Genomic DNA, 253852 nt, shown 5'->3' on the forward strand with positions numbered 1-253852 from the left:
GCTATCTTATGGCGTATATACTTTTTCAATTTACTCTGGAAAGTGGTAAGCTTTTGGTAATCCCTGATGGAAAAATCCACCTTCAAGGGATAGTTCACCCAAATGTTTTAATTTTGTCATCATTTACTCACCCTCAAGTTGTTTCAAACCTATGTGAGTTTCTTTCTTCTGCTGAACACACACAAAAAAATGATATTTAAAAATGTTTTGGTATTCAGTTGATGTACTCCATTGACTTCCATATTAGGAAATAAAATACTATGAAAGCCAAACTCACACAGGTTTGGAACAACTGGAGGGTGAGATGAATGATGACAAAATGTTGAACTATCCCTTTACACTGCAGTGTTGTGGAACATGGTAGCTAGTCATTAGCTGGTTTACCATGTTGATGGCCCAAGACGATCTATCAGCTTGGACCTGCTAGAAACCACCTACCATGTTCCAAAATTAAGATAAAATTTCCAGCCAGGGATAGTGTTTACTCTTTCTGTGTGTTATGGTTTAAATATTGTTTGCTTTATGAAAGAATGATCATTGATCAATCAATATTCAGTGAATTTATTGTACAAATAGGAGTACTGCAAGCATTCAGTCTGGCAAGTGTCTCCATGGGTATGAGTAAAATACTATCATATAGAACCAAATCAAAATCAGAGAAACATACATACATGTTGTATACATAACGCTGATGAACAGGACTCATAACTGTTCCACTTTCCAGGAAAATCCTTTTTTAGTCCATGTGCAGGTTTATTTTAGCACTTAAAAGAACACTTGGTATTAAGACATAAAGAATGAGTCTACAAGGTATCAGATGAAAAGCATTCTGTTAAAGGCATTAAACACTTTTGTAATACTCTGTGATTTTTTTTTAAAAGCAGGGATGCTTGATTGTTGCCTCTTGACGACAAAGTCGTTATGGCAACGAATTACCAGACAAACCTTTGGTGGAAGATGGATGAAAGCAACAAAATTATATTTACACAGAAACGAGAGAGACAAAAATGGCAAATTCAGTGAAATGAGGCACTTCTCCAACAAAGGCGAGGATAAGTGACACCAAATTATCAGCCATTCTCTATGTTGATCTTAGTAGGTGTAGTGCTTTACCAAAACATCCACTGCATGTAGAACTACAGCTTACTGGTCAAATAGCTGTTGTACACTAGGGAAGAGGAAATATGTATGAGTAGTTCAGAGATTAATTCAAGATTGGGGCTGAATGTTACCTATTCTACAACTGAAGGTTTCACATTGGTGGGATACTGGATAATGCATCAGCACCTTCATCTCTGCTCAAATGTTTTGTACAAACAAAAATCAAGGCTTAAGGTTCTCATGAAGCACAACTGACAAATATCAGCATACCAAACACACCTTTGCTGCAGGCAATGTCAAACAAATTTCAGAGGGCATCTCAAAAGCTTAACTTGAGTAAACATTCTTCTGCTTACAACAACAGAGCCAGAATAACCTTAGAAGAAGCTGCTTCAAACCTTTTCATCCAAAATAACGATTGCACAGAGAAATAAATAATATTAAAATCTTGATCTTTGTCTTTGTCTCAGGTAAGTGAGGCTACTATAACAGGGGTTTTACGTGCCCATAATGTGCCTTTTAAAAGTGTTATTTACAAAGTGAAATGAGACACAAACTGGCCTGCCCTTTGAAAGGACAATCAATAAAGTGCAATAAAAAAGATCCAGTACAATAAAAGGGGCTTCAGTTGGAAGGTTGGATAAGGCAAAAAAAGAAAAAGAGAAAGTCACTAAGCTTTGGTTGTTAACAAAACAAATCAATTTCCATAAAGCGCGTGTAAAGCACAAAGGTAAGCTGTGTACAGAAAAACTTGCTTCTGGGTCCGTTTGTGGTCCGGAGCTGGTTTCTGGAGACAATCTACTAATGCACAGAATCAAGAAGCAGATGGAGAGAGGGCAATGGGAGTTGTTGGAGAGGGAATGGTATTGGTCAGATTATAGGGAATTGTTGGAGAGGGAATGGTATTGGCCAGATTATAGGTTGAATTCGGGAAGGTACCCTGAGAGGGCTGTACATTGAGGAAAGGGGGCCTAGTGGTGGGTGTTTGGGGGGATGTATCCGCTGTGGCTGGGGAGTCCAAGCTGACTTCATCCCCTTCCTCCGAGTCCCATACTTCACTCTGCAGGTAGTCTGCGAAGAGGGCTTTAGCTCGCTGCAGAATACGCCCGAGGTTGTGGCGACGGACCAGGCGGTCAAAGTGCATGGCCAGCTCATTGTAATCTAGACTGTTTTTGACAATGTGGTCACGGTGCTCTAGCAGGATAGAAAGGCAAAGGAAAAGCATGAAGGGATTCCCTTTCCCAAACTCTTGCGGAGGGGGAAGCGAGCAGGGTTTAATTCCGCCTCCTTCTGGTTTGTTTGTGTTTGGAGAGGATAAGCCAGACCCAGTGGGTCTGCATGGCGAGGGGAGATTGCTGGAGAATGCTTTGGGCAAAGACGGGGACTTGCTGAAAGATAAAATTGGCGAAGAGAGAAGTGAACGATTGTAACCCTGCGATGGAGACGCCAGTAAAGATTTCCCTGCGACCACTGATGGGGACTGAGACCCAGTTCCGTTTATTACAGCTTGTGAGGATGTGAACCCTCCAGAAGGTTTATCAGGAGACTCGGCTTTGTCCCCACTAGAGGAAGAGGATGTGCATTTTGACAGGGCATCAGGAGATGCTGTTCTCCAACTGGTCGCAGAATTAGATGCTTCCAGTGACTGATTGGAGCTACTTTTCCAGTTTGGTGGACAGGAAGGTAGAGATGATGCTGGGGAAGCTGCCTGACCATTGGGAGAGTCTCTCTGTCCTGGAGATGACGGCGTATGATTACCGATAAGAGGTTCCTTTTCTCCGGGGTCGTCCTCACTTTCCTCTGTGGACTGGCGGACTGAGAATTGCAACGTAGAGTGTGCAGACTGAAACTGTACGGGAGATAACGTGGGATCGGAGCATTCGTTCTCATTCATTTCAAAGCTGTCCTCGTTGCGGCCACTATAATACTTGAATTCCCCAAAACTCGCCTGTTTTTCAAATGAACGAGTCGGAGCTGTGACATCATTATTGACCATCTCATCTACACCGTACTCTCCTTCGCCTTCCTTCCGAGGCCCCTTCTCTTCTTCTACGACAAGGGAACGTCCTCCATCTGCCTCCTCTCGAGACGGTCTTAGCATGTGACGTCTCCTCTGCCTTTCTGTCAGCTTTTCTTCCATCTCCTCCATGTCCACATTCTGATGAACATTCTGTGAGCCGTTGGGCTGATCTGCCTCAAGCGCTGGCCCCAGAAGCTCCACCTCTGTCTCAGGTGGATCAGGTGGCAAGGAGCTCCAGGTGACCTCCAGCATTCGCAGGGCATCATCAAAAGCAAATTCACGTTTTAGCTCCAAAAGCAGCCAGCGGTAACAAAAAAACAGATCGTCAGCACCTGTCGAGACTAGGTAGGCATAAAACTCCGGGTCTGAATACTGCAGAAGCAATTTGAGATGCTGGAACTTAATGGACATGAGTTGTCCATCAGGGCGGAAGTTGCCTTCAAGACGTTTCATAATGCCACAGAAGCAGATAAAGGCGTGAGCTTCGTTGTCCATGACGGCGAGGATTGGCGACGCAATGTCGCTCATGCCTTGGCAATAAGACACCTGTGAAAACAAATGAGGAAAGTTCATATTCCAGAGAAGTAAAGGTACATCCTAGTGTCATCCAGTGTTAATTTCCTTGACGAATAATTTTCGTCATTATTTTCGTCAACAATTTTTTTTTTAAATGACGACAATGTTTCGAATAAAAACTAGACGAAAATGTTACAGAGGGACGATTGGGGAAGAGATCCATTCAGAACTAATTTGCATTTGTGGTAGATGCGCACAATTGAACTGTAAAGTGCTGATCTACCCGACGGGACAGGAGTTGGCATGCGCTTGATGCCGGTCTCATAAATATAAAATAAATGTAAACATCTGAAAGAGAGCTTATTTCGGTATGTTTTTCTGTGCGCACACACAAACACACACCCGACCCGAAGCGTGCAGCCCTGCACATAGACAGCTATACAGTGCGCGAGAACTGAATTGAGCACTCTTTCGCGTCTGAATGGACAAATACACACAACATTATGTCTAAATGTCCGTTTTGGAGAGTATTCACGTAAACACAGTCGGTTATATCTTTACAGAACGTACAGTGGTGAGAATCTGCACAACTAAAAATTATTCATATTAACAGGTTAATAGAGGTTTTCTATGGGAATATATAATGGGTTTGGAAATTTTAGAGAAATTCTAAATTAATGCATTACAATTTAACTAAAGCCATTCGATTGTAGTTGACTAAATCGACTGTAGATTTAGTCGACTAAAATCTTATTGTATTTCGTCGACTAAAACTAGACTTAAACTAAAACAATTCAGATGATTAAAACTAAATGGAATTTTAGTCAAAAGACTATGACTAAAATTTGCTGTCAAAATTAACACTGATGTCATCAAAGGGTTGACATATGTTTACCTGTGGGTGTGTAATAGCAAAGGTGGTAAGGAGGTCGGTCAAGGCGGTGAGATGTGGGCTGTCCTCTGAGCCCGCATAGTAAGGATGTGCTCGGTCCGTTCGAAGAACATCTTTCAGAACGTTTCCGCGAATGAACTCCAGATCCTCTGAGCTGGCCCGTGCCGTCCATTCACTCTTCAGCTGGTCGTACTCTCTCGTCTTTCTCTTCATGTAATCCATTCTCTCCTGCCCTGTCAGACCATCTGGGTACACATTAAGGAGGTATCGCCAAACAACCTGTCACAAAAATACAGAGATGGACGAGAAAAAGTCAGCTAAAATGCAAATTAGACTGCTATGGAACTTAATAGACATGAGTTGTCTGTCAGGGAAGAAGTTGCCCCTCAAGATGTTTATACTGTTAAGTCCGAAGACGTATTGCTGTTTTTTTTTCTTTCCCTGTGTGTGGGGATGTTTGCGTGATACGCCATATGCCGACGTGGAAGAGATTATGTTGTTGGCGTGTTGTCTGAGAGTGTTGCAGTGGTGTAGTTTGCTTGTGATTCATGATTTGTAAATTGTGTATATTATTTCGCTTGCTACTTTTGTAAAGTGTCCTTATTTTGACTTTTGTCCCTAGTGTTTCCATCCGTCGTAGTATTAATTTCGTTTAGTTATTGTGGTAGTTGTGTTGCCCTTTTTCTGTAAATATTGTACATACCGGTACATAATTTTTCCTTAAATACTGAAGAGGTAGGGTGCCATTTTTATTTTCGTATATATCTTTTCTCCTGTGTTTGGGATTGCCAGGGAGTTGGGTAAGACCACTGTATTTGATTGTATTTATTTTACAGGGTTTATTTAGTTGTAATTAGGTTTAGTCAGTGCCCGTTTTGTTTATTGTTTTGGACTTGCCCAACCCTGAAGAAACGGTTGAAACAGGTTTTCAGAACATTTTATTTAAGTTTACCTCCCTGGTCGTAAGAATACTCACAACACACATGCATATATTATATATAATATATCAAATGTATTTTTTTCTAGCTCTGAATACACATTATGGAGCTTTTAAATAAATAAATTACAAAAACTAATACAAATGGCTACATTAACTCAGTTTGTATTCAAAGCTGGAAAACGTTTTTGCCAATGTTTGTCAAGGTATTTAAGTTAAGATCACTGTATCTCACAATGATCCCATTCTCACTCTCTCATGGTGGATTAGTTAAATAATGGTAAAGCAGTTTGGTTACCTTGCGTAAGGATGGCTCAACCCCACCATGATATATACGAAGTCTGAGTTCTTCTGGCCGGGTCAGTTGACCTTGGCTGTTCAGGTAACAGTGGAATTCAACGTCATTTAAGGGAGGCTTGAATGGTTTCACCTCCTCCCCATAGGACCAACTCAAGGCCTGCTGCACACGCGATAGAGTGCGACCCACCTGAATATAGTGGAATAGGTAAATGTTCAGAATTTATATATATTTCTAGTTTCATCTATGATATTAGTTGAAAGATAGATAGATAGATAGATAGAAATAAACATTTCGAAAACATTAAATATCTGGAATAAGATTAATTAGTTATCAGTGGCCATGTACACACAACAGCTAAATTGTCAATTCAACTTTTGTTGTTTAGTCCTGTTCTGTATACAGTCAATAATTTATGGGAAAAACAACCGAATTGTACAAATGAATTATCTACTGAAAAATTCAGGTAGTGACAACCGCATTTACAAAATTCTAAGCAGAACAGAACCAGAGATCAGTATCAGAGATGTGTCTCTTCTGTATGTGCAAGAAAATCACAGGGAAAAAGGAAGGAGCCTTGACTCATTAATGTTGCCAGATCTTGATAGAAAAATCCGCTAAACAAAAACAAGCACAAAATAAACCTGAATAAATCCAAATGTTTTATACTATATTGAGACACGCTCCTGCCCCCTTTATTAACTCCATAAACTGGATGGCTTTATGAGCCAAGCCCAAACAAGCAGCCTATCGACGGTGGTTTGGTTAAAACATAAGTGAGTCTTTGTTCACTGAAATATTACTTTAGTCAAAAATTGTGAATACCAAATGCGCGAGATGCCAGACCGTTGCTATGGTTACCAATGTGTCAATCATCGCTATTTTCAGAAATGAGTTATGTTCCATACACGCACACAAAACTATAATTTTTAGGGGATTCACTACCGTATTTAAATGCGGTTGTCACTCCTGAAACTTTACAGTGTGTACAAGGCCAGTGAAATGCAGAAAATGTTCCCTCTATTTTTTATTTATTAAATAAACCAACACAAAGCTGTTTCTTACAAGAGCAAAGGAGCTTTTGCCTTCAAGAACTCCTGAAATATCTAATGCCTTCCATTGTTTGGAACAAATTGCCATGAATTACAGTATAAATGCAGCAGACTGTGAACCTGACTGAACGCATTGGACACTGGCTGGTAAAACAGCTGGCTGACAGGGGTAAGCACATCATGAGTAACCTGGGACAGCAGCGACTGTGTGAAGGGAAGTGCAGCAGACGTCAATGACCTCTTCTCTCCCTGCAACTGATCTGAGCCAATCACATCCTTAGGGCTTATTATGTCCCAATCCTCCAAAACAGGACCTTGGGAAGAATATAAGAAAACAAAACATTAAAAAAAAACACCATTTAAAACTGGATTAGTCTTATTTAAAGGTCAATGCAGAATGTTTGTCAAATAATTCCAGTGTCCAATAAAGACACAATGTAGACTCTATAAAATAATGTACTGAAAATATAAAAAAAATTTTAAGAAAATACACTCAATTACAAAACAATCACTTGAATTCTCCCCCTTAAAAAATATTTTGATATCTTTTTGTTTCAGGAAATGCACTCAGTCAACAATACATATATAGAAACAGTATAATCATTTGAATGGAAGAGAAATCATCCAAAAAATGATTTATTAATAGTTATTTTTTTATTGATTGATTTATGGATAATGATTTGTTAATTCAGAGATCTCATAAAGGAAGATAGAGCAGTCACAGATTTTCAGGATCTACTGAGATTGACAGACATTCAATACCCTCCACACAGGAGAGTTCACTCACTGTCCTCTGATGGTTTGATGTCCATCTTTAGCTGGAGGAAAGGCTTTGCTGCACTGACAAACGCGGCATCTAAATCCCAGTCAGACAACAGAGACACGTAGACCTCCACACCCCCGCGATCACGGGACAGGTAGCTAATCCCAAAGTTGCGTTTCCTGCAGGAAACCGAAGAAAATAAGACTCCATCTATGTTTGCTGCAATTAATGTATCATTGCTATTAAATAACCATACAAAATTGGCTTATAAATTGTTTAAATAGATCTAAATCAGAATTATCACAAAAATAAATATATTTTGTAATTTCACACGCACCCATTCAGCTCAAAGGCTCGTATCAGGATATGTTGCAACACCTCTAATGAGGTTATTTGAGGATCTACAGCAAAGGACCGGAACTCCACCGGTAACACCCCTTCATACTTCTGCAAACAGACAGAAAACAGAAAGCGTGGAGTAGAAGAATGATTTTAGAACGACAAAGAAAATGGGTTACATTCCCTATTTATTCTACATAAAAACATTTTGTCATCTTAATCACTCTATCCTCTGAAATGCAAATCATCTAATCAGGTGACATTGTTTACTCAGGTGGAGTCTCTGTCGATGTTGCAACCAACTGTGGGAAACTGACTCTGGCTGTACAGATTACTTTGAACTTTACACACATGTGCTAAAACACCTCGAGCGCAGCACTACAAGGTCATCTGTCCCAAGCAAAACACACTGCAGCACATCTGTCAAGGTTCACACAAAACCTAAATTAATTTACTATTCAAAACTTTGTAACTTAGGCTAGGTTGTCGTCTGATACCACTGACTCTTGAGTACTGGGACAAAATGGTATACGAAACTTATCTCATAGAATAAATTAAATTGTATCAAATATTTCATAAATATTCGCTGGTGCATCTTCAGCTTCTTCTATTTTCTCCCAAAATGTGTTTAACATTGTTATAGTATTATTTATATACTTTTACAATATTTAGTAATATTTGTAATCATTTTATTTTTATAACTGTTTCCCTGATAGTTTTAGTTAGCCTATTTGCTGTGCTTTTGTCATTTGTATTAGTTTTTTTATATTTAGCTTTAATTGACTTAATGACTTTAACGGCGTAAACATTTATTTCATTAAAGGGATAGTTTAAGACAGTTGACCAGACAGTTGATGGACCCCATTGACTTCCATAGTAGGAAAAAAAGATACTATGGAAGTCAATGGGGTCCATCAACTCTCTGGTCACCAACATTCTTCAAAATATCTTCTTTTGTGTTCAACAGAAGAAAGAAACTCATACAGGTTTGAAACAACTTGAGGGTGAGTAAATGATGACAGAATTTTCATTTTTGGGTGAACTATCCCTTTAAGTTTTTTCAGCAACATTTCGATTTCAATTACCTTAAACAAATAACTTTAATAAACAATAGCAACACTGACTCATTAAAGATCAACACTGTCAAAAACAAAAGTAATGTGTCATAAATCAAAAATCTAGCATTCACTTCCATGGCATGAACAAATGAATTGAGGCTACATGGTTGTTTCAGACTGATAACTGATTTGACACTCCATATATTACTGACACAGAACATCTTGAAAGTACTGACATAATTACCATAATTAGCATTTCATACTCATACATACATTAAATACAATTGCATTTTCTTTTCTTTTCTGGCGTTGACAACTACTAAAAGAACCATCTCAAGTGTGTGTGTGTGTGTGTGTGTGTGTGTGTGTGTGTGTGTGTGTGTGTGTGTGTGTGTGTGTTTACAAATTGTGTGACAGAGTTGATCGACTTTTTAAAAAAGTGGAAGATAAAAAAAATGGTAGATCATGTTTATTTTTAATATTGTGTCTGAAGAATCGGTGACATGGCAGTGTAGCTCTTTGATTAACTGCAAGTTCACTGTGATTAAAATTAAATTCACTGACCTAAATTCTTATGTCCAAAGAGACTTCTTAAAGAAACAGGCCTGCAAAACCCCTCTGTTAAGTTCCATTAAATCATTTATGGAGGTTCTCTAAGGCCTGCATCTGCATACATTTCTTTTCGTATTCATTAAAACAGACTGTACCAGAGAAATTACTGAAAAACAAGCGAGAGAATTACATGGCAGGTTGATCATGTGACACTCATTATGACTGTAACATAGTATGACAACGACTAAATTGTATGATTTATATGCATTTGTTGAACAATTATGTGACACGAACAACAAAAGATGACTAGGCTATAACATTAAATTGTATGATAAATATATTTCTAAAAAAATATTGATATATAGATTAAAACAACATGTTTATTACACATCTTCTGCAAACGAATGATTATGATGAGGTCATGATGTGTAAACAACAAAGATGACAGCGAAGTAAAAGCGATGAACGTGAAGATAGGGCTGAATAAAAGCTCTACGACAGACGCAGACAATTGTCTGACTGCTGGCCTGGCTGGACTACGTGGAATGCTGTGTGTTGTTGTGTTTCCATCCCGCTGTGTTGCGGTGTGTGTGTGTGTGTGTGATTGGGGTTTCTACCTGCCGCTCGGTCCCCAAAATTTCTCACCTTGACTTTGACACGAACTACCCCCCTCTCCTCCTCAGCCGACATGGTGGGTAGTCCGTTTTGGGGTGTCCCGTTCAAAGATGCGTAATCGTCATCCAGATTAAAAACTGAAAGTAAAATAACAATGGATGGAGGTAGCCGTTTCTCTTACAGCTTCAAGTACATTGAAAATTCCGTTAACAAGAGACGTAAAACAACCAGTCTCTTGGTGACATGTTTCAAAATAAAAGCCCCGCTACACGACGAAAAAAGCTTTCGTGTATTAAAAAATAACGTGTACATGTATTTTAATATATAATTACAAAGGGGAATCAGTGCTTCGTCCACTTCGTCAACAATCATTACATAAGAGGACATTATTTTCGCTACTTATATATAGCGAAGACTGTCTCCGTGACATGGGACTAGTTTCAAACAACAGGATATGACGCCTCATAGCATTACATCATTGGATTCATGAGGGAAGGAATGATCCATGTGCGACAACAACAAAAAAACCCAGAGCCATAGAGAGAAATGGCTCTGAAAAAAACTAAAGATTTATGTTTGGACAGATGTAGTCATTTTGCCGATAAAAAAAGACAATGTTCAAAGCTATCGTTTTCAAATAATTCCTAAATTCAACGATGCCAGATATTTTAAAGCTACCGGTATATGCTAATTAACATAGCAGTCAAATACATATATAATAAAGGAAAATGTAAATAATAAACTTGTTTGAGTATACATTATTGTATCATCTTAGAAATTTCATCATCCATAGCACACATGCAAAAGATATGCCTCATATTTATGCCGTGACCCGGATTCGAACCGGGGTTGCTGCGGCCACAACGCAGAGTACTAACCACTATACGATCACGGCGAGCTACTGGGCAGCTGTGCTGCGACGACAGATTTAGACAATACAATCACACACCTCTGTATGTTTATAATGTTTGTTTTTATACATCTTGTACTATTCTATCACGGAGAAGCTACTTAGCAGCTCGTCGATGATCTCGAATTCAGATCATATAATTTTACACTATACCGGTCAAACGTTTGAAATCATTAAGAAGTTTTACTGGTTTTGAAATAAGTATTTTATAAGCTCACCAAGCATTTCAATTTATACATTGATACTTTTTTCCAGGATTCCGAATATAAAATTCAAAAGAACAACATTTATTTGATAAAAAATCTTAAATATAACATTACAAATGTCTATAGGCTACTGTCACTTTTGGTCTTTTTAAATTTCCTGTTTTCAACTTTTTGATAATAACAAGAAATGCTTTTTAATCACCAAATAATCATGATGATCATGATAACATTTCTAAAGAGGTCGTTGGACAGACGTTGTATTGTGGTTGAAAATGAAAATCGGGTTGACGTCAGAAGGGTGATTCTCTGCCCTTCAAGTCCCCCAAACTTACTTCAAAGATTTTCAATTGAAGGAAATCACAAAATGCATTTTAACGCTGTCAATTGATAGAACCAGGTGCCTACATTACCCATCATTACATTGAATATCAAACAAATAAAAAGTGCTATTAATACCAAAATGTTGCTGCTAATATAATCATATGTTGGTCTACTTTAACTAAAAAAAAAAAAAAAAAAATATATATATATATATATATATATATATATATATATATATATATATATATATATATATATATATATATATGAAAGTGCAATATTTATACACGTCCTCCAGTTTGTTTTCAACCCCGTCACGCCATACTATTTACCCCCCTATAAAAATAATGGATCAATCCCTGTGGCATCACATCCAGGAAGTGACATCACACAAGTCTCTTAAAGAACATGCTGTAAAGAAAGGCAAGTGTTAGTATCTTTTCTTACCTATATTTCATGTTTTTCACTGTCAGATTAAGATTGTCAGGCTCAACATTTCAACTCTGTTGTATGACCAAATGATAGTAAACAACGGTTTAAGAAGAATTTAATAATAGTTTTGCAAAACATTACAATTTTACGATGTCCTAAATGCCATGTGATGCTACTGTCTTAGCTAAGTATGGAGTTACAGATACTGTTAGCCTTCTAACAGTTTTTCTTTAAAAATTTAAGCTGCAAATGATTGGAACACTTTACAATATTCAATTGAATTCAACTGAAACTATTTGCACATTACCATTTAGTCTTGTGGATTATACTATTATTTTACTGCTATTCCTCTTGCACTGCCACTTTATGTTTTTAAACAATCTACCTTTTAACTTCTAATTAATTTTAAATGTCTTCTATATGTATGATTGTGTATTTGAACGTTTGTATGCTGTGTGTAACTTTGTCGCCTTGCACCTTCCGCCTTATCTTGGCCAGGTCTTGGTTGCAAATGAGAACTTGTTCTCAACTGACTAACCTGGTTAAATAAAGGTGAAAAAAAAAGAGCCAAAAACTTCAACCCCGTCACATTATTATTATTATGACAGGGTTGAATGTTTGACACTTCTTTCTTAGTAGATTACTCAATTGTAGACTTGTTGTATTGTGATGTGAACTGTCAGAAATAATCATGATATTTTATGTTCAATATTTTTAGACATCCCAATGGCAAAAACAGAAGCAGAAAGGCAAAGACTGTACAGAGAAAGAAGAGATGCAGACGCAGACAGACGGGAAGCATATCTCAAGAGTGAGCGTGAAAGGTGGAAAAGGGACACAGAGTCAGGGAAAAAGAAAAAAATAGCCAATCTGGATGACGGAGCTAAACGACAAAGGCGAAAGATGTGGAGGGATGCTAAAAAAAAACAGAGGAAGATGAAAGCTTTGATGAATAGCAACCACCCAAAACACCAGAGGTCACCACGAACGCCAACTTTAATGAAATACAATTTTATTGAATCTGCTATTAATTTTACAGGTAAGAAATCCATACTATATTGAAATAATGATCATCACTTCAACCCTGTTATCATTTTCAACCCCATAATGCTGAGTTCAACCCTGTTATTTGATAGTTTTTATTAATATTTCCGTGATAAGACAAATTAAGTCAATGTTTGTTTTGCTGTGTGCAGAATTTACAGGACAGTCGGACAAAAATATGAAAGCCTGATTAAATCCTAATATTAATGCATATTTTGTGATAAGATAAGACCAATGTTAGATACAGTTTTCATGACCTGATTTGGTATTCAAATGGTGAGTATTTAAAAATAAAATTCTACATGCAATAAATGATATCAATCAAGGGACATCTCATTGAAAAGCTTCTATAAGAATTTACTTGAAAATCTTTTTAAATCATATTTAAACAGGGTTCAAGTGGTTTGTGATGGGGTTGAACTCCAAAAAACACTTAATATCGGTTAGAATTTCATGCCTGAGGTGGGAAAATGTATTTTCTTAAACTATTTAAGGTATATATATATATATATATATATATATATAAAAGGTATGACCCAAAAGACACCCATCTCAGAGAATCACTCAGAAACCAAAATCAGCCTGGTTCTGATGTCAACCCAATTTTCATTTCCAACCAAAATGCAACCCCTGCAATTAATCCCCTGACTCAGACAGAAATATAGTGGAGTAAAAGTACGATATTTGTCTTTCAAATGTAGTGGAGTTAAAGTAAAAAAGTTTCCAGAAAAATGTATACTCAAAAAGTGTACTTACATGTACTTTGTCACTGTCCACCTCTGCAGTTAAGCCACATAAAGAGACCAATGTGCTAAAAATAAAAGTTGAAGTTTCAATCAGTTGACAAGAGTTTGAAACAGACATTGCCTGCAACAGAAATAACAAAATAGATGCACTGGTTTTAAAAACTGACCCAATTCATTATATAATACAAGAATAAAGATTGTAAATATACCCCCTTCAAAAATAAATAAAAATTAATATAAAAAAAAAAAGTTTGACTATTACTGTTTTTGATCAAATAAGCACTGCCTCAGTTGGCATTATGAGACTTAAAAGATTTGTAATTTTGGGGTTACATGTTTCATCCCTGAAAGATAAGAATGAGTGCCATCAAAACATTAATACAAAGCCTTTTATTTGATTTGATAACTTGTAGAGCAAGTACATACAAAAAGATGCCATATTTCTTGTTCCTGGAAAACTGAATTTAGCAGCATAGCTATTCAGATTTAAATGCAAGCAAACAATGTTCTGATTGTACAGAAGCTTAGTCCAAAGCCATAAACAGCAAAGGCCTACAAGGTCAAAAATAACAACAGCATTTGGTTTAACCCTCCAGGAGCTTCCATATATGTAAATACAGCTGTCAATTAAAAAACAAAAATGATTTATCTAGCAATAAAAAGCTGTGGAGGCTGTTATTATTTGTGCATGTTTAAACTTTGAGTCTAGGCTATATTATTACCTTCCCCACACTACAGTAAGTAACATTACAACACCAAATATGAGGCTATTTGACCTAATCATACATGTAATCAGACCTATTGTATTTGTAACTCATTGTGCATTTTCGGCCAGCGGCTCAATACTTTGGCCTACCAGAAAAAAAAAGTCTGGGTACCACAGGTGTAGCATATTTCATCCTTCCTGTTATCATGATTCATGTCAATACAAACATCGCTCGGTTGCAACTACAAAACTTATGACACACAGGATTAATCTACAAAACCAAACAGAACTGAGAACTGTAAACCACTTAATATTTAACTATGTTTAGTAATATGTAAATGCAATTGCATCAAATGCAAAAAAAGTTAGAGGTAAAAACATAAGGAGAAATTAATCGACAAGCCTTTGTCTTTTACTGTCCAAGGCTTGAGAACATGGAGATGAATTGTAACCTAACATCCAGCAGATGGCCCTGTTGCATGTGAAGTTTGCGTAAAAAGTGCCACGTCTCCAATGCCATAGAGACAAACACACCCCTCATTCCACTCAGTTCATATTTGCACACCTTTGGTGGTTTTAACGAATATGGGCCATCTCCTCCAAGAAGGGCGTCTTCATGCAGCCGGTGCAGAGTTGGTCCATCCAGAGGGGGGCTTCGTGCTGCAGGGGTGTTCGGCGTGGGTAAAAGGTGTAAGAGAGGTCGTAGTTCAGTAGGCAGCTGATCGAGGCCATGTAGAGGTCTGAGAAACGGCACAGGCGGCGGGAAAAGTAAGTGGGGTTGTGGCAGGTACGGAATATGCTGCCAAAGTGAGGGTTGAAGAGGTTCTTGGTGACTGCCCTATAATAAATAAAAAATGAAGACAAGTTATAAAGGCTATAGTTAATAAGTTAATGAATGTATTGTCTGCTAAATGCATAAGTCTTTTTGTCTTGCTTCACTCACCGTAGCTCCTCTCTCTCTTTCAGCCACTCCTGCAGAACCTTCTTTGACTCAGGATCCCGATACATCTAAAAAAAAAAAAAAGAAAAAAAAAAAAAAAAAAGAGGAAAAATAAAATAAGTTGTCCAAAAATGTATTTCTCTCCAAATGAATTGAGACTTTAAGGTGATACAAAAGAGAGCATAGACTTTCATTGTATAGTTATGCAAGTAAATAAATAAATAATATACACTAACCATTCAAAAGTTTAGTGGTCAGTAAGATTTTCTTAAGAAATTTATATTTTGATTTAGCAAGGATGTATTAAACCATTCAAAAATGACAGAAGACTTTAGTAATGTTACAAAAATATATACATTTCAAATAAATGCTGTTCTTTTGAACTTTCTATTCATCAAATAATCCTGAAACAATGCATCTCAGTTTCCACAATATATGTAATAAAAAATTAAAAGCAGTAATGTTTTCAACAATATTAATACATTTTTCTTGAGCACCAAATTAGAATATTTCTGAAACATTCAGTTTTGCCATTACAGGAATAAATTACATTTAAAATATATTCAAATAGAAAACTTATTTAAAACTGCAATATTTCACAACATATTTTGATCAAATAAATGCATTGAGCATAAAAGACTATACTAAATATTACCAATCCAAACAAATACACACACTAATATATATATATATATATATATATATATATTAATAATATTGGTTTAATATTTAAAATATATATATTTTTAACTGTAAAAAAAACATTTCAAACAGATGCTGATTTTTTGACACTTATGAAGTTCGTAAAACAGAATCCTAACATTAATCTCAAACTGAATTTTATTATACACAAAGGTGGAAGATTCTTTACTAACAGAATCTTCTTCTGCCTTTTTCACATGCGAGACTCTTCTCATTGTATTATATTAAATATTGCATCATTAACTCTTATGACCTCTGCTGCACAAGCACAGGAAAAGCTCTTCATTAATGTACTGATAATGTGAATGTTGCTTCAGGACATAGATGCTAAAGTAGCAGTGTCTGTTTAAATGTTACATTCCCTTTCATTCACAACTGAAACATTTTATGCAAACATTTCAGTGGCTCGAATTTGAGTAGCACAATTTAAAACAATCATCATCCAAACCTTGACAGAATATGCGGTCAAATGCATTGTGGATTATGTAAATGGAGCAACCGATCACACCAAGCTTTTCTTACATAGACAATCTGACTGTGGCTATGAACACTCGGAACAATCAATCCAGACCAATATTAAGCTAATGGACCTCTGCCAAACCTACCAGGTCAGTCATATTCCATCATATGAGGAATACAAGCACATGTAATGCAGACCTGTTTATTTTGCTCTCATTAAATTGTTCTTTAGAAACTTGCTTGCATACAGAATACATTTTTTTAAGTTTGAAAAAAAGTTTGTATACATTTATTAGCAATGAATATTTGTCTATGCTAAAGTTCAGAGGCATAGTGCTAACCTGCATGCGCTCCAGCAGTCCGGTGAGTGCCTGCAACCACGTGAGACTTTGAGCGTACTGCTCTGTGTTCACCACCTTCGTCTCCACCTCAAGTTCAGGCACGATCGCTCCCGTCCTCCACCCATGACGCAGCATCAGGTCCTAAAATGCCAGGACAGGATGCTTATTTTGAGTCCATTTCAAGAACCTTTTTACAAATCAGTCACTGTTTGATCCTGGAATCTAATGACTATAAAAACTGCAGAGCATGACTTACTGCCACTTTTGTTGGAAACACCAAGCACTTTCAAGCAGTAAAAACAAAAGGAAGACATTTGCGCAACAAACGTGCACAATGTATTCAAACAAACTCACCGCCAAGTCACTGTACAGATGATCTCCAAAATAAAAAACCTTGGATCCCCGCCATCCTGTTAGCTTCAGAAAGTCTACAAGGTTTCCCTAAAACAAAGCAAAACAAAGGCAGTTTTGTTAGCCAGCTGCTAACATTGTGATTGATGTACAGGTTCTCTTCCCAATACTCATTCGAGTTTCTGGAAGCTACGCGTCAACAGACATTTCATTGGTTTTGTATTGCAGGAACGGTTTGCTCTTAGGTTTCTGCCAGAGAACTTTCCCAATTTAAGATGGTTTTTATATGCTTCTTCTACTTTATCTTGCATGAGGGTGTATCTATATAGTCAGACTAAGCCTCAGTGTTCTGGTCAGCAAAGTCTGTTTGTACATGCCTCTCACCACTAAACTGTGTTAAAGTGATTTTCCATTGAGACTGAATTTGACCTCGTCACCTTCTTTTCCACTTTTTCCAAATGAAAGAGCCAAATGAAGTGGATAAATCATTCTACAATTAACAGAGAGTCAATGCAGAGCTGGTAGGATTTGGGTTATTCTCACAGGGACAGGAAAAACGTGAAAAGTTTAGAGAAAAGTTAACCATGTACAATTTAAAATAACATGCTCTTGCAAGTCGAGGACATACAAGTAGGCCAAATGTCTCAGTAATTCTGAACAATTTCCCCAGATGAATTCATAATCCCTGATTTAATCCAGATTTACAGAAGAGTCAGCATAAATGTAGCAATGAAAGCTTCTCAGAAAAGAGTTCTTTCTGTATTGCTCATAATCATCTTACCAGAATAAACAGACTGAATGCAGTACAAAACAAATCTGCGTTACCTGCTTATAGATCTGTCCCTTATTCAAACTCTTGATCCTATCCCACTGCAAGTCTCCATTGCAGTCCAAACGTCTAAATGGTCTGGAAAATTGAGAGAGATGGAGATATTTTCAAATCAATGTGGTGGGTAATTCAGGACAAAACGAAAACACTCATGTTGCAGAAAACAAAAGTGAATGGGAATCAATATACTGCCATTAAAAAAAGTTTGAGGTCAGTAATATTTTTATTCAGCAAGGACACAATAAATTGATCAAAAGTAACAGTAAAGACATTAATAATGTTACAAAATATTTCTATTTGAAATAAATTACTATTCATCAAAACTTTCTATTCATCAAAGAATCCTGAAAAAAGTATCATGTCATGAAACGCCTCTCCCAAAGGGCACATTGAAACATTTTAGGGTAGAAATCTGCTTTGTGAATGGAAATTATCTAATTTACAGTCAGACTTACTTATTGCAGTCATTAAAAAAATGAGGCTTGTCAGCTTGAACAATGACAACGTCAAAGAATTCCCTCCAGTCCTTTCCAACCATGTACCTCATGCCTTTATCACTGATTAAAAAAAAAACACACAAAAAACACAATTACTTAACATTTCAAAAATGATAAATATATAAGCTGATGTTCAAATTCATGACTTTGTTCAAATGATTTGGGACACAAAAAAATAAGTGGTGATTTTTTTTTTACAAATGGTAAGGAGCTTCACTTTGAGGTCTCTTGTTAATGTATCTGTTGAATATGATGCATCAATATGAAACTCACACAAAGCTGAAGGGACTGTTGGTAATAAGGAAAAGTTTCTTCCCCTGACTGGCCAGCCGGTGCAACACAGCATATGTCTCGTCTCCTCTGAGAATGTATTTCTCTGGGGACCGAATAAGCAAGGAAAAGGGGTCACAACAGGCAGAAAGTGAGGAATAAAAAAAGGGTCTTTTAAAACCCAGCCTTTTCTATACTAACTAAAACCAAATCAGTAATGTCTACAGACTATGATAAATGTCATCCAGAATCTTATCAGATCTGTTTTTCCTGTTTGCCTAAAAAGTGTTTATACTGCAATGGAACATCTGTGATAAGGATAAAACAAGCATTAAAAAATAAAGATTATATTGGGCTAGCCCAGTAGAACTGCTCGCTTCAAATCCCATTCTCCAGAGAGGCCCGATTATGCAACAGTTTGCTCTGAAAACAAAAGACTGCTCTCCACCTACACACACACACACGCACTACACAGACTGGGTCTGAGAGGGTCAACTTCAAGTCTGGTTTTCATTTGCTCCAGCTTACAATAACATGATCTCTTCTTGGCTAAAGAAATTTAAAGCAAGTCTTTAACTGAGATTTTAAGACACTTTTGAGCCAAGTTATATTCAAACATCCGGGTAATGCACATAGTCAATATTTGTATACTCACCAAGATCTTGCATGATCCATTTGTACATGTAACCCTTGATATGCACCATTCCAATTGCATCCTGCAAATACAGATTTTGTATTTAACAAACATTTTTGTGGTCAAGTGCTTGAAGCAAAACACTTTCTATTCTCTTTTCTCCCCTTTGTTGGAAAAATATATTTTAAAATGGCTCTTTCAAAAGCTTTACTTCAATCCACTGCCAGGTTTCCGGTTCCCCCTGACATCTTACGCACACGCCTTTGCGAGAACAGAACAATCTGTTCTACCAGCGTGGACAGAAGTCAACTCAAAAAGCTGCGCTTGAAAGATAAACAAGTGAGGCGTGCTGATGCTTTACTTCCTGACAAGCAATGCGTTAATGAGGCTAAAACACTAATTGCAAAATAACTTATTTGATTCATGTTGACACCATGGTGGGTATGAAAGAAACAAGGTTTTAGCCATTTACTGCTTGGCCAAGATTTTTTATTTTCTGCTAGTCAGTGAGAGCTCAAGTATAAAGGGGTGGAGAGTGCGGCTGAAAAGCAGAAGTGAAACACAAGACTACATTCTGCAAGTAAACTGACCCATTACAGCAGAAAAAAACAAAGCCGCTCTGTAACCCAATTCAGGACCACCGTGATCAAGTCTGAATGAAAACAAATCAGTCAGCGGCACCCTAACCACAGGCAGAAGAAAGAATCCGCTCAGCTTGAGGACAGAGTTTACAAAACAACAGACAAGAAACAGCTCTCTCGGTTTTAAATCACAAAAGCAGTTTGTAAACTATTCCCACAGTCTGTAAAAACAGGTTGGCTTTTTTGTGCAAATTCCCTAACGCGCTTACAGACGTCAGGAAGACAAAAGTAGTTGGATCAGAATTCACGGAGGGCATATTGACTTCACACTTACGGAGACATCTTTGTAGAGGTGCACAGGGTCGTACTCGATGTCGTTTGAGATGAAGTAATCGTTCGCAGCCGCCAAAAGAGTCATCTCAGGGATGGAGAAAACATCCATAAACTGTTTCATTTTGGGACCCTGGAACAAATAACAATGAGTCAGATGCATTTTAAAACAGTGATGAATAAGCAATGTTTTTTTTCATATTTATACTTAAATGATATGCCTACTGAGAGGAGCTGGAAATAGTGATATTCTACTTCGAGGAAATTGTAGCACATATATTTTAAATATTACATACATTACAAAAACTTCCTGAGCCAAGAATTTGCATGATCATATCAGTCTGGGGTTTTTTTTAACAAACATCATAGCTTGTACAATTCATAATATTATTAAACATAATATTATAATATGCATAATGTTATAATAATTTTATTTAATAATAAATAAAAATAATACGTTTTATTATTTGTGTCTTCCCTACAGTCCTTGACCTCATCAGAACCACTGCTCTAACGAGTTACTCATACAGATTTGTGAACCACTTTGAACGAGTTACAACAGACTCCAAATAATAATTTGTCTATAATTATTTATATATAATATGTCTGACTTGTGAACAAGTTTTACAGAATCCAAGAGCAATATTTAGTCAATTAAGCTTTTCACAACAGAGAATAACAAGGAAATGTTAATTCATCATTGACTTTTCCCAGTCTGGAAAACACCATTTTATAAATCCCTGATATATTTTTGTTTCCCATGACCATGGAAACCCTGCAGACAAGAACATGCCTGATAACTATCTGATTCAGAAAATGACTGATGTTTTTGTTGTAGATATACAGCGTACTGCTGCCACGTACTCATGGTAGCTGGACACACAAAATCAGATCTGGGCTCCTAACAGGGTGGCATAACTTTACCCCCACTAACCTCTTAGTAATGAGGCACAAAAATGTAAGCATGCAAATATTGCTATGTCAACATCTGCCCTCTCGAGTGTAAAACTGACCGATTAGGGTTGTAACGGTACACAAAACTGACGGTTCAGTACATACCTCGGTTGTGAAGTCATGGTTCGGTATGGTACAACATAAATTAATTATAATTTTTTTTTAAACCGTGGTTTACATCCTGGTTTTCTCAGGAGGTCTCCCATCCAGGTACTGACCAGTGACCAGGCTCAACCCTGCTTGGCTTCAGTGGGCAACCAGATATGGCTGCTGCTGATGTGCTCTAGCAAACTAACAAGCTGTGGACACTTAATGACTTGCCTTAGGTAAATGACGTAATGCTACGTGGGATATTGTGTACAGGCTGTTTACTGATGTCTTTCCACCGTGGAAACACTGATTGAGCGATTACATGAAAATACGTTTCAGTAAGTTGCACTGTATCTTTTAACATTCCTTCAGATGTTCATTCATGTTTATTAGGAAGAGATGATTGCGTTCACTCACGCTGCTGCTTAAACTGAGGCGCCTATACAGTGATCTGTCACTACCGCCACATTAAGAAGCATCAAAATGGCATTTATTGTATGATTACGTGATGAAATGGACATAATTAGAAAAATTACACTGTTTCTTATCGAAAGTAACAAAACGCAGAGCTTATTGCGATTATTGGTGGTTAGGCTACAACGCTCTTGTACACACAAGACACAAAAAATTTGCGGGACAAATATGTGTACCGTTACACATTACTAAATGTCAAGGAAGAAAAATTTTTTTGTGACTAGGTAAAGTGAGGTCAACCTCAACAATCGGTTAGGGCTGGGCCGGGGCAGCAGGAGGCGTTCGGTACGCCATGAGAGTATCGCGATACGTACCGTGGGTAGCGTTTCGTAGTTTTTCAATTTAGTTTGAATATCGTTACACCCCTATGACTGATGAAATGAGAACGCATATTAAATGTAGTGGGACTATCACCTTGCCATAGAATCCACTGACTTGGTTGAGGGGAATATGATTTGAACCTCCATAAAGTTTCATGACCTCTTCATCAGGGACAGGCTTCAGACCCCTGCGTATAGAATAAATACAAAACCGTGAATTACATAACACAATTCTCTACACAAACTCACAGACTGAATTGATCAAATGAGGGTCAGTTTACCTATAAACGGTGCCTAACTGGATGTAATGGAAGGCATCAATTTTCATGAGAAGTCCCTGTGGCATTGAAATAAAAATAAAAGATGAATTCATATAATAGTAAGATAATGAAAAAATGCTGCAAAAACGCAAACCATGAATGTTTAACGCACCTTTTGGATGTCGTAGTGAAGCCCCCGCGTTGCAAAGTTGGGAATATAGTCGTACTTACTGATTCCCTCAGGGTACTAGTGAAAGAAAGGCACAAAAACAAAAATCTCAAACATGCCAACCTTTAACCTCCCACCCCCGTGACTCCACATGATCCCTCAGACAGATCACCATCATTAGAACAATTAAACAAAACAGAACCTCACAGGAATCCGAGGAGCCGAGCCAAAATCCCAGGATACATGCGTTTAGGACTGTTCACACAGAACGCATTTTTGCATTCAACTGCACTGCTTTTCGATTGTGGTCTATGCAAATGTGCACTAGACAGACGTGTTTTGACTGTTGCACACACATCTTTTGATCATCCGTCAGCCAACGTTGAGAATCTCTCAGCTTAGTTTTTGCGGTGTTACGCATCGTCGGCACTAGTCAGACTGTTGTCTCAAGTCGTGATTACAAGCTTGTTGCATTCAAGTGCTTTGTTGTCAGAAAGAACAAGAATCATGGAGTACACCAGGTTTATTCTTGCCTATTTATTGAGAAAGTCTTAAGCCAAAATGATATTTAGCATCCCATTAACTGACAATTATATAAACATTCACCACACTATAGTCAGCTTGCTAACGGATTCTGGAATTTCGGTCAAATACAATCTATTTTCGCTGTGTATAAAACATACAAAACGCTTCAAATATTTATTTATATTGTAAATATGCACTACTTCAATGACAAGTATAGCTGTTGTTGAAAAAACGAATTAAGAATAGCTCTCCATTCTCCCCTCCACCATGTTTAAAGTTTATGGCACACCCATCCCAGGAAATTGGGTATCAAAATTATCCATGAACTTCCCAGTGGTAAATACGAATTAAAAGATCGTTCATGTCCAATTTTTAAATAGGATACTAGTATTTACGATAGCATTATTTATGACCCTGCGTCTCACGTTTTAAACACAAAATCGTATAAAATTTCACAGAAAACACGTTTCTACAATCCAATGAACTGATTTTCTATGTAAACGTGGTAGAATAACTTTGGTGCTCAAGTCTTTTGCAACAATTTACTGCACTTAAGTTAAAAATTAAACTTTTTAAAAAAACGAGTCTTGCATTTTTTTTTATTAAAATAACGTTACGTTACCCTGCATCTCGAGTTTTTCGTTCATTGTCTTTCTATGTAAACATGCACTATGCTAGACGTGTTTGACAATTGTGCTCGCCTCGTTTTGCAGCGCTCAAGTTAAAAGAAATTACCGGTAACATTACGCGTTTTTTTAAATGTCCATGCGTCCCGCGTTTTTAAACGCAAAAGCGCGTTCTGTTTGAATGCCTAAATTGTTTGTTTTGTATGTATGCGTTTTACCTCATAATAACTCTAACGTTAGGTATTTACACTTATTTTGTTCAATAACATGAAACATGCAAAACAACAGGTTTATGGCTATGAAGTTGTGTCTTTCTCGGACCTTGCAGTGCTGAACGAGAAACTCTCGCGCCTTGTTGTAGATCATCTCGTCCAGCGCGCTGGAATAGAGAGCTAGCGTGTAATCGTAGTCAAAGCCGTAGATGTCCACCTCTTCCAGATCCACCTCATTGTTGGCATAGATAGTGGAAGGGTTCAGAAGATTGCACACTCCGGGAGGAATCAAATCTGTGAAGAGGAAAGGAAACTTGAAGTTTATTATCATGCTTTTAAATAAGTATATTTTTAAAATATTGTTTCTTCTGTCAATAAACAAGGCGCAAAAATAAAAAAAACTCTAGTAGGTCTCGACTAACACCTGAAATAGTTGTGAATAGAAAACGTCGAGCACGCATTGGACATGCGAATGGCAGTTGGCAGTTGTTTACTAAATGTAAGTTACAGAGGCCAGCGCCTCTTCGGGACGGGGGAAAGTGGACAAATACGTGTTTGGCATGAGCAGAGATTACAGAACATCACATATGAGAACTCAAATTAAACCAACATACCGTGCACAAGCCGTTTCATCTCATTGTATCTCGCCCATAAGTACGTTTTATTGTTGATCTGCGGGGCCGTGGACGAGAAAGCCCTGCCAGCTTTGGTTAAAGATTCTTCGCCTCTATTTTTGCCCACGATTTGGTGTCTGTGCGATGTGACTGCAGCTGCAACGGGGTTATGATTAACATCAGCTGCCACATGTTTCGTCGGTCCACAGTTGTGCCCGTCTTTGCAGCACTTCTGTCCGTTCATTGTTGAACCAGCCGAGGCGAAGCTTCTACATGCAAAAGCTGGAATATTCAATCCTGTGCAGAGCGCAACTCCAGAACTAGAGCTTTTTTGCCACATTGTATGGCTTAAAGTGCCTATTTTTTTGCAAGCCATGTCTAAACAATGCTAACGAAGTTGTTTACTTCTTTCATTCGTACTTGCTTCTGCGGGGAACTGATACAGGCTTGCTGATGGCATCGCTGGTCGGGCGCAAGCTGTTTTATTAACCAATCAAATGCTAGACTTGTAATGATTGACAGTTCATCGAACCAATAAGACCTGGATTTTTCTACGTCACTCTTCTATGGGTTGGTTCAGGAGGAGAACGTGTTTACATGCCAGTCCAACCAATTCGTTTTCTTCATGAAAATTTAGCAATATTTCATGCCTTATGATTGGTCAAACGACCTGGCAACTGCCTACATGTGCTACGTGACTGAATATGCTTAACAACAGTATTTGTTCCTACACTCTGGCATGCAAGTACATGATGTGACCAAAGCAGACTGGTTCTGCCTCAAAACCACAAGATATTTTTTTTTTAGCATTTGTGGTCTTGTTCTACGCTTAACGTGTATCGTTGCAGACTTCAGATGTGCGCTGCATCCTAAACACTAAAACAGGACGCATTTAACTAGGGTTTTGTGCAGTAACAAAAAATGCTGATGTAATTATCTCCTTTGACCATATGTCCGACTTATCCTACTTTCTTATCCTAGCAGATAGGCAAAATTGATTTTTATTTAGGAGCCCATCCGGAATGCACACATTTGTTTTCAAATTAGTCAATTTTAGGTGTTAGGAGCAAAGGCACGTTTTACACATTCGTTTGATCGATAAGTTGTCATAACTTATTTACTCGGCTAATCAGCAAAGACACATAAAATAAGGAGTGTAGAATGGCCAAAATATTGTATATTAGATATTAAATACTTTATGGCAGTTCTTGTCGGAAATAACTGTTGCATGTACTCAGATTCATACAGAATTAATTAGAGTATGTTTGGAATAGGGTGTGGCAGAGGCAACAGTTTCGCGAGAGCGAGTTTTGTCACTGTCCCAGAAAAAAATACTAACCAAACTTTCTCGAAACCTTCAAGTACTGTCAGTATCGTATTTCACTCCAAAATCTAAATGCAATACATTTATTTTTCCTTAAAGACTGAAATTTGTTTTTAGGACTGTTTAGTTTCCAGTTTTTTTCTCCCATCCAGTTAATCTGACCATATAAGCGGGAAAATTATATAAAACATAAAAAAAAAAAAAAAAAAAAACTACTGTTTTTTTTTTGTTTTGTTACTTTTTAAAACTATTGTAAGGTTTCATTAAAGCAACATATAGCCTATAAAGTAGATATATTTTCTTCAAATTGGAGGGGAATGTGACTGGGACGGTTTTGTCAGATTCAATCAGCCGACATTTTCCTCAGGACAATAACAACTGGTGGCAAAATGGTGAAATATCAGAACATCATGTTCAGAGATTGAGCAGATGTATTCAAGTCATGATCATGGCCATTACAAAACATTATTTTCTAAATAAATTCACAATTACTAAATCGTGCAGCCCTACTCATAATGTCTAAGTATAACAGTAAATGTCTATCTTTGCCCTAATGAAAACTCAAAAGGTCAAATAAATAATTTCAAGAGTCAAAACTTCATTCTCAAAACTATTTTGGCAAAAAAAAAAAAGAAAAAGGGAATTTAAAGACAATAACAACCAGTGGCAAAATGGTGAAATATCAGAACATCATGTTCAGAGACTGAGCAGATGTATACAAGTAATGGTAAATTACAAAACATTCTTTTCCATATAATCTCTAAAAATCAAACATTCCAAAGATGGCATAAACTTTGAAACCAGTTTGATTGGGACAATCATCAGTGTTAGTCAATCAGACACTTAATTGTGTTTACACAGCTTTCCTACAGTCAGCCCGACAAGAGTACTTTTCTATCACAAAGGTTCAAAGACATAACTTCCAATGACAAGCATTTTAACAGTTCTATGGATCCACCAGAGCCAAACAAACAGATACGATATCAAATTTATGCTTTAATACAAAACAGGCAAGCTGTTTGAGTGTTTTAAGTTATCAACCCACTATTCTCCAAGTTCAATCAAATCACCTGAATCTTGTAATGTTCATGAGCAGCTCAACCCATATGATGAACAACAATCAGAGGTCACTGTTAACGGACATTTTCATGTACATAATATGGTTATCACCGTATAACAAAGATGTTGTCTCATCCAGCCAAAGCAGCGGTACTAGTCCTTCTCAAATTATTGCAGTCCAAGCTTTTGTTAAAAAAACAGAATCTCATCACAATGATCAGAATTAGTTTTAACTAACATTTCTTCAAATTTGTGTCATTTTGATGCAAAAAACTCTTGTGTTCAAACCCTCAGTAAAAGCTGAAAGTTGCTGATGTGATGAGGATTAATTCTGATGGAGGGCTGACGCAGATGAGAGCCAAACACGTCTCTCACAGCAGCGTTCATTTCAGCAGGCTGGGTTATCTCTCTGCAGTACCATCAAACATGGACGGAGAAACAGCTCAACCTTCCCGGATCTTCGCAGCAAGGGCAGAGTTTTCCTGACGAATGGCCTTGTAGTCTTCAAGAATCTTCTCTAGATTGCTAACTGTCCTTTTTCCATTCTCAGTCTCGATCTACAAAATCAAGAAGCGCATTAAACTGATGACACATTTGAAAAGTGACAATGAAATGATGTTTGCTTAGTTTTCACAAATGAAAATGCATCTAAATATTGGATGGTTTCACACCTGCTCCTCAAGATCTCGGATTTCTCTCAAGATGGTTCCTGTGTCCTCAATGGTCTGAATTAGCTGAGTGCAGTTCTGAGAGCACAAAAAAAAAAAAATCATAGAGTGATTAAAATGATAATTCTTTTGCAGGACAAGTAGCCAGAATCCTGTAAAAAAAAACAAAAAAAAAACAGATATGACATTAACTTCAGTTAAGTTGTGTAGTTCTGAGATTGAGACACTGATGGCCTGAGCTTGAGGAGCACACATCACCGCATTATGTGCCATTGTTATCTAAAATGTTTTTTGAAGGTACACAAGCTGCTTGTCTTTTGCAGGCCTTGTCACATGAGACAAGAATGTGGTTCAAACACAGTACCTGCATTTCAGTACTAAAGTTCATGGACAAATATCAAGACCAGTGACAACACACAATATATTTGATCACATTTTATCTTTGAAATGCAGACACGTACCTCATGTAAGGCAGCCAAGTACTTGTAAGATTTGCGGACAGATTCATCTTTCTTGGCATCCTGCAGTTTGAAAAGATTTCAGTGTTTTAAAAACAAAACAACGAAAAAAAACACTACAATATAAAATGAATAAGAATTTATTTTGAAATAAATACATTATTTTATTCTGATCATAAAGCGACAGTAAAGACATTTCTGAAGCTGATATTACACAATATTATTATTATTATTTTTATTTTTTTAAATACTGTTCTTTTAAACTTTCTATTCAAAGAATCCTGAAAGAAATACCACGGTTTCAAAAAAAAAGTATTAAGCAGCACAACTGTTTTCAATACTGATAATAATAAGACATTTTCTTTAGAAACATCTCAGAAATAAACACCTTTTTAAATATATTCAAATAGAAATAATAGAACAATTTATAAATTATTATATTTTCTACTGTATTTTGATCAAATAAAGGCAGCCATGGTGAGCATAAAAGACTTCTTTCAAAAACATGAAACATTTTTACAGACCCCAAACTTTTGAACGGTAGTGTATAAATGTTACATGTTAGGACTTTTGGACCCCACAACATATAGTACTGACCTTAAACACCAGTTCATCTGTGACAGCAAATGTTCGGTCCAGTTTTCCCGTCAGGCCGTTAATCTCTTTCTGCAAGTCCTTTGTGTCTGACAAAATCTGCAGGGGGTTGAATAAGGTCAGAGTTCAAAAGGCTTCTAAAGGCCTGCCAACTTCAAACACATGTCATGAACTCAGATGAAGTATTTTATTGAGGGCTAGATAAAGGATAAACAAAGACCTTAGTGATTTCCTCCTTCTGTTTCTTTATGTTGCCTACAATCTCCAAGATCCTCATGGTATAGGCTGAGCGAGACACATCTTTAGACAGTGTTTCATACTCGGTTAGCTGTGGAAAAACATTAGGATGGGGAGTATGCAAACATGCTGCATGTTAAACCAACAGACAGAAGATCATAAGACAAAACTAACACTTAAATGCTTTCTTTGACCGTATCCTAACCATGCGTACATTTGTCTGTCCAATCGGAACATAATAAAGCGTAATGTAATGCAGCTTTTTATATACACATTTTAAATACAGTTCAATATACAAAGTTTCCAATGGGGTGAGGTTACACAGCTGATATAGAGATGCTGATATGCAGTTGATATAGAGATGCTGATATGAAGTTGATATAGAAACCAAGTGGTGGTTGATGTGGACAAAACCTCATGTACATGGGACAGATGGCATACGACACTTGTTTTTGTTCTTTGACTGGTTAGGACATGGTGTAGTGCTAAATGTATTTCCTGGATAATTGAAAAGCAAGGAGAGGGGTGATAAAATGAAAACGTACCAGCTGCTTGTACAGACTTTCCTTCTTTTTGGCCTCCTCAGCAGACTGTCTGATTTTGTCATGCAGGTCTTTGATCTCTGACAGCTTCCTGGAGGACTCAGACTAAGCGAAAGTTTAAGCAAAAAATGCAGTCAAAATCTAATATAGGGTTGCATGATTAATCGCGATATGGGTTAGTGCGATTATCAAAAAAAGCTGTGGTTTAATTACATAAATATATGTGCTGTGTGTTTCAGAGTGAAACGTGCCACTGTGTTCTTTTACATCTGAGCAGCGGATGACCCAGTTTTCAGAGTCTCAAAACAGCTCATGTTCACAGTTTGTGTGGAATTTATGCTCCCCATCATAAATATCTTCATGTGTTCTGATCTTGGCTCACTTATAACGTATTTTGAAAATGAAACATGCACCACCCAGCATCACAAACTTGTAAGAGTTTATAAACCGGCTGTTGTTAACAAAATAAAAATAAAAATTTGGGGGTGGGCAGAAGACTCCCTGTTGTCTTCTGCCAAAATAAAATCTTAAAGGGTCAGTTTACCCAAAAATAAAAATTATCTCATAATTTACTCACCCTCAAGCCACCCTAGGTGTAAATTACTTTCTTCTTTTAGCCAAACACAATCGGATTTATGTAAAAAAATATCCTGGCTCTTCCAAGCTTTATAAAGGGAGTGAATAGTAACCGAGATTTTGAAGCCCAAAAAAGCCCATCCTTCCATCATAAAAGTAATCCATATGGTTCCAGGGGGTTAATAAAGGCCTTCTGAAGCAAAGCGCTTTGTAAGAAAAACATCCATATTAATGACTTTATAAACCTTAATCACTGGCTTCCTGTAACAGCCGTATGCGCGTCTAGTTCCAGAGTGAACTCTGACCTGACGCATGACGAATTGATGAATGGCGAAGCGCAGAGAATAGAGTAAAACAAAACACCGGTCACAAATTAGAAGTCTAAAACGAGACTTTTTAAAGAGAAATGTCGGAGGAATTCGATAAAAGAGAAAAGGAGCTTGGGTTTGTTGCCCAGCCCTATTTGATTAAACCACAGGAGAAGTTCAAGCTTATGCTACTCCTACGTCATGGATCGGGTCAGAGGTCACTCTTCCACCAGAAAATGACTTGCGCACAGCCGTTACCGGAAGTCAGTAATTATAGCTATAAAGTTATGAATATGGATATTTTTCTTCGAAAAATGCATTGCTTCCCTTCAGAAGGCCTTTATTATAACCCCCCTGGAACCGTATGATGGATTACTTTTATGATGGATGGATGCGCTTTTTTGGGCTTCAAAATCTCAGTTATGATTCACTCCCATTATAAAGCTGGGATATTTTTAAAAAATATTACTCTGTGTTTGGCTGAACGAAGAAAGAGCCAGAAAATACACCTAGGATGGCTTGAAGGTGAGTAAATTATTGGATAATTTTAATTTTTGGGTGAACTAAGACTTTAAATGTTTAATATTTGAAAATGAAGAAATTAAGAACAGCCATAAATATTAAAATTGTAATGTTAAAGATGTACTGCAAAAACTTGTATTATTAATTCTTAATATTTTTAACTTTATATTTTGACACTTAAATATTACACTAAAACACTTAAATATTACAATAGCAATATTTCATATTTTTAATCTTTCTATTTTCTAAATAATAATAATCATATAAAAATAATTATAATTACTATTGTTATATTTATATATAATTACAACATTTTGGGCCAAACTGTGCAGCCCTACAAACAAAATAAAGATAAAATCACATTGTATATCCTAATTGCAGTTTTCATCAGAAAAATAGCTTTTCCCCCATAATGTGCAGCCCTACTCATAATTTCTCATTATTACACTTATGCAGAATTAATTAATTAGCCTGTTATTAATCAGGGATAATGAACTGAAATGGTTAATATCTACATATTTGGCTGTTTAGACAGGAGTGCATGTGGAGGGCTGTAGAACACATCAGGGTAACACAAGGTACCTCTCTGTTGCTGCACAGCTCTTTTAGTCTGCGCTGCTCGTCAATCAACGGGACTCTGTGTTTCTCCCACTGAGAGGCCAAATGAACCACTCGCTTAGAGCTGGCCTCTACCACAGTCTACCAAACACAACACACAGGACAGACGAAAAGAAACATGTCATTACATGTCATCACAGGCTAGCTACATACGATTTCATTCTGTTTGCACTGTACTGCTATTCTTTTTATTTTTGGTCATGAAGTCAGAGGGGGAGGTACAGGTTTGTAAGTGGTGTAACTTGTCTACCTGTAACTTGAGCAGGTTGTCTTCAGCGTCAGGCAGTAGGTCAATGGTCTGTCTCTTCATTTTGACTGAATTCTCCTTCTCGGCATTACTCACTTCTTTCTGTTGCAGCTCATCTGACACCTGCAGACATTAATGCAAAGGAAAAAGTGACATATCAATTATAAAAAAAAAAGTTTTTTTGAAATCTGAGAATTTAAATATTTCCCCGTTTAAGTATTATTACCGTTACATCACTATTTATGTGATACAATATATGTAATATGATATAATGTCAGCATCACATTTCATATTATCTGATTGGTCATTACCTGCTGGATGGACACAGTGAGCTGCTTAATGTCTCCGCCCACTTCTTCCATTTGGACTGACAATTGCTGCAACTGTTGCTGCAGAGCCGAAAGTTCTGCTTCCTGCTGGACCTTTAGGTCCTCCTCTGATTGGTGAGAGCTGGGAAGTGCACTTGCTGCTGCTGCCATCTGCTGGGCTGCTTTCTCAGGTTCCTAAAAAAGAATTGGTCTTTTACTTTAATTTGCCTTTTTAGTTAAGAGCCTTTTTGGCTTTTTAGTTATCTCCAAGTAAACACAATTGACTGGATAAAAGATCTAAACTTAACTTTTGGTAATAATTTTAATAATGACAAAAATAACTTGAAGTTATTCAAGTAAAGATTGAGGAATACTGATCTTTTGTACTTTTTGTACAAAAGGGTCCAACAACAAGAATGCATATTTAATAAACAATCATTAGACTGCAGCAATTAAATAGTAAACATTATGAATTACTATATAATTGATACATATTATAAGAATTTGTGGTTTATGAATTGTTAAAATAAACCTGTATTATAGCCCATCAGTCAGCATAATACACATTATGAATATATTATGACTATATAACTATGTTTATAATAATCATTATGTGTTTTTAAAGGTTTATTTATTATTTATAAAGCTGTATTATAGTCCATTAGTTCATTAGAATAATAATAAAACCTAAGAAAGGTGAAAAACAGTAATAACCAATCACAGATTCCTACCGAGAAAGCATATTATCAGAACTATTAATAACCTCTATGTTTGTCTCAGCCTAAATTACATAACATTTTACAAATTTTCATATTGTAGTGTGGACAGAGTATTTGAAAACTATATTTTGTATATATACAATATGAACATTTTAAAAAAGTTATGTAATTTTTAGTCATGTGACGCATATTGAACCAATAGATTTATACCGCTATTATGCCTGTTATGTGCTATCACTTTCAGTGTTGCTAAATATATGTGATGCGATCTGGGAAAACCCACCACATGGTAAAATTTGACATATTACAGGTTTTGATACCATATTAACGCTGTTTTCAAGCCCTTTCCAAATCTGTTTTTTATTTCTTTTATCGTTTGTCTGTAACAAAAGTTATGGTCATCTGAAGTCGGCTGATCGCTATGATTTTCAGAAACTGAATTTTGAGTCCGTCCTTCTAACTGGACGACAGGCGCTCTTTTTTTTTATTGCCTTTTTTTCATATTACATATTTTAGTAATGAACATAGATTAGGTATCATTCGAAAACGTATGAACTCAAAATTCATCCTGTGAAAACCGTTTTGATATTGGACGATTTAGAGGCGAGCAAGATCTTTTAAGCAAGCAGCTACTTCAGACTCCGTTGTTCTCTTGTGCTCTGCATGACACAATAACGTTGGATAAAAATAAATAAATAAAAACTTGCGTGCCCTTGTAGTTTACACAGGACTGGCGGGACCTTTCTGGTAGGCCTATGTGGTTTATTTTGATAGGTAAACTGTCTTTGTAGTGTTAAGAGAAGGAGAGCTGTGTGCGATTAAGTTTCTTTGCACCTCCGCTCCGCCGTGCGTGTTCTTAAAGAGAAAGACACAGTCTTTTCAGCTTGCCACAATAAATCACCATTTTTCTGCACTAAACTAGCGAATTTTCCTAAGATATTTTCAGAGATGATAGACAAGATGTTATAGAATAATAATTTAATGAAAACCCAATTTTGACAAAAAATTTTTTTGTCGAATTTAGACATTCGATGTATTTTTAGACCTTACTGAAAACGTGCCAGCGCAACATCCGACGGGTTTTCCCAGATCGCATCACATATGGTACTTTGTACATTCATCATATTGCAGTCCTGCAAAGATGACAGAAACCTTACTCGCAATTGTTGTCCTGCGGCAAAAAACAAGAGCAGCTGCGTTTTAGACCAAACATATAGTAAAATGGTGACTGAGAGCGACCTGTGAATGTGAGATATTTTGCTAAATAAAATGACCCTACCTGAAGAATAGCATGAGAACTTTATTATGTCTCTTCCGTCTGTATCATCTCAGTGAGCTTTTATGAGGTTTAACGCATGTGCAGTAAGGTGAATTTAGCATTTTCCGATGTTTCTGTGTGGATGAGAAACCTTCGGAAAACGCTAGTGTGGACGGAGGGCGTTTTGAAATGAAAACGCTGTTGTCAAATGTATCTGGATTAATGTAGACGTAGCCTGACAGGCTGCTATTTTTAGCGTGTTTTTACTGCAACCTATCTAAAGTCAGTCAGTACACAAAATGGCATCATGCCTCAGCACTCTACTTCTCACTTAACACAAAATATTTTAGATATATTTCTTTTGGCACATATTTCTGGTACATTTCCGTCTCTGGCACGCTGCATCCCCAAAATTTCAACACTTTAAGATAATCTTGTTAGTAACACAGTCATGTCACTATTTTCCATGACATGTACAAAATTTTCCTTGACTGAAAAACAGTATTCGAAATGTCAAGATTTTCCAGTGTGTGGGAACCCTGGCACATCACAGTTTGAGTAAACAATCTCTGACAGTTACCTGTGTAAAGGTGAATTTCTCTGTATGGGTGAAGCGTGTGCCTTTGGTCAGCACATCTCCCCCAGTGGAGACACCACCGAATGACAGCAGCAGCTCAGCAAGGTCAGAAGTCGAGCGTGTGGCTCCGTGTGCATCAGGTCGAGGCTGAGCTGCTGCTCTTAGCTGCTCCTCGATACGCTTCTGCAGTCGAGCTTTTTTCCTGGATCTGTACTCCTGAAGAGACAAGATAACAGGAGTGAGTTAAACAAACCGAGAACAAGGAATCAAAATGATTAAATAAATCTATATCTCCAGTATAACACTTTAAATCACCAAATGAAATCATTAACAATCATATCTCTTTGGTTGAATATTACAGTTTATATATAAAATCATGACCATTTAAATAAACTCTAAATATTAAATATGCTGTGGTTATTTTCAGACCCAAAACTATTCTCAAAGCACTGCCGATAAAAGAGTAAACAGAAATAAGTTACAAACGCTGACAAAGCCTTGTGATTTAGAAATAAAACACGTGCAGGACACTTAGAGATTTTCCTGGGGTCAGACAATAGGCCAGTGTGTATGTTGGAGGGCAGGTGAGGTGAGAATGTGGAACTAAGATGTGAGAGGGCAGCAGTACAGTCATAAGACACATACATGCTAAATGTCACACTTGTGTGAAAGACATCTCTGTGTTCCATCCTCATGTTGATACATGCCTTTAGCACAGAGACTCCATCAAGGAAAGCCGGGGCGGCAGCAAAAATATTTACATGCTAATGTTATTGTTGTTATCAAGACAGGGAACCTAGACATCGTGCTAGAGAGATGTCATGCTGGAGCTGTCTGTATGAGTACACTGAGCTGAATTTAACTGAAATGCTTGACGATTTTACCCGTATTTTGTTCCGAACCTTCTATTTTTTAAAGAATATCTGGTCATTTTTCAATATAAGGAAAGTGAATGAAGAGTGGAGCTCTCAAGATTTAAAATTACAAAAAAACATCATACAAAAGCTTTCTGTGAGGAACTAACAGCCGTGAATGAATCATTCAAACCGATTCAAACCATTATTTTATGATTAAACTTAAACAAATCATTCATTCACAAATCAACATTGTCAAAGAATACTAAAACTAATTAAAAGTTTGGTAATTGAAAAAGTGTAAATTTTAAACCTAAAAAATATTGAAATTTACAAATGTTGTCCTAGCAAGTAACTGAAATAAAAATTAAAGACATTTAAAAATATAAATATGATAAAGACAACAGCTCATAATAAAATGTATATAAAATAATATTTTTTTAAATGAACACGAAAAAATAAACAAATTAAAACTATTCATAAAATACAATAATAGTATATAAATAAAACAAAAAACACTGATGAACACGAATGACATGGATACCTAGATCACATGTCAAAATTATCACTGAACAACAACTTATATAATAATGACAGAATCTAAATTTTTGGCCGAACTCTCCCTTTACACATGAAGGGAAATAGAATAACCTCAGGTGTAAGTCTCGACAGGAGGCCTTGGCTGTTCCATTCACTCTCCCACTCCTGAGCGGCACTAAGTTCAGAGATGTGGTTCTCCAGGAGGGACGCTGGCATTGAGGCATGCCGGGAAGGCTGGGAGGTCACAGGCAGCAAATAATTCCTCCAGTATTCTTGCACCTCTGAGCGAATTCACAAAGAAACATCAAAGACAATATTAGCTGAATGAGTCATAAGAGGTAAAATCATTTTGTCAAATTCCTTAAAGGTGTAGTCACACTTCTGGGGCAAGTGGCAACAAGGGCAATACCACAATGTAGGAGACATATCACAGCAAACCCCAGGGTTAAGTATGAGAAACTGAGCATGCCTTTAGTCTGTTTCCTGGAAGAGAGCTTCACTGAATATGGGAGGCTCAGCGGCTGGGCGTGGAAACTGTGACATGGGCCGGAACTCTGAAATTACATTCACACACATTTGTCAGGTAGTTAGGCAGCATGAAAGCAGTTTCACCTCTGTCACTGTACATAATGTATCATGGCAATATTTCAAATTTAACCATTACTATAAGCATCAGTTTTGTGCCAATTCATTTACACTACATACATTATTATTCTAAAGTGTGGCCTTTTTTAATGAAAGAAATGAATGCTTTTATTCAGCAAGGATGCATTAAATTGACCAAAAGTTACATTTATAATGTTAGAAAAGATTTCTACTTCAAACATTTTATATTCATTAAAGAATTCTGAAAAAAAATATCTCTTTCCTAAAAATGATTAAGCAGCACGACTGTTTTTAACATTGATATAATAAGAAATTATTCTTGAGCAGAAAATCAGCAAATTAGAATGATTTCTGAAGGATCATGTGAAACTGTAAACTTTAGTAACGATGCTGAAAATTCAGCTGACCCCAAACTTTTGTAAATTCTTTAAACCATATCAACATGATATGAATATTTGTAGAGTTACTAGAGTAAAGGCCCATTCATACCAAGAACAATAACTATGATTATATCGAACTATATTATCGTCCACAACAAGGAACGATATAGTTCTGTTTATTATAAGCGTGCGCTGCAGTTATGTTCTCTGACTCTGCCCCTTTAAATCCAGGTGCTCTTTAAAGAAGGATGGATTATGAATGGCTGTCAATGTTTTTATCATTTATCATCTCTGGAAAAATTTGATGTGAAACTTGATTCCAACGATATTGTTTCTCTGTATCGTTATAATTGTGGTGTGGACTCTGCTATTCTTTTACATTTAGAACTACATCTTAATCGCTATAGTTATCGTCCTTAGTGTGAACAGGCCTTTAATGTATTTCAAATCTAGAGTGCTGCATAAGCATGGGATTTCAAGGTGTAGGCATGTTGTGGTACCTGTGTTTTACGATGAATGGGGAGTCTACAGGACGGAGGGAGCCAAGGCACTGACAACTGCGCTCTAATTTGGGCAGCGATTGCTCTTTGCAACAGCGCAGACTTCCCTAAGAGAGGAGATATAAATGTAGACGACAATCAGACTATTCGGAGAAACTAGCCTCATCAATAATTTTCATTTAATCCAGTAATCAGGAACAACATGTGATGTTTTTTTTGCCAGAATGGCAAAAAAAAAAAAAAAAAAAAAAAAACATGTTTGCGATAGTGAGTCTGAACCAGTCAGCATGCATTCCCACTGAGTTTATGATTGAGTTAATAAGCTATTACCTAAAGTTGACTGCATGCTTTCCAAGATAATAAAACATTTTAATGCAATTCGTATGCAATCAAGAGTGTTAAATGAATGAATGTAGGAGAACTGAGGGAGAAAATAAATAATTTCTAGTTTATTGAAGGAAGTTGGGTATAATCAGCACTTTAAGCTGTTAGATTAACACCCTAGCCTAGTTAATCACATTACCCTTTGATCCCAGCATGAAGAACACAGCCCAACCACACCACTTCATTATTATTATTACACAGCCAGAAACTCATCTCTGGTGTTGAAAAATCTACAAAGAAAACTTTGAGTCAAACCAGATTTAATATTAGGTGAATCATTTCAAATCAAAATCACTATTACGTCAGTCATTATTGTGAGGGAATGATAAGGAATGCAGATGGAAAGAGACTCAGGCAAGTCTTGCTCCTTCTGGTTGGCATTTACAAGCACAACATTAACTTGGAATTGAGAGAAATAAAGTCAGAATTATGAGATAAAGGTAGATAAAGGATAAATTGTGGCGAAAACGGGCTACCATAACCATACTGTCAGAGAAATAACTAGTCACAAGATTTCAGTTTTACCATCTGTATTGCAAGCAACAGGTAAATTGTCGTTAAAGTCGCAATGAAACGCAAGTAGTAACTGATCATTTATTCAGCATTGTGATGTACATCTAAGTGAAACTTGGATCAAATGCAACTATCGAAAAACATTTAAGATGGGGACTTGGTTCTATTCGTCGGATGTTGGTTGGATGGAGGCAGATCTGAATGCAAGCTTAAAGGCAGGGTAGGCGATTTGTTCCAGAAACATTTTTTGTTATGCTGGTTGAAAGTCACATTCTGATAGAAATCACTAAGATAAGTGGTCTAAATGTATTTATGTATATATATTGTCTGTGGAAGGTGTAGGACCATAAAATGCTCATTCAGTCGATAAAAGCACAATGTCCTACCTGCCTGTCAACGCATGTATTTCCATACCTTCACGCACCGTGCTCACGCAGACATCACACGTCATCAACATGTTTCATGCTATGCATAGTTAGACAAATGTCCGTCACCGAGCACCACAACCAAAACAGCAGCCACCTTTTACAGTTCCTCCTGAACCAAAACAACGAGATTATGCTGTGTTCACGCCATAACTACTGTAATTTGGAAGAGATGGAAACCTGTGACATTATACTCTGAGCAGCTCATGACTCGAATTTATGCATTATAATGGCAACACTATCAACGCCGAAATTAATCTGCAGCAGTCAGGTGAAAAAGGTCAGTGCTCAAAGTTGTTTATGTTCATTATTGTAATGTTTTGTGCTTTGAGGCATGAAGTAGTTTGAAGCCGCCTCTTGTCTCGTGACGCTTTGCCAACTCTGCTGTGTGCGTTCTAGGGGTGTAAATCGGACAGTTCATCACGATACGATATGATATCGATTCTCTCAGCCAGTGATAAGGTATTTGGCGATACCTCAAAAAATTCTGCGATACGACTATGATATTTAGATATTATGTGCCAAGTTGACAAACTTACGAATCAAACTGCAGCTGGGTTGTTTTGAAAAAATACAGGTAACTTACAAAAATTTAAGTTCATTGAAAGTATGTTTTTTATATAGCCTATTAAAAGTTGTTTTTTTAGCAAAAGCAGATAACTCCAACAATCGTTTTTTTGGCAAAAGCAGATAACTCCACATTTCATGTTTCAGTTAAACAAAACCAAATAATTGCTATGATACATATTAAAACACTCGGTTAATCTTGGTAACGTTAATCTCCTCAGCTGACATAGACGCCTGACAAACTTTGTTGTTGTGATTACACACAATACAGGGAGCTTTACCCTCACCACTAACGTGCTGCTTTAGCAAGGTTCTGTGGACTTATTGGGTTGTGTTCACAAACAACAAGGGGGCTTGTCGGTTTCTGCAGTAAAACATGAACTCGCGATGCCTTGACAGTGGACAATCAGGGCTCCAGACTAACTTTTTTTCACCTCCGTCCTGGAACCGTCCTGAAAAACTATTTGAACCGTCCTAAAGTGAATGTCAACCGTCCCAAAATAAACATGTTGTTTCTGTACTTTGTTATTATCATAGTTGTAAGTCACATAATAAAAACACCATTAAAATGTTTAATATATATTTATATATATATATTTAGCTCCATTCTGTAAACTGGTAAAAAAACAGATTTAATAAAAAATAACAGGAGTTAAATGCTTTTTGTATTCATTCAGAACAAATCCTTTTTTTTTCTTTTTTTTTTACATATATGAAAATTAAGAGAAAAATACATACAGCTCAAAATGTTTTTGCTACTAATGTTGAGTTGGTTGGATTAAACAATAACAAATAAATACTGGTGACATATCTCAAAGTGGTAATGTGTCATAGCTGAACATCTGGAAACGTGTTATTAAGAGAAAGGGCTTTAAAAAGTATAATATGACTTCTCTAGAACACAGAATTTGGGGGAATTTCTGTGTCTCAGTCTTTGTACTGAGGACTTCATGCCCTGAAGCCACTACTCCACCACATGGTCACTGCTTTCACAGAGTCATAGGTTGTGCAGGACCGCATTAGGTTTATTACCCACTGTCACTTTAAGACATCGGATCATGTCCAATGACATGCGGATCCAAATGCACGGATGCACGGATGCACATCCGATACAACCAACATAGTTTACGTGAATACTCTCCAAAACAGACATTTCGACATAATGTTGTGTGTATTTGTCCTTTCAGACATGAAAGAGAGCTCAATTCAGTAGCCTACTCGCGCGCTGTATAACGTTAGGTGTCTATGTGCATGGCTGCACGCTTCGGGTCGGGTGTGTCCGCACAGAAAACCGTACCGAATAGAGCTCTTTTTTTGCGTCGTCACTCTTATTCAGATCTATGTTTGCTCTACTCATTCTCCCAGACGTTTAAATTTTTTTCACGTTTTATGAGACATGCAGCGCGAAAGATGTACTGCAAAACAAGTCTCCGGGTGAGTAGCCGGCCAGTGAGAGTAACTATAGTAACAGCATGAGAAGACGCGCTCCGTTGTAGTCAGCGCTTGGTCAGTTAATTTTGGCATTTTCTAAGTAAGTTACCCTAATAGGCTAGTAATAAATGAACACACACACATACAAAAATGTCTTTCATCCTGTAGGCGGAGAATATTTCTGTTCGTCCTAAACACATTTTCTATCGTCCCCAGGACGATAGGACGCCGTTAGTCTCGAGCCCTGGGACAATACCGGCTTTTTGTGACAAAACTTGTTTAGGGTTCAGTCAATCTTGTCAGGCGTCTATTTCAGCTGAGAAAATTAACGTCTTATAAAGACAAACCGGCAGAAAGTATGGTGAGTAAACTAAAATGAGTGCTTTGGTGGAAATGCGTAGATGGACATTACGGGAGGATGTGGAGTTAGACGTTTGATCGATGCATCGATCCATATCGATGTATTGTTACACCCCTAGTGCGTTCATGTGTTTTAAAGGCGCTGTGGCATTGGAGACGCTCTGAAGGGAGGGTGGGATCTCATGTATTCAGTAGCCGCTCAAAAAAATTGCCTACCCTACCTTTAAGGCTGAATTTAAGAAAAGGGCCAGGTTTAAGTGGACTAAATAATTGGAGAAGTCCAGCATATGTCACCAGATAAAAGTTTGTTTCACCGGAAGATAAAGTTCAAAATAAAGAGGGTGAATATTCATGTCATGCAGAGTTAAATATCAATAACAAGCATATACCAAATACATAAATGGAAAAAATCAGTAGTCAAAAGTACCTGAAGGCTGGTCAGAGGCCTCTGCACTCTCTCTGGGCAGCTTTTCAACCAGAAACATGAACAGAGAGCGAATCTCTGGTTCATTGCTGTAGAGAAATGTCTGGTAGCCAATTTCCCCTTTAAAGCCCACATCCTAAACATATATAACAACATGTATAATAACTGTGAAAAAAGGTTAATTCATTACTGATGATATTACAGTAATAAAAAAATATTTTCTTGTGTAACATTTAAAGGTTTTCTAAATTACATTACAACAGATTAATTCAATAGTGGAAGATCAACTGCAGATAAACGTCTGCGGTATCTAATGTCTGCAGTAAAAGCACCCATTTATTCTTAATAAAAAAAACTTTATTCATTATTTATATACAAGGTATAATTGTCCACATTCCAACACATTTATTCAAACTTAAAAAAAAACAAAAGTGCTTATTCATCACCAGTAATGCATTTTCACTGGTCATCATCAGCTGACTCTGTCAGTTGAGAGGGGTCAAGTTAAGTTTACTGCTAGCAGACAGAAACACGTCCAGGCACCGTGTCTCTCACCTGACAGGCCTGTGCCAGGCTCATGCCCAGTCTGAAGCGGGCAGACATGCCAGGGGGGAGCGAGTGGGACAATCCATTGCCCAGCGCAGGGTCGATCACACGAAGGCATCTCACCACCGCCTCCACGATCAGCTCACTGGTGAACTGCTTCACACTCTGTACATCCTCATCAATGTCGCTGGAAGATGATAAGGTGAAAACAACAACCACACAGACATGGACATAAGATAAGTTTGGCTTGAACCAAGATGCAAATCACTCCAAAGAGGGAGGAAATGACTTGTCACAACTGAAGAGACCTGTAAGATTTCGGATACTTACGTGCCTGCTTGTCTCAGAGAGTGAATTAAAATCCTATCGACTTCTTCCATCACGGAACGAGATCAGATATAGCTTTTCGACTGTCTTCCGTAACAATATTAAAGGCAAATGAATATCAGAAGGCTTCAGCTAACCCTCAGAATCGCCTTTACTACAGCCTGTGCAGGGCTGCTAACCAGGACGACAGTTCGGTTGCCATGGTTACATTTCAAAACGCAGCTTCAAATGAACTGTAAAGAGCTATTTACCACATCCTCCAACAAAACCGGTGTATCAAAATAACAGCTTTTTTCACCCAGTTCAAAATCAGCTTTTTCTGGAGAGGAAGTCATTACCTAGGAGTGTCCGACGCAGTGTATCATGGGACATGAAGTTTTAGAAATTTGACACATCCATACTGAACTACTCATATAAAACTCAAGTTCCCGACATTCACAGCGCCTTCAGGTCTCGTGACAAGACAGACGCGTAAGCACGTGCGCTGAAATGTTTGAGATGTTTTTGTAGGCTTGAGAGAAAATCCGATGATTATTACTTTATTATTATTATTAGCTGATGATATTGATCTGAATGCATCTGTCGTCAATATTATTACGACGGAATTTCAAAAGTAGACTATATATTCCTTAAACTCGACACGAATAAATTAGTATCTTGATTTATAGCCTACAGTTAGGCTAATCCTCATAGATCTAAGCATGTTTTATCCCTCCTTAAATATTTATCAATATACAACGGGTTATTAAAATATATGATATATTAGGCAACATCATAATAATTGACAGTAGGCTATTTTATCCATTTAATTTTACTGAAAGACAATGAGGAAAGTTTGACATTATTCCTGATGAAAAAGCTTTAAATCTGAAGCCCAATGATAGTGGTGTGTGCCCATTATCAAAATTTGAGTATTTGTATTCACTTTAAATCTTGCCTCTAGGCCACAGTCCTCAAATTTCAGTTGCATGCATATTGAAACATAATGTAGCCTGTGGTGATTAGTCATGTGACATAAGAACCCGTGCATATTTGAAACAATGCATTCACAGCATATTTGAAAATGTGCATATGCAAATGCAATTTGAGAGTTTCTGTTTCAGCTAATAAAATCTTACATTTTGCTGCATTGCCATTAAAAGTCAGATTGACTTTTATGATGTTTTTTTGGTGCTTTTTTGTCTTCTCCAGAGATTCTGCTAAACTTTTCCTTTTGTGTTCCCAGGAAGAAAAAAAGTCATACAAACTAGCCTACATACATGACATAAATAATGACATATTTTTCATTTTGGGGTGAAATGTATAGGCAACATTTATAAGACAAGGGAGAGAAGAAATTATATAAGAGTATGAAAAGAGAATAGGATATAGACAGATGAAATAAAGAGAAGACAATTGTTCACTTACAATTTTATTAAACCTAACTTTATTTACCTGTCTTATTTTATGCTGCCAATTCACATGCTATGGAAATTTCCTACTTCCAGCTTCTGAAGTCGTATTACAAGCTCATCACATTCAAATTTTGACTTGATGTGTTCATGTCCCATTTTTTAACTAGGAAACTAGTATTTACGATAATTCCAATAGCATGAAGGCATCATTAAGTTGTGTCTTTTCCAGCTCAAAATATGGAGCTTCTTGTGGAGAGGACATTCCATCAATGTGCTGAGACAAACAGATGTCAAAGAGTGAAAGAGCCATTGAATGGAATGCTGTTGCCTGCATTAACAGAGTTCAACAGTGACTTTAGTTGTTCATGACATCACAAGTAACTTGAGACGGCATTGAGAAGCTCCCTCCTCCTTTTCAGGGTTTTTTCCTCCATGTGCTTCCCACCCTTGCCTCCTGCCTTACTCCCTTCAGTGGAACCACACAGTCCCCTCTCTCTCTTTCTCTCTCTCTTTCTCTATTGGGCTTAAACCTTTTAACAACTGGGATAAAAAGCAACACCTCAACCAAGAAAAGCTCTCAGAGAATGCTTCACCAGCACTGCCTTTGAGAAAACATCAACTGCCTTTAAAAGGGTGAGAGTCTTTTTCTTCTTCTCAGTATCTGTTGTATTGCCTGAGCACATGGGCTATAAAAGCAGACTGCAGTTGACAGGAAAGGCTTAATGGCTTAGGAGAGTTTTGTTAACAAAATTATAGCTTTCATTGTGTTTTATAGCTGTTTTACCATCATACAATTTGCTCTTTGATTGCAATTAATTGGACTTTTAAAGTTTTTTTTATAACAATTAATAAAAATTGTCTGGTTAGACATTTTTAAGATTTGTTGTTACCCTCAATCACCCTACAGTGTGGTAAAGAATATGGCTAAACATGACTGAAGATAATAGCGTGTGTGAGTTGCAAAGGAAAATCTTTTCTGTGCAACACTGTACATGACGTTATGCAGGTATCATATATCCGATCGCAAGACTAATAACTCAAGCCAGATATAAAAGGCTGCTAGTTGGTTTGGACTTGCACGGACTATAAATTATTAGAAATATAGGGCATATGAACATATTCAAAAGTCTTTCAAATGTTTTCTGTTGACTGAGAGCAGTGTGCACCCACTCATATCTGCAAAAAACAAACAAGTCACTCTTTCTTTGTAAGGTTGTTTAGAATAGATTGCATTCATGGGATGTTTCTTTTAAGCTGAACCATGACATTGTAAGAAAATAATCTTGATGAACATATAGGCTAGGTTAAATATATCATGCATTGTTCACATTCTCTTAGTTCTTCAATATGTTCCACAAATTCTTCTAGATATTGCCAGGTAAAAGTGATTATATGCTATTCAGTGATACACATCTCAGACTAAATTGGGACTATGAAGACCTCAAAATATCCAAACATCCAAAAATTGTTGCGCAACGTGTAAGGGTACACCCTAATGCACCCTAATGGATTGATTTAGTAAAGGCATTTAAAGAGTAACTAGGTCATGTATTTGGGAAAAGATTCAAATGTCATTGAACTTTTGTAATGTCAGTTTAGTTATTCACTAGCCTCTGGGATATTTGCAAACTTTTCAAAGAAAGATTTTTGAAAACTCTGCTACAAAGTAATTTTTTGCCATTAGCATCATTCATCAGAATACGCTTTGCTTTCCTACTGTATAGTATGCGAAAAGCAGTATGTCAAATGACTAGGTTTTACAAGTAGTATTCATGAAACAGTATAGTTATACAATACCTGGATGTTCACCTGCTGGGACTCTGAATTTTGTATCCCTAGATTGCAATCCCAAATGAGGCCATGGGAACTGCTACTGTAAGCCACTCTTTTTAAGTGCAATTGCTACAGATACCAAGAACGTTGTTCTTAATGGTTAAATTACACTTGATAACTCCCACGTGCACTATTTTTGTGGTTATTATTGTTAGTATGTAGCAGTCAGAGGACAATGGCGCCATTTTAGATGCATGGTAATGTTTTTATACTAGACAACTGCCAGTACCTATACCTAAAGAAGTACTTTTCCAATGATTGAGAAGTGCATTCCTCAGCAAATTCAGCACATACTCCAAAAGTAAATGATTTTAGATGCAGCAACTTTTTAAAAACAAGTTTCAATGTGCTTTCCTTTTCCGCCATTGGCCAGCCAAGCAGATAGTCCCGCGCTAAACTCATGCCATTGGTTGTGCTAAAGTTGATATGTCGGGTTGGTCAGGATGCTCAAACAGAGCAATGCACTTCTCACTCTTCAAATTGGCTTTTTTATATCTGCATATAAAATAATTTAATATGTTCAATTTAGCTTAAATGTTTTTTATTGCTAAAATTTAATTTAATTGATTATTTTTTTGTGTGAAAGAGATTTACCAGAAAGAACAACAGTTTAATTTTGTGAAGTTTGTGCTGGTAAGAGTGTGACCTAACAACGCAATTTTTAAAAGGCAATTTAAGCTATTGACTTCATGTGAAACACTTCCTGTTGTATTTGAATCTTTGAAGCATGTTAAGTTATTTGGCTAGAGTGTGAAAAAAAACATCACAGATGAATAATCCCACAATATATGTCGACATACCACTGTTATCTGAAAGGAAAAGTAGAGGAAATCATTATCAGGTGGAAAATGAAAAGGAATGCGTCTAATTTTTTTAGAGGAGTTTTAAAAGCACAATGTACACACTGATGTTCTGACCCACACAATTGATAAACCTCAAGTGGTTTCCGTAGCTCTTTTAAACGGATGTCCTGGACATATTGAATATACATGGTCACAGGCGTGGAAACGAGCATGCGGAGAGATCAGCGAGTGCATTGTGTGGTCTGCAACAATGACCAGGCCTGGTCTGTTACTTAAACTTCCACTGTTTGAGTCTTTAGGGTTTAAAAGTAAATTCATACTGATGTGGAAAACACGTTCTGTTAGTGGTATTACATTAGTAAAATTTACTACGAGTTCATTCGAGCCTGAATTTTGGCACACATTGGTCTCGGAGCTGAATGGATCATATTATCTCATGGGTAATACTCTGGAAATTCAAGTATGGGCAAGTAGACTACACTGATGTGTCTGCCATAAAAAGCATTTGAGCACTGTAATACACCTCTAGCCAAGGCCTTAAAATGGATAGCAATAGTGTGAGATGTTGACATACAGGCAGAGGGTCTATAGAGAATGAGAGTGGAACGACAGGAAATGGATGAAGGAATGCGAGTGGAATGGGTGGAGAGATGGTTGTTAAGATCTGATGGTAAGTGGCTGAAGATATAGACGTTGGGATATGCTAACCTGTCAAATCTTGTCCACAAACTATTTTTGCAACATAATAAATGTGATTTATAGGTATTTGATCACAGTTTTTAATTAAGTGCTTCTCAGTTGGTTTTGGTTAAGATCCGGATTAGAGTAGTTACAATGTAGTACCAACGTCATACTAAAGTAAAAAAGAAAGTTGTAAATGTATAAAGCAAATTATAATAAAATGAATGAAAATAAAATAAAACTATTTCATATTAAATATAATATAATAAAATATTTAGATTTATAATATAATATTTACATTATTTTAAAATAAAATACACTAGGGGTAAATTCAGGGTGATTGGGACACTTTTTGCCATTGAGATGACTTGGGAAAAGATTCACAATCAACCTGAATTCACCACTACCGTTCAAAAGTTTGGGGTCAGAAAGATTGATTTAAAAAAACAAAAAGTCTCTTTTACACTCACCAAGGCTGCATTTATTTATTTATTCTAAAAATATGTTATTGCAAATTAACCAAACAGTAGCTTATAAGGTAAGACATCAATGGCACATACAGAAGAGTGAAAAGCAAAACAAAGAGAAAGAAATCAGCTAAATATAGATATCAATATAGTGGTGTATGCAGGTACATTGGTAAGTAATAAGATATTTTAGTGATATAGATATAGATATAGAGGCAATTTAAGACAATCATAGTAATAGAGTTGTAGTGGAAGTAGTATAATAATAACAATAATAGTAGTATAGTAACAATAATAATATTCATGATAATAATAGGATAAGCATTAGTAATTTATAATAATAGTATTAGTGATTATAATAATACATTTAAATAAGTCAATCAAATTATTGTAGATATACACTATTCTCTGTCTGGGAGCCGCTCGACAACTGCCAGTGAGTTCAACCAACACCCTCCCGATAGACACCTCCCTCAGATTCACCCATCCACCTGCACCCCCACCCCCGCTGGGGCACCATACCAGACAGGCACCTCCAAACTAAGCACACTACAAACTAGTTTGGTTGTGACCTGACAGAACAAAATGTCATGTTTGGTGTGCCTTTTTTCCCCCTCTCTGTGGCTTGGACCGTGGTGCACTGGTTAGCTCTCCAGCCAGAGACACCACATCCAACACAGATATCAATCCAACACGGTTATTTTACATGAGAGAAGGGATTAGGGTAAAGGTGGTAAAAGGAAGGGGCCACTCGTACTAAAAATAAATTTGAGTATGTTGAAAGTTATGTTAAAGTGACTCGGGCTGGTGTGAGACAGTTGTTGCACATTGCAGTATGTAGATCAATATTAGAATATCATATTAATAATTCAAGCTGAATGACTTGTGTTGCTAAATGGCATGCAATTCATTTTAAAACATTTTATGGTGGAGAAAACACTATTAATGTTACTACAAATAAAGCTCTTTCTGATTATGCTACAGCCACAAAATAATGTCTGATTTATTTTTTGGATACAAACCTTGTGGTAAATCAAGAAAAGAGATTCAAACAATAAGACCATAATCGTGCTGAGCATATAACAACGATTACTTTTCTGTTGTTGAAGGTATCAGTCGCACATCTGTCTAATAAAACAGAATTATATTAAAACATCTTTGGTGTTTCCATGGTTTCTACAGAAGTAAAACAAAAAAATAGAGGGTAGCGCAGATATGACGTCAATAATAGCTAATTTCTCTGGATTTCAACATTGTTGGAAACATTTGGGATACACAAGTCATCAAAATATAACATTGTTCTAGTAGTTTTTGGATATTTTAATCCAAAAATCGTACAGTATGCATAGTATGTTCTGACCTATTTGTGCACGATTTTATGGTTAAATGCTGTTTTTTGTTTCCCCCTCCAATCTGAAAGCTAAGAACAGTGTTTTATTTGACTATTCGTTGGAGTAAAGGGTTAAAAGTTATTCGATGTCACAGCGCTCTTTGCTACCTTCCCCCACCTCTTTCTATTTTTCTCCCAGCCCCTCAATGTCACTACTACCCACCCTGCATGTTTTAACTGAGCGCTAAGAAGTTTAAACAAATAACTCAGTGACTCCCTGACGGTTAAGTGGAAAGGTTGTCTGGGCCAAGTAAAATTTAGCATTTAAAATCAGATCCAGAGAAGGATTACAAACAGTCATCTAGTGCTGCATTGAGGAAAGCTGCCTCAGGTAACAGTCAATCTGGTCACACTAGTATTTCACACTTGATCAGGCAGTTATTGGGAGTGGTGCTGGGCACATATACGAGGTGGTCTTGTCGCAGAGAAGTTCTTTTTCTCCTCTTGTCTGCAGGCAATCTGCCTTCAGGGTGAAATTCTTGGCAAATACACGAGTGTGACGTTTTGCAGCTGACAAATGTAATTTATAGGGGATTTTTCCATGAAAAGGTTTTTGGTGTTCATTATAAAGACTTTGCTATGTAGAAATATTCATGTTAGAATCAGTTCCATGAAGTTGCTGGTTGATTAAACCATTGAGAGGTGATACTGTTTTAAAGGAGAACTCCGGTCAATTTTAACATTGAGCTCAATTTTTAGTAAATTTGGAGTGCTGTCAATACAGAGAACAACGACAAAAATCGGTGTTGCCTACACTGTGTTATCCTATTTTTAAAATTGGCACCCTATTGACTTCAATGGGGCAAGTTTTAAACCTGCTTTTATCCTCTTAACATCCTTGATGTGTCATTACAAGTGCCCAGCCATGTTGAGTGATTCCTTCAGAGTGAACACGGTGAATCTGACTGCATTAGATGTGAAAGATATTCATAAAAATGATGTTAATTCAACAAGCGCAAATACCTGTATTTAGTTCCTGTTTTCGGTCGAAGTCCAAAGTAGTCGATTGTCGAGATCACGCGCGTGATCTAAGTAACTAAACCTATGCGCGTCAACTCGACAATCGACTACTTTGAACTTCGACCGAAAACAGGAACTAAATACAGGTATGTGCGCTGGCTGATATAACATCATTTTTATTAATATCTTTCACATCTCCTGCAGTCAGATTCACTCGTGTTCACTCTGAAGGAATCACTCAACATGGCTGGGCACTTGTAATGACACATCAAGGATGTTAAGAGGATAAAAGCAGGTTTAAAACTTGCCCCATTGAAGTCAATAGGGTGCAAATTTTAAAAATAGGATAACACGGTGTAGGCAACACCGATTTTTGTCGTTGTTCTCTGTATTGACAGCACTCCAAATTTACTAAAAATTGAGCTCAATGTTAAAATTGACCGGAGTTCTCCTTTAAGAGTAAAGCTGTTAACAAACGCTTCCCTTCTGGAATGTTGTCCAGTTGGTTTCGACCTATAGTTTACACATGACTCCAATGACTCGTGCCACCAGCATTGTGACATGACATATTGCTTTTAAAGCTCATGCAATACTCTTTGGTTAAATTGGTTTGTGCTAATGGTAACACTTTACTATATATTTTTACTCTAATTCGTTGTTGAAATATAATCATTTACACAGTTTCTGTCAATTTATAGCCTATATTTATATATATTATATATATTATTATATTTGTATTCATATATTTATTGTAAGAGTTTCATTTTAGCGAGATAAGATACATTTCAGTAAGTACTGGGTCTTTTAACATACCTTCAGATGTTCATTCATGTTTATTCTGTAACTGGTATTAAAGAGGAAGAGATAATCGCGCTCCGTGCTGCCGCTTGAACTGAGGTAGCCTATGCACCTAAATCTCCCACGTTCTTCTGGCCCACATGACGGCAATGACTCCACATGAGTGTGGCTGGCAATAGAATACATATCCGGGCCTCAACTGGGCCAACTATGGCACAAATGGCTCTGTTCAAAGGTCATGTGGGCCACACACAGCAAGTCACAACTCACACTAAAACCGGCTTGATGTGTGTGGGCCAGATATGGCCCTTATGACCTTTGCCGTTCCCAGAACGGAGATTCCCAGATGAGGCCTGCATATGTATGATATCTGGGCAGTGATCTGTCACGCCACATTAAAGACACGCCACAAATGGCATTTATTGTTTGAATTTCATGATAAAATGGACAGAATTTGAAAGATTACACTTTGTTTCTTATCGAAAGCAAAACGCGGAGCTTATTGCGATTATTGGTGGTGGTTGTGGTTTGGCTACAACGCTGTATTCATCGTGTTACACGTAAGACGCATGAAATTTCACGGGACGCATACGTGTACCGTTACACCCCTAATTGGGCTGGGATAGGGCTGGGCTGGGATAGGGCTAGGGCTGGGCTGGGCTGGGCTGGACGGGGCAGCAGGGGGCGGAGGGCGTTAGGTACGCCATGAAAATATCGCGAAACCTAACTTAGGTGGTGTATTGCATTTTTTCGGTTCGGTTTGAATATTGATACACCCCTACTTTCATTCATTTTTAGTTCATAATGTATTAATAATGTGAACTAATTGAACCTTAAATTATTGTTTTATATAGAATCAGAAGATCAAGCTAAGTCACCAATGCTGTATTTGAAAACTGCGTATTTTGTTATTTAAGTATTATTTGACAAAATTTATGAATATTTTGAAATAGCTCTTATTTTTGCATTTTAAGTTTTCAGTTTATTTTTTGTTAAAGATTTTAATTTTAGCTTTAATTTATTTTATATATTAAAACTTAATGCAGCAGTAAGTAATTTTGATTTAGATTATTCATCTAATATTTTATTTATAGCTTTATTTTAATGAATGAAAACAGTTTTGAATTGTTTTACTAACAATAACAACACTGATTGATGATGTAGGCTACTTTAATTGTGCATTATCATAGCCTAAAATGTCAAATTATCAGGATTTGGATTACAGATAAATTGTTGATGCCTTTAAATATAAGTGCTCAGGCTTTTAAACTTATGTTAAAGTTATTCAGTACTGTTCAATTTACTCTTTATTTAATTAATGACTAGTATTAAAAAATATAGGCTAAGTCTTTTTGTAGTGAGTTTAAGCAAGAAATAATGATTATGAGCTTATGAGGAAATGCTTTACAAGACGTTTCCACAAGGCTTTATTATTGTTTAATTGTGTGCCTACAGGCATATATCAATAAAGAGTGTGCAATTCTGCACTCCAGCCTTCAGACACTTATAACAGAATTACCATTCAGCCTGATGGGTGAGACACTTTAATGACTTTTACCGTACAGTGTGGAATTCTGCCAGGCCACAGAACGAAAGGTCAACATCTCAGGCTGGCAACTGAATGCTAAATCTTGGAAACAATATATATTGTCAATTCATAGTCAGATGAGGCTAATAAGTTTTTTATATTCTCTCAGTTGTGTATGCTATTATATTTTTAGAGCTATAATTTATTCTTATTTAAAGTTATATTTAGTTTTTGTATATTCATAATATTCTAATTTCATAACATTTCCTAAAATCTCAGTTACTCCAGAGTTTCACATAGTAGCATATTTTATTTTTTAAACATCGGCCCTTTCCATTTTATAATTTCTTTGCTGTTTGTGAGGAAAGACCAAGGCGTGAATCACCATGTGCTGCCTGGCATTATGTAATTATTACAGCAAATCTTATCAAGTTTTTGAGTGTACAAGGTTGTGTTCGGAAAGCAGTTCAAGAACCACAGCTGGCAGGGGCTGCTGGAAAACTTCCAAACCTCCGAAGCTTGAGCCACGTATTCAAACTTGTGGGTTGAATGTGACTGTGAATTTCATATCCAACAGCAATTCACCTTCTTGCTTCTTCCCACAGCATTTCACAGGGTCTCATAAACACACTGATCTCATATTTGTTTACATATTTCTGATAGATTCACCCTGGCATTGGAGAGAGATTTTTCCATTTACACTTTCTTACGTGTTTGAGACACTGTGCGATAATTCGCATACACACGGCAAGAAACATTCTCAGTAGAGAGCTGTTTGAGTCACATGCTGTTATGTTTGTGAGTATATTGTGACCATTATTCCTGCCATATGGAATAGATCCCACTGATTTCAACATCTGAACCATCAGTAGTTTGCTAGCCTCTGAGTTAATGTATAACATAGTGATGGCCGGACTGACGTCAGTCATAATAATGGAGTGCAGATGTACTTTTCAATCAATACTGTGCACACTAGAACCACTACACATCCCCATACCTCCATTTGGGTTATTATAGTTAACTAAAACTAAAGCCATAGAAAAAAAAACTAATTTCAGCTTGTTGCCAAAGCAACATTTATTATTTTCATTTAGTTTAACTTGATATACTAAAATAACAAAAACTGAAATATAAATTTTTTAAAGGGAAATACCAAAAAAGAAAAGAAAAAATGATACTAAAATAACACTCATTCCCACCCCTTCTAACAGTTGCTAAAAGACAGAATGCCAAAGTCTTTCCAGAGGCAGTTCTGGCCACTCTTGTCAGTCAGTAAAGATTGGAATTTGGAATGAGTGTCATAAACAAAAAGTGTACTAATCTTCCCACTTTTCGATGTCTTAATTCCAGAGCTCTTCCTTCATCAATGAATTTACACACACAGAGAACAGCATGTTGTACCAGAACAATAGTTTGCCTAGAAGTGTGGTTTTTGACACGTTTCTTTATATATTATCATTTACACAAGCAGTTGAAAAGGCAAGAATCCAAAATAAACCTAGAATTACAGAATTCCTGGCACTCTTGTGCTCTCTTGGGCTCTTTTTTTCTTCTTGAAACATGAGTCCCTCTAGAACCAGTCACAATAGAGGTGGTGAGAAATGGACACATGGACCTCATGTTTCCTGGACACTCAGCTACATCTTGACAGTTCTCACAGTTTCTCATAGGATAACTTTCATGAAAATGATGGATTAAACAGAATACAGGATTTGAAGACGGAGTCAAAGAGGGCATTTAACAGTCTTCAGGTGGCTGCTCTAAAGTACCTCTGTGGTCGCTTCAAAGTCTTTGTAAATATTGTGCAATATCACCTAGAAGAATAGACATCTAGAATAGTACAACCAGCTAAGAGACTGTTTTGATTGTGTGCTTTGGTTCTGTGTAAATGATGCAGCATTCTTTGTTGTTATCATAACAGAGTACTACTGTTCAATAGTTTGAGAAAGACTATATGCTGCTTCAGATGCCTCACAATATGAGATATTATTTTAGTTAAACTGCTTTTATTATCTGCTTTTATTAACTGCTTTGCATTATTTTTTCTTGCAGATCTACTTTAGAGAAAACCCTTCACTCCACACTTCACAACTTTCACTGCTCAAAAAAAGAGAAAAAGAAAGAAACTATACATCATGGAACTGCAGAAACTAAAAAACGGTCACCACCATGACTTTCAACATCTTGAGGAAGGGTACGTGTCATTTATTAGTAGTGATTTTGCTTTTAAAACAGAATTATACGCTCGTCTCTAAATCTGTCACTGTGTATCTATTTTCTGTTGCCTCGCAGATGCATGCTAAAAGCATAGAAAAGCATCTCTAGAAAAACACCGCAGTCATAAGCAAAGTTACATTTATTTTTAAGTGAATATTTGGGTGAACTCGAAATGAACCTAAATGGAAAATGTGAGCATTGCAACATCACTGAAATATTTTTTTCCAGGGAGTGAGACATTTAGCAGCACACCACAGCGTAGCCTTCACCTCATTAGCACACAGAAATAACCTTAGATTTATGGTCACATTAATGCATTCCAAACAGGTTGAACAAATCAGTTGTGTTAACTGTTAAACAACAATATAATCAATAAAATCATCCTTGACGTATTTGATTATTACATGTAAACACCATGATACACTGGGCCTGGGTTGTTTATCAGGTGCATCTCTTTGTATCCATGCGGTTTTGCTATACATTTACTTACACAGTTCATTTGACTTGTTAGTTTTGAAGCGTCACAATTGAGTACCTGGTAATTGTTGCATTCCTAAAGTGTTACATTTGTCTATTTGTTTTAGAGAGTCACCTGAACGAGAGGAGTTTTTACCACACAAGAGTGATGGAGGAAAAACCCCTCAGTTTACAGATGTGAGTGCAGAAATAAAAATCCCACTTCATCCAGCTCATATTAATAAAGCATCCCAACCATTCAACTAGTTTTCATCAGTTATTTCCATGGTCTCTTTTCCCACTTGCTTTCCCTCTTATTGTCTCTGTGTCTTTTTTTTCTGCTAGTTTGAAGGAAAGACATCATTTGGAATGTCTGTCTTCAACCTTAGCAATGCCATCATGGGTAGTGGGATTCTGGGACTGTCCTATGCCATGTCCAACACTGGTATCATCCTATTTCTGTGAGTATCCCAAATTACACATCAGGTTCACAACTAACCACAACGTAAATGCCCTGGAGGACAGCAGAGTAGGTAGTTGTATGACATTTCTAACAATTTAAATGATCACTAGTTATCTAATGAACATAATACTTCGATTGCTTACTTTCTATATTTTAAATGCACATCTTCAATGTAGAGAAATTACATGAGACTTTTTTTGCATGTTCTTGTGTCATGTATTGATGTGACAGACATTATTTTGTTAATTTACTTGTTTATGTTTCATGTTTTATGCTTTTTTTTTAACAGGGTCTTGTTGACCTGCATTGCTGTCTTATCAACATACTCTGTCCATCTTCTGCTGAGATGCGCAGGGGTTGTGGGTACGACCAATTCAGAAGTTTTTGTGTTCATGTTAAAGGATTAGTTCACTTCAGAATTAAAATTTCCTGATCATTTTTCTCACCCCCATGTCATCCAAGATGTTTATGTCTTTCTTTCTTCAATCGAATAGAAATTAAGGTTTTTGAGGAAAACATTCCAGGATTTTTCTCCATATAGTGGACTACAATGGGAACCAACATGTCGAAGGTCCAAACTGCAGTTTTAATGCAGCTTTCAAAGGGCTCTACACGATCCCAGCTGAGGAATAAGGGTCTTATCCAGTGAAACGATCGGCCATTTTCTAAGAAAAGAAAAATATAGGTAACGCTTTAGATTACAGCCCGGAAAGTACTGCGTAATTACAATGAAATTACAGTGTAACTTTCGGTAATTACAGTGTACCTATAAAGTACTTATGTGTAAGTATAGGGGAACAATATGTAAAGTCTTGGGAATAAAGGGGTAACAACCAGGAAAATACTGCGTAATTAAAACTAAATTACAGTGTAACTTTCGGTAATTACAGTGTACCTATAAAGTACGTACGTGTAAGTATATAGGGGAACAATGTAAAGTTTTGGAATAAAGGGGTAACAACCAGGGAAAAAAAATATATATTTAGGCAAATTATTTATACTGTAAGTATTTTAGAACTACGGGGTACTTATACTATAATACAATCTTACTTTTGGGAGCAATTTAGCGAGTAGGATACATACACTGCACCTTTTTGTAATAATAGTGTATACAGATACATAACTTTTTTCAAATTACGGGGTAGCCTATATATCAGTGCATTTATAAAGTAGGCTAATTTGTTTTTATTGCAAAGGTGCACTGATTAAGTTGTTTCAAGGCAAGTAAAACTATTGCAACTTTTTTTTTTTTTTTTATGCTGGGGAAATATACTCTTTTCATGTAGTTACAGGGTAAGTATGACATTGCGGGCCGTAAATTAAAGTGGTGCTTCTTACCCTCTTGTTTCATGTAGTTACAGGGTAAGTATGACATTGCGGGCCGTAAATTAAAGTGGTGCTTCTTACCCTCTTGTTTCATGTAGTTACAGGGTAAGTATGACATTGCGGGCCGTAAATTAAAGTGGTGCTTCTTACCCTCTTGTTTCATGTAGTTACAGGGTAAGTACAATAAAAAAACATGTAAACACACAATCTGATATCACTTGGAAAACTTTATTTGACAAACAACTTATTTTAAAACGGATTTACAACACTTTCTCTTGCTTGGTTTCCTCCTCCTCTTGTTCCTCTTCTTCTTTTTCTTTCTTTCCACTGATAAATCTTAAGAAGGAATCCCATGTCTCTAGCTTCTGTATTATGTGTTAAAAGAAAATACAGTACAGAAATGTCCTCACCATTTAACTTACTCATCTTTTACCCTCATGTCATCCGAGATGTATGTATTTCCTTCTTCAGATTAACACAACATTTTTTTTTAGAAAAATATATAATCTCTGTGAATGCATAATGCAAGCCCATGTGTTCCTAAAAGTTGACATCAAACAGCACATACAGCAATAACTAAAGTAATCCATACGACCCCAATGGATGAATCAATGTCTTCTGAAGTGAGACGATAAGTGTTTGTAAGAAAAATATCAAATATTTAAACATTTTAAAGACTATCGCTTCCGTTCCGACCAACTGTCACTTGCGCGTGCATGAGAGGGTTGAGTTCACGCTTGACACGCGTGACGTAAGCGCGCCGAGAAACCGAATGTCGATTTTTTTTTATTTTTATTTTTTATTAATGCTCACAACAAAATACAAACAATAACACATAATAATAATGAAAAACAAACAATACAGAAGAACAGAGATGGCAGTTCTCGCGCGAGTTTCACATCTAACTCCCGTGAGAACGTAATGAACGCGTGAAGCTTCACCAAACACGAAGCCAAGCCGACTCTCATGCACTCGCTGGACGCTGGTGACAGTTGGTCGGTAGCGAAAAGATGAGTAAATTACGAGAACATTTCTGGGTGTACTGTATTTTCTTTTAATACATAATACAGAATAGCAAAAGACTCCTTCTTAAGATTAGGCTAATCAGTGGAATGATAGAAAAAGAAGAAGAGGAACAAGAGGAGGAGGAGGAAGTAGGAAGCCATGCAAAAACGTATACTTTCTGTCAGGACTTTAGTATTTGAAATGAAAATTTGATTTTAAAAAAGGAATAAAGAATAATAAGTGTAATATGTTGTAAATCTTTTTTGAAATAAGTTGTTTTTCAAATAAAGTTTTCCAAGTGATATCAGATTGTGTGTTTACATGTGTTTTTATTGTACTTACCCTGTAACTACATGAAACAAGAGGGTAAGAAGCACCACTTTAATTTACGGCCCGCAATGTCATACTTACCCTGTAACTACATGAAACAAGAGGGTAAGAAGCACCACTTTAATTTACGGCCCGCAATGTCATACTTACCCTGTAACTACATGAAACAAGAGGGTAAGAAGCACCACTTTAATTTACGGCCCGCAATGTCATACTTACCCTGTAACTACATGAAACAAGAGTATATTTCCCCAGCATAAAAAAAAAAAAAAAAGTTGCAATAGTTTTACTTGCCTTGAAACAACTTAATCAGTGCACCTTTGCAATAAAAACAAATTAGCCTACTTTATAAATGCACTGATATATAGGCTACCCCATAATTTGAAAAAAGCCTTTATGTATTTGTATACACTATTATTACAAAAAGGTGCAGTGTATGTATCCTACTCGCTAAATTGCTCACAAAAGTAAGATTGTATTATAGTATAAGTACCCCGTAGTTCTAAAATACTTACAGTATAAATAATTTGCCTATATAATTTTTTTTTTTCCTGGTTGTTACCCCTTTATTCCAAAACTTTACATTGTTCCCCTATATACTTACACGTACGTAGGCTACTTTATAGGTACACTGTAATTACCGAAAGTTACACTGTAATTTAGTTTTAATTACGCAGTATTTTCCTGGTTGTTACCCCTTTATTCCCAAGACTTTACATATTGTTCCCCTATACTTACACATAAGTACTTTATAGGTACACTGTAATTACCGAAAGTTACACTGTAATTTCATTGTAATTACGCAGTACTTTCCGGGCTGTAATCTAAAGCGTTACCAAAATGGATACTTTTTAACCACAAATGCTTATCTTGCACTAGCTCTGCAATGCGCCACACATTACGTAATCATGTTGGAAAGGTCACGCTTGTTTCCGGTTCAAAACGGTAGGGTAGGGTGAAAAACTCCATCTCGTTTTTTCCTCCAACTTCAAAATTGTCCGACATCGAAACTGAAATTTGGACCTTCAACCCGTTGGTGGAAAAATCCTGGAATATCTTACTCAAAAACCTTCATTTCTTTTCGACTAAAGAAATAAAGACATAAACATCTTGGATGGTGAGTAAAAATAGACTTTTACAATCGCGCATGACACCAATTTAAATACTTCTATTTTGCATTCATTTCTAATTTGAAAACAGTATTTTTCCAATATAAGTCATATTAACTGTACTCTGCACAGTATATTGAGTGAACATTTGAATAAAAAAAATCAATGAAATAAAATTTTTAATTTAAATTTCAGAATGTCTCAGTATTTATCAAGTGACGCTTTTAATTTAATGACAATGATGAATTATTGATTGATGAAAGCTTTCAATCTAAAGCTTTTTGATTATTTCCAGGTTGTAATAAGATTTTAAATGCAGTATTTTCAATGTGTTGTCAGACTTTTGGACGCCACTACATATGTGAACCCTGGAACACAAAACCAGTCACATGGGTCAATTTTTTAAAATTTAGATTTATACATCATCTGAAAGCTGAATAAATAGGAGTTCCATTGATGTGTTCCATAGTTTGTTAGGATATGACAATATTTGGCAGAGGTATGACCATTTGAAAATCTGGAATCTGAGGGTGCAAAAAAATCGAAACATTGAGAAAATCGCCTTTAAAGTTGTCCATTTATGTTCGCGATTGTGCTGCATTCACAAAAATAAATATTTTATATATTTACGGTAGAAAATTTACAAACTATCTTCATGGAAATATCTTCAAAGATTTTTGGCATAAAAAAGAAAAATCTATAATTTGACCCGTAACGTATTGTTGGCTATTGCCACAAATATACCCGTGCGACTTGTGACTGGTTTTGTGATCCAGGGTCACATACAGTATGAGATTTGCGTTAGTTCATCATGCTAAATAATTGATCACTAACCTGAAATAGTGTCTTTACAGGTATTCGTGCTTATGAACAACTGGGTAAACGAGCGTTTGGACACCCGGGGAAAATACTGGCAGCTCTTGTCATAACATTACACAACATTGGTGGTAAGTTGGAGTTTTGGCTTGGTTCTGATCTCATTTCCAAACTACTTTTTTTATCTCTGTATCTTTTCTCTCACTTTTTCCTTAAGCGGTCCAGTTATACTGATTATAAGTTATTATTATCCATTAGATTGAAATAGTATCTCTCTATTATTTGTTCTGTTAATAAAAACCATAAAATGTATATTCATAGAGGCTTTTAAAGTATTATAAAGCCTTTAAAAAAGTACAGTAATGTGATTTAGGAGCAGTCCCTGAGTCTCATGAGGAATTAGATGTTGCGCATAGAATGTTAGCAGGACTATGCTATAACCTTCCCTCTCAGACTAACAAATGTTTTGTCCTGCCAGCAGTATTGTAATACATGTGTGATGCTTTTGGCTCTCTAAACTTGGAAAGAGTCACATCTTCTACAGTATAAAATGTTGCAGTGCAAAACTCCATAATTTTTCGTAACTCATATTAAATATTGCTATGTGTTAAAGGAACACTCCGACTTTTTGGGACTTTAGCCCATTCACCTTATCCCCCAGAGTTAGATAAGTCCATACATACCTTTTTCATCTCCGTGCGTGCTATAAGTCTGTTTGACGCACCCACCGCTAGCCTAGCTTAGCACAAAGACTGGATGTGAATGGTTGCAGCTAGCATACTAATCCAAATAAGTGACAAAATAACGCAAACATTTTCCTATTTACATGTTGTGATTTGTATAGTCACAGAGTGTACAAAAAACAAAGTCACATGAGACACAGACATACTTTAACCGTATAAATACTGGGAACTATATTCTCTGAAGGCGAAGCACTGCTACTTGGGCGGAGTGATAACCGCAGCACATGAGACGCGCCGCCGTGGTGAGGAGCAGAGAGTTCGTTCAGAGTTTGGGTAACAGAGTCAGCAATTTATAAATAGTAAAAGCGTAGTTTACAATCATGGATTTTCGCTGTATTGTAAAGAGCTGTGACAATAAACAGGGGAGACCAGGTAATACCATGTTTCATAGAATTCCAACTAAAAACGCTGACCGGATGAAGAAATGGCTACTTGCTCTGGATATTGATCAAACACACCTAATGAGATTATCAAGGGACATTATGTTTGCTCGGTACATTTCACTGAGGACGACTATTTTCAAAAAATTGAATTTGCCACAAGGACCATGAAACGTGTGCTGAAGGATACAGCCATCCCATCGATATCACATAACGTTACAGGACAAAGTGGAGCGGCTGCGGTAAGTGTTCCGTTATATTTTTTAAATGTTTAGCCTAACGTTACTGTAACAGTGCCATTAGCTAACTTAGATCTAATGTAACGTTAGTGACACTATTATATGAATAGGGTGGTAACTACTATTGCAGTTGTTTACGGGCTCCATGTATCCCCTGTAATGTTAGTATTGTTGCCTCGAACGCGCTCTGTCGTCGCAGTCACTCACGTTGGTTTTGTTGACAAAAGAAACAACGGCGCGTCTCAGGTGCTGCGGTTATCACTCCGCCCAAGTAGCAGTGCTTCGCCTTCAGAGAATATAGTTCCCAGTATTTATACGGTTAAAATATGTCTGTGTCTAATGTGACTTTGTTTTTTGTACACTCTGTGACTATACAAATCACAACATGTAAATAGGAAAATGTTTGCTTTATTTTGGTCACTTATTTGGATTAGTATGCTAGCTGCAACCATTTACATCCAGTCTTTGTGCTAAGCTAGGCTAGCGGTGGGTGCGTCAAACAGACTTATAGCACGCACAGAGATGAAAAAGGTATGTATGGACTTATCTAACTCTGGGGGATAAGGTGAATAGGCTAAAGTCCCAAAAAGTCGGAGTGTTCCTTTAACAATGATAAAATATGTACATCTGCCATTTAGATGGGTGTCTGATGTATCTGTCTGTCTTTCTTTCAGCAATGTCTAGCTACCTCTTCATTGTGAAGTATGAATTACCTCTGGTTATTCAGGCTTTCCTTGGCCTTCACAACAGCAGTGGGTGAGAAACACAATAATCTGTTTCTCCCCGTGTTCTCCTAATGAGTCTAATTTAATCTAGCCAAGAATTAGATCAAATGTTTGGGTCATCCAAGGTAACTTTGCATTCCAACCTCAGAGAAATCCAAATCCTCCAACTGTTGTTGAAATACATAAACACTTGCAGCGTTCCTTGCAGTAGGTGAGTAGGCTGCCTTATTCTCTCTCTCTCTCTTTTTTTTTTTGCTTATAGTGAGTGGTTCCTGAATGGCAACTATCTGATCGTCATTGTGTCCATTTGCGTCATCTTGCCACTTGCCCTGATGAAACAGCTTGGTGAGCCATTTTGCTTTGTGCTGGTTGTGAATTCATCCTCTTCTCATCCTTTCTATTTGCTTGTCACATTGCCAGTTTTCATTGTCCTCCTCTCACTTGTAAAACACAATCTGCTTTACTCACACACACATTTTTAAGGGTAAGGCCATGGACTGTAGAGTCCATGGCTAATCCTTTTGGTTAGAGGTGTATTTGTTTTGGTGATTTCAAATATCAACAGCATTTCTCATAAATCGGTTACTGCACCTTTAAATTGTATTGCGCTTTTCAAAATACACATTAATTCAAAATCATGATGTTAATGTTTAAATATATCTTCGTATCTTCAAGCCTTATAGTCATATTTAGCAGGTTAGAGCTGGGCGATAATATAGTTTACATTTTGTGCAATAATGTCTGTTGTTTGTTGCAGGGTACCTGGGCTACACCAGTGGCTTCTCTCTGACATGTATGGTTTTCTTCCTGATCTCAGTAAGTGTTAATGATGTGGTCTGTGTGTGGTCTTTGGAGAACAGATCAAAAGATAACTCAAAACCTCTCTGGTTTAACTCTACACTGTAAAAAAAAAAAGTTGGTTTAACTTAAAAAAGCAAGTTACCTTGTTGCCTTAAAATTCTGATTTCGTTTTAATAAAAAAACTTGACTTAATACAATGAAGAAGAATGGTTTAATAAACAGAAACTCAAAATAGTATGTTATCTTCCCACATTAGTTATCGAAGTTGATTTGACAAAAGATAAAAAGTTGTGATAACAAATCATGAAAATATTTTGTTTAAGTGTATCCTTTCAACTATTTATAACTTTTTTATGTTTGTGCTTCCTAGGTCATCTACAAGAAGTTCAATATCCCGTGTCCTTACGATGGTTTTACCAACCACACTGCTGCAAACGTATCTATTGATGGTGAATGTGAAGCTAAATACTTCACCATCAACCAGCAGGTTAGGAAGGGTCTTCATCATTGCAAGAATCTATTCAGGAAGTATCATTTATAACCCTTTATGACCTGCACCCCAGGTAGACAAGATATTGTCATTATAGCTCCGAACAGACAGGAAATGCTCAAAACATAGATGGAAATACTGTTACCAAGCAACAAGTTCTTTCAGTACGATGTCATATGTGTGAGGCTGCATCACTGCATGAGATCAGACACAGCTTTATGTAATTTTTTACTCGATTTGTCTTGCAGACAGCCTACACGGTTCCCATCTTGGCCTTCGCTTTTGTATGCCACCCTGAGGTGCTGCCGATCTACACTGAGCTGCGCAAGTACGAACGCACATGCTCTCTGAAAGATAATGTGACACTGAATAGCCTACTGGAGTAATGATGCTGAAAATTCAGCTTTGCCAACACAGGAATACATTACATTTTAAAATATATTACAACAGAAAACAGTTAAATTGTAAAAAATTTAAATTGTAGTTATATATAGCACAATATTGCTGTGTTTTTGATTAAATAAATGTCTTGGTGAGCGTAAGAGACTTCCTTTAAAATCATTAAAAATCTTTCTGAACCCAAACTTTTAAAAGGTAGTGTGTGTACTATATACATACATAAATGCATATATATGAATTATGATATGTCTGTATTTCTTTGTTCCAAGAAGGAAACCATGAGTCAAACTTAAATATCCTTTATTATTGTTGTTTTGACACTTTTAGTCCCACAAAGAGACGCATGCAGGCCATTGCCAACGTGTCCATCCTGGGGATGTTTGTCATGTATCTGCTCACTGCCATCTTTGGCTACCTCACCTTTTATTGTAAGCGCTTTGGATTTTAAAATAAAAATTATGTTCAATGCTGCATGCCAGCCATAAAATGTACCCTAATGTACCCTTTCAGTTGCCATCCATACGATACTACCACAAAGACAATAATTTCTTCTATTAAAAGAAAAGGAAATGTAATCGTTGGAAATGATTGTGTTTTAACAACATGACTTTAGAGGTGAGGCATCAGTGATGCTATCTGATTACAGGGCATACTTAATAATAAATTTGTGGTTTAGCTTCTATAATAGAACCTACATCTGTTCAAGTGTGTGTGTGTGTGTGTAATTTAAGCACAGTCTGGAAATAGTAGTTAATCTCAAAATATCTCTCTCTCTCAGTAAACACAGAGGCAGAACTTCTACACACCTACAGCAAGGTGGATCCTCTGGACACGCTCATCCTGTGTGTGCGTGTGGCCGTCCTGGTGGCCGTGACTCTGACTGTTCCCGTCGTGCTCTTCCCGGTAATGAGACCCTTTATTGAATGTGGTTATATGGTGATGTCTGACTAGCTTTCCTGCTTTTATATTTCTAAGATAAAACTATGTTGTAGCATATTGTCGACAGTTGATACTCCATCCAAAAATGAAAATTCTCTCATCATTTATTCACCATCATGCTGTCCCAGATGTATAGGCTATGACTTTCTTGCTTCAGATGATTAGAAACAGATTTTGACAGGACTCTCTGAGTCCACAATGGAAGTGTACGGGATCTTTAAAAAACACACAAAGTGAACCATGACAACCCCAGCTGATGTTCCCTACTTTTTACTTCAGAAGACACTGATTCATCAACTGGGGTCTTATGGATTACCGTCATCTTCACATCGTGTGGTTTTTGAAGTGTCAACTTTGAGGTTCTTGCACACTTGCATTATATGGTCTCTCAGAGATGTATTATTTTTCTAAAAATGTTTCTGTCTGTTCATCAGAAGAAAGAAAGCCATATACATCTGGGACATTTTCACTTTTGCACTTTTGGGTCGAGTATCCCTTTGTTTAATTTTTTTATGCAGGGCAGGTGTGTTAATTATTTTGATTTATTTGGCGTATTCTTTTTTTTTAGATTCGCAGAGCCCTTCTTCAGCTTCTGTTCCCTGATAAGCCCTTCCATTGGGTGCGTCACATCTCTATTGCATTGTGTCTCCTTTTTGTTGTCAATCTGCTCGTCATTTTTGTGCCCAACATCCGTGACATTTTCGGCATCATCGGTGAGTAAATAAAGAATTGAATGTGTTCCTAAAGAAAATACTAGTGCAGTGCAGCAAAAGAACATTATTGTAGCTTTAGTTTAGTTGCATGATAATCTAATAAGCATAAACATACATATCACTCACAGATATTGGGTAGAATAATCCATTTGTAATAAAAACAAATATATTGAATAAATGAATGTTAATTTATTATATTTCTGCATTTTGAATGCTGGGGATTATATCATTGTACGTCAATGGTCAAATTGTCTTAAAGGTGCGGTCACATTTACTGTTGTTCGATGAATTTTCATGGGTGAAATCCAGTCATTTCAATAAGAATCCACACGATTGTGAATTTTGTGTGAAGAAGAAAGATTTTTCTGTGAAGATTTCGCCACGGGTTTAGGCTGGTCATGCGGATTCGCCGCCTTGACCAACAGAAGGTTTATGAAGGTGCATGGTTTAAAAGTGACTTCTGTGTAAGACAATAGACAATGGAACTTTTTGGGCCGAAGTTTCGCTAATGTGACCGCACCTTAAGCTTAAACTTCCTGTAGAAGTTTCATTTATTTTTTGTTCATTTCATAGGTGCAACCTCTGCTCCAAGCTTGATCTTCATCCTCCCGGGTCTTTTTTACATCCGAATCGTTTCCACCGAGCAAGAGCCAATGAACTCAAGACCAAAAATTCAGGCAAGTCTCAAACTTTCCCTATTTTGAATCAATGTGGTGTACACATAAATCACAAGAGAATTTGATTAATGTACACATTTCGGACGACTGAGAGTCAGATGTTCTTAGTCATCTTCTCCTGCTCTTGTGTTTCAGGCTGCCTGCTTCACTGCTCTAGGCTTCATCTTTATGAGCATGAGCTTGACGTTCATCGTACTGGATTGGGTCTACGGAGAGAATCGAAGTGGAGGAGGTCACTGATCTTCAACCACAAAACTGTAAGGGTCCAAAATGCCTTTGAGGAACATCACCGCCCCTTCTCTCTCCTAAATGTGAGAGATTCCAAAACATCACTTAGGCTGGACCCAACTCACCTCAGATCTGTTATTCCGCTGAGTAAGGAAAAGGACTGATGTCCTGCCATCTTTAAAATTAAAATGGATAAATCCTATGATGTTTCATAGTGGAGGATTTCTGGGGGACACAGAAATGTCATGCCATTTTGAGGCCGTTTCTACAATCAGGCTTCATAACGATAAATGATGTTTGCGTTGTAGATGGAAGCCTGCTAAATAGCTTTAATATAACGCTAAAAGATACCGCACATGCCAAAATAAATGACTGGAGGGGTTTGTTTTATTGTCTGATGGAGACAATATCATCTGACCTACCATCAGACCTATCATCTGGTCTTTTGTCCCATCAAATGCAAGCCATAGATCCCAGAGTGCAATATTTAGGAAATTGAAACACATTTTCCTTCTTTAGTTCATCCAAAAATGTTGCTTATGATAGGAAAATTCAACATCATCTCAGAATGGATGTAGACCTGAACTGAAGCGTCGTATTCTTTTTTTTTTCTTATCCGAGAATCAAATTTCTGAAATTCAAGTTCAGAAAAAAAACATTAATTTGAGATAAAAATTAGTCATGAAATATTGTGTGATAAAAACTGCACTACAGTTAAAAAGACAATCAGCTTTTTACTATTTCAGGTTTTTTTCTTGCTGGATATCATTTACTTTGTCAAACAAATGTAAGGTACGTACAGTTGCAATATTTTGTGGGGGCGCCATCTGTTGTATCAGTTGAGGAACCGGTGGATAACTACAATTGATTGCTAACATCACTGTGAAGCATCTAATGCAAACAAAACCTAACCTGTGAATTCATTTATTCATGCCATATTCTCATCGATCAGTCACAATCTAACAACATGTATCATACATTGTCCAACCCATCTATAAACCTTTCTTTCAGTTTTTATTCAGAGAAATGTCCCCCCTAATTTCACAAATTGGAGAAAAGATTTACAATGTATCTTTTTTTTTTCTTTTTTTTCTTAAGTTGTGCAGTGGGACCCAAAAGTTCACCCTGAAAAAGACCACATGGAAAATCTGGGATTTAAAATCCTGTATTCTGTAAATAAAGTTTTAGAATTACTATTTTTAAAAGTTTTTACACATCAACAATTGCCAAAAGCCTTCAAAATTTTAACCAACGAATGTCATTAAATTACATATTTTCCTCCTGGTCCTCTGTAGACAATGCAATACTTTGTGATTTCATGGCAGAACAGTGTGCACTCCAGACCATTGCTAAGACCATTAAAAGGATAGCAGTCCCCCTCCTCTTCAAGTTCCCACTGTCCTGCAATGCCTATTTATTCTGTTTTAGGAGAAATAAATACATCGTTTCCATGACCGTGTTTGTTAGTTAATTAGAAAACAGGTGCAAAAAATCATATAAGGGTTAAAGATTGACAGTTCCAATGTGAAACACAAACACACCAAAGAGAGTTAGCAGTTGAACAAGTGCCTTTTTCTACTGCTTTTACATTTGTTTGTTGTTTTACTGAACTCGCCTTTGACTTTGTCATAACATTTTCAATAAAAAACGTGTGGTCAGTATTAAAAAGTGCAATATGTATTTCTTTCTTTCTTTGTGTACCCCTGATTTCTTGGTTTGAGTACATCATTTATGCAGTGTAAAAAATATTGTTGGTTTAACTTTAAAACTATAAGTAGGTTACCTTAAAAATTTGAGTTGATTGAAATTAAAAATTTGAGTTAATACAATGGAGATTGGTTTAATCAACAGAAAATCAAAATAGTATGATATCTGAACCACATGAATTATCTAGGTTGATTTCACAAAAGAAAAAAAGTTGTGATAACAAATCATGAAAATAATATTTTACAGTGTAATCTCTATCTAATGAATCCCTTATTACATATATGAAATAATTTTTAACTGTATTCACTTCTTATGGTCAATTTCTCTTTAACATATTAAAATGTTTTAAAATAATCATTAAGTTGAATATAATATAATAAATGGTAATAATTTTACAAAATCTGTACATACAATAAATCCTAAATTTGAAGTTATAATTATAGTTATAAGATTCCCTTTTATGTTTTCAGATTTAACTATAGGCCTATATTCAGATTCACATTTAGACTTATAACTTTATATTCAGGATTTATAAAAAAAATATTCAGATTTCATATAATTATTTCATGGTTAGCCATTCAAAAATATAATAAATATAATATAATGCATTATAAATATTCAACATTTGTTACATTTTACTTTAGAGTATTGTTTATTTACAATCATGTTTTTACTTTATTGTTTTTTTTAATTATATACAGTGCTGGTCAGATTTACTAGCAAATTGTAGTCTGTTACTTTACAGTCTGTTACTGTTATTTTAGGTATTGTATTCTGACTACTTTTTGAGTATAGGATTATTGTGATTTGATTATTGTACAAGCAGCACAACTGTTTTCAACATTTATAATAATAAGAAATGTTTCTTAAGCACCAAATCAGCATATTAGAATGATTTCTGAAAGATGTGATTCTGAAGATGCTGAAAATTCAACTTCGCCATCACAGGAATAAATAACATTTTAAAATATATTCAAATAGAAAACAGTTATTTTAATTTGTAAAACTATTTTGCAATATTACTGTGTATTTTTGATCAAATAAATGCAGCCTTGGTGAACATACAAGACTTCTTTCAAAAACATTAAAAAAGTGTAATGTTTCCAAACTTTTCACAGGTACTTTATGTGTGTGTATATAGTTATTGTTGCTCCTCCTCCTTTATATGAGGAACACGTGCCTGTCCTCGGCTTTCTGAGAGCAGATCTGCGCAGTGGTTTTGTTCTTCCTGTTCTCTTTTGCTGTGCTGCATTTACATCAGATTAGAACACGGAAGCAACGGTTCCTCCGAATCATTTGCCTGTCCCAAAAAGGATTCAGACAGGTACTGTGGGCCGAGTAGGGGCCCCAGGCGTGGAGTCCCAGGATCTGAGTGTCCATTTGATCAAGGAGAGATGAGTAAAGGAAAATCCAAAGGGCATCAGGAGAACATGCCCAGTTCTCTCCTCAGCAGCCAGGAGAATGAGCGCCTGCTGGAGCTGCTGGGAAGGAGATGTGTGGTGAGTGAAGTAACTTTGATTTGAGGGCCAATCATCGATGTGCATTCTGTCCCACAAAGGATTTTGGGGATGGAAATCAATCAGTAATAAAAGAGAAAGTCCTCAAAGGAGAGATATGGAGCAGAGGTCACAGATGAGATTAGAGCTGTTACTGTTGATGTCAGTTAAAGGTCAAAGTGAAACTCAGCCTTTTACGTTCTTTTGTTGTGTTCCTGTGTGCCAAATGAAAAAGATGAAGAGACTGCACAGAAAACATGTCTAGGACAACCTGTGACAGAATTAGCTGTAACAGCTAAACTATTTAATCCACTGTGTTTTGATTTTGCAATTATATTCAACCAGGAAAACTTATAATATCATAAAATCATAATTGGTTTTCTTCCAAATGTACACGTCACAATATTGTTAACCTGTTAGTATTGAAGATTAATGTTTGCGACTACAAATTTTAACTGGAGAGTGACAGGAAATGCTGTATGAGGCCACTTCCTGTTGTTGTAGAGGATGCTGATGTCTTTTCTCGAGCTTTCATTGTAATACTTCACTGATTAATCTTTTAATAATGTACATTTATGTTTATTGTGTGTGTGTGTGTGTGTGTGTGTGTGTGTGTGTGTGTGTGTGTGTGTGTGTGTGTGTGTGTGTGTGAACGCAGAGCACAGCCACAGCGGTTGTTCAGTTGTACATGGCTCTTCCTCACAGTCCGACCCAATGGAGTCTCCAACATACAGGAGTCGTGTGTTTCATTAAGGACAATCCGAAACGCTCATATTACATCCGGCTCTATGACATAAAGGTTAGAAATTCAGATTTTAATCTGTAGTGTAAAAAAAACCTTAACAAACATGCTCAGAATTTATATACGTAACGTTTAAGCATCTTGCATCTATGCAGATAGAGATGCTCTCGATGCTTTTCTGAGATTATATGATGGTCCATTAACTTATACTGACTTCTGTTAGCATGACCAAAGATGACCGGTGAGCAAACAGGCTGAAATTAAATAAAGATACACTTCTGCTTTAAGTTCTGAGTCATACCAGCTCAACTCATTCACGAAGACACATTGTGGTAGCTCCATTTAGACTTTGATAAGTATTTATGCGTGTTTTCATTTCATTTCTTTATTTTTGTCAGGAAGGTAAAATGGTCTGGGAGCAGGAGCTGTATAATCAGATGACATATTCCTATCCATTGAGGTTCTTCCACTGTTTTTCAGCTGATGTGGGTACAGACTCCTTTAAAATTCTTGAATTCAAGCCAAAACTCAAAATTTTTAGTCACTATCTAAATAACTGCTCGAATTAAGCCACACTGACATCATCATAAATGTATTCTTTAAGTTTTTAATTGATTTTAAAACTGTCCAGGTTTTTTTCTCTGCAAAATCTCACAATCTGAGAAATCTAATACAAATTTAAATGCACTTTAATTGTGTCTCAGGACTGTCAAGTAGGTTTGAACTTTGCCAGCGAGACAGAAGCTGAAGTGTTCAGAAACGTCACTGAGGAGAAGATTAATCAGAAATCCAACCGCCAGGGTCAGTTACTCTCAGTCTCATTCATATTTTATAAGAATTTTGCTCATTACCCATAAAAACAGAGTATTTTATCAGTATATCCTTGTTCCTTTTTAAACATGCATATTTAGAAAAACGTCAGCATGCTCCATCTGAAGGTATGTGTCATCAATTTCAAATCATACTTGCTATTAATTCATAAATTAGCATTTTAAGACACTTTTTTTACTAACAGAAAAACGGGCACTACAACAAATCCCTCCAACAAATGGTGAGTCACTTTTAAAAGATTTTAAGACTTCATTATTGTGGGGATGTTCACTTTCTTCTGTGGAACACAACATTTATTTATTTTTTAATAAATGTTTATAATGAAATTCAGTGGGGTTCAATGTTGTTTAATACCCCAGCATTTTTTTTTTTACCCAAAATATTTTCAGCAGAAGAAAGTAAGTAATGTTCCAGATTTGGAACAACAAGAGGGTCACGATGAAAGAATTTAAATTTTTGGATGAACTATCCCTTTAATTCATCCTGCAGTGTTCACATGATCTGAATGCATTGATAAATATAAGTTTTTAACCGTTAATCAGGTCCAGTTTCACAGCCAACTGTAATGACCACGGTGGACATCCAGAACCCAGATATTGTTGCATCAAGGTACCGCTCTCCCCCAGTGCCGACCCCCGCACCAGCTTCAGTCTCCATATTAAGCAAAAAAGACAAAAAGGGAAAGAAGAAAGGCCCAAGGCTCACTAAGGCAGATATTGGAGCACCTAGTGGATTTAAGTAAGAAGGTTTTATCATAAGTTGGACACTCACCTGTTTTTTGTTCCATCTGTTTGAAGTGATCATCAATCTGTGCCTCTCCTGCCTTTTTAGACACGTCACTCATATTGGGTGGGATCCAAACTCTGGTTTTGATGTAAGAATTGTCCTTTTTCCTTAATGCATAAAGCAAATTTAGTCACATAAACAGTTCTTATTCTGATATAGCAAATAGCATTTCTAAAGTTATAAAAGCAGCATTTAAATGAACACTGACTTTGGCCCCTCCAGACCAACAATCTCGACCCTGACCTGAAGAAACTGTTCAACAGTGCTGGCATCAGTGATGCCCAGCTGGCAGATAAAGAAACATCTAAGCTTATCTATGACTTCATCGAGCAATCTGGAGGGTTGGATGCAGTAAAAGAGGAAATGAGGAAACAGGGTAAGCACATTTGTAAAAAATAAAATAAAATACATTTTGTTTACCATTTTAACTCTCTGTGTGGAATATTTGGAAGTTTGATTTGGAAATTTCACTTCAGTCAGCATGAAAAAAAAATATATTTTATAAATGCACCTGATTTATATTATTGTGAGCGATTCATCCGTGCATGAATGTTTCATTTATTTTATTTTGAGCTTGTCATTTTTTATTATCAAAATGTTAAAACTTGATCTTCCAGTCAAATGACTTCTCTTTGGTGATGTTTGCTGGACTTCTCCAATCATTTGGTCTGCTTAAACCCCGCCCCTTTTTTACAATCGACCGCAAACTCGCATTCAGATCACAGAACCAAGACCCCGTTCTACTTTTTTCCCCCATTTTTGATCATCCGTTTCACTTGAATGTACACCGCAAAAAATCTGTCACTACTTTCGTTACATCGCAACTTTAATGATCTTTGTTGCCCTCGCTGATGATTCTCGGGGCCATTCTGGCTCTCTCCCTCCAGACCCAGGAGGTCCTCGTTCTGCCCCTGCACCTCCTCCACCCCGTGGTGGGCTCCCCCCAGTGCCAGGCCCACCCGGACGCCCTCCACCACCTACGCGCAGTCCTGGACCTCCGCATCGTGGTCCACCGCCATCTGGAGGCCGTTCTGGGCCTCCACCCCCACTGCCATCCTCTCTTCCGCCACCACCACCCAGCCACAGTCACAAGCCATCTCCTCCACCTATGGGTGGGGGTGCACCACCTCCACCTCCGCCACCACCTCCTCCACCCCCACCTTCTTCATCCGCTAACTTCCCCAGTAGCCCTGCCAGCTCAGCTCCACCTCCTCCTCCTCCCTCTGATGGTGGTGGAGGACGAGGAACTTTACTGGAGGAAATTCGTCGTGGGCGTATACTAAAGAATGTACGTGAGACATTTTCACACAAACGCAATGCATTTTGTTCAATATAAGCATTATACTCTGCTTTGTTGTGAATAACCACGTTTTAAACGGTTATATGGTGTTTATTTCAGGTGCCTGACTCCCCGGACTCTAATCCAGCTCAAGATGAGTCCTCAGAGGGAATTGTGGGAGCTCTGATGATGGTGATGCAGAAAAGGAGTAAAGTTATCCATTCCTCAGGTAACTCGTTTAATAAATCTAATGTTTTTTTTTTTACACTTTTACAAATTCAACCTATAAAAGATAACATATGGAATGACTCGTGGCAGTAGCAAGTCCCATACTTGCTCTGCAATAACAGCAGCGTAGCAGATCTATTCCACCAAAACCAGGCATACAACATTGTCATACCCATAACCATTATTTTATTTAGTATGGTTGAATTGGATCATCGTAGGTCAGCAGCAAAGACATTGGCTAATAAAGTGAGATTAAATATATAACGTATATTTGTAGCTATTGTAATTATTGCATTTTGCGTAATATTCTAAGTTTGCATTTCACTGTTTTTATTCTTTTTGAGAAATACTGAATCTGTATGTGAGTTCACATCATAGCCAGCAGCCATATCCCCCTTTATCCCAAGACTGGTTGCCCACTGAAGCTAAGCAGGGCTGAGCCTGGTGGTCAGTCCCTGGATGGGAGACTCCTGGGAAAACTAGGTTGCTGCTGGAAGAGGTGTTAGTGAGGCCAGCAGGGGGTGCTCACCCTGTGGTCTGCGTGGGTCCTAACGCCTATATTGCACAAAGCACAGTCCTTTGGAAGATATTTAAACTGAGGTCCTGACTCTCGGTGGTATTAAATATCCCAGGATGTCCTTCGAAAAAAGAGTAGGGGTTGAACCCTGGCATCCTGACAAAATTTGAAAATGGGCCTCTGTTCATCACCATGCCCTCCTAATCATCCCCATATACTGAATGGCTTCATCGCTCTGTCTCTCCATCAATAAGATGGTGTGTGGTGGGCGTTCTGGCACAATATGGCTGCCGTCGCATCATCCAGGAGGATGCGGCACATTGGGGGTGGTAGAGGAGATTCCTCATTCTAAATGTGGTTGAGGAGATTCCTCATTCTAAATGTGGTTGAGGAGATTCCTCATTCTAAATGTAAAGCGCATTGTGTGCAGAGAAAAGCGCTATATAAATGAAACAAATTATTATTTTTATTACATTTAGTCTACAATAACCATCATGTTTACACAGCACATAGGCCTACAACGCTTCTGCACTTAGGCTACTCAGGATTTTTCTTGAAGTAACTTACTCATTTGTATTAGTACAGCCTATCTCAGATATTTAGTTGTAAATATAAGTAGTGTGTTACTTTTCTAGTTACTCGAAAAAAGTATAATTTCACGTGCTAGTGATTCACTGATTCTTGTAGTAATTTTGATGTATGTTATATTTCTTTGATTTTTTCAGATGACGAAGAAGAAGATGGTGGTGATGAAGAGGAAGAGGATGAATGGGACGAATAAATAAGCACATAGAGCTGGCAAAAATGCTGACGCTAAGTGGAAGTCATTTTATCAATAGACATCAAATCTTTTATTCCAGATTAAAGTCGCACTGAATGATCTGAGGATCTACTGGAAATCAAATAAAGCAATATAAACTAAACTCTGATAATGACTAGATTTCAAGCCCGTTTTGCAGTTTGTCTCACCCGTTTCAAAGACTGGTCTGTTTTGTGCAGCAGTAGTTCAATGCGAGTTCATTCAGGAAGAAGGAACTTCAGTTGAGCCAAACCGAGCCAGGAGTGGTGTTAGATTTCATCCAAACAGTCGGACCGCCAAGCTTAACCACAGCTTTATGTTGGATATTTCCTTCTGTTTGTGCATACTTTTAACTCAACAACTGTCTTTTTCCAAATCTCTCTCCCTTAACCACAAACCGAGTAATGTTATTCTTGTCAAGGTAAGATATATCAAGTTTTGTAAGGCTGCATGCATCACCTCCATATATAGGCCTATATATATTTCATCTCCCCCTACAGGAATAATGTGGAAGTACAAGTAACAAGTTTAAAAAGTAATCTTGTAATCTTTGTAATGTTTTAAAAACATTTTTGAAATATAATTAAAATAAGTATAATGTACAGTATTGTATATGATATACTGTACATATAATATAATTAGGGCATTTATGTAGATTTTTTAAACGTGCCTTAAAACACTGATATGCATCTTGAGACAAAACAAACGGACATATTTTAAAATAAGTCAGTGCAAATTGCTTTCAGTTAAAACATGCATTTTAGTCCAGGACTATAGGCTTAAGCCTTGTTTGTGAAACTGGGGTTTAATGCATTATATTAATATTAAATAATAACGTGTAAGGTTTTCAGACAGAAAAAAACTGGATAAAAACAAAAAACAGCAGTTTATTGTTATTGCTTTAAAAAACACCTAGTAGGACTCCCAAGCCCCAGAATACCATGATAATAAAATAATATTTATCACAAAAAAAAATCACATTAACATGAACCTACACAAACATCTGTAAATACAAAGAGGAAATATTCAGGAAGCAACCATATTTAGGAAGTTTCTTTTTAGTTCATCAGCCAACACCAAAAGAAAGACACAACAGGACAAAGAAAGTCTATGTGGCATTTAGGTTCCTCAGAGACAGACTCGGTTGTCATTCTGCACAATAACATCTCTGTGGAGAGGAAAGAAATGTGGTTTGGACTTTAAAGTTTGTTCTCCACCCGTCAAGACTAGGTAACATGTCTGGGGTTAAAACCACTGAGCGCTTCATTGAGCGCTTTCATTATAAATATGCCACCAACACCCAATGAAAAGAAAGAGTCTCTTATCCTTTAAAACATAATGACATTAGTGGGCCAGACAAAGTAGATGTTCACAGAAGAAAATTACACAACACATTTTCTTTGCCTTTGTTCTTTAGTTTGGTGCAAAGTGATTTTCCATAGAAAGTGCTAAAAGAGGTAGAAATTTCTGGCTTGAAACACTGCAAGTTTGCATTGTGTGCCCCCCAAAACTTAGTTAATTTCCACAGCTCATTTCATGCCAACTGATAAAATGAACTGATTTTTTTTACCCATTTTTTTCTTGAGAACCTCAAAGTTAATTTAAACGCGTTTCAATGTTAAAACACTAATTAATTAATTACAATTGCTCCAAAAACATCTACCTCTTTCTCCTCAGCATCTCTCCATGTGTCCATGGTCCTGTTAATAAACAATACATAAAATGACAATTTCCATCAAAACCAGCCCTGTCCCACCACCAAAGAGCACAACTCACATGAATATGTACACTCTCACAATAAATATGTTGTATGGTGTGGTTGAGAGAAAGAGAGAGAAAGAGGGTCACGGGAGAGATGAGGAAAAAGAGGAGGTTAGTTTTTAATCCTGACCAGTGACTAGTCAAATACATACATTTTCTATGTACATGTGTCATTGTCACACAACACAAAGCACAGATACTGTGTTTATACACGAGCAAAAAACATGACCACATATCACCATTGACAAACCGTGGAATACAACATGATTTGATGATGGATTGAGAATGAGAATGTTTTTAGTGGTCCGACTACATTTCATCAGAGTCTAGAGTCAAAGATAGAAGAGACCAGACTGAAAAACTGTATCTATATACAGCAGTTCAAATCAGGGAAGCTCCGTTTGTTGGGGGACGAACAATATAAGACAAAACAAGAGGATAACGGACTTGTATTTTGGTTGCTTTCACATTCAAAGTTGAGAAATTTCAACTGCAATGTGAAGTACGTATCGAGGTTTTTATCTGATTTCATTCATTACAAGGGAGAGATTCTGATGCACAATTTTTATAAACATTTAGATTTTTGCAAATCCCATGACTTTCATTTTGGTCCACAGTATTGTCCTAATAAAACAAAAATTTCCAGGGCAATGATCCAATCATGTTACAAATTCTGAAATCAGAGCTGTTTGTTCCACTACAAAAAGAAGACAACATTTTATATTATTTTTAACAATATTATAATATTTGTAGTATTAGATAATTATTTTGCTAATCCACATATTTGAAATGTAAAAAAAAAAAAAAAATTGTAAATGCATTTTTAATCTAATGACCAACGTTGTTATTTTCAATCATTTTTAATTCACAATCAATCTAAAGTTTCATCTGAAACAAGGTGTTTAACCATGCAAGTGATACAGAAATATCACTTTTGGTGGAAGTTGCTTATCAATTCTAGGCTTTCAATTTCTGTCATGAATCAAGACTAAAATCAAAGCTCAAATGCGTGTAGAACTATAAATGACACTTAAAGATACATTTATAATAAGTTAACAAGTTATTAATTCAAACAAAAATGGAATAAATCACTTTCCATTTTTATGTTTGTAATATTATATCATTTTATTTTTAATTGTCACTCCTAGCCCTCCATTCAAATGGATCTGTTCTTCAACGGACTTTCCAATGGAAAACTCCATAAAAAAAACGTTAAATGCTAAGAAAAGTAAAAACGTCAGTGGTCAAAATGATGGGAAGATATATTGTGCTATAATAATAGTCTTGCAGATACGTACTTCCAAGGATCTTAAAATGTACAAGAACATTTATTGCAATGCTGCATTTAATATTCCGGGTGTTTAGAGATGACTGACTAAATTTTGATGCCTCTATAATGCTAAGCAAAAACATATTTTCGAATGTTTCTGATAGTATTTACACTGCAGTCATCTGTGTACTGAATCTTAAAAGGGAATAGCTTATACTTTACATAATACGGCAGTAGTTTTGCTGGTGTGGCTGAATGTTTTAAGGAATTTATTTCGAAAACAGAGAAGTTTAACCCTAACTATGGAAGTGAGCACACCAAAGCAAGATTTATATTAGTTAGGGGAGCTAAGTGCATCAAACTGTACCTCAAAATGAAAATCTATTTAGTTCAGACACAGTCTGATACATCTAATGAATCAATTGAATCAATCTAAGCTAACGAATCATTTTATTAAAGGGACTGAATAGGAGTTTGCCTGGAGGGAGTACATAATGGACTGGACAAGGTCAACAAGGTCCCAGATGCGTTTCCATTCACTGCTCCAGCAGCTCCTCCTCTTCCGGTTCTCCTGTGTGCCTGCGGTTGTTGCGTTTGGCTTTGTGGGGTTGGCTTTGTATCTGCTGCCTGTAGGACTGGCAGTACTGGTTGATGAGACGCACTTCAGGCTGCGGGTGGAGCTGGAGTTGAGGTGGGTGGGACTGAGGGGGCGGGGGAGGGGGTGGAGGTTGGTGATGGGAATGGTGGCGGCGGTGCTCTGGTTCTACAGAGACGTCCGACTCGGTCAGCGCCTCCACAATCTCCCGGTCCAGGATCCGTAGGGAGATGCGCGCCATGGTGTGTTTGAAGTTGTTCTCAGTTGCTAGGCAGTGGTAAAGGCCGGCATCCGATTGGGCGAGAGATTTCAGCAGGATGCCATGCCCGGTCTTCAAGACCTCTTTGTCTCGATTGAGCTGAAAAAGAAAAGGGAGTCTTTTATGTTCTCTAAATTAATGAGGCGAAACACAAAGGAGATATTTTAAAGAATTTGTCAATGAAAGTCAATGGGGTCCAAAACAAAACAACATTGGAGCCCATTGACTTTCATTGTAATACAAAAAACTGAGAAAATGTTTCAAAACATCTTTTGTTCCACAAAAGAAATAAAGTCATGCAGGTTTGTAACGACATGAGTGTCGCGAGAGCACCTTCTGGAAAAGCTCCTTATGATGAGCATTACTTCTACACATGGGAACCCGTGTAGTTGATTGTTGTTGTCATTGTATTATAAAGGTACAAAACTGATTTTAGTACTTCATTAGGTTTGGATATTAACATTACATCAGTTAATCAAATGTTGTTGTTGTTGTTTTTGTACTGTAAATTCAAGTTATATTCATAACCTTTCTATTGTAAAGTTCTGGCAACTACAGGTGCCAGTTTTATTTAATTTTTTACCATAAATTATACAGAATTTTTGTATAGTGTAAGTAAATGGTGTCAGAAATAGCGTTTTCAGGTGAACCCTCTCTTTACAAAGAGATAATGGTAACATGAGTGTCTTACTGCTTTTCGCTTGCCGTCCTTCTGGTAGAGCCATTTGACGGTGGCCTGTGGGGACCGCGGCTGGCACTCCAGGAACGTGCTGCTCCCCTCAACCCCAAACTGCACCGTCTCCCTCAGACGCTTTTCTACTGAGAGCGTCAGAGAAGGGTCACATTCAAGTTTATAAAGATCTCTAGCGTTGTTACTCAGGATAATATAAAAGGCTGTTTACAAACCTTTAGCGTTGAATCCTCTGCACTGCCTTAAGGGATCTCCGTGTTTGATATCTTGCCTTCTGCTTCTCCTAAGGATTTATTCACAGATGGTTAGTCAAGCTTATTGACTATTTTCACTATGACATAAACATTTCTCTTTATTTTGTAATGGTTCAGTAGTTCTGTTGAAGAAGAATATCCAAATGTTGCCATACATTAATTGACAGTGTGATCAGTATAAAAATGGGCTGTTAATGAAGTCTATATCACACACACAGTTAGGATCATGGACCAGGGTAAATGAATGCGCTCTGACCTCTTGGTAGCCTGGGTGAAAGCAGAGCAGTGTTCTCCATCCCAGGCACAGTAAGGGTCTCGGGCCAGACAGCAGTCCGAACAGGCCTTGCCATAAACGGCACACCTGTGCAGGGACACCTGGGTAAGACCTCTTTCTGAGGACACGTACAACTGTTGCTGTAAACCGCAAGTGAGAAAGAGACAATGATTTTGAGGTGTCACAGCTCAAATATGAAAAAACTTCAGCTAGTTGCAACATTTCTCTTTTTCATTTAGATCAAGTTAAAGTACTAAAATAATAACTAAACCAAAATAAAATAAAAACTCAAACAATAAAAAGACATCAAATAAAAACTACAAAAAGACATAAAAAAATCTAATCTAATAAAATGGACAAATATACAACTAAATTACAAAAACTTTTACAAATAAAAATGAAAACAGATATTCTAAATATTAACATAAATATAACATACAAAAATAGTATATCGATAATACTAAAACAACACTGGTTTTATGCATGTAGGATTATTAAAACTAGGTATTTTTTACCCTTTTAGTAGAAATCTTCAGGGTTTTGACAGCTGCTGGAGTCTGAAAAAATTAGAAGATTTTTTTTAACATAATTTTAAATCATGCATAATGGTATTTTAAGGGTATTTTATTTTCCACCCACGAGTTTATGTAACAGCAAAAAGTCATGGAAAAATCTGTATTTGTGTACCTTAAAAACCTCAACTTCTTCCAAAACGAGCTCTTCTGTTGTGCTGATGTCTTTTGGTAAGACAATCACCTTCTGTACTGTTCCACGATCTAAAGTTCAAAGAGAATCAGAAGTAGGCTAAAGCTATGAGATTGGCCATCTTTTTATAAATTTAGCAAATTAATTCACCTTCACATGATCGTCCAACATTTAACTAAATAGGAAGAATCAGACATGGTCAAAAATGTCTCACCTGTGCCCAGGAAGAGCACCTCGTATCTTCCATCCACAGCATCCACCAGGTCCACAGCAATGGTGGTAAAACGGTAATCAACTCCAGTCCTGACCACCAGGGGGCGCTTGTGTATCGGATATATAGGTTGATACATCAGCGGATGGGCGCGTACAAAGTTTACAGCCTCGTCAGAGAAGGCCTTAGTGGTGTGGAGATCAGGGGTGAACGTTCCTCCAGGACACTAAACAATAAAGCAAAAGCAGAAAGAGCAAAAAAAAGAATTAGATAACAACAAAGAATCAACAATAAGATATCAAACTGGTTTTCATAAGCAATACTCACAGTCCCTGGGCGAGGGTAAGGGATTTTGCCAGTGTAGGGCGTCCACTGATAGTTGTGACCATGTTTGTGAGAGAAGGGTCCATTGAAGACATTTCTGATGTCAGCCATTGAGTACACACACACAGCAGAGCCTTTAAACACAGAGCTGGAGAGGAACAGAGAGAATTGGCATCATAACTTTTTACCATAACTTAACAAAAGATAATCAATATAAAAACTAAGTGGAAGGTAAAGAACTTTTTTTTTCTTCAAATAATATTTTAACTTTTAATTTATATATAAGAGCATGCATGCCTCACCTATTTACTTGGTTAATTCCATTTATTTGACTTGTGATTTTTATCATATTTATTGCTTCACATTCAAATAGCATTGTCAAAATGCACAACACTTTTCCACGCAACAAAAGAAACTGGTGACTGTCAACCTCTAAAAACATAGAAAATTACAAGAAAAGTAATTTTATTTGATTTGTGCCTATAAGTTTTCAATATGATAGCTTTTGTCCAAGGGAGAAAATATTTATTGTAAAAAAAAAAAAAAGTTATGTGTTCCTTGTAAGAAAGGAAGTCATAAGAGTTTGGAATGATAGTGTGAGTAAATGACATATTTTTTTATTTTATTTTGGGGTCAACTATCAATTTAAATCTATAATTACAAGATGTTTAGACTACAAAAATGCTCCTGTGTACTTACACCACCGTTCAAAAGTTTGAGATGGAGAAGATTTTTTATTTGGTTTTGGGGAAGAAAAAGTCTCTTATGCTCACCAAGGCTACATCTATTTGATCAAAAACAGTAATATTGTGAAATATTACAATTTAAAATAACTACTTTCTATTTTGATATGTTTTCAGCAGCCATTACTCCAGTCTTCAGTGTCACATGATCCTTCAGAAATCATTCTAATATGCTGATTATTATCAATAATAAGAACAGTCGTGATACATTATTTAATGAGTCTTTGATGAATAGTTCAAAAGAACAAGCATTTATGGGAAACAGAATTTTTTGTAACACTGTAATAATTTTTAATGTCACTTTTTGATACATTTAATGCATCCTTGCTGAGAAAAAGTATTGCTTTCTTTCAACAAAAAAATAAAAGCATAACATAATGACCCCAAACCTTTGAACAGTACTGCAAGTATTTCATATGTTTGCATGAGAGATTATCTCACCCAGCTGTGGAGAACACGGCATACACGATGGGGTTCCGTTCATCATGGGTCCTCTGGATGAAAACGTCCCCTTTAAAACAAACAGATATCAGGCATCAGAGACAGACAGACAGAGAGCGGATCACGGACATGTTGTGACCACGGAGGAGAGAAAAACATATGCCATACTCAGTTCATCAAAGTAAGTCTCAACACCGTCTGCACCAATCACAGAACAGACCAGTCGTGCTTTGAGGAATGTCGTCCACTTATTCACAAGTGACCTTTGACCTCCATCATCATTCTGAAGGGAAAGCACACAAACAGAAAGAAGATTAAACTTTAAACAAACCTTGGGTTCATCGGATTTACACACCGATTTGCATGACAAAAAAAATCATCATGATTAAAAGTTGATTATGAAGTCAGAATGTGGCTGAAGTAGACAAGTCTTGCGTCTAGCATCTGGATTTACTCACCAGACAGACTCGGCCTACTCTCGCGATGACGCTCGGAGCGCTGCCCCCCGAAGCATCTAAACTCTTCTCCCGAAAGAAGAAGTAAAGCTTATCATCGTTCTTCTCCGCACTGTCTGGAATCTTCTGGATTTTTATAAACACTGGCTCTGATGGAGAGATAAAAAGATTTGTAAAGAGATGAAGGGATTATTTTTGTCAACTGTCTGTCTTTTCAATTGAATCACTTCACTCCTTAGCTCGTATCGTACCGTTCAGCCATCGGGAGTCGTACTGCTCGGTTCTGACAGCGGGACGGTCTCCCAAGGTTCTGAAGATGGCTGGATCTGTACCCATAAAGTCCACATGTACCCCAGCATACAGGTTCCCATCTGAAGACAGTAGAATGAGAGTAATGTGGCAAGAGAGAGAGATTATGATGGATGAAGACTGGCTAAATTTATGCTGCTATAGGATTCTCATACAAGTTGAAGTGCGGAAGTAACAGAATAGTTCCCACACTTTTTGACAAATTAATTTCCATGACTGCAGTACTTTTAACTCTTTCCCATTGACGGAATTTTCTGATTTTCCGTGTTTTCACTGTTATGCGGCTTTACACATCTCCTGAAAGAGAACTGATTATCCGGATCAAAACACAGGTGAAAAAGAAGCAGAGACAAGAGATAGCATTTGTAAGCAGATGCATATTATGTAAAATAACGCAATCATCAACATTAAACAAACAAATAAAAACTGTCTAATGTTATTGAATGAAATGTCAACTCAGGACTGTACAAGCTTTGACGGACTTGATCTACCCCATCTATGATTTTAATCATTGAATCCGATCAAGAAGTAGCCTTTGACAAAAACTGATTTTTTTCAGGGTTTTGCTAAAAATGTTGCTTTTTTATGAAGCCCACATTCAAGTGTTAATAAAAAAAGAATGCATTAAGCTATAATAAAAAAAATTGTTTAAAAGCAGAGGCTCTGTTCTTTCTTTTGATACATTCAGTGCTGGCTGATGTTGATAAAATATATATATATTTTTTTTTTTAAATAAATACATTTTAAAATTGTATTCAGCAAGGATGCATTACATCGATCACAATTACTGGTACAGTCAAATACATTTATAATGTTACAAAATATTTATATTTTAAAAAATGCTTTTTCAACATTGATAAGAAGAAATGCTACTTGAGCACCAAATCAGCATATTAGAATGATTTCTGAAGGATCATGTGACACTGAAGACTAGAGTAATGATGCTGAAAATTCAGAGAGTCAGATTATTATTATTATTAGAGAGAAAATCAAATCTCACTGATTAGAGCTGCTGCGTTCTCCTGTCGGGGATCATAAGGAGACTTTCCTTTTCCAGAGTCCACATAACCAGGAACAAGCCGGAAGAGGTATTCCTACACACAACCAATCATATTTATGATCAACAGTGCCATTGCTGATGAAATACAAAAAACGTGTGCCAACATTTGATTCATTATTTAATTCACAAAATGCTCATTGCTGCACTGTAACCATTGGTATGTGTGTGTGTGTGTGTGTGTACCTCAGCTCTCCAGCCTCTGTTGATGAAGGTGCAGACGGGTTTATAAGCTCCTGTGCCGCAGGTGTACAGGTGAGTCCTGTTCCACGGCTCAATCAGACGCACAAAGTTAGCGCACTCTCCCTGAGAACACACAAACAAGGCGTTTTAGCAAAGAATGCATTTCTTTAACAAATATATTCAATAACAAATCAAAACAGCCTGTACCTGTCCACCTTTGCCAGTTAATCTACATTCCCCTTTTCTCTGTGCTGTTGCTGGCCAGTGAATCTGAAAACACACAAACCTTTTGAAATACTTCACAAAAAAAAAAGTAGCAAAAGTACCATGAAACTACCATACAATTGGAAGGGATAAGGTTTAATTACAGTAAAGAACTCAACTCAGTATTCATTTCTTCCAATAAGAAAAAATAATTCCACACTACAATAATTCTATAGTGTCTTACAATAAGCGGTTCTTTATTGACATTTTGCATGTCTAGAGAGACCAGATATTCACGGCTGCCCAGGTAGAGCCGTCCTTGGTCTTGGTCCATGTGCAGAATTCGGTAGTCGCTGGTGTTGAACGAGAAACTGAACGGCCGTATGGTTTTTGTCTCCAGTAACTCTAAAGGACAGAGAAAAGTCAAAACGGTTAACATCAACAATTTCTTCTCTACAAGTACCAGTGGTAGTTCATGTATGGATGCTTTAATTAACTCTTTAATTATTCTTGTGAAATCATCCATCCTTCAGATTGTTAGATTCTTTTGGGGTTTCAATTCCTTAACCTGCAAATCTTTTAGTTCTAACCCTTCTTGTGGTCAGAGACTAGGACAAAATCTAAAATTTTTAGCAATTAGATATTACTTTATCAAATAATTACTTTATAAATTAAATGTAAAAATAATTATAAAAAAATATATATATATATAAAAAAATAAAAAATAAAATAAAATATATATATATATAGTTTCAATAATATTTGATTTAATAATATTTGAATAATGTTTTATTTTATTTATCAACTCAGGCTTCTTGTCATATTCTTCACACAGCAGGTGCTGGTAGTTTCCATCTCTCTCTCTCTCTCTCTCTCTCTCTCTCTGAGGGAGGACACAAGGGAGAACAGAGCAGGTGCAGAGATGAGAGACGGCTTCAGCTGTCTGAGCACGCCGTGCTCCAGTGTACCAAGTGTCTGTTCCCTGTCTCTATCACATTCAGCCACTAATTTCCCCAAAGGCACACCACCAATTAAAGCCATGCGTTTACACCAAATATTTAGTGTTTTCATCCACGTTCAGAAAGCTTTAAATGACAAAAACATAATCACACAATAACAGAGTGAAGGTTGGGCCAGGATATGAGAAGAAGCGAGTTGACTTTAAACATAAATCTGAGGTTATGAGGACGTGTTGACATCGTTGCCCTCTGAGAGTATGAGAGTAAGTGCGTGAGTTTAGCTGAGTGGAACGACGCAACTGACACAGACCGAATCTATAAATTACTCCATGTTAGCGTCATACCACACACCACTTTGATCTCAGAGGTATTACTGTGCTCTCGTCCAAACGCCTGTCCAGCGTTACACGTTGGATAAACAGAAATAGAACGGCGCCGGTGACAGGAAGGTCGCAGCAAAGTACGTGGAAAGAGTTTTAGATAATGTATTAAATAAAGACACTTGTTAACCTCTTGTATACATGTTTGAAAGGAAACAATGGTCTGACTGAAGGTCCGCCCTAAACAACATTTAGTCATTCAGGCAGTAAATGTGAACACGCATGAGAACGGGTGAGATGCCACATATGCTCTCAATGTGTGTGTCTGCACATGTGTGTGTTAGGTGTTCTCTTCAGGGTTCTAACTAGGTGGTGAAGTGTGCTGGTGTGTGTGTGTGTGTGTGTGTGTGTGTGTGTGTGTGTGTGTGTGTGTGTGTGTGTGTGGTTCTGGCAGCTGTGTGGGTGATCCTCCAGTCATGTACAGAATCTCCCTGGCCCGATCCACAGGGGCAGGCTGGGATTCCAGACCGCTCGCTGCGCACTGGGGCCACGGATCTATTCTCAGCACGCTCTCTCATCCCCGTCCAACAGGCTTCATCCACAAAATCCACTATCTTTTGGCAAGGGAGAGCGGCTTGCTTTATTCAGTAAGGAGGCACCTGACAGCCTGCGAACGTCAGGTCAGACCTTGACCTTTACCACTGTACAAACGTTCTTAAGCACTCACACCTGAAAGATGGGAAGTGACATCCCTTCAGTGAGGAAGCGAGGAAGTGATGTCATTCAAAATGATCAATGTTTGATTTTTCCTTAAAAAAACAACAACTTAGAAATAATAAAGTTTTATAATAAAAGTTAATTTATATCTTTATTATATATTTTTAAAACCTCTCTATAATACATTATGCATTAAATGTGTATCTCTGTATCAAATATGACAGCACAAGTATCTTTGTATGTGTAAGTTTGAAGAGTTCTGCCTCTATGTTGTCCAACTGGCTGGTACAGTTGTGACTCATTGTGAGAGTGTGTAGGCCTATGTGTGTTTGCCAGCTTGTGCCACGAGTCAAAATCAAGTTTAATAACATTTACAATGGCATCGTTTAAGAAGGACAAAAAAAGTCTGATTTTCCACTCACGATGTCCCAATTGCAAACATTTTATGTTTGCCAAACCTAACTACAGTGATGGTGCCAACGACAGACAGAACAGGTCGGAAACAAGAAGAAAAAACAGTTTCAGCTTAGTTTTTACAATGTGTTTAATGAGAAAATATAGCATATTTTCTCAATTAATTACATGAATTGCTAATCTTTCACACATGGGCATAATACGTCAGAACAACTATAATATTACCACTGGAGAGAAACAACAGTGTCTCATCTGTTTTGTAGGTTAGAGAGTCATAGAAACAGTCATGAAGATGTTTATTTCAAAGAGGTTAAAATGTAAAATATGACCCTGGATCACAAAACCAGTCACAAGTCGCATGGGTATATTTGTGGCAATAGCCAACAATACATTGTATGGGTCAAAATGATAGATTTTTCTTTTATGCCAAAAATCATTAGGATAATAAGTAAAGATAATGTTCCATTAAGTTATTTTTTTAATTTCCAACCGTAAATCTAGAAAACATTTATTTGTGTGAGTGAATGCAGCACAATCGCGAACATAAATGGACAATTTTAAAGGCGATTATCTCAATGTTTAGAATTTGTAGATTTTTTCAGATTCCAGATTTTCTCGGGAAAGTTTTGTCCTATCCTAACAAACCATACATCAATGGAAAGCTTAATTATTCAGCTTTCAGCTGATTTATAAACCTCAATTTCAGAAAATGTACCTATGTGACTGGTTTTGTGGTCCAGGGTCACAAATATCTCCAAAAAGGTACAAAAACAACACAGATGGCATCACGGAGTATTTTCACGAATCTGATTATCTCAATACATGTTTGAGTGGTTGTGTTTAATTTAGTGGGTTATTATGGCTCATTAGGGTCTTAGAGATCTAAAGAAGAGCACTTGAAAGTTCTCAAGACAGATTCACTGGGAGACTCTGTGTAGGCCTGAGATTGTCACAACCACAGACAAGCCGATAACTGTGGAACATGCTGAACAATGAGTGAGGAAAAATGCCCGATTATTAACTCTGTTGCCTGTAAAAAAAAAAAGAAAGAAAAAAACAACAACAATGCTGTGGGGAGGAATAAGACGTCAGACCCTTCAATTAATGTGCAGTGGAAAACTGGATTTATCCCTTAAGAGACACACAATTCAAAACGTCTTGTGTATGTTGTAGCAAAACTAAGATTACAATGTCTAAAAGGATTGTCATGATTTCACTGGAGACACTAAAACAGTAATCGCAGCTCAATCGCTGGAGGCAGGTGGACCTCATTTACTGCCTCTGTGAAAAAGGACATCTCATTAAAAAAAGTCTGGAAGAGACTGAAATGTTAGGAGCTGCGTCAGCAGTTCAGTTCAGTCTGCTCAGAAAATAGACACAGACTGTATAAAAAGTGTAGCGAACTATCCACGTCTGTATATTTCTTTTGGACGTCTCTAGTTTGAGCCTCGTCTAAACTCCTGCTGCGAGTCGGCCCTGACAGCTTCTTTCCAAAAGCTGCCGCTGCTCAACTCACTGATTTTATCACCATATGGCCAAAGACTTTTTAGGAAATCAAAATATTGAGGTCATGACCTAAATGCACACGGTCTCCATAAGGAAATGTGTTTTCATTGCATTTCTAGTCATTTATGAAGCTCTTTTAGTCAAAAATGTGTTACTGGTTAAAGGTATATGTTCTAGGTTCAAAACAAAGTAAAGGGATAGTTCACTCAAAAATGAACATTCTGTCATCATTTTCACACCCTCATGTCATTCCAAACTTGTATGAATTTTCTGTCTTCTGTGGAATACAAAAAAGAAGATATTTTGAAAAATACCAATTCCTTTTTTGTGACACATTGTTCAAAATATCTCCTCTCGACTAGAGGGTGAGTAAAAGATGACAGAACTTAAATTTTTGAATAAACTATTTGTTTTAGTTCTATGCTCAATGGTGCAGAATCTCACTAGTTTTATATCAAGCTGAACCGTTGTCCTTTATTTAAAACAGTCTGAAATCTTACCCATTATGCTGCACTGAACATATTTATCTGCATAGCTCTATTTTAAATCTGACATATAACAAGGGAGAGGGATCAGATCACATTAGTGTTCACAGGCATCCATATATCTTGGGTCAGCATGTAGTCGGTCACAACCATATGCTATTTTTACAGACTAGTCCCAAGACTTTTTGTCCAATGTGAAGAACTATGATGTGCTTGGGCCCACTATGTGCCACTTTTACATGATTCTATCAAATGCAGTTTAAAAACCGAAGCATCTGATCACTGTACTATACAAAACTGCCACACTGAGCGAATGATTTCTAAAACAGTTTTTTATATGAGTGGACAGTGTCACCTTAATGCTAGCCCATCTTCTAACACAAGTATTCAAGCATTATTTTGCTTTTAATTTGTGGCTGCAAGCCAAAAGCTCTGCAGGCCGAATGCCAAACATCTGGGGGAAAAAAGGGTAAAGAGTATCATGAGAATCCTCACAGATCCAGCTTTTAATACTGTTGTTAAATCGTTTTCCTCTGTGCCACTCTGCCCTGGGATTTTTTAAAAGGCCAAGATCATTACTTGGACATGGGAGGCAAGCTTAAGGCCAGCATAGAAGACAAAAACCCAGAGCATTTTTCACAGGAAAGGACGTCAAGCTAAAGTGTCTCATTGGTCAGGAATTCCTCTGTTTCTCCAGGGAAGGAAATGTTGATTGTAGATGAAATGCAAAACTACATGACCTCATTATACATGTATCTGCCAACAAACACTTTGCACAAGAAACTTGGATGGTCATATATGATAGAAAAATCTGTTTGTCTTCATTTGCAAGGCTTTGATCCAACAAACAAAGATAAGCTTGAACATTACAGTTGTATCACTGCAAATTAGACAGATGTGTTCAAGAAATACCCTCCTTTATTGCACGAGGCGCCCATGCTGTAAATCCGCCAACAGGACATACTTTTTTGACATGAACAATAATGCCTTCAATCAACAACACAAAGTCTGACTAAAAGAACTTGTACATAGGAGCTACGTAACATTAGTTTCTTTTTTTAAAGAACTTGTTACTACATGTTTAATTTGTAGGGGTGGGTGATAATCCGGTAAACACGATTAACCGGTAGAGATTTTGGACCATCTTCTCTATCGCGGTTACACTCGCATGACATTGCTGGTCTGCACGGTCACAAAATTGTATCATTTGCATGCATTTTTAAGCTTTGTGGTTTAAAAAACAAGTGATTTTAAGCCATTTAAGAGCAATAAGCAAGCTAATGAGAACTCATTTCGGTATATACGCGCATTGGAATCGTTCATTCACTCTTAAAGTGACAGCAGCCTAATAAACCTGCTGCAGTCTGTCGTTAATGTTAATCAAACAACAAAAGATAATCTCTCGCTGTTCTTGACTGAAACAATTTTGTAACTTTAATAAGAATTAATGTATATTTAATTTACACACTGAATTGCAGTGTTTTTTTTATACATTACTTTTATTCTATTTATGCAGTATTTCTTATTAGTGCTTGAAGTTTTTCCAGGCAAGTCAATTTCATTTGTGTCTTTGTTCTATTGTAGCTTTTCCCTATATACTTATAATTACGCTGTTATTTTAGTAAGCTTCAGTTAGCTCGAGAGTTTTTTTACATATAGTATTAGTTTTTTGTGATATTGGAATTGGTGACAAGAATTATGAAATTTCGATGGAATCATAAAACATTTAAAGCAAAAAAAACAACAACAACTATATTGTGATGTCTATTGTTATTGTCAAGTAAAATCAATTAGCCAAAATATTGAATAAACAAACACTCAAAGAGTCATTGGATGTGTGGAATTTCTTGAATGATGGGTGATTTAGGGCTGTGAAATTTCTGTGAAATTCTGAAAGTGGATCTTAGTCTCTTAGTCTCATGTGGCTTTTCTCCTGAATGTCTATGGGAATAAGAGAAATCATCTCCATAGCTCTGTTTCTGACCTTCTAACTCTTAATTCAGGTTCTATAGAATTTATTTATCCACATACCCTTTCAAAAACATTTCCCACATTAATAAGCAGGCATCGCTGTCAGTTTTTAAGTGGCACTCTGGGAAGTGCCTTGGTTCCAGAGAGAACTCCCGAGAATTTTTGAGTGTTACTCTTAATGCACTCAAGTCACTCATCTCGGTCTTGAGAAGAAATGGGAGTAGCGGTGAGTGGACAAACAAAAAATGAGTTCAAGAGCGTAGCAGAATTATTTTGATTCGGATGCCCTGAATGGGAGTCCCAAATCTTTAAACCCAACCCTGACCATAACTCAAAGTTCATACCTGACTCTGATAAAGCCAGTGGCCCTGCTGTGGGGTTAAGATGGATTCAGGCTGCATGACACCGGCTAAAGCCCCAAACATTCCTGTTGTCTCTGTGGCATTTTGGAGCAGGTTGCTGGCAGTGAGCCCTGCCATGCTTTGGGGGGCTTCCCTATGCTTTGGCCGAGATAAACACAGCAACCACACAAGCTAATAATAAACCTCAAACGCCACAAGCCAATCCTGTTTCTCAGAACAGGGATCTATCCCACTGTCACCTACGCACATAATAACCCCAGTCAACCCGGGGTCATAATCACCTTCGCAAACACTCGGGTGCACAGACATTCACACTTACACACACTCAGACACACACACATACTATATTTCAAAGACTAACATCATAGCTGGGTTTTTATACAAAATCTTTAAAACACTGAAAAATAGTAGAAGTTTTCCAACCACATCGGCACAACAATCAAATAGCCTATAATAATTTGTTTCCCTTAATTGTGAATAATATTTTTATTTTTTATTATTTACAACCTAACAAACCTCTTTGTGAAATATTTTGGTTAAAAAGAGAACTATATTTTAGTACATTTAATGTAATAAACAACAATCATAATGCGTAAACAGTACCTAAAATGAGAAATCTAGATTACTAACTAAATTTTTGTCATGTAATTTGGAATCAGTAACTGACTACAATTTGTAAGTAATCTACTCAGAACTGTGTATTTATATAATATATACATACCGGTACACAGTTCTGAGTAGATTACTTACAAATTTTAGTCAGTTACTGATTCCAAATTACATGACAAAACTTGTAGTTATTAATGTAATCTAGATTTTAGGTACTCATTTTAAAGGGGTGGTAAAATGCCATTTTCACAAGATGTAAAATAAATCTCTGATGTCCCCAGAGTGTGTTTGAAGTTTTAGCACAAAATACCCCACAGATATTTTTATATAGCATGTTAAAGTTGTCACTTTTTGAGGGTTTGCAAAAACGCACCGTTTTGTGCCTTGCCCTTTAAATGCAAATGAGCTGCTGCAGAGGGCGGGGTTTCAAGAGCTCATGTGTGTTAGCAGCTGCGAACTAAAATGACAGAAAGTGTTCTGTCTTTAATGTTAAAACGGAGTCAGACAAAGATGGAGAGACTCAAGAAGAAGTGACAACATGTAGAATGCAACAGGACGTCTCTGAAAGGTTAGTTGATGAATTTATGTTGCTGATGTGGAGTTAACTATCTTCAATTAGGATATTCTGTCATGGTAATCTATAAATCGCTCATATAGGAACTGTTGTGAGATGCACACAGAGTGACTTTTTATTGCATGTGAAAAGATGGATGCTAAAATTTGAGCTGACTCACAAATGTACTCTTATACAACAACTTTTCCTCTTCTCCAACAACTTTTCCTCTTCTCAACATGGACTGCGTGTTCCCGGGGGCGGGGTTTATGTACATTTTAGGGTTGCTGATGTCACTAACCCCGGAGGAATGTCGTGTAGTCCCTACCAGTCGTTTGTTGTAGTCCTTTTCTTTAAAAGCAAATATCTTCCTTTGCTTTGAACTTTAAGTGTTGTAACTTTGCAGATGTTGTTTATGCTCAAACAGCAACATTACACACTAACTAAAGTTAGAAAAGTGAAATCATACTTTACCACCCCTTTAAAATGTTCATTTTAGGTAATGTATTCTGACTACTTTTTAGATTCCTTTTGACCTAACTTATCACATAGATTTAAATTTGATAATTTTGTACCATATTGATATAAAAATACAAAGAAAATATATATATTTTTATATCAATAATATTAAATGCATTAAATATTACATTACGTTAGGGTTTCCCAGACTGGGTATCATGATAGAATTGCAGGGGTTTGTGAGTTTAATGAAAATAAAACAAATAATTTAAAAATAAGAACAATCAAAATAAAAAAAATTACAAAAAAAATAAAATAATTGTTTATATATAATAATCGCTATTTTGAAGTAATTAAACCGCTTCATTGTTCATAGAGAGAGAGACGCTGAAAAGAATCAGGTACGAATCGCTTCTCACTTATCTCTCTTCTCTTCTCTCTCTCTCGAATAAATGATATACCGGTAATTCATTCATTCAAATAAATGTAATCTTACGCACTACTTTATCTAATTCAAAGCGGACAGAGTACTAGATCTTACAAGCCGTAACTGACAAAAGTAACCATCAATTTTACATAAAAGACTATGTTAAATTCTTTTTTTTTCTTTTTTTCTTACATAATGCCTGATTGTTACATAATACACATACATTTTTAAGAGTCCAAATAGTTTTTGGTCATACCATTTGTATATTAAACATCAAAAACTGAGAGACTGACTTTGGAAGTTCAGAAACATTGGAAATCCCTCAATTTCCCCAAGGAAAGCCATGAAAGGTATGCCGATTTGCTGTTTGTTGTGTTGCGCAGCATTTTTAATTTCAGTGTGTGGCCTGAAAAATTGTTGCCTCGCGCCTGGTCGTGGTCGGTCACTTTTAGGAAAGCCCAGCATCCTGACAGTAGGGTGTCATGAAGAACCATGTCTCAGCTAGCTGAACTGGCACAGGTTGGCACACGCCACCAGGTTGTGTACTAAATATACCTTGCGGAGGAGACTGTAAGTGTGTGTGAGTTTATGTGTTTCTATTTGTGTGTGAATACTTTCTGATGGATTATACAAAGTAATGGGGCTCCACTGCAGAGACACCTGCTAGGTTTTGTGTGTGACAGTTTCTGAGAACAGAGCGAATTCATGTCAGACTTTGACCTGTTGTGCCACTGTGCTTCTGTCAGACGGGTGGGCAAAATAGTATTATAAATGTGTCTGCATGCAGCTGTGCCAAGTGACTTTCATTATATAAAACAATATCTCTTCAACAATGCCACTGTATCTTTTCAAGCCCGGTATTTGACCGCCATTTGTGAGCTGAATGGGGGAAAAATGCTAATGCTTTTGTGTTTGTGAGATTTGACTTTTAAACTTCAAACATCTGCCTCGCTCTGCTTGCATCTCTTTGTGCCCCGCCGTGACATCCCCCTGCAGAGGGGATGATGGGTAGTCCCCTCTCTGGGGCATTAATTGGGAGATGAGGCATGCTGGTGCCAGATTCAAAACATACACAGGAAGACAGGAAGTGAGAAAGTGTGAGAGCGAGTGTGACATGAGGAACAGTAAGAAAAGAGGAATTAAAAAGCCACTGAGAATCTCCACAAAGCATGAAAACTACATTCCACAGACTTTCTAGAAAACTCAAACAAGCCTTTCAAGTTAAACGAAAAATAAACACCACAAAATATTCGATTATAAGATTCCACATTGTTTGGCAATGCATTTAAGTTTCAAATGTGAATGTTTTATTGTTTTAGACAATTTGATCATAAAAGTAATCATCTAAGATCAGGGTTTTGAACACGGGGTCCATAGAAAGAACTCAAGGGGGTCCTTTGAGAAGATATTGTATTTTCTAGAGATACAGTAGTTCACCAAAAAAAAAAAAAAAAATTATGTCATTATTTAATAACCCTTACGTCATTCCAAACTTGTATTACCTACTTTCTTCACAAAAGAAGATATTATGAAAAATGTAGGTTTTTTTTTTTACCATACAATGAAAAGTCAATGGGGTCCAATGTTGTTTTAGACACCATTGACTTCTATTCGAAGAACAAAAACATTTGAATCATTCTTTAAAATATTTTCTTTTGTGTTCCACAGTAGAACGAAAGTCATAGAAGTAAAAAAATTACACTTAAAATTACCCTCACATATCAAGGGTAAAAAACCTCTGATCTCTGAAGACATTCGCTAAACGTTTCACGTTTCACGTTTCTCACCTTTATATGACAGGTGCACTCGTGGTGTTGTGCGGGCGTTGCCATTACAACCCCAGACAGACAAGCTCAGGATGAGAAGCAGGGTTTGCATCATGTTCATGATAATGGCAGAAGTTTTCCCACCGAGATCTGCAAGTGTGAGAAACAAAAACAGTTCATGCGTTACATATTGTGAAACACTAGAAAGTTTATTCATTGTTTGCTGTCAGCAATTATATATATTTAAGGATAAGTTTCAATTTGTTTCCATAAATGTGGCCCATAAAACAAAAGTGATTTCAACAATGCTCTTGTCTGGCTCCCACACTGAAAAGCCCTGCCTCAAATTTAGGCCTGTTTACAGGTCACTGAAAAACAAGAAAAGTCCCATCCGTCAGTAAAGAAGCTCTGAAGAGAAAAGAAAACAAAGCACTAAAGGTGTCTGGCTTTTCATATTTGACTGAATGTTTCCACACAGTAGCACAGGGTTATAAGTTTCTCCGTCTTTTCTCTGAGCATTTACAACCATCCACTGTGAGGACTATAAACAGGCCAGTTAAATCACAATGCTGAGGCATGTAAACACAGCAGCTCAAATTATCCAAAGGTACACAGTCTTGTGTTGTTTTTACCTTTATATCTGGGGGGAAAAAGGACAAAAATCTGAACTCAATTGGCCTTTTCCATGAAAATAGTGTTAGATTGTGTGAGCGAGGGCAGCAGCAAGTCTTTCTGCAGTGGGGACATGCGCCCAAAAGAGATTAGAAAACTATGCAGTCAGAGAGCAATGGTTTCTTAAGTATGTCTGCCAAATCCTTCCAGCAACAGCAAATCCATGTCACACTGCCTTGCTTTAAATCTTAAACTCTCACTCTGGGCGGCAGGGAACTGCAAACCTACTGTGAGCCTCCGTATCTGCAGAAAATCTCCCCGTTCTGAGGTGCTAAACATGGCGGGCACGTATCTATGCAAGCTGTGTACACAGATTTACATGCTTAATGAGGGATAACCGTAACAGGAATGCAAACACTTGCAAGCATGTTTTATAATGAAAATGCTCAAAGACGCCGAGCTCAGAACAATGCTGAATTATGTATACACAATATGTCAATGTCTGAAGTTTACAGTGAGGCAACACATATTTGGTTAAATAACCAATGTTTTTTGGGGGGATTTTTGATGCTCAACACTGAAGAGGTATTTCCAGAGCACCAAATCAGCATATTAGAATGATTTATGAAGGCTGGAGTAATGACTGCTGAAAACTAAGTTACAATTTAAAAATATATTAACAGATAATAATATGTCAAAACTGTTTTTATTGTATTTTTGAATAAAATACAGCACTAATGAGCATATTTAAAAAAATTAATGGTAATGTGCATTCATTTTCTTGTTTAAACTTATGTATTATTTGAGCTATAATGTCATTTTAGGCGGGTTTCTGCTTTACATTATCATGTGAATGAAGTTGAAGTTGAAGTCAACTTTACACAGAAAAGGTTAGTAATGGATTATTTCAAACTAAAATCGTGTTAACCCCTATATTGGTTACATCTTGATTAAAACTGTGTATTTTAGCACTTACGAGTTGGCCCAGTTCACTTACATTGTAAATGTCTCACTGTATCCTTGGAATAAACCCGGAATAATCCTTTAAAATAATTAGTGTCATCACAAAAGTACACGATGTATCCTATGCTGTTATTTAACAGGTTTGTGGTGGTTCTACCACTAACTGCCTCTTTTCTGAAGTAGTTTTGTGACACGCTATGAAATGCTGTGCTTTGGCCCTCTTCCAGGGAAAATGACATTTTTCCAGTGATGAAAAATGATAGAGGAACAATAGCCAACAGACAGCGCTCTTTGTCTGTGACGAATGTACTGAAGTATCATGAATTTGATATGGAGAAGGGAAATGCATCAACAGAAATACATTTTAGTATCTGAAGTAGACCAATTGGCCCATTTAAAAGAAAAAAAGAAGAAAAATATATATATTTTCGTAAGCGTTGGGGTTCGGCACAAATGATGTGTGAGATTCATAAAACAATAGCACTGCTGAATTCTCCACTGTCTGCTACCCTTGAAAGGCACCAGAGGGAATGACCAGTCTGTGAAGATTAAAACCTGGCACAAACACATTTTTGTCATCATGTCAAAATTATCTCAACAATCCAGACAGACAGAAAAAGCAGAGCGCTCCCACAGTATGTCTGATTTGCTTCCTTTTGGCTGACTTGTTTTGTATACATATAAATATAGGCCTATCTAAAACATTACAAAAAAAGAGCATTGATGAATACTGAAATATAATAACATCATTAGCTGCTATGTTAGGGAAGCAACTCTGAAACTAGCTTGTCAAGTAATTAAAAGAATCAGATAATATATACATAAATCTATATACGGATGAAGGCACTGAATAGCATTTGAACAATTCAATTTATACTATACCACCAATAAAATAAATGTCAAAAACATATGAAAAGCATAATTTTGTAAAATGATTGGAAGAAATATTAAAATATTTTCAAACGAGTCATTTGGTTTTAAAGTCACCACGAAATCTAAATGGACAATTCTTATTTTTTTATGGACTATCACAGTATTTATTGTAAATTATGTACCTGTGAACATCATTCTTTTTTAAATGTATATGTCCTCGTAATATTTAATCAAAAGAACTTCCCCTCTCCTCTTGCAATCACTTCTCTCCTCTGATTTATTTACTGGCGCGAGGGCAGGACAACCTGTCACTCACATGACATCACAGCAATATCAAACCACAACCATATAAATCAAATAATGTCCCGCCCTACATTTTTACTTGGAGAAGTGGTTTCACTCAGATATTTGTTACATTTGTAAAGAAAAGACTATTGTAAATTCCCTTTCATGCAGACTTTAATTGGTTATGTTAAATTAACCAAGTGAATCGACTCACTAATTGAATCAGACTCCCCAAATCCTTCAAGAGAGTCAACATTTAGTTCACTTAAGAATTAATACATTTACGTACAGTAGTACAATACCATACAAAAATACAGCTTGCTACTTTGAGAAAATATTTGGTTACTTGAACAGCGACACTATTTTGAAACCAGCTACTGTAAATTGTAGTTAAATTAGTAGCGTCGCTACTTTTAGCAACCCAACACTGATTATCTGTAATGATACACCGCTTTAACTACTCCGTTCATTTTAGTACGTTTGGCAGGACAATTCCAAACAATCTGCATCATGCTTTTATTTCTGAACTTGAAGGAGAGCATCTTTTATTTTGAGACGCACTGTAAATGTGAGGGTGCAGTCATGGGTGAGCCTGTAGCCTAGAGAATACCTATCGTTAAAGCAGCACCAGGTAACTTTTCAACCTTAATAATATATTTCCAAGTCTCTTGTGATGGTACATCGACTTACACTAGGTTGAATGACACGTCTGCCATAGCCTGACGGGGTCTGTAGCGTTTTTAATCGTACTTTTAAACTTCGGGTTTCGGGTAGTAACCGGCGAACAAAGAGAACTACAAAATTCGACTGCTTTACGGCATATACGTCACTTCCACCACCACCCCCACTTCCTTAAAATCGGACGTGCGAGCCAAACTAGCGTTTGTTTGCCAAATGTTATAGTCATAGCCGAAGCAGCACAGAAAAGCAAGAAAGCAAAGGTTTTGTCGGAGGAAAGCAAAAAGAGGAAACGAGAAAGTGATCGTATTAAAGGCAGAACGAGGATCAACATTGGGCCAGCGTTTCCTCGCTGGCGTGAGCTGACGGAGGAGGAGGGGTGCCCGATGTTATCCAGGGATTATTCTCTTTTTTGAGCGACAGTCCCAGAAAATTCATATTCTTTCCCGGGACACGAATTGTCCCGTTTTTTTTGTGAAAATGTACTTCTAAAGTAGAATTTCCTGGTTTCAAATTAAACCGTTTCCGTCTACTGTTACTGTGTTTTCTTCATAGTTGTGTACAGTACATCCAATCCTGTGTCCGTAAACGGGTAAAAACCATGGTAAAAACGGGTAAAACAGTGGATTGGCAAATGCCAGGCGTTTACTTTTATTTGATTGGAAGCTCAACTTATCGCCTAGCAACTGCCTGTGCTGTCGGTCGCGCGCGCGCGCGCATCAACACACATCCAAGATGATACAGTGTGAGTTTAGTTGCTAGATAGCTTTTTAAAATATGTCTATTTACATCTATTGTGTGAAATGGGGAGAGAGACGGACGAGGAGGATAACCACTGTCTATGAGGATAACACAACAAAGTCGGATGAGCCACCAGTGTCAAAGAAAATACTATTTACAACCTACAACTCAGACTCAGACCACAAAAAATAATAATAATCTGTGTCCCGGTTTTTCACACTTCAAAGGTGGCAACCCTATGCTCGACCGATGCGGACTTTCAAATATCAAATGAAAGCCTATGTCTAAAGGGCGTGTACAAGTTTGGTAGGGGCTACATTCTTAGTTTCAAGTAAATATATAAGATGCACAAAATAATATTTTAGGATACCTAACATGTCTGTGATATTTGTTTATTTGTCTTGCCTCAAGCTATAATAAATCGATTTGTAAAATTTGCAGATTCATCTATGGTAGCTTGATATTATAATATTGACGATATATGGTTATCTACCACTCAAACATTGCATTGAAGTATCATATAGATTCAGTAAAACGGTAACCAATAGACTAGGCTACTATAATGACGCTGGCTTGTAAACGTGAGCATCGCGATCATTTGTCGTTTGAAAAAAAAATAAAACCCATGAAATTATATTCATATGACATGCTGAACTATATGCCACTGTACCTGGATGAAGACATTTCACACGCGACGCAAGCAGAACACCTGCATGTGAACTCCTCCTACAGTGTTCTGGGCTATCATGGTTGTCAACAAATGCACGTGCATGTATGACAGAGTTTACGACAGTAGTAGAGGACAATACTGTTTCCCAACTGTAGGGGGACCCCGAGAGCAAAAAAAAGAAAAGTAACCTAGTGCTGCTTTAAGAGTCAGCACATGTCTGCTCTCTAATTATATGCCTCAAGTGGCTACAGGGGTGTCATTATCACGGTGTGTGTGTTTGTGCGCGTGTGTGTGTGTGTGTGCAAGTGTGCCACACCTGCACACGGAGCAACAGAATGATGAGGTTCTTATAAAACGGACCCGAAGCGGAGTAAATCTGAGAGTAAGCAGAGGTCAAGGACAAGGGTGAGACAATAAAATGAGCAGCAAAGGGTGAGACAGACTGCAGGGAGGATGAATTACAGATAAAAAGCAAAGGATGATGTCTGAAGAAGGGGAAAGAAAATGTAATCACATTTTAGAGATTAGATTGACATTGATTTAAAGTAGATTTAAAGGTATTAAGCATGCTTGTTCAAAATATTACTGAACAAAAAAGGAATCTTACAAGTGATAATTAGCTAAACAAATTAAATTAAATGTCATTGTTCACACAGCCTGATGTCGGTTTTGAGTGAAACTAAAATTAAAACAAAAGCACTATAAAGAAGAAAAACCCATAAATAAATACAATCAAAAGAAATAGTTGTATGGTTTTACAAGACTTAGAAAATGGTAATTCGTTGGGGTTTTTCTGTAGTGTGTCATGCTTTTATTTTGGAATGGTATAAAGAAAAGTGAAGGATTCTTTAAAATTTTGCATTTGTGATCCACTGAAAAAATAACAGCACAGGTCTGGATCAGCAGTAAATTATAAGAAATGATGGCATAGTCTATTATTATTGCCATCTATTTAATTTGATCTAAATAATTATATTTTCAAAATGAATCTATTCAGATCAGCATAAATCTGTTCAACAATTCCAATTACATTTAATCAGTATGAATACGGTTTAAACATCCAATTGTGAAACAAGCTAGATTCAATTTGTTCAGATGTATGAGATTGAAACAAATTTGATTTATTGATGATAAATATATAAGCCTGGCTACTGTGCATTTAAAACACATTCAGAGTATTAGTATACTTTACAAAAATGTCATTCTTACTTGTATCATTTATGCATGGCTGAGGCTGACAAATATGCATCACATTAAATGTATTAGTTTATGTTAAAAATGTGTAATCCAAATGGGCATTTTTATATGCAATTAATTCAAAGTTTAAACCTAAATATCTTTGAGTGTAAATAACTATGTTTTTGGTGAACTACTCCTTTAATGAAAATAGTGTAGAACAGCAAAAAGAGAACAAAACTATAATTTGGCAGAGACTCTCTCTCACTCTCTCTCTCTGCACTCGTTTCTGTCCCACTCTCTAACACTCTATATTTTTCTCTCTCCAGCTGAGCTCCTCTTCAAGTGGAAATTAGTTTCCATGCAGCAGGCATGAATACAGAAAACCAATAGCGCAGCGCATTTACCATTAAGGAGCCTGGGTATGTGGAAACAGTAGGTCATGGGGCGACCTGACACAAAGGATTCTGGGAGACTTTCCCTCAATGATTCAACTGCAGTGGCTCCCTCCTGCTGAACCGATGTCTGCATTTTCACTCACAGGACCCTTTAGAGCAGCTCTAATTGAAAAATAAGAAAGCATGATTCACAGAATCTCATGCTTTAGTGGGGAGACAATATTTAGAGGTCATTTTTGAATGTAATACTTAAGAGGAAGGAGAGTTTGTAAGTCAATAAATTAATTTGAAAAATACACAGACTTCTTCAATGGGCCTCCAACAAAGAAAGACTTTTAGCAGGGGGAGCCCCAATGAATAAAGACAAGGCAAGATTGATCACGTGACCAACACCCTGCGTGTACCCCATTATTAAAAAGAATGTTAAATCTCTGTGAATTGGTTGTTTTTTTTAATCAACAGCTTGGAATTTCAAGGGTGCATTTCTAACAGCTCATCTAGTCAGTAAAAAGGATCTGAGAAAATTAAAAAAAAAATAGAAGGCCATTTCTGAGCTCTGAGGGATTGTCTAGAGCCGATAACCCTCTGCCACACATTCCTCTATTGAAGACGGGCCATTTCTCAATTCTAAGACCTGTTGGTCCTCATCAGTCTTCACAGTGACAGAAGACTCGTCCTTACATGTCTGTCCAGTTTCCTCTTTGACATATTTGTCCTTTGATGTCATCTTTTTAGTGCTCTCAAGACTAGTGTCCCAAAAAATTTCCGGATTAGGTTAATTACGTACGTTCATTGCTTTCTTTTTCTCTTGGTTTTCAAAGTCTCAAATACATAATAAGGAAGCCTGACAATCTTCATTTGTTTCTCTCGTGTTTATTTACTTGATTTGTATACCTTGTTGATACCTGAAAATGATTGAAGGATTCTAATGTCTAACTCCATCTTAAATTTCTAGATTGATGAAACCAGGAAACCTATCTCTACTTCTGTGGGTTGGATTACTGTGGGCTTCTCATGTGCTGAAGAGGCCTAAAAAGCCAATAACTCACTACAAAAACACAACTAAGAACTTCAACTGAGACTCTCACACTGAGCTTTTAAACCACAAAGACACAAAACACAATGACAGCATCGCTAAAGATGGATGATCAGGCGAAATCATGCATGCCAAGAAAACCAGAAACATGAGCTGCTCAAAAATCAAGGGATGAGCTTTCATTTGATTTCACTACATTTGCTCTATTTTTTCAAGGACGTGGCTCATTTTCCATTAGTCATTCTTTTTCATCCATAAAACTTGTTTTCTACTTGATATTAGATGCTTTATTTGCAACAAAATTGGTGGAAAACATGAAGGTGGCTGTTTGGTCTATTAGTTGTGGGCAGGGACAGATTGCATATGTTTATCTGGGCCACCTGATCTCCGGAGGCACATTGAGAACGACCCATGGGGAGAATTCAGAGGGGTACAATCAGAGACTATTGTCAAATTTTAGCCTGGAGCTGTTAGTGTCTGCAAAGAATAATAATTTTTTAACTATTCGCTCTAGTCATTAAATAAATAGGCCAATATGACAAAACAAGACAAGAGTGTATAAACCAATCCGTATGAAAACTAAATACAACTACTGTATAAATTAACCCAGTTATTTTAACTCAACCCAGGCTCATTGAGAAAAAAAAAAAAAAATCCAGGAAAATTTTCTCCGGAGGAGATAAACGTGAATCTGGCTGTTGTATGCATGACAGAAGTTTGGAAATCGCACGTGCACCTCACACTTTTAATAAAATGTATATTTTTCATTGGGCAAGTGTGTTCAAATAGGTTTTCATGGGACAATGTGCATGTATAAATTCTGATTTAAAGTTTAAAGAGACAAGATGGTCTAACGTGACCTGATGTTCCCATGACAATCGGTAACTCGCATGTCACGCCCAGAGAGGTCAAGATGAGTTCAAAGCGGCAAAAAAAACTTTAGCCCTTTTTAACAATTTATGTCAAGCAGCGCAAGTTGCCAGGGCATGTGGTATCCAAATTTTATATATATATATATATATAAAATGTTTAACTGCATTTCTCGATGAAAAATTGGACTGCTTTGCAAAAAAAAAAAATTACCCACAAAAACGTGCAATTATTTTCAGTGTATTTGCATAACTCTTTTGTACCGTGATTGTTGATGTTGAATTCAGAGTTACATGCACTAATAGCCTGGATAAGGTAGGGATGCAACCTGCATGCTTTAACTATGGGTCATTTTTACAATGTTATAAATACTAATAGAAGTGCTGCTGACCATTTTCATTTTTATAAATAAAATGACTTACTCATAGCAGTCTGCTTTAATAACTTATGAAGCAGTTTAGATTAGTAGAGAAATCAGGTTTAACCCTGCTTTCCCCCCCATTTTATTTTGTTTTTTATTTGGTAATAAAAATGGTTAAAGAAAACAGACTACTATAGAGTAAAACAACGTAACAGATTTAAAGTAATGCATGCATGTAGAAAAACCACTCTACAAGATATACGACTCTACAAGATACACAAGATATACGGCTAGACGACAAGCTGAACTAGAAACTTAAAATCTCTGAAATCCCCTCCAAACCCTCAGGCTACATTTCACTCTCCTGTGAAGAAAGTGAGAATCAAAAAAGTGAGAAAAAAAAGCATATTCTACAACCCAAACCTTGTATTACCTCAAGGCCTCTGAAGGTTTTGCAACCACATTACAGTTGGTACATCTGAGCAAACAACAGATAGATGGAAAAGAAGGAGAGAAAAGTAACAAGAGCTTTAGCCTGAGCAATTAAAGCACTGAGGTGGAGAAGCAAAGGTGAAGCAGTCAACCCTATCACCTCTCAGAACGCCGGCTGGGTGGGGCTAATGCGGTTTGCTGTCAACGTTAGCGCTCATTAGCTTGACGCATTAGCTCAGCAATAGAGCTGCCACTGACTCGGAAAACTGCCCCCAGGGGCTAACAAGTGTACAAAGGGGTCAAGAGGGTCATGTTTCAACATCCACCACAGAAGAAATACAATAATCATTTACCAGGAACTCAGACTTAAGTTTAGCTTTCGACTAGAAAGTAAAATTCTACCTTCCCTGCTGAAAAATAAACAGCTTGCCTTGAACTGGCTTGCTGGTTTTTACTGGTTTAGCTGATCAGACAACTGGTCTCACAGTCGGACAAGAGCCAAACCCAATGCCTTACTTCCTGTTTATTTGTAATTAGTTGTGCTCAAATACACATTTAAAATTTGAATGGAAATAATATTCACTTTGTGTTCTGTCATCTAATCAACTGATGCAAAGAATACATGGCAAATGCAAGTTATCTTGCTTTTTATTATATTACTGAACTCTCTTTGTATGGATGTTCAGACATACCATTTAAAAACGCATCAAACACTACAAACACAGCTCTTTTCACTGTAAGAAAATCAAATGTACTGGTAATTTTATGCCAGGACATTATCCGTTAATTTTACGGGCATTTCCTTTAACCCTAAAATACAACTTAATGGAATGTGTAATTTAAAATACAAGCAAGCAAGACACCTGCTAAATAAATACAAACATTCATATCAACCGTACATTGGGCCCTATTTTTACAGATTTTTCATAGATAAACATTTAATGCTGTATTTCTGCTTTTTCACACTAACCCACCCGCCGTAGTCTTTGATGCATGTTTTTTTGGACCCGTCATGCAAAAATGGCTGAAAGCCAGCCCTAAAGTATACTGGCAAGTGGCATAACAGATTGGCTTTCTCAGGGCCAGGTCTAAAGTAAGTTCATGTTGTGCGCTTAGCAAGCAAGGGAAGGTTTTCACGAACACACATATGCTCTCTAGTGTCAAGGAGCTAAGTGCATGCCACTGTTGAGGGAATTGTGGCCCTTCTCCAGCTCTAATGTTGGCTGCTCCCTACACGAAAGTTCGGCACTGTGCATTTAAACCGGGTGGAGCAGACAGCTTTGGAGTCATTGGCTAAGCTTCACAACCCTTAAGAACCGGATTCGGCTCCTGTCTTCAAAGGCCGCTAAGCTCTGAACATCTTATCTGTGTGTCTTTGAAGTGACCGCTACACCCAAACCACGGCGACATTTTCACCTTCACACATCAGCAGTGTTGTGCAGTCACCAAGCAACAACCGCTTCCTCACACAATGAGAAAGAGCAGCAGGGCACATATTATAGGTTATCTCCAATTGGAAAATAATGAGCCACTAATTCAGAAATAACAAAAAAGGCGCTTTTACATCATGCAATATTAATGCACTCCATCATTCCCAAGCCATGCGCACACACATAAATACGCACATATGAACTCTGCCCGTCTCTCTGTTTAATCCCCACCACAATGCTCCCCTCCCCTTTGGCAAAACCAGATCCCTGAAAGTGGTGCTTGTGTGTTGTAATGTTACAAATTGAGAGCAGGAGCATTAGAGAGACTTTACGCAGAGCGGGGCGAACAGCACATGGCCCTCCCAGTGCATACCAACACCTGTTTTGATGGGCTCTCTTCTTTTATTTACATGATAAACACTGAATTCCACTACAATTACCCCACCAGCACGGCTCCTGCTATTCATAGCTGACAGCTGTTTTCCAGCGGACCTCATGATAGGATGCAATGTTGTTATGCACTGCATCAAAAGAATAAAGGAGGACTAATCCATTAGTGGTTGGTTTCAATGGTATTTTGATTTGTTTAGAATTGACTTTGCTTAAGGACCCATATTTTACATTGGAGATCAAATGACAACCCAAAGCATCGTAGAAAAGTAAACAAAAATTTAATAATAGTAACATTTTTCAGCATATTCTTTTTTCTATCTATCTATCTATCTATACAAAGCCAATTAAAGCAATACAAAAGGCTGAAAACAGCAGATCTTATACAAAACAAAATTACAAACAATTATTTAAAGGTGAATTAATGCATCACAACTTCATAATGTACAGTATAAAAATGTATATTCACTTTAATGTTTGCTTAAGATTCCATTTAACAGCATTATTAAAATGATTAGTCTTAGATTTATTTTAATTGCATGTAAGATGACGACAAAGGTAATCTATGCAAAAATAGAATAAATGAGCGTGCACAATTAAATATCCAATATCAATCAATAAAACAATTATCTAATATCAACCAATAGCTGATATGAAACCAATATATTATGCAATAACTTTGCGACCCCATTCAGTTCTACAACGACCTTAGATTATCTTACTGTGACCAATAGTCAAAGAAAAGAAAGGGTTAAATTCTCTAGGTAACACGTTTCCGTTTGCTATTTTTGGCATCTCTCATTCAACACTTGACTCAACATTTATTTTTATTCTTTTGTCATGCCATTACATTTTCCAGCTAGTCTGAGAACAACCAGACACTACAGTGTGACATTTGAGTAGCATCACTGAACCAGATGAACGGCTGACGAACACCCCACATCTTTCCCCCCCAAGCCTTTTCATGCCCTTCTGATGGGATGACTTCATTTTCTTTGTATCCACTGTCCTCTCCAGCCAGAGAATAGATAGTTTGGTTATCAGCGGACTCTCGCAGCAACTACCGTTGGTCTTGATTGGCAAAGACCCAAGAATCTTCAGAATGGAGGCTTAATTCTCCCAGGGCTGACAGCTGCAGGGATTAGGCACTCCTGCTCACTGTTATTGACGCCCCTGCATTGTGCCTTTCTCCACAAATGTGGCACCAGGACTGGGATGGGGTTGCTGACGGGGGCTGTATAGGGGGGGGTCAGCATTCTGAAGTCCTGTCAGGTGCTTCTGCTTTGAAGCTTGAACGGATATATTAAAGAACATTGAGAATATAGGATATGATAAATATATGAAGACCAAAAAATTGGGGAATTGGTAAATAGGCGTCAAATCATGCATATGAGTCAACGATTATCTCAAAGCAATAGAGATATAATTTATAATCTGCATTAAGAATACTCTCATTCATAAGGTGGATGCCTCCCATTTCCACCATGACATCACTAAATTATCACTTGTGCCCCGTATTCCCCCTTCCACCAAACCCTGGAGTCCAGTCTGACCCCACTCTGACCCCCCAGCACCGCTGACGCTGTCATGACAACCGTCTCAAGAGGCTTGTTGTATTTGTAGAGTGAGAAGTGTATACATGAGTGCATCTCTCTGTGTGTGTGTGTGTGTGTGTGTGTGTGTGTGTGTGTGTGTGTGTGTGTGTGTGTGTGAGAGAGAGAGAGAGAGAGACACTTGTGACAAATGGGATTTTAAGTGTGTCATTTACGGAGTGAACAAAAAAAGCTAAATGAATGTCGAAATGCGCAAAAAAAACAACATGTGGTAAAGATAATTTCCCTGAATTGAGACAAAACAGGGAGAGGGATAAAAGCCTCAATATTTATAAGTTAATGGAAGCAATGAGAATACTTATTATAATACCTTCACTAAAAAAAATTTGGTGGAAATTTAAACTAGTAAAAAATTCTGAAAACTTGAGTGGATGGTCTGAAAGTGAAAAGTTTGAATTGGGAAATTAATTAAAAATATATATATATAGGATATTAAAAAAATTAAAGAAAGGCAGTCATCCAAACATTGACGAGCACTGATGTCCAATAAATTGTTTGCAAATTATAGCTGATGAAAGGACTATTTCTGTTCTCATAACAAATGTTCCCCATCACACTCAAAACATTATGTCAACAGGTTTGTACAGGTATTAATTATCCATATCTGGGCTCTTTGAAATATGCCTCGAAAAGTATCTGTGTGAATATTTATGTGCCTTTAAGGGGCTGTTTATATATAAAAAAGATTCCCTTCTTAATGTTCAATGTGTGTTAATAACAAAGACATCAGCTCTGAGTTCTCTCATACTCTCTTCCCAAACATGATATCATAATGTCTTAAAGGAATGCTCAAAATAGAACAAAGTGACCAATTTAGAATGCTTACTTCAGTCTTTTAACATTATTATCATCTTCTTCATCCTCATGACAAGGAAAAGGAAAAAACGATTAAGAAAGGATAAACTTGGATGCGAAACATCTTGAAAACTTGTCAGTAAGAGAAATATTGCAGCCATTGCATTACATAACAAAGCATAAAACTAAGTGGAATTTATTTTAGAGAACATTTTGAAAGGTTTTAATTTATAAAACAATACACATACTGTTTAAAATTAAGACGAAAACTGCATCTGTGGTTAAAAAGCTATAGGCTGGCCCACACAATTTTTTTTTATTTTAATCTTTTAAAATGTGAGAGACCACATTGCGATTAAAAAAAAAATCTGATTTGACCTATGAGACCAAGACAGCAAACCACACACTAACAGATTTCATTCAAAAGAGTCCTGTCTGTGAACACAGGAAATCATAAAAATATGTCACAGTCAAACGTGACTTTAGAGTAAACAAACATGGCAAAACGAAGAGCATGAAGAAATGGCGATACTAGTGTTTGGACTGCTTTTTACAGAAAATTTGCAGGAAAAAAAAGAAAAAGGTTTGGATGAAGTTGTGTAATGCTTCCATCTTTCGTCAGCTGTTTTTTCTGATTGGGTATCGTTTCGTTTCATGTGACAATCTATAGAGTGCATGCGCGTTTGTCCTCAGGGTTCTCCCCACACAACAGGATTTTTGAACATAAAATTCAACATGTTACATATTTACGATTTTAGATCGGTGTGGTCCGATATTCTTCCGAACAGATTAAATCACTCTTAACACACATCACACCACAGGAAAATCTGTAAAACCATCAAGATAATCGGGACTTTACTTGCAAAGGATTGTCGGAAGGGGAGAATTGGGCCCGATTATCTTGTAGTGTGCGAGTGCCTTAAGGCAGGGCTCAGACTACAGGAGTTTTTAAATCTAAATCCGATTTTGGATCTCCCTGGTTGCATTACACACATAAGGAGAATCTTCACAGATTTTCTTCTTTCAAATCGCTAACTTGCACACACTATCGCGCCGCATCACACACTGCAAAATATTCTCAGGATTATCAGGCCAGATTTAACACCTCACGCGATTTCACGGGGCAGTGGATCTAAACAAAATGGATACTGTGTCGCAGCAACTTGCTGTATCAATACTTATTCTTTGTAGCGAGAAAAAACAGTTGTGTTGTTGTCACATTTTGACCAGCCGTTACTGCATCTCCGTTGTCCACTGGACTCATACAGCTGCTTGTTGTTTCGAGGTCGCCATTTCAAAAAAGTCCCGTCACTTCCGTCTCCTTGTAGACTTGTTTCTCATTGGCTATTGTGGAAGTACTGAGGTAATCATAGTCGTAATCATCCCGATATAAAATCCTAAATATCAAACATGTTTGATATTGTCGGGGCGGCCCCGGTGCGTCTGCAAGCAGATCGGGAGGTTTAAGATTTGATCTGTAAACGCCTCACATTTACAGATAATCTAAGTTGAACAACGGACCCGACCAATGCCCTGGATGCGATTTTTCCTCCGAATGTCGGGAGGGATAAATCAGGCATAAATCGGCATTAAACTCCTGTAGTCTGAGCCCGGCATAAGACACCTGTGTAAACTTGAGGAGAACTGACTTCATACATTTAAAAAAATCACTTTGAGACCACTTGGCTTAGTAATCGCAAATATGGCTAAGCATTACTTTTTGCAATGCCATGTGGTTTAATATTTTATCTCTAATAAGTGTCCAAATAAGTTTTGGGGTCACTGTATTTCTCTATAGTGAACATAAATGTACTTATGTAAAACCTCACAATTATCAATAACTAAAACCCTTGAACTAACATGGTTTAACTGTAAAAAAAAATGTAAACGCCAGTATAAAAAAATGGTGCAAGCAAGGGATTTTAGTATGGACTGCACAGCTTCTAGGTAAGTCAGTGTACAGTGTATACTACGATTGGCAAGAAGATTAATATTTCATTAAGGCCTGTCAACAATACCAAAATAAAGGCAGATCCAGTGAACCCCTTAGGGCAAGATGCTTCTCAATCGATTTCAGACCTTCTTTCCTCATCTCCCTCAATAACTGTTCAATAATTGATGAGACACAATCCACATGGATCCCAGAATTCCACTGTCAAGTCGTTCAAGCGGCAGGTTGGTTTTGAATGACTTCAACGGGTTGGTCAAAATTCTACACCACTAAAACAAACCATCTTTATATCAGGGTCATCTGCTTTCAGAGCAAGAAAAAAATAAAATAACAAAAACATCTTAATGCAAATATGGCAGAGAAACAACATAGAAGAGACATTAAGTACAAGGGCCAAGGTAACAGACAAGATAATTGCATAAATGTCTTCATGTGGTGCATTTAATGGTTCTAACTAAATTGCACATGAGCACATAAACTGAGTTACTAATCAATTCCTTATTCATCATCTCTGTCTTAGCATAAAAAAAATCATTCTTACGTTTCCAAAACAAGGATGCAAAAGAAATACTGTTTTTAATATTTCAATTGCTGCAAGCAAAAAACATGAAGTTCAAAACAGCTTAAAAATCATATCCACTAAGAGCGTTTTCATGTTTTGCGCAGGATCTCAAGCATTGACGTTTGAAACCAACGTTTCAGAAACCCCCAAATGTCGTACAGCCAGGGCACTATTTCAGATAAAGTTCACAGACACTTTGCAAATCAATCAAAGAACTGATTAAAGGTCCAAATAAACCACACATTAAATAATTTTAGCCTTTTTTATAATGCCTGACCTGTCTTGAACTGTGTACCAACTACAAAAAAAGCTAAAAAATAAGCAACTCTTTGAAGTAGTAGCCTAAATAAAAAATATATCCATATGCTATAAGCAAAGCTTAGTATTAGAAATCTGCAAATAGGCTATAGGGACTAAGATAACTTTATCTGATATTATTTTAGATCTGTTATGCTTTTACCTTATGATCCATAATGCATTGCTTTTTCAGTTAGTGCTCCGAATGAATAATACATTGAGCCAGTGAACATATATTGTGAATTTAGAAATGTCACCTCGTGGTCCTCAAAAGTTGCCTACTGACTGAGTTTGTTTTAACAGAAAACTGACAATTCCTGAGCAACTTTGGCGTGTGGGTGTAAAGTGGACAATGAAGGCTGATGTGGGAATCTCATGGCATCTTGAAGACTAAGGACCCTGTGGACCCCTGAGCCTGAGACAATGGCAGTAGCCTAAGCTGTTCACCAAGACACTGTAAGACTTGGTGAAAATGAAATACAAAAACGAAAGATATAAGGCACTTGAAAACTTATTAGTCCGATTTTGTAAGTTCCTCAGGGAAGTGATCCTTTTTTTAAGGGGTTCCTATAGGTGCTCTCAGTATTGATCAGTGAAACCTCACATATCTTTTCATTTTATGCATATGCGTTCTCTGTGTCAGATGCATTTTTGGTGGATCATTGCGTGATGATGCCCTAAAAGACAAGTGATGTACTTAGGCACCTCACTGTTTGAGACAAATATGTGACATAACGTAAACAAAGAAATATAATATGAGAAAATTAACAAACCGTAGCAACAGTCAAACAAACATACTGGTCAATGTTTCATTCTTTAAGGAGCCACTTACTTCTTGTCCAGGTAACTTAAGATGGAAGATGTTACATTCCGTGGCACACAGCTGTCCGATACGGGGGGAAGACAGTCACAAAACACACATAAACGCGTCAATGTCCATTTGTTTGTAGTCTTTTAAGTTCTTTCTTCGTTGTTTCTCAGTTGCCAAAGTTTCTAATCACCGCAGTTAAAGTACTAGCTAGCGCTTAGAAACCGGTTACCCTTTGAGAATTACGCGGAGCTCAAAAAAACAAACTTTCCCATTTCCATTCGCACTGTCATTTTCACAATATCATAAGGGGCAAATCCGTTAGTATTCCAGAGTCAGACGTGCTCCCTCTCTGTACGAGTCCAGTCAAGTGTTTGCAGGTGTCGGCTGTGCTGTGTGCTGTACCTCGCCCTCTCTCCACTACCTCCCTATTAAAACCAGCCAGCCGTGTCAGTGTTAACCAGCTCCCTGCCAGCACTCAACTGCACGGAGCCCCCGCTGCCTGATTGAGGCGCTGAATGAGGGATTGTCATCTAGCTAATAAACCAGGCCTCTTAGTTAATCTTACAAAGAGGGAATCATTAATTATAAGCTAGTACATGGAGTTCCCAATACCGAGTCTTATTAACTTAGAATTATTGGCCTTGGTGTCAGGTTGCACGGGTTATAAAATAAACCTCCTAGTCTGGTGAGGCCTCATATTTAATTCTCTCTGATGTGAAACAGAGCGGGTTTCTGTCAGCGGATCTGACATACTGGTGATAATAGTCTTATCTTCTAACGCCAGATATGCTGAAATGAATATAACTCAGAAAAGATTAACATTTACCCAGTCATTTGGGTCTAAAATGATGTCAAGATAAATTCTGTTGTTTCTAGCGCACTAGAGTATTTTGAAAACATAACCTGACAGAATAAGCTGCATTATTGGTGGTTTTACCTCTGACTGTGGAAGTAATGTTGGTGTTTAATGTAGCTTACATGAGCGTTATGGGCTGATTCGAGCAATTCCTCTGTCAACAATGAACGTGAAATTGCTGTGTGATGTAGGCTACAATCTCAGCCGATCCAGATATTTTGTATACATGCTTAGCTGATTTTAGACCAAAGATTGTACAGTGGCAGCAGGAATAACAAGCGGAACTGCAGGAATACAAAACCAACAAAATGTGTTGGTCAGATAAAGGTACAATATGTAAGAATTTTGTAATAAAATATCAAAAAATCACTTGCACAGTGTGATATATTTCCTGCAGTTGTGTACTTACAATTTCGCAAAGATTTTTAATTTTAGAGAAATACTTATTTTAAATAATTGGACGGAATCCCTGTTCACTTATGAGGTAATATCCGCGTTATCCCTGGTTTCCGCCTTTTTTTTACTGTCTATGGTTTCCGCTTGTTGCCATAGTAACCATGGCGACAGATGTGAACAACTGCATAACGTCTAGCTGCAAGCTGTTGTTGTTTCGTTCAAACATTATGGACCATGGCAAGCAGACTTTGGGAAAAAAGGAGAACTAAAACAAGGATCAAAATCAGCGTGGCGTTTTCGAGATGCCGAGAGCTCCACGTCCTTGACAAACTTCGACTTGACAGAGCTCTTACATGTACTTTATTTGACAGGTGAGCAAATGTACATAAAACTAATGAATGTTATATAGCTCAACATGATGAAATGTTAGATTATGATCAGTATGTTATTCTAATGTTGATCTAGCTTACTGCTAGTCTCATATAGCCAACAAACTAACACATATTCATATGCCAATAAAAGTTGAATCTGAATCTGACATAGAATAACATCATAACTTTCAACACACTCAAATGCAGTTTAGTGTGATAGTGTAGACCAAGTCAAACAGCGCTGCGTTACCTCACAAGTTTAATTAGTCTAATAAACTGACCTGTGAGTAGTAATTCAGCACTTGGGTATTTCGGTAGAATTAAATGTCCTTATTCCTTTATATCCGCGGGACTCGTATGATTTGTTTGTTTTTTGTTTTTTGAATGTTCAAAATTTTACTTGAGATTTACAGCATGGAATTCATGTTGATATGCATCTTCAAAAACCTTCAATTCAATTGAATTTATCCGAAACATTCACAGAGAATCACAGAAATCTTCAGATAAAAGATACTTCTCCAGCTATGGAGCGTCCAGTAACAAATATATACAGCAATTAAAAGTATCTAAACAGAAACAGATTCATTTTTAATAGCCCTTAATACGCTACAGAAGGATGATCAGGAAGAACTCAAAAGTGGAGCAGAACACATGCTAAATCCAGGATAGTAAACGGAGTCTCCAGCATACGAGGTGAAGTTGGGATGAGAATTTGACTGGCAGTAAACCGGGTAGCTCACAGGGCTCAGTACTGGAAGTCCATAAGTCGTGGGACAGAAATGGGGTGTTGGGATGTTGGTTCACAGTGCAAGCTGGTTTTCATGGAGGCTGTCGGGACAGACTGCAGGTTGGAGCTGGGCATTGTTGGGAATGGCATGCTCAGGGAGGGCAGGTGTGTTGAAATCTCTGGAGGCTGGGTAGGAAACAAAGTGTGTGCGTGAGTAAGATGCTGAGTAAGATGGGAAGGAGAAGGTGCTTTGGTGGTTGGATAGGACACTGGTACTATGGTTGAAAGCTGTGTTGTGGCGTCACTCGAAGGAGGTACAGGTGATTTGCAAGAAGAGATGACTGTCTTGACCTCCACCTTTTTTTTTCTTCCCTTCAACTTTCACAGCTTCCCCATCCGAATGTTTCATTGCTGATGGTGACGTCGCCTTCTGACACTTGAAGCGCTTTTGGCGATGCATGTAGCAGCCGTTTTCGAACATGTTACCGTTTTCGGGGTGCAGGGCCCAGTACGAGCCTTTCCCTGGCGAGTCTGGCGATCTCGGGACGCGCACGAAGCAGTCGTTGAACAACAGGGAATGGCGGATGGAGTTTTGCCATCGCTGTTGATTCTGTCTGTAATACGGGAAGAGTTGTCGGATCCAGTCGTAGATCTCGTTCAGAGTCAGTCTCTTGGCTGGCGACAGCTGGATTGTCATGCTGATTAGAGAAATGTAGGAATACGGCGGTTTGGCATGGCTTAAGGTCCGTCTGTAAACTGATTTCAGTGCTGGAAACTCAGGTTCATTGGAGTTGCTTTGAGCGTACCCTTTGGGGTTTTGTGGAGGCAGTATCCCCACTGGGCTTTCAAGCCTCCCGGTGTTTCTCGCAGCCACTGAATCACACGATGGGCCGTAATTCTGGAAGTGATGCTCTCGGGGGGAATATCCTCTGGGGCCCAACAGCAGACTGTCTGCTCCATAATACACCGTCCGCCTTTTTCTATCTCATGACAGAGGGGCATTTGGGGGCGCGACTGCTGTTCTCAGTTGTTCTTTTTCCCCAAATGGACACCGTTCGTAATAATTCGGCCCTTTCAAGTTGGAACTCCGCTTTCGTGTTTCGGATTCCAAAACGCCCCTCTGGTTATGAGCCCGTGCTGGCCGATTGTAAGTCACACACGAGTGTCAAAGCACGAGACATTCAATACAATCACAGAGTCAATCAATTAACTGCAGCGAGACCACACACACACACACACACACACACACACACACTGGCGCAGACACGATGAAAGCACACTATTAACCCCTCATCCATAAACATTATTAGATCCATCGGCTTGACGACTGCGTCATCAACCTACGCCTTGTTATTGTAAGAGGTTAGTTGCCCCTAGCACCGAAAAAAAATACAAATTGTATCTTTAAGGACTAAAATGTAAGAGATTATTACTTCATAATGTCACTTCTGTAAATTGTAACAGATACAATCAGGTGGGGTTTTGCACTTGAAATGCCTAACTTCTAATTTGATTAGTTCCCACGATATCAAAATTGACAATTCTTCCCTTCCCTCTTCAAACATCTCTTTATGGCGTGTTTTTACTGGCACGAGGGCAAGACAAAATGTCACTCACATGATCACAGCAATAGCAAACCACAACAGTCCAATCAACTCCCGATGGACAAAATCAAGTCCCGCCCTACATTTGTTTCCTTGCTCGAGGAGCCTTTTTTAAACATAGGGAAGAAAAGACGATTGCAACTTTCGTTTCATGCAGACTCAAAAAAGGTAGCACTTGTTGAAAATTTTTGTCAATCTAAAATTCGTATGCAGTGTTATTTTAGTATTATTTATTTAGGATACTAGTAGCTATTTATCAATATCTTGAATTAGCTTTTATTTTTTTGATTAGGTTTAATTTTAATTTTAGTTTAAGATTTAGGCTAGTCATTTTGTTGTGTTTGTTATTTTTAGGGTAGGCTATTTACACAGCAACGATGTACTAAAAACGTAAGTTTTTTTTTTCTTCCACGTGGGCCTACAGATGACAATGCTGTCAAAATGACCCTGTATTATGTATGCCAGGCCAGTAGTTGGCGAAGTCACTTTGTAAAGAAAAACTATGCGCCTATTGACTGAACATGAAAAACGAATGCGCATGACATCACCATTTTCAAAAAAAAATTAGTTTACACAGAGATGATAATGATATCGTTTTCAAAACTTGCACTTTGATACCCAAAAAGCTGTTGTCAAATAAACGCCCAAAATGCATTACTATTTTTCCGTTTTTAGGTGAAAGTGGTGTCGTGTAAAACTAAAGCTCCCTTAGTTTCAGTTAATGATAACATCACTGCTTGTATTTTACTTTACTATAAATATTTAGTCAATCTAGCACTTGTTTTTTGTATTAAGAGATGTCAAGGGCCCTAACAATAGCCCAACTGTCACCAGGAAAATACCTGTATATGTTGAGAGGGACACATCCCCCTCAGTATTCCAATTAGTGGTCGATTCATGTTTTTTTTTTTCTTTGGTCCATCATTTTAGAATATTTGGTTACATTCTTACCTGCACTTCTAAATGTAAGCGCTGTCCCTCCAGTGGTTGTGCTACTCCGTGTATGTTGTTACAATATCCAACCACAATAGCTAACAGGTTTTTGGCACATCACAGTTGAGGGGTAAGAGAGCGGAAAGAGGTGGCAGAGAGAGAGAGAAAGACACTGAGGGGGATCTGACCCTTTACACAGACGGGGCAGTGTTGTCATTGTGCCCGGTGTCTTCATGCAGGAATAGGGTAAAAAGCGCTCTGGGAATTCCTGAGATTCCTGAGAATCCAGCTTTGCTGGCCCACAACGAAAGGAGCAGGGTGACCAGGAAAAGGATTAAAGACAGCATTCACATCATGGCATTCTCAAATTCCTCTCCTACGTGCATATGTGTGTGTCCATGTGTGTGTGTCTGCCTTGTATGCTCCCAAAACAAATCCAATGTCTCTGTTTGGTCCTTTGAGCGGGGGTCACCCTGTTCTCCAATGTAGCCCAAGACCCTTCACCTCCCCAAGTCAGTCATAAGCCTACACGTCTCACACAGCCTATTCAATCCCTCACGCCTGTAGATGCTCACGATTTTACTGACAGGCCTGCTGCAGGGCTCCTCCACCTGCTGGGAGGATGAATCGATCGCTCTGGTTTGTTTTCACAAGGAGAAAATGATTTTGGACGGCCTATGCAGGGGTTCAGAGAATGCAGGCAGTTGTGTGGAATTGAACTGGGAGGTCATTTCGACAATGACAAACCGCTAGTTGTTTTGAAGTCTTTTTGACAGGAAAGTAAGGTTGTAAACGTGCAGCAAATCTCAAAATAGTTTTTTTTTTTGTTTTGTTTGTTTTTTACAATTGGCCATTTGTTTTAAGTTTGTTTCAAGTCTTCAGACCAATTTGCTTTTGCATTATTTGTTGCACTTTAAAAAAGGATTTCCTCTAATTTTGGAACTGTGAAAGTTCTTTCCTGTGAGAGTGAGATGTGTCTTGGATTTATGACCACTAACCATTGTATTACCTTACCTAGCCTTATATTAGCTTATTAGCATATATTATATGTATTAGCATATGCAACTTTTGACAGAGGATTGGCTCCCACTGATGAGTTCTGAGCCTCTCAAGGTTTTTCTCCAATACCTCATCACTGATTATTTTTTTCTTGAAACAGTCACCTCTGGCTTCTTGAATGATATATTTGACCATATAGGCTATTGACCATTTTCTGTAAAGCTGCATTAAAAAAAAATGTGTGAAAAGCGCTATACAATAGCCTAAAAAATAGCCTATAGCCTAAATGTGAATCAAGTTGGGTTTATGCCAAAAGTCATATTTGGTCCAGGTAATTGGAGTAACAAGCTCAGGTGAGCGAATTAAATAAATGTTGGGCCTCATTCACTTGTTTTGTACATGTGTGGGCAGATAAAGTTTTCATGCATCACTTTCATATTTGCATTTTTTGTGTGTCCTTGTAGTTTCAGTTGATAGTTTTTTTTTTTTTAATTTAGATGCATTTTCATGAACATATTGATGAATCATGCATGATGTTTGCCTTAAAATGTTTGCACACAGATTGTGACTGAGAACACTTTGAGTCATGACGCAGGTCTCAGAACAGATGAAACTGCACTCTATAGTGCTATGTTTGCTTTGGTGTTGAACAGGATGAGAAAGTATCAGTAAAGAGTGAAGGGTAATTTCCCACTCAGGGCACTGTCACTATAGGATATCCTCTGACCACCCAATCTGATGTAGCTGGAACACCATGCACATTGGACAGCATGCACACAGGATCTTTTGGTCACCTGTTTTTAATTTTTTGTTAATGTTTTTAGCCCATATTTTGGTTGTCTTTATATCTAAAAGTCCCCAAAAGACTTAGGGATTGGTTTTATACATGTGCCATTCATCTTTTGCGTCCAAAGAGAGTTTGCGACTTGCTGGAGACTTACTCTAATCTAGTTCCAGGTTTGCTCATGAGACTTACGTATTCGTTCTGAACTTTTCCAGTGGTGTTTCCAGGATCCTTGCTTTGCTTTGGCAGCTACCATGGAAATATATCCCGATCCAAAACCTGCAAGGAAGAGCATGGCAGGACCCAATGTTTACAAGAATATTTTGTCCTGCCATCCCTATTGTGCACTACAGTCACAGATGAATATAATATTTTACAGAATGTGTTAGCTTGACATCACTTGGCTTTGCAAAAGCATTCTAAATGTTCCCAAGGCACAATCATACAAACAATACCAATGAGAATGTGTGAGCTTCAGTATAAATTAAATTTAGTTTTGCTCTCTAAAACAGAATGATGAAGTGAATTTAAAGCAATATGAAGTGAATTAAATTCATATTCTGTGTCTTTGGATATGTATTACGCATGACCCACAGAGTTTTGCAAGGGTCGTTTTTTTCCAACGGATATGAACAATTTCCCATATCAGACAACAGGAGAACAGAGAACGGGAAAAAGGTCAGAGAGAGTCAACAAGACCCACCTGTAACTGTCAGCTTTTCCCAGGAGAAGCCTCTTTCCATTCTCTCTGGCCAATGAGAGCCTCTGATTATATCAGTGAGATCCGTAGTGAGAAATTCTGGTTCTGCTGGGATCACCAAGAGTCAAAGCATAAAGATCACAACCCCTCAGAGAGGGGAACATGTGAAATCCAATTATCAGTTCAAAGATTCAGACAGTTACCCAAGGAATCAACTATTTAACTGAAGGGGGAAAAATGTAACACCTGAAGTTAGTTAGTATCCTTGGTGAGAAAAAGCACAAAACAAATCCCATCTCTTTCCAACAATATCACGGAACCCCTTTTTATTTTATTAAAAGACAAATACAAAAAAGTGGATGAACTCTCAAGAATTTGACCTCCGGTCAAAGAGATATGAGTTTCTGTTTCTAATAAAACCCCAAGCTCTGATAATCCATAACGGAGGCCTTAGTCTAAACTAATACCTTATATCTAATCTAACATAATTTTAGAGAAGTGATGTGGCAGACACTCTCTATACTGTTGAACGTTATCCGCATGCGTCATACTGATTTCTTAATATCTCCTATACACCAGAGCACTGTGTAAAGATACTCAAGACATGGGAAATCATACTATTTATTTTGCTAAGAAAGACATGAAAGAAAAAAAGAAAGAAAACCCAAAAAATTCAAAATGGGTTTGAATGAGAACATTCATTTTGTCTGCCAGATAAAATTGTGTTAAAGTTATTATTTCAATAATGTTGTGTTGATGTAATTGTTTTTGCCATGTTGTTTGTCAGACATTTGCTATTGATAGCAAGCTCTGAGCTAGTAGTCTCGGAAAAAGAGGACATCAAAAATGCTTGTTAAAACAAGATTTTTTAACAAGTGTGCAGAGTCCATAACATCCAACAAACAAACACCAATTACAGCCACATATTTAAGGAAAGAAATACCCAATACATTACTCAGACAAACACATCACAAGGGGAAATAATGCAGTAAATTATAAAACAGTATTTTCAAGATTTATTATTATATTATTGTAGTATAGCAGTATAGTAGTACTTGTAGTAGTATAGTCCCAGATTAAATTAATCTTCCAATTTACACATTCCATTTCGCACGATTGCATTTGCATGCAATAAGTGATACAAATGGTCTACATCGGGCGTGTCCGTGCAGTGAATGCTGTCTTTTACACGTCAAAGCAAAGATTACCTCAATAATAAATCTTTCCTCAGTCAAAAGTAGCTCAAGTACATCAGAAATTAAATGTACTTGAGGCCCGAAGCATCATTAGAGCGTCATTTGTTATAATGGAATGGATTCTTTCACAAACCCAACACTCCGCTCGCGTCCGCTGTAGACAGGCCGTTAGCTTCTTTCAATAAATAAGGTTATCAAGTAGCAATAAAGATAGAAATAGTGTTTTAAGGATTAGTATTTAGCATCTGAATGGGTAAGAAATCCTTTAACCGTAATTGTGTACATCTAGCATAGCCTAAAATGGTAAACTTGTCACAAGAGCGTCAGTGTGGAACCCCACATAAAATGATAGCGATGCTCTCAGTATCTGGACGAACATCTTCCCACCTGTTTTTAGCCCTGATGGAGGACTGAAGTTATTTATGAATGTATGTTTTAAAGCTGCTTTACACAAAGTCAGACTGGCGCCGAACCAGACAGATACTACCAAAGGATACACACAACTGCACAGATTTTTTTTTTGTCTGGGAAAGAAAGGGATTGTGTCTTGTTGTAGAAAAACATCTAAAAGGATTTTCTCTGCCTCTGTTATCTTTCCATGATGTTAATCTCTTCTGTATGAAAGGCATCTTTATATGAAAAGCTCAAAGCAACAGGATCAATTTCTGTTCTTAACAGGAACGAGATCTAAATAAATCTAGACAATTTATTTTAATTAACAATTTAATGAACAATGTTGGAACTAATTCGATTTTTTTTTAATGTTCCAATATAAATACTTAAAAGGGAAGCTATATAATTTACAGTAGTATAGTCAGAATACTCTGCCAGGGCTCTATGAATTTCACTGGAGTTTCTGTGCCTTTCTTTGTCGTCTAGGTTTAAAACCCTGTGTTTTTCTCTTTCACACTCTCCTCGCTGACTTCTCAGAGAGGATTTCTGGGGAACGAGGGGCTTTTGACAACCGACCCAATAGGGATGCTCTAACTCTTTCTCTCTCGCTCTGCATCTCTCCGTAGTCCCGTTTGAATGGTGGGACGGGAAGAGGATTGGGGGGGATGGGTGAATGGGGGGCAGGGGGTGGACTATAGGCTCTATTTTTCCATGGACTCCATCCATCTCAACCGCATACTTCTGTCAGGTCCAGGGAGATGAGGCTAATTATCCTGCTATTCATCTTCTCTCTCTTCATCCTAATCTCTCCATCCCTCCCTCCCACTCTCCTTGTATTTCGCTGTATATGCATACATGTATGTGTGTGTGTTCCCACATTTCGCCATGAGTGCCTGAGCATGAATGTGTGTTTTCATGCATGTAAGATTGTTTATACGGAAGCTGTTCGTATCATGATCTCTGCTTTACAAGACTTGTCTCATTTAAAGTCCCATCAACAGAAACACCAGTCTGCCGGAGTCAAGGCCATTGGAAATCCCTGGACCAGAATTAAGCATGACATGTCTGCGCCTGTGTTCACATCACCAATCTAACAGGCTTAAAATCCCCTCTTCATTCGGCTTTCTCTGTGTTTGTGCGTGCGTACGCATTCGATTAACAGCAGCAGATTGTATTGTTCTGTATAATCCAGGTCTATACTGTTATAAAGTCAAAACAAACAGGTGAGAATTGGTCCGTACAGATTTCCAAGAGCATATTTGTCGTCTTTCTAGAATCTTCTCACATCTCCAGACATTTCTTCCCAGGTAATTAGATCACAGCACTTAAGCTAAAAAGAAAAAAAAATGGAGATAAGATTCCCTCTCTCGCTCCCCTCTCCCATTATAGGTTCTTCTTTCTCCCCCAGAGCTATTTGACTACTGTATCAAGACTTGAAAGTTGTGGAAAGTCCTGAGCTGTCAGGAGGCATCAGAGAGCTGCGGTGCCCTGCGGTGAGATCGTCTCTCCGCGCTGCTAAGATGGAGGCCAGCGCCCTTTCATCCTCTCCTGCAGAAAGACGCCCTTTCATTCTCTCAAAGGTAACACGTCTAACAACATCAAGGTGAGAGAGATTGCAGATGCGGCGCAGGAAATTCTGCTGTGCAACTGGGATGCTGGAAGGAACAAAGAGTTAGTGAGAAAATATCAAACACGTGGGGGATTGGTGTAATGAATTTAGATGGTCTATTTAGATACCGACGTCTGTGTTTGGGGAGAAAAGCCCAGTTTGAAGTTTCACAAACCTGAATGAATGACCAGGGCCTTTCCTGATGAGAAATTAATGAGGTCTAGCAGAGCCTATTAAAATGTGCCTCTCTGCTAAATATGATTTTCCTCTTTCAAGGTCATACAAGTAGCAGCAATTTAGATAACTGTGTACTCATGTAATTAAGCTTCGTACTGTGTAGATACAGATCAAACCCCACAGACAGCAAATCAGTGACTAACTGTAGCCTAACTGTATTAAACATGGGCCAGAACATTTTCTATATTCAGCATATTGAAAACCATAGGGATTTGGGTTACAGTAAATTGAATTGAACTTAATGGAGCTGGGCATATTGAGAAAACATTGAGTAACACGTTCACTTTGTCAATTAGTCTGAAAATGGGGTGGGGGTTCTTACAATTTGATCAGATTTATTTGTAGGACTCCTTAGGTATTAAAATATCTCTGAAAAATTAAATGATAGAGAAAGTATTTGTGTATTGTTGGCATCCCAGTGCAGAAGTGCTCAGAGTCATGGGCTTTATCCGAAATCGCATTTAGTAGGTGAAAAACAGTATGTGACAAAAGAAGTATGTCTGAATTCACAGTATTCATAAAAGAGTAGGCAAAAAGTAATTGGATGACCTACTTCCGGCGAGATTCTGAAGAGTGCATACAATGGACACTTTACTATCCCATGAGGCCATGGGAGAGGATTTGTGGATGGCAACTAATTGACGCTGATAATGACAACGTGGCGAGTGTAGTACGTCATTGCGCCTGCTGGTACGGCAGCACAGTTCCTTGATTACTACGCACGAAATAGAGTATAGTTCCTAGTCATATTGGCCTAGAAAATTTCAACTTTTCATTTTCTTTCAGTCTTAGTACACGATGTAACTACAGAAGAGTCAAGGTTTAAATAGGAAAGATATCGAAACTCTTTGGTCATTTTTTGAGAGAGATGCTAACAGACTAATCAGATTCAATGATCTATGCTAAGCTATGCTAAAAGTGCTACAGTCAGACCCGGAGATCGGCTGAATGGATTCGAAAGCGGTAAAACTCAACTGTCTAACTATAGGGGAGTTGGAAAATGAGCCTATTTCCAAAAAAAAAGTTGAGTGTTCCTTTAAGAAAAAGAAAAAAGTAGGCCTGAGTATAAAAATTACTGGAAATATTTTTTTTCCAACAAGCTGTAATTTTTTTCAAATTATACAGAAAATACTCAATTGTGCATTATATAAAATGCATGCTAACAGTTAAATTAGCCTTAGCAAGACAAAAGTGTCTGCAGTTACATTACATTTCCTTGCTATTGAAACCATAATGACAGAATTCTCGTTCTTAGTGATCAAATTTACAAAATGGTGGACAAGTGTGAGTGTGTTTACGACATTTCTTTTCTGAAAGTCCACAAGATTTCAATGCTAATATGTGTAGGTGTGGGTGTGTTGTTAGCATCAAGCATTTTTAGGAAGATGAATAGACAGACAGGCCGAGAGTGAAGCGTGGCCTTTAGCCTAATAATCCTGCTTACAATGCAAAGAGAGCCCTGAACTTACCAGAAAAACACTGCCTGCGTGTCTGCCTCCTGCTGAGACCAGAGAATATGGACGCTTGATGGTTGGTACGTCAGCACATGGGGCCCACACCAGTACAAACTCCCTCACACTTGAGTACAAAGACACAGTAAAGGGGAAAATAACAAATGTCTTTAGGATACATCTACAGGATTCTCAAGAGCACAATTGGTGGGAATATTTACCATTACTTGAAAATACGTTTAAAGTCCCCCCTGTAGTCAATAATTGTTTTCCTTAAAACTAATTTTTGATCACCAAAATGACATATTTAAAAAAAAAATTCTTTATGCCTTAAAACAGCTTGAATGTAACTCTACACCCTTGCCTCATTTAGTATATGTGGTTCTATGAATATGCAAATTAGCCCCGCCTCCACTCACTCACACCAGCTCAGAGATCCACTCATTGATGATCACACATTGACGTGATTGGTAGCAAGGTTTGTGACGTCAGAAACACCAGCGATTTCGCGCTTTTGAGGCTGTCTTTGGTTCACTGCAGTTTAATTATTAATTTGCACATGGTTCATTTAAAAGCATTAAAAACACCACATAGATATATAAACAACATTCAAAACTTGAATATCACCACAGGGGGAATTAACACCTTTTAGATGCTTTTAAATGCAATTTTCAGCCAACAATCCAGAATAATGAAGTTTTATAGTGCAGCTGCTTGCATCAGGTTGTACAGGTGCTGAGTGATTTATGGCTCTTCTCTGTGATGTGGTTTGGTTGAAGGGTTGTCATTTATGCTATTCCTTATCTCTGTCCCAGCCTGTCAAACATACCAGCCTGCTGGCTCCGTGTCGAGCATTTGCATGTCTCAGAGATGGGAAGTTGTCAGGGAGTGACGAGACAGAGTTGAAACTAAATCTACAACCCCAATTCCTTGTTGAATCTGTATGTGTTGTCAAAGAGCGATGGCTAATGAAGTGTGAGATATTCACCTTTGTTCTTTATGACTAGATGAAATAGTTTCTCTTGTGCAGTGCTTTCTGTTCACTACAATTACATGACAACACACATCACAAAACATCCTTTTTCATCAGCTCATTTTATCTTCATTCATGTATGCATACAAATTATATTAGGTGTCTGCGCTCCAATGCAATACTTCAACACCAAAATTACACAGCATATTCATATCATAACATTTGAATCTGGATTATTATTTTTTTTAGATGACACACTTTCAACCAAAATACACCTATTTTATAGTGTACAGGAAAGAGCTATAATTATTACGTTCTACTATCTCGCCTGGAAAAACGCTATAAAAGGACACTGTCCATTAATGCTGAATGTTTTCTCTGCCTGTAAAACTCTATACAGAAAGTCCCCAAAGGACATACCATCCTTTGTTTCCGCTGCAGATCTACAGCAGGTTCAGGTAATGAAAACAGCAGCGGTGTAACTGGGACTGAGACACCTGTTTGGTGCTGGAAGAGCAGGTAATAAGCACCTGACACAGAGAGAGGCAGCTGTCAGAAACAGTGAAGCTGTCCAGAGGCCACTATAATGAGGTGTGTTCTGAAGGAAATGCTCCAAGTGTAATTATGGTCCAGCTAACTCTGTAGCCTGTGGCTGTCAACTGCCTATTTTTCATCATGATACATCTGCAGGACTCAAGGCCATGGAAACAAGGGGGGAAAAAGTGTTTGAAATATGTTGTCAGATCAGAGCTGAACCAATAAAATTATCAGCGGGCATGAGGAGTCCCACTGAGACAGCTGGAAAATGTGAGCACTAAAACAAGTGTAAGATTCTTGTCTTTAGCTTACAGCGCAAACACAACAACAGTGCATTTTAGAATCAAAATGTTTTTTTATAATCAAGAAGTTATTTTTTTAAGTTGATTACATGGTTCTCAATTATTTATAGAAGTTGAAACATACATGATTCTGACCACCAATCGCACCATACAGGCGAAAATGTTAAATCTAATTTTTAGTAAATTTGGAGAGCTGTCAATACAGAGAACAACGACAAAAATCGGTGTTGCCTACACCGTGTTATCCTATTTTTTAAATTTGCACCCTATTGACTTGAATGGACACTTGAATTTTAAACCTGCTTTTATCTTATCATCCTTGATGTGTCATTACAAGTGCCCAGCCATGTTGAGTGATTCCTTCAGAGTGAACACGGGTGAATCTGACTGCAGTAGCCTAGATGTGAAAGATATAAAAATGATGTTATTTCAGCTTTTAAATTTAAAAAATAGGATTACACCGATTTTTGTCGTTCTCTGTATTGACAGCACTCCAAATTTACTAAAAATTGAGCTCAATGTCCCGAGCTTCTCACTGGTGTTGTTTACGACTTTGTGGCGGCATTCATCGTAAATATACGATCTTATACTACATGCATTGAAGGTGCACCCTTAGTTCATTTTTTAAAAAACGCGTCGAGAGACCTTGCGTTTTCCCCCATTCCACTGCCCTTGTCTCGCGTTTTTCAAAGCAAAAAAAAAAAAAAAAATGCATTCTGTGTAAACCAGGTACGTCCGTCTATAGCGCGTGTTTTCATAGAAAAATAATGAAAAGTACCGCAATGTAAATGTAAAACACGTTCTGTGTGAACGGCCCCTTACTTGGACGCATTCCGTTTAAGAAGCACCCATTTTGTGCTTGCAACCCAGTGTTTCATCCAAACGTAGGCCTAACTGGCGGCTGGTGCCACCTTGCGTTCCAGTCACCAATAACCTCAAAGAACTTACGATTTTATTTTACTGTAATATTTTTGCAAGGTCGCTTATGTACACTTATGTCCACGTATTTATTAAGGCTAGTAAGTAGCCATATAATGGCAGATTGATTGAATTTACATTATACATAATCTAGTAAACAAATATTTTTTTCCCTTAGAATGTCCCAACCACCATCATCAGCATTGTAGGAATTCACATAGTGGCACTTATATGAGGGTAAACAAAAGCCTGTTGTGGCAGAGGAGCACAAAAGCACAGGCTGAAGCATCATAAGGGATGGATACGTTTCCCATCAAGCTGGAAGATAAAACAGAGAACCACACGGGAACAGATGCAGCAGATTTATTTACTCTCCACCTTTAGACTGCATCATGTCACACATGTGCAAAATAGGGTGAAAAAGCAGCCATTTGCACATCTGAGGAAGAAGAAGGATGGAATTCTACAGTAGCCTAATTCAAATCAGCATGGTGAGGAATTTATCAGGACATGTTTTAATCAACATACAATTTGCCCTTAATCAAGCCTGCTTCAGTGACTCAGTTTTGAATTAGCCTGTTATACAGTATAAATATAATCAGAATACGATTAAGAAGCATAGGAAATTTCTTTGTCTTTCATTCCAGCAGCTTTTATGATGCTTTTTGTCTTTGCCTGCACTGTTACAGAATTACCACACCCAAAAACATGTGAGCACACACAGATGCCCTCTTCTGGTCAGGTTGGAGTCTGGTCTCTTAAAGTGAAATTTTTAATAATTTTGAATAGCCTTCATAATGTTATTTTATTCTATTTCATTTTAATCAGATATAGTACATAACATAAAAAGCTTAATGCAAAATAATAATAATGCATGCATTCATTTATAACCACTATCTATCTACAAATTAAAAACAAAACTTACAGTCTGCATAGGCTATTTGTCATATTTTTCTACTTGGACTTAGCAAGACAGTAACATTTTGTTTTTAAATTTTTTTTAAAGAAGACTAGTTTACATTTTTCAGATAGATATAGGTCTACATCAGGATCATGACTAAAACTCTGCTTTAAAATCATAAAGCTTGAGCCTCATTTTTGTTCATACTACTCTAAACATTTGTAAAACGTTTCACTGAAACTCTGTGGCTTTTATTGATACGTCTGAGGCTTCATGGGATCGACAATTGGAGAAGGGTGTCAGCCAATTCAAAGTGTAGTCCCTGGAAAACAACATATGAGACGTTGCTTTGTCACATTGTCAGCCTTTCCAAAAAAAGAGGATATTTTGTGAATTTAATCTATAGTCTTGTTTTGATAATCCTGAACGTATCATTGTGCATGTAATTTGTCTAAGGATGAGGGAAGAACTTGAGAGGACCTGTTGATTTTTTGCCCTTTCCTCTTCTGAAACTCTTCCTCATCCACTGTCCACACGGCCCCCGTCCTCCCGTCCACACGCACAAAGCATTTGTGGAGACTAAGATTGTGTCGCACAGAATTCTGAGAAAAAAAGGTTGAATCAGTTAGTGAAAGTCTGGTGGTGTTAAGTGAGATTATTCAACATGATTTTTGTCAACAGCGGCACCATGTGGACAAAAATATAATGTCCTGAAGTGCTTGAGACTAATAATCTCAGGATATCAGAGATCAACCTGCTGAAGGTTGGAGCTTATTTTGCTTTAATTTAGCCAATTCATATGGTATTAAATCAGACACACAAGTAAACCTTTCAGTCTCTCACAGTATTAAAAAATATTCTATAAAAAAATCCTTAAATTAAGTTTTTGAACTAAACAGAAACAGGACAGTTTCTATGTCCAAACTGATGGTTAGTTGGGTGCGTCAGGCATGTTTAGTACCTTCCATGTTGGAGAATTATGACGGAAATGGTAAAACATTCTTGTGAACCAATTGTAGATTTCGTTTAACGTCCGCTGTTTCTCTGGGGCTTCCAGGATTGACTGCAGGAATCAATGATAAATCCTAATTATACATGTTTATATTTTAAAATGAGCATTAAAATGTATTTTCTATATGTGTATACTGTATATATTTGTACTTACCCATCTGATTAGAAAAGCATATGTATATGGAGGTCGTATATTGGCATATTTGTAGTATTCAACACTGCTAACGAAATCTGTAATTGGCAGAAAACCAAATGACTAAAAAACAAAACATCACACAATAATTCTTGGAAATTGACCGCAAACACTCATGTGTGCATTGTGCTTTATGTGTCGCTACGTGTTTTGCTGCCGGTTAATGCAAATGAGTTAGTCATTTTCGATAACATACTTGCACAATGCACCTATAGCAAATGCAAAATCAAGGTTTTATAATGGCTGGTTTATGAGCAATAACTCCAGCTGTGGTCGTGTGAACTACTTTTGGTCCAGATCTAAGGCAGCCTTTGTGGTCTGCAGGCATGCCAACTGTGACAACAGGAAACAAGTTAAATCACAACTTCAACAGTCATAGTGGTAGACCACCAACTTTCTACTGTCTGGCCAATAACATAAATGGAAAGGAAGCAGAAGATGGGTGTGTCCTTCTCATTGTAAACAGTGTTGGATGGTAACCTTTATCCATCTGTATATTTTTCACCTTTCAGTTCCACTTGATTCGATTATTCTTGTTTAAAGAAACTCTCTATTTAGAATGTGTGTGTTTAGGGGCACAGTAAGATGTGTATTTTGGATTTAAGCAGGTTTTTACCTGGCAGCATGTGTGGTGGGGGTATGTGCCAGGGGTCCTGTTGAACCGGTGCTTCACTAGCTCTTTCTGTCCTGCCATCTGGCTCCCCCGACGGGGGCAAATTTAGTGCCAGCGGCCTCCACCGACCTGTAGCAACTCCCTGATGGAGAACACACTAGTCAGTGCTTAATATGAATGCAACCTTAAACACAGCTATAGATTGTCGTTAAAATCTTACAATGAGTCAAACTGCACTTAGATTTACTGACGTTTTATGAAATCACAAAAAGGAAATGTCATGTTGAGAATCACTATTTCTGTATGCTCTCATGAAACTTGTGGCTGCATGGCTCATAGAGTATTCGGGAGAGACTTACAGTACATGTCGAGATGCAGTCAAAGAGCTGAAGGTGGATCTGCATGGCGTGAAGTTTCTGCTTCTCCTGAATGAGCTGAAGTCATCACATATGGCACATTAGAGTGAGTGGGTTCTCAAACCACTTTTACCAAGATCTTTTCGTGTGATTCTTTTGGGTTCACACTCTGAGACTCAAAACCAATGAAACCATGATTCACTTTCAACGCCTCATTCATAATGACTGATGATAATCAATGATGCACGGAGCAAGACTTGTGTGTGTGCTGCTTGTAAGAGATTGTATCACTGATGTACCTGATTCTCCATGTGGCGTACCAGGTCTTGTTGAACCCGCCACTGAGCAATAGTTTTCTCATCTGTGGTGTGGTCTCGGTTCAGATGTCTAGACAGGTTGAGAATCAAGAAAGGAATCTTTCAGTTTGAAAATGATAAGTTTCCAACAAGGGAAGCTCGGTTACGCAATTTCAGATATGTAAATAAAATATAGACTTGCCTCAAAAAATGTGTGTATCCCTCAAAGACTTTATCACAGCCTGGCCAGCGACATTGTCCATTTATATACAGAGAGCTGGATCTCTGCATCTCTGTCTGGACAGGGCTAAGGAGGACACGTGAAGTACTTGAAGGATGTAAATATACTTATTGATGAACATTTATTACCTTCATGGTTTTTTTTTCAGTGATACTTACCTGAGATGGTGTAAGCTGGGAGATTGTTTCCTGTCAGCAACAGCTTGTATGGAAATCTGTGCGTTGTGACCGGTCTCTTTTCTTCTGCTCATGGCTGCTGGGTGACTGTCATTTGCTAAAGAATGAGGCAAAACAGTGCACACCTGTGAATACTTTAAAAAAGTATTTCAGTTATTTTGTATATTATATTGGTTTTATATGTAATATGTATATATTGTGTGTGTGTGTGTGTGTGTGTGTGTGTGTGTGTGTGTATTACTCATATGAATACATAATATGTATATAATTTTATATACATATGTGGTCAAATGATTACATACCCCTTGTATTAAATGTTAAAACTTAAATAATAACAATATTACTACTAATAATAATAATAACAACATTTAGTAGTGGTATCAACTTAATATGAAGAAATTTAGTTATTCTGTTTTGTGAACAATATGTAAACATGTTTTATGAAACTGCTTATTCAGGGTACAAAATAAAAAAAACAATATGCAATTTTTATGATCCCTCTTTTTGTAAACAACAAATATCAACATTTTGCAGATTCTACAAGGGTTGTGTAAATGTATGACCTCAACGCTACTATATAAAACATACAGCACCTCCTTCAGAGAGAGTTTGAAAACTTTTGCTTTATTACTTTTGAAACCGCTTGAGTCGAAACACTTTGAAGAGGTTACATGCAGGAGTGTATGTGTTTCAAAACATTGTTGCTTGACAGAACATGCACATATATGGAATATAATGATATCTCTGTGGATTTCACTACTTTGACTGTCAAGAAAAAAATGTAAAGTTTGAATAATTCATTGGAACACAAACCCTGAAGCAGGAGAGCCGTAGAGCGGAGTACAGACGGCCTGATCTGGCCAGCTCGAGAATTCTGAAACACCAGCTGAAGAAAATGCATCCGCTCCTCGTCACCAGTTCTCTGCACACGTACACAAACACACAGAGAATCACGCCAACACACTCTCCACAATAAAGGCCATTCTCTGAGAGCTTCATGTAGCTTTTAATCATCAGAAGCTACTGTACCTGGCATGGTGGATGTTTTAAGTATGTTGAGTTGTTGGAAGGAGCAGTATGGATGAGCTGGACTGATCCCACTGTCTGAGGGGCAGAATTCTACAGAAACGTTGCAATATATCAGAAATATATTGCAGTTCATATAGGCTACTGTAGCAAGAAATCTAAAAACACATCTGTACACGAAATGATTTGGAATCTTCTGAAAATGCAGTTTAAATGCAAACAACCAGCAAAGGGATGTCTTCATTTAAGGGATTGTTACAGAAAGTACCAGAAAATGAAGCTCACTCACAGAACGTGCAGCAGATGAAAGATCTTCCACGCACTGGTGTGAAGAACGTTCGTTCATCAGAGGGGGAGATACGTCACGCTCTTCTTTCAGTTGTGGCAGTCGTTTATTTTCTCTCCCACTCACCCTCTTGTCACTTTCTCTCTCAGACCGAGGCATTCCTGAATTCAAGAGTTTGACAAAGATTGCAAATTGGTGTACAGCATCATATACTTAAAAAAAAAAAAAAAATGTGAAAGAGAGAATGAAACAATTAGCTGAACTTTAGCTTTTTAACTATATCTTTGGTTAAGGTTAACTTGGTGTTGTATTTTTCTGTATTAGACTATCTGAGAATATAATTGCTTTAATTTACAATACATTTTGTATTGTATGTAGCTATGCATGTATTTATTTATAATGCTTTCATGGTGTAAGCGCTCTGATTTTTTTTAATCAACTATTCTTGTTACTTTAATTATTAGGGACATTTGTCTTTGACTCTTTACATTATTTTGTTTGTTTATTCTTTACTATGGAATCATCTGAATTAGATATGCATATAAGATTAGATATGAGAAGTTGTTTCATTATTTGGAAGTTGGAACCACATTTACAATGAAGATGGAACCACATTTACAAATAATTAAAACTGTTTTATATATCAGTCCACTGACCCCTTCATGAACTCAAATAATACCCGAGTTTACCTAAATTGATTCCTCAATTTACCAAATTCTGAAGAGGAATTAGTTAAAAGGTTATTTCACCCAAAAATAAAAATTCTGTCATCAATTACTCACCCTTCCAAACCCATAAGACTTTGGTTAATCTTCAAAACACAAATGAAGATATTCTTTATGAAATCTATAAAATGAAAGACCTCCATTGAAAGTCTATTCACCCAAAATCATGACGCTTCAAAACAAGTGTTTCGGGTAGCGGGTAGCTCTACAGCTTTTCAGGTAGCTCTACAGCTACAGAAATTTGAATAAAGTGAACATTGGTCAAATATGAAAAAAACATTGCATATTCTTTAGGCTACTGTATAAAATAGATAGATGGATATTTTTGTACATTTGAGAAAATGTAGCCTATTTATTCAAGAGCAGTGAGTAATTTATTTGTCCTTTGTTTGATTAACATTAAAACACAGCAGCAGGTTTATTAAACTGCTGCCCCTTTAAAGGTGCTCTAAGTGATCTCGGTTGGCGTAACCTCTTGTTGATGTTTGAATTATTATCAAACAAAACGGAGGCTAGCTAGACCCTCCCTCCTCCTCATCCATGCAATAACCCCCCAAACCCCACCCAACATCATTCTTGTCAGTTATTGGCTGGAACAGTTTGTTATGTTTCGTGCTGCAGGTCTCTGTTTATTGCTCAGTTGGCTTTTGCTGCTGTTTGTGGAGCTTGGGCTCTCTGCAGAGACCGCGTTTTTTTTTACAGTGTGTTCAGGGGACAGGCAGCTAGCGGATAGTGAGGAGATGTTTGCGGTATGTGAAAAAAAATGTTTTGGCCTAAAAAACGCGCGAGATCGCTTAGAGCACCTTTAAGACCGAACGTAAGGACCCCATTTGAATATACAGACCTACGTTCACTTGAGATATAACCGACTTTGTTTCACGAGTTCACATCTACATAAAATGAACAATAAAGGTTATGCATATTTGGCGTGCTGTCCAGGGGGAGGGCTCCGAGCTCGGAGTTCGGCCCGAAACCCAGAGTAGCCTACTCCCCCCGGTTGTGGTAAGAGTAGATGGAACTAGAAGTGAGGAGATGGGGTGGAGGAGGGATCCTGATAAACTGTCAATGAACAGAGGTAGGTCTGCTGTGTATTTATACCTTGTCATTGAGTTGATTAGGCTACTGATTGATCTCCACTTGTGCTAATTGGGTTAATTATCTGAACCTGCTCCTCCCGAACTTTGTTAATAAAACATGATTTAGTGGAATACTTGCCAACACGGTCGTTTTCACATCATTTTGCGTGAATTCGTCCGTACAAGCGCAAGACGTGAAAGACAATTCAATTTATTAGCGCTGTCTGAGGCGCGTGCCCTTTGGATGTTTGCGTTCTTTAACTTCTTGACCTGCAAACGTCCTGTAATAATGTAGGCAACCACTCATCATACATAAATAAGGTAACAGTTCATGTTTTACTTACAAATACGATTTAGTTTCAAATATCCAAATAACACGTGCTAAGTGAACGATCAGCAAAGAAGAGCATTCAACAGAAGTGCGCGCGCTCTCGCCCTTTTTCTCTCTATCTGCTCAGTTAACGTTAATAATAATAAGCTACATGCCTCGTTTTAATTTCTTTGCCATTGACATCCGACTGAATTACAAACTTTCCACTGACTTCTGTGAAAAAGGGATGCGCTCGACCAGCTCGCGCCGCTGCACGTTTCTCTTATCAGCTCGCACAAAACAGCTATAGGCATTAGCCTACTATATTTCGTTTAATATTCCACTAATAATATACATTTACTTCATAGACAGCCTGCTTTTTTATCCCCTCTGTTGTCAGTGTTTCTTTGTCTGGAGTGGACACAAACACTGAACACACGCTGCCTGGTATTGGTTGTTGGTATCGGGGCATTTTTAGAGTAGGCCTACATGAGCTCGGTAGTCGGTATCGGTGCACCTAGTTGTAAATGTGTGCAAAAATGGCAAGCCTTAAAGATTTTAAGCTATAGAGAAATGTGAAAGAAATATTATGGGAATTTCACAGAAAAACCAACAGGGACAATAATGAAAGTGCTGATATGATTACATGAAATTGCAGTGAGTTTGCAGATATGTGGATGGACTGATTTACAGTAGCCACAAGACCATAATAATTTAAGACAAATCTCTCAATCTCTAAGTCTCCATAAAAAACTAAACACGAGAGTTGCTTGAATGTGATGTGAACCCAAAAATGTGCGTGACATGTGTCTGTCAAACAAGACACAAACCTCTCCCACCACAGGAAACCACACAAACACACTTTGCATTTTGCAAAAACATGCACGAAAAGAAGCAACCCAGGAACAGGATAAGGGATATAAGACAGCAATAGAACGCGGTTGATGATGTTATTGAGCCTGAGTTGAGATCAATCTCACTATAAAACAATACATTTATATAACAATACAATAATTTGTTTTCATGCGGACCTCTGCACTTTAAACAAACATCAAATGCAAGCAAATTAAATTATAAATTAAAAAAATTTAAAATTATTTGGATTTCATCTTACGAACAACAAATATATAATGCTTGCATTATTATTCCCACAGTCAGTAGCTTTTCTAGACAATGTCTATCACCCCATATGTAACTTTGCTTTCAGGTTCACACAACTCATGGAATATTACTCACTGTCTTGCTTGATTCATTTTCCTCTTTTCACATAAGTGTAGTTTTTACCCTGCATCACATGACAAAATCTAAGTGAAACTATATAGGAATCAATATTTGTCAGCTACTTTCCTTACCATCTCTACCACATGAAACAAGTTGAAAATATATAAACTTTGTTAGTCTTGGTGAAATCAGGTTGTTATCCAAAAAAAAAAAAACATTTGAGAAAAAACGAAATGACTCACAGTGACCATAACTTTATGTCTTTTATCCTCCCACTCTCATATTTCCATTGTTTGAATGTTTGAAGGCGTATACGTGCAATAAACATAAACAGTTATAATTTAAGCAAATTACAGTATCTCAATTTTATGTGTGACATGCATTGTATAATCATTATTTGCTTGGTGAACATGATTAAAATATTATTCAGATATGCAAAACAGCCATTCAAATAAAATCCTGATATTAGTCTTATCATTTGAGAATTTTTCCTCTTGTAGGCTAACTAGGCGTGCATTTAAAAAATTTGAATTAAAATCCCAATGTAATGTGCATGCAGATAATGTGAATGCAGATTTGAGTATCCATACAAATTTTGGATACTTTGGAAATATCATAATCCAAAGTCTCATCTAATGCCAGCATGGAATACTATGTGACCAAAGTTGTGAATAAACAACAGGCACTATTAAATCATGCATATTTCATAAACACGCAAGTAAATATTCACCAGCTTTCTTTACCTTGCGCCTTTGTAGTCAGCCGTTGTCTTCCTGTGCTGTTCTGGTTAAAAGCGAGAGTGAAATGATCTTTATAGGATAAAATTGACAATCTGAAAAAAAAAAGAGAGAGATAAAATCTCACATCAAAGGAGTAAATGCAATGTTAGATTATTCAATTTCTATCAAAGGTTGTAGATCATGACATGAGGTAATGTAATTCTTCTATGAATGTCAAAGGACACATGCAGCGGAGACCATCTTACACCTCAGTCTGCAGGGGGTGAGCACAAGTTTTCCAAGATTAAAGACAATTCATATTACTCTTAAACAAATGCTTTATGTTATGGTAAAGTGTTAGCAAGGTTAAGGTTAGCAAAGAAAGGTTAGCACAATTTTAAAAGGTAAAAAGGTATTATAATATCTTGATATTAAGATACTACAACACCAAGTTTTTTTCATATTATTTAAAGTTTATGCATTTTTTTTATTTTTATGAACAACAAATTATAACAAATTAAAAAGTTTTAATACAATTTTGTGCTACTTTATAGCCTATGACATATTTTGGTAATAAAAAGTCAAATTTCTGCTATGTCATATTATAATGGAAATACAGTACCTGTTCACACATTGCAAGAAAAAACCCCAATTGATTATACTATAAGATATATATGCTTTATATATATACTATATAAATAGTACATATTAAATATATTTATAAAGTACATATAAAGTATATATATATATAGGCTACAGTACATATAAAGTGTACTGTATTTTGAATAGTGTATGTATGTATATATATGTGAATATATATATATAATACAAATTTATATATATAAAAAAAACATATATATATATATATTTATATATATATATACATACATATACATATACAGTGTATGTATGTCATATTACATATTATAATATGACATAGCAGAAATTAGACGTTTTATTGGCAAAATATGCGCCATTGGCTTAAGAACAGCACAACATTTTTATTAAATCTTTTTTTAATTTGTTATAATTTGTTATTATGTTATATGTATGTATATATATATATATATATATATATATATATATATATGAATAATAAATGATAACAAATTAAAAAAAGATTTAATAAAAATGTTGTGCTGTTCTTAAGCCAATGGCGCATATTTTGCCAATAAAACGTCTAATTTCTGCTATGTCATATTATAATATGTAATATGACATACATACACTGTATATGTATGTATATATATATAAATATATATATATATGTTTTTATATATATATATATAAATTTGTATTATATATATATATATATATATATATTCACTGGTCTAGACAGAGATGAGTAAATGTAAAGGAAAAAAAGAGGTTTCCAAAACACAAATTGTATCTTGCAACACATCCGTTAAATTGTAGGAAAATTAATCTCATTTACGCTTTAGCACATTGTTTAGTTTTCACGGAATAGTTTCCACAGAGCTGAAGAGCATTTTAAGACTCACCTGAAGTTGCCACCTTCCCACATAGAATGTGTCATTGCCAGTAGTCAGTATCCAGCACTTATTTATACTCAGAAAATACTTAGTGTCATCACAAAGGAAACAGGCACTTTACACAAACAACACAGTGAGGGTATTCATAAACAGCTCTTGAGTTTTACACAAACTCTCCAGTGAAAAGGTGTTTATTTGGCGTCACACGGTGAACATGCCAAAAGCATAATTAATAAAGAAATAACCATACCACATAATTTCATCTCTGACTTTTAAGTTTCCTGGGAGTATCTTTTGTGGATCATTTTGAATTATACATTAATATGATTTGTTGTTTGAGGGAGGTAAAATGTTTTCCTGGGGCTGAATATCATTATTAATCTGTGTCATAACAGCAATAACATCAACATTGATGATTTTAATAATACAAAAAAGTCTCATGATCGTTTTGATTTTGAATCTTTTCCCCTCAGGTTTTCTTTTCAGTACTGACCAATGTAACCAGAATATAAATAACAATTGCTCCATTAAATAATTACATAAATGCATACATAAATATTTAGCTCTGCATATATGGCAGTCAATGCATGATTCCTAAAAAATGATGCATGTCATTGTATGAATATCACATGTAATATTTGCTGCATCTTTACTATAAATCAGAGAAAAGTGTGAAGGATAAATCATTATATATCATATGAGAAAGTATGAGTTAACAATTCATACTGCTGTGCCATACATCAAATGAAAGTTGCTTTATTGTCATTTCTCTCCAACAGTATGTGGTTTATTTAGAAGAAGCGACACAGACAACAAATGTAGACATTCAACTATATTATGATATATATATATATATATATATATATATATATATATATATATTGAAAAATGAAAAAATAAAGAATGAAATTTTTTTTTTGGCCAAAATCAATTTGGTCCAGTGTTGTTTGAACGCCAACATTTTTCAAAATATTTTCTTTTGTGTTCTGGAAAGGAAGGAAAGTTACACAGGTTTAGAACAGCATGAGCATGAGTAAATAATGAGAGAATTTTCCCTTTAATATCTTTGCTGTTTGTATTTGTAGATTGACACGACATATGATCATTATTTTACATTGTAATATATCACAGTATAACATATCCTAAGTCAGATCTGTTGCACTTTCTCACTAAATGAATCAAGCTGAAAAGAAAATCCTTGAGGATGATCAACTAAAAAAAGTGCAGTGATTCACTTGGCAGCTTTCATAACCTTTCAAATCTTTAAGCTGCGAGGGACAGAACTGATCACAGCTTTCCTGTAGCTCAAACAGTAGAGCGTCATGGATTCGATTCCCAGGGATAATAAGAACTGATAAGAATGTACATGTACCTTGAAATGCAATGTAAGTCGCTTTGGATAAAAGTGTCTGCCAAATGCGCAAATGTAAATGACTTTGATTTCAGCAGTATGTCGGCTATTTCTGAAGTATGACATTTTCCTGGCATAAATCTGTATGTTTCTGGATATCTGCCTCTGCAGATGTTTATCTTTTTTACACAAATGGGATTTAAATCTGTTTTAAGTAGTATGACTCAGTATTTCTTATTGTAGGTGTTTTCTGATTCAGCGTATTCGGATCCGTTTGTAGGCGTAAAAAATACAGATTTTACATTGTAGTCATTGAAGCGACGTGACCTCAATATTCATGTGAGAATTATCACATATGTGCCAACTAGTGTCTGACCAAAGTGCAAAGGCTGTTATTGAAATGTGAAACTGGATGAGATTTTGAAAACTGGGTCTTTCACATTGTACATTATACATGTGAACTTGACCTTAAAATTCTAACAACTGCTTTTACGGGAAATTTTTTTTGAGGCAAATATTTAAATCTTTTGCTTTTTCATGTGATCATTTAAATATTAGTAGGCTATTTTAATTATAATAAGTGCACACTGCATTAAAGCTGAATCAGTGCATCCATTTAAAATTAACTAAACTTAAAGTAGGGCTTAATTTTAAGCAAACAACTAAAACTGCTGCTGCAATCACACAAAATTTCAATTTACATAAATGGGACTGTCCTCACTCGAGAAAACGACAAGTTTGTTTTGATGAGAATTCTTATTTTTGTGGTTGGCAAATGTCACACATGTCATATTCTGATTTCTGATAAGCTTCTGATTTCCTTTGAAAGCCCGTCAGTGATCGTTGACAGTCACACGATTATTTGCCATCAAATTTGCACAGATAAACACTTTCACTGGAACGAGTGACGAAGCTCTTTCTAATTAAAAGAAGCTCTTATCGCAAATAAATCTATTTAGAATGAACAAACAAATTCCATGCTCCACTTACATGCAATATTGATCTAAATCAGTAAATAAAGACTATTCTTTTTTTTAAAACTGTTATTTGGGCTGCATGCATTAAACAGCTGCACTGCATTATGGGTGAGGGATGGATGCTGATGCAGCTGAAGCGGATGTTAATTCATTATAAGCCTTATTTTTGAGTCATAGTCTACCTAAACAAAACGGTTTTAAAAGAGTTTTTCCTCTGAACTTACCTTTGAGGTACCACTCAGGGTGAAGAATTTGTTTGAGTAAAAAAATAGCTATCAAGCGACAGACAGAGAGAGATCAGGCATTGTGCCAGTATACTTTTTGATTTATTTATTTATCAAAAACAGGTAATTATCTTCAGAATTATCTCACAATTCTATTAGAAAATGATGAACACTGCAATTAAACGAGTATTTTTTTTTTTATAGAAAATGATATGAATATATAAATATGCATGTATAAATTGTAGCCTATGTAATATTTAAAATAATATTTTCTAATATTTTTTTTAATAAAACACAAAAAACAAATATTTAATAATAACTTAATAAAGTTCAAATAACTAATAATGTAAAAATAACTAATAGTCATTTAAATAATAACTCATTATTATAATAAGTAATAATTACTTATTATAATAAGAAATTATATTTTATTTAATTACTTAAATTGAGCCATTAGTGATGTCACCATGCATCACATCACAACAAATATATATATATATTTTAAATCACACCACATCACAGTGTCTTTACGGTAATTGAGAACACAATGGACTGGTTTCATTGACAGGATTAGGCCTTAGTTCAATTAGGGCAGAAATAATAATACATAATAAATGCTTTAGAACAATACATTACTGGTGTTCATCTTGAGACAAAACAATGGCACTGACATATTTTTAGATATGCCAGTGCAAGTTGCTTTCAGTTAAAACAGCTCAACCATGCATTTAAGTCTAGTACTATAGGCTAAAGCCTTGTCTGTGAAACTGGGCCTATATGGCCAGTCTTTCTATAGCTTGAAACAAACTGGACTAAGTACTGTAGCGATCTATAACTCTTTCCGCTAGAGGGCGCTACTGAAACCAGAGAGCTTTTCCCATTTGAGGCTAGTGTTACGACAGACCTTGCTTATTACGAAAATGATATACAATGATCTTAATAATCATAATGAAAGATGATGGTGGTGACATACCAGAGTAGCCTATAGGCTACAACAAATTGAATGGGCCATTTAAACTTACTCAGTGAGGTAACAATTAGAAACTTTTTACCAGTGACCATGCTGCATTGCATTAATGTAGCGGATGTAGCAGCAACTTACCAGTATAAGCATCATCACACAAGATCCGTTTAGCAAATAGAAAGGGGACATTGATCTATTTATATGGTAAATCCACCATTTTGTGCTGCCTATAAATTAAACAACTTTAAAAAATGTCAGTTTTGTACTTTTATTCCTTTCAGGTGAGTGATTGTGTGTCCTCAGGTCGGTTTTCCTTTTGTCGGGTAAGGCCATCTGTTCCTGCAGCTTCCAGCGGTTCAGGCAGCTGTTTGGCCAGGCATGAGGGCACGCAGCGGATCGCTGTGTCATGCAGAGACAAAACACCTTTTTACCAGGAAGTTACAGGTAGATTAAACGCTCACACACCAAGGGCCTACTGAGCGAGCTGGCTTACAACATTTCTCTCTTCAATACAAAATGTGCCAAAGACCAAAAATCCATTGCGGAGAACTGGGCCTTCTGGTAATTTCCACATTGTAACATTAGACCCTATTTTTACTGACTACAGTGTAGCCTAATGATATAGCCACCTTTTTACTGTTTTTTTTTCTCATATTTGTTTAGGGTAGGCCCTACCTGTTTTTAAATGTTTAAGGATGAATGATTGAGAATGTTAGCTATATCAATAAGTAGCTAGCCTATATATTTGTAGGCTATTGTATTGGTTTTTTTTTTTTTTGGGTAAAATAACAATTAAGCCTACTTCTATATATTTTTGAAAACACTCAACTTTTTTTCTTTCTTTTTTTTTGAGTGCATGAGATTTAGCCTACTCATTGTTAACCATCCCTCATCATCATTAATTCAAAACAGGAAAACAAATATCAAATCAAAATTATATGCCGTATATTGAAAAAAAAAACTATAATTTTGTATTTAAAAAAAACACTGGCCGTTTAAAAGTTGTGGTTGTCTAGCCAATGATTTCAGTGCACCACAGTGAGGATAACAAGGTAAGTGAGGCTGCCGAAAAATCCCGAGGCGTTTCCGAAGGGATCCGATCCAGAGAAAACTGAGGTAGAGCGCAGAGACGAGAGCCACTGTTTCCTTCGCAGAAGAACCCATTTAATTTCCTTCATTTTTCGTTAACATTCTTAATTCAGCGATGGCACCGGGATACTGACATTAATGGCGAATTCCCGAGCAAAGACTCGGTTCTGACTGCTATGTGTGATCCATCTTTTTTGCGCCTTGCATCACAGACCGTACCAGGCTTATGCATTTTAAATATATAGGGCGCTTACATGTACTGTGTACATGTCTCCACATAGAATGACAACACTATGTGAGAGGACAACGCTGATGCTAATGGATGTACTGAAGGATGATGCTTGATAAAGCGGATTTATTCCCGTCGAAGATAAGATGTGAATCGGTGTGGCGTGGGAGAAAATGTCTTTGGCTCCAGCAAGAAAATGAAGATGGGAAGAAGCGTCTTGTCTTGTAGCCCAGTACCGAGAGCCAGTCGTTATTTACACATCTAAATCTGCGTACAAGATAATGATACTGACGCTGTGTCTCTCAGGATTAATCGAAACCACAAAAACACTGCAGAAATAGAGTAATTGTGAACTCTGCTTGATTTAGTCACCGTGTGATGGGAATATACTGCTAAGGCTTGGCCTAGCTTTATGGAAAACCCGAAGACATGACATGCACACGAAAAAAGAGGAAACGATATTTTTTGTTTTTTAAAACCTGTATGTATGTAATATTCCAGCTTCTGGCATAATATTATTTAACCCGTTCAGCAAAAGACTTTTCAGTGAAACAGGTCTTGTTTCTGTTTTTCAGACGTGACCATTCCGTGTATTAATTAATTAATTAATTATATATATTTTTCATTCTCTGTTCATAAAGGACGTCGAGGTTCATCTTGGATTACAATTTGGATTCATGAGCGATTTATTGAACGCGTTGTGTCGAGTCGAAAAAACGTATTTGCACCTTTTTGTGCGTTTCAATTTTTTATTTATTTTGATTTTTTTAATATTTGCAACAAGCTCCCGTTAAGGCCTACTATCGAGACAAGATCCATTGTCTGGAGGAAGACCAAGAATTACAAGTAAGACATCCATCACTTTATGACTCTCCTATTTGATGTTTTATAATTAACTTGGGGGATAGCCTACAATTGCTCGAGCATTTAAAATAAAAAATATATTTTTTAAAGTCAATAATAAAAAATAAACATCCATGACTCTCGGCATGACGCATAATATGTATACTGAAGTGAAATGCAGGCCTGTTTTATTCATTTGTTATTTCATTGTCCCTCATGCAGACGCGCAGACGCGCGCGCGGAATAAGACACACACAGAGAGGGAGAGACGCCGTAGTTCTTCATGATATCTAATGATAACCATGCAGGTCACAGTGCTCAAAGAAGATGTGAATCGCACCCAAGAGAGTTAGATAACGAAATAGCAGTGTAACACTGTCTGGGACTGTCGTAGGCTATGCGCCCTGACAGAGTCCATACGGGTCATTTGCACTTTTGCGTATTGGTTGTGCGAGTCACGTCATTAGTTCAAAGCAATACATTATTTTCATGTTTTTTCAGGTGTTTTACTGAAACCAATTGACAACGCACGCGCTGTAAAACAGGCTCTAGTTCAGAAAACGATTTATGTTGGCTATATCAGTATGGCGCATCACCAAGCGCACCGATAGCCTGTCGCAAATGAAGATGATGGAGATACGGAGAAAACACTTTCTAAAAGCTAGCCACGAACGACGGGATCACGTTGTTCTTTTTTATCGTATCAAACGATAGGTGTGGGAGACTCGAAATGATTCAGGCTCGTTTGGTTGGTGAATTCCGCGTCGCCTCCTCCCACCGAGACCACGGTAGCGATATTCACTGCTGTTGCTATCCAGCCTTCTACCTCCAACCAACTCCCTTTACACCTGACTCCTCCCAACGACATCGAAGGCCTTCTCACTATTAATGCGAGATAAGAGCACACTTAATCTCTGGAGGGAAATATTAAAGAGTCCGAATAATTAATATAACATAATGATAACTCAAGGGATGACAACTGTAATGGGTAGCTTTACGGAGTCCTCGCTTACGCAAAACATGTGTGTGTGTGTGTGTGTGTGTGTGTGTGTGTGTGTGTGTGTGTGTGTGTTTTGATATAGGCCTACATTTCGTAAATTAGCCTAACAAATGTTGTCTCAATTTTATTTGTGTATACATTTTGTATTATTTATTTTTGTCCACATTGAGGGGTATTCACTGGGAACCTTTATAGCTCTACCATCTTCATGGACTTTTTACCCCACATTATTAAACTATTTGATAGTTACGAAAAAAGTACTTTGTCTGAAAATGTAGCCTATGTGATAGCAACATTTTAAAAATCCAACCTTTTGGCAGTGCACCTTTTTGGCTAGAATAATTTTGCAGTGCATATTGATAAACGTGTTTATACTGCCTTGCTGTATAGTGAGGAAAAAGTACAGTGCTACATCATAAGGGATATTTAAATCCATTTGATTATAGGCCAACAGACCAGTTTGTCTTCAAGATATATAGCCTATGTTAAATACTGAATATCTGAGAGACTGTGTTTATCAAAGGGCTTCAAAGTAGTCAGTGGAGGAGGGTAAATTCTGTTTCATTTGAACAAATGAAACTTCGCCACTGATCTTTTTGGAATGTGTGCATGCCCACGAGTCTGAGAAAATTGTGAGAGAACACTTTCACTTATGTAGGTGACATGAATGACAGTACCAGCTCTGACACATCCAAAAAGCCACATATTTTTTAGCTCTTTATGTCATATTGGCATTTGCATTTACATTGGCATTTACTGTGGGAACTATTTGCACGTAAATCGATACAATCTGCATATTGAAAGTTTCATCTTTGGACCATAAAAATGTTTATACTCCCCTAATACCAGGTCACTGAACTACTTTTTTGTTTGTGTTTTTCAAGATACAGTTTTTACATTAAGCAGTGGGAAAACATTTGTTCAGGTCATAAATATAATTTTTCATTTTCTTTTCTTTTTTTTGCATAAAGGTAAAGTTCAATGATACGCATAGTACGTTATATCACTTCATATTTATAAAATTGTCATGTTTCTATCTAGAGGTTTCTACAATTGGAAACATCTGAACAATAGCCTACTTAAGGCTACATTTCTGAAATGTAATCAGTGAAAGTGCTGATTTAAACCTTTAAATGATATAAAGCTGTACATTGTGTACAACAGGTTGTCACAGTAAGGCTGTAACATTTTATCTTCTCTATGGCAGAAACGTTCACTTTAATCTCCATTCCTGCTGATTATTTCTCATGAGTGACACTTTTTTTCCTACCCAGCTCACCTCAATGCATACAATTCTGAGTTGCATTGAGGCTTACAAAGACACATACACCGCACAAGGCAGAAGGACCCTGTAGCCTAGCAACAAGCAGCTGTAATTGCTGTGACACAAGTGAATTAGTGTTTCTGCTCTAAAACAATGGGTCGGCGCAGTTCTATCTCCTGTTGGACTAAGGTACTCAGTGACTTTTTCCATCAGTTGGCGTCTACTTGTAGCTTTCTCGGTACCAGAGAATGTTAGCCAGTGAGGGCTGGCACAAATGGCGCTTTAAGTGCTGCAAATATCACCTCAGCAGGTGAAGGTATACGCCTGGATTCATGGATCAGTGCTCTTTCACATTGAGAGTCAGATAATGCTAGCTGGCTGTTCTACACCACAGCAGGGTACGTCTGTTTGGAAAGTATACATGCTCTCGTCTAAATTCCGCCAACCATGGGCAGAGACTGCCTTTTCGGTATGTGGGTGTAAATGAGAAAGCCTGAGTTAAGTGGAACTTCCAGAAACATTTGGTGAAAAGTGGCCAAAATTAATCATGCCATTATACTAAGTTCGAGCATTTTTTTTTTTTTAGAGCAATATCGCTATATATTCTAAAGCTTTGTTTTGAAGCTTTGCTATGGCTTTTAATGTAGATTTAAAATATTTTCCATCCGTTATCTCTTTCATTCCCCCTTCCCCCACACCCACACCCCTTGCCCCCGCATTCCGGTCCACATGCCTATACTCAACACATAAAAAGTGATGTGCTGTAGCCTAGCAACAATGAGGTAATTACCATGAAAGACTAGTTGCTGGCATGCCATGTAGCGTGTGGTGGAAACAGCTGATCTGTTCGGCACTAAGGGAGAAGCAGAAGATGTTCCTCAGCATGTTACAGCAGATGCTTAGAGGAGCCCTGCTTATCTCATTCAGCAAATTATTGATTGATCTGTGTTTGCTGATGGTGAACACAAATAAAATACCTTTTGTGGTGTCAGGTGCTCTTTTTTTCAATTGTTTATAGTAGTTTATATTTGATCTATGCACTAAAATATATAGGTTTTAAGATTTTTCTCATTTACTTTATTTAATATCATTAAGATTTAACATTATTGAAAATAAATGTTTCATGCACAATGCTGTTACGAATGAATCCACATTCATTCTGAATTTTTAAAAGGAAATTTCAAAAGACTAAAAAGAAAAATTGGAGAGAATCAATAAATTATGAACAATTTACCATTGCCATTGTGTGAATATGTAATCATGTAAATCATAAAAAAGTAACTAATCTGATTTTAAAATGTATTATAAGCTAATTAAAAAGTATACAATCTTTGGATTCTGATTATGTAATCCAGATTAAATGTGATCAGAACTACCCAGCACTGTCTATATGACGTTAACATGCACAGTTAGAATAAAGATGCAGCAGATTTTGCAATTCATTTTCGTTCTGTCCAAGTTAAACTGAATGAAAGCATTTGAACTCTTTGGGAGTATGCACAGATTGCACACAGAGGCCAAAGAAGACGAGCCAAGCAATTGCCTTTTATTTTTTTTATTTTTTTTTATGTAAACATGCTACAGAGAAGTCTTTAGACAGGTGCTCCGCTACTTGCATCTTTTTCAGCATCTCGTACATGTGCATATTTTTAAGATGCCGTGCCAAGTTAAAAGACATTCAACTTTTCAAAACATGTCTCCAGACCGCTTTATTGTGAAAAAACCTCATTATTATTTTTTGTCTGAGTGGAATCCATATCTTTAAAGTGCATGTAATAAAAAAATTAAACAAAAGGGGGAGCATCTTGCAGAAACATTTTCTACCTGTCAATCATTTTGGATGCATAACTGGTCAAAAATTGGGTGATTGGGGGCTTTGGAGGCAGACAAGGAGATGAAATGATGTGGAGAGGAGCAGGCAAAGGGATGGTGAAAACAGGCAGATGAGACCATGGAGTAGATGGAGGCAGCAACCATGGAAGAGATAAAGGGAGGAGTGGCCAGATGGTGCTGACCCAGATCACGACCGGGACGATAGCCCAAGGTGGAATTGATGGAGAGAGGAGCCGTGGCGGAATCCTGGCTGATGACACCAGGGGGACGTCCGACAGTGATGGAGCCATAGGGAATGGAGCCCAGACGGAGAGCAGAGGGAGCGAAGGGACGAAGGAACGACCCCCCGAGATAGTAGAAGTAGGTATCCGGAGGGCAGAGGTTGAGCTGGAGCGACTGAGGGCAGAGCTAGCTAAAGCTGAAGGGGTGGAGGGCCGGAGAGCAGCGGACCACATGCAAGTCTGCAGCGAAGGCCTGATGATGTCCGACCCAGGTGGAGCCGACGGTCCGAGGGAGCCCAGTGTGGCCTAATGCCCGATTTTCCACGCTGGAGTCGAGGGAGGAAGGAGCGCAGGCATAAGAGTCAGGACAATGGGTCCAAGAGGGACAGAGCACTCAGAGGCTGGAGTTGGAGCCACGGGGTCATCACACCCAAGCAGAGTTGGCTCCCAGCAGGTCCTCTGTGTAACCACGGCACTGAAAGTAGGTAGAGGTGACAGAGGGACCGATGGGAAATGACAACTGGGTGGCAGGAATGGCTGAGGAGGAGAATGGAGAACAGCACAAAAATCAAAGCATTCCTGATGGCTGGCTGAAGGGGTGGTGGGAGAGGGAGGCTGGGCGGGTTTAGCAGGACTGAAGACGATATATATTCTGACTAGATGGAAAGGGGACACAAGGAATTGATCTCTCCGCAATCACATAAAATCTCCATTCGGACCACGTTATTTATGAATTGCCATAGTACTTCTAGAGTTACATTTTTTATTCGGCATTAGTAGTTTGCTGTTGTAGTAGTGTGTTCTCCTCAGTGCTCAATTTATTTGCAAGAAAAAAAAAATGTTGTATTGGTATCAATAATATTATAATTTTTTCATGCATCAATATCACTTCATGATATTTAACTCTTCTTGACCTAAACATCTTTTTTTCCCAGGCATTACAGAAATTATAAACTTTCCCCAAAAGTCAGTTGTATTTGTGGTCTTTAAAGACCAGCATTTGTTTGTAACAAATGTTTTGTTCTTTATTCACAGGTGTGGAGGCCAAGAGAAGTGGCACAATTAAAGGGACGTTCTAAAGAAAACTGTACAAAATGGGGCAATGCATATCAAGCTTCTCTCCTTCCATTTGAGACTACAACGAAAGGCAACCACGAGGACGGAAAACAGCTCAGCTGGAGGTGGCGGAGGTGGAGGAGGGAGTGGAGGAAGTGGGGGTAAAGGAGGAGTTGAAGGAGGAGGTGTGCAATTTGAGCAGCAAAAGGGATGGCCAACGGAAACGCAAGCAGTGATGGGCCTGGGAACCCCTTGGCGGCTGTGGTGTCCACAACAGGTGGCATGATGGGTGGAGCACCTTCTTCAGCCGTGTCTACCTATGTAAAACTCGTCCTTCTGGGGCTGATCATCTGCATCAGCCTGGTGGGCAACTTAGTGGTGTCCCTGCTGGTGCTAAGGGACAGAGCCCTACACAAGGCACCCTACTACTTTCTTCTGGACCTCTGCCTTGCCGACACCATCCGTTCGGCGGTCTGCTTTCCCTTCGTGCTGGTGTCCATCAAGAATGGCTCGGCCTGGACTTACAGCGTGCTCAGCTGCAAGGTGGTGGCCTTCATGGCCGTCCTTTTTTGCTTCCATGCTGCCTTCATGCTGTTCTGCATCAGCGTCACACGCTACATGGCTATCGCCCACCACCGGTTCTACTCCAAGCGAATGACCTTCTGGACGTGTGTGGCGGTGGTATGTATGGTCTGGACGCTGTCGGTGGCCATGGCGTTCCCGCCCGTCTTTGACGTCGGCACCTACAAGTTTATCCGCGAGGAGGACCAGTGCATATTTGAACATCGCTACTTCAAGGCCAACGACACATTAGGCTTTATGCTGATGCTGGCTGTGCTAATCTTGGCCACTCACGTGGTGTACATGAAGCTTCTGCTGTTCGAATACAAACACAGAAAGATGAAGCCGGTCCAAATGGTTCCAGCCATCAGCCAAAACTGGACCTTTCACGGACCTGGAGCCACAGGCCAGGCTGCCGCAAACTGGATAGCAGGGTTCGGCCGTGGCCCAATGCCTCCCACTTTATTGGGCATCAGGCAGAACTTGCACAACCAGAACAGACGCCTGCTAGGCATGGAGGAGTTTAAGGCCGAGAAACAGCTTGGCAGGATGTTCTATGTCATCACCTTGTTTTTTCTGGTGCTTTGGTCCCCGTACATTGTGGCCTGTTACTGGCGGGTCTTTGTTAAGGCGTGCACCATCCCGCACCGGTATCTGTCTACTACCGTGTGGATGAGTTTCGCCCAGGCGGGTGTGAACCCCATCATCTGCTTTTTCCTCAACAAGGACCTGAAGAAGGGCCTGCTGGCCCACCTGCCTCCCTGTTGTAGAACTCCACCTCAACTGCCCCGTGAGCCTTACTGTGTCATGTGAAGATGAGTGTTCATTCATAATGTTTTTTTTTCTGTTCTTTCTCTTCTGGATGATTGGAAAGTGGACAGCCAGGGGGGAGGGAATAAGAGGTCTGTAATTATGGAGACATGGACAAACTTTAAGAGCTGTTGTGGCCTTTGATTCAGTTTAAGATGCTTTAAAAGGGTGGATGTCACGGAATAAGCATCTACTGTCACCTTAATGATTTTAAGGGCAAAATGGGCTCTACACTAATGTGTGGTTTGGTAAATCAACTCTTGAACAGGTTTGAAGAACCATATGTTTCGCTTTAGGGTGGTACAAATTCACAAATCAACCAAACTGATGGTCTATTTTATAGTGAATGTATGAAGGCTATATCAAATGGCTTCTTATGATCGATCTCAACAAACATTACCATTTGATTTGGCTCAGTATCTGTATCCCTTTACCAGGATCCTGAGGGCCTCGAATCAAAGATTTGCAAAAATATTCGTATTCATGCCTTGTGAACAGCTGCACTCCTGGCAGAGTAATTTATATTATTTGAACTAGTGATTCAAAAATACTCAACGTGCATGTGTATTACCTTATCTTTAAGGGGAAATGAACTTGAGATTAAACTATTTTTAAGAATGAGTGCCAAGCATTAGCCTCTTGGAATGAATGAGGCTGACAAAAAAAGACAAAGTTCCCCCAATTTATGCTAATTGGTTGGGCTGACTCCTTTCTGTGGCTTCATCAGGCAGGAATTAAGATGCACATGAAAAACAGTGTGTATAAAAAGCAACTTCCAGAACAAATAATGTTGATTCAAAGGGATTGTAGACAAAAGGAGCTGACTAAAAATATGAATCTGTGTGAAATATGGCCTATTCAGGGTTTTAGGTCCTTTCCCTGAGTTTTTTCTGTAATTTATTCTGTTTTTTAATTTGTCTTTTTTTCCTCAGCTCTATTTACTTAATTTATAGAATATTTCATATCATTGCACACAATAACTCATGCCTTTATAATTTCCATAATGAATCTGAATATATGACCATCTTATGATGTTGAAACCAGAAAAGGTGAAGTATTTTATCGTTACTTGTTTTGTGAAGAGACGGATCAGTATTGAATACTGATCTGTTAATGATGTATTTCGGTTAAACCAACCGATCATTTATCCTTCCGAACGCTTGCACAGAAGATGTTGTAGAGGAGAAGTTACATGATCTTTTGTGTTTTGAATTACTTGAAAGAAAGTTTGCTTGCCTGTCGGATACAAAAGGTTTTTAATATGTGATTTTCATACATGTATCTTGGAAAGTGATCATTTCAGACTTTACATTTTCAATCATGTAAGTGACAGGTAGGTTGCATTAGAGGTATTTTAGTTTGCATTTACTGTGTTTTACAGACTAACACAGGATGAATGGATTCTTGGAAAGAAGTTGTTGGTCAGGTATTATTAAGGAACCTAAAGTCTGACAGTGTATCTCGGCCTCCTGTTGACCAGAAATCAAACAAAAATCTGATTTTTAATATTGTAATGAAAATATGAATGTGTTTGAAATTAGGGAAGAAACCCATGTAAGGTGTTAGTGGAATGTTTAGATTTCTTTTTTGAAGTATTCCATTTCATTAGGAGCTAATAAGTGGATGAACTAAATTCCCAAATGGGTTGAGTGTCAAATGAATTTCCCTTAATATTTTGCACACAACTCAAGAAATCATTGATCAGCCACATGATTTCTCTGGCATATATTGACTTGAATCAGAATGCTGACCAACGCAGACAGGACAGATTGTAATATTTCCGTGAATGTTCAATGAGATCTCTCTGTAGGGTAGGCATGCGATTGGTAGGAGTGATCAGACTTTCTTTTTCTGAAACCTGTCATTGCAAGAACACAGAAAAAAACACCTATGATGAACAGAAAAAGAGGAATAATTCTTTCTGTTATCTGCATTTTATGCCTTACTCCATTACCAAGGTTTAATGTTACCAATGCAAGAATGATCTGAAAGCTGTATGCTTCTAAAGACACCAATAAATCATACTAAAACATATGCTGGGGAAAACACAACACTGTGTATTTGTGGATTATCAGTGGACATGTCTCGCTGCCCTTAACAAGCCTCTGGGTTGCGGGTAAGAAGACGCCTGCATCAGCTGCGTTATTGATAACGAATTTACGAACTGCGACATGTGGGAGTGTACAATTTTGCTCAGTTCTCTGGAGAGACTTGAATTTACGAAAACAAAACAACACAGAGAGACACAAATTGATTTTCCGTGGAATTAAAAGGAACTTCTTGGATTCGTAAGGATTTCTTCGAGACTTTTTTCTTCTTCTCGTCTTTGGGCGGGTTTGGGGTGGGGGACAGTATGTGAATGATGGTTTGGGCTATTGTTGTATTCACCTGTGAATAGGAAATCGCTTGGGTCAGTGTTGGGGGTTGGGTGAACCGGATGTGATTTTGTAACAAGCAAAAATGCCTGGTAGAACATTTTTAGTTGCTTCAGGCATCTTATCTTTTGTAAAATAACTGTGAACCTCTGTGTAATTTCATGTGTATTATATGGACAATGCACTAACTTCAAGTGGGGGGCGGAGTGAAGGGTGGGGTTACGACCCTTGATCGTCATCTTTTTACCACGCATGTGTGTGTGAGTGTTTACGCTGAGTATGAGTGTGTGGATGGAACTGGGTACTCATGAGGAGCAAAGCAAAGGTGAAAGGTCAGAGATACACCATTTGATAGGAACCACTCCTGTAGTTGATCCACTAAAATTTCACATTTTCAATGCTTCAAACACAACTGCAAAGACTACAGAGGGCTGAGCCTTAAATTAGACATAATGTTTATTAGAATCAACGTGGAATATGGATCATAACCAACACTCTTCATAAGTTGAGGTTGAGAAAGTTTTATCTAACATATGTCTTAATTTTATTTGCCTTTCTTATTAATTATTGATAGTGCCTGAGTTGATCACAAAATCTTTTTCTGATTAATCGCTAATAATTGCCAAATTATATTATGAATGAGTAAGTGATTTCATCATGTCAGCTCACTGAATAGTAAGCAAAAGCTGCTGTACATAGTGCATAGCAGGACTACACTATAAAAAAACAATAATTCCAAGTTTCCAAAAGCTAAAGAATAAAAATGTGTTTTAAGAGTAGATTTAAAAAATGTCCAATGAAGCAGACGACATCACATGATAAGGTAGACCATTCCTTAAGAGCAATAGACAGCACCTATGTTCATTGAAATTTTAGTTGAGCAACTCAGGAGTTGTTTATTTGTGAATGCATGATGAATGAAGGGGGTAATGGAAAAACTGAAGAAAAAAAGAGAAAGAAATGTGAGTCAGCTTTCAGATATCTTGATCTGTAAATCAACAGGATTTTTTTTTTCCAACATGACAATAAAAGTTTACTTTTGTTGCATTTTTGACTCTTAATGTGGTCTGATTTTTACTCATGCTGTATGAGTTCAGGATTCAGTTAGCAATATTCTTGTTTGATTATTGAAGTCTTTATTCTTTTGTCATAATGTTTGTAACCTCTTTGCAGTGAAGTTTGCCAACTCGAAGACACCTCAGATTCACACGCTTGGATTGTGAGTTGACCTTTGACCTTTATCTACTTGATATTGCAGATTCTCTGCACTGCAGGAAGACCTAAGTCAGCTAAAATGAGAGACTGAACTATATAGGATGAGCATTTCCCTTTCATAGGCCAACAATTTAGATGTGATTATTTTAAAGTCGGCATGAAATCAAAATGTACAATTCTTGTTTTTATATGGAATATTGCAGTAGCCTATTTATTCTAAATGATTTATCTGTGCACATAATTAGTATTCCTTTTTAATTCACGTGCCGTAATTTTGATCAAAATAACTTCCCTTCCCTCTTGCTGCGACATATATCTTTTCTGATGATGTGTTTACTGGCGTGAGGGCGGGACAACCTATCATGACACGACAACTATCCAACCATCCAATCAATTCCCAATGGACAAAATCAAGGCCGCTCTGAATTTTTTTTAGGTTGAGAAGCGTTTCACTTGGATATACTTCCATTTCTTGACGGCTTACCTTTTTTATCAGATTAACAAATATGTTCATTCAGGTTCTCGCTCTGTTACTTCTTTCCAATTTGGGTGATTTGCAACAATGTAAATATTTGCATGAGCATTTAATAACATACGATTGTACCAGGGTGTCAGTGACAGGGAAGTGTTCAGCAGCATGCGGTGGATGAACATTAGTTCACCCGGCGTGAGATTGGCCATGGTTAGATGCCCAGACCATATGTGTAAGGTCAGCTGATTAATGTTAGCCAGTCTGCGCTTTGTGAGATTTGATCCACAGCAAATCCAATAAAGGGAACCACTCGCCCACGGCAACCACAGCATATCGGGATGCTATACGGCATAGTTTATTGTAGAAGCTAGGTGGACAAAAGAGCTATGTATGTAAAAATGAACAGAATGACAGCAGGAAGGAATGAAGATTTCAAGGGACGAGGAAAGACGCTGGCCTGGAAGAATCTCTCCTCATGGCAGGTTAAAACTGAGCGTCAGCAGCCCTCTCCCATTCACCACACAGATGTGTTATTTATTGCTATTTTATCTGTAGGCTACATTACATGTTCAGTAAAACAGCCTTGTGTTTCAATGTTTTACATTTGTCGCAATAATGATGCACAACATCCTTCAATAACTAACAAAATACATAGCTTTCACCCAATTCTAAACATTTGCCAGTCACAAGGTGAGCTCGTTTTCTTTATTCACAAACGTAGTTCTTTTTTTTTAACTTTTGAGCTTTTTAAGATTTGTATTTTGTTTAGACTACATCTCCCTTGTTGCCTTTTCATCTGTAAATTTTGCAACACATTGAACCAAAGGTGTTATGAATACAATAGCACCATCTGGTGGCAAATATAGTATTGTCTCAATATATAGGTATGGTAAGCAGCATTCAGTATTCTTGTTGACAGAATCAATACTCCACTCAGTATCAAAAGTAATATTTTTATTAACTGAGTAAAAGAACAAACGCATGCATATTCATTGTGGTTAAAAAAATATTTTATTAAAACAGTCCTGAAAATGGATTGAAACAATTTATATTAATTGAATTAATAAAAGCCATCATACATCACAATAGTCACTACATGAAGTTAAAATCTATTTAAAGTACATATACACAAATAAAATAAATAAACAAATACAAAAATACATTTCATGAAATGTGTTAAAAATCTTGACATATTGATGCCTGCCATTGTGTCCGTGCTTTTGTATGAGCTGGATTAAAACAGATATTTCCGGCAGTTCTTCACTCCACACTTGCACTCAAAATGGAGCCGCTTGATGGGTGATCCTTCAATTCCAGCCCGACTGAAGTCTGTGTCCATTTTTTTACTTTCTGAATCTACTGGATCAACTGCAGCAAAATGAGAAGTATTAGGGATTTACAAAGTTATATAAAATATAATTTCCCCAACATTATCATATTAACAGACCCACCCCCAAAAATGGTATAAAAGGGCAAATAAAACAAATCTAAATCCTACTGGTCATCTTGTAGTCAAAAGTGAGCTCTTCTCCTGCTTTGATCCCTCGTTTTGCAAAGAATGCAATTCTGGGAAGTCGCTCATCTAAGTTCTCAACAAAAACATTATACACCTGCAAGTTTGGATCGCACTGGAAAAACAATGGTAAATATTTATTAATTGCATGCTTTGTGAAATTAATTACTGTTATAATGTTAACTTGCACAACTAGCACACTGCAAAAAAATGAACACATTCACTTTTAGAAACATTGCCCAGACTTGGCAACTCGCTGCATTAAAGGATTATTTAGTTCACTGCCAAAATATTTTTTTGCTGATAATTTACACAGCCCGATGTCATCTAAGATATCCATGTCTTACTTTCTTCAGTCGAATAGAAATTAAGGTCTTTGAGAAAAACATTCCAGGATATTTTTCTACACAGAATGGACATCAATGGCAACCATCTATCCCAATGTTCAAAGAAGTTTCAAATGTCCGTCTCGGTGCAGCTTCAAAGTCTCTACACGATCCCAGTTGAGAAATAAGGGTCTTATCTAGCGAAACGATCAGTCATTTCCTAAAAACATATATACTTTTTAACCACAAATGCCTGTACCATCTCTGGTATTACGTCATCACGTTGGAAAGGTCACAATTTTTTTTTTTTAAATTAATTATTAATTAAAACAAAGATGTCGGACGATTTTGAAGTTGGAGGAGAAAATGAGATGGAGTTTTTCGCCCTTCCCTACCTTTTTGAACCGGAGAACACAGACAAATAACTTAGATAGATGACGTGACGCGTGAGCTTTCCAACGTGAAGACGCAATGCGCGGCGCATCTCCGAGATGGTACCCGACGGACATTTGTGGACATCGTTTTGCTGGATAAGACCCTTATTTCTCGACTGGGATTGTGTCGAGCATTTGAAGCTGCATTGAGACGGACATGACATTTGAACATTGGAATATTTGGTTGGCATTGAAGTCCATTAAATGGAGAAAAATCCTGGAATGTTTTCCTCAAAAACCTTAATTTCTTTTCGACTGAAGAAAGACAGACATGGATATCTTGGATGACATCGGGGTGAGTAAATTATCAGGAATATTTTTTTTAAAAGTGAAATAATCCTTTAAGGGTTTTCACAACACCTTTAAAATGTTTATTCTCTTAAAATTAGAAGAGGTCTATAATGCTAAATGTACTGGGTAAACATCAAATATAATAATTTTTATTTAATTAAAATATATACTTTCAGATTTTCAGCAGCCAGTCACATGATCTTTCAGAACAAAATTTAAGGTATCCTTCATAAAATAAATAAACTTTCAGAATAAATGATACCTCCTATAAATAAATATCGGAATTTGTTCCAAATTACTTGATAGACAGCTCAGATGATATGTACAGCTAGTTAGTGCTCACGCTGTGGTTGACAAAGTGAGAGACGTTTCCATAATGAGCTGCATCGATGGTGTAGACGTCCTCCACATAGTCCAGATCAAACAGGTAGGTGACGCCTTGCTTATCGTAAACCACTCCTCTCCTCTCTGCTTCCTCTGTGGTGATGATCTGAGGCAATACACAACTGACAGCAGGTCAACATTCACAATAAAAAAAAACATAAAATAAACAGGATTCACCTGTTCAAAGGGGTCTAATGTTGTTTCGGACACCACTGACTTTCATTGTATAGACAAAAACATTCTTCAAAACATCCTTTTTTCATATTAAGTAGATTATATTTGAAAGATTTAATTATAATATTTTGCATGTTCACACAGGAATGACATTTTTGGGTGAACTATCCCTTTAACTTGCTTACCTCTCCGAGATACTCCATAACAAAGCTGTTTTTGTAAATCCTCTGTAGCGTCCGCACTCCCCACCCTCTGCCATTTGCTGTTTTGAAGATGCACAGATCATACTGAATACCTCTCTGCACAACCCTGTTAGCGCAGTCAGGACCACATCGGCACATGGAGTTACACTCGTAGATGGGTACCCCGGGCATCACTTTCACCTGCCTGCTGACATTATACGCTCTCCGATGCTTCAGCAGCCCTGGACAGCAGCCGTCGATTGGCTGAGAGAGGCAGTCATCACACTCACAGCCCACGGTCACTCTATTCACATCCACTCCTTTCCCTAACTTATTGTCATTAATGTAGGTGAAGTTTTTAGGGGGTCCGTCCAGATCGACCTCATTACAAACAAATATGCGGCCCTTGTGCCTGCAGGTCTGGTTCATGAAGCCTTCCCATTTTTTAAGCTTGATACGTTGCTTGGCCTTCTGGAGGAGGAAGGACACAACGGGGGTGCTCAAAGATGCTGAATCGAGCGGTTCATTGGCCTGAAGCAGAGCTTCCTTCATGTCTTTTCGAAACTGGTGCAAGAGTATTGGGCATTTAAGGTTTTTAAGAGGCTCCCATGTGTTTTCTGACTCCACATAGCCCCTCCACTTCACCAGGAAGAACTCTCGACCCTGAACAGGCATGTTTTTAAAGGTTACAGTGACATGAATCATGTAAATTGGAAATATAAAATATTGATAAGGAGAAACAGTTGGAGCCACAAATGACTAGATCACAGTTGTACATGCAATGCATAATTAATAACTCACCTTGTGCTTTTTGTAGTTGCACAGATACTCCACTTCATAGTCATTAAAGTTGTTCTTTGTCACACTCAGCTGTTCACAAACTAGTCTTTCTCTGCGGCACAGAGCCTGGAGGTCCTCCCATGAAAGTTTACAAGACATCTTGCAATCTTAAATCATATGTAAGGGGCTCCATAATGTATATTTAAGAAACAACTGCAACCTATTGCGCACGTTTGTTGATTGTTATTTATAGGAAACGTGCATTTAAACGGCAATGTTCGTCACTATTTGAAGAAAGCAAAATAAATCCTACCTTTCAAACATTGCGCCATGTTCGCCTGAATCAATCACCTCGCTTCAGTCGCCTCGCCCGCAGGCTGGATTCCCAATACCGGATAATTAGAATATGGAATACCTGTTGATGATTGGTCGACTTGTAGCTGAGAGAAGAATACCTAATGTTCATTGGCCAATCCCGTTGACACAAAACCATTACACTATGTATTTATGTCTAAGCTGTCAACAACTTAATATCACAAATTGTTAGCGAAAACTCGTATTTATATCATTGTTATTTATTTTATTTACTATTTACTATACTAGTACTATACATTACAGAATATAGGCTAATCTTGAAAAATATCTCACTCCTTACTGAAAGTTATTTTCACTTAATATTTTCACTTGTTTTAATGAACAAATCGTGAAGTTGTTTTCATAGAAATTACATCAGGAAATATTCAGTATGAAAATAAATCTGTACATTACACATCCATATCAAAAACGCACATTTTGAAGCTGTTATGTTTATTTTTAAAAACACATGTTTAAAAAAAAAGAGACTAGATAAGAACGTTTGGGTTATTGTAGACCAAAACGTCCAATATTGTTAAATTATGTTTACCACAGGCCTTATTTTAATCTTAAATAATAATAAACAAAACAAAAAAAAAAAACGTATAAAACCGCAAACATCTTGAGGGAACCACTTTAATTCCGGGTATTGACGTCACGCCTAAGGCAGCTTCTGTATCAAATGTAAAAATTTAGCTTTATTTATTGGGAATCACTAATGCATTGTGTATTTTTTATTTTATTTAAATTTAGGCCTAGCCTACTATTAATAGTGAACTGCAGGTACAATTAGAGATTTTTTTTAAACTACGCTGGTAAGTTTACAATTCAAATGGCATTTAGTTTCCTGGGCCCCATGTGGAGTCATATACATAAAAAGTGGAATAAACTATACATGTATACACTTTTCTCTAAACAACAGTAACATCACCACTGTCAATATGGTTAATTTCAGCACTGACAGTAATTGTCGGCAGCTCCACAGTCATGGAGTCCACAGGAGGTGTAATATGTACTTTCTCCATGTTTGTTGCAGTTTGTAGTCTGTGCTGTAAGGGGAAAGGGAAGCGGTCCAGTGGTGCGTGTTCAATTTTACAGAGGCTGTCTTCACTGTCGCTGTTGTATCCGAGGTTAGAATGGCATGCCTCGTCCTCTTGAGAGGAGAGCTGCACAGCGATTGGCAGCTCGTCTTCTGTCTGAATTGCCTTTTCATTGAGAACTCTTATGACATCAATCTCCATTTCTTCACCCTCGCCATGACAGGGTTCAACTTTCCGGAATGTGTGATGTGCAAAGAGGCTGATGCAGAACATCTCCACAATTACAGAATAGTGGTAGATTACTGGTAGAAAAATGAGAGAAAATCATTAAATTAAAGCAGAGGTATTCCAGTTTCCAGATCCCAAAACTTCTGGAAAATTATATTTATTTAAATTATTATATTATATTTCATACATTGAGAACGAAACAGGTCAGAGAAGGGAGGAGTGCAGGGGATGACATTCAGCGCACCCATGGTCTCCAGAATTCCACTCTGTAGTCCACAAAGGACCAGGACAACAATTATGCAAATAAATTTGGCTCGAAGACTGTATCCAGGCAATGCCTTTTTTGAAGCTTTATAAAACAGCAAGTAGCCATAGAAGGACAGGAACGTGGATACGGCAATGATGGCATTTACATACACATTGGGATTAACCGAATTCACCTGAGAAAGAGATTACAAAATCACATAACATAGTTCAGAAAATAAGCCAAATCTGCCCTGCAAAGAACGTGTTTTTTTCCCTAAACCAGTTTGAGGTGCAAACCCCGCCTCACCGCGCTGATTCCAAAGATTTCATTGGTCATGTCAATCACGGTGCTGATTGCACAATACTGAAACAAATTCTAACCCCTAACCCTAATAAGAAATGCTTCTTGAGCACCAACTCAGCATATTAGAAAGATTTCTGAAGGATTATGTGACATTGAAAACTGAAGTTGGGATGCTGAAAATTCAGCTTTGTCATCACAGGAATAAATCAAAAATATATTAAAATAGGTAAATAGTTATTTTAAATTGTTATAATATTTCACAACATAGGTTTTGCTGTATTTTTTATCACATAAATGCAGCCTTGGTATACGCATAAGATATATTTTCTTTCAAAAATACAAAAAAATCATAATGATTCCAAACTTTTGAACAGTACTCCAAATAAGGCTTTTTTAAGGAAGCAGCTTGAATGGGACTGAATATTCAAGAAAAATTGTGCGATCTTGAAAAATTAGGATTAAAATCGGATAAATAAAAGCTTCTCTCTCAATAGGCCTATATAAATATTACACTAGCAATGGCGTATTGTACTTACATCACCGTAATCATATTGTTCATTTGTCCAGAGGACAAGAGTGAGGAAGAACAGGATTGTCCTGACCACAGAGAGCTGAAGAACAGCGGCCATCATCCACCCCACACTGGTCCTAATGGAAAAAAGGTTATGAAACAGTCCAGTTATTATAAATTACGTAAGTTAAAGATATGCAGGTGTATGTGTGATTAAGTACTTGTTGATGTCAAAGAGAGGAAGACAGCAGCAGCAGCAACAGGGGAAGGGGTTTGGAGACACCTGCTCTCCTGCTAATGCCTCCAGCATGCGGGTCTTTCCACCGAAGAAGTCTTTGATAAGACCCATGAACTTCAAGAGTGTAATGGAGTGATATCTGCCAAGAAATTTAAAAACAGTCCATACAGATATGACTGGCCATTTGGATCACTATTGTGCAATTATATTACAAAACAACAGTGTTAGTCAAAAGTCACTTACAGAGATGCAATGAAATTGCACAGAGATGAGGAGCGTGGAACATATAGCGCAATGATAGACGTCATCCCGAAGACCTTTTAAAAGTACAAAATGTTACCAAAAAGTAACTAAAGGAAATGAATGAATTGAGTGAGAAGGTGCTGCTTTACTGGATATATCCCCAGGATCCACAGGCAGAGATGCCTGCGCCGCTGAGAGGAGACATGACGCAGAAAAAAGCCGATCTCCTCCAAGAAGAGAGCAAGCAGCAGCACAGCAAACACAGCAGGAAGGAGAAACAGCCAGAGATCGTTCTTGATCGCTATGAGCACAACAAGCAAAACCACATTCTTAAAAATAAAGCTTCCAATAGGAGATTTTCAAAGCAATGCCACAGAAGAACCATTTTGAATCTTTCAGTGTTCTTAAAATAACTATTTTAAGAAGAACATTTTAATAGTCTATAAGCTTTTTCCACAACAAATAAGTGAAATGGAAAGGTTCCATGGATGTTAAAGGTTCTTCGTTGAACCATGGATACCAAAAAATAACCTTTATTTTTGAGACTTAAAGAGACATATCATTTCCCATCCTGGTATCCATTCATTGTGTCTAAAATGGACATAGTTCCATAACTCAGAGGCACATTTTTGACAGGTTTTAGGGTAATAATTGAAACAAGTGAAAATGAAGAAGGAAAATGGGGGTACAATGCTATAGATGACTCAAATAGCTCTGTAAATATTGGTGTTGGGTTTATCCAGGGAAAATTACATTTAACATTGTAACACTGGTTATAGCAGCAAACCGCAGAGCTTGGTTTGATACATCTACTTTCTTCATCATCTTGTGGTAAACCTCTTACCTTTAAAGAAATCAGATGACAAAGGGATCCCACCTCCCATGAATGTGCAGTTGTCTTTGTCCACCCTCCTCATTGTTCAGTGAAATCTGAAAGACCTACGAAACACAAGAAGTTCGATAGGGAGCCCTCAGATGTCAGGATCCAAACAAGTAAACACACTTATTTGTTAATTGGGTGCAAACCCCTGTAGAAATAGTGAAAGATTTAGAGAAATAGGCAATTGTGTATAAATACTTAATGCCAAATCTATACTAATGTGGCTTCTTATTGCCTGAGGGATGTCTTTCTGAGCTCACTTATTAATGATTGACTCAAACACAGGTAGGGCGCAGGTAGAGGGCCAAGTCCATCTTCCTGCAAGTCTCAGACAACCTTGCATTATTTATGTTTGGAAATACAGTAGGCCTACATGGGAAATGTATTATTACAGTTCTTAACAAAACAACTATATTTGAATGACTGATGAAATGTATCAAACAGTCCTCTGTCTGTAATGAGCCATTTTACAATTTACTTTAAATCAGGCTTATTTCAGTAATTGGTCATTCATGTTACACACAGAAAAAAAGTGTCTGGTTACTAATTAGGCCTGCTCGATTTTTTAAAGGAATTATAGCCCACTTGATAAAAATGAATCTAACATGAATAAAAGTTGACATTTTGAGTCATAATCTAATTTTGGAGTTAGAGGAGGAACCTTCGATCGTTATATGAGGCTCTGTTCTTTCTATTGATATATAGCATGTTCAGATATTCATACAAGAAAGAATTCTGGGGGGCATGAACATTGTGTCAACATTTAAAAGAATGCTGCAACTAAAAAAACGCTAGCTGGGAAAAGTAAATAAATAATCTTTAATCGGGATGCGACCTGTAGTGCGTTTGAGTGGGGGGCTTTTATTTTAAAATCCATTATTGGAGACAAATCCGGAAGTCAAACGAGAGATGCACTTCGTAAACATTGAGGCAGGATGCCTTAAAATGGAGCATTTCATATTAATAACACTTACATACATTGAATAGATAAAGTGATAAATAATACTTTAAATAAAATGCAACACTGCGTTTAAATGGGTTATTCTTGTGACCTTATAAGTAAAACCTGGTTTGCACGAACAATTTACTGAAATTCCAAAGATTTCGTTAATAACAGGTAAGTCGGTGATTTACAGAGCTTTACATTTGATCACTAAATCACAGAGGAGTTAAGTGAACCGAGTAATGAATGGCTTTGAAATGTTTTAAACAGAGCTGTAGCAGTGAATATATAAAGCGATGGAGAAGCAGAATGATGTGGAGGCTCTTGAGAGGGATTCGGGTGCAGCGGAAGCGATCGCCGAGTCTCTCTCATTCCCAGAGGTGTACCGCATGATTCAAGCTGGGGAGGAGGTTCCCGGACTCCAACAGCTGGAGATCAAGCCTTGTCATGATCAGCCCACGGTTTCTCAAATGCCCAGAAAGTCAAAACCATGGGAAAAATGACTGTTTCCTAGTAATAAAATATGGACTGGTTTACAAAACATATTGCTTATGCAAACGTAGTAAAAACATTGTTTGCTTTGCAGTATATGACTTTAATACATGGAACATGCACAGCACACATTAATGCAAAATAAAGCGTGCTTTAAGAAACTGCCTAACTTTGTCAGATTTAGCATAATAGTGGTACTTGCAGTTTAACAGCTTTGGCTAGTTAAGATTAAGTGAGGGATATGTCACCCGACTCAAACCCAAAGCCTCTCATGACTGTTAAGCGGTTCCTCATGTGCTTGTAAAGGGAAATGCAAAAGGTTGACACACATCCTGCTTCAGCGCTTATTAGAGGAAGTGAACTTCACTCACAACTGGTCAACAAGCAGTCAAATGTACAAATGAAAAACTAGATAACAGCAAAATTTCTGCAGTATACCACAACTCTGGTGGAACTACAAAATGAATGCATCAGAATGGCTTGCTCATGTTTGAATACAATACCTGGTTTTGTTTACTACTTGTTGGCAAGTCAGACCTCAGTGGACTGCTTTATACAAACAGCCTTTGATAAGCACTTTATTTTTCATTCACAAAAATAATTTTGTTTTGATGGTCAATAAAAAAAATCTGAAAATTCAAGGTATAGAACTTCCCTGAATAAAAAGACATTCAAAAGTCAAAGTCCAAAACGATGGACCAAAGGCAAGTGCAGCAGAAATCAGCCAGTATGTGCATTTGAGAGTCCAACGGGGTAATTTTTTATAAAAAAAAACGGTCACCCCTGATTGGTCAAAACTCTTCTGGTTCTGCCGCCTCATCCTCTGGAATTACAAAACCGTCCTGTTGAAAGATGGGGGGGAAAAAAATCAAAAAACTGAGTGGGCTGATGAATGTTAAGTCTCAAACTATCTTTAAAAACAGTGATATACACTTACGTCTGTGGCATAGAGAATATCCACAATCTTTTGCATTGTAGGATCACTCTCACCCTCTTTCTCTTGGCAGATAAGCTCAATGTGTCTCAGTTTGCCAAAATAGAAATCCCTTTCCTTTTCCATGTCAGCAACGGTGGCCTTCAGGTCATTTATCTGAAATTATGAAAATGATTATAAAATGATTAACATCCGAACAAAGTGAAAATATAACGCTAAAGCCTTGATTTATTGTTTCTTGTAAAGTGTTACCATCTGAGTAAGTGCTCCTTTCTCTTCATCACCACCACCTCCTCGCATTGCAGCTGGAGCAGTCTTTGGTGCAGATTTAGGTGCTGTGGCTGAACGCTGTGGAGCTGAACATCAACAGGACACCCATCACCTTGTTATACATACTTGTTAAACTGCCTTAAGGATAAGGGTTAATTCCAGCATCAAATTTGCTTAGTTGATGAATTCTTAAATATGTTTTCTCTCTCACAATATTAAAGCTGAAATAATAATAAAATATTCCACCAATAAGTGCTGTAGCCCCAAAAGAGAACTGCATGACTGTTGTTTTGAAATGTGCAATACTTCAAAATGTACCATAATCACCATAATGTAAATGAAAAAATACCCAGAGGTGAATCAGCTTAGTAGATAAGTGAACAGGCAATGTGCCTTAACTAAACTAACTGGTAGTTCTCAACATCTTACCAACAGGGGCCATTGGCTTGACTGCAGCTGTGATGCCTGTGTCTGAAGTAAACAGAAAAATCCATGCACAGGCAATGTAAGGCTCCAGCCATTCTCGCACAAGTAAAAACAGCTAAAGCATGTACAACTGGCCCACTGGTGCATGACTTGGCCACACCCACATATTCTGGGGTCATAATCCATAACAGCTGCAGCTGCCATGCACCTGTTACCCTTAGGACAGCTAGCTTCCGACAATAACGCTAGTCCCACATACTTTGAAGAGGACTATATGAACCCAAAAAGATTGATGCTGATAACTGTTCATTAAAAATTACAAGTATGCATTAAATATTAGTAGGTGATTTATTTATGCATGCCATTTCCCCCTTAATGATATGCCTAAAAAGGCTGCAATGGTATTGAGAACTACTTGTTTGGTCTCATTCCTTACCTGAGGTAGGCTTCCTTGGCTTGTTAGCCGTGGCTGCTGCTGGACTCGGATTGCCAGCCATTTCTTGTCCCTGTCGAGCGGCCACCGGATCATATTCCTTCCCATCATAGTTTGCGTCAAAGAACTTCTTAAACCACTGCACAAACTCAAAGTTGTCCTGGAACTTGCCCTTTATAAGCTTGTCAACAGGAATAATCTACAGAGATGAAAGATGTCAAAATAACAAGCAAAAAATTAGTTACACTTAACACATTGTACATCAGGATTATATTTTGTGTAACCAAACGGAAAACACGATTTGTGTGCTAATAAATGTGACTGGTTGACATACTTTGCTAACACCCATCTTTTTGAAACTGGCTTGAATAAGTTTGAAGTTGTGGATGTATTCATGCTCAAGCTTGGCCTGGAATTTCACTTTCTTTAGTGGAATACACGAAGGGAACAGCATGTCCATGAATTGACAGTAAGCAGAACCTTTAAACACATTAGTAAGACAGTCAGCAAATAATACATATAAAATAAAACATTATACAAAACATTTTTAAAAGTCATGCAGGTACCACCAATCTAGAAAAAAATAAACAAAAAACTCATCCCCCCTCCACAGTACTATCTTTGTTCATTTCCTCACTAATGTGACCCAGATATTCACAGACAAACTTAGCATGCAAATAATAGTCATGTCATTCTATGACATACCACTATTTCTATACAATCGTTTAGGTCAAAATGCAAACTAGGCTTTATGTTTATCTCAGAGACCCCGTCAGTACTTTAATGATGCTCAAGTTGGGAGTAAGAAGTGAAGGAGCCAGACAGCTGGTCACTGACCTGAGCACAGTTGCTCGATCTTGGCATGGCTCATCTGCAAAGACTCGTTTATCCATGTGAGCATGTCATGGCGGCTGAGGTTTTCACTCGTCACTGATGTCGAGAACACGTTCACAGCCATGGCTCACACAAAACCAATTATTTAAAGCTGATGGAGACACTATTCCGCTGAAGTTGCTAGAAAAAGAGGTTGGAGTTAAGAGTTCAGGCTCATTTCCTTAAACATACATTCACACCCTTTAGCCCATCTACATCATCTTTACTTCCTACTTAGTGTCACTTCAATGTGTGGCAGTATATTGAGTTTTACTAGGTCTGAATCGAGCACATTAACGTTAACTGTTAACTTACATATGGAATACAAATGGGGTAACGTTATTTGTTTTAAAGTTTTTCTTTAGTGAATTTTGTAACTTTATGATGCCAATTGAATCCTCTGCTTTAATGTAAAAGTTGTAAACTAATCTGTCAGAATTATTAATCGATTAACATTATTCATATAAACGGTTGAATGCTCTGGTAATAACCGTTGTCTTTTTAACTGTGTCGAACATTTAAATCACAACATTAAAAGACAAGTATCGTCCCAAGTGAGTAAATCTACCATTAAAGTACAGTTTTTCTGTGTTTCTGTGTCACAGATCAAATCAATGCTTTTATCTTACATTTGGTTCTGAAAGTCCAAACTATGATGGGATGTGAGTGAGCCGGGCTGTAGTTTCACCGGCGTGTCGTTCGTAAAGTGCCGCTTCTGCAGCAGGCTGGAAAATGGGCTGCAAGTGAAGTGTGCAACCACACAGCAGAAGCTTACTAACTAATCACAGATGTCAAAATAAAAGTCATCATCCGGCTATATGTACTAAATACTGCCATCTGTCAAAATAAAAGTAACCATCAATCAAAAAAAAGACAATTAAACGCATTAATTATTTAACAAAATGTAACGTTTAAAAAACAATTCTGGTAAATTTATATATGTAAAAAAAATGCAATTTTACATTTATTTTTTATCAGTCTTTTGAATTAATACATTTATGCTTTGCAATATGTAGTAAATAATTTTTTATAAATTATAGTCAGTAGTGAATGTATGTTTGCATAAAAAAAAAAACGAATTTCCATTACTTTTCTAAGCCTACACATAATAATTTTTTTTTTTTTTTGCCTACACATAATTAAAAAAATGTATTCACTCCCCCAAGACTGTTATTTTCTATCATTGTTATTTAGGTTATCTCTTCTGACAACGTCTGTTAAATATTCTTTTTATTAAACTAGTTTTTGAAGTATTTTTTAAATATTTAATTTCTCACTTCTAAGCACATTACTAAACCAGCAACCTAATAGAAAAATATTTAAGTCGCGAGTAGAAATCACATTTAATCTGGAGGACTGAATGCTTAGTTTTGTGGGTTGATAAAACATGAAGAAAAAAAGAAAGAAAAAAAGACAGATGCACAGGGTTGGTGAAATTTATTTTTCATCACTGATGTTAGTACAAGCATGGAATCTTAAAGTTAGGCGAGCAGACTATAGAAAATATCAAAAGCTATTGAAACAAAACCTGTCTTGTCAATCATCACTTCAAGAAAAACATCCTATATCTAGACATAATTAGCGTTTCATTTAGCACCAGAAGACATGGGTTTTGAAAGGCCCATTCAACAGAAAAACAGAGGTATTAAGGGCAATTCCAAGGATACAAATATATAGTATATTCTGTTGACAAAGTATTGAATAAAAATAATCAGTGTTACATTACAGATCATCCTATGAGGTCTTATGAGGCCTGCTGGTGTTGAGAAGACCTGAGGGAGTTATTTCTAACGAGACAATACTGCACCTCGAAACTACACACAGACCATCATTTCACAACGATTACATATAACACATCAACAACACAATTCTTACTGGGATTTTCTAAAGCTTTGCTACAAGAAGTAGACATCCAAAATGATTTAAGACATGTAATCCAGTTACTGATCTTTCACCAAAGTTTACACATACACCTCAAGCCGACCCATGCCGTACTCAAATTTAATCTCAAATTTCAGTCAGTTGGTATCATGTTTTTAAAAAATATCAAAAGCTAAAGATCAGCTTTGACCAGGGACAAGGTCAGACCGAACCACGAACACAACTATCTGCATAATGCTGAAAAAACATGATTAACAACTAGAAAGAAATCTATTCATACACATTCTGAAGCACACAATTTCACACTGACAGTTTTCAATGACCACAATGGAAAGCAAAATGTATTCTGAGACTTTTCAATGGTTAGATACAATTTAGACACTTGCACTAGACAAATGCAAAGCCAGAATGATTCCCTTTAATGTAATCTGAAGTCATGCCAGTTAAAATCATTTAAACATTGGTCCTACAAAAACATATAGCCTATCCACTTGTAGGCACTTATTCTTTAAGCCCTTGCTCACATTGCATCATGTTCTACAAAAAGGCCTCATAGTTAATGCAGTGACTAACTCTCACATAGATATTGAGGTACGCTAAATCCTTACTAAAAACAACACTAAGCAATGCTGCAGTGACCACAGTTTGAGACCATCAGCTCAAGGCCAACAGTTTTAAATCAGAAGTGCGTACAGGTAACAAATGGGGTAAAAATGCAAACTGAACTGAAGTGTTGCAACCTTAATTCTAAGGATTGATGACCTGTTTATTGTAAAATTATGTGATAGTATGGTCTAAAATGCTAGCTCAAGGCGAAAAAAGTAGTCCTAAAAATGTTGATCACACTGCAAATTGTGTTAACATTAAAAAGGAGAGAAAAAACTAAAACTTTAGAATGCATCTCAACTCAAATCTATCAACAGCCCAAGGCTTTCACTAAACTATAATTGCACAGACAACATTTGTGCTTCTGAATACATGGTGTACAGTTTGCATGTATTCCTATAATCAAAATGCAAGTCATCTATGGTGTGTCTGGTGTGCAAACATTCTTTTCAGTTAAATAAATGATACTTAATAGGAAAACATTTAAGTGTTGACTTAGTACAGTTGTCCAGTGGCCAAACATTCTACATGATAAAAACAGCACCGTGGAATGACAACATTTCCAATCATTATGAAAAAATTATGTTAATTATGTTTAACAACAGGACATGTTTATTCCTAGACAAGGAAAAGTTCTGATGTAAAAATGTGATATAAAAAGCTGACATGTTAAAAACGGATTTAGATAAACTAAACAGAACTAATATTAACTTATTCATTAAATTATAAATAGGCATTCCTCCAGACAACGAACCAATCACAGAATGGCACTGAGGTAGTGGGTGGAGAATCATGTGGCTCTGTTCAGCATTAAATCACTTTAAAAGCACACAAGTTAAAAACGACAGTACTTATGATGTTTGAAATATGATCCAAAAGTGTCTGTGCATTCCAAGGATCACTGTTCAGGATAAAACACTTTTAAAACACAGAACAGATTTTTTAAAAATGCAACATTAAAAATGAAAATATTCTGTGAGATCAGAATCTGCAGAAACCTTAAAAATTCATTTATCTGAGGGATTCGATTTGGACCTTCCAGTGCCAGACGATGGCTTTACTCGCAAGCAAAGTAATCCTTTAGAGGGGCAAAGAGGTGTCGGATCACGGGAACACTCCAGGACCGCCCAAGGACTTTCTGTCTCTGTCCCCGCCCCATATTATTCACATCTGTGTAATGCTTTGGGAACCCAAATATTCTGAAAGTGCAGACAAGAATAAAATATCAGCCATTTTGTCGAAAGCAACATTTATGCCGCTTTTTAAGCAAAACCACTGACTTACTGTATACAAACCTGACATGGACAAAATTTGAGTAAAATTTAATTTAAATGTATAAATAAATAGATATCTGACCTCTCCATTTCAGTGCACCAAAGGTAGTCCTCTTTTCCATTCATGGTGACCGGTAGAGGTCCCATCTTTCCTTGTTTGATGGAGTTGGACTTGGTGGTAATAGTGCGAACTTTGTTGAACTGATGATACAGTTAAAAAAGGCATTTTATTCAATCATTTGTTAAAAGGAAAGAAATACCTCTTAATTGGTTTTGACGATTGTAACATCTTCGTTGTGCTTAATTTGTGACACCTTCTAGGACTAATATAAGCCGTAACTACAAATGAAAATTTGTATTTGTGCATTTCTTTCATTTCATGTGCAAAACATTAACTTTTCAGTCAGAAGATACAATAAATCCGTTTACCATTGCAGTTCGTCCGACCTCCAGGCAGTCCTGCAGATCTACGTTATCAGTCAGTGAAGTGGCAAGTGGTCTAAAAACACAAAATCAAGTCTTCAGTCACATTAATCTGTGAATGAATCCATCTATTACTGAACACGCAAACATTTCCATACTTGGAAAAGTTATGCTTGTGTTTTAAAGGTATGTGTGATTGTGTGCGCGCGCATTTATACCGGTTCATTCCAGGTAAATTTCCCCAGAAGTAACGGGCCCTGTGGGCTGGGCTTACTTTCACAGCATCAATCATCACAGGATTACACTGGAAACAGATAAATGCATGAGAATTTATAACCATCAAAAATAGTAACATGCTCATCACAGTGAAAAGGAATTCTGTCTCAACAGCATGTATAAATGTATGGTATGAAAGATTTCCCCAAACAGATTTTGCATTGAGTTTAAGTTCAAACAGAAAGCTGCCTGCTTTGAAAGCGACTTGTGAGCGAGATGAGCTTCATAAAATCGCTAAAATATTGACAAAATATTGATTTTTGCCAAAGAAAATCCCCCCGAAATTTTAGCTTAATGTGCAAGTCTGAAAACAAAAAGGTTTTTACCTCCAAGAAGCGGCAGATATCAGCCTTGTCGTGGGCACTCATCGCTACAACATTCTCAAAGAGCCAGAAAAATGGGCGATCGTCATCCTCTTTTGGCCTCATCATGGTTAACATGCGGTAATATTCAAAGAACAGCCGACCTGTTCCTTCTAAACAGAAAAAAATATTTTTTTTATAATTAAGTTATTTAAATATCTTCTGATGCTAAAGGCCAAACTCAGATGTACCTAAAACTTCACAATTCTGTTACATTTTAATTCTGTTCAATTATATCTTACCAAAAAGACCTTTCCTGGCTGGATTCACCATGGACAGGTCATTACACGGACTTCCACCGATCAGGAGGTCAAATGGCCCCCACTCCGCCAGCTACAAAATGGTGACAACAGGGAACTTTAAAAGGGATCTTGTCACAGTGACAGCCTTCGCTCTGTGTTAAATTCCTTATACTACTTTAAGAATGTCTATGAAGAATGTGAAGTAGTTCATGGTTCATGTGATAATGCTCCATACGTACATGCTTCCTTGTGATGGTGCGGACATCCTTCACATATTCAATCAAGCCCTCATGTTTGATCATCCCGACCGCAATTGAGTCTTCACAGATCTCAGAGGCAATGTAGCGGTCTAACTTAAAGCCCAGGTCTTTTAAAACCAGATAGCCTACAAAAAAAGAAAGAAAGAAAAGACGCAAGTATGACAAACCACCCTTATTTTTGTCTTCAACTCCCACGATGCATTGCTATTGCACCAACCTTAAGGTAAACAAAGCCAAAAAATAACAAGTGCTGTTTTGCAAAACACAAAAGAAGAATCGTTGAAGAATATCCTGACATTATGACATATTTAAAAATTTTGGCTGGAAATATTCCAGTAATATTGAAGTGAGCAAACCTGTTGCAATCCCATCAAACAGGGAGAGGACTCTGATTGGACGACGCTGACGAGCTGGAATAGAAGGATACACTCGGTGTGGCTCCTAAACCAAGGACAAAAACAGTTTTCTTTGTATTAATACACCATTCTGCCTTTCCATTTGTTTCCCAATTGTACACAACCATTCAAAAGTTTGGGTCAGTAAATGTTTTCTTTCTTCTGAAGGTAATTGATTATTTAATTCAATACATTTCTTGAGCCCCAAGTCAGTATATTAGAATGATTTCTGAAGGATCATGTGACAATGAAGACTGGAGAAAAGGCTGCTGAAAATTCAGCTTGGTCATCACAGTTCTTTTAAATTGTAACAGTATTTCAGTGTTACTGTTTTTACTGCATTTTTGTATTATTGATCAAATAAATGCAGCATTCGTGAGCATTAGAGGCTTCTTTTAAACAAATCGTACCAACTTTTGAATGGTAACGTAAATCGCAAAATACGAATTGGACTAGATGGAACACAAGATGCAAAGAGTGCCACTGGGGTATAAAGTCCATATTTCTTTCTTTATACGAATTTGGACTACTTGAATTTCTAACACAAGAAGGATAAGATGGACACTCACAAATTCAAAGGCACTGTTATTGGCGAAATACTCCTGGACACGAACACTCCAGTCAGGCCTGAGCTTGAGCACACCATAGCACTTTGAGGGCAGGCAAATGTAACAGCTCCATGGGTCAACCTCCTTCAGCTTTTCAAATGTCCCCGGACCCACCAACACATTCAGACAGTCTTTACAGAAACATCTGAACAGAGTGAAAAAGAGAAAAAGACAGTAAAACAACCTGTTGTGATGGTTGTTGACATTAAGGTTTAAGTTAGTGTAAGTTTGAGTTCAAACCTGCAGCAGCTGGCATTTCCACAGAGAATGACCTCTTGTCCAGCACAGCACACAGTGCAGTATGACTGATAGCCATCCTCATCATACCTGTACAGCGTCTCTGTAAAGTTCTCCTACACAAATACACAATCGTACATGGAAAATGACATTCTGGCCAGCAAAAGCAAGTAGCATATACATTTTGTGATTCAGTACTAAAAAGATAAGACAAGATTTGAATCACACCTTGCACTTAACACAAAGGCTTCCTTTGAAGAGAGGATGAATAATATCAACGTTGTCAGTTCCACAGGACAGGCAGAAATCTGGGGAAAGAGCCATGGAAACAGACATTCTGTATAATTATCTTGCAATTGATTAAAAATAAAGTACTGAGCAATAAGAATTCTAGAAGGCAAAACTAAGTAAATATAAAATGAAAGGGATGATTCATTGTGGTGGCAGCTGTGAAAATATACACAGTGGACATATTTAATCTAAAGGGTTTCTACAGATTTGCCTATTCTTAGTGTTTTATTAATACACTAAATATTTTATATATATATATTAATTGTATTTATTTTTGTATGTATGTAATTTTATATATAAAATTATTATTTTTTATTAAAAAGCTGGCCATAACTATATTTCCACAATTTTCCTATGACCTTTTATTAATTCCCATAATGTTGCCAGGCTGGGAAAATCACAATTTTATCATTCTCTTGCATTTCTAGGTTTTCTGAATGGCCTCATAGAAAAAACGTCCATTTACATTATTGTTGAGCCCTGGAATAGCTTTAATAATTAGCTCCATTTATGAATATGATAGAAATAAAATAAGACAAATGACTCACCTTCAATCTTTCTGCCTTTAGTTACCTCTTCGACCATTTGATCTGAGAAGAAAGGGAATAAACATGGGTTATGTCCTTTTACCAAAAGTGCTAATGTTTTATTAGATGGAAACCTGATTTATGCTATTATGATTTATGGTAAATTCTGACCTCTATGCAGATTGATATAACTCACCTCTGGTGTACACCTGAGTTGATGGTCTGGCCGGTCTGTTCTTGCAGACATACTTCCTCTTGGCTGGAGGCTGATAATCAGACACAGAGGAATCCGACTCAGTTTTATTACTGGTAGAGCTGTCTGTGAAATGAAAAAGCAGATGGAACTCTTTGTTAATCAAAATTGCTGTCAATTACCAATTGCTTTGTTTTTTCCAATAAGAAATATGTTTTAGATTTTGTACATACCTACAAGAGGCAAAAAGCCATCAGGACCCATGGGCTGGAAGCCTCCAAATGCCCAATCTAGCATGGTTTTCGCTTCTTCCCCTTTCTTCTCCGTTGGGGGGAAAGTTTTCCCACAGCGCTCACCTGCCAACTACACATGAACAACAATATAATGCAATATTACAATAAGAATAAAATAAGAACTGGTACTCCAACCGTAGTTGAGAATGGTTCAATAAGTATCTTTCCACTGTACCTCCAGGATTTGGTAGATGGCATTCTTGTAGGTAGGTAGACCTTCATAGGATTTACTACAGAAGCACTTTGCAAATGCAGAAAAGGGCAAAAGTCCCTCTGTATGTATCTAGGATTAACAAGAGAAGCATGCTTCAGTGTGAAATACTGGATCTTTTGAAGAACGCAGGGAAAAAAATTCTAAAGAATAAAAACTAACCTCTGAAAACATGCCATCTCCAAACCACTCTACGCGCCTCATGGACACAGGAATCGCCCTGCCTTTCCAGGCCACCACCAGTCCAGGCCACCAAGAGAAGCCCTTCACTTTTCCCCACACTAGCTCTCCAATGGCATAACCCTTCCCATCCTGCACAGGGAAACAATAAGTCAATACTACATACATTCATAACATGCATGTCATATTATATCAACTAAGAAATGACTGTACAAGCAGGATGAATATGACTTCAACATGTAAGACCAACTGTCAGAGCAATCAAAAGTAAACTAAAATAATATAACCATTTACACAAATGTTCACAAATGGACAGTGCTAAATCCAGTGTATAAAGTTTCAAACGTTTTGTGATCACTCAAACCATATGCTGAAGTAATCAAACGAATTCACAGAACGCATGTAGTGACACAGATCGTTTACTTTAGATACAAAGTCTGTTAATGAATCAATGCAGATCATGTGAAACACATCTGTAGTTACTTAATATAGGTAATGTATGTCAAGTTAAGTCACTTTTTTTACGAGACAAGATTGTCTCAAAGCAGCTTTACAGTGATAACAGGAAAATAACGTGACGATATTATAGAACTTTAGAAACCTAGAAGACTTACCTGGTACGCTTGTTCTTTCTTTCCAGGTCTGGGGCTCAGTGTTGAATTCGTTGCAGAAGAACGAGCATTGTTCTTCACCTACAATTAATACAACAGTTAATTTAGTGAGACACAAAGAAAGCATACAAAATCTAAAGTGAGTGCAATTAGACTGTAAACATTTTGTGTGGAAAACACAGACATAACACCCAGTTTTAATGAAGCCTCTGCGGATCTGTCTGTATGCAAGCTTCCACAATGCTAAAAGTCTTGTTGAAACTTGGAAGTGATTAACTTTATAATCATTTGTAAATGTTACCCCATGTAAAGATGTGTATTCTTCATACACACGCATTTCGGTCTTATGTATGTTAGTGTGTAAGTCCAGCATGCATAAAATTAATTTACATTTATTATAAAGCACTTTTCACAATACATATTGTTCCAATGCAGCATAATGAAAATACACAAGAAACTATTTAAACACCATGGAAAAGATGTTATGAATGTTAGCACTGACATTGCAGAGGAAAAAACAGACAAGGACACAGCTACAGGAGGAACAGAAAATGAAGACTCAAAAGACTAATCTATCAGCCAGAAAAGAAACCACAGCGCTCATGCACACATTAATGAAGCAGCATCTATTTGCTTATCAAAACAGCTCAATGTAATACAGAGAGCATGAATGGGACGAAACTGAAAGGCGGACACTCTACACCCGCGATAGGCCAGACAGAGCACTGAATCTTGACCTGGGCAGGTACATACCACCTCTGGCTTGCTGTCCTTGTCTGGGTTCGCTGGTTTGCTCCAGGTGCCAGCACCGGCCTGAAAGACTGTACGTGCCAGTGGTTTCTGCCGTAAGCTGCTCTCCCAACCGAATATTCCTCTAACAGAGCCCTATAGACCCATACATATGCATACAAATTACAAACACTGTCAACTCAGATCACATGACTCCTAGAGTAAAGTAATCAGTAACAGGGCCCTAAAGTACAGATATGTAGAGAAGGAAAGAAAGAAGTTAAGTCAAGAGAGAGGTTAGTTTGATGATATGGTTGATGTGTTTGTGTGTACCGGTGCATTTTTTCCCACCCCTGTGATAACTAAAGTTGACCTAATGACTCCTGGTTTGCTTCATCATCTCAAGAATACAATGTAAGATAGAATTCAGCAAAAGTATTCACTGCTCTGGGCATATTCAATTATGAGATTTTGGCAGAAAATCTTGATAAGTAAAACGCAATAATTAGTGATAGACTGGTATTTTTACCAGGCCCGATCATCAGTATTGCAAATAACCATTTGTGCATTTCCCAGCATGTTGGTTTCCCCTTTATGTCAGTACAAGATCTACAAACAGTCTAGTCAAAATCTTACTACCGTTCAAATGTTTGTGGTCAGCAAGTTTTATTTTAAGGAAGTATTTATTTGATTCAGCAAAGCCACATTAAATAGATCAAAAGTGACAGAAAAACACTGTTACACAAGACTTGCAATGGCTGCTGAAAATTAAGCTTTGCCATCACAGGAATAAATTACATTTTACAATACATTCAAATAGAAAACAGTTCTTAACTGTAATAGTATTTTAACAATAATACTGTTTTTACTGTATTTTCAATCAAATAATGAATGTTATGGAGCCTTTTTGCGGGTTCGATTCTCAGGAAGGCAGGAAATGACTGATGTACCCTTGAGCAAGGCACCTAACCCCCAAACGCTCCACGGGCACCACAGCAAAATGGCTGCGGGTGCGTGCAGGCCCGTCGCGACAAGGCAAGCAAACCAAGCAATTGCTTGGAGCCCCGAGCCGGCCTGTGGCCCCAAGACAACGACTGGTTAAGAATAAAATGCAACGACAAACTGTGTGAGCGCCCCTTTGATAGTCAATGCAGTAAAGTGCAATGACACTGCAATGACACTGTATCAGGATCCCCCTCAAGGGGGCCCCTCTCAGTAGTGGCTGACAGCAGCCAGCCAACCACGTGATCTCTGCTGCCGCAAAATACAAAACCCCCTCGGTAGTCATCATGAAGCGGAATTATGCTTCAGGAAGCCAGAAAAGAAATAACAAGATAGTGGTAAGTGATAAATTACACTGGATGAAATAGTTATCCTTGTACAAATGGTGTAATTTTGCAGCAGGTAGGCTATCAAAAATATGTTTATGTTAGCTACCTGCCTGACGGCAAATGCTGCTGGTAACGAACAGTTCGTGCAACTTTTTTTTCGAACGGACGGAATATGGTTACATACTGTAATATGTTTTTTAACGGGATAAGGAAGACGCAAATCTGTTCCAGAATCACTGTTTATCGTATTTAATGACATGACATTGCTATAGCTTTGTAATAGGTTTTGATGAAAGTGGCATAGCATAGCATGCTATACTAACTATTCCACCGTGATAATCTATTTATGGGGGTTAGGAAAACCACACAATAAATTCCATGCATCAAACATTAGCTTGGGATGTTTTTAAGCATTGGTAGTTGTGAAAGCAGCTGCATCCCTTCCCTTCTAATATCAAAATATGGAAATGCTGACATATCTTTTTGGTAACACTTTATAATAACCATCATTAATAGATGGTAAACTGTTAGTTAATTAATCTTTAGTTAATTGTCATTTAACTGTTAGCAAACAGTCTTTTTAACCCATCTATAAACATTATTTAACCAGAAAGAGGCAGAGGAACATTATTTTTTCATAGCTTATCTTAATGTGCTAGTGTCGGGATATACGGTAGTAACAGTTTATGCAAATATGACATTTTTGGGGGGGCCTCCATGACCATTTTGCTTGGGGATCCCAAATTCCTTCAAACGGCCCTGGGTGCATGTGTGTGTGTGTGTGTGCACGCACTACTCACTACTTCTAATGTGTGTGCGCTAACTTGGATGGGTTAAATGCAAATTCTGAGCAGGAGTTTACCATACTTGGCCTTCACATGTCACTATTCACTATTCTGTTCTCGGTATCAGCATCAGCCATTAAAACATACACATTGGTCTGTCCACTATTTACAATGACACTTAAGGAATTAATTCCTTGGTTAAAAAGATATCTGAAAAAATTCAATAGTCATTTCTCAGCCACAGTTGTTTCCGAGCTAATATTACCTCCTGTGATGTGTTTTCGCCATCATCGGCTCCATCTTTCTTTAAGTCCATTTCTGCAGGAAAATAAAATGTAAACAGTTAAATCGATAAGAACAGGAAGATATTAATGTATCTATTTTGAGGTGCCTAAACAAGTAACAATAAAAGCAATAATTAACATTACTTTGAGCGCAGACAAATAGAGCATGTACATTTGTAATTTCAATGCAAAGGAGCAACTTTCTTGAGCATTTAGTGTGAAGCGGAGACAAAGGAAGAAAGTTCAGACCAACAGATGTTTGCCACCAGGAAAAGGGTTTGAGATTGTAAAGCGTTATTCTATAGCTGCTCTAGAACCTCTTAAACTGGACATTTCATTCACACCTCTCTGACTGGTGATCTTCTGCAGTCGCACCACACACGGCTTCACTGCGCTTGACTGTTGAACCGTCTCTGGAAAACAGCACATCGTTTCCATCAATCTAACCAGCCTCTGCTGGATCTGACTGGATATAACTTTAACTGCACTATACACACAATAATATAGATTACAATTTGATAAATTTTATTGTACTTACTATGTAAATTATTGGCACTAAATTAATCCATGACAATTCATTGGGAAATATAGTAATCTGTGGAGCACCATTTAGTAACAAAAAGCACCAGTGTTGGTTACATGCAAGCCGAAAGATGTTTCTACAACTTCAAATGCTTGAATGATTTTGACAAAGCAGATCCACCTTTGGTTGTTGGCTAAAGGCTGGGTTGACTTTGCAGCTTATTCTGGCCAAGAACCACACATTTAGCCGCTGTGCATAAGCTTCGTTCCAAACTATTAATGGATCTAGAAAACTTGAAAATATTGGCGGCAGACTATTTTGGTCTTGGCAGTGACCACTGAGCTGCTTCTCACAATAAAGAATAGAAAAGCCATTGTCAGCCTAATCTGACATTGCTGATCCAATCTGATCCACACTTTCTCCCAAGCAACACAACTTTGAATATATCTTTCAGATTGAATGCCATGAACCTTGAAAAAAGGGGTAGCCCTTCCTATCGTAGTATCCCTTACCTTGCTAGCACAATTTTGCGTTCAGATGGACTGATAAAAAAAGGGTGCACTCCAAATTCAAAGGGGTTACATTTTTATTAGATGGTCTGTGTATATGTTTGATGTGGTTTTCTGCTGTGTAAGTTTATTTTTTTTTTTTCAGGTATGCCGACTGTCAAAGGCTGAGAATATAAACGTCATTCTCACTGTGAATCGTTTTGGTGCAATTTTTTCACCACTTTGCCTTTAAAAAAAAAAACTTTAGGACAACTTACCTGACGTGCTGCTTCTGGCTTTTTTCTTCATCCCATTTCTGATGGGTGAAATCTTAACATCAGTTTGCTCTACAGAGGAGTCGTCATTGGAATCCAGCTCCTTTACTATATCGGTGTCACTTTCACCTGAACTATCATCCCAATGAACAGCATCGCCATTTTCAACAGCCTGTAAGTAAAACCATTTTGAACATGACAAAATTAATAGAGACAGATAGATAGAATGAGCATAGAGATAGCTATAGATTGATATATAGACTTTTTATACCTGGGCAAAGATCTTTTCTGCTTCAAGAGAAGGACAGGGCAAAACCAAAAGACAGAGGACAAGCCTCTTGAAAATAGATGCTGGAGGAAAAGTCTTAAGCACACTACACCAGTATCGCTCCAGAGAAAGGGTTGAAGATGTGTCTTCTTCATCCTCAACAAGCTGATACTCCAAGAACTCATCAGTGAGCTTAGCAGAATCCTCAGGTTTGGAGCAGATGCCAAATTGTACAGCAAAGTCAACTATATTCTTTCCTTTGACCTTTAACCTTCCTGCTGGGCTGAGGAGCTGTGAAATGCCCCTCAAGACACTTTCGCTCAGAGGGAGACTGTCAGCGATAGAGGTCGTGAGAGTTTTGTAAAACTTTAAAGACTCATCATGAAATGCATTCATGGAATCTGCCAGTTCCTCTTCTTTGGCAGAGATGAAGTCTTCTACCACTCCACCCAGACTGAGCTCAGTAGCAGGAAGACAGAATGTTGAGTTCTCCAGGATGGTTGGGTCTCGTTCCTTCAGGTAGCGTATGACCGCTTGAGGGCGGAGAAAGCTGGAGGCATATGAACGTAGGAGCCCACTTGCTTCTCGAAGGACCTGGGCAAGATCAGCACGAACAGAGCCTTTGCTTTGTTGCAGGTGCTGCCCGAAGGCACGGAGTGGACCAAGAGCGTGATCCAGAAACATCAAGGTGACCCTAATTTTAGGGTTCTCCAACTGCGAACAAATATGCTTAGCTTTATCATTATTTTCATCACAGGAAGTGAAGTATGATACCAAATCACTCCACATTCCAAGCATCCTTTGAACGAGCACACAAAACTCCTCACAACTGTGTGAAAGGGGTGCGCTGTTGTCTTTTAGTCCATTAATGCCTGCAAACAGCATCTTGAGGTTGTCATTGCTGGTGGAACAAGTGGAGAAGTGTGCATAGATGTTGACAATAAGTTCATGAACCTGACTGGAGTAAGCCTTTAGGCCAGCATTGTAGGCAGAGTCAGGTATGCTGTAAAGTCCACCAAGATCAATCACCTGTGGGTTGAGCTCCCGAATTTGTAACACAACACTTTCTGAGGTCTGTTCCTGATCATTAACATAGAAAGCTACCATGTTGCAAGCAGGAAGTTCAAACTTTTGGAGGACATTGAGTAAACATCCAGAAACATCTTCAGCCTGAAAGACATCAAGGAGACGGATACAGTACCTTGCTTCATTTTCCTCAAAAAAGCCCACGAGCACTACATGGCAGGAGGTCCTTTCTCCGCTCTCTACATCAAGTGGCACCTGCCCATATACGTAGATACAGAACGGGTTCAGCTTACAAGCAGAAACAATGTCCTTTGGATACTCTAGTCCAAGGATGTATTTTGCAGTACGTTGGGAGGCCTTGTTGATCCTTGAGGGTAAAGTGGATAGGCAATGGGTTTGAATGAACAGCAGCATGGTTTCACTACAGGAAATGGAGACTTCAATCTGCTTTCTCCCAGATGAATTTACTCTTCCCAGCTCAAATTTCATATGCTTTTGAGTCTGCTGGTGTCGCTTCAGATCATAAAAACCTGCGTGTAGGACAACATTATGGTCACACAAAGTGCAGTAAGCATAGTTGTCTCCCAGATGACTTCCTTTGATCCATTTAAAGGTTCTTTGCCATTTATGATCATAAGTCACAGGTCGCCTCCTTCCATTAAAATCTATGTCTTTGTCAGACTCGTCCCTTACTCTGCCTGTATAAAATGAAAAACAAGTTGAGTAAGTGTTCTGGAATAGTGTATGGATTTCAATGATGAGCTGATTTTCCAGTCCTACTTATATATTTCGCCGGTTTCACACTGCAAGCATGAGCAGCGCGTATTTTTTTCGTCGTGCATGTTAATCAATGAGTGCATTCACACTAGGGCTGAACGATATTCGGTTTTAACATCGACATCGCGATGTGCGAGTGAGCGATAGTCACATCGCCGGAACATGCGATGTGAAGGGTAGTAGCACCGTGACGCTATCAAAATGCGGGAGACTCCCGGACCTTCCGGGAGACTTGGGATGTCTGTATTTCTATACTGAAATAATATCGGCATTAGAATTATTGATTTTTCATTAGGCTATTTTTTTGGTGCCCCCTCAGCGCGTGATGCGCGTGGAGCGGCGACGCTGACAGGCGGTATGGTGTAAAGCTGCTGTTTAAATGTGTTCGGCTTTTCTGTTCACAGAAACATGTTCTCTAATCTGTTTAGAAGATTTAATACAAAATATATTAAAGTTTTATATAATTTTGTTTATTTCATATGATTATGATGACCAACAACAACGCTGTTTTACTTTGGCACTTTGGCTAAGAAAAGTTGACTTAAAAGATTGTGAACCAAAATGCTTAAGTTGTTTTATAAAAAATATATTTATTTTAAGTTATATTGTTGTAAACCAATCAGGGGGTTGGTGTAAAGCTGCTGTTTTATTTAAAAATGTGTTCTGCTTTTGTGTTTACAGAAATGTTCTAATTTTGGAATAAAATATTAAGTGACCTTTTTGTCACTTGTAAAGAAGCTTGCTTATTAGTGAAATTATTAATATCATGGAATGGTAATTATTGTCTTTAGCCTGGAGTTATGGCTCTCAATATCGCAATATATATCGTTGGGGGAAAAAATATCGCAATGTAATTTTTTTCCAATATCGTGCAGCCCTAATTCACACTGGGAGCAGGAGCAGCGCGTGAGCAGCAGTCACGCTCAATTAAAGTGAAACCACAATTTTGATGGACAAAATAAATATGATTTCACACAAAAAGTGCCCAAAATGCACAGAATTTGCATGTCTAGTGTGTTTTAACAAGAACTGGAGTCTCTGGCTACGTCAGAAAAGAAGATTAAAAAATTTACCCATTTAACCTTGTTTTTATTATTCAGTTTGGGTGAAAGTATGGTGTTTTATATTTAAAAAAACGAGTAAACTAGTCAGAATATACGGTATATGCTTTCTTTTAGTTTATGTAATAGCCTCCACAGACAGGTACATGCCCAAATCAAACCGGAGTGTACTTTGTTTTTTCTGTTTGCTGTCTTGTAAACATATCCAAGTATGACTGAAAAGACAAGATCAGATCTGTTTTCTTGGTTGTTTTTGTTGTTTACCATTTACATGCAACTGTTATACACCTCTCCATCTTAACAAACTTCAAGACTATCAAGTTTATTAATGACCAACTTCTAAAAAGAAAATGTTAGTTGTCTTTGTAAAGAAATGCTCGCTTTTATATGTAGCTCTGAGCCGCTGTACAAACGCTTCCAGTGTGAATACTCCCACGCGCGTGTCTGCAGCGACGATGTAGTTACACCAAACAAGCCGCTCACGCTTGCGGTGTGAAACGGCCGTTAGAGATACTGAGGCAAATTTTCTATTCATGACTGAGGTGAATAGAATTGAATAAAATAATTAAAAGTCATCATACAAAAAAAATGATTAATTTAAATACAAAACTGAAATGACAATAATGGAGGCTTACCAGATTCATGTGGACTTTTCCAAGATTTTGGAGACTTAACAGCATCATCTACTTGTACAATATCCTGACCATTACGAGCTTCAACTGGGTTGTACTCCCTCCCTTGGCTCTCATTGGCATGGAAAAATTTCTTGAACCACTTCATAAAGGTGAAATTGGGTCTAAACTTTCCTGTAAGAAGCTCATTCACAGGGACTGACTGAAAGAAACATCAAAAATTGAGAAAGTCAACGTACCGTACAGAGCTTGACAGACAACTTACTGTAGTTCTCAGATTATGTTCTTATACAAGATTCACATTTAAATATCCTTCACATCATTTCTGCAGCACGTATGGGATTAAACAGAATAGCAACAACATAAGGAAAATAAACAAATTAGCATGCATCACCTTACACATTGACAATTTTATATGCAGGACAGGAGGATTAATAGAATACATTATCTGACTAAATCTGACCTCTGTTATGCCTAATTTCTGGAAAGCTGTCTGCAGAAGACTGTAGTTCTGCATGAAATCCGAACTCTTTTGGAACTCGAACTTTACTTTGCTCATGTCAATGGACCCTGGGAAGAGCAAGTCTATAAGCTGGCAAAAACATGCACCTAAAAAAAAGAAAAAATATGAATGTTTTCAGGTTAAAGCTGTTGTCAATAAGCAGACATTAACAACAAAACAGAAAAAAAAACAAGAAAAAAAACAGTACCTGACCGACATTGCTCCACTTGAGTAAAGTTAGTGAGCAGGGTTTCATTGATCCAGGACAGAACGTCATAGCGACTGACCTTGTCATCAGGGTTATTCGGGTCCAGACTAACATTTGTAGCCATCTTATGCTTTCATATTGTAAAACAAAAATATTTTTCTTACAAAATAGCAATAGAACGTGAGACAACATTCAGAAGCAATAAATCATAACCAAAGTCAATTTCATTGCACATGAGATCATAGAGAAGTGTTTGTTGTTTTATGTCTTACACTTCTTAGACCAGAGAGAGTAAGATATGACACTAAACCAGTAATAAAGTACCTTTTGTTCACCTATATAGTATTTATGAAGAAGACAAAGAGAGAAAAAGATTTGAATGCATAAGAAATAATGCAAAATTACTCTCTTACACATTATATGCATAACATAAAGTTGAAAGAGATGCATAAATAAAGTTTACTGAAAGTTTTTGTACTTTGAAGAAGCCTAACTAGTCATATTGCATTTCCTCAAAACTAAAAAGACTACAACCTCTATCTTGCGTCAGTGTGTTGAGTAAAACAACTCCTCCCCACTTTACGAAAATCTCGCGGGGTAATTTTTGCCGCGAATGTAGCGCGCTTATAAAGTAGCTTTCGCCTTAACTTGTTAAACCTGTGACAACTTGATACACCGTGGAACGAAAACAATGTGCGCACGAAATCTAAATGAAAGTATGAAATAAACAAAACCGGTAGCATGCATTTAGATGTTTAGCGGTTGATTTATTTGTGGAATGTCATTGGAATTGTAGTGGTTTATAGCATTATAATTTAGTCGCTGACTCTTGTTGTCTTTGTGGACCCTTTCAAAACAATTGGATTTACTCTACCGAGACAAATGTTTACTTCATTTGAAAGATTTTAACTTTGCAAGTCGCTTTAACCTAGACGTAAACGGCATGCAGTGCAATATATGTTTGCAAATAACGTCAATTCAGTAAACACTGTTTCCATAAACCATATCCGCGTTCTCATTGTATTAAGACCGGTTGCCTTTGTCAGTGTGTCTTTGTGTAGCTGTAATGGTCGCTCACATGAAGCGAAAACTGTACGGGGCAATGAAACATAACAGAATGAATTCTGTTTTGATCTGAATCGTAACTCTCCAAAAAATCTAATAAATCGAAACGTGCTTTTAAAAAAATCAAATATGTCCTACCTTATTTGTACCTTGGTCCCGGAGACCTCGCTACTCCCCAGTCTAGAAGGTAGTCCCAGTCCACCCCAGTGCTGCCTTCCCCCAACATATGCATTGTGCTGACAAGGATTGGCCTGGAGAAGCCAAAGTGGGAGGTACTACTGCAGCTAGCTAAGATTTCTCGAACGTACGAAATAGCGTGTTGTTGGGCAAACGTTTATTTTTACGTCAGGATACAGATGTCAAATAAATATGAACTGACTTACCATCTGTCTAGTTGTTTTATTCGTAACCATAAGCAACGAATCTGATGCCAAGAACGGGCATTGGCGATTTTTTAAAATCCATAAACCTAAACATTGTTGGATTATTTCGTCAAATTTTAAATGCTGAAATATTATTTAAAAAATGATACGGGCAAAGTTATCCAGAAGTTTGGCAGAATTATTCACTTTTTATTTTTTCTTCTTAATTAACTCATTTCCGTTACGATCATGACACGGTCACAAACGAAAGCCACGTGGCGAGCAGGCGCATGCATTGTCGAGTTGGTGAGATATGTTTTAACAGTACATTTTGAAATATGTATAATACCTCAGAGACCAAATATATATTTGCGACATTACACCTTTTATTGTTAAATGTGCAGCGTACATGTAAAGCGTTTAACGTCACATCTCAAATATCAATATAATATCTAACTTACAGTGAGAGGTTAGTGACACTGAAATGGCGGGCGGTGCGCTGAGTTCGTGTTGATATGGCGCCAAAAAAAAAGCTTCGTGGGCTTGTTCACCACCTAAAATGGCGGGGCTATTTGAATGGGCTTGTTCTGAAATGTGACTTTGTATCTTTAAGAAGAAATTCTATTACACAGAGTTTAAATACACTTTACAAATTACAACTGTAAAACGATCCTTTAAGTTTGTCATCTCAATTTAGTCCACTTGGGACCCTACCTTTATATCAGCCACACATGTGATGTTTTCCGTTTTACTCTGCTTTCTACCATGCAGCGCAGCATGGTGCATATTACACCAGCAAACTCATTTTTTAATCATAAAAATATAATTTATGCAAATTATATTGGAGCTTGAGAAATAATTGATAAAACCTCAATACTACTTTAACCCAAAGTCATTAGCATGTTAGCCTACATAAAATATGCACACACACACAAAAAAAAATTATATATAATGAAAGTCTACCTTTCGGCTAACTTTATGACAGAGCTGGACAGTAGCCTACTACGGAAGTCAAAGGGGTCCTTCAACTCTTTGGTTACCACCATTCTTCAAAATATATTCTTTTGTGTTCAGCAGAAGAAAGAAATTCATACAGGTTTGGAACAACTTGAGGGTGAGTAAATTATTTTTGGGAGAACTAGCCTATCCCTTTAATATGCAGAGGCGACTGTAAGAAAGACATTCCTTGGTTAATTTTCCCAAGAAGCACTGTCGCAATCAAAACATTACTCTGTTTGCGCATTTCAACCAGCCCGACAGAAGATATTGACACAACCAACACTGAGTTCGGGGCAAGGTTACTTGTTTTTCTTACCAAGAGAAACCTGTTTGAAAAAATTATTAGTTTTGCAGTTCTTCTTTACTAACCACTTCATTTATAACAGAGCTGAATAGACACAGCTTTATGATCATCCCTTTAAATTGTGATTGCACTTTTATTTGTTTTAACATCAGCAGGCCTAATTTGTTTAAAGGCAAAGCAGGACAGACAGGATAGGTGAGTCTCCATCCATGACCAATAGACCAGGATGTTTTATTTTCCTTTTGTCACTTTCCCTTTCATTCATTGAGTCTTCATCCCTTATTTCTCTTTATTTTGTATCTGTGTTGTGTGATTGTATTTCTCCTATTTCATAGATGGCTATAAAAAGACATTTGTTGGACAATTTCTCCACAAAGCTCTGTGGCACTATCAAAACATTACTGTTGTTTGAGCATTTCAACCAGCCCAATAGAACAATATCCACACAACACTGAGTTTGGGGCAGGGCTACTTGTTTTTCTGACCAATTGTAGGAAACCTGTTTCAAAACAGTTATTATTTTTGCAGTTCCGTTTGGTGATTTTTGATGCGAGTTCCGTTTGATTAACTGTGGTTTCTGGTTGGAATTGCAATGAGAAGTTCTTCTTACCAATTCTTAATAACTCGCAATTGCGATTTTATATCTCACAATACTGAGAAAAGAAGTCAGAATTGCTAGAAAAAAAGTTGCAAGATAAATCGCAATTATCTTTTAAATTGTTTTATTCCGTGGAGGTAGTAACAAGCTTCCATATTTTTCACAGTTATCCCAATAGAGATTCCCCAAAGAACCTTTTCCTGGTCAGTTCCTAAAATAACCACTTTTTTTCCTGTGTGCGAGGACATTTTATTAATCTAAAGCACCTTTTTTTATGCTTATCACTCAAAAAAAAGAGATGAGAGAGAACAGGATAGGAGCAAAGGAACATGGAATCTGTTTTAATATTTTTTGTTAAATTATCGAAGTTGACTGTCCAGTGGAACACGGAAGCTTAAACTGAAGTGAGTTCCTTATCAGAAGTGAAAGAAGTAGTCGGCGATCCCTATCACGCTCCTGCTCTACATAAACAGCCTTTATCTTCTTTCCTTCCTGTCCCCTCCAGATGTCTGCTATTTGAAACTGAAAATAACGGTTTCACTACGACATAACTTATACCCACACATAAATCTCTCTCATGCATATTTCATGTCTCCTTTGGCACGCTTGAGAAAGTGACCATGTAACTTGTGTTTGAGACATACTGTTTCTCTTGTGATTATTTAGCTGTCTGCTAGTTTATGAAGGGCAACTTTTTTAGGAACTGAAAACATTTGAGATACCTGGGATTTTCCACATGCTTCAAAGCAGTAATGAAATAAAAGTCCTGTCATCATCCTCAGATGTCTCCAAACTGTATGACTTTCTGTTACACAAGGAAATATTCAGAAGGCTGTTTTTTCTTTCTTTTGCCATAAAGCTTCAAACCACCAAAAAGGACTCCACAATGGTCTAACTCATAGCTATAAACGATTGTGTGAGAAACAAAATCAGTCCAATTAGTTAAGAATTCATTTAGACCAGTTCTGATTCATTGGAAAGATCTGACTTAAAATAATGGTTTATTCAGGAATCAGACAGATTTAGAAACAATAATCGAACATCATAGATTGCTTTTTATGAAGGTTTAGATAAGATTTTGCATCTGGATTGAAGCTTAAAAGCTTTAGCCCATTTATTGATATTGCATTGAAAATACCTTCAAACTATCTCCATTTGAGTTCTGAAATTACATGAAAATTAAATTCTGTCTTAGAAAGTGTATAGCTTAGATGCTCAAACAGTTCATTTTAAATAGTTGAGTGGCAAATTTATTTTTAAAAGTAAAAATATTTAATATATCCCTCCGTTATAATGAGCTTCAAAAATGTTGTTAAACTAGTTTTAGATGGAGCATGTCACACCGCAGCACACAATACAGATTCACTTGCTTTTAATAATAGCAGCAGATTGAAAAGTGCTTCTTAACACAAACCCACTCTCGCCTTCAGCCACAGATGAACCTAAGGACCCAGACAGCTCATCGCATCACTCACCTCGCTATTGAGATGGCAAATCCTATCTCACTCATGCCTGGTCTACCACAGCAGGGTCACTGGGGTCAAGGTAGGCTTTGTGTTATTTATCAAGGGGCAACACCCTGTAAGTGACAGGAAAGAGAGCCAGTCTGGTTCTTAGTTCTTACCTAATTCAGAAAAGAGAAGTTTTGCTTGAGAAATAGTTGCAACTGAATGCATCAAATAGGCCTAAACTGTAGAAAAAACATGAGATTTATGGACTCAAGGTGTGCGTGGGCAAAAAACGGTCCATTGTTTATTGTCAACATTGTATAAAGCACACCTCACACATGTCACTTTCAAACCAATCAACTTCTGTTGGTCAACATGGCCAACTTGAACCCATGAAGAAATCCGAGTGCGAAATAGTTTGTTCTTGCGCAAAAATCCAGATCATGTGGATTTCTATTAATAACTGCATGAATGTGGTGGAACAATGTTCAGTTATAAAGTTGGTGGTCTTGCAAATGTCTTAAAAACAGATAACAGTTCATTCTTGCATGGAGCCATGTTGGTGGATGGGACCGTTTTTATTAATTATTTATTTGGACAGAGAGCTATTTGGATTCCTCTGAAGCTGAGTTTGTAATGTTCACAACATGTAGGTTGTACTGTGGATTCATTATGAGCAGTATTAGGTTTCAAAGCTTTCAAAATGTGAGCTAAGTAAGTCTGTGTTCTTTAGTGTGTGTTTTTAAAGGGAAAGGTTGAGGTAAAATCCCTGACAGAAAGACGAAGGTGAATGAATGAGAGTGGTAAGCAGCTGAGACAGGGAAAAGACAGAAAACAATACTAGAGGTCAGGTCCTGACAGGTGCGATCAAACTCATCACAAGTTGCAGGATAAGGGAACTCACAGCCACCGCAGGGGGTCACACTGCACTTGTCACAGCCAATCAGACACAGCCACAGCGTGAGCGCTGCCTTTGTTTGTCTCACCTCACTGTGAGACTTTTCTAGCCAATCATCTTGATTGATTCTTGGTTTGACTGACAGGGATGAGCGAAGGAATTGCAAAGCGTGTAATAAAGGTCAGTGGAGGGTTGTAAACTGCTCTGGACACGTGTATAAAATCTAAAAGGTGATTTTGTTTGTGTTTATTATTAATTTATTCATGGGTTTTTTCTTGTTCATGGAGTAGCCTACTTATTTCCCAAGAGTTTTTATTTTAACACTTAAAACTTATTTATGTGAGGGTGCTCTGTCAGAAATGGCTGAGGGCAGAAAAGTTTCTTTTTGTTCATGTTATTGTATTTTATTATTTTCCAACCTTTTTAACATAACATTTGATATATTTAACTAAATTATTTTCTATGCCAAGATCTGATCTTGTGTATTTACAACCACATATTTGGTGTTGATTTACAGCCAACAAGTGCAGCTTCTAGTTAAAGCGGACTTGTACTGTGTGACTGAGTTAGATGTGGGAGGGCTAGAGTGGAGCCAAGAGGGTCATAAACACTTTGGCTGTGAAGCCATTGTATTCTTCTTCTATTGGGTCACAACAAAGTTTTCAGTAATGGTCACTATATAATCTCTTTAGATAACCCTGTACATACAGGCCATATACATTTGACCAGTGTTATCTATTTGTACTGTTCAGTTTTTAGACCTTGTGCTGTTTCATCATTTAAAATCCAAATACAATTATTTTTCTCTAAGACCACGTGGGAAAACATGGCCATTGTGCAGTAAGGCCACTCACTTCCCCTCACTGAACAACTCCACCTGCTTGAAAAACGTGTACAATGTATAGACAATGTTTAGAATGCCTCGTTAATAATATACACAGAGCGCCCTCTACTGGACATGCAAGGTAATTACAACAATGGTTACTAGAGCCTATTTCAAATGTTGCCATTTGTCGGTTTATGAGATGTTCAGACGGTTTGATGTTAAATGTCATTGTAAACTTTCAAAATTGAAAAAAGAAAAAAAAAGATGTTCAGACGGTTGATTATTATAGCCCAGCACACAACCTTAATTTAACCTCATACTAATACTATAAATTATATTAAAATAATATAAAAAGTATGTTGTTAATTAACAATAAAATGTAGCCTATTACTATTAATCATTACAAATTAACATTTTCAGCTGTAATTTAGAAGACTTTCTCTGCAAGATCCCTGCTGTGATCCGGCCACGATACTCTGCTGCACCCCCAGGAGTCACACACACACACACACACACACACACACACACACACACCACCACCACCAAGACTGACCTTGAGTTGCCATGGCAACCTCTCTGCTCCACATGAAGCTTCACTTAAGTAAACAGGCATGCACACACACACACTCAAACAGGCATGCATATACTCACACATTTAAGTTATGTTTAACACACAGGCCAATGAACTCAGTAAGTCTATAAAGAGAATAATATCGAGATGGTAGAAAACAGTAATTTAGCAAACTCTTCAAGAGACTTGCAATAGTCTGCAGGGTCAGTCCCCAAGAAGAAACCTGAGGTTAAGTGCCTTGATCAAGGACTCAAGTGATAGGTAAAGTCGCTCTTTGTGGGACGTGAACCTACAACCTTCTGATAGGCAGCCCTGATTAAAATGACTTGTTAATTTCTTTAACATTTCTTTGCTAACATAAAACATGTGGCCTGGTAAACATAGCTTTATGAGATCTGCAAAAACAACGAACATTTATAGGCCTGGTTTTTACAGACATGGCTTAGATTAAGCCAGGATTAGGCCTTGGTTCAGTTAGGACATAAGCTTTAATAAAAAAATGACTTAGGAAAAAAAAAAACATTACTGTGTGTATCTTGAGGCTAAACAATGGCACTGACACAATTTACGATATTGTTGATTTCAGTTAAAACAGCAAAAACACACATTTAAGTGCAGGACCAGGCTTAAACGTTGTCTGTGAAACGGTGTATAAAAGTGTAAGGAGAACTAGAGTGCTTAGACAAACTGGTGCAGATACTAACTAAAGTTCATGTCTGCTGACAAAGGTTTCAAAATTCTCCAAAAGAGTATATTACAATGTCACATCAAACACTTTTTTTTACAGTTTAGCATTACTTTGCATGTTACTTTGAAATAATGTCTCAATACTGTTACCAGGCCATACAATTTGAACACCAAGATGCAGTTTTATGGGATGCAACATTGTCTAGATTTCTAGATTTATGTAAAAATGTATGTAAAGAATTGAGTTTATTGTTGATCACTTCATAAGGAACAAGATTTTTGATGATAGGCTCAATAATGTTGGTGCACTACAAAGCTGCTCCTGTGCCATTCGAAGCACAAGTTACAGTTTGTTGGATTCCATCCATTTATTGTTGGTACTGTAGTGCTGTAGTTCACATTTCAAGATGTATGTGACATCTGGTACAAGGAAAAAATGTGAGATGGAGGGCTTTGTTACTTATGCAGAAGAAAGAAGTCCTTTTTGCATATTTGCCTCAACTTAATTAACTGAAGTCAGTCTTGATTAACAAAAGTTTTTGTACAATATGATTCATGAATTGCTAAGCGAGTGGTTGTTCAGAACTATATTTGCCTCTAAAGCCCAGCATGTTGTCAAGACGACAATTCTGATCCTTAAATAACTGTTTTCAACAAGTTAGGGAAAGTACATTGAGGAAAGTTTCAAAGTATTTCAATAATTAATAATAAAATTAAAGAAGAAGTTTGAAATGAAAGTTGAAATGAAGTTTTAGTAAGTTCTATCTATCTATCTATCTATCTATCTATCTATCTATCTATCTATCTATCTATCTATCTATCTGTATATCTATCTATCTGTCTATCTATCTATCTATCTATCTATCTATCTATCTATCTATCTATCTGTCTATCTGTCTGTCTATATGTCTATATGTCTATCTATCTATCTATCTATCTATCTATCTATCTATCTATCTATCTATCTATCTATCTATCTATTCTTATTGCTTAAGGGCTTTACACCTTTTTCTCTCTCTGCCTCTAACCCCATGTGTCATAGCTGTCACAGTTGGTTATAATGGTGTAGTGCAGAGACTGTCAGTCAGCCCGTCTTCACATATGGTGCCCCTCACAGGTCGAAGCGGCTGTGACTTTAGGATGCAGACAGATGTGTAAACATACATATTTACACACATATGCACCTTTGTAAATGAACATCAGTGTCGATCAAGAGTTCAAGCCTGTCCCATTAGCAAAGACCTCCCTCCTTCTCTATCTTCTGTCTCCGCTTCTCCCCCTTTCACTGCTCATTTCCTGTTACTTGGTTACCGGTTGCCTCGAACTGCTTGGGCCAATTGCGTTGCCATGGTGACCATGCCCATTCTGTCGTTTCCCAACAGCCTCTTTGCTCTCCTGTCCTGACATTCCCCACTGCCCCCCAGCCTGCACGCCCAGGCCTTGGCCCACCCTACGCTGATGTCCCACGAGGCTGTCTGTGTGTGTTTGCTTGTGTACGTGCGTTCGTTCGTCGTGTGTTTGCTCCCTCCCCCTCACTTCTTCCTCAGTTTGGATGACAAGCAGGCCGACCACCTCCCTGTACAAGCAATTTAACACCTGCTGAAGAATTCATGGCTTATCTGCATAGAAAGACAGAGGTAGAGAGACAAAGATTGACTGAGAGACAACTTGAAACAGCAATTAGTTGTTTAGAAGAGTCGTTATCAAGATTGATCCTGAGAACCCTCAACACCGAACAAAATGTCCAAAATATGTCGTAGCGGGTCTTCCAGGACCTGAGTTGAATAAACCACTGATTTAAAGTCATATTATGGTACTGACTTTAACTGTTGTCGTTAACTGTTCAGAAAACAGTACAGGAGAGTCTGTATGTGCTTTTCTGATTGACTGCCTTCATTAATAAATACAAAAATGTGTCAGCTTGGTTATTACCGTACTCTGAAAGTGTTGCCATCCAAGGTAAATGTAAAGAAAAAAACTGATTGCATCTATTTCAGCAGCTTTTAGACAAAAGCATACTGCATTATGGATGCAGTTGCATGGCTGAACTTAAGGTGGCAGCAGCGAATAGATCATCAGTCAACTCCTCATCAGTCATCAACTGAGAAATATTAATGTTCGTCGTCAGCATTTAAACTTCATCTGATTCAGCACTGCCCACACATTCCGTCTCAATCTCTCTGCTTTCCTTTTTTCAATATTTCATTCTTTTAGGTCCCCTTAGATTAGTAAAATTTTATTTTTTTATTTTTTAGCGAGAGAACCATAAGACATCAGATATGATGAACGGAGCGAGGACTTCAAGTTATATTAAAGGTATAGTTCATTCAAAAATACAATTTTATCATAATGTTGAAACTATATTGTGCCCCTCCTGTGGAACACAAAGAAAGATATTCTGAAGACGGTTTCAGCTGTTCTTGTCCATACAATGAAAGTTAATTGGGTCCAAATCAACATTAGACCCCACTGACTTTCATTATATGGACATAAAGACACAGAGACATTTTCTAAAATATCTTCTTCATACAGCAGGGTGAGTAAATGATGACAGAAGTCTCCAAGGCTTCCACTTAATTTAGAGTGCATCCCACTAAACATTTCAAAACCAGGATGAGACCACATCTCCTGCTTGACACTAATCACCACAGTTAGAAAGCAGGCTTGCCTGGTGTAGGGCTGAGATGAGTCATGTGACCCTTTGAGGGACCAGAGAGGGGGAGAGATTGCTTCTCACTGGCCTCCCTCCCTCCTCCAGTTCTAAATGACAGGGTTATGGAGATGATCACTGAAGGTTCATCATTGTCCTCCTGCAACGGGGGAAGGGGAGCGTATTAAGGGGGGTTTAATTATGAAGCAAGAGGGCTTATTAACAATGTGAAATGATAAGCCCCCCTCCCTACGCAAATACACGCACCCCCTCCTTCTTTGCATCCCACCAGCTGATCCTGATGTAATTCGGGCCGCAGGGTGTTCCGGCACCAATCTAAAGGGGCAAAGGTCAAGAAAGTCAAGAGGTCTTAAAAGGAACAGAAGAGATACAGTCATCATTATAATCACATGATGCACCAGAAGTCACCCTGGTTAACATCAACTTATTTTCTTGCTGTTTCCATAGCATGGAATATTTATTATGTAAATCTATATTCACACAGACGTATAACTGGGATACTCTGGACGAGTGCAGAGGGATGCTGTGGAAAGAGAAAACTGAAGCGATCAACGGCAAGGAAGAAAAGGATGGGAGGAAACTGAGGTAAAGGAGGACAAAAAGGAATGAATATGTTTGAAGAGAGAGAAATGAAGGGAAGAGAGGGGGAGATTAAAAGAAAAAGGGTGACTGTTTTTTTCCTAAGCTAAGTTCTGAGCTAATGCGCAGCTTTAGTTACACCCACCCTGAGCCGGCAAATATAAGCAGCAGTGTGCACACATACAAAACGGCAGCCTCCTCTGCACTGGCACCGTAATCCCTTCTTCCCATTCACTTCTGCACACACACGCTCTCAATGGGAGTGAGATACACCCTTTGTTGCTGTAACAGAAACCTGGCATGCTGAAGCCAAAGGCTGGTGGTGCGCACTGTGTGTGTGGCCAAAACGAAGAGAGAAACACAGAAAGGGAATGACACAGAAACATAAACTCAAAGAAAAACACGCAAAAGGACAAAAATAAGAGTGTTCGCTTCAGTGCCAGTACGTTTAATCACAGCCAGAAGGCATGATGTTGAAATGTTAGGGTAAGCTCTGCTTTTAACCTCCCTGCCTGTCAGCGATTAGTCATGTGAGCTGATCTGCTAACTCAGAGAGAATGCCGGCCCAAAACAGACCAATCACCGGCCGGACCTGGAATTCGCACGTCTCTGTCCAGAGTTTGGTCAAAATGATGAAACTAAGAGAAATGTGCTCAGTTGAAAATCCACACCTGAATAGCACATTGCAGCGAGAGTTTTTAAGTCCAGAGGTGTACACCAGTGGTTGCAGTTATGCATGCTTAATTTTGGCTTGTAATAAAAGAAATAGGCTACCAAAAAACATTTCATTTTAAGGGGGAAATTACTGCCCAAAACACATGGAATGTATTTCAATATATTTGAAGGATCAATAACACATAAATCTTTCTTTTTGTTAATTTTCTTTTAAAACTTTTTTAAATTACTTTTTTAACTGTCTGTTATAAAAATAATAATAATAATAATAATAAAAATATTTGTTAGACACTAAGCTGAAAATCTGCAATAAAATCTTTAGAGGAAAGCCTCTCAATATTTACCTTAAGTATGTGGAACAACTATATATCTTTTTTTAAAGGCGCGATTCATGGCATGAGGAAAAATGGTAAAACAAAAGTAAACGTGAGGTCAATTTTAAAAGGGCAGGTGTTTAAGACCAAAATGTTCAGAAAATCTTTTGGTTGTCCCTCATTCATGTATTTTTTAAAATATATTTTCTGTATGGGTTTATAATGTTTCATATGAAAAAGTCATGTCCTAAGCAATAGATAATAATAATGATAATTTACTTCTATAAAATAACTCTAACTAGCTATTTGTCATAATTGGCTTTATATAGTTACTAATTAGCTAACTAACATTTATGTCTCCTTCATGGCACTTCGAGGTGTTTGAAAGATCAGGTAATTAGTTTAATATGTGCCCACACGTTGCTATATTCTAACATTGTTTATCGTTTGATACGCATTACTGTTGAAGACCAATGAAAAAAAGATTTTCTCAAACACCTCTGTACAATTTTTCTGTCTATAAAATAGTTATTTTGAGAAAAGTAAAATAATGAGATTACTCACTGCAGATAACTAAATAAAAAAGATTGATTTAATCTAAATTTAGACTTTGCTTGTGATGTTAATTGGTTTGTTAATATATTTTCCAACTAAAGGGGATCACATCTGGGATAGACACGCAGGGCTGTGCCAATCAAAGAGAATTTAGTGCTGTCAGTCATATATTTTATTAGAACTGACTTGTAAATACTAGCTGCTGGCCAAAATTAACATATTTTTTTAAACTAGGTGGAATACCCCTTTAAGAATCAGAGAACATCAAAGGGACACATTCCTGTCAGCTTCATCCATTGAATCCCAGACCCTTTGACAGAACTCCGTAGCTCAGGAAGGATTCTGGAATGCTGAAGTGATTCCGGACCCAGTGGAACCTTTTAGAACTCTGAACAGGTTCTAGGACTGAGAGAAGATTCTGGAGTGAGGCAATGCAGTCTGGATGGGGCAGATACAGGCGGCCTGTTCTGCTTCTTCAGCTGCTGGAGCTGAGCTGCTGTCATAGCAACAGCAGCCGACATCACCAGCAGTCCCAGCATGGTCCTCGACACAGCCCCGGAGCACTCGCACACTACTGACTGCACAGAGAAAGAGAGGATGCTCACATACCAGCACTCACGCACACACAAACACAATGCAACTAATCTGTACATACATGACCAAACATGAGCACTCTGTCACAGAGTGTATTATAAACAGACCAAATACACACATGGAACCTGACATCAGAGGACACTTACTTGACCACACAAATCATAAGCAGTAAATAATAATAATATATATAATATCCTATAATAGTAACAGCATTCAGCAAAGATTCTTCAAACTGGCTAATTATAATTGCAATGTTTTAACTTGGATATTAAAATTCACTAGTTATTGTTTTCCTGAAAAGCATGGGAAATTTTCACAAATATCAATCCATATTAGTGCTGACAGGTGCCCATCAAGAGTTAATTACAATGTTACTTTGACAGCAGAGCACCCTGCTCAATTTACCAGAAATGATTCCATAATTTTAAACTATATAACCTAATTTACTGAACACATTGTGAATAGAGAAAATACACATTTGTATTTTTTTTAATTTCCCCTTGTACATTCCCTGTATCAAGTAAATACTGGTAATTATAAATGAATATATGTGTTTTTTGTGGCTTATTACATTTATTATTATTATTATATTGAGAAGATCATCATACTATAACATTAAAAAATACACCTACTGCACTGCTCAAAAAATAAAGAAAAATGTTACCAGTTGGTATTGCTATCGTTGCTTTGTAATCAACATTTTACAAGAGAACAAAACATTTAAACCATAGCCTACTCATTTATATGCCGTTTATTTTATTAAATATATTTAAATATAGACTACGCAATAGGGGTGATTTAGCTAATGTTGATTACCAGAAATATCAAGTCCTTTGTCTAAATAAGACATTTGTTCTCTTTATTGCGACACTAGCTACTGCCTACCCGCTTTGTAACCACTGCGTCCACGCGCTGCACCGTCTACTTCCTGAAAAAAAAAAGATAGAAAGAAAACATCCTACTACTTCGTTACGACTGCTTTTTATTTTATTGTGAGCTACGATAGGCGCTTCTGTCACAAAACTACCATCAGCTATTACATTTTGAAGATTATAAACGAGAAATGTCAATTTGGGACTGTCTCTAGCGTCGCTTCAGCAGTGCACGCGCAGGTCCGATTCAAACAGGTGGAAAGAGTGGGACAACAGTACTAGCGCGTGACGGCGGCTCGTGAAGGCAGTATTACAACGCGCATGGCGTTTTTGTTTGAAACATCAGTATTTAAATTATTCGCTCATTTCGTTTTTGCTAAGCATTCTCACGCCAGTATGACATCAACAGGCTTGTGCCACATCCCGTATTAGAACGCTCGCGCGGCGCCGGTCGTTTAAAAAGTGGGCCGTTAAAGTCTGTTACGCCGAGCTCTTTTTATCCCTTCCTGGAGCGAGGAAGGTTTGCGTATTTTTTTACGTTTACGGTATCGACCCTCGGGGTTTTTCCCACTTATACTGGTCCTCGAGCCGTTTACGCACAGGTGGGAGATACCCGCTTGGTAGGACGGCCCCCTCTCTCAGTTCCTCAGCGGATGATGTGTGCAAGTGACATTTGCCGTTGCGGTTTGGGACAGTAAACGAAGCGTCTCTGCAAACAGGTGTGCGACTGCCCGAAACAAGCATACATAATACGACTTTTTTTCGTCTTGATTAGCGGAGGCGGACCTCCAGCACCGGTGTCAAAGCGATCCATCCTCGTAGCGGGACAGGGAGAGGAGGGGGAGTCTACTATCATTTTCAGGCGTTGTAGTTGCATTTGATCGAATAGGGGCACGCGGCTCACAAAGAGGAAGGAATGGCAACTAAGAAACCATGCGCGGATTTAACAAAAAGGAGCCGAAGTCCCGTCGTGCTGGAGGCAGAGATGTTCAGCGAATTTCAGGACTGGTGTCTCCGGACTTACGGAGACTCGGGTAAAACAAAGACCGTCACGCGCCGAAAATACAACAAAATCATGCAGACCCTGCTACAGAACGAGGAGACCGACGGTGTCTATGTCGACAACAGCCACATCAACGCCAAATTCAAATTCTGGGTGAAGTCCAAAGGCTTTCAGGTCGGCAGCAACATCTTGGGCGAGCACAACAAGAAAGAGGCATCGGGGAAGCCCGTCCTGTACGTCCCTGTCAAGTCTACGGTAAAGTGCTTTTTTTCCACTTGACAGTATCTGAGTGAATTGTGTCTGTGTGTATGTGATTGTGGGATTTCAACTCTCAATATGGGTCTGGCGATGCTTTAGACCTTTCTCAATATGCTTCGGGACAGCGCTCGTTTGATTCCACCTACGCGCAACCCACATTGCTGTGCGCAACTTTTCAATCTTACACCTCGGGTTGACCGAACATATTCATCCCTCACCCCAACCGGGCAGAACAGCCTTAATCTTGAGAGCTGGCTGCCATAGCAACGCCGGTCCCTCTAAGCAATAACGGCGGTGTAGTAATGGTATCTGACGAATTGGCATGACGTTGTCCTGCTGACGGGATCGGGATGTCATCATAGCAAATCACAACGTGGCCCGTTTTTCAATCATGATATGAAATCATGATAATGTTGATTGAGACAACGTGATTTAATTCACTATGTTTTTTGTCACTGGATGATTCGATTCGAAGCGGTAGCGCGAGTGTGGTGAGCTCGTCTAGCCTACCCAATTGCTGGGGATGCCGGGGCGCAGATGGGCGCGAGAGTTTTCCCGAGGGGCTAACGACATGTTGGACGTTAAAACACAGCTATATTAAAGTAAATTAATCGGTATGTTCCGTTAAATCAGTGTTTGAGAGACTTCAGCTGCTCTCGTGGACCACTTGAGGGTCTCGCGCACCATCCTGGGCATCTGACACTCGCGCGCTTGCCGACAAATGTGTTATTTAGAGCGACATTTAACAAACATTAAATACTTAATAAAAACAGCGTACTTTGAGCAAGTATAATATAAAATTCGCAACTATGTTAAGATCGTGCCTCGAACGTTTTTATTCTGAAGAGGGAGAGCACTTGCATTGTTCTGTACCGGATGAGGGCGGAGCGGACGGTTGGCACCCGTTGCTCTGGTAACCTACCTGTTCTGCTCTACAATGCTCGCGTTTTTTCCACACATCCCAGGACTATGACAGAATCCATCATTAGAAAGACAACCAGAGCAACATTTTTTATTTAGAATCAATGTGATGCACCAGGAATGGACAAAAATTCTGCACCACAACGATGCGCGAGGACGTTGCTGTTTATTTTTTTTATTACGATGCATAAAGGCATTTGGTCACGAAGCTTAATTAAAGCCCCGGTCTGGCCAATAATAGTTTTAATAATAGTTTAATAGACATGAATGGTTATCACGACCTATTACAGAAGTTTGTTTGTTTTGTTTGTTTGTTTGTTTTTTAAATCAGAATATAAAAAAATGACCAAATTTAATGGCTACAGTAAAGGCTGAGATATACATGCAAGTGACTGTTTTCTTGAACACTAGGAGGTCCTCGACTACCACTGGTGCATTATGCCATTCAAAATGTCATGAACAGACACCATTTTGAGTATTGCCCTCAAGGGGTCCCACCAGCAGACCTTTGTCTGCCATGCAAGAGGGACTGACTCCCCAGAGACTGGCACACCTCAGCTTGAGAAAAATAAGTACTCAAATTAGGAACAATGGTGACAAGACTGTTGAGTATTTTAATGGCTGTTCATACCTGTTTCACTATTCACATAAAATCCTACATGTCTGACTGTGCATATAAAAACACAACAAGGATCGGTAATCATGCAGATGGGAGCCACCAAGTGAGCCTTTTGATCACTTTGAAAAAATTTAAAAAATGTAATAGTTTAACTTTTTTTTTTTAAATAACCGAAGCTAAATTAGCGCCGATTAATCCTCGTTAGCAGATAATTGCTATGCAACCATTTGACAGCTCCTAACAGGCAGCTCCCAGCGTGCTTTTAATTTATAAGACTGTGTTAAGAAGAAATGAGGCAGAACTCTGAACATAGTAATGTCTCCCGCCACAGTTAACCCTTCACACAGATGTGTGGGTTTAACTACCCAAAGGACGTCCAGTGAGTCTGGCAATTACAGATCCTCTATCCATAAATTGCTCCTGTAATGGAATGAATGTGCAATTCAGATGTGAAAGTGAAGTTCATGATTACACTATGAATTACTTGTTGAGAAATATCCCCCTAAAAAAAAAAAAAAAACACGACACATTTCTCCACCCACCACTTTCTCTCTCTTACCCTGAGGACATGTGGCTGATCAGAGGTCTGTATACACCGGCTTTCACTATTATTATTTAACAGCTCCCTAATACCGTGTTTGTTTTACCCTTCATCAGTCATTCTGTCTCTCTGTGGAGCCTTGGTGCAGCCTCATATACAATACACCTCACATATGATCTGTCAGTCACACAGATGACCAGTTCTGTCATATCATATGGAGGAGGTTATCTGGGCTATGGTCATATATATATATATATATATATATATATATATATATATATATATATATATATATATATATATATATACACTGTGTATATATATATATGTGGCCATAGTAGATGCAAGTAAAAAATGTTTTATGAAATTCGATTCGTCATTCGATTCGTTCAAACGACTGATTCATTCAGGAATAAAGTAAATATCTGTGTTTGACTTGAAGCAGACCAATTGGTGTATGACGTCTAAGTACCACGAGAGGGATCGCTCTCGCAAGTTGAACACCCCTATTGGCTCTCTTTATAAACGGGCCATTAAATCATTGGTTTACCCGATTGCTCAAAATGCGGATTCATTCAGAAACTAAACACTTCTGTGTGTTGCTCGGAGATGCAAAGCAGTTCTGCTCTGACTTTTATATGTAATATTTTCGTTGGAAAAATTTAGCAAGAACAGACAATTGTGTAAAATATATCACAATATTAACTTAATATTTATTGAATATTGTATGGATAAGGCAACATAACATTTGCACATTTGTCGTGCTATTTGGGATAAAAACTGCACTTGTGTCATATTACGCCTGTTACTTGTATGACATTTCTATATTAAATCATATAGGCCTATGTATATGTTATGAGCTGCTCTGAGACACGAAGGTTGAGGATCCAAATGCAGTTTTATTAAAAGGGTAAATCAGTCCAAACAATAACAGAAAACCAGACAGAAGATCAAAAACCAGGAGAATGCTTTGAATTACAGTGTAACACAAGACTTTACAGAGTCTTTACAGAAAGAACCAGGTTTATATAGGGTGAGTAAACAAGATGATGAGACACAGGTGAATGTGATCTTATTATGTGGCTTATTAGTCTTGGTAAAGGATTATGGGGAATGGAGTCTGTGGATGTGTGGTGATTGTCCAGGTTGGAGTGCCCTCTGATAGTAATTCCGGGCACTCTCACTGGTGATCGTTACAATATGAGACAAAAACTCATACAGGGGCATTTTTGTCCTGATATCTTGAATTTTATGGGTATTCTAACTACATCACGCAGTGAGTTGTTGCCCTGAATCATGTATTTCTCCAATCGACTATATGAAATGTAAGATGAACTACGTAGGCATGGCAGGGCGGGTGCATTAAATGTGTTAAATTATTTTAATGCGTTATTTTTCCATAACTAATTAATCAAAGTAGTAAATCAATAGCCCTAATATATATATATATATTATGAAACATGGCAGCTTTTAATATAAGGGCAATGAATTCAAGCAACTTAGGTCACTTCATTTCCTACCCACTCGGGCCTTTCTCTTGACCAATAAGCATGCCAGAATGTGTCTAAGAAGGCTGCTTCCCAACCTGCTCTATGTACACAAATTACACAACAAACAAAGAAATAAGAACAAACAAAACAGAGCAGAATAATAAGAGGAACAAAGGCAATGGGGACCTTTTTACAGTAATAAGATACAGAGAAAGTGGCACAATATCTCTGTGCTTCCATTTAGCACTATACATGTAGCTAATTGTTTTCATCATGTAAAAGTTTGGTTTTGAAATACAGCAGGTTGAAAAGAGGATATTTTGATCTAGGACTGTCCTGTTCGTTGAGGTTAGTTTGTGTGTATGTGTACATTTACATGGTTAATTCCTAGTTCAACTTTTATTTCCTGCTTCTATTTTTGTGTCAAGAGACAAGTGTACGGGAGACTACACTGTTGCTTATCAGTCACACTCTCTCAGTCTTTTCTCTTTATCATCCCGCAATAAACACAAAATTGACTTCACCCAGAGTGTTGAAGCAGCAGCACCCCCCCATATGAGCAGTGCCTTCCCTTTTACCTCCCCCTGGGTGGCAGGGCTGCAGGGTGCCATGTTGTGGGTTGGAGCCCCAGTGCAGGGATGCAGAAGAGTGGCGGAGGGCCTCTCTGATGCAGCTACTCCATGGGTGTGCCAAGTTTCAGTGTGTGGGGGCGAGAAGGAGGAGGACCTGATAGAGCAGGGGATGTTTATCCTGTGTGGTTTTAGGAGAGTTGCACTATCACTGTGGTCAAGGAGAGAGAGAAAGAGAAGCGAAAAAGCCACCAATAGCATATAAGTCGAGAGGCCCGTGCAATTCTGTCAGCGCACATATCATTCATAAAGCTATTAAATATGTATCTGTTGTGTCACAGGCCCACTGTAGACTTTGTTTCATGAGAGTGGTGCTCAATTCAGCTGCAGGGCATCACAAGCTCGCTCTGCTCTCTGTCTGTCAAACTCTTTCTCTATGTTGCTTTAATATTCTCTCTCTCCCTCTCTCTTGATGTCTCTCTGCTCTTTCTCTTTGTTGCTCTCTTTCTAGTGAGGGGGAGTAACTTCATTTATCACCTGTTATATCCTGTGGCTAACATTGGGAGCAAAAACACACTCACATGCAGTAAAACACGCAATATCATATTTAGTTGCAACCACAGATTCACAGGTGCTCAGAATTAAAGATTTTTCTGCTTGCTCAGTCAGGTTACTCATTCAGGTTTTTGCTTTTGTGACAGTAAATTCACTTAATGCCACAAAAAAATCTGTTTCAAGTAAATGCTGTTCTTTTGAACTTTGTATTCATCAAAGAATTTGAATTTGATTTGTTTTCATCAAAGAACAGTTTATCTTGGTTAATGTTAGTTAATAAAAATACAGTAATTTATTATGTGTTCATGTTAGTTCACAGTGCATTAACCAATGTTAACAGATACAACTTTTGATTTTAATAATGTATTAGTAATGTTGAAATGAATATTTACTAAGATTAATAGATGCTGTAGAAGTATTTTTCATTCTTAGATCAGGTTAACTAATGAAACCTTATTGTAAAGTGTTACCAGTGAATACTATAATTTTATTCAAGCTATAAATTAGACACTTTTGACAACAGCTGCATAATGTACAAAACATTAGGCCTACTGATTTATTTGATGCCTTCTGTTCATTCTTGTCATTTTGATAAAACCTCATCTAGTCCCCAACAACTTACATCAACCATTTCAAAACTCTCTTACACTGGCCCTGGTTCATCCATAAGCGTTTATTTTAAAACCTCCTTTAAAACACATCTCACAGTCTGCTGCATTTGCACCAAATGCTGACAATAACAGATATACTACAGCCTACTGTAAGACTTCACACTGCTCTCCTACCACTCGCACTGTCGTTTTTTAGCTTCATCTGTCTCTGTTGATTTTAAGAAACTGATGAAGAGTCCAGTGAGAGGGAGACTTTTTAAAGATTTTTCTTATTAAGGGGGCAAAGGAGAAGAAAGGATGCTGCAAGATTTTAAGTGAGGGAAATGATTGCTTTCTGTTGCTATGCCAACGGAAACAGAAATATCCTCATTGCCATGTATGTGTGTGTGACAGAGTGAAGGTTTAGCCAGTGTTCTGCAGCATGGGCCTATGGCAAGACAACCATGAGTATATTCTGACTCTCTGAGCTGGGGGAAATCTCCTGGTCAAGTGTTCGAGACTCACTCAATCCATCATATCTACTGAGGGATAGAGATGCTACAAAAGCATACAGGTGTTTCAGAAAACCTTAGGTGTCTTACATCATATCTGTACCTAATATGACTTAGGCTATCTGTTGAGAAGCATGGATGTTAGATGAGTGAATTTTAAGTATAAAATTTAAAGAAAAATGTTCACATTTTGCATGGCCAAGGTAAAACTACAAAAAAAATTTTTTTGGTCTATGCTGTTTTCAGTTGATGCGTGAACAACTTTTTTTATTTGTGCTTTGTCAGTTTTGATATAAAACAAAGTCTTAGCTTTCAAATTATGTACATTTTATTATGAAATGTAAACATAAATACGTTGTACTGTCTCAGTTCAAGTGAATTGGCAGCACGGAGCACAAGTGAACCAATCATCTCTTCCTCTTAACTTCTAGTTACAGTATAGCTCAAAAATAAACGTGACTGTACATCAAAATGTATGTTGAAAATCATGTCATGCAATCGCTTAATCAGTGTTTTCACTGCGGAAAGACGTCAATAAAACAGCTTGATAAAAATATGTTTATTTATATCATGACAACTCTCTGAAGATTTGTATCATGGTAATTGATATGACAATGTTAATGTATTTGGTCTTGGAGGAATAGATCTGTTAAGGTCCTGCTGCTGATATTGATTATTGCTAATGTTGTAGGCTATTGCTGCTGTTGCTGCTGCAGAGCAAGTACAGGAACTTTCTACTGCCAATAGGCTACATACGCTGCTGTTGAGCATGTAAGACAAGCAGCAAGCTCATTGGCTGCAGATGCAAAATGAACCAATCAGCTTGTGTCATGTAGATAATGATGTAAATATCAACAGGTAGCATTAAGGACCTGTCAGTCTGCGCCATCTAGAGATTCATGACAGAGTATATTTACCTCAGAAAAGCCATTTAATGACCATAGCTCAATAGTTAGCTAGTCTAGAAAAATCTAGAGAAGAGCATTTTGATAAATATATGCACTATATTACATATTTATTGTATTTTTATGTAACCTGTTTAATATTGAATATACGTATATATATGTTTTAATAAATCTGTCATATACTGAAAAATTAACATATACTGTAGCTGATATATATATATAGGCTATATAAAATTAATCGAGATTGTAATTGAATTGCAAGCTTGTGAATCAAAAACAAATCAAATCTTGACATTTTTGTCAATGCCCAGCCCTAATACTTAACAGAATATTTTGTAAAAACAAACAGTCACAAGCTGTAAATATGCTTTAAAGCCTTTCTCTAAAAATTCTTTGAATAAGAGACAGTGAGGGGGAAAAAGGCTTCAGAACTAATACCTTCTCCAATGCAACATTGCTGTCAGCTGTTTTCATCAGCGTATGTGTGTTTTTGTGTGTTTTTTAGCGTCTACCCTCTCTTGCTCAGAACTCCAGGTCAGCAGAAGGCTAATCTGTGCAGAGAAACACTCTCAAGAGACGCTCTTGTCCGGCCTGCAGGGATCAGGAGACACTGTCCTCTGTCCTGAAGGAGTTGCTTCTCTTGGCGACTGATCTCAAAAATACACACATATCCACCCAAATGACTGCTGACAACAGTACACGTATCCAAACTCAAATGCGTGAAGAAGAGAAGGACTTAAACTGTAGCAAACCACTTTTCGATTCCATTATTAGCATAACACTGAGGAAGAAAATCAGGCAAAAATCTAATTATGATAAGTGATTAATTAGCGAGCGTATCTGCAGAGAGCCTTGGAGAAAAAGGGATCTAAACAGACCTTCCCTCAGCTCCCCTCCCTGCCCCTCCAAACCCAGAGACACTCTGTGTCTCAACAGTGGCCTTTTATCTACCAGTCATTTGCATGAATGCTAACAGTTTTGCATGATGCATTTGCAATAGCAGGTTACGACATGAAAAGCCCACAGAGTGCACTGTGCTGTCCACAAGCACAGGCAGCCACAATGTCTACCGACACAAAGGCTCTCTCTATCTTACATACTTCATTAACACTGACCCAAAAGTCCTTAAATCAGTTATTTTTCTGAAAGTTTAATATGAAAAAAAAAAAACTCAATAACTCAAAGAAAGAGACTTTTATTAAACTTCACCAAGAATGCTTTTATTTGCTCAAAAATACAGTAAAAACACACAGTAATAATTTGAAATATTATTACAATTTAAAATAGCTTTTTTCTATTTTAATATATTTGAAAATGTAGTTTATTTCTGTAATGCTGAATTTTCATCAGCCATCACTCCGGCCTTCAGTGTCACATGATCCTTCAGAAATCATTCTAATATGCTTTGGTGCTCAAGAAACATTTCTTATTATAATCATGTTGGAAAACAGTTGTGCTCCTTAATATTTTGGAAGAAACCATGATACTTTTTGTTAATGTTTCTTCAAAAGTTCAAAAGAAAGAAAAAAAGTACTGTTCCTAAACTTTTGAAGACTTATACAAGTTTAAAGTTGCTTAATGGAGGCCATCTGCTGCTTAAACCACTGATTGATTTAACTAAAAGTTTGCATTGTTAGCTGCCAGCAATCATATCAGAGGGCAAAAAATGTTACTATGTTACCATCTAGATTCATTAAGAACTGTTCTGATTGTGCTACCACGCACGCACGCACGCACACACACACACACACACACACACACACACACACACACACACACACACACACACACACACACACACACACACACACACACACACACACACACACACACACACACACACACACACACACACACACACACACACACACCACTTGATTGACCCACTTCAGTCTGTCTCTTAGAAGTGAGAAGCCTCCTACTTGAAATGGATGTTTGATTCAGAAGTAGGTGATCTGATCTAGTATCCTCTCTCCTCTCCTCTTACCGTTTCCCATCTTTTATGCTATTGTCTTTGAGGTTTTGGGATTCACAAAAGTAGAATCTGTCCATTTGTGTGAACCCTTGGGTCTGAATCAGTAGGAATGTAGGAGGAATGTATAAATGCGAAAAGCAAAGTTATTTACATTTAGGGTGCATGTATATGTACATAGTCAGTGTGTGTGTTTGTTTTAGTGTGTACCGCATGTGCTTGTGTGTGTGGTGAGAGAGGGTCGCGGATGGTGCTGCTCTGGTGTTCCTCCCCTCGGCTCCTTCTCTCTGTTGCCATGGAGAGACCGTTCTCCTCTCCCATAGGAGAAGAAATTAACACCATTTTTAACTGGCTCCAGGGCCTCCCCCCTACCAGAGAGAGAGCTCCTACAAACACACACTTGCACACCTACACAGATAACCACACACAGACACAGTCCTGGTACACGCTGCCTCCCTGAGCGGATTTGGGAGGATGTGTGCATGTGTGTGCGATCGAATAAAAGCTTTCCCCATCTCTATTCTGGGAGGATGCAGCTTTGGGACAAAAGAGTGTCTCACTCCATCTCCCCCTCCTCATATTCACCCTCCCTACCCTCTGTGCCACTCTCTCTCTCTCTATCTCTCTCCTTTGTAATTAACTGCTGCAGTCTCTCATTAGCGTTGTGATCCTGTCCGGTTGTCTCACTGTCTGCACCCCTCTCCCCACCACGCAATTACACCATGACACCAGGGTCATGTGACCTAGCAGACACCTCAGAGCATGAACAGAACACGTTTATACCCGCATGCAAACAAGTGTTTTATTTTCTGTGGTTTAGCCTTATGTAGGGCCGTAACCACTGTAGAGCTTGAGGTTTTCCGATTAGTGGTTGATTAAAATGGGTTTTTATTTAATTATTGATTCTTGAAATTCTAGAAAATGTTTTTTTTTAGATTTACTTTTGACATTTATGCCTATATATGGAGAGCAGTCAGGAAGCAGAGAGAGAGAGAGAGAAAGAGAGAGAGGACGAGATTGGAAAAGACCACAAAGCCAGGACTCAAACTCACCCGAAGCGCAGCCACACTATGTGTCAGTAAAGCTGTCCACGAGGGTATCAACTACAAATTTTTGTTTAGATCATCAGGTCATGTGATAAATCGAAATGAACATTTTTGTCCAAAACCAAACATGTTGGACATACTGGCCCAAAAAAACAAAAACAGAAAATTATTATTTAAACTTTTGACTTTGTTTGGAATAATGAAACACGTTTTATATTTATTATAATATTTAATATAATATTTGATTTAATTATTTGGCTCCAATAAAAAAAAAAAATCAGAATATTTTAAATACATTTTATTGGATAACTGTCCAAAATTTTTGTGCAACCACACCAACTTTTCTACATAAATAAACTTGAATCTTTAGTCAATGAATTTCCATTTGCAAACTCATTTCACTTTGTAATGTGACTTATTTTTGAGTCAAATTTGATATTTAATGAGAAAAAAAAATTAAGACGGGAATTGATTGGATTGACCGTTATACTGGAATGCAAGTATGCTAAAATGTGCATTAATAATGTAGCTTAACATTATCCAATAGCTAAGTTATGTCTGCTGAAAAGGAAACTTATTTCAGACACACAAAAACACCTACTAAAATTGGGTCAATTTTGATTTCATGTTGACTTTTGCAGTCTCACACAACGTCTGCTATCCTGCTTGACTACCACACATAAGGAACTGCACATCAGACACACAAAAAATACTTTTAAGGGAGCACGATAGAGACCAAAGCTTTGTAGTGACAGACTAATGCCGATGACAGTTAATGATCAGTTGTGTCTGGGTAATGTGGGTGCAGGGAGTCAGATGGAACTAAGGGAAGAGCCCGTTCGAGGAGCTGAAAGCGTCCGTCACACCCTGTCAGAGTCAGAGAGAGAGAGAGAGACGAGGGGAGAGAGAGACGAGTGGCTGAATGAGAGGGAGGGTTAGGAATGAGGAAAAGTGTAATATGGATTTAATGGAAGAGCATTGTGAATGTACAGTGGCAGGAAGGTGGAGAGAATGGGTGGGGGGGGGGGGGGGGTCATAGGATTGAAAAAAAAAGGGATGAGAGGAGAGGAACGGAGCGATTACACTTCATCTTTCCTTGACCTTCGTGCGCATAGATTCACATGCCGCACCCCTGCCCTGTAACCTCCTCTAAATCCCCCACCTCCCGCTGAGAAAACCGGTCTCTACGATTTTAGGTCCATACCTTTTGCTGGCCTCACAGTGTGGAGATGGGACTTTAAGAGGTGACCTGTTATCAGATTTGCAGCAAGCTGATCTGAATCACCTGCATTGTTGAAACAGTTCCTCTATCCCACACGTGCACACACACATTTCTGGCTCTTCCACTGTAATACAAATATTTCCCCCATTTTCCCTCCAGCACTATATCAATGTAATGTGCTATGGCAGCTTTAACAAACAAAGCAATTCATAAATATACTGCTGGATATTAAGTGTCTATGTGTCTGAAAGCAGACAACACTCAGTTCACTCACACTGTAATATAATTAGTGATGTTCGCTAAGGCTAGCAGCACTATAACTATTGCTCATATGGTTGGGTTAGAATTAAACTTCGGACAGAAGTCGTCCTGCACCATTTGTGCTATAGCGATGAATGATTGATGAATGACTTGCTACTCAAGCTATATGGTTCAAGTACTGAGTGTTTTTTTTCTCTTTTCTTCAAAAAGCGTGTCCCGTTTAATTGCTGAATCGGTCATGTTCGGTTACGTAGCTCTAGTCTATCAGGTCTTCTTTACCCTTTTAACATAAATATTTGCTAGGGCTCTTCTATCTCCGTCGGCCCATGCATACGTGTATGTGTGAGTGAGTGTGACCCAGCTGCCTCCTTTCTCTTGCCCCCTCCCTTCACTGCCCCTGTGTGTGTACGAATGTTCAGAGACTCTGTCTGTGTGTGTGCGACTGCCAGAGGGGGTGGGGGGTCGGGGTGGCCGCTTGCCGAATCAGCCCCTCCAGTCTCCTAGCAACAGAGCTGTTTGGAGCGGGACGGGTGAGAGAGGGAAAGAAAGAGAGAAAGAGAATAGGAGGGATAGAGAAGAGGAGAGGGAGATTGAAAAATATGCCACATCTGGAAAAAGCCAAGGCTTGCTTGGTCTCAAAAAAAAAGAGAGAGACCGATAGAGTTGTAGAAGAGGAAATGCTGATTGCTGCTGCTGACAATTCACAGCGCTTCTTTAAAATGATGAGAGGATGATGAAACCGTGCACTTTCAGGCCCAGAAAGCAGCATCTCACACACACCAATTCAGCTCTACAGTGGTTTAATGATTAAACACACACGCTGTTGCTCCACGTTGGGAACAAACATTCAGCTCAACCTGAGACTCTAAACACTGCGCTTTTGTGCTTTGAGGAAGAGTGAGTGAGGAGTGTGTTCACCTCATCAGGGTTAATAAAACATTCACTGTGTGAGTCATACTATCTGCAGTCGCAATCGGTTACTGTTTATCAAATTAGTAACAGTCCGCCACTTTCAAATTAGAAATGTTTACAACTAAGCGTTCTGTAGTATTTTTTCTTTCTTTCTATTTTTAAGTGCTCTGGAATACTCGATTCTCATTGGTCAATCGTTGCATTCTGCAGTAAATATTTTTGACCACTGAACTTCGTACTTCACCATTGTTGCAACTTGCAGTCCACTGCCTAAGTTGTGTCATCATTTACTCACCTTCACGTTGTGCCGTATGACTTACAGTGCCGTTTGTTTTACAGTACAGCAATTTTTCAGTAAAAACGCGGTAGCGGGGTATGCTCTCATCATTCAACACTTTGCACTCCAGGCCACTAGGTGGCAGAAATGCACCTTTTATGCTGGTCATTGAAACAGTAGAAGATGCAGGTGACCAGGGCTGGTTCTTTGGCTTTCTCTACCTAGAGTATTTTAACCTATCTTTTTAAGTTTTTTTTTGTTGATACATAAATCACACAAAAAACACTTAAAAAGATAGGATAAAATACTCTGAGCACGGCAATAAACAGGTGATGCTTTCTATATGAATTGGAGATAACATGAGGGTAAATAAACTGGAGGAACTGTTCCTGTTCCTAAACATAGTAAATAAATAGTCAGCTATTGTCTATCATTTCATTTTGCAGTCTATTTTCTATTTTAAAAAATTTCGACTTAAATTACATTAGATTCAACTTTACAGTACAGTCAATGGAATACAATATTTCATATCTGTTTATTAGTTTATTTAGCTGTGTTTTAAATGGAATAATGAACGGTTAGTCAGTCATTATTGCAAAAAAAAAAAAAAAAAAACACTTTGGGGTGATATATATATCAAATCCCCTGTTTTGCATTGAGATTTATTTTGTGATGACCTGCTGATTTAATTGCGATATGTTGTTATTATTGCACACAGTGATTCTATGCACTGTACACTGAACTGGCCCATATTTGGATCTATATGCGTGCAGTATGGCGTCACTGTGTGTCAGGTTTGGACTAAGTTAGGCCTGAGCAGATCTCCCTGATCCTGCTGGCCTACTTCAGTCACCCACAGACTGTGATGTGCCCTCAGATTGGGGAAATGGTGGGAGACAGAGGAAATGTTTGTGTCTGAAAGTGCATGTGTGAAAGCAATCGAATGGAGCAATCGAGCTGAGATGGAGATGTTTGTAGGACAGACAGAGTCAAACACACACAGTTCTCCCCCGATGGCTATAACCGAGGCATTCTTCTCTAAGGTATTGGAGGAGTCTGCATCTGGTCCTAGAGTCTGCGTCCTGTGTCCTAGAGGGACCATTTCTCGAATATTCTCTGGTTGACAGAGAGCAAGAGGGTTTCTGCATAGGTGTGGCAGGATCACCTCGTGACCGAGATCATGAAAACCAGGGTGGTGCATGTTTGACTGATCGTGGCATAATAAGACTTATAATTATGACGAGAGGAGGGAACGCATGCACAAGCCGGATGGCTGGAGAGGGCCGGATTAAAGCGAGCCCGCTATATGCGCTGGTTTTAGTTGCCATGGCAACCTTCATTACCTGGCACTTGGGAAAGGGGGAGCGAGAGAAAGAGGGAGAGAGGAAAGATGGAACGGGACAGGAGAAAAAAGGGAGAGAGAGAGAGAGGGAGAAAAAGACTGATGTCTTGGGGAAAATGTGATGGAGAAAGGAAAACAAGTGGCGAAAAGAGGAAAGAAAAACGTTAGCCCCTCTGGGAATCAAAGTAGAAATGTGCAGTTAAAGAATGAGCTAAAAAGGATATGAAGAGGAAGGATAATGACTGCTACTTCCTTTTTTACACAACACCTGCTGATTGAAACAGGCAATACAAGCTTTGTTTATGCCAGGTATAGAATCTGGAATATTGAAGTCTAGTAGAGATGTTTGTGATATTATTGACAAAAGAGTTATGCTTTGAGAACATAATTTTCTCTGTTAAAATAAATAAACAGTTAAATACTAGTGGCACAACAATTACACATTTCACCTATAAAAAAGTTATTTTAAATAAGTCACAGTTACTTTGAAAAAAAAAAAGACATGCCATTCTGAAGTAAAGCTGAGAAAGAAGTAATGAGAGAAAAAGGTGTGAAAGCAATAATGAACAGGTGACGGTTGGGCCTGAGTGGGACTGGGAGAATAAGAAGGTTGTCTTAGTGATCAGAATTCCTGCAGGTGTCACATGACCCGCTGCCCTGCACACCTGCCCGAGAGCGCTGCCAGTTGCCATAGCGACAGGGTCAGCTTTATGGAAAGCAGGGTTGAAGGTGGTGATGGTTAGAGGTGGGGCTGGTTGTGTGTGTGTCTGTGGTCAAGAAAGCAGTTATTTTCAAAATGCTGCAGAAAAGTGTTAAAAAACCACACTGTATTTCTCACACACAAATCTAACAGTGGAGATAGGCTATTCAGTAAAAAACCTCTTGAGCTGTAAAGGACTTAATATTAGATTCAGATCAATGAACGTCTGAATAATACACTACACAAAAGAGACTGTCTTAGCCATACATAGTCGCCATAACCTCAGGGCAATACTCTCATAAAGCCCCGTAGCACAGCACTCATCCAGGAGCTGTTTAGTTGACTGAGGTCAGCATAAATGTTGGGAATGCAACTCAGAAACTCAAATAATATATGAGCAGTAAAGATTTGTGCCCATAAAGATGCCAGTCTGTGGACTGGTGCATGCAGAGTTCATCTGGCTGCTGTGTCATTGCTGCTGGCCTTCACGTGCTGTTTAGTGGCAGAGAAACATGAAAATGTTGAGCAACTGGAGTGAAGAAGAGAATGTTTTATTTGTTTTTACACAGAGCTGTTATTTGTCCAATCAGTGTTACTGACTCATGAATATGCAAATAAGAACATTAACCCAGGATTTGCTGAATAATACCCACTAATACCATGCAGTAATTGTGAAAAGCCCAGTGAAATATGAGGTACCAAAGGCTACATTCATACTCCAAGCCTTAGTGATAAATTCTGATTTATTGCTCAGATCCATTTTTTTTGTTTGTGCTCTTCACATTATGTTTTAAATGTGGTCAATATCAGATTCGAGCGAGAATCTAATTGAACTGACTCACATGCGGAAAAGATTGATAACAAAGACGCCATGTAGCAACTGAAGTCTGCCTTTACACGTTCATTTATAGGGTGATGTGCCATGGAAACCAAACCAGCAAATTCATGTGCAGCCAATAAGGAGGACAAAGATGAGGATGAGAAGAGAGCAAAGTTTTTTCTTGCATAGCTTTCCCTCAAAGTTTGCTTGTTTGTATAGAGCTGTCTCCTTAAGTTATGTGTTCTTACTGTCCCTCAAACTGCTTTCAAAGCAAAACTACTGATATGTAAAATCTTACGACAAATGTCGATCTAGAGTGATGTAAAAGTTCAGACTAAGGTTGCATTGCAAAACATCTGACCTGTATATGATTTTGGACCACATGTGAAAGTGGCCCAAATCAGAATTGAACAGATCTGATTCCATTTAGTTTGTGTTGTTCACACTTTTATTAAAAAAAAAAAAAAACAGATCTGAGTCACATATGAGCAAAAAACTGATTTGGGCCACATTTGCCTGCAGTCTGAACATAGCTATAGTTTTTGAATGTTGACCTTTCTTCTGTTTTTTATAATCACTTTTTCTCTCTGTCTTTCAGCAGTGTTCAGATGGAGGGGCGGCCCAGGACAGCTCCTTGAAGCGGGTCGCTGTAGTGGAGGATTTTTTTGATATCATCTATGCCATGCACGTTGAGATGGGGGCGGATCCTGGTAGAGCACCTAAACACGCCGGCCAGAAAAAGACCTATAAGGCGGTGAGACACAATCATTCAGTGCATAAAATATAGTGAAGACACGCATAAGCGAAACCCTTTCTTTTGCTATATAAAAAAGTACATGCAACATAGGCTTCATGTGCAGCAATGTATAAAACTGTCCTCACTCTATTTATTTAAACGACCACAGATGCAACTCTAAAATAGAACATCTGAATAACTATAATGAGTAGAGGCTGTTGCTGGGGCAACACCAGCCATTTTGAAAAACACCTGTTGCAGTGTTGAGCTATTATTGACTATAAATCAGCAAGGAGTCTAAACTTCAAATGGAACACTATGTTTTGTGGATTACTTTATTTTTTTAATGCCATAACAGCAAATTCATACTAGTGATGTACTGGCCAGATTTTTCGCACCCACCCACGTTTGTGAAAAACAATCCAACGCAATCTAAAATCTTTTCAAACCTGAACCCGTCTGACCCACCGATATAAGTCAACATCACTACCTCTCAAGCTGTCAAACATGACAAGACCCAAGTGACAAGTATTGCATCATGGGACTTATATAAAGCTGCCTGGCTCGCCAAGCCCAGAGGAAAATTGTATTGCTCAGAGTTTGCCCTTTCGTGACTCAGGAGTTCTGTAGTTCTGTCTGCACGATTAATCTGATTAAAACCGCAATGGCTGAGTTTTAAGTAAATATATGCGCTGCATGTTTCAGAGTGAAACGAGGCGCTTCTTTTACATGCGAGCAGCGCATCATACCGTGTTTTTAATGTCTCAAAGTGGAATACTGCTTCACACAAACTCATTTCTGCATGTCTTGAACATGCATCAACCAACTTCCCAAAACTTGTAATGAGAAGAGCACATGAACCTACTTTAGTTAAAGGACAAGTTCGGTATTTTACACTTAAAGCCCTGTTTTCAGATCGTTTCTGATGAAATAGAACCGTTAAGATTGAAATTTGGACACATGCTCCTGGCCCGAGAATTTTCGGTTTCTGTGGTAGCACCCCCAAATTGTGCAGCTCTAAAAACAAGCATTGGAAACTTTTTTTTCTTTTTCTTTTTCTTTTTTTTAAATCACAATAATATTTTCTTTCCCCAAAATTGTGCAGCCCTATAGTTCTCAGTTTCATTCAAGTAAATTTAACCAAGTAAGACAACGTTTCTCCTAAAAACTGCTTAGGAGAAATAAACACAACATGAGACAACTGACACAGAGTGTAGAGCTGTAAAATTAATTGACAAGATAGCTCATATAATTTATTTTTGGGAAATATTAAAATCCTGTTTATTTTGAGATATCTGGGAAATCAGTGCACAGTTTGTGTCATTTTCTTGAGATCTTTTCTGAAACTCTGAGATACATGTGAGATTCTCCTTTTTCAGGAGAATAATCTGAGAAGCATGATACTTCTTAATTTGGTCTCTTTTTAAACACAACAAACTGTCTAGGAAGACATTTTTATTTTATATTAAAGAGTTCTCATTTGTTCTTGTTTTCTTCCCTATAATATGACTAGCTTTGTCATGGCTACAGACAGAGGATATAATTTTGGATTGATATCCAGTTGTATTTTAAGTTGCCCAAACTGCAGGTATGAGTCAACCTGCTTATCAGCAGCACTGCAAACCTATGTTGTCTTCAGTGTATCTCTCTATTTTCGGCCATATACTCTTTCTCCAACTGTCGGAGAGTCGAAAACTTAAAGGCTCACTGGGATCAGCTCCTCCCCTTTTTAAAATGGCCAATAGCATTTAGTTTATATCACAGCTCGGCCAGAGCTGTTGAGCTCGGTAAAGCCGCAGTTTCCTCCTAATCTCTAACCGTTTCTCCTCCTAGTCTCCTCCATATCGCTTTAAAATGTAGCTTTCTGTGCAGAATTTAAATGGGTCCGATATTTTTCGCAAAAGATCCGCTCTGTGCTATCGTGTCTCTAGACCGGACCAGACAATGTGTGCACTGCGGCAGTTCACTTGACACTAACGTGAATCCAGACTTCATTCACCCCAATGGAAAGCATATTTACACTGTCTGAATCGTTCCATATCCCCTATATAGTGCACTACCTGCCATTCACCATGTAGAAAATAAATGTTTGAATAGTGACCGATTTTAGATGTAGCTTCAGCCATATTGGTGGAAGTGAGAGACTGTAAGTTTTGAATGCTTATATCTTCTAAATGCAAATTTTGTCTTTGTTTTGGAGCACACTAGCTTAGATAACAGGAAGACAAACATTCATAAGACAAAAAAGAGTAAAAGACATTTGGCTTTACTTGGCCAAATGTCCTCAATTATATGGTGAAATATTATGACAACCGACTAGTGAGGACATTGTACTGGTCCTCACCAGTTAAAAAGGCTTAAAACATGCTTTTATAATCTACTGTTTTGCACATGTTTCTGTGATTCATTTAGGGGTATGGGTTGGGTTAGGAGATAGAAAATATCATTAACCTGATGTAGAATCAAATGCAATGTCCTCACTAATATAGTGAAACAAACGTGTGTGTGTGTGTGTGTGTGTGTGTGTGCGCTTGTTGTGACTCACCTCTACTTTATCTGAGACACTGGTGAATGAAGTAGGAGGAACGCACATGAATGAGTTGGTGACTGAATCTGAGCCAAATACTGTCTGTGATGGGGATTTAATATCACATACCTTTACTCTTACGCTGCATCATTTCTCTATGTAGTGTGTAATTATAAGCAGACTATTATGTTTCTTAGCACATACATTCAGGATGTTATTGAGTTATTATGTTGCTTATTATTTGATAATATGGGAGGGAGGATGACACGAAGTACAGAGAATATCATTGGAAACACTTTTTTTGAATAATTTTGTCATGCTGATGAATGATAAAAACAATGACAGCCAATCAGAATCCATCCTGCTGTAAAGAGCTCGAGTACTTAAAGCAGCAGACAAGCATGCGCTTAGAATAAACTGAACGATATCGTCCACTGGTGTGGACACTAATATAGTTATCTTTATAACATCGTTTACCCTTTAACATATTCTTATAGAGGTAGATGGGGATGTGTAAGTGTGCACCTATAGTATGCTTGATTATGCTCTCTTGTGCTGTGATTCCTTGGTGTGTGAAAGCAGGTGTTGGGTTCCAGCCCCCACTAAGCTTTGTGCTAATCACCTAATTAAAGTAATTAACTGCCTGATAGCCATGTTTTTGACATTTGACACACATTGAACCACTCTTAAACTGCTGGACTATCAGACAAGCAAAGATCAGAACACTCTAAGGTCTCACCGATTGGCTATTACCTTCAGAAACCAGCCGTGATTGGCTTGATTTGCTCTGGTTGAACTGACTTTCATTGGCTGTATAATTAGCTGCTACTGACTCTGATTGATTGGTGGTGTCCAGAAGCCTACATTTTTACATCCGTGGCCCTGTCCCAAATGCCGCATGAGCCTTTCAGGTCCGGATCAGAGTCCATACTGTTAGCATAATGACACAGACGATGATATGTGCCAGGTCTGCTATGAAGTCCACAACAGTAACAGAGTGACAGAAATAGTTATTGCAGATTAATATTTTATATTATTTATTTCTATTGTATATCGATATTACAATACCATCTAATCTAATACAATCTTTTTGGGGTGATTCATATAATAATAAATGTATTATTGAAAAATAATATATTATATTAATGATAAATTATTTAGATTGTATATCATAATACCAAAATCTAAAATATAATAATAATAATTTTTATTATTTATATGTATTATTTTATTGGAGTGGTGACTAATGATAATAATGTTTTTCCAGTAATAAAAATAATAATAATATTTTTCAATTGAAGTAGTATTATTATTGGAAAATAATATGCTATGGTAATTAATAATTATTTTGATTGTATTTTACATATCTAAATCTGAAAAATAATGACCTAATCTAAAATTATAATTAAAATAATTCTATATTGTTATTTATTATAATAATTTGGGAGGAGTGAATAATAATAATAATAACTGCATATATAATCGTAATACCAATTTTTATCATTACTATTTATAATATTATTATTTAATACGATGTAGGTATGTGTGCTCACTTTTTCACCTCTTATTCATTTGCACATATGTATATAAATCAACTTCAGTCATAACTACTGTGACTAAAAAAAAGATTACGGTATTTTGCTGCGTTCCAATTCGCGTACTTATACTATACCCTTAAAGTATGTACTATTTTTTAGGGAAAATACTATTATTCCAGATCACCCTTCTCATCCTGTCCCACTACCCTTTCAAATACTGCTGCTGTCTGTATAATGCCCTCTAGTGGTGGCCTGATGGGACTGCAATGATGCTGTATTGAGATTGAGGCCACTGAAGGGGCACCCACACCACTCCCTGAGATTATATGCATTCTTTCTGTTTTAGTCTTTTATTATAAAATTAAATTAATGTTTTTGTGCATTAATAATGTTCTCTGTCACACTGGACCTCAGCTTATTCCTTTGAAGATGACTTCATTATTTCGAACACACAAAGGCTAAGGGAGCATCCCCCAATACTAAAGATGCAAAAAGCTGTTTGCATGTGTGTGTGCGGGGGTGGCAGGGGCTGCACAATGTCCTTGGGGCAACGTTCACCTCCTCTTCTCAGCCAGTGCCCTGGAGAGCCCTGCTGTCAGGTCTCATAGCACAAGCAGCCCACAGAGACCAGCCCTGCCAGTCTGGGAGGAGGGGGCAGTCTGGGAGCATGGCATTCTGGGAGGTGCGGTTTTCCCTGGTTGGCCTTCTCCCTCTGTGCCACCTAAGGGGGGGAGGGTGGAGGGCCTGCCATTGCTACTGCTCGATCACCCTCTCTGTGTGAAGGTCGCACACAGAAAGCCTCCAGGAGACGAAAGCAAGAGCAAAAGAGAGAGGAGGGAGAGGGCACGGGGATGAGGGAGACCAGAAAAGATTAGAAAATTTTGAGAAGGGGAAAGAAGAAAAGGGAGGCATTGCTAAGTAGACATTGTTAGAAATATAGCAAATACCTTTTTATGTTGCAGTTATTTTGTCATTAGTATGAAAATGAATAGCCCTGTTCCAAAACCTACTGTGGTTCCTTGCTCCCTACACCCTACTTCTGAACCCAACTAAGTGAACAACCTTCATGTTGCATGCATACCCTTTATCCTCAGTGGGTTTTGGTATACAGTAAACTATTTTTGTTGATACGTTTCTGCTTCTCTTTTTAATCTCGGAAATATTTGCTGACTCCTTTCCATTCTCTACTTTGGTTGTCAGATTGCAGAGACCTATGCATTTCTTCCACGTGAGGCGGTGACTCGTTTCTTGATGAGTTGTGGAGAATGCCAGAAAAGGATGCACATCAACCCCAGCACGGCAGAGTTCAAAGGTCAGGCACAATTCTTGCACTTTCATGTCTAGATTTGCCATTCTTAATGATTTTGCACCATACACATGAATATGTGCCGCTGAGTAAATTGGTTGTTTTTGTTCATTTTATCATTAATTAAAGTTTTGGGAGTGCATCACCCTTTAGCGGTAATTAGGAAAGATTAGGATTCCAAAATGTTCATTAAAGTCACACTGTTTTTGATGAGCCACAGAGGCAAGACTAAAACTCTGCGCTTTTACGGGCCCCTTGTAATTAATGCATGGATAATCCAACCCACGCGCTTCCCACAGTAAACATCTGATTAACAAAAGAGAATGAAAAATAACGCTAAAGGAAATATGCACGCAATCCTTCAAGACATGACATAGCAGACGCTCATGTGATGACCTTCAAATATGCTTTCTCTCTGGTTATTTGCATCATTATTTAATTCAGAGACAGTAGCTGTTACAATCACAACTTCATTATTGTCATAAAGTGCCAGCAATAAATACCTTTCCCTGAACACGAATCAGAAAGTGTCATTTTCCCACAGCTTTGAGATATTGTACTCGGTGTGCTGTATCTATCTGCATAGACGTGATGTTGGTCTGCCATTAGTCACAGACTGATGTGACTAATTCATGCTGCCACAGATAAGCTTGATTTCTATAGAGCTAAAATAGTTTAAATTTTTTTAATAAAACGATTCACCAATGTGTCAGCTAATTCACATTTGGAAAAAAATAAGTTTATATATTTGCAAAGTGCAAAGATATATTGAGTTTATTTATCACTCAAACTCATAACCTAATTTATATTCACACATTTTTTATTTATTTTTTCAAATACATATTCATTTCAAATTCACAACCAAATTTGTGCATTTGTGGAGAACGAATGTTAAACAAACTTTGAATATTGAACTAGCTGACCAGCTTCTGTCTGCAGGGGTTCTGAAGGGAAGAGTCATCCCTGCTCTCCAAAGCAGGTTATAGAATAAAAATTGCCATTGAACTGTTCACACTATATTGCGACTAGGAACTCTGTATAAAGTCAGAAGATCTGTGTCCAAACAAAAACCTGTCTGTGTTTATTGTGTTTGATTTTAACAAAGACCCGAGGGGGTTTCAGCAGGCTCTGTCGGAGCGCTGTCTCAAGAGCGCCTTCTAGGGGACTGAACTGAGTCATGCACACTATTGAGAATGGGATTGAGTGAAACAAAATTGACTTTCAAATTAATAATTACAAGTAAGACATGTTTTAAAGTCTTATGAATTAGCTACACATTTTTTAACTAATAAGCTTTTTGAAGAAAATCATTTATAAACTTAATTTTTTTTTAAAAACAATTGATACTTCTATTCAGCTAGAATGCATTAAATAGATACGTCACTAAAAAGATTTACAAAAGATTTCTACTTCAAATAAATGCTGTTATTTTGTAAAGACCTGTGAAAAAATGTATCACAGTTTCCACGAAAATATCAAACCCCAAATCTGTTTTCATTTATTGATAATAATAAGAAATATTTATTGAGGACTTGAGCAAGGTTGAGTAATGTCTGCTGAAAATTCAGCTTTACAATCACAGAAATAAATGACATTTTAATTGTAGTAATTTTCACAGTATTGCTGTTTTTAATAAATGCCGCCTTGCGACTGCTATTGAAAATATGAAAAAAATCTATTAAAAAATTTGACCACAAACTTTTGAACAGTAGTACGTATATTAATTCTGACATAAAAAAAAAAAATGTGATTTTTTTTTTTTTAATGGACTTTCTTTTGTTGTTTTTCACCCACAGAAAATGACCGGCCCACTTCTCTGGTCCCAGACCTCATCGACTACAACATGCCTCTCACTGCCACCTATCTAAAACAGATGAAACTACAGTGCATGAACACCAATGAGCAGGTAGGTAGAGAGAACACTGTACACTCTTCAGTGTACAAGAACACTGAAGAGAGAAAAAAAAGCTTTGTTTTACAATACATCAAAGTTTTCAGTTTAAAAATATATATATATTTATTAAGTTTAAAATAATTCAGTATTGACGTGTTGTTACTGGTTTGTGTGTTTGCTGACTGCTCCTGAGTTTTAGAGACAATATATGGTATCATGATGCTAAATATTCCTTAGTATCTGGGCAAAGAATGTAATGTAAAAGTCACTCAGCTCAAAGGAACTGCGACAAGTCCTTATGGTGCAATGTGTGGTTGTCAAGGTAAACTCTTATAGACATGGTTGCCCCAGCAACAGTATATGTGGATGCCTGGAATAGCAAGAGCTGGATGTGTCTGTGGGTCACTGTGCTATATAAATGGGGTGATGATAAACACACAACCCCCATCCTTGCGAAAGACAGTTCATTATAGCACTGAACTAAAACAGTACATGAATGTAATTGTATAGCTGAAACTAAAGAACACATATTTAGAGAATATTCTCACTGTAGAGTATGTTCATAAAAGAAAGCTCAGGATACATCACATGATATTAGTACACTTTAAAACATATTTTCATGATTTGTTATCACAACATTTTTCCTTTTGTCAAATCAACTTAAATCATTTATGTGGTTCAGATAACATAATATTTTGAGTTTCTGTTGATTAAACCAATCTCTTTCATTATATTAACACATTATTTTAAATTTCAATGAACTTGAAGGTAACCAGGTTACTTAGTTTTTTAAGTTAAACCAACAATCACTTTTTAGTGTAGGTATCATTTAGGTCTGCGGGCAGGGGGCGCTGTTGTACCACTCTTTATAAAATGAGTCGGATGATTTTTTTTAGTCGCAAAGAGCAGGGGGAAAAACATGCATTTTTCTGGGCAATATGTGACTTTAGAAAACAACCCTTTTATCAAAACTAAAATTGTTAGACCTATTATGAGAATGTTTTATTGCCCTTTTGCTTAATGTAATTCACCTAACTATAGGATGTGTTCTGGGATCAACATTCCTATCAACCAATCAGATTGTGGGGCTAAATATAGGATTAGGGCTAGGGTAGGGGTTCAAACAACGTTCTTATCAACAAATCATTTTTCTCAGATTGTAAGGGTAGGTTATGTTTAGAGTGGTCTTGCACACCAACAGACTGTCTGTTGTTCAGTGATTTCAGATGCATATTGCACTTTCTCCATCTGGCATGCTCAATTTTAATTGGCTGGATTTATGCAACTTCTGGAGTGGGGGCACACAGGATTTTTTTGTTTGTTTTGTTAGTCCGCCAGGAAACAAATGTACCAGGCTGATACAATGAACGCTGTTTAGGGTAAATTAATCACTGGATTTGTCATTGCTTGCAAGGTTAGTGCCATCAAATATTTAAAATAAAAAGGTTTACAAGTAAACTAGATATCCCCACGGAGCAGAATCGTTTATTATTATTTGTGACATTACCATTCAATAGTTTGGGGTCTATAGGATTAGGTTTTTGAAAGAAGTCTCTTTATGCTCACCAAGGCTGCATTTATTTGGCCAGAAATACGGTAAAAAAAATTAATATTGTGAGAAATTTATCACAATTTAAAATAACTGTTTTTTATTTTAATATATTTTACAAAGTAGTTTATTCCTGTGATGCCAAAGCTGAATATTCAGCATCATTACTGCGGTGTCACATTGTTTCATGTAATCATTCTAATGTGCTGATTTGGTGCTCAAGAAACATTTCTCGTTTTTATCAATGTTGAAAACAGTCGAAACCTTGATAAATAAAAAGCTTGACAGCATTTATTTGAAATATAATTTGTAAAAGACTTTACTGTCACCTTTAATCAATAGAATGCATTTTTAACAAATCCTTTTTTGACCTCAAGCATTTGAAGAGGTTTTTTTTTTTACATACAGAAATTCTGATTTAAAAGTGCACACAATTTCTGTTTCTTTAATATTAATTTATGGCCTACTTGACTAAATCCCATCTTTTTTACATCTTATTTTCTTCATCATCCTCTCATCTCCCTCTTTATTGTTTTACATGCACCTTTAATTCCTGTGTCTACATTGATCTTTTCTTGCTCCTGTCTTTTTCTTCTCTCTTTCTCATTGCTTGTGTTAATGATGCTCCACTTGGTACCTAATGGAGTCAGCACCGCACAGATCAGTCCTCTAAACAAACCTCAGAGGGAACCCAATTTTTCACAAGGCTAACTCTATGAATCACATGGACAAATGTTTACAGCGTGTGTGTGTGTGTGTGTGTGTGTGTGTGTGTGTGTGTGTGTTTGTGTGTGTGTGTGTGTGTGTGTGTGTGTGTGTGTGTGTGTGTGTGTGTGTGACCACATGTATACATATTGGTTCACAGTACAGGACAGTGTGAAATCACTTTTACAAATAAACACTTGTCATGGTTTCAGTCTGTACTTTAGGCCTTATCCACACTACTGCGTTTTAGTTTAGAAACGGAGAATTAAAACGAATACGATCTCCGTCCACATCAGCGTTTTAGCTGCGTATTAGAATTGATCTCCGTTCACATTAAAACGACTGAAAATGCGGATAACGTGACCATTCACCAACACTGGGCATGCGCGTGCCGGTGTAGCGCGTGCCGGACAGGCGCATGTAGGCAATTACAGCATTGTAAAATGCATTATTTACTTGCACAACAGCTGCTAGCAAATACATCAACGTCAGTAACGCTTGTAATTCGTTATCCATGTTGCAGTCACTAACTGTGACTGTTTTTGTATGTTGTATGCTGTTTTTGTATGTTTTCTTCCTGGGGACGGGTCATGTGATGGGTGGCTGACAAATCAGGGAAGGATACGCCATGACTGATGACACCCAATCATAGAGCCGAGCGTGAGCCTCTGCGTCATCGTTTCTAAAGTCTTCCGTTTTGTCTTCACTAAAACGCCCTCTGGAGATTCAAAACGCAAAACGGGGTCGGCTGCGTTTCTAAACTTCTTCGTTTTAGGTCTTCGTTTTTGCCGTTGTAGTCTGGACGGGAGGTGCAAACGTAGCAAAAGGTCTCCGTTTCTAAACGAAAACGCAGTAGTGTGGATGGGGCCTTAGATAATAAATGTTGGGATCATGATGATGACCGGTGACCAAATTTTTCAGGCTTCAGGCTTTCTGTCACAATACTGTACGTTTCAGAACAACAGGGGTCTCAAGCTCAAACTAATCCAATGCTTGATAAATCGGTTGTTACACCAGTTAATTTGTGACCATTAGCTGATCTGTGGGGTCCCAGGATGTTTGTCCCAGAATGCCTTCCTGTTAGCAGTGCAGTGCTGAAAAGGGAAGTGAACCTGTGCGTTTGAGAGGCAATTCACAGTGACTTTTTCTTCTCTCTCACACACACATCTTTATCTATACACCTGCATTTCTCACCTTCTCTTGAGCACCACTGATGATTACATTCTTTCAGCCTGCTCTGCTCTTCAGATTACCATGGTAACAATAAACACAGAATCAGGGACACATAGTGTTGTAGAGGCCGGATTTGTGTGTGTGTGTGTGTGTGTGTGTGTGTGTGTGTGTGTGTGTGTGTGTGTGTGTGTGTGTGTGTGTGTGTGTGTGTGTGTGTGTGTGTGGTACGAGAAAGACTCTTGGAAATGTGATGCTAAATAAATTGTGCTTATTAGTAAGTAGAATTTAATTTTAATTTTCAGGGCAAGTTAAAGTGTTTTAATGAATAAAATTGGTATGAGTGGCCTGCTGAGAATGGAGTACTTTGATGCCCAGGGGCTTGAGGGTGAGCTGAATTAAATTCTGCGTTCAGGTGTGTGTGTTAATGCAGATGGGGGATGGTTGGGTTGTGAAATGAGGGGTTTGTTTGTGAAAATGAGGAAGTGTCACACTTAAGTGGGGGTGGTTGCTAGTCTTTAACTCAGCGGCTACAAGATTAGCAATGGCATTGTGAAGGTTTGATCTGAGCAGATGGGTGGCACAGGGTGTATTGTGGGTTTTCCTGGAACATTTGGGGAGGGGTTTTGAGGGGAGGCTATGAAGAAAGCGTTGATGCTAACTTCAGAAGCTCTAGAACCTGCTGTAAGTCACAGTGAACTTTCTCACAGCTTCATCGTCATGACAACAGAGGTAGAGAGGTGCGTTCACGCCTATAGCGTAGGTGAAGACAAGGGTCACGACGTGATTCGCTATGCCTTCAGCCTGCTAAACATGGACCAGCACTTATTCTGGCACACATACACTATGTCAGCATGCATAGATAATGCAGATCATATTTAAAACACGTTTAGGCTGAATAAACGTTTAGTAATTTGGTCTTTGATGATAATTTAACATTTTAAGTAGAACACACTGATGGCAAGAATATACTAAAAGAAATATCAGCAATGCACTGACAATTTTTGAAAGAAAAAATATTTGAAAAAAAAAGCTGTAAGATGCTGAACACTGGTAAATTTATGTTGGAATACAAAGTTTGTAATTTTGCATTATTATTAACAAAAATGTCATCATTAAAATTATTATTATTATTTTATTATTATTATTTTAATAATAATATTTATTATTTTTGTCAAGAAAATCTGGACAATGGACCATTATGCAACAGACTACAATTTAAAAGACTTTGAAATTGAGTGTTATTTTGGTATTTTAGTTATTAATATTGTGAATTGGCACAATACATTTTTTTTTATTTGCAGTTTTCATTTTATTTCAAGGTTTTGTATTTTTTATGTTTAAAAAAATCATTGTATTTTGTATCTTTTATCATTTATTTGTTATATTTCTATATAGCTTTACTATAATTCATATTTATTTCAGTTTTAGTCATTTTAGTAAATCTTATTTTAGTTAGTTTAGGTAATTTTTTCATTTTATTTTAGCTTTATTTCAAATACCAAACATTAGTTAACAATAACAACACTGGAAATGTAACACTGCTGCGAAAGCACACATAATTTATGTGGATTATTCACAGCTCCAAACTCCAAAAAACAAAAATATGTGCATGCAATGAACTGTGTGTACTAAATGTTGTTCTGCAACTCCCAACCAGAACATGATTCCTGAAGAAAACAATACATATCTCGTGTTCTTCTAATCCTGTGTGTGCATCTTTTGGGTTTTGGCTCCAACAGGGTTAAAAATAGCTCCCCTCGTATTCACTCATTATTTAAGAGTCTCCTCCTTCTGTCCCTTTCCATCCCACATCCCAGAATGTGGAGTTTCCTCAATAAAGGATACACTGGGATGATAATGGACTGAAGAAAGAGTTTGTAAAGTGAGATGTTGTGTGACAATCTTACAAATAGCAGTATGGTTGAACCAAACAGGAAATGTAGGAGATTTGGAATGCTCACAGGTATGAGGACTTTGCCTGTGTCGAGATGCTGTGGAGGAGATATGGGAGAATCTAGTGATGGCTAGGCGATAGTGGGATGGGTGAGCTTCATTTTGTGCACAGAATATCCTGAGCTCTCTGACTTCCTCCTCCTCCCCCCTCTCTTTCTCTCTCACACACATACAGGATGAGAGTTCGGTAAGCAGTGAGGATTTGGACATGGCTGAGCCCGCGTGGGTCTCTACTGAGCGTGCTCCAGCCGCAGAGCCTAGCAGCCCCACCGCCCCGTACACAGAGAGGATGCCTACACCCCCACAGCCCAGCATTAAAGAGGAAGAAGGTACGCATGTCTCTTACTCACTCACACTGTGTTTATGTAGCTGTGCATTTCATTGAAATAACAGCCACCTTTTACCAATGTTTGTCAGCGTTTATCAGAGAAGACTTTGTGTTGGTTAGAGTCTGATAAGTGTCTTATAAAGCTGACGTTGAAGAGGTGCCTGAAGGCCCATTATAGCCCTTTTCCCAGCACTCCAGCCTCTCTTGCTCTCTTCCATTACTCTCTGGACAGATTCCAGATAAATGGATGTCTGGGATATGCAGAGCCATGCCGAGACAGTCTTATTTTTTTCATTTTGGTTTGTTTGTGAAAATCTTCAGTGTGAAGGTCTGTAATGTGTGTCAATCTCAATTTTCTGGGAATCTTTGATAGATAGATAGATAGATAGATAGATAGATAGATAGATAGATAGATAGATAGATAGATAGATAGATAGATGAATTACTGTTACAGAAAAGAGTATATATTAAATGACAAATGTAATACTCTATGACAAATGTATGAATCTATTCTATGCTAAATCTGAATATGATCTATATAATGTTATTTAATCTTTATCATCAGTGTTATTGTTCATGTAACCAATATCCTATCTGTAACACAGAATGTGTACAATAATCTTTGGCAAAGGCTCCCATATTTGCAGATGAGGGTAAACAACTGCAAGACTCCAAGGTTTTTGACCCTGCCCCCTTTTTGAATTGAACACACTTCCTTCTTTTCACCAGCACTCGCTCCCTCTGTCTTGTCTCTTATTCAGCTGAGTGCAGGGGGCTGGGGTGGCGTATGAATGGGGCAGGAGAGAAGAGGATGAGGGCAGGGGGAGGGGGATGTGGAGATGCTTTTTAAAATGGCTGCTGGGACAGTCGAGGGTCTTACTGGGTGGTAGATAGGGAGGAAGCAGCTTGGGTCGCCTCTTTGTGGGCTAATCCTGTGTAATCTTGCTCCGATGGGGCTGCAGGGAACAGCTCGGCCACACACATAGACGTGTGTCCACTTACTTCATCATAAGGAGAGAGAAAGTGACTAAAGGGCTGTGCACATGCTCAGTGCACCTTACCCTTGACGGACAGCTGTAGAGGCCCCTCTGGGAATGATCCTAAAGAGGGATGATAGTATTTTAGGAATGGCGGTCAGAGCTGTGATCATAAAGGTTACCTCTCTGCTCAATATCGTAAGCTTGTCTGGTTTTAGCATGTCTGACTTATTGCTGTCTCGGATTCAAAGTAAAAAATGCTGTTTGCGTCTGCACTTTTAAAAAATGTTAAAACAAACATTTACAAAGTAAAATGACTGAATCAACCTGATTACTTTAGGTTACAGCAACCAAAGTCATTTTTTTATGGTTAAAGGAGAACTCCGGTCAATTTTAACATTGAGCTAATTTTTTTGTAAATTTGGAGTGCTATCAATACAGAGAACAACGACAAAAATCGGTGTTGCCTACACCGTGTTATCCTCTTTTTAAAATTTGCACCCTGTTGACTTCAATGCAATGGGGCAAGTTGTTTTAAACCTGCTTTTAGCCTCTTAACATCCTTAATGGTTCATTACAAGTGCCCAGCCATGTTAGATGATTCCTTCAGAGTGAACACGAGTGAATCTGACTGCAGTAGATGTGAAAGATATGAATAAAAATGATGTTATTTCAGCCAGCGCACATACCTGTATTTACATCCTGTTTTCGGTCGAAGTCCAAAGTAGTCGATTGTCGAGTTCACGCGCATAGGTTTAGTTACCTATGATCACGCACGTGAACTCGATTTACAAAAAATGAGCTCAATGTTAAAATTGACCGGAGTTCTCCTTTAAATCAGGTGGGAATAGTTTTTTAAAGGTGCTGTAAAATAAAAATGTGAGTTTTGTGGCTTTTTGTCCATATGCATTAGCTTCTTAAGTCATCGATTCTACAGTTCAAAAGTTTAGGGTCAGTAGGTTATTTTTTAAAGCATTTACTGTATTTCTTATCAAATAAGCGTTTAGTTGAGCCTTGATGAGAATAAGAGACTTATTAATATATATATATATATATATATATATATATATATATATATATATATATATATATATATATATATATATATATATATATATATATATATATATTACTGACCCCAAAGTTTTGAACAATAGTGTATTCGTGTACTCACAAATTTGCAGGTTTCTCTTCCTGAAATAGTGACAACAAATATTGCAGAATGCAATCTGGACATCGCCATGTTGTCATTGTCATGTGACCTACAGCATCAGTTGTGCCATTCACACTCCTCTCCCATGGCCTCATGGGATTGTAAAGTGTCCATTGGATACGTACTTCAGAATCTCGCCCAAAGTAGATCATCTGGTTACTTTTTGCCTACTGTTTTTTTAATTCTATGAATTCAGACACACACACATATATATATATATATATAAAAGGATGCATATTTGGATGCAGCATATTGGCTTTGTCTTAAAAAAGGAGGGGTGAGGATGGCTGGGCTGCGATATGTCTCTCCCCAACTTCCGGTTTTAATAGGAAATGTCAGCAGAAAAAAACTGCACATTAAACAATGTCATGGTGTTTTTAATGGTAACAACTACATATTTTCTCTAGTGAGAATTTGACTCTTGAAAACACTGTTTAGGTGGAGAAAGCACATCCAGACTGTCTGGGACTGATTTATTAATTTGATATAGCTTTCATTCCCTGCCGTTATCATGTGTGTTCTCCCAAAGACACACTTTTGTATGGCTACCAGTACTGTCCTTGTTTACTCAAATCTGCTTTGTAATTTTGATATATGCACTGTCTGGTGTGGTTGTTATGGGATGTGTTTACGATCCACTGCTTGTGTTTTGTGAAATAATGAGTCTATTTCCCATCCTGTACTCTATATAAATGTAACCATGCACTAATGGATCCCTCCCTAGACTCATGGCAGACTATTGTGCTGTTTAGAGAGACACAGGGCAAGAGGATGATGATTTAACCCACACTCTACCATTACACCCAGCCTTCGGAGAGGAGCCGTCCTTTTTTTGTGTTTATGTCATTAGATCCTGACATACTATATTTTTCATTTAGGCCAATATGATTGTCCACACAGTGTCTGTCAATGCCTGATTGGATATCCTAATATATCCTAAAATAACCTAAATGTACTTTGTGTGAATATCTGAGTTAAGGTTCAAATCAAATATATTATTTAATTTGACTGAATCAAAATGGCGACATTACACGAGTGCAAGTCATTTAAAAGGCTATATAGAAATAAATCCTTAAACTTACAATTGTATTTTTCTACTGCTATCAGTTTACTTTAGCAAAATTGCTTTAAATATGAAAACTTTTCAGAAGAGTTTTGAGAGAATGTATGTAAATGTTATAGTAATTGTCTTTGTTTTAAGCATATAAGTAACGCAATTAGATGATGTTTATGCTAAAAATATTTTTAAAGATAAGATTTTTTTTTTCTTATTTTTAGCTTCTTAAGAAAACTTCCCTTGTTTTATGAATGTTTACACTACTGTTCAAAAGTTTGGGGTCAGTAAGATTTTTTTATTTTAACTTCTATTTAGAAAAGATTAATTCAATTCATCAAAAGTGTCAGTAAAGACTTTTATTATGTTACAAAATATTTATTTTTCAAATAAATGCTGTTCTTTTCAACTTTCTATCCTGAAAAAAAAAATGTATCACAGTTTCCTCAAAAATATGCTGTTTTCAACAATGATAATAATAAAAAATAAGAGTAATGATGCTGAAAATTCAGGGGTGGAAATACATTTGAAAATATATTAAAAAAGAAAGCAGTTATTTTACATTTTAATAATATTACTGGTTATTGTTTTTTGGTTTTACCCACCCAAACTTTTGAATGGCAGTGTACATATTTTTACTGGAAACAAGACTATAAAAATGTGTTTTGCAGCGTACATTACAAGCAGAATGATGTCTGGCCATCTCACTTTATTATTTATTTATTTTTCAGCATGTCTTACATCTCTTTCTTGTTCTGTTCTCTGGGGGGACAAGATGGGGTTTCTTTCTTTTTCTTTTCCCCCCTTCTCCCTCCATGCTCTCCTTTTCCAAATACTTCCTCCCATCCACTAAGACACTCTGTTAGAACCCCACATCCATCTCATTCCCCTCATCCTGCTGTCTCTCTCCTCACCTCTGCCTCCTTCCACTGGTTTGACAGTTGACCCCAATGTTGCTTTCCTGTTCACACAACACACTCCCTTTCCCTTGTTAGACGTACACTGACACACACACACACACACGCATTTAGACCCCGCATTCACTTGTGTGCGACTTTATGAACACGCATTCAAACATCTAATTCTGTCTCTCTCAGATGATTCTTCTTCAGAGAATAGCAGCACAGTTAACGGTCTCCCTGCACTCACTCCGCCTGGTGGTGCTGCCATGGCGACAGGAGGAGTTCCTGCATCTGAGGGGGTGGTTCCATACGGTGAGGTGAACGGTAATGGTGCCGCAGCGCCGCTGGACTTCAGCACTACTTCATCGTCCTCTTCCTCACAGGAGGGACAGCAGCCTGTCAACCTGAGTGACAGACTGTTACCCGGAGTAACGCTTGGATCCTACTCATCTGACCCTAACAGAAAATTCCCTGTCAAAACTGAGTACAATAACAAGGTATGAGACTTCATTTTTCCACATAATTCAAAAAATGTGTATTTCATAAACAAGTAAAGTACTAATAAGCATAATGGTGTTCAGATGGAGGTTTTGACTTTTGTACATGTATGTTCCACAGTCGCCTCAGTACAGCTCAGGAAGCTATGACTCTGTGAAGACGGAACTGAGCACGTGCGGGGAAGACATGACCCCGGGTCGCTCTCAGGTCATTGACGATGATGATGACGATCACGATGACCATGACGACAGCGACAAGATAAATGACGCTGAGGGTCTGGACCCCGAACGACTTAAAGCTTTTAACGTGAGACTTACTGCCTTTACAGCTTTCTCTCTCACATTATGATTTACAATATATTTTGTATTTTTATGAATCTTTTCAAGCTTTATGACCTACATTGCTTAGGTTTGGAGGTAAAGTCCAAAAGTCTGAGACCACATTTTACAGTCTTTTTGTAAAAAAACAAAGTTTTAGTATTTTGAATTAAAGTAAAGAAACTAAATTTACATAAAATAGATACAATTATTTTGGGCAATTCTCAAATGTAATATTACATTTAAAAAAAGTAAAGTTTACAAAGTAAAATTAAAGTACTAAAATTAGTAGCTGGAAATTTTTTTTTTTTTAACAGTAATAGTTATATTTAAAAAAAAAAAAATGAAATTATTACTAAAAATAAGTATATAAATAACACTGGTCTGAATAATAATCATTGTTTTACACAGACTTGTGGAGTTCATGAAACAGTGAAAGCAATAAACAGACAAAGCAAATATGATGAAATACTAAAAATCATATACATTTTTCAATTTCCACCTTTCTTTCAAGTTGTTAATGCTGGTAATATAATTTACATTGAGAAATGATATACAATGAGATATTATTTTTTTAAAAATAGAAGCATTTCAGTGGCCTGCTGAACCTTAATTATTATTTTCATCTCAATGCTAAACCATAAGTTTCTTCAGTTACATTTCTTTACCCCCTTCACGTTTACATTTTCCTCACAATTTCCCTTTTCTGATTCATTGATACAGTATGTTCAATTTTCCATCTTCTTTGCGTTCCTTTGTTGCATTGCTCTAATGTCTTCATGTTTTCAGATGTTTGTGCGGTTGTTTGTGGATGAGAACTTAGACCGGATGGTTCCAATCTCAAAGCAGCCCAAAGAGAAAATCCAGGCCATCATTGAGTCCTGCAGCCGCCAGTTTCCAGAGTTCCAAGAACGTGCTCGCAAACGGATCCGAACCTACCTCAAATCCTGTCGCCGCATGAAGAAGGGTGGCTTCGAGGTATGGAAACATGAGGCATTTGCACACATGTTGACAAGCAAACACACACACATCTTCCATAATCTTCTGCACTATTACAATACCACAGATAATCCAAAATGTTTCACATATTAAAGCTTACCGTTGTTTGTGCTACACACCATTCGATAGCATACTACTGCCCTCTAGTGGCTGACATTTTTAACCCTTGTCCTGGCACTGAGCCCGATTTAACTCAAGAAATCTATGACCTGAAAGTGTGCGAGATAGGAGAAAGATCCTAAATGTGTAGTGCTGTCATATGATTGAGAAAAACATGTTTGAGAATCACTGCTCTTAAAGAATGTTCATAAACATAACATTAAACATATTCAATGTTTTTCCAATTCATATCTTATTTCTGCATCTCACAGGAATTAAATGCCATCAAACCGGCATTTCTAGAAAGTATGGTGCTGGTAGAGCCAAAGACGTATAGAAAACAGATGTGTGTTTTTTTTACTTGAAGTGGTTGAATGTATTTGAACAGATGCAACTAGCTTCAAAAATCCGATTTTACAGTGCAGCTCTGCAGAACATGTTTTCAATAATCATAAACCAGGAAGATGGCTACACTGTAATTTTCCTTTTTTGAAAGATAAGGTGATGCTTTAATAGGATATCATTTTCAGTTCCAGAGAAAAGATAAAAAATTATACAGATTGTTTTTTCATAACTAAGGCAATTGGTATCATATGAGTTAAAAACACCATCCTTTAAGATTAGAACATTGTCAGGAATGCATAAGGTAATAACATATTTTTCTGCCCTGTCCGATGATGTCAGACACGGCCCACACCCCCTCACCTCACCTCCGCCATGGCTGAGAACATCCTTGCAGCAGCATGTGAGAGTGAAACACGTAACGCTGCTAAGAGGATGCGCCTCGACATCTATCAGGCCCATGTGAGTGCATGTGTGCATTGGTCTCTAGATCTTTAATCAGATTGAGTTCATTTTTAGATTACTTGGTGAGTTATCTTTTGGTCTTTCTTTGCCTTATTACATTTTTCCTTTCCATGCACTCCTGTTCAGGATGAGTCGGTTACAGCAGACAAGCCAAACTCCAGAGATCCGGCTGCCCTGGCTAACTCAGGCTTCTCACTGGCCGCCTCGGCCTACTCCCAGGACCAACTCTACACCAATGGTGGACTTAATTACAGTTTCCGTGGATACGGGACCATTGGCAACAACATCCAAAACAACGGCACATCACAAACCAATGGTGAGTAATATGCAAAAAAAAAAAATTCTTAAGTTTTTCATTGTTTGAGTGACGTGACATGTAGCCAAGTATGGTGTCCCATACTCAGAATTTGTGCTCTGCATTTCACCCATTCAAGTGCACTGTCTTTAACTAGGCCAAAACTGCCCCCTTTACTATTTATTTCAAACAATGTTTACTAAAATGAAAAATTATTTATTTTAATTTGTTCATATTTATATTCCCATCAACCCAGTCTCCACACTTTCCTAGTTGATTTAGGTGTGAAGGCCAAAATGTCTATAATCAAAAAAAGATGACTTCCTGTTATGACTTAATAAACTGCAAAAAAAATTAGTTAAAATTAATTAACTCTTAGTTTTATTCATATTAAACGCTATATTAATTTAATATTTAATTTGAAAAATGTAATTGTTCAATTTAACAATTGAATGAATTTCGTTAGTTTTTGCTGTGATATCAAAATTGGTATTAAAGGGTTTGTTCACCCAAAAATTTAAATTATCCCATAATTTACTCACCCACAAGCCATCCTAGGTGTATATGACTTTCTTCTTTCAGCCAAACACAATCAGAGTTATATTAAAAAATATCCTGACTCTTCCAAGCTTTATGGGAGTGAATAGTAACTGAGATTTTAAAGCCCAAAAAAACGATCATCCATCCATCATGAAAGTAATCCATACGGCTCCAGGGGGTTAATAAAGGCCTACTGAAGCAAAGCGATGAGTTTTTTTTAAGAAAAATATCCATATTGATAACTTTATAAAATATAATCATTGGCTTCCGTATGCGAGTCTATTTCCGGCAGAAGAATGAACTCTGACCCGACGTATTGACGAACGCAGAACCGCGAGAGACATCTACTCTCACCTGAGCTTACGCTACATCCTACGTCATGCTTGCTATCGACTATTGAAACTGGTTTTGAAGCAACCCTAGTCTAGTCTTTTCTATAGATCTACTAGATATTAATTTGAATAAATGTCTCTTTCTTTTTTTCTCAGGGCCTACTGATCTCAGTATGAAATCTTTGGCATCCAACAGCACTTCCTCCTCCAGTTCAAACAGTCATGGTCAGGGTGGAGGGGGCGGAGGGGCATCTGCCCAGCTCAGCCCGCCCGAAGTCACGGCTGTTCGGCAACTGATTGCGGGTTATCGCGAGTCTGCGGCCTTCTTGCTCCGCTCTGCTGATGAGCTCGAGAACCTCATACTGCAGCAGAACTGAGAACTGCACACAGGCTGGTGCTGCCCGTCTTTCTCTCATAAACGCACATACACATAAATGCACACTATGACAGGAAAGATACATGTAGCTATGTGCACTTACATACATATACACCTAAAGTCCATAGGCGGAGTTTCACTTCGCTTGGGGGAAAGAAAAATGGAGGGGTCAGAAGAACACGTACAGGGTCTACAATAGATAACATTTACCAGCCATCATTTTCTCAGGTTCACTTGCCATGAACCTGTATTTTGCATAGTTTTGATTTATTTTTGCATTCAAATGTTTTATTGAAATTTACATGTGATTACATAATTTCCATATGAAATGCTACCTCTCATAAAAACTATTTTGGTGGCTTAATAGAATGAATAGTTACAGAAGGAAAAGAAACCTGAACTTTATAAGAAAATATTAAAATAAAAACATGTATTATGTATCAGTTCCAAATAAAGTTAACAAATGGTACTTGCGTTTGGCACTGGGCAAGTATTATTTTTGGGCTTATATACTATGTAAGGTGCTTTACACAGACTTGTTAATGCACATGAGGGAATAAATGAACTTAAACTGGAATTGCAGTCATTAGCAGTAATATTTAATGCACTTGAAGTAAATGTGCTCAGCAAAACAATTTATGACAATAGCAACGGTTGTGCCCGATAAGTAGGGCACACTCATTTTACCCAAAATGATTTCATAATAAAAATATAATTTATTATATTTTTTCGATTTAAACATGCAAAGATCAAAACAGTTTTGGCTCTAGACACTCGATTCCCCCTGGCACCCCCCAAACTCCGCCTATGCTCTTCCTGTAAACCTACCTATCACACATTGCTCATGACAGCTTTATGTCCATTATAGTGTCTTTATCAAATGTCCTTACCTGTGAGTCCATCAGGGCTTAATCCTTTTCGGACGGCTGAGATGACTTGTTAAACATTGTTTTTTATGATGAGATGATCAGAGAACACAAAGCAAGAGGTGTCTGTACTCACAACAGCATTACAATCGTCTTGCACAGAGCACAACACAGTGAGATCTATCAGTCCACCACAGAGAGCCCAGACCTTTCGTCTTTTGAGACACAAAAGCAGTACAATTAGGAGTGATGCCCAAAACAAACACAAAATGATGTCAACTCCAGCATAAAGTTTACACTATGGCACAAAATATTGCTATCAGATTAGATTCCTGTTTGTCATTGGCATCTTGTTTTATTGAATTTGAAAAGTTCCTCAGATGTTTAAGTTCTTTTGTTACCATAGACATATCCATGCAGCAGCTTTGCTCCAGATTTAGCCATTTTAGATATAGAACAGATTCAAGAGAAAAGGGTTTTTGTACAAAAAATCTCTTTTATCTGTTCAATGCTAATGAGGTTTGGGGAGAAGGTGCAATGTAGATGATAATCGTTATAGTGTGTCCGTGTCTGAAAATGCATCATTTTCAATCATAAACACTTTAACAGATGTCCTTTGTACATATATATATATATTCCTCTCATATATAAGAATTTTCATTCAAGCTTACACATGCACACATAAAAGTCTACTAAAAGAAACCGTGATTGGTGAGCGCATAAAAGAAGATGCTGAAATTCTATTGGTTGGGAATGTTGGACTTTATGCAAATGAAGCTGTGCTGAGTGGAACGCTTCAAACCCTTTCCTACATATGCTCGATTGCCTTGGCAAACCTCCATCCTCAGCGCATCAATGCACTGTAGGAAAATTTCTCACAGGAACACATGGGTGACATCAACCTTCCAGACAGGAGGGCCGTTGATGGACTAAAAAAAATAGGGGGGGGAAAAGGGACAAGGATTGCATTTCCCATGCTGCATTGCATTGCAAACACATTCTGTTAAGTTGTGAATGCTGCTCTTTTTTTCTAACCTCATGACTGAGACACTTTCATTTTCACGGGGACCAATCAAAACTTATTGGACTTAACATCCTATTGGCACACATACTGTATATGCACAGTGAGTTTGAGAGAAAGGACCTAATATCAGCAGGAGGAAAACGATGATGACGTCACTTCCTTTCTGTCAACGACACCCAGGGGCTTGAGAGGCAGTGATTGGTGGACTAAGGTAGCATCATCCACATGAACCAAGTGGTACGTAGAACATTGACGATGCAATTCCGCTCTGACACCAGCCTCACTCTTCCTCCTGCCTGCATTTTCTCATGTTCACAAATGCCATCGTTAAAAAAAAACTGTATTAAAAAAAAGCAAAAGACAATCCTGAACTATTGTGACTTGATCCCTCGTAAAACAGCATAGCGGTGTGTGAGATCTCACTCTGACTCTAGCCTTTAGTGGAGTGGTGACAATACAGGGCCTTCAAGTTTCAAGTCTTGTAGCCATAGCTTGAACCGTGTCCTCACTCTGCAACCCGATTCTGTGGAACAGAGCATTTTCCTCTATTTAGCTGCAAACACACATTTTTAATTATCGATTTTTGCCGTCTTGCCATTCCATTTGTGCTTTATTTGTTGTTTTGTATTACTTTTTTATTCCACATGTTAAATATCTTTTTGTTATTTTACAAAAAACAACAAAACAAAACAAAAAAAACTCTGGTTGTACGACATTGACAGTCTGAAGGGAATCAGTCTCAACATTCCAAATGTAAAACGCACGTCTCAAATGGGTCTTTTAGGGACTGAATATGACATTCAAATCACAAATTCTGAAGAGAAAAAAAGATCTAAGTTGTCTTCATCAACTTAGTTTTGATACGTGGCTGGAAGCTTGTTTATTACCTCTTACTTACTCACTGAAATAGATTCCTTGGTGAAAGGATGAAGTGATAGGAACATTAATTAATTTATATTCAGATGTTACACTTTATAAATTATTAAATTGGTTAACATAGTAGCACTTTACAATCCGCAAAGGAAAATGTACACACAAGAGGGGTCAAATGTTTATGGGATGGAGCCTTAAAACCACCTAAATGATCCTAAATTATGAAATGCAGCTGATCATTCTCAAGCCATAATGTTCTGTATTTTTTTGCTCTGCATTGTAATTATTTGTTCCCTTCCCTCCATGCAGGAAAATGTGAGCCAGTCCCCAGCACTGGGCTTTGAGTTGAAAGGCGAGAAATGTTTTTGGGCTTATTCTAATTATATGGTGACAGCATCAAAATATTTGTCCAAAAGTTGTATCAGGTTATTGATCTTTGTTTGCCCTATTATTATTGTTTTATTCCTTGTTTTGTACCTTTTTGTTCATAATTGACGTTAGAAGTGCAAGATGTTTTTGAAAGCTCTCTAGACATCTGAGGTTGGTGAACACAAGACACATGTAAAGAAAAGGATAGGCAAGAAAAGAAAAGCTACAAGTTTTTATTTTTTTAAACCGTGCAGCTAAAATCAAATCAAATGTGGTAACAACCATTGCCTGTGATATATTTTAATTTTGTGGTGCTTTGTAACATTATTATGATTATGGTATTTTATTAGTTTTTACTCTTGTTCTTACTAGAAACTGTATGCTGAAGCTCAGTTTCTCTTTGTACCAATGTGAAGCTTTGTATGATTTCTTTCTGGTTTTTTGACTCAGTGGAAGTGTGTGATGTTTACATGTACAGAATTCAAGATTTTTTTTTTTCCGTTGTTGCTTTTATTTTGGTTGTTGTTGGTTTTGTTTGTCCTAGTAAAGCCCCACCTCTTGTCCTGTCGTGACCCCAAAACGTGCTTTTTATTTTAAATCAAATCAGAATAGAGGGGAACACTGAAGGACATGCTGACCTTAAACCACAGTAAAGGCCTTTGCACACTTTTGTGCATAAATCTCTGTATATTTATTTTCTCATAAGTTATTGCTGTGATCCATGCAAAACAATTTTTTTTTTTAATTAAGAACATAACAGTATGGATATTAAGTTATTAGCTATGCTTTTGTTTCTTCTTTTGTCAAACATCCAGCGCAAACTGTCTTCTGTGTAAGGGCCTTTAGACGTGGTTGTCACTACTGATGGTAGATGCCGAGGACGAGAGAGAGGAGGGACTTATCATCAGCTCAAAGGGCACCACTAACTTTCTTCTCCACAAATGTGGGAGTAAAATGGCCCCTTACAGTAGTTCCCTTAGTGATTTATGCTTGTTCTAGAGAAAAGGCAAAAGATAAAAAACTTGATGTCATGTCATTTTTTAAATGTTTTTATTGGGAATATAGAATAGGGGTGTCACGTTTGGGACGGGGTAGATCCACCCAACTCATAAACCAACTGACCTGTGCTCTTTGACTTCAGTCAGAAGCCTCTCAGTGAGTCGGAAAGCCATTCCCCTTACACTGTTCTTATGTACGGGGAACATGCAAACCTCAGGAACCCTTTGGATCTGCGTTTCTTTTTTAACCAGGTCTGTACGTCTTGGCTGACGAGTCCTCCCTCTCTCCAATATCAACCCAATTATATTGGATTTGCTATGTATGTGTTTAGTTTGTTTTTTATATATTTATTGTGATTTAAAAGTGAATCCAGTACATGTGGCTGAATATTTGAATTCTTTAGAAAAGTGTTGATAAACATAAATATATATATATACATGTGAAGCGCCTAAAAGATGGAGAATATGGCAGGTAAAATTCATTTCTGTTTGTTTAATGTAAAAAAAAAAAAAAAATGAAAAAAATTGAAAAGCACAGGTGGGTGATTTTCCTGCCTTTTACATATCACTTTGCCGAGAGACTCATTCTAAGACATTTTAAAATTTTCGATGTGGTGTCATCGCTGTGGTCAGAGAAAGCACCTGCAGTGCATACCTGAGTTGCTCTTTCCTCCAGAGCTGTCTGAATAAAATCTGTGAACTGAAGTTACACTCTAGTCTGCTTTTCTTTCAGTGGCCATGATCACTATTTATCTGCTTGTCCTAAATTGGGCCTTTATACACTTAGAAAAAAAACCAGTAGGCTACTGATGTAACAAAGTCCGTGGCATAAAGACCAGGTGTTTTGTAGCCTATACATTCAATATAATTTGGACTTTGAAACTAAATGCAATATACTTACAGGTACATGTCTTTTTTCGTAGCTTCTGTTAAGTCAATGTTCAAATAACGTATTTTTTTACTTAGCCTACTGCACTATATTTAAATATAAAAATTATATGGTCGAACAGCATATTTAAGCAGTGTGCCCTGGGGAGTTTCGCCTACCTGACTGGTCGTGTATCAAAACTCATTGTGCTACACCTAAACAGCATTCTTGGGTAGGCCAAACGCTGCTGTTTGGCAGCTGTTGTTGTGACTTGTGAGACAAGTCCGTGCTCCTCCCAGTCCCAGCTCTCACACTCGAGTTTAGACACTTGCCGATGGAGGATCCATCCAGCTTCCTCGTCTCATCAGTCCGGAACCTGTTACAGTCATAGATTCACATTCAAATGAAATGTCCAAGATCGTGTGCTGCTGTCCGTGCCCATGGTTGGAGGCGCTTTGTGAAAGACTTTGCAATTCGTCTAAGAAGAACCTCGAACCTCCAACACAAATTCCTGAGCCCGACGCCGGTGAGATATACACGGCGCTATGGCCATTCAAGGCTCGCGCAGACGACGAACTGTCCTTCCAGAACGGAGAGCAGTTCCGAATTTACAAGCGCGAGGGTGACTGGTGGACAGCCTTTAAACTGGACAGAACCGGAAAGGTGTCAGCCAAGGGTGTCGTTCCTAAAAATTACTTGGCGAGAAGACAAACTGTGAAAGAGCAACCGTAAGTAGATAGACTATTTGAACTCTGAGCGCAAGACCAATGAAATGTGAAAACTTCATTCGTTACGAATGACAAAGTAGGGATAATAATAATCGTACCAATTAATAATAGCCTACTAATTGGTATTATTTATCATTATTATATTGAAAAAAAAAACATACAATATTTTGTACATTAATATTGATTGACATATTTCTAACGAAAATATCCAAAATCGTACATTTCTCCTGGGCCAGTGTGACTGAAAATTAAGCCAAACTCACCAAGTAGCCTAACGTCTTCGAGAGGAACGGGACGGGTGCAAGGAGCTTGCTCTGTACTCACTCAGTTTGAGCTGAACTCCTTTAGGCCTACACTCTCTTTCTCTCACACTGTTGAGAGGAAACTATGGACGATTTTTTTCGCCATGTAATAGAGAATTGTTTTTATCTCACAATTCAGACTTTATTTTGCCTTTTGCTATTCCTAGTTTATTCTGATTTTATGTCTAAACTCGAAATCGTGAGGGGGGAAAAAAGTCAGAATTGCACACAATTTATGCCTATGATTTGTTCTCATAAATGTGAGGTAAGCCTAAACTGGCATTTACGAGTTATAAAATCGCATAACGTTATGTAGGCCTATCATGCATCCAAGACAAATGCAGTCTTGTCCAAACTCTGGCGCATGCATGTGATTTGAAACTGTGCTCTTCTTTAGTTGGTATTTTGGGACACTGGACCGTTTTGAGACCCAGAATTTGCTCATGGCTCCAGGGAATGGAGTAGGTGCTTTCCTGGTGCGTCAAAGTGAAAAAAATCACATAGGATGTGTATTATCAGGTATGTCGTGATTGTTGTCTGTATTTAACTTGATTTTAAACTCAAACTGCATTTTACATCAGGTTCTGTCTACACTATTAGTCTAAACAAGTAACACGGCAGAACTAATGTCATTGTTTAATGTAGTGAACTAATCTTTTGAGTCACTTGTTTTTGTTAAATGTAGTCAATCCAGTCATATATAGACTTGCTAAAAGTGCAAGCATTTCTCTCTGTGTTCTTCTCGCCTATTTGGTTCATTCATGCCAGGTGCATTTCATCAGAAAACATCTAAACGGTGCTTCTCTGCTGTCTGCATCCTTTCTCTCTGTGTGTCATTCTGCCAGTGGTAATCAGTGACAGGGAAGTGAAACACATTAAGATCCATGAGAATCAGAATGGAAGTTTCCATTTGGATCCGAGTGAAATGTTTGAGAGCCTGGAGATGCTGGTGGAGCACTACAGAAGGGAACAACTGAGGTCTGGTATCCGTCTCACACGTCCCTGCGCACGGGTGAGGAAAATAATCAAAAAAGAAAAGTAAAATGCAGAAAGTCATTAATGTAATAATTCTGTAATTTACTCATGTCATTTCAAATATGTATGACTTCCTTTCTTCGGTATTCTCCAAAAGGTGAATTTTTGAATAATAACTGGCCACACTTTGGCCGTGACTCCTGACAGCTTCAAAATTACACAAAAAAGTATAATAACAGTGAGCCACACAACTAGTGCAGTTATGTCTTCTGAAGTCATATGATATATTTTTGTGAGGACATGTAGGTTATTCAATAAAAGTCTGGAATCAGGAAATCCACAGCTGTACTAGCTCTCTGGCATATTCATGTTTGGACAAGCAGCTGCATCCGATTCATGACCGAATCCCTCTTTTGAGTCTGCGTTTTTCAATGAATCATTTGATCTGGTTCACAAAACTAGTTTGAATGATTATTTCACAATACACTGCTTTTTTGAGACTTGAAAGCTCTAGTTTCCAGATTTGGAATGGCATGAGGGTTTGTTATTGGCATTTTGAGGTAAACTATTTCTTTAAGCAAGTGAATAGTGGGTGTGTCTGATATGTAAATTTCATTGTGACGTTTAATATATGCTATTTAAGAGGAACTACGATAGTAAGAGACCTACCACAAGAAAACACCTTGTTACATTCAGTCAATTAACAAATACTAATTTGAGGCAAAATTGTCCTTTGAAATAAGTAAGCTTTTGTCAGTTTATTTTAGATGAAATATCAGATTGATAGCAGATCACCACACACTGAATATACAATATGTAAATGTAACTAAACGCATTTGTCTGTATTACTGTGTACTTTTCCTCACAGAGTTTCTTCCTGTTTTGCTAACAGCCAGAACCAAAACCACAGGATCTTTCCCATCAAACAGTAGATGATTGGGAGTTACCTAAGGAAGAGTTTACACTGGAAGAGAAGCTCGGTTCAGGATACTTTGCTGATGTTTACCGTGGAAAATGGAAAGGCATGGTCAATGTTGCCATCAAAATCCTCAAAAAAAATGGTAGGGTTGGTGCATGTACATTTTTTTTTTTTAAAGGCTAAATGAGGGAATATGTTAACCTGGTCCTACCAGACTCTCGTACATTTAATTTGTACATAGAGTCTGGCCACTCTCCATTGACAAGCGTTCATTTCCTTGTAGATGGGTACTCTACAAACTATTTTAAAAATATTGGATCTGCCCAGAGCCACTCTGGATCTGCCATAATCAATCGCTAATGTTTGGTCGTGAGTCTCGTGACGTATGTCAACTCAAACTAGCACACGACCTCAACGTCATCGTTCTCAGCCACTCCCCCTGTTTGCTGGTTGGACCGGTATAAAATTAATCGGAGAAAACCCAAGAATATACCGCAAGCCCAGACGTAGTACTGAAGGAAAATGAAAATTGAGCGTAAGTATGTAGGAGGGGGCGGAGCCAGGCTAGGAATATGTCTGGTGGTTTACTAGAATGGACTACTTCCTCTTTGCCTATTTGTATTTTTTTTTTTTTTTCTGTTCCTGATATGCGAGATGTGTGAATGCGAAAAATGCAGTGTTTCTTGACTGTGAGAGCTGGAGGAATATGAGAACAGGCTACTGCCCTCATTCACTTTAGCCAATAGAGTTAGCACAACACCGTGAACTCTCGAAGAACAGTTCTAAAACTCTCTTTGAGCTCATGTCTTTCAGCCTATTCAAAAATTCCCATGGAAGAGTAAATTCCATATTTTGACAGATGTATTCATAAATGCTATATTGCTCCCTACTGATGTTTATTTTCTGATGTGCTCTGTTTCTCCTTCTCCTCTAGAGTCTCTCAACCAAAGGGATTTCCTGTTGGAGACTCAAATATTAAAAAAGCTCAGGCACAAACATCTCATCACACTATTTGCCATCTGCACAAGCTCCGTCCCTTTCTACATCATAACTGAGCTTATGGAAAAAGGCAACCTGCTCAGTTTCCTCCGAGGTCAAAACCTTTTTCACTCTCATATGTCAGCTCTGTTCTGAACGTTGTACTGTAATTTGTCAACAATGTTGATTACATGTGACCTGCTCCATCATTTTGAGTCGCTTTGACTAGAAACATTTTGAGGCTCATGAACTAAATGAAAAAGTATTAGCGGAAACACCTGTTCAAACCAAAAATTATTGGCTGCTTGTGCTCCGTGCTGCCGGCTACAGCAATCATCAGTCACATGACATGTATTGTTGAAATTGAATTATCGTTAATAAAATGCAAGTAATTTTAAAGATGCAGATTACAATTAAATGCAAAATAACATAAAAGACTATAAATCCAAATTATTATATTTAGTTTTTGCTTATAATGGAGCCTTTTGACAGACTCTGATGACACGTTTCCACAGTTATCAACTGTCAACTTTATTTTATATTACCATGGCAGTAAATGACAAAATGTGAATCAATTAACACTGCAGCAAGAGTGTTTCAAATACAACGGTTGAGGGAATGATGGCAAATTTGACATTTTTCTCTCTTCTGACTGCAGAAATCAGTATCTATCTTTTTCTCCTTCTTTTGGAATGTTGTGGAAACGCTGTTACAGATTTTTTTTCTTTTGCTATTGGAGCAAACAGAAAAACAAAAATTATATTTGCTGTCATCTCACATTACCAACTATAGAAGTTTATCCAAATACGATGACTTACATACTTCTGAGAATCCCAGAAAATGTGAAGAGTCCATCTTGTTTCTTTACAAACGACTCGTCGCGACTTAAAATGATAAAGCTCATCACAAACACACACATACCGGTATATATATACGAGTCGTGTATATATATATATATATATATATATACATATACACATACACATACACATACACATACATACAGACACTCTCGTAGTGTTGGGGGTAACACATTACAAGAAACGCAAGTTACGTGATCATTTATCGTATAATGCATATGATCATATAATGCATTACTTTTAAATGTACAAGAATGTATTTGAGATACTTTTTAAAATAAGTAACTCAAATAACTTTCTTTTCTCATGTATTGACTGACACGTCTCCTTTCCCCATGTTGAGAGAAATTTGACTCTTTGAAATTTGAGAGTAAGTGCAGAGTGGTGTGTGCTGTGTAAACATGATGGTTATTAGACTAGACTAAATGTGAGCATGCATTTACTCGTCTCACTTGCACAAAAACATTCAATATTTTGTTATTAAAAAACAAACAAGCAAGCCCAGCCCAGGTGAGAAAAAGTAACGCAAAACATTACTTTCATAAAAAGTACCCAAGTAACGCAATTAGTTACTTTTTTGGCAGAGTATCACAATAGTGTATCACATTATATTCCAAAGTAAACTTTCCCCAACACTGCATACTTATACATACACACCTTTCCTGAGAGTCCTGAAGCAGACAGACATGATTCCTTCAGTTTTCCCTTCATAGGTGAGGAAGGGCGGGACCTGAAAGCTCTGACACTAATAGAAATGGCGAGCCAGGTGGCTGATGGGATGGCGTACCTTGAGGAGCAGAACAGCATCCACAGAGACCTGGCAGCCCGAAATGTTCTAGTCGGAGCCAACGACATCTGTAAAGTGGCCGACTTTGGCCTAGCTCGAATCGTAAAGGTGAGGATTACCTTTCAGTTATTCAAAAACATCCGTAAAATATTTATTCTTAGTTTGCTTTTAAAATATGTGGTTGCTTTTGTTTCACAGGAGCCAATTTACTCGACTTCAGATCAAAAGATACCATATAAGTGGTGTGCTCCTGAAGCCATCAGCCATGGAACGTTCTCCATCCAATCTGATGTTTGGTCATTTGGAGTCCTCCTATATGAAATGTTCTCCTATGGTGGAGTCCCATATCCAGGTATGTATACACCACTTATGTATCTTCTTGTTCATGTAAGCAAGGTTTGGAGTTCACCTTTTTTCTCTGTATATTTTTTTTACAGCTTTCTCAAATCATGAGGTATTCAAAATGATCTCCTCGGGGTACAGATTGCCTGCGCCCAATAAGTGCCCATCGCACATCTATGACATAATGCTGATGTGTTGGAAAGACTCAGCTGTCGAAAGACCACATTTCACTGAACTTAAAACGCTCCTGGAGAACTTGTGGATCACAGAGAGCAGCCATGACACATCAGATCCAGCAGGAGGCGTCAGTTAACAGTGCCATGCAAAGGCAAACGAGTGGGACTGTGCCAGCATTCATTTTCATGCATCACTCCAGATTTCTAAACATCTCTTCACCCATTACTTTGCCTCTTTTTACAGTATTCATAGACTTTTACTTTATTTTCAAATTTCATGAGGAATTATTCACATTTAATTTAATCAAGCTTATTCTCAAATCTACATTATTTTACATTATGCCATAATCAGGCATTACAAGTGACGCGAGTTACGTAATCAGATTACTGTTACTTTTTCAAATAAGTAACGCAAGTTACTTTATTGACTGACACGTCTCCTGTCCCCATGTTGAGAGATATCATAAGTGCAGAGGAGTTGTGTGTGCTGTGTAAACATGATGGTTATTGGTAGTTGTAGACTAAATGTGAGCATGCATTTACTCATCTCACTTGCACAAAAACAGATTCAGTATTCCTCAAAATGATTAAAAACAATGAAATGCAAACTCAGAATATTACGCAAACCTGCAATAATTATACAGGTACATAATACAAATATACTTTATGTATTTAATCTCACTACATTAACTAATGTCAAAATGACATTAGCGAAAATTACTTTAGATAAACAATACTTTAGATATTCTTCTGCAATCCAGAATAGCTGCAAACTTTGAAGGTTTGTTTGAGCTGTGTTCTCTCCTGTACACACGTGAATATGCATTTCCTTCAGCCTGAGGCTTATTCATTTCACTTTTGGTGTAAAAGGGCATTTACATTTGTCAAAAATAGAACGTTTGTTAACACTTTCATTTAGGGTCCAATTCTCACTATTAACTACTTAATAGCATATGAAGACTTCAGATGCAAAAGCCTCTAAGTGCCATCTGAAATTTTCTTCTAAAATGATCATTTTGATCAAGCTTGTATGTTTATGTTCAGTTATTTCACTTTAATGGCAATGAAAATGACCTATTATTTGTCATTAAAGTGAAATTACTGAACTTAAATATACGAGCTTGATAAAAATTATAATATTAGAAGAAAATTTCAGATGGCACTTAGAGGCTTTTGCATCTGAAGTCTTCATATATTACCAGGATATTAAAGTCCCTGTAAAGTCAAAATTAAGTATGTGTTCTGAGTTTGTCATATCACAGAAAAATGTGTTATTAGCCACCCAGCCAAATTTGAATGATAAAAAAAGCCGGCAAGTACATAAAATAAGCTATTAAAATCTTGAAAAAATGAGCAGTGGTCTCTGCTCTCAAACGCTGGGGGCGTGTCCGCCGGCTGCGCTGAAACCTGTCTGACTGACATCCAACTTCTCGAGTGACTTTATGCATGAAAGACTCGGTCTCTTTTGTGGTCGGAAGGGACTGCTTTGTGAACAGATAATAGTTTAAATTACTTGGCTAAGGAATCATATTGATCATATAAATAAACAAAAAAATCACGTTAGTGTTGCAGAATTTAGTAGCCTACTTACTGTGGACTACCTACTATAATTATAACATAAGCACACAAGGCAGCCTACCCTCATTGGTGGGCACGCACTGCCGAGGATGGCACCAGGTGTCGGCGCGACGGGAGGATGACGGCCGAGGCGGGAGATAGTCGGTTCGGCCACATTCACCAGTAAGAGCGGATTATCAGAGCATCCCAGTTGTCTCCGACGAAAGTTTATAAAACTATCCCGTGTAAAATGATCACTACAGAGGCGGGTTTTGGTGGTGATCCTCAGCTCTCCATCAAGGTGGCTCTTCACAAAATTAATCCACCTCTTCTTGATGTGATCGTTTTTAGGAAATGTAAATAAGGACACCGATCTGTTTCGTACATGATCGCATCCAGGTAGTACGCATTTCCGTGACGAAGGCATAGCTAACTAGCAAACTGTAGGCTGTAGTTACAATAGTACTGACAGTAACTCGCGATTGAGCGCCAAACTGATGCGAATGTGCTCTGTTTATTTTGTTAGAGAGCGGCCAGGCTCAGGGGCTCCAGTGCGTCATCAAGTAGGGGCGTGTCCAGGAGCTCAGGGGCTCCAGTGCGTCATCGAGCCCCCGTTTTAGCCCCGCCCAAAAAATCCGGAAAATAGCAATGGTGAAAAACTGTTTAACGGTCTAACTCCACAATTCAGTACTTCGCAGTTCACAGTCTTTGTAATATGTTTTAGCAATACATTTCTAACATTTATAATGTGTTTAGAATTTTTTTTTAGAATTGCCTTTACAGGGACTTTAAATGTTTATTAGTAAATCCTGAAACTTAAACTTAACAACTACCTTAAGCCGCGTTTCCACCGCAGGAACTTTCCCCAGGAACTAGGAACTTTGGGGTGGTACTTGGTGTGTTTACACCGCAGGAACCAGGGTCTAAATGAAGTTCCGGGTAAATATTTCCCCCTCAGAAAGTCCCTGCTGGCGAGGTAGTACTTTTTCAAAGTTCAGGAACTTTCAGGGGTGGGACTTGTGCGCTGAACATGCTGATTGGTTGTGTTCACGCCGCATTTTGACTGGATGACTCCACGCAGCATTCTATTTTAACCGGCATTTTTAAAAATCTATTGCGGTTCGTGGCTTCATGCGCGAGAGTTGTCCCTCTGCAAATATGGAATTTAATTTTTTTTTTTTAAACACAGCTGGACCGACGACGAGGTTACGTATTTGTGTAACAGGAAATTTTCTGCGCGTTCGTCCCAGCCATCTCTCATTCATGTCCGCAATACATCACAAACACAACTGCAGCACAGTTTGAATCTCCTCCATACTTATTATAAATGTGGCGCTCAAAACTGATTACTGTGCGTCGCAGACTGGGAGGAGCAGTCGCGCAGTTTATAATCTTCCCGGTACTTTAGCCCGCGGTGTAAACGCAGAAAGCAACCGGTCTGGGGCAAAAAAAGTTCCTGGGAAAAAAGTTCCTGGGACAAATTGTTCCGGGTAATTTCGGTGGAAACGCGGCTTTACTAACTATTAATAAGCAGTAATTAAGTTTATTGAGGCAAAAGTCATTAATAGTAAGAACTGGACCCAAAACTAAAGTGTGACCAAACGTGCAAACAAAAAACAATTAAAAAACAGACATGCAAGCACAGCCAATTAACAAAACAAAGTGACCTAACGCATTACTTTACAGAAAAAGAAACTCGGTTACTTTTAAAAGTAATTTTAAAAAGGGAGTTTTGAAAGTTACAGTATGTTTTCATGTTACAATGAAATCAAGGAAGATTTGATTTCTCTTAATATGACCCATTTAAATCTCGTTGCTGCAGACACGCTCTAAAAGAGATAATCACGACATATGGAACAGAACGAGTCTGGTCAGTTTCTGTGTACGCAGGTCATTTCACAATCTCTGAAAACTTTCCACTGCAGTTTTAGTGGGTCCAATGTTGTCTATTCACGAGTAGTTCATTATTAATGAAATATAACCGGACATAATGAGGGTTGTGCATTTCATGAAAATGTTTTAATAAAAAGTTGATTGTGTGACATTCATTGATTAGAAAAGGTTATGGATTATTTATACACACACCCCACTGCAGATGCAACACACCCTGCTGATTGTTGCAACTGCTAAAACTCAGTAACACGAGTGTTGCCACAACGTGTTCATGTTGTGGGTGCGTGGTGGGCAGGAATAGATTTGAGAACACTCTAGACTTGCCTGGCCACACTAAACGGAAAAATGACAGGATGTTCAGGAAGGTCACGTACGTCGTCAGCATGATGACTGGCATCCCTGAAGGTTTGGACACCTCTTATACTCAGCAATCAGACACCCAATAATTCAAATTTCAGTGGCAAGGCTACATATCAGAAAGTGTTATAGCCTAGGCCTTGTATACTTTCACTCTATTTCACAATCGCTTTTTTCTTTTAAGTAATTCGTTTCCATCTCATCTCAGGGTTGAAATACTGTACCATTGCAGCCCTGTTTCACAAAGCAGTGTCACAACAGAAAGCACTGTTTGGTTGCCTGTCTGCCTGTGCACGTGCATCAAGTCCAATTAAAAGACATGCAAAAGACTTGTTAAGTAGGTTTATAGTAGATTTGAACATGTTTCTGCTGAGTTTAGCCCAATATGAGTAGCAAAAATAGGCTCCCAAAAGTTCACCCACAAATTAAAGTTGTTCCAAAACTGTATACATTTCTTTGTTCTGCTTAACACAAAGGAAGATATTTTGAAGAAAGTTTGTAACTCTATTTACTTCCTATAGGAAAAAAAATGACTATGGAAGTCAATGGTGCTGTTCAGTTTCCCACATTCTTCAAAATATATTCCTTTGTGTTCAACAGAACAAATAATTGTTTACAGGGTTGGAACAACCTGATGGGCGACTAAATTATGACAGAATTTTCATTTTTGGGTGAACTATCCCTTAATACCTTGTTTCATTGGCAAACATTGTGATATTTTGCCCACACGTGAGACTTGCGTTAATTCATGAAGGTAGGCTACATGCATAAAATAATAGAGGACAGAGACGTCATATCCTGTTATCAGAATAAACACTTTTATTAGCAATAAACAGAAATGTTCTTTTAAAAAAAACAGGCTGGAATAATAAACAGAATGATATGTGGGAATGCTAAACGTGCTAACTGGAAACTCAGTTCCTGTTTTACTGTTTCCAAACACTCTGGGAATAGCGAAATAAAGTTGAAACACTTCCAAGAACTTATCTGTACAGAAATTGTCTGTGTGCACTGTGCACGTGTTCACCTTTGTACAGAGAAACCTTGACGCTCGTGAAGCTCGCTGGGAGATTCCGCGGTCCGTAACGAACGACATAAAGAGAGACAGCTGTTTTTAGCTCGTCTCTGTTTAGAAACAACCGTGGGATCAGAGAGGAAAGTCTACGGCCCTAAAAGAGTATTATAGGTGAAAGGCCATATGGGAACATTAAAACACTGACCCAAATAGGAACATTCATTAACGTTCAAGTTAATAAAACATTATTTCTATGTGTTCTCTATCAAAACATAGAGGAGTTTAATGTTCAAGGTCTTTTTTTATTGGTTACACGACCAGGGTTCATTCCATTTTATCATTTTGCAAACACTCTAAACAAGTAAACAAGGCTAATAACATCCAACTATAACGTTTCAGAAAAATGTTTCCTTAACAATGTAGGCTATAAATAATGTTTTTGTGCTAAGGTTTTGAGAATATTATGATAACTTTGAACGAACAGTTAATGTCACTGGAATAATGTTGATTCATAACTTTAGAACTTTGCCAGAACATTAGATGAAGTGACTTTAGCTGGCCTACTGCACTGTAAACATTTTATTGTTGGTTCAACTTAAAAAGTAAGTAACCTGGTTGTATTCAAATTTTGAGTTCATTGAAATTAAAAATTTGAGTTAAATTTATACATTGAAGGATATTGGTTTAATCAACAGAAACTCAACATATTATGTTATGTGAACCACACAAATTATCTTAGTTGATTTGACAAAAGAAAAATGTGATAATAAATCATGAAAATAGTTTATTACAGTGTGGTACTAAAATAATATCAAATTCAGTCTTTAGAAGTAATACAGAGGCTTCAAATAATGTTTTAACC

General features: G+C 37.6%; 14 protein-coding genes, 2 long non-coding RNA genes and 1 pseudogene across 32 annotated transcripts; 6 read left to right on the forward strand and 11 right to left on the reverse strand.

The window, feature by feature from the left end:
• Positions 1-545: 545 nt before the first annotated feature.
• Positions 546-10348, reverse strand: tbc1d25 (TBC1 domain family, member 25). 2 transcript variants are annotated; one of them, XM_079636769.1, is made up of 8 exons: positions 10174-10339; positions 9541-9694; positions 7917-8026; positions 7604-7758; positions 7006-7130; positions 5765-5953; positions 4533-4808; positions 546-3667 (listed from the first exon to the last, which is right to left on the reverse strand). In XM_079636769.1, the coding sequence occupies exons 4-8, from the start codon at positions 7626-7628 to the stop codon at positions 1916-1918; spliced, it is 2367 nt and encodes a 788-aa protein (XP_079492895.1). In that variant the 5' UTR covers positions 7629-7758; positions 7917-8026; positions 9541-9694; positions 10174-10339; the 3' UTR covers positions 546-1915. The 2 variants fall into 2 exon arrangements, with proteins under 2 accessions (XP_079492895.1, XP_079492894.1); XM_079636768.1 differs by lacking the exon at positions 9541-9694 and having other exon boundaries at positions 10174-10348.
• Positions 10349-14177: 3829 nt separating this feature from the next.
• Positions 14178-25254, reverse strand: nt5dc2 (5'-nucleotidase domain containing 2). Its single transcript, XM_079637270.1, has 14 exons — positions 24687-25254; positions 24182-24366; positions 22713-22787; positions 22562-22617; positions 22375-22468; positions 20447-20575; positions 19553-19613; positions 18901-19003; positions 18586-18687; positions 18127-18208; positions 17305-17391; positions 16951-17091; positions 15452-15516; positions 14178-15346 (listed from the first exon to the last, which is right to left on the reverse strand). Exons 1-14 carry the CDS (start codon positions 25060-25062, stop codon positions 15085-15087), a joined length of 1818 nt encoding a protein of 605 aa, XP_079493396.1. The 5' UTR covers positions 25063-25254; the 3' UTR covers positions 14178-15084.
• A 1431-nt stretch (positions 25255-26685) lies between these two features.
• ccdc22 (CCC complex scaffolding subunit CCDC22) lies at positions 26686-42967 on the reverse strand. Its single transcript, XM_079638220.1, has 16 exons — positions 42562-42967; positions 42241-42418; positions 41689-41821; positions 37582-37688; positions 36565-36649; positions 36207-36376; positions 34705-34917; positions 32151-32342; positions 31843-31962; positions 31557-31673; positions 29572-29673; positions 29010-29117; positions 28793-28888; positions 28199-28258; positions 27741-27815; positions 26686-27626 (listed from the first exon to the last, which is right to left on the reverse strand). The coding sequence occupies exons 1-16, from the start codon at positions 42609-42611 to the stop codon at positions 27513-27515; spliced, it is 1920 nt and encodes a 639-aa protein (XP_079494346.1). The 5' UTR covers positions 42612-42967; the 3' UTR covers positions 26686-27512.
• slc38a5b (solute carrier family 38 member 5b) lies at positions 42283-67919 on the forward strand. 4 transcript variants are annotated; one of them, XR_013800547.1, is made up of 18 exons: positions 42283-42433; positions 44372-44585; positions 54465-54606; positions 55214-55283; positions 55431-55546; positions 55838-55911; positions 60173-60265; positions 62171-62252; positions 62484-62566; positions 62979-63037; positions 63393-63509; positions 63761-63840; positions 64239-64339; positions 64690-64814; positions 65419-65563; positions 66137-66240; positions 66376-66826; positions 66897-67919. XR_013800547.1 is itself a non-coding variant. In XM_079638229.1 (16 exons), the coding sequence occupies exons 2-16, from the start codon at positions 54548-54550 to the stop codon at positions 66478-66480; spliced, it is 1413 nt and encodes a 470-aa protein (XP_079494355.1). In that variant the 5' UTR covers positions 44372-44585; positions 54465-54547; the 3' UTR covers positions 66481-67919. The 4 variants fall into 4 exon arrangements, 2 of the variants coding, with proteins under 2 accessions (XP_079494355.1, XP_079494356.1); XR_013800548.1 differs by lacking the exons at positions 42283-42433; positions 44372-44585 and adding an exon at positions 49319-49457; XM_079638229.1 differs by lacking the exon at positions 42283-42433 and having other exon boundaries at positions 66376-67919.
• Positions 67920-69383: 1464 nt separating this feature from the next.
• Positions 69384-75489, forward strand: wasb (WASP actin nucleation promoting factor b). Its single transcript, XM_079638252.1, has 12 exons — positions 69384-69674; positions 70330-70470; positions 70812-70898; positions 71118-71214; positions 71325-71351; positions 71429-71464; positions 71787-71982; positions 72076-72118; positions 72253-72406; positions 72918-73318; positions 73430-73538; positions 74780-75489. Exons 1-12 carry the CDS (start codon positions 69570-69572, stop codon positions 74833-74835), a joined length of 1452 nt encoding a protein of 483 aa, XP_079494378.1. The 5' UTR covers positions 69384-69569; the 3' UTR covers positions 74836-75489.
• LOC307012042 lies at positions 71766-75154 on the reverse strand. Its single transcript, XR_013800549.1, has 3 exons — positions 75024-75154; positions 72016-72137; positions 71766-71895 (listed from the first exon to the last, which is right to left on the reverse strand). It is a non-coding gene; the product is annotated as an uncharacterized lncRNA (long non-coding RNA).
• A 231-nt stretch (positions 75490-75720) lies between the features above and the next one.
• sema3gb (sema domain, immunoglobulin domain (Ig), short basic domain, secreted, (semaphorin) 3Gb) lies at positions 75721-112818 on the reverse strand. 2 transcript variants are annotated; one of them, XM_079638251.1, is made up of 18 exons: positions 112103-112818; positions 95159-95287; positions 84834-84994; positions 84593-84655; positions 84389-84508; positions 84146-84239; positions 83088-83207; positions 82840-82985; positions 82550-82664; positions 82382-82451; positions 81201-81345; positions 80877-81099; positions 80645-80733; positions 80473-80514; positions 79940-80097; positions 79645-79712; positions 79430-79554; positions 75721-78837 (listed from the first exon to the last, which is right to left on the reverse strand). In XM_079638251.1, the coding sequence occupies exons 2-18, from the start codon at positions 95256-95258 to the stop codon at positions 78421-78423; spliced, it is 2256 nt and encodes a 751-aa protein (XP_079494377.1). In that variant the 5' UTR covers positions 95259-95287; positions 112103-112818; the 3' UTR covers positions 75721-78420. The 2 variants fall into 2 exon arrangements, with proteins under 2 accessions (XP_079494377.1, XP_079494376.1); XM_079638250.1 differs by having other exon boundaries at positions 79430-79557; positions 112103-112575.
• A 1506-nt stretch (positions 112819-114324) lies between these two features.
• On the reverse strand, positions 114325-119494 carry LOC307012241 (annotated as a pseudogene). Its single transcript has 4 exons — positions 119455-119494; positions 118944-119030; positions 117157-117262; positions 114325-115411 (listed from the first exon to the last, which is right to left on the reverse strand). The product of its transcript is annotated as an uncharacterized misc_RNA (transcript).
• A 7920-nt stretch (positions 119495-127414) lies between these two features.
• On the reverse strand, positions 127415-137749 carry foxp3b (forkhead box P3b). 2 transcript variants are annotated; one of them, XM_079638126.1, is made up of 14 exons: positions 137720-137749; positions 136242-136330; positions 132170-132327; positions 131884-131973; positions 131668-131776; positions 130837-130951; positions 130640-130744; positions 130441-130528; positions 130145-130219; positions 129789-129927; positions 129134-129210; positions 128930-129031; positions 128449-128570; positions 127415-128290 (listed from the first exon to the last, which is right to left on the reverse strand). In XM_079638126.1, exons 1-14 carry the CDS (start codon positions 137740-137742, stop codon positions 128200-128202), a joined length of 1383 nt encoding a protein of 460 aa, XP_079494252.1. In that variant the 5' UTR covers positions 137743-137749; the 3' UTR covers positions 127415-128199. The 2 variants fall into 2 exon arrangements, with proteins under 2 accessions (XP_079494252.1, XP_079494253.1); XM_079638127.1 differs by lacking the exon at positions 137720-137749 and having other exon boundaries at positions 130640-130765; positions 136242-136383.
• An 11147-nt stretch (positions 137750-148896) lies between these two features.
• On the forward strand, positions 148897-153547 carry gpr173 (G protein-coupled receptor 173). The gene has a single exon (XM_079637486.1). The coding sequence runs from the start codon at positions 148972-148974 to the stop codon at positions 150133-150135; it is 1164 nt and encodes a 387-aa protein (XP_079493612.1). The 5' UTR covers positions 148897-148971; the 3' UTR covers positions 150136-153547.
• A 1606-nt stretch (positions 153548-155153) lies between these two features.
• Positions 155154-158755, reverse strand: suv39h1a (SUV39H1 histone lysine methyltransferase a). Of its 2 annotated transcripts, none has more exons than XM_079637710.1 (6): positions 158592-158755; positions 158300-158445; positions 157502-158161; positions 157102-157248; positions 155693-155822; positions 155154-155562 (listed from the first exon to the last, which is right to left on the reverse strand). In XM_079637710.1, the coding sequence occupies exons 1-6, from the start codon at positions 158608-158610 to the stop codon at positions 155429-155431; spliced, it is 1236 nt and encodes a 411-aa protein (XP_079493836.1). In that variant the 5' UTR covers positions 158611-158755; the 3' UTR covers positions 155154-155428. The 2 variants fall into 2 exon arrangements, with proteins under 2 accessions (XP_079493836.1, XP_079493837.1); XM_079637711.1 differs by having other exon boundaries at positions 155189-155562; positions 158300-158437; positions 158592-158652.
• Positions 158756-159249: 494 nt separating this feature from the next.
• LOC307011244 (organic solute transporter subunit alpha) lies at positions 159250-163030 on the reverse strand. Of its 2 annotated transcripts, XM_079636684.1 has the most exons (7): positions 162287-163030; positions 161592-161743; positions 161443-161516; positions 161183-161338; positions 160987-161098; positions 160088-160340; positions 159250-159974 (listed from the first exon to the last, which is right to left on the reverse strand). In XM_079636684.1, exons 1-7 carry the CDS (start codon positions 162357-162359, stop codon positions 159544-159546), a joined length of 1251 nt encoding a protein of 416 aa, XP_079492810.1. In that variant the 5' UTR covers positions 162360-163030; the 3' UTR covers positions 159250-159543. The 2 variants fall into 2 exon arrangements, with proteins under 2 accessions (XP_079492810.1, XP_079492811.1); XM_079636685.1 differs by lacking the exon at positions 161592-161743 and having other exon boundaries at positions 162287-162397.
• Positions 163031-164318: 1288 nt separating this feature from the next.
• mapre1a (microtubule-associated protein, RP/EB family, member 1a) lies at positions 164319-167581 on the reverse strand. Of its 2 annotated transcripts, XM_079636686.1 has the most exons (8): positions 167323-167581; positions 166658-166834; positions 166155-166300; positions 165824-166019; positions 165391-165432; positions 164944-165047; positions 164695-164847; positions 164319-164599 (listed from the first exon to the last, which is right to left on the reverse strand). In XM_079636686.1, exons 2-8 carry the CDS (start codon positions 166776-166778, stop codon positions 164549-164551), a joined length of 813 nt encoding a protein of 270 aa, XP_079492812.1. In that variant the 5' UTR covers positions 166779-166834; positions 167323-167581; the 3' UTR covers positions 164319-164548. The 2 variants fall into 2 exon arrangements, with proteins under 2 accessions (XP_079492812.1, XP_079492813.1); XM_079636687.1 differs by lacking the exon at positions 165391-165432 and having other exon boundaries at positions 167323-167484.
• A 531-nt stretch (positions 167582-168112) lies between these two features.
• Positions 168113-186359, reverse strand: dnmt3ba (DNA (cytosine-5-)-methyltransferase 3 beta, duplicate a). Of its 6 annotated transcripts, none has more exons than XM_079638540.1 (27): positions 186341-186359; positions 185656-185768; positions 184453-184582; positions 184206-184351; positions 183746-183944; positions 180250-181970; positions 179982-180150; positions 179037-179105; positions 178674-178726; positions 176317-176448; positions 175567-175644; positions 174935-175084; positions 174737-174844; positions 174502-174631; positions 174272-174394; positions 174097-174138; positions 173486-173565; positions 173261-173373; positions 172982-173165; positions 172374-172458; positions 171997-172142; positions 171758-171848; positions 171480-171628; positions 171096-171181; positions 170884-170953; positions 170537-170655; positions 168119-170379 (listed from the first exon to the last, which is right to left on the reverse strand). In XM_079638540.1, exons 3-27 carry the CDS (start codon positions 184574-184576, stop codon positions 170238-170240), a joined length of 4509 nt encoding a protein of 1502 aa, XP_079494666.1. In that variant the 5' UTR covers positions 184577-184582; positions 185656-185768; positions 186341-186359; the 3' UTR covers positions 168119-170237. The 6 variants fall into 6 exon arrangements, with proteins under 6 accessions (XP_079494669.1, XP_079494666.1, XP_079494667.1 ...); XM_079638541.1 differs by lacking the exon at positions 186341-186359 and adding an exon at positions 185901-185982; XM_079638543.1 differs by lacking the exon at positions 179037-179105 and having other exon boundaries at positions 168113-170379.
• LOC307012176 lies at positions 186152-198216 on the forward strand. The gene is made up of 4 exons (XR_013800580.1): positions 186152-186185; positions 189211-189325; positions 195366-195466; positions 197239-198216. It is a non-coding gene; the product is annotated as an uncharacterized lncRNA (long non-coding RNA).
• A 953-nt stretch (positions 198217-199169) lies between these two features.
• On the forward strand, positions 199170-240201 carry nol4la (nucleolar protein 4-like a). 2 transcript variants are annotated; one of them, XM_079637567.1, is made up of 12 exons: positions 199170-199728; positions 215584-215739; positions 220987-221098; positions 222889-222998; positions 228542-228695; positions 233036-233337; positions 233459-233644; positions 234445-234633; positions 235438-235557; positions 235687-235876; positions 236884-237121; positions 240176-240201. In XM_079637567.1, the coding sequence occupies exons 1-11, from the start codon at positions 199387-199389 to the stop codon at positions 237102-237104; spliced, it is 2082 nt and encodes a 693-aa protein (XP_079493693.1). In that variant the 5' UTR covers positions 199170-199386; the 3' UTR covers positions 237105-237121; positions 240176-240201. The 2 variants fall into 2 exon arrangements, with proteins under 2 accessions (XP_079493693.1, XP_079493694.1); XM_079637568.1 differs by lacking the exon at positions 240176-240201 and having other exon boundaries at positions 215587-215739; positions 236884-239321.
• Positions 240202-241734: 1533 nt separating this feature from the next.
• ptk6a (PTK6 protein tyrosine kinase 6a) lies at positions 241735-249054 on the forward strand. The gene is made up of 8 exons (XM_079637571.1): positions 241735-242829; positions 243529-243650; positions 243977-244143; positions 244999-245167; positions 245960-246118; positions 247577-247758; positions 247849-248002; positions 248088-249054. Exons 1-8 carry the CDS (start codon positions 242510-242512, stop codon positions 248303-248305), a joined length of 1491 nt encoding a protein of 496 aa, XP_079493697.1. The 5' UTR covers positions 241735-242509; the 3' UTR covers positions 248306-249054.
• The last annotated feature ends 4798 nt before the right edge of the window (positions 249055-253852 follow it).

Source organism: Phoxinus phoxinus, assembly GCF_949152265.1.
Source record: "Phoxinus phoxinus genome assembly, chromosome: 15".
Lineage (NCBI taxonomy): Eukaryota > Metazoa > Chordata > Actinopteri > Cypriniformes > Leuciscidae > Phoxinus > Phoxinus phoxinus.

What these genes read in the sequence shown, in the direction of transcription:
- tbc1d25 (XM_079636768.1), bottom strand. Translation starts at nt 10,218, where the DNA reads ATGTCGGCTGAGGAGGAGAGGGGGGTAGTTCGTGTCAAAGTCAAG. An exon ending in TAGTTCGTGTCAAAGTCAAG is followed by an intron (nt 8,027 to 10,173) that starts GTGAGAAATTTT and finishes GTCTGTTTGCAG; the next exon opens with AAGTATGAAGGGGTGTTACC. An exon ending in CGAGCCTTTGAGCTGAATGG is followed by an intron (nt 7,759 to 7,916) that starts GTGCGTGTGAAA and finishes GGTTTCCTGCAG; the next exon opens with GAAACGCAACTTTGGGATTA.
- nt5dc2 (XM_079637270.1), bottom strand. Translation starts at nt 25,062, where the DNA reads ATGGCTTGCAAAAAAATAGGCACTTTAAGCCATACAATGTGGCAAAAA. An exon ending in GATGAAACGGCTTGTGCACG is followed by an intron (nt 24,367 to 24,686) that starts GTATGTTGGTTT and finishes TCCTCTTCACAG; the next exon opens with ATTTGATTCCTCCCGGAGTG. An exon ending in AACAGTCCCTTCAGCTTTGT is followed by an intron (nt 18,688 to 18,900) that starts GTGAGTTTCATA and finishes TTTTTTAATCAG; the next exon opens with TGATAAAGGCATGAGGTACA.
- ccdc22 (XM_079638220.1), bottom strand. Translation starts at nt 42,611, where the DNA reads ATGGAAGAAGTCGATAGGATTTTAATTCACTCTCTGAGACAAGCAGGC. An exon ending in GCCTGGCACAGGCCTGTCAG is followed by an intron (nt 41,822 to 42,240) that starts GTGAGAGACACG and finishes ATATATGTTTAG; the next exon opens with GATGTGGGCTTTAAAGGGGA. An exon ending in ACAACCTGCTCAAGTTACAG is followed by an intron (nt 31,674 to 31,842) that starts GTAGACAAGTTA and finishes TGTGTTTGGTAG; the next exon opens with ACTGTGGTAGAGGCCAGCTC.
- slc38a5b (XM_079638229.1), top strand. Translation starts at nt 54,548, where the DNA reads ATGGAACTGCAGAAACTAAAAAACGGTCACCACCATGACTTTCAACAT. An exon ending in GGCCTTCACAACAGCAGTGG is followed by an intron (nt 62,253 to 62,483) that starts GTGAGAAACACA and finishes TTTTGCTTATAG; the next exon opens with TGAGTGGTTCCTGAATGGCA. An exon ending in TGCCCTGATGAAACAGCTTG is followed by an intron (nt 62,567 to 62,978) that starts GTGAGCCATTTT and finishes TGTTTGTTGCAG; the next exon opens with GGTACCTGGGCTACACCAGT.
- wasb (XM_079638252.1), top strand. Translation starts at nt 69,570, where the DNA reads ATGAGTAAAGGAAAATCCAAAGGGCATCAGGAGAACATGCCCAGTTCT. An exon ending in TCCGGCTCTATGACATAAAG is followed by an intron (nt 70,471 to 70,811) that starts GTTAGAAATTCA and finishes TATTTTTGTCAG; the next exon opens with GAAGGTAAAATGGTCTGGGA. An exon ending in AGAGGAAATGAGGAAACAGG is followed by an intron (nt 72,407 to 72,917) that starts GTAAGCACATTT and finishes CTCTCCCTCCAG; the next exon opens with ACCCAGGAGGTCCTCGTTCT.
- sema3gb (XM_079638250.1), bottom strand. Translation starts at nt 95,258, where the DNA reads ATGAACATGATGCAAACCCTGCTTCTCATCCTGAGCTTGTCTGTCTGG. An exon ending in GAGTAGGCCGAGTCTGTCTG is followed by an intron (nt 82,665 to 82,839) that starts GTGAGTAAATCC and finishes CTTTCCCTTCAG; the next exon opens with AATGATGATGGAGGTCAAAG. An exon ending in TGAAGATTTCTACTAAAAGG is followed by an intron (nt 80,098 to 80,472) that starts GTAAAAAATACC and finishes TGCGGTTTACAG; the next exon opens with CAACAGTTGTACGTGTCCTC.
- foxp3b (XM_079638126.1), bottom strand. Translation starts at nt 137,742, where the DNA reads ATGTGGGAAGGTGGCAACTTCAG. An exon ending in TGGGAAGGTGGCAACTTCAG is followed by an intron (nt 136,331 to 137,719) that starts GTGAGTCTTAAA and finishes TTTTTTTTTCAG; the next exon opens with ATTGTCAATTTTATCCTATA. An exon ending in CCCACCACACATGCTGCCAG is followed by an intron (nt 129,211 to 129,788) that starts GTAAAAACCTGC and finishes TGCCAATTACAG; the next exon opens with ATTTCGTTAGCAGTGTTGAA.
- gpr173 (XM_079637486.1), top strand. Translation starts at nt 148,972, where the DNA reads ATGGCCAACGGAAACGCAAGCAGTGATGGGCCTGGGAACCCCTTGGCG.
- suv39h1a (XM_079637710.1), bottom strand. An exon ending in GCAACTACAAAAAGCACAAG is followed by an intron (nt 158,162 to 158,299) that starts GTGAGTTATTAA and finishes ATGCCTGTTCAG; the next exon opens with GGTCGAGAGTTCTTCCTGGT. An exon ending in TTTTGACTACAAGATGACCA is followed by an intron (nt 155,563 to 155,692) that starts GTAGGATTTAGA and finishes ATTTTGCTGCAG; the next exon opens with TTGATCCAGTAGATTCAGAA.
- LOC307011244 (XM_079636684.1), bottom strand. Translation starts at nt 162,359, where the DNA reads ATGAGGAGGGTGGACAAAGACAACTGCACATTCATGGGAGGTGGGATC. An exon ending in GGATCCTGGGGATATATCCA is followed by an intron (nt 161,517 to 161,591) that starts GTAAAGCAGCAC and finishes TACTTTTAAAAG; the next exon opens with GTCTTCGGGATGACGTCTAT. An exon ending in TGCAATTTCATTGCATCTCT is followed by an intron (nt 161,339 to 161,442) that starts GTAAGTGACTTT and finishes ATTTCTTGGCAG; the next exon opens with ATATCACTCCATTACACTCT.
- mapre1a (XM_079636686.1), bottom strand. Translation starts at nt 166,778, where the DNA reads ATGGCTGTGAACGTGTTCTCGACATCAGTGACGAGTGAAAACCTCAGC. An exon ending in AAGGAGCACTTACTCAGATG is followed by an intron (nt 164,848 to 164,943) that starts GTAACACTTTAC and finishes TCATAATTTCAG; the next exon opens with ATAAATGACCTGAAGGCCAC. An exon ending in ATATTCTCTATGCCACAGAC is followed by an intron (nt 164,600 to 164,694) that starts GTAAGTGTATAT and finishes ATCTTTCAACAG; the next exon opens with GACGGTTTTGTAATTCCAGA.
- dnmt3ba (XM_079638540.1), bottom strand. Translation starts at nt 184,576, where the DNA reads ATGGCTACAAATGTTAGTCTGGACCCGAATAACCCTGATGACAAGGTC. An exon ending in AGAAAGAACAAGCGTACCAG is followed by an intron (nt 175,085 to 175,566) that starts GTAAGTCTTCTA and finishes TTCCCTGTGCAG; the next exon opens with GATGGGAAGGGTTATGCCAT. An exon ending in ATATCTGCCGCTTCTTGGAG is followed by an intron (nt 171,182 to 171,479) that starts GTAAAAACCTTT and finishes ATCTGTTTCCAG; the next exon opens with TGTAATCCTGTGATGATTGA.
- nol4la (XM_079637567.1), top strand. Translation starts at nt 199,387, where the DNA reads ATGGCAACTAAGAAACCATGCGCGGATTTAACAAAAAGGAGCCGAAGT. An exon ending in CAGCACGGCAGAGTTCAAAG is followed by an intron (nt 221,099 to 222,888) that starts GTCAGGCACAAT and finishes TTTCACCCACAG; the next exon opens with AAAATGACCGGCCCACTTCT. An exon ending in CAGCATTAAAGAGGAAGAAG is followed by an intron (nt 228,696 to 233,035) that starts GTACGCATGTCT and finishes TGTCTCTCTCAG; the next exon opens with ATGATTCTTCTTCAGAGAAT.
- ptk6a (XM_079637571.1), top strand. Translation starts at nt 242,510, where the DNA reads ATGTCCAAGATCGTGTGCTGCTGTCCGTGCCCATGGTTGGAGGCGCTT. An exon ending in CAAACTGTGAAAGAGCAACC is followed by an intron (nt 242,830 to 243,528) that starts GTAAGTAGATAG and finishes GCTCTTCTTTAG; the next exon opens with TTGGTATTTTGGGACACTGG. An exon ending in CCTGCTCAGTTTCCTCCGAG is followed by an intron (nt 246,119 to 247,576) that starts GTCAAAACCTTT and finishes TTCCCTTCATAG; the next exon opens with GTGAGGAAGGGCGGGACCTG.